Source organism: Mesoplodon mirus (genome assembly GCF_964341445.2).
Source record: "Mesoplodon mirus genome assembly, chromosome: 11".
Lineage (NCBI taxonomy): Eukaryota > Metazoa > Chordata > Mammalia > Artiodactyla > Ziphiidae > Mesoplodon > Mesoplodon mirus.
The window spans coordinates 37,554,114-37,765,524 of record NC_138987.1 but is presented as its reverse complement, the minus strand read 5'-3'; the positions used below and the strand labels follow the sequence as shown (position 1 = coordinate 37,765,524).

Genomic DNA, 211,411 nt, shown 5'->3' with positions numbered 1-211,411 from the left:
ACTTATTTGTTATCATATTTGACTAGATGAGAAGCTTTGTGAAAGCAGGGATTATGTCTGTCTTATTTATTGTGGTATCCTTAGTGCCTAGCCAGAAACTAATGTGCTAATCAATCAACAAAGCTGCTTGTTAAATGCAGATTCTGATTCTGTAGATCTGGGTGAGGCCTGAGAGTCTGTATTTAAAAAAAATTTTTAATTTTTATTCATTTATTTTTAAAATTTATTTATTTATTTATTTATGGCTGCGTTGGGTCTTCGTTGCTGCACGCGGGCTTTCTCTAGTTGCAGTGAGTGGGGGCTACACTTCATTGTGGTGCACAGGCTTCTCACTGAGGTGGCTTCTCTTGTTGCGGAGCACGGGCTCTAGGCGTGCGGGCTTCAGTAGTTGCGGCTCGTGGGCTCTAGGGCATGTGGGCTTCAGTAGTTGTGGGGCACAGGCTCAGTAGTGGCGGTGCATGGGCTTAGTTGCTCCGTGGCATGTGGGATCTTCCCGGACCAGGGATCAAACCCGTGTCCCCTGCATTGGCAGGTGGATTCTTAACCACTGTGCCGCCAGGGAAGTCCTAGACCAGAAGTTTTAACTACTTTTTTAAAGTTGAAGATCTCTATAAATTTGAAATTTTATGTATAAGTCCAGTGTGTAAAACAGCTGCTCCAATTGACTGGAATCTGTATGGTGGAGGCAGAACCCCACTTACTTGGCATCCTGCCCCTCAGGCAGCTCTTGAAAGAGCACAGGTTGAAAACTTATGATCTAGATCATCTATCTCTGTTAGTTCAAGCTATGTCAGAGCCAACCTCTTCAGTTGCTAGAATGGTTTCCTAACTGCCAGGAGCCCCAAATTGATTAATAGTGATCTTGCTTATAAGAGAATGTGGATACTTGAAACTGACAGACAAACATAACTGTCTGTACAGCATAATTACCATTTTGGCAGGCGAAAACAAGCCCCCCGAATTGAAATTTTATTCAACATTAGAAAGGAAACAGTGGTAAAATACTGGTATTAGAATAATGCTGAAGGGGAGGGGAGGGGCTTAATAAAGAAATAATCTATAAGAAGTTTGATGACTACAGAAAAATACCTCATATGGTAGAATGTATGTCAATGGCCAAAAATAACTAATTGCTTAGCAGAAATCATTAAAATAAGTGTCAAAATCAGATCCTGTTGTTTTAGGGAGAAAATAGGAATTATTGATCAAGTTAAGAAAACTAGCAACTTGCAGAGGAGCTGTTTCCCTGGTGAAACATCTTACTGTTTTCTTTTTTGTTCCATCCAGCAGCCAGCAGGTGAATGTCTGGACAGGGGCATGTTGTTAGTATCTAGTTGCATTGCTTTCCTGGCCATAACTGGGTCTTCTGTTTGTGCACCTTAATGGTGCTTCTTCCTATCAAAAGGAGAAAAAGGCTGGATGTACTGGTAAGAACATCATTGTGATATTTTACACTGGGTCTGCTTTGCATGGTTATTAGTAGGGAGGTAAAGGTAAGAGCAGAAATGGAAAATCCTCAAGAGGATTATGGAATTGGAAAGTGGGGTGTTCTAGAGCAAAGTAAATCCTGGGGTTCGAGGTGCTTTTTCATGGATGGTGTACTGCGTGTTGAAAAGGTGGAGTGAAGTTTTACTTCTTCTCAGATCTCTTTCATTTAGAGGCATATCTGATATGGAAATTCATTGATTGAGCAAGGGTCCTTATGGAGCAATAGGCAGTCAAGGTCCTGATACCTCTATTTCCTAAACAGAGCAAGTTGGAACCCTACTGAGAGGAGGTACCTTAACCCAACCTTTATTGGCCTAATTGGAAAAAGTTGGTAGAGACGTTTCAAGGTGTATTTTTAAATATTACTCGTCTGTCTTCTTCTAGGCTGAGCACTTAGGTCTAAAAGGTAAAATTGATGTACCTTTGGATCCTCTCCAGGCTGGGCTTGGAGAAGTCCAGAAAAATCTCTCTTATGATCTAACCCCATCCCCTTTGGCCAGCTGGCACACATTGAATGAATGTGTCATAATGGAAAACTTTGCTTCTTCCTTTAATGGCGCAGTGCTCTTTGGCTGTCTTTTCCTTACATATCCACCCCTTCTTTATACTAACTGATAAGTCTTTCAAGTATGAATGAGTTTCAGAACTGGCTGAGACTGCATAAGGTTTATTTTCAGGAGCCTCTAGGATGGGAGCTGAAATACCATTTACTCCTTTTTCTCATTGCAAATATATTGCATTTCAGTTACCTTACAGGCTTTTGTGGGCAAGCCTGAGAATTTTGCCATAATTCATATTTCATGTGGGAAAGTACATTCCATATTCCAAATGATCAAATTACAAATGAACTTTTGGAATATAATCCATTTATAAGTTGAGGACTTGCTTATATCCTAAGAGGTGTGCCTCTTGACGTTTGAGAATTATGGATTTAAGACACAGTGTATAGTAATTACATGGAATGCATTACTCAGAAGGCATTATAGACAAAAGTTAGATCATTTAATGGATGACAAGTTCATAAATGTTTCTAAGAGAAAGCTGGCATTTTGGGGATTGTATTCTTGGCCTTTTATTTTATCCTTGACTTTTAAACGTTTATTTCAGGTCAGTCATTTGTACCTTCCTACAGTTTTGCTACTGTTCATTGCTGTGACCAGTATGGAAATTATTATTCAGCAGATATTTATAAAGTGCCTGCAATAAATGAGGCACTGAGGAAGACATTGAAAGGTATACAGAAGAATAAGTTGGACCATAGCTACTAGTTTTTGCCTTCTCTCCTGTTCCTTTGATGAACAAACCATTAATTAGCTCTTTTATAAGAGCTAATCAATACCAAATTTCTTTTTTTTCTTTCCCACTTTAGGTACTACAGACTAAATTTGGGGCTAGTCATCTGTTTATGGGGGATAATTTTGGGGGTCATAGATGGAGGTTGATACGAGGCAAAATTTTTGAAAATGGTGAGATTTACCTTTCCTTTTTCCTGCTTGGTCCCCCTAGCACCCCCTAGATAGCTCTCCTGCACTTCTTGTGTTCTAGTTAACAAATCCATGTTTGTTTCTTAAAGCCGATAAGAACTTTGTAGGACTTGAATTTTTGTATTTTGCATTCTCATCATTGAGAAAGTACTTTTCTCCAACCCACCAAGGATTGAGTAAATAAAAACTTGAAATATCACCCACAAGAAATTACTTTTATCTACACCTGTAGGAACCTTTACTTCTGAATCACAGATTGTTCATGATCCAACAGATATGAATATACTTAGAGAAGAATGGGACAGAACATTTGAAATTAGATCTACATAGCTGAAAAAGCTTCTTACACTAATTGCCCCCCCCAACTCAGTATTAGATTGGTGATATATATTTTACCATTCATGTCTTTTTTTCTTTTTTGTGGGGGGCAGGGGAGGATAATAACATACATACAGAAAAGTGCATAAATCATGATAGTTTACAGAATAACCATAAAGCAAAGAGCTGTGTAACCACTACTCAGCTCAACAGTAGCTCATTGTAAGCCCCAAGGAAGCCTCCCACATGGTCTTTGATTACAGCACTGTCTCTTCTTCATAGGAGTAACCACTATTCTGACTTCTTGAAATCATTTGTTTTACCTACTACAAATATATTCCTAAACAGTATAGTTTAGTTGAAGTTTATATGAATGGAATGATTCTGTATTCTCCTTTTGTTCAGTAAATGTGCTATTCATTTATGCATACGGCTTTAGTTTATTCATTTTCATTACTGTATAGTGAATGCTCCCATGGAAAATTATGCCATAATTTAAAAAAATCCATTCTTCTGGTGAACATTTGGGTAGTTTCCAGGGTTAGGCTATTACAATATTACTGTGAATGTTCTTTATGTATCCTGGCGCATGGGTACATGCATATATACATAGGAATGGAAATTCCTATACATATATATAGTAACACAAAATTACTAGGTAAGATTAAATTCTTTTCCAAAGTGGTTGTACCAGTTTATATACCTTCCAGCAGTTTATGGAAGTTCCCACTGCTCCATATCCTTACCAACACTTGGAATTGTTGGATTTTTAATATTTACTACTCTGTTGGTTATGTGAAGCTATCTTATGATGTTCTTGATTTTCATTTTACTGTTTTCCAATGAGGTTAAACATCTCTTCTTATATGTACTAGCCATTTGGATTTCTTTTGTGAAATGCCTAGTGACATTTTTTGCCTATTTTTTCTACTAAAGAACTAATAGGAGTTCTTTGATATATTCTGAATACTAGTTTGTTGTTGCTTAAGTGTGTTACAGATATCTTCTCACACTGTGATTTATCTTTCTCATTCTCTTTATGGTATCTTTTAATTAAGGATTTCTAATTAGTTAGTTTTGTATCTTAATTTTTTGTATGGGGGTATGGTAAGGCCCAACCGGATGTTTTTTTCCAAATGGATTCTTATTTATTTATTTTTAAAATTTTATTCATTTATTTATTTTTGTCTGTGTTGGGTCTTCATTGCTTCATGAGGGCTTTCTCCAGTTGCTGCGAGCCGGCGCTACTCTTCGTGGTGGTGTGCGGGCTTCTCACTGTGGTGGCTTCTCGTTGCGGAGCACAGGCTCTAGGCACGCGGGCTTCAGTAGTTGTGGCACATGGGCTCAGTAGTTGTGGCTCGTGGGCTCTAGAGCGCAGGCTCAGTAGTGGTGCACGGGCTTAGTTGCTCCATGGCATGTGAGGTCTTCCCGGACCAGGGCTCAAACCCATGTCCCCTGCATTGGCAGGCATATTCTTAACCACTGCGCCACCAGGCAAGTGCCAGATTCTTATTTATTGAAAATAATCTTCTTTCCCACTGATCAGCAGAGCTCCTTTCATGTACCAGAGACTTGCCTATGTGTGAGTGTGTTTCTGAGCTCCTGTTTGTTTCCACTGGTCTGTGTGTCTGTGCTTGTACCAATACCTCAGTCTTGATTATGGTAACAGTAGTTAGTCCTGTTCTATGGGAGAAGTCAGTCTTCCCATCTTTTTCCTTTTCCAAGAGTCTTTTTCTTGGCTTATTCTTAGCCCTTTGCATTTCCATATAAATTTTAAAATCACTGTGGGATTTTGATTGGAATTGCATTAAATCTGTAAACCAATTTGGAGAGAATGAGCATCTTTAGAATATTGTGCTACAAATGTGGTATTTTTCTCCATTTATTTAAGAACTTATTATTATTTGGCCATACCTCTCAGCTTGTGGGATCTTAGTTCTCTGACCAGGGATTGAACCCCTGCCCCCTGTGCTGGAAACACAGAGTCTTAACCACTGGACCACCAGGGAATTTCCTCTCCATTTTTTTAGATTTTCTAAATCTCCCAGTGAGGTTTTATAATTTTCTATGTGGTGGTTTTACATATCTTTTGTTAGATTTATTTTCAGAGGTTTCATAAGTTTTAATGCTGTTATGGTATCTTTTAAATTTTTTTCGCTTTCTAACTGTTGTTGCTGATCCCAAATATTTTTCTGGAAGAAATAACAGATGCAATTTGTATGTGTCTGTTATCTGCTTTGCTGGGTGGAATGGGAAGAATTATGTAAAGAGAAATGAACAGGACAGAATGTTCACTTCGACATAACTCATTCCCCTTTCATAGGTTTTTCTCCTTTGTGTAAAATTTGGGAAGTACTCATTTGTTTTCCATATGTGTAGCCTGTGGAAGAAAGGGCAGATAATGTATTTTTTTTTCCTGTAAGAGTACACTGTATCCTTTCATGCTTTGGTGTTGCACAGGAGGTACTAATTAACTGCTGGGAGAAGTAAAAATTTTGAGTGGGCAGTTTCTGATCCAAATTACATTATTTTCTTGGGGAAAGGAAAGATTTGTTACTTATATTCCTCAGGAAGCCTGGTTGTCAAGGGTTTTTTAGATTAGCCAATGTGAAAATGCCCAAATCTTAAGCATGCTAGTTCATTAAGCAATTCTGCTTAAAATGTGATGTAGAGAATTTTATAACCTATTTCATCTCAGTACTGAGAGATAATCAATTTCCCATTCTTGAGTATTCATCACATGTTGTGCTAGGCTTCTGGAGAACAGATACCAGATAGAATCTCCCTCTTAAAGAAAGAAAGAAACAAACAAAAAACAACACACACACACATAACTCCCCTATCCCAGAGAAAATTCTTATTAGCACATGGTTTATTTCCCGCTAGTTTTCTTCCAAATGTATGTTTTAAAAATAACTGAGCTAATACTATAGACTCAATTATGTGTCCTGCTTTTTTTCACTTAGCACTGGAGCTTAAGATTTTTTAGTCGTTGTAATACTTCTTATAAGTAGCCTTTTAATATGTGTAGAACTTCCATTCTGTGCCATCATTTATTTCATTTCCCCACTGATTGGACATTTGAATCATTTTCTGTTTTTCACACTTACACTAATATTTGGATGAACATTTTAAAAGCCTTTTCTGCATTTTAGGTTATTGAGGTCCTCAGAAGTGAAAATATTGGCTTAAAGAATTTGACCGTTTTAACATTGAAAAAATTTATTCAGTGACTGTTGAGCACTATCTGTATGCCAAGTATTGGAGAGACAGTAAGGAACAAGACAGATAAGGTTCTCATTGTCATGGAGTTTACAGTTAGTGAAAGACAGAAAGATTAAACAAAGAGTTATACAAGCCAATTCTTAGTTACAAATTTTGGTAAGTGCTTAGGGGGAAAAAAAGCACAAGATGTTAAACAGATTAGCAAATCTCACCGTGATGGTTCTAATTTAGGTGTGTGGGGAGGTGGGGAGGTTGGTCAGGAAAGGCCTCTTTGAGGGAGAGATGTTTAGGCTGATAGCCAAAGCACAAGTAGTGAGCGCTTGGCTCAACAAAGCAAAGAGGGCATAGCCTGTGTTCAGACTGGGGAGAGGAGGAGGTGGGGAAAGGGGTCTGGGACAGGCAAGGGTTCACTGGGGAAAACTTGGCACAGAAGAGCTAAAAGAATATCATTCTGTCAATGGAGAGAGTGAGAGAGAAAATGATGTGAAATAAATAGCTAGTTAGGGGCCAGATCACACAGGCCTTTGTAGGCCTTGTTAACAATTGAGGTTCTTGAGAAATACATTGTCCCATTCCATTCCAGAGTGGCCCACCAATTTACAATTATGTCAACCCTGTTGGAGTGCCAGTTTCACTTACTAACATTGATAGTCTTATTTGTAAAGGACTTTGATGATGTGATCTTTGAAATGTTTTCATTTCAGTTCGTATTTCTTTGACGATTAGTGGGGAATAATCTTTCCCGAAATGTGTGTAGTTGTTTCATCATTTTTGACCAGTTCATTTCCTTTCTCACTAAAAGATCATTTTTAAGGTTCTTCCACAAGTACTCAAGTAACAGACTGGGAACCACTTGTCAGGAATTTAAAGAAGAGCTTCTTACATGTCTCTCATCTTTGTTCTCTGGATAAGGGGCTGGATTAGGTCAAGACTGGGTTTCTTTTGGCTGTGTTATTTTATGATTCATGAATATACAAGTGTGTGGAGTTGGGAATTGGAAAAGAAACTGATAAACTCTGGTGACTGTTTTTCTTAAGAGCCAGCTCACATCATCCTTCCCCTAAGAAACAATCCAAGTCTCTGGTAACCAGAACCAACTGCTGCTTCTTTTATGTTTGTTTAGCTCATTGTTTGTACTCTTACTTAGCACTTCATTTCTTCTGTTTTAAGTTGTTGGTTAGAGATTTTCTACCTTACTTCATTATGAGGCCCTTGAGGACAGAGGCAGTGGCAGTCTGGTTCATCGTTGACTTTGTGCCCCCACTGGCGTTGATACCGTGCATTAATGACGGTATTTCAGACATGCTGAATGAATGAGCTGGCTGTTTATGTTTATGGCTATCATAGCCCTTAACATTGACCGTCCTTTGGAAAGTTAGCTGGAGGTATAGACTTCATCTGTCCTGAGGCTGAGGAATAGCATACCTGTGGTAATGTGTGAGCCTCCCAGGTTTGCAGGTCTTAACTGGGTTTCTCATCAATAGTAGGTTGTGTTCACAGGAAATGAAAACTGCCCAGGACCTGTAACAACTTGTCTGGGTGTTGGGTTTTGTTATCTTTTGGGTATTTTCACTTTGGCCAATACCAGTTGTCTAGGGGAGAGACTTAACTGGTTGGAGCCTGTAAAATTTCGATATGATGATTAGATCTTTGTAGAGCTGAACCTCAGTAAACTCCTGCATGTACTTGTGAGAACCCAAATCAGAAGTGGACATAGGAACAAGATTACATTTCTGTGTTCTGAAATCCCACAGAGATCACAAAAAGTCATTCTTAATTTTGTATACCTCTGTGTACTACATTCCGTCCTAGGAATTGATATCAGTTGTTAGTGAAGCTGACAGCTTTCAATGCTTAGTTTGTGTTAGGTGAGCCAGGTGCTCTGTTTCTCTGGTTCCTCCTACTCATCCCCTACAATTCAGGCATTTTCATTGTCATTAGCACTTAATATTCCTGAGGTTATTATTGTGGATGTCCTTTTTTATGTTAACCCTATACCTCAGTACTGTGGATAATTTCAGTCTTCCTCATGTAGTTTTCTAAGTAATAACATTGGCACGTGTTCTAGTGAAAGTTGTAGCAGACTACCTGCCTTTTCTGGGTAGGTAAGGATTCTTTTGTTGTTATGAACTTTCCCATGCTGTTAGAATTTTCTGAGATAAATAGGGCTTTTCATTCCATTTGGCATACATTTATGAATGCTGTCACCTGTTAGACACTGTGTGAGCTCTGTTAATAAAGAGGCATTAAACCATGTGGTAAAGAGCAGTAATAGAGTTGGGAACAGGCTCTGAAGGATCATGAATGAGGGGTATTTAGCATATCCATGGAGGGTGTGATCAGGGAGGCTTTCTGGAGAAGGCAGCACTTAAACTGAGTTTTGAAGGAGGAACAAGAGTCAGTTGGTAAGAAGGATGATTTTTAATCGAGGCAAAGGCTGGAGAGAAGGAGCACAGTTAAGAAGCTACTGCTGAAGTACTCACTACCACCTACAAAATATTCTGGTGAAAAACTTGAACCTGAATTGGGTCATGACTCTGTATGAGTCTAACTCCTAACTTACTGGATATAAAGGGGATGGAGCAGTATGTTAAATGGCACCTTTGGGATACAGTTAGCAAAATCCAAAATGTGGGGAAACAGTCTGGTTATTTTCAACAAATAAACTACAAGAAAAGAAAAGAGGAAGTAGAAATCTATAGATTAAAAGAGCTTTAAGAGGGAATTCCCTGGCAGTCCAGTGGTTAGGACTCCATGCTTCCAATGCCGGGGGCCCGAGGTTGATCCCTCGCTGGGGAACTAAGATCCTGCAAGCTGCCTGGCGTGGCCAAAAAAAAAAAAAAAGAGAGAGAGAGAGAGAGATACATTAATGAAATGCAATATGTTGTCCCTGTTGGACTCTGATTTGAATAAATCATCTATAAAAAATTTATGAGACAGGAGGGAACATTTGAACATCTACTGGATAGTTGATGATATTGAGGAAATTTTTTAAAATTTAGGTGTGGTAGTGGTATTGTAGTTATGTTAAGAAAATAGTTCTTATCTCCTGGGTTTACAGAATAAAGGTGAAATTAGGTGATGCCTAGAATTTGCTCCAGAGTGATCCGGTATTGGCTGGGTGCTGGGGGAAGCAGGCATGTATTGATAAATTTTGAAGCTAAGTGATGGGGTACATAAGCTGCTTATTATGCCATTCTTTCTACCTTTGTGTATGTTTGAACTTTTCTATAATGTTTTTATCGATAAAAAGCTGTTACTGTACTCCAGGCAAGAAATATTAGGGACCTAAAATAAAGCACTGGTTGTAGGGATGGAACAAAAAGGATGGATTTGAGAAATAAGTTATAAGATAATTAAACTTAGATGTTTGGGGCTGAAGGGAGGGGAGTCTAAGTTTATGGTTTAGGACCTGAGTACTGTTACCTAAGTTAGGGCGAATGGAAGCAATGTATCTTGAGGGGTTGGTGCAAAACAATGATATTGGAAGTTTGCTTTTGTACGTACTGAGTTTAGGATAGCCAAGCCACGTAGAGATGCATAGTTGGTAGCGTACAAGTAAAGGCAGGGCTTGATATGGATCAGTAGGTAGGTGGTGGTTAACCTTAAGAAAGGCCGAGGTTGCCCAGGGAGAATATGTACAAGAGGAAGGGAAAGGGGTGCTCTGAGAGGGGCAGAGAAAGAGGAGCCATTTAGAATTCTGAGAGGAAAGGTCAGAGAGGTAGGAAAGTAGGATTTTTAAAGGAAGTCAAGGAAATGGGAAATTTTAAGAAGAGTATGGAAACCATGACAAATCCAGTAGGAAGGTCAAGTAGGATAAGAACTTGTTTAGTTCCTCTTGATTATGAACATTAAAGGCCTTTGGGGAGCCAGTGGTGGGTGGGAAAGCTTTATGAATAAACTATATTGCTCTACTGCAGTTATTAAGTCCCTTTAGAGTGGATTAATGGACTGTAGATCACATTAAATTTTTGTTAATTAGCTAGAGAGTTATGATTAAAAGCAAAAGAGCTTTTATTTTATTGGGAATTAAGATCATTACCCTTCATTTCCCTGGTTCCATCAACTTGAAAATCATGTTCACGTGTACAGAGACCTTTTCAAAGTTTACTTTAGTTCTCTATCTATGAAATTTTGCTAATTTGCACAAAAATTAGTGGATTTGAAGCTGCCATAGGAGTTCAGACTTTTAGAATTGTGAAACCTGTTTTAAAACCAGTTTTCACATTGAGTCTGATGCTGTGCTGATACTCTTCAGGGTGAATGCAAAATCCTAGCAGTAGGCAGATTATGTTGCTTGTTTGTTTTTTTTTTAAGATTAATTTTTTGGATTTCTGTTTTAAAAATTGTTTTCTTTTTATTTAGCTCCTTTTATCCCAAAGTGCAGATGAAATAATGGGTGTGGAGTTGCTGTGAAAAAGTTAAACAAATCAGTTGAAATGTGATGTGTTAATGTTACTACCACCACGTGACGTGACTGTCAGTACTGTATCTCTGTCGGGCTGGAATATTGACAGTTGACTCTTCTATTCCGAGCACTCTTCTACAGCAAACAGAAAAGTTTTGGCAGAAGGGAAACAGCCCTCTGCCCTTCCTACCATCTTCTTTGCAGGAATCTTATAATTTGTATTTATTTTCCTCTAAGTACAGAACTGTGAGAACTTGTTTCACTTGAAAAACCCTCACACAGCAAATTGTCCAGCCCACATATGGACAAAGGAATGACTCAAGCTTTTAGGGATTCTTTTCCTTTAGTTGGTAACCTCTGGCCAGACTATCACGTAGTCTGAGAGTTGAAATTTACCCGTTTTTCATAAGATGGTTTGAGAGCTTGGTTGTGAGAAGGGGCCAGTGAGAATGCTTCTCTCTTCCCAGAGCAGCATTTAGCCCACACCGGCTGCCACTCCGTTGCCTGTTGAGTCATTCCCACAGTTCTATATAGAGCTTTTCTGGCTTTTCTTTTAAACATGATGTTCTTGGAGTGAGAAAGAAAGGAAGTTTTTTCTTCTCCACAGAATCTCCCCCACCGCAAATCTGAATTGCTTTCTCTTTTCTAATAACAGAATATTGCTGTCAATCATTCTGAGACTACTTTCTCTTTTAAGACCTCTAAGTGCTTTCATTTATCATTTGTGTGACTACGTGAGCATTAAGGCATTTGCTGGGCTGAGTTTGCCCAATAGGCTTTCAAGATACAGGCTGTCACCCAGAAAAAACGAGGCATTCTAGCTAAACATACCAAAAATGGATTTCTAGTTTTCAGCTATTTAAAAGTCAATCAGGGACTTCCCTGTTGGTGCAGTGGTTAAGAATCCGCCTGCCAATGCAGGGGACATGGGTTCGAGCCCTGGTCCGGGAAGATCCCACATGCTGTGGAGCAGCTGAGCCTGTGTGCCACAACTACTGAGCCTGCACGCCTAGAGCCCGTGCTCCACAACAAGAGAAGCCACTGCAATGAGAAACCCGCGTACTGCAACGAAGAGTAGCCCCCGCTCACTGCAACTAGAGAAAAGCCTGCGCACAGCAACGAAGACCCAATGTAGCCCCCCCACAAAAAAAGAAAGTCAATCAGATATGCTGAACGGCATCTTAATATCCTTATTATGAATATCAGTAAAAAGTACTGTGAAGGGAAGAAATGAGTTTTTAATTTTGGATAAATGGAACTTGCTATAATTTGAAAAGATTTTAGTTTCTTTTTGTTTTTGCGATGAAAGATTAAAATGTCCATGTTCGTTTTTATTCAGAAGATCCTGCTCTGTGCTAGTGGAAAAAGGATTGAAGTTTCTTTATGAGGAAAGGGAAATTCTTATTTCTATAACTGTCTTCTTATGTGTTCCAAATGTCCAGCAAGATCGTAAAGCATTTTAGAAAAGTTAATAACATCAGTAAGCTGTCTATTCACAGATCCCGTGTCTTACACAGGCACAAGTAAGGAGCTCTTTTAGGGGTTTGGCAGATCTGAAAGACAGATTTTAGCTCCGGAATGTATTCAGATGACTTTTTAAAACAGATATTTTAATTGGAGAAGGAGTGGAGAAAATATCTGTGCTTCTGTAGTTAAACATTCAACTTCCTTAGCCTGTTATCTGTAAGTACCACAGATGAAAAAGCCGTTAGAACGCTTTTTCAGAAAACTAACTCACCGCACATATTTATTTGTGTGTATGTGTTTATATATGCCTGATCCCATCCCACCTCCCATTAACGGGTCAGTAATTGGGCTGTGTCTTTCACAGGATTGAGCTGTTTGGATTATGTTTTGTCTGTTGCTCTAAACTGCATTAGCAGCCGAGCCCCTCATACTAAGGATTTGAACAAAACACTCGTCTTCTCTGCTTGAAAAGAGAGGGGGAAAAAAGCAGTTGATTTCTTTTCTGAAGGTCTTTCTGTCCGTCTCTCTCCTCCCCCCAGAGACGAGTAGCAAGGGGAGGAGCTCACTCACTGTTCTAACCACACTTCATATGTCTTAACTTGAGTGCTTTTTGGTTTCCTGTCGGCAGTAAATCAACTCAGTGCCATCTTGACTTGTGTGAAGGGTGGATAAATTGGTAACTGCACTCAGAAGGGGAATGAGTTCTCACAGTCTGATTTGAGCATAAGGCATGAGACTGAATTTATGAAAGCTTCAGTAGCCTCCGAATACAACATCTTTCTTCTGCGACTTTGAGGTTTTTTCATTACATTTGTGGGCTCTTGTTTCTGAGAAGAACCTGTCATGACGCTACTGGAACCTGAGATGTTAATGATGGCTGTACAGTCCGGTAATTCCCGTATTGCCTGCAAATCCTATTTGCCATAGTTTTCTTAAAAAACATTGGGCATATTTGTACTAGGGTTGGATGGAGATGGAGAGGAAGATAGAGGGAGGGTAAATATAAATTGTCCAGTAAATGTACTGCATTTTCAGGTTTTTATTGTAAAAAATATTAATTATTTTTTCCTGATTGCAAATTCTAGATCTTCAGACATAGCTTTGAATTAGATGCTTACCGATCTTAAGATTGTTTAGTGAGGAAACATGTGAGAAAAAACTACTTGTCTTCTTTAATCAAGTACTTTGTTATTGTCCGTGGTGCTGCTTTTAATGAGGGATAATTAAATTGCTTTTGCTGTTTTATACAGTACTGTCTTTAATCACTAATCTACACTCTTCTTTAAATGACTCTTTGTGAAAGCGTGCCTTAAAATTTTTCCTTAGCTGTTCTTCTCTTTTGTGGTAAATCTTTTATTTGTATCATCTTTTGGTTCTTTGGAAATGCTCTTGATAACATGTAGGATTGGGACTCTTAAGTTTTGGAGATGAGGAAGTTTGAGCAAGGAGGCAGCCAGTCAACAGAAGGAATGCAGGATTTTTGAAATTCTATCTCTTAAAAACAGTTTTCCCAATTTAAAAGTTATCTTTTAAAACATTAAAAAATTCCCAGTTTGTTTTTAATGATTTCTTTTAGTGTTCTTAAACTTGTAAGTTAGATATCTAAAAATAGGGAATGTTCTTTTGTTATTTTTAGACTTCTACTAAAATGTAGTCTGTAGTGTTTTCCTGTTCCAGAGAATATCTTGAAAGATTCATACAAGTGGCATTTGGGGACCTCTTCCCATCCACTGGCCTTCACTCACAGGAAAATTAGACTCCTTGGTGCTGGCAGATACTGTCTCAGGCAGAACTGGTCTCACTGTTCTCCTCAGGGAGCGCTTAGATAGTATGTTGAAAGACACAGATATCCATCTGAAGACACAATCAGATGCTCTCACATTACACTTTATGGACAGGGTATGGACAAAAAGGAAAGATATTGCTACTGTTCTGTTTTTTTCTGGTTTTACAAATAAGATCATGATGAGTCATTTATTAGTTGAGTCTTTCTGTTCATGTATGCTCTGCATTCCAGGTTCCTTTCCTTTTCCTCCCACAGATCTTTTGAGCTTTGTGTTCTAAACAAGATAGTATGCTTATCTGAATGTTTCCCATCTGTCTTTGATGAAATAGTTCCCAGTTAAAATGACTCAGATTTTTTTTTTTTCCCTGTTCTGTATCCTGGTTCTCTGCTGTATGTGGGCAAGTACATATTTTATTTTAGGAAGTAGAAGTTAGCATTTGGACTCTCTCTCCCTTCTTTGATCATCTTGTTACTTACAGATAATCTCAGTCCAGTAACTTTTCTTAATAAAGGTTAAAAGGTTGCTTTTCTCTGAGCTGGGGTCTCACTGTTCCTAGCTGGATAAGGGAAAGGGACTTACTTAATATTTTCTTGTCTTGCCTAAGAGCTGTTTTTCCTGTGACATATGTCGGGTAGGGCTAGCCACCCATCTGTTGGACCAGCTACTTCATAAAACTTTTAAAGGATAATAGTATGTAAGACAAGTATGGAAGAAATTGACAGGGGTATTGGATACAGGTAGAATGAAAGGTCTGCAGAGAATAGCATGTATGTGGACCTTTTTCTTTTGCATATGTTCATAAAAGTAAGGAAAGTGGGTATAGAAAGGAGTAATAGCAAACCGATTGCTCTAGTACTTGTGGTTCCTAAATGTTCAAAAACCTTAGTACTGTGTTGCTTTGTAAAATTGTTACTGTTTTCTCCTGAAACTGTAACCATTATACTGGATTGTAATAGTAAATAATAGGTGTATCTATGATAGGAAATGAAAAAGCATCTCTTATGAAGCTTTAATAAAAAAAAGAAGCCTATCATTCTTTCTATAAAGTCAAGACATTTAGACTATGTGAGCTGTAGGTTTTCCAGCAATAAAGTATTTGGATTTCCATGAATATATGCTTTATAGGTGAAACTACTATTTAATGAAATGTTTAAAGTAATGAAACTCCTTTGACAAGATTCAAGATACAAAGTTTTCACCCTAAATTAAACTTCAAGATACTGAATGTTACAGCAAAGTTCCAGGATACATTGTGTTTTCATTTAGTATTTGAAGCTTGGAGATTTTTGGTGAGGCATACTTGCATGAGGAGACTTTCATCCTCCTCACTGCTGGTCGTCTCCTTCTGACCCTTTGAGATCCAGTACAGATGCTGCCTTTCTGTGAAACCTCTCTCGATAGGGTCAGCCCTTCCTTCTCTCTGTTCCTGCACCACCTTTACAATGTAGACTAATTATCATTTTTCATGTCTTCCTAATTAGATTATTAGCTTCTCAAAGGCTATATATTCATCCATATATTGGCTCCTGACATTGGCACGTGGTAGACACTCAGTATGTATTTTCTTTTTATGTATGTATGTCTGCATTGGGTCTTTGTTGCTGTACATGGGCTTCCTTTAGTTGCAGCGAGTGGGGGCTACTCTTCGTTGCAGTGCGTGGGCTTCTCATTGCGGTGGCTTCTCTTGGGGAGCACGGGCTCTAGGTGCGCGGGCTTCAGTAGTTGTGGCACGTGGGCTCAGTAGTTGTGGCTCGCAGGCTCTAGAGCGCAGGCTCAGTAGTTGTGACGCACGGGCTTAGTTGCTCTGTGGCATGTGGGATCTTCCTGGACCAGGGCTCGAACCCGTGTCCCTTCATTGGCAGGCAGATTCTTAACCACTGCGCCACCAGGGAAGCCCCATGTATTTTATTTTTTTAATGAATGAAGAAATCTGGTTTGGCATACTTACCCTAATAAATTGGCATAAGCGTCCTAAATCAAGATTTTATGAAAGTATTTTAAGATCTGTTGTTGTATTAAGACATGAATCCTCTAACTATCATCCTGTATCTTAGCCAGGCCTTGCCCTAAGCATGTGCTGTTGAAAGCACAGCTTTCAAAACTGAAGTTCTTCCGCATCTCAGGATGTGCAGTGTGCATTGTCTTCCTGCCATGTGTACTGCTAAATCCAGGTGTTCTGATCAAGTCACAGAGGATTAAAGCACCTGTCACCCCTATGGAAACCTATCTAGATCATTGTGATTAGAAAACTAATTATCTGAGATGGACATATGGGATTTCTGAAGCTAAGACCAAGGGAGTATTGGGGCACAGCACTGACTCTGGTATGTTTTAGAAACAAGGAATGCCAGGGCTCAGCCCTTGACAGCTAATATGTAAGGCTTTGACCAGGCAGGCCCTGTCCCTGCATCCAGCCAGTGCAGTCTTCTTACTAGTTTATAACTGTACAACGGTGGATCATAGTTCCTTTGTAGAGAAAAGGATTGAAGCAGTTTCCTAGGTATGTTTGGTCACAGGATACACACCTAATCTGGATGAGGCACGGTTAGGGAGTCGGTTTGTTTTTTCTGTCTCTCTTGTGTGCATATCTCTGCACACCCACCCACCCATGCACACACACAGACTCCATCTGCACCCTACACCCCCCCTCCCCACTCTTGTCTTGTATAGGATATCTTTGGAAGGACTAAGAAACTGGCAACAGTGACTGCCTTAGGGAGAAGGGATGGAGAGCTGGGGGATTGGGACAGAAGAGACTTTTTGTTCCACAAAAGAATGGAGTTCTCTTTTAAATTTATTATGATTATGGGATACCCCATAATTGTGAAAGAACATGTAGAGTACATATTACAACAGTATATAGAACACACAAGCCCATGGACACATTATCCAACCTGAGAAATGCAGCACAGTGTACACTAAAGTCCTCTAATTACCCTCTTCGATTTGTCCCTTAGAAAACTGCTTTGTTAGTTTGCTTTTAACTGTGTATACCTTTAAAATTTTTTATGTGTGTACCCCATACATGCTACCATATAAAAGTGTTTCCTTGGTCCATTTACTCTCTCATTCCTTGATGTCTGTATACTTAATTCTTGCATATTTATTTAACTTCTGGTTCCCTAATCATTACAGTTTGCCTCTGACCTGTATATTTTATAATAGTGTGGGTTAGAGAGAGAGGAGGAGTAATTCATAAAAATAAAGTTAAAGGAAGATGGCGGGCAGACAACTTTTGCCCTTTTAGGTGATACATTAATTCTTTAAGGAAGGGCCCCCTGTTTGGGTTCACATCACTCAGGGGTCTATAGCGCTAGTGAAAAACTCCAGAACCTTCAGCAATAACTACCTTTTGGATCTACTAATACTCTAAATATTAATGTGGGCTTTTAAAAATATGTTTTTGTTTATGTTCAAGAAATTTTAGAGCTTGAAGGAAACCTTAGGTATTTTCTTGTCCTCTCCTTTATTTAAGATGAGGAATTTGGCCCTTTGAGGTTAGTTAATTTCCTGAAGTCACATGATTAATTAGTGGAAGAGATGGAAGGAGAATTCATTTCCTTACTCCCATGACAGTGCTCTTTCTGCTATAACATACTTAACAAAGAAACCATAAGAGACCTTTGATGTATGAGATTGTTTATAATTTCCCCCAGAGATCTTGGTTTCTTTGGGTTTTTCCTTGCAGGTTTCTCCCACTACTCAGAGTGACTCACATCTTAAGAGGTAGAGATAAAAACCAGTGCCTGGGTGTCTACCTCCTGCCCCTGGGAAGTGGAGTCAGATGCTACAGGCCCTGTGGTTCCCTGGTTCCCTGGTGGACCTCCATCTTGCCTTGCCTTCTCTGGCCTGAGTGCTGATCTCATACCTTGATGATGATCTCAGAAGACAGGTAGGCAGACAAACAGATGTTGTCATCAGTATTCTGGATTGCATCTTACTGCCCTTTCTCTGACTTATTAATTTATCTGGGGTCCCCTTAGAGTTAAGACCCAGATCAAAGGAATTTGAATTTGTCTGTCTGTCTCTATCTTTTTTTCTTCCCTTTTGTTTCCTTTTGGATGAGGCAAGCTGTCAAGACCATGAACCACAGTTTTAGCTTTATTAAAACAGTGCCAAATTAAATAAAGATGAGTCTCATACAGTCTTGTTTCTTTTGGAACTTCACTTTTATGATTACCACATGCATTATTTTTGAAAGGATTTTCTTTATAATAACAAGGGGGGAAAAAATAAAAACCTCCCGCTTTGCCATCAACAACAAAAAACAACGTTCTCTGCCTTGCTCTCAACAAGCTAAAGGGCAGTATCAGGCTGAGCTCATGTTGTTAGGGGTCTAGGGCATCCTTAATCTCACGGCACCCACATAAATGGGGTGGTGGCAGCAGTCTAGTGAGAGTACAGAGGGCCTAGAAAAGAGGTACCTGTGGCAATTACATAGTGAAAATAAACTCAGTAGTGGAATTTTTATAGTGTATCATACTTCTAAAGTGTTTTTATGTATATTATCTTATTTGATCTTCCCAACAATTTTAAGGTATCTGTACCTTCACATTTTGTAGGGTAGGAAACTGAGGCTTAGAGAGGCTTCGAGACACACAGTAAGAGATGGAATATATGTTTAAATTTAGGTTTTTTACTTGAAACACTACTTACTTATATGTTCCATTTAGAATGAAAAGTCAGATCGTATCCCTCCTCACTGAGAACCTGCCACTGGTTCTTATTCACAGAAAAAGCCCAAGTCCTTACAAGGCCCCAGCCCTGTAACTCTCAGACTACACTCCTCCTCCTCTCTCCTTTCTCATTCTGTCCCAGCCGTGCTGGCCTCTCAGCTGACCCTGCACACCTTAGGCTGTGCTCCGTTTCAGGGCTTTCCTACTTGGCATTCTTTCTGCTCGAGCACTCTTTGCTGGGTAGCCTCATGGCCTGCTCCCTCACCTCCTTCAGATCTTTGTTCCAGTGTCACTTTCTCAGTTAGGCCTTCTCTGACCATCCTGTTTTTAAAAATTCTGCTTTTATTTTTCTTCATACCACTTACCATCTGACAGAATACAGTCGTCCCTTGGTTTCTGTGGGGAAACCAAGGGACGACTTGGTTCCAGCCCACTCCCCACCCCCAATACCAAAATTCATGGATGCTCAAGTCCCTTTTATAAAATGGTGTAGTATTTGTATATAACCTATGCACATCCTCCCATATATTTTGAATCATCTCTAGTTTACTTATAATACCTAATACAATGTAAATGTTGTGTAAATAGTTGCCTGCGCAGCAAATTAAAGTTTTGCTTTTTGGAACTTTCTGGAATTTTTTTTTCCCCCAAATATTATCAATCTGTGTTTGGTTGAATCAGTGGATGCAGAGCCTGTGCATATGCAGGACTGACTATATGTGATTTATTTGTTTATTGGTTACTGCTGTCTTTCCCTACAAGAAAATAAATACCTCAAAGTAGGGGATTTTTCTCTTTTGTTTTTGTGCTGTGTTTCCAGTGCCTGTAAGGGTACCTGATGCATAGTATGCACTTAATAATAATTCTTGAGTAAATGATTTACCAAAAACTTTGGGATGTGTTTTAGGCAGGTATGTTCCTGAGGACATGCCTCTCAACTGTTCTGTGTAGCATGCACTGCAGTAACTAGTGCAGTGGTTTTCAAGGTGTGGTCTGGGGACCTCTGGGCATCCCTGAGACCTTTCCAGTGGATGTGAGATGGAAGCTCTTTATTTATTTATACTGAGGTGTTATTTGCCTTTTTTTACTATTGTCCACTCATGGGTGTACTGTGTAGTTTTCCAGAGCTACATGCTGGTATGATATGTCAACAGATTGAATGCAGTATCATGTATGAAAATCCAGCTGTCGTGGGAGGGAGGGAGACGCAAGAGGGAAGGGATGTGGGAACAGATGTATATGTATGACGGATTCACTTTGTTATAAAGCAGAAACTAATAAAAAAAAAAAGAAAAAAAAGGAAAATTCAGCTGTCTTAGTAAGTTGTATGTTAAAGAGATTTGCAAAAATGGTAAAGTGGCACTCTTTTTGCTTTTTTTTTGGAAAATAATTATATTTTTTCATAAAAATATATATGTTAACATATAGTGGGTTTATTGCTATTTTTAAAGAAATAATAGATATTTTAAATGCTTTCAGTTTTAATTTCTTATATGATAAGTAGTAATAGATATCATCATATAAACAAAAGCTCTTTGAAATTATCAGTAACTATAAGAGGGCAAAGGAGTCCTGGTGTCAAAAAGGTTGAGAAGAATAGGGGTATAGTGTTCAAGAGCATAGACTTTGGAACCCAGGTTTCTTAGCTCTGCCACTACTACCAGCTCTGTGACCTTGGGCAAATTACTTAACCTCTCTGTGCCTGTTGGTTCGTCTGTTAAAAAAAAAAAAAGGTAGTAATATCAATACCAACCCCAAGAAGTTGTAAGTATTAAATAACTTAATGTATGTAAAATGCTTATAACAGTTCCTGGTACATAATAAATGCTGTATGTTTTTTGATGTTATTGTGGTTGTTTTTGGGTTTTTTTGTTGGTCTTTGAATACTATTAGGTGCAGATAGTTTTTATTTCTTCCTGGATATTCTAACAACTTGCCACAACTTTCTTGATATTTGGCAACTCATAAATTTTTAAAAAATATCTTTCTTCTTTAATCTTGAAGTACTTCTGGAAATTTGTTCTAAAGATATTTTCAAAGGTATATATATGTGTGTGTGTGTGTGTGTGTGTGTGTGTGTGTGTATAAGGATGCTCATAGCAGTATTTTTTTAACATCTTTATTGGAGTATAATTGCTTTTCAATTTCGTGTTAGTTTCTTCTGTATAACAAAGTGAATCAGCTATATGTATACATATATCCCCAGCAGTATTCTTTATGATAGAAAAAACAGAAACAAACAGAAACAACCAATACTTTAGCAATAGAGTATTGGTTAAATAACTTATGATATATTCATATAATTGGTACTAATGTAGTCATAAGGTTATTTAAAGATGTGGGAAAATGTTTACCCTTTATCCATATAATCCAAAAAAATGGCTATAAGGATATATATCAGAATATTAATAGCTGTCTCTGAGTAGTGGGATTTCATAGTAGATTTTTTTTTCTTCCTTTGAGTTTTCCTGTATCTTTCTAATTTTCCATTTTAAGCATATATTTCTGTTGTATTGATATAAAGCTCATATTAAATAGGTGTGTGTGTGTGTGTACACGTAGGTAGTTGAAAGAGGCAGAAAATGGCTGGAAGTGTAGTGTCTTGGATCAGGAGCTAGAACTGTTGATTTTGGGAACTCTTCCGTCAAAGCACTCCACTGACCAAACAGTGAATGATAAGGAGGCACTCCATCCCATTAGGCTGTTCCATCTGACCAGTCTAGTTTGTCTAAACTTCTTTTATATTTTTTGCCTTGTTTCTATTTTGTAAGATTTATTGAAATTTATCTTCGCAGCGTTTGTATTAGGTCATGTTCTTGGCAGAGCTGCAGATCCTTCCCGTGCACGGTAACTTACTCTCAATTTGCTGAACCTTTCAGCAAAGTTTTTATGAACTAAAAACACACTAAGTTCTTTTGTTTGTTTTTGATGGGTAAGAAAAATCTGAGTTCTCTTAGGCATAAAATAGTGGTGTTAGTATAAAATGTTTTAACTGTTTAAAAGTACCTTTCTGTAGTATATTTTGTTCTTTGACTGTAGGGTAGGTGTGAAAATCCTCTTAACAGTCCATCTCCTCTTTAACAGAAAGCCATAGTTCATATTGCCTCATCTTTGCCTTGTAGTTAGGAACCGAAGCACTTATACTGAAGAATTATATTCCTTAAATCAGTGCCATAAGACTAATTTATAAAATATTTGGCTGTGTAGAGTGTTGAAAATTTATGGTGTTAACATTAAGTAGGCTATCCAAACAGATGCTATAACCTTGCTAACCCTTCTAACACCTTGCTACTCAAAGTGTGTTCCAAGGACCAGTATCATCTGTATCACCTGGGAGCCTGTTAGGAATGCACAATCTCAGGCTCCACTTCAGACGTGCAATCGGAATCTTTATTTTAACAAGGTCCTCAGGTGTGTATTAAAGTTGAAGCGTGTTGTTCCAACAGATATTTTATTTTTATTGACTTTGTTTTGGAGGTGAACAGGTGAAAGAAGTAAAGATGATCTGTTGGTGTATTTTTTTTTTTTTAAAAAGGAGCAAACTGTTGATACATAAAACACACCCTGGACAGCTCTCCAAAGAATCATGCCGGGTGAAAAAGGTAATCCGAAAAGGTTACATATATGATTCCATTTGTATAACATTCTTTTTTTTTATGTTTCAAACTTTTTTATTAAGAAGTATGACTAGGAATATAATTATACACACACACACACACACACACACATAGTGTTTCTAAAAGAGTATTACCAAATTGCAAATACTAAAAAGTCCTAAAACTGGCAAAAATAGCAAGCATTTATAACTATTTCAAACACATCATTCCAAAAATAATTATTTGTGAAATTCACGTTTTTAAGGCACAAAGTAATTTAACTTTCAAAGATACGGGTTTTCCCAACTAGCATTCGAAGATGTTTAAAGCTCTACTCCAAATCCCTTAAAAACATATTGAAGAGACATATAAAATCAAGTCATGACATTAGGAGAACTATTATTGAACAGTGGGCTCCCCAAGCATTTTCCCTTAGGGAAAATAGGTAGAGTACTTAAAATGATTTTTTCCATTAGGTATAACAATGAATCAATTTGAAACTACTGAGTACCCAGAATTGTAGCACGGAGGAATAATGTGTATAATATTCTTGAAATGACAGAATGGTAGTTATTGAGAACACATTGACTCCTCTTGGGGGCTGAGATGAGGTGATGCTGGGAGGAAAGTAATTGTGGCTATCAAAGGTCAACATGAGGGATCCTTGTAGTGATGGAATATTCTGTATCTTGACTGTATCAGTGTCAGTATCATGGTTGTAATGTTGCACTATAGTTTTGCAAGCTGTTATCATTGGGGGGGGAACTGGGTGAAGGGTAAACCGGATCTCTGAATTATTTCTTACAACTGAGTGGGAATCTATAATCATCTCAAAGTAAAAAGTTTAAGAAAACTCAGACAGTTTGGCATCTTTTCAAAAAGTTAAACAGATTTACCATATGACCCAGAAATTCTACTCCTAGGTGTATACACGAGAAAACTGAAAACATCGCTCCACATAAAAACTTGTACACAAATGTTCATAGCAGCATTAGCCAAAAGTGGAAACGCCCCAAATGTCCATCACTTAATGAATGGATAAACAAAATGTAGTATATCCTTATAATGGAATATTATTCACCAATAGAAAGGAACAAAGTACTAAACTATTCTATAAAATGGATGAACCTTGAAAGCACACCAAGTGACAGAAGATAGACACAAAAGGCCACATATTGTATAATTCCATTTATATGAAATGTCCAGAATAGGCAAATCCATAGAGACAGAAAGAATAGTGGTTGCCAGGGCTTGGTGGTAGGACAGTGATGGGGAATGACTGTTAATAGATACGGATTTCTTGGGGGTAATGAAAATATTCTGGAACTAGATAGTGGTGATGGTTGTACAACTTTGGGAATATTCTAAAAACTACTGAATTATAGACTTTGAATGGGTGAATTGAATAGAATGTGAATGATACCTCAATTAAAAAGAAGTCTGAGGAAAACAATGCAGCTTTCTCTAGAGTGACAGGTAGCCTATCAGTTGTTGCCTGGAGCCAGAAGCGGAAAGAGAAGTTAACTACAAAGGGGCATAAGAGCACTTGAGGGGGTGAAAATGTCGTGTATCTTGATTGTTATATTGGTTATGCAGGTGTATACATTTGTCAAAAGGCATTGAACTTGTATGCTTAAAATGGGTAAGTCTGTCATATCTAGATTAAACTTCAATAAAATTGATTTCAAAAACTTGTAAAATTATCTCTGATTGTTTTAAGCTTAAAGTCACCTTTACATTAAAACTCTCTCATCTTTATAAATACAAGGCTAACAACTGTTTAAAAAATTAACTTCGTGGACTCTGACTTCTGTTGCTGATTTCTATCTCCTTTTTCCATCTAGTCAGTTTACAAAGTGAAATTAGATCGATCATTTTCAGTCAGACTGTGCTCTTATGCTTTTGAACTATTATGATTCTGTTGCTGCGCTTTTTAAAACCTATGAGTGGGTGTGATTATTCTAAAAATTTTTTTTAAGTTTAAAGTTTGTGGAATATTTTATGGACTTTTGTTGCTTTTTTCCTTTTATGAACAACAGAAAAATGTTCCATTGGGTATAACAAATCAGGTTGATTGCCTTTCACCTTCATACACTCTGGAGTACCCTGAGCTAATTTGGGCACCAGGAGATTGGAGTTAAAATTACTCTGGAAGGAAGTAAGCCAAAAGGAGAAAAGGAGGTAACACTGCTAGGTAATGCTTAAAAAAACAAACAAAACACAACAAAACCCCAAGTGTGTGAACTTCTTTCTCACCCACATCACCTCTGTCTCCCTGATCTCTTGTCAGGAAGTGTGCCATATTACACAAAAACCTCCAAGGTTTGAGAACAGTTGTGGAAGATAATCTCTAAGTTAGTAAAACCAGCTCTGTAGGTGGTTCCTGAGCTTTCTCCCTGAGGTTTCCTTCCCTTGCCCTCACTCATTTCTTGGGCCTACCCATGCCTAAACCCAGGGGTAGAGTACTTCCCATTTAAAATTCTCCACAGGTGAAGAAAATTTTTATTATTTCTCTTAAGCATAGGCAAGACAGCCTTATATTTGAAAAACAAATCATTAAAAATTAGTAGAGATAGGAAACTATATTCAATATCTTGTAATAACTATAATGGAAAATAATCTGAAACTATATATATGTATGTATATAACTGAATCACTTTGCTGCAGATCTGAAACTAACAATATTGTAAATCAACTATACTTAAATAAAAATCCCTTTAATATGTTAACATAGATAACATGTTTTAAAAAAAATAGCTATATTTTCCAAAATAAAAAATTAGTAAGAGAATGACATTGTTTTACATTTTTGCATATCTCTTTAATATGTGGCTTAATAGAAGAAAGAAAAAAAAAAAAAACTAGTAGAGACCAAACAGGACAATGCAACAAACCATAAAACATAAGAGACACATTTATAGAGTATGGAATTCTAAGTAGATTTTATAAGAATTCCAGGAAAAATATAGAAATATATTTAAAATAAAATAATAGTAGCTAACACATTTTAATTGGGATTTACCATGTGCCAGTGTTCCAAGCTCCTTACATATATTAGCTCTTTTAATCTTTGCAATAACTATGTGAAATGGATGCTCTCATTATCCCATTTTACAGATGGTGAAATTGAGGGGCAAAATAGATAAAGGAACGTGTCCACACGCCTGGCAAGTGGTAGAACTAAGATTGCACCCAGATGGTCTGGCTTCAGAATCCATGCTCTTTACCACTACATTATATTGCTTTCCATGTGAACTTTTATCTCCCAATAAGTATATAGTAGCTCTTGACAGGCTACCCAGCTTGTCTAGGTTCCTTGTCCTGTTCTTTCATTACATAGCCTACCTTCTTTTTTACCCTCTTCCCTCCCTGCCTTATCCCCCACAGCCCCAGAACACTATGACATAATTGTTAAACACATTTCTAACTTTTTTCTCTTTTTGAATATCTGTATTAAATTTTCTTGTCCTAGATCTCCTCTCTACATAGGGATGACCTTTTCCCCTACATTTAACCCTACTTAGAAAGCCTTCATACAAGCCCTAACCTTTGCCTAGAAGCTTCCCTCTTTTTAACAGTGATTCTTTTACCTGTTCACGAGGATTAGAAAGGACGCTATTTTGAATTGCAGTGTAGCAAGATTTCTGACTCAACACCCATGGCCCAAACCAGCTTCATATGTTTGAAACTAAGCAAAACCTCCTGAGTGTGTTGCCATAAACGTGCATTAGAAATTTTTTCCGATGTTGCAAATAGTTTCTGTGGGTAGGAAGTAAATTTAAATCTGTATATCTTTAGGAACATTTTCTGTGTGAAGGTCCTTGCTGACTCTGGTAAGAAAAAAAGGTCCCTTTGCCTCCTTCCCCCTTTTCTTCTGAGCTCTGTAGTATAGAGCTTTCAGAACATCCTAACAGCTGAGTTTTATATCTGCTAAGTCAGTCCAGATGTTTGCAAATAATCTCGCATTAGTTTTATGCTAAAGATCCCCTTGCAGCTTGGCTTTTGGTCAACTGACTCAGTGTTACTAAATTTATATTTAATCCCAACTAAGGTGGTTAGTATGAATGTTTTTAGAAAAGTCTTGATAAATTTGAAGGAAAACTATTTTTTTGATGTACTCTTAGAATTTCATAGGTGTCACATGAAAAGTGTTTGAGAATCTAGAAAAACGTGGTCCCCTCCATAGGGATCATATGCTAGTTTAGATAGTTTAGAATAAGAGCTTAGATATCTAGTTCTGAAGTCAGTATTTGTACTCATGAAATAGTAGGTGAGTTTCTCAGCGTGCATGGTTCATTTTATCCATTCCTGCCTACTTCTCCAGCTGCACCTCCTGATCTTCTTCCTTTTGCTTTCTAGGTTCCATCCTTCCTTAGGGTCTCAGAGAATGCCCCCCTAGCGTGCCCCTCCCCTCTGGTTATTTTCATTCTTTCTCATTCTCTCTTTCTTCATGCATTTATACTTAGAGATTATATGTTTATTTGTGGGACTTTTTGATTGTTTAATGTGTGTTTCCCTCACTAGTTTATAAACTCTATGAAGACCTTACCTGTTATTGTTCATTTTAATTTTATCTAACCTGTTAATTTTGTTTTGCCACTTTATATCTAGCATCTATCTAGCTTGATACCTAGTTGGTGCTGAATAAATGTTAATGAGTGAATGAAGTGAACGTGAAATATTGGAGAGATTGGGAAGAAAGCCACTCTTGGAACATTTGGTATTAGGTTCCCCAACCCAACTATTTCTCTAAGAGCAAGTGCAGAGTATCCCGCTAAGGATGAGTCTATAGTTTCTTTATAAGATGTAGAGGGTCATGGTTTTTTGTACCGTCTTTCCCTCTCCATCATTCATTTTGAGAAAAGTCATTCTCAATTTTTGTGAAATTGTCAAGATATATAAACTACAGAGTATTTGTATCTCTATCACTAGATACACTTCTGCCCTAGGTTGAAACAAACGTTATCTCTTGCTTCAAGTAAGGAGCTAGTACCTATTGGGGAGCATTATGTTTTGGCCAATTGATTAGAGAATTTAAATTTTTTCCTTTTTAATATACTTAATTTTGTTTGAGGCTTTGGGAGATCATCATGGCATATTTAAGTCAAAGGACTTAATTTTTATTAAAGTGGCAAGCATTCATTTTGCAATTTAAAAGCTCAAGCTCAAACCAAGAGTTTAATGTCTGAATACTTCTGCTTCTTGCCCGTTGATTTCTTACCTCCTGCATTACAGAGTACTCTTGTGAGATGTGTGGCGCTCCTGAAAGCACTTGTCTCAGTCTACTCAGTTTCAAAAATCGTCTTCATAAGAACATTAGACAACCTTAAACTTGGCGTTCTGGTAGTGGGACTAAAGTACCACAAACAGACTTTATTCCTAGGAAAACTTTCCTTCCTTCTAATTTCTTTCTTTTGTTACTTTAGGCTTTCTAAATTATCTTTGTTCTTTGGAGGTGTTTGGAAATTTCTTTTCCTAGTAAAAGAGTTACAAAAAAATAAGATTTAGAAAATTTATAGTTTAACAAATGCTCTTGTACACTATTCATAATAAAGACGGATCAGTTAGTTTACAAATTACTTTAAAGATGCAAATTGCTAAGTGGTGGTGTTATGGGTTCTTGGCTTTTCAGGATGTCATCCCTTTTAGCCCTGTAGCTAAATATCAAGAGGCTACATGTTCAAACATAAAGCATTAGCCTCTGCCAACATTACATCAGCTCTACAAAACCTCATTGGCTAATTATCCCCTGGGACTAGGACATGGATTTGGCAGCTTGTGAAAGCTGCTATTTCCAATTTCTCCCTTCCTGGCTGTGACATATCCCAAAGGAATGAAGTTGAGAAATAACCATCTTCTTCTGAAAGCTCTCAACCTCTCATTCCCACAGTGGTTCTCATGGTCAGGGATAGAAGATCCCTTCCACTTGAGGAGTCCTTGTAGCTGATGATATATTCTTTAAGTAGTGGCCAAGGCACCCTGAATGAGCCATGGAAGGGTGATGGCAAGGAGCCTCAGGTTCCTTGAGGTATGTTTCTGGGTGGTTGTCTATGAGAATCCTAGTGCTTTTGTTGGGATCCTCTTTATATTGCCAGAATTGAAGAAGCTGGAAGTCCAGGATTGGGGACCATATGTGATCATCATCTGTGTTAGTTGACATTCAGTGTAAGAATTAGTGTAGACATTTAACATCTCCTTTAATGGGCATCTATAAAGTAACTTTCTTGAGAGCAACTGTGGATAGTCAAAAGAACTGTATGATCTTAATCTTTTTTAGTCTCAATTTTTTCACCATAAAATAAAGATGTAGTACCTGCTTTATTTTCCTCAGAAGGTGTTGTGAGGGTGGAATGAGGTAACACATGTGAACAGTGTCACCAAGAACACTGCTGACTACTAGTCACCCTATGCAGTGGGCCCATTTTAGGCCTCCTCTTACTTGACTTTTCTTTACCATTTGACCCTATTCAGTGCTCTCTCCTTATTCTATTACTACTCAGGGTTCTTTGTGTAATCTTGGTTAACCTAAGCATAAAATCAGTTTTTTGGAAGAGTATTGGATAGTGCACAGCCTTAACAAGAAGACTGTCTAACAAAGGTCGGAAAGTGAGCAGAAACTGAGTGAGGCAAGACATAGCGAAGCCCATGTCACAGGACTGTCTGCTGAGGACTCTGTCACTGGCACTGCTTACTGGACTTTCTCTGCCACTGCTGCTGGCCTGGTCTCCAGTGAATGCCTGCAGCTATTGGCAGTGCCACCGGTAGATACTTGCCATAGTGCCAGGGATAATTTCTGATTATATTTTCCACATTTGTGTCATTCCCCCAATTTTCAAAGTTCTAGATGAGAGGATCTGATTGGCTGGACTTGGGTTGTACTTGTGAGCTGGATGCCAGGATGCAGAGAGAGGGACTCTGTAGTAGGAAGAGAGGCCTGCCTTCCCCCTATCTTGGAATTTCCCCCAAATAGGAAAGGTATTCAGATCTGGGCAGCTAAACTATAGACAACATTCTCTCTTCAACTTGCCTTCTACCTCTCTGTCCACTGTTGAATCTCTTTTGCAGTCTTTTCTTCTTCCTGTCCCTTAAATGTCAGTTTTTCCCAGGGTTAGTCCGTGACCCATTTTTCTTCTCAGTCTACACATTCTCCCTAGCAATCTCATCCCAACTGGTGGCTTCAGCTACCACTTATTCAGGATGTCTGCATCTGTATCTCTAGCCCCACCATATTTCCTGAGTTCTAGTAGCTTCATTTAATCTACTACTTCTTTCCACCTGGATATCTAGACGACTACATACACTTGAGGCTTTTACAGATTTAAAGTTGCTGTTACCAGTCCCCACGACTACCCCTGCATTCCCTAACTCGAGACCAGTTTCCTACCCAGAAAATTAGGAGTCATTCTCAATTCCTCTTTGCCTATATTCCTCACATCTATTTGGTCTCTGAGTTCTGTAGATTCTACCTTTACTTTGACTTCTCGTAGTTTGTCTCACTGCCCTAGATCAGACTGTCATCGTTTCTCACTGTGGTTTCAGTAGCCTTCTTACTAGTCTCTCTGCTTACAACCTGGTTCTTCTCTAGTCTGCCCTTCCTACAGCTGCCAAGATACTTTTTCTTACAATCAATTCTAATCATTTTATTCTTCTCAGAATGCTTCGATTTCTTATGGGGTAAAATTTAGGCTATTATACTTTATTATATTGTCTATTTGGCCCTCACTAATTATCCTCCTATCACTTCTAACTTCACAGTCTCCAGCAATGCTAAACTGCTTTTAGTTTCCAGAACATTCTGTGCTCTTTTAACTTTCTATTCCTTTGCATATAATCTTCCCTCTGCCTTGACCGTTCCTCTCTCTGTTTGCCAGCCGACTAACTTCTGCTTTCAAGTCCCAGCTCAAGGGCTCCCTCTTCCGAGATGCATGCTGTCTTTGATTCCAGATGGGCTTAGGTGGCTCCTTCTCCTGTGCTCTCCCTATACTTGGGACAGACCACCAGAGGGTTAGTTTTATTGCATTATTGTTCCTAGCAGAGCTCAGCAGTAAGCTCCTTGAATGCAGGGATGGTGTCTTACTTCTATATCCACAGTTCCTGTCACACAGCAGGTACATAATAATTTAATTTATTTAAGGACTAAATGAATGAAGTTACTTTGAAAGGGGATGTGCTGTACAGATTTAACAATATTTTCGTTATTAGCATTTTCTTGTAAGCATTAGGCCCTTTCTAACTCTAAAGTTCTGTGATCTATAAATGAGTTCTGAGGGGACAATTCTGATTTTTTAAATTAATTAATTAATTAATTTGGCTGTGCCGGGTCTTAGTGGCGGCATGCAGGATCTAGTTCCCTGACCAGGGGTCAAACCCAGGCCGCCTGCATTGGGAGCTCGGAGTCCCAGCCACTGGACCACTAGGGAAGTCCCAACAATTCTGATTTTATTTCATTCTTTTATCTATCTGCAGGCGGCCAGAGGTCCAAGAGCCCTCCCAGCCCCTCAGATGAGTTTGCTTTCTCTATGATCAGCCTTATACTCTTTCCCCAAGAAGTTGATTAAACATACTTTCCTATGGTTTTTCAGCCTTCCACCTAATACACATTTTACGCGGGCCTCTCACTGTTGTGGCCTCTCCCATTGCAGACGCGCAGGCTCAGCAGCCATGGCTCACGGCCTAGCCGCTCCACGGCATGTGGGATCTTCCCGGACCGGGGCACGAACCCATGTCCCCTGCATCGGCAGGCGGACTCTCAACCACTGCACCACCAGGGAAGCCCCTCACCTAATACACATTTTAATCCTAAATAATGATTTGCTTCATGTGTGATTCCATTTCCTTACCCCACAACCACCAATTCAATCATTTTGCTTTAGTTGCTCTAGTTATCATAAATTATACAGTGGCTGGAAATGTACACATTATCAGTATTCTAGAGATTCTCTAAAGAACCTAGAGAATTATCTGTCTATTTGGCTGGACTTCTGGTTCTGCAGTTGCCTTTTCTCCTATCCCACAGCTCTCATCCTGGTTCTGTGCTTCTACCAGGGGCCTTGGCAAAACAAGCAGTGTATAGTTTAACTTCACTCATACTTTATTTTTTAGGACTTGGCGGTTGTCTCTTGATTTATTGTACTGGGAAGAATAAGTTTTGATTTTTCTTTTTTTTTTTTCTTGTTCCTCCCTCTGAGGGAGCCTGCGTCATTGAGAAATGTTTAACCTCATGGCCTTGCACTGGGGCTGGAAATTTGCCTAAGGGAACTTGAAGCTGGTAGTGTTTTTACTCAGATTCCCCCTTATGGGGAGGGGGATTTCAGCAGGGCCTGCCAAAACAGAAAGATGTTGGGAAATTTTTTAGTAGCAAAGCTATTGCCATTAGGTTACTGAAAGTATTTGGAGAGTTTTCTGGAGAGAAGCTTAGGCATTTTGAAATCCCTCTGGGAGAAAGCTGTAGCTTTACCAGGTACAAACAAAAATTCAGGCTGAGAAACTTAGCTTCTCAGATGTGTGGTATGTTGTTATAAGAAAACTTTGACCAGTTGGATGAGAAAGAGAAGCTAACCATAGTTTGAGGAGTTTACAAACTCTCACTTAGGGAAAATAGCCATAGGCTGGGGCAAATCTCTATGGACTGTGGGAAGAATTTGGCTGTTTATCAATTCTGGATTATCCTAAGAGTAGATCATCACAGGGATTTTCTTTGGCAAGCCTCTTGTTCAAATTCTTATTGATATTGTCACTCTATCTATTTACAAAAGCACTTTGTTGATACAAACAAGATATTTGCCCAGTGAGAGTTAGAATAGATGATCTTTTGTGCCCAAACAATGATCTCCCTATTAGGAGAAGGTGAGATCCAGCGAATGTTTAGAATATGACTACCTCTGCTTATTTTTATCTTTGTGTCACCGATGAGGAAAAGTTATACAGTTGTTTGCCAGTATGGAATGATAAGCTGTGCAGGCTCTGGGCCTTGACAAGGGAAGAAATGTGCAGTTAGACCATTTGTGGCAGCTTTGTGACTTCCTGGAAAATTGGAAACAACTGCACAGTACTTAATACAAATATAGGCATTCCTGCCCACTCTAAAAGATAGTTGGACTCATCCAGCAGATTGTCTTTCTATACACTGGCTCTTCTGTTAGCCTGGATGATTGAGGGTTGATAATATGCATGGCTAACGAGACTTCTCTTTTAATCAGCAAGTATTTATTTATTACTGATTATATATATACTTAACACTCTGGTAGATACTGTGGGGGATTCCTGAGAGGTAGAAGCAATGATTCTGAGACTCAAGAAATTTGCATTCTTGTTGGAGATGCAGTGGTTAGTGAGGATTATAAAATCCTAAGAAAAAAGAAAGAAATGAGGTCAGGAAAACTTCACAATGGAGGTAAGATTAGAGCTGGAGCTAAGAGGAAAAGTGCTGTTAGCATAGGTAACAGGAGTCGGAGGAGGGAAGGGTTGAATCAGATGGCGTTCAGGTAGGAGGAGTATCCTAAGGCAAGATCTGGAAACTAGACTAGGCTGGTATGTCAGAAGATTAAGGTTTCACCTTGATTGGAATAGGAGGTATGGCATAGTTGGAAGAGAAGATTGGGTTGGATAGATAATAAGGAGCTGGATAATCGAAGACCCTGAATGTTAAATTGGAGAGTTTGGCCTCAGTCGGACAGTGGGGAGTCATTTTTAAGCTCTTGAGTAATTATTTATCCATTTCTTTCAGTAATTACTATTATCATTATTATTATTTGGAGTATAATTGCTCCACAATGTTGTGTTAGTTTCTGCTGTACAACGAACTAAATCAGCTCTATGTATACATATATCCCCTCCCTCTTAGACCTCCCTCCCACCCTCAATAATTATTTTTTAAATTGAAATTTTGGTTGAGATAACTGTAGATTTACAGGCAGTTGTAAGAAATAATACAGAAATAATACAGAGAGATCCTTTGTACACAATAATCACTTTTTAAGTGCTAAGTTTGTGAGTCACTTCAAAGCTCGCATAAATGTATAAGATGTTATACCTGCTTTTCATAAGCACACAGGGAAAGGATATGTATATACATCCTTTTTTAAAAAAGATTTATTTATTATTATTTATTTTATTTATTTTTGGCTATGTTGTCTTCGTTGCAGTGCGTAGCCTCTTCATTGTGGCACATGGGCTTCTCTCTAGTTGTGACGTGTGGGTTTTCTCTTCTCTAGTTGTGGCGCGCAGGCTCCAGGGCCCGTGGGCTCTGTAGTTGTGGTGCACGGGTTCCAGGGCATGTGGGCTCTGTAGTTTGTGGCACACGGGCTCTAGTTGAGGCGCACGAGCTCAGTAGTTATGCCATGCAGGCTTAGTTGCTCTGCGGCATGTGGGATTTTAGTTCAAACCCACGTCCCCTGTGTCGGAAGGCGGATTCTTTACCACTCGACCACCAGGGAAGTCCCTACATCCTTTTTAGTAGATACTATTTAACAAAATATGAAGCATAAAATGTGTGCCCTGTGAGCAGGGCTCTTAGAGAAACAGTGAATCACTTTTGGGAGGGGGTTAGGAAAGGCTTGTAGTGGTGGTGCCATGTGAAATTATTCACTCAGCCCCTCATATATCCCAGGGCCTGTGCCAGGTGCTAGGGGTGCAGAGGTGAACAAGATAGACATGGCTCTTGTCCTCGTGCAGCCTGAAGTTTATTGGTGAAGGCAGACAAGTAATTACAATAAAATAGAATGGGAGTTATAATGGGAAATTCAGAATGCCACGGGAGAGCAGAGCAGGGGGATCCATACAATTCTAGGGTACATCGTAGGAAGGTCTCACAGAGGGAGGGATATTTAAGCTATGATCTAAGGGACGTTCCAGCAGAGAGGACAGTGTGAACATCTGAAGATGAGAAGTAAAACAGCACCTTCAAGGAACTAATGGACTTCTATTACTGCTGGTATATAGAGACAGTATAGTATAATGGATTTGAGGGTGGGCTCTGGAACCTGACTGCCTGGGTTTACATCCTGGCCCTACCACTTACTAGTTGCCCTTGGACAGTTATTTAGCTGTGTCTCAGTTTCCCCATCTGAAAATCGGCATAACAGTAATTTCTACCCCATAGATTAGGACTAAGTGATTTCTGACATATAATGCCCTTAGATTAGTGCCTGGCACACAGCATGTACTCAGTACATGTTAGCTATTACTGCTGTTGCTGTGACTTCACCTATAAAATGTGAAATGATGAATGGTAAGAATAACTCAGAAGTTCAAGGGGGCCTTAAAAGACATGTTAGGAGTTTGGGCTTTATCCTCAGCACAATGGGAAGTCATTGAAGGGCTTTGAGTAGAGGCATGACATTAGATTTGCATTTTAGAAAGATTATTCTGGTTTCAGTGTAGAAGATGAATTGAAGGGGCTTAAGAAAGATGGCAGGGAGACCAAATAAGAAGCAGTTGCAGAAGTCCAGGTGAGGGATGGTAGCCATGAGGAAATGGTTCAATTGAAAAGGCATTTACTAATCCAGCCATTCAACAAATACTTATTGAATGCTTTCTGTGTGCCAGGTAGACTTCTCAATTCTGGAGATAGATCTCTCATGGAGTTTACGTTCTATTGGTGAGAGGGAGGTAGTGACAATGAGCAAATATTAACATAATATTAGGAATGATAAGTGCTGTTTAGAAAAAGAAAGCAGAGAAAGGGGATAGATGGTAAGAGTCTGTAGCTAATTTAGAAATGGTGGTCATGGGAATCCCTTAGCGGTCCAGTGGTTAGCACTCTGCGCTTTCACTGCTGAGGGCGCAGGTTTGATCCCTGATCGATGAACTAAGATCCCACAAGCTGTGGGGCACGGCCAAAAAAAAAGAAAAAGAAAAGAAAAGAAATGGTGGTCAGAGAAGGCCTTTTGAGGAAGTGACACTTAAGCAGAGACCTGAATGAAGTGAGGGTTTTTCTGGGGAAAAACTTTGCAGGCACAAGTGTGATCATGCTTAGCATGTTCAAGGACTAGTAAGGACAGGGAGGAAATATGAGTGAGGAACGCATGTGCCACAAGGACAGAGATCTTGTTCACCTAGAATTGCCTTGAGCAGCATCTGGCACATATGCTCAATACTTGTTGATTGGATAGATGCACAGGTGGATAGATGGAATTTCAAGTGAATGAACAAATAAACGATACATTCTCCCAAATAAGCCTGGAATCTAGGAAGATGGGGAGAAAGTTGTAGGTAAGCTTCCCAACTAGCATCTTTCTTTCTTATGAGAGGTTAAGAGAAAAGACTCTGGAGCTAGACTGTTAGGTTCAGATCCTGGCTTTGCCATCTGCTAGATGTGTGACCTTAGGCAAGTTACTTATCTTTTTGGTGCCTCAGTTTCTTCATCTGAAAAATGGGAACAACAGTAGTACCTACCTCATGGGGTCATTGCAGGGTTTCTCAGCCTCCGCACTATTGACATTTGGGGCTGGATAATTCTGTGTTTTGGGGGCTGTCCTGTGTGTTGTAGGGTGTTTAGCAGCGTCCCTGGCTGCTGCCTACTAGATGCCAGTAGCTCCCTCTAGTTGTAACGAGCAAAAATGTTTTCAGACATTGCCATATGTCTCCTTCTGGGCAAAATCACCCCGAGTTGAGAACCCTGGGTTTTTGTGAAGATTAAAGGAGCTGGTATGTGTAAAGCACCTAGAACAGTACCTGGCATATGTGCTGTCATTAAGATTAGCGTAGTGGCTTCTAGGGAAAAATAAGTGTTTGTCCTCAACAGCTTAGTCTCCCATTTGATTAAGTAAATAACAAAAACTTTAAAGCACAGTTGCTGATGGAGTGTAAAAAAATGGGTTTGTCTATCTCCAATAAAATTTATTTATGCATGCTACCACTTTCTGTGGATGGAATGCCTTCTGTTCATTCAGGAAACTCTGGCCCTACCTTTAGATACAAAAATGTATCTCAATTGGAAGTTTCTTCAGGGTGGAGGAATGTTAGTAATAGGTTCTTTCCACAGGAACTGGGATTTGGGGCCACCTTTTTGTAAGGTAAGAATTTGGTTTCTAAGATTAGAGTACGCTTCTCTTTGGGTGCACAGTGGCTTTCAACAGCTGCTAATGGAAACCATGATCTATCCTAGTCAGAACTCACCATCCATAATAAGCATGATCAGTATTTATTGTATTTGGCCATTGAAGAATTGAAATAATAGTGTGTTCAAGAACATTTTGTGGTTATAAATTTTTTTCCAGTTTCATTGAGAAACAGTTGACATACATCACTGTGTAAGTTTAAGGCAAACAGCATGATGGTTTGGTTTACATATATTCTGAAGTGATTACCAAAAATAGGTTCAGCAAACATCCATCTTCTCATATAGATACAATAAAAAGAAAAGTAAGGTGAAAAGAAAAAAGGAAAACAAAATTTCCCCTTGTGAAGAGAACTCTAGGATTTACTCTCTTAATATTTTTCCTGTATGTCATACAGCAGTGTCAGCTATAGTCATCCCATTGTGATCATGGTTACATTTTATAGAGTCCGTTTTCATTGCATATCATCTATGCTTGCTGCTAGCTAGTGCATTGGGTTAGCTGTTTGCAAATAGTGTTTACCTTCTGTGTATCTTAACTTTGCTTAAGCTGTGAATGTGGTGATAAATGGGGAGCGTCATTAGTTTTAGAAATGTGGTATAGAAAAACATCAACTGACAAATGCAGCAATCAGAATGAGATAACTGAATAAATCTTTTAAAGTCATAAGATCAGGAATAAGACAAGGATGCCCACTCTTGGCACTTTTATTCAACACAGTATTGGCAGTCTCAGCCACAGTAATCAGACAGGAAAAAGAAATAAAAAGATTCCAAACTGGAAAGGAAGAAGTAAAACTGTCACTGTTTGCAGATGACATGATGCTATATATAGAAATTCCTAAAGATGCCACCAGAGAATTACTGGAGCCCATCAGTGAGTTTGGTAAAGTTGCAGCATACAAAATTAATATACAGAAATCTTGTATTTCTATACACTAACAACAAACTATCAGAAAGAGAAAGGAAACAATCCTTTTTACCATCACATCATAAAGAATGAAATACCTAGGAATAAACCTACCTAAGGAGGTAAAAGACCGCTCAGAAAACTGTAAGACACTGATGAAAGAAATTGAAGACAACACAGATAGAAAGATATACCGTGTTCTTGGATTCGAAGAATTAGTAGTGTTAAAATGACCATACTGCCCAAGGCAGTCTACAGATTCAGTGCAATCCCTATCAAAATACCAATGGCATTTTACCGAACTAGAACAAATAATTTTAAAATTTGTATGGAAACACAAAAGACCCCTAATAGCCAAAGCAATCTTGAGAAAGAACAGAGCTGGAGGAATCACAGTCATATTCCCTGACTTCAAAAGTCATATTCCCTGAGTACAAAGCTGCAGTGCACAAAAACAAACACATAGATCAATGGAACAGAATAGAAAGCCCAGAAATAAACCCATGCACTTCTGGTCAATTAATCTATGGCAAAGGAGAAAAGAATATGCAATGGAGAAAAGACAGTCTGTTCAGTAAGTGGTGCTGGGAAAACTGGACAGCTACATGTAAGAGAATGAAATTAGAACATTCTTTGACACAATATACAAAAATAAACTCAGATTAAAGACATAAATGTAAGACTGGAAACAATATAACTCCTATAAGAAAACATAGATAGACCACTCTGACATAAATCATAGCAGTATTTTTTTGGATCTGTTTCCTAAAGCAAAGAAAATAAAAGCAAAAATGAAGATAGGACCTAATTAAAGTTAAAAGCTTTTGCACAGCAAAGGAAACCATCAACAAAATGAAAAGACAACCTACTGAATGGGAGAAAATATTTGCAAATGATATGACCGATAAGAGGTTAATATTCCAAAATATATAAACAGCTCATACAACTCAATATCAAACCCCCCCCCCCAAAAAAAAAAAAAAAACCAAAACCAAAAACCCAATTTAACAGTGGGCAGAAGACCTGAATAGACATTTTTCCAAAGAGGATGTGCAGATGGCCAACAAGCACATGAAAAGATGCTCAACATCACTAATCATCAGGGAAATGCAAATCAAAACCACGAGATATCACCTCACATCTGGCAGAATGGCTATCATCAAAAAGAACACAAATAACACGTTGGTGAGCAGAAGCAAGAAGAACAACAAACCTGCAGCCTGTGGAACAAAAACCACATTCACAGAAAGATAAACAAGATGAAAAGGCAGAGAGCTATGTACCAGATGAAGGAACAAGATGAAACCCCAGAAAAACAACTAAATGAAGTGGAGATAGGAAACCTTCCAGAAAAAGAATTCAGAATAATGATAGTGAAGATGATCCAGGACCTCGGAAAAAGAATGGAGGCAAAGATCGAGAAGATGGAAGAAATGCTTATTAACAAAGACCTAGGGCTTCCCTGGTGGCGCAGTGGTTGAGAGTCCACCTGCCAATGCAGGGGGGATGGGTTCGTCCCCGGTCCAGGAAGATCCCACATGCCGTGGAGCGGCTGGGCCCATGAGCCATGGCCACTGAGCCTGTGCGTCCGGAGCCTGTGCTCCGCAACGGGAGAGGCTACAGCAGTGAGAGGCCCGCGTACCGCAAAACAACAACAACAACAAAAAACAAAGACCTAGAAGAATTGAAGAACAAACAAACAGAAGTGAACAATACAATAACTGAAATGAAAAATACACTAGAAGGAATGAATAGGAGAATAACTGAGGCAGAAGAACAGATAAATGACCTGGAAGACAGAATGATGGAATTCACTGCCACGGAACAGAATAAAGAAAAATGAATGAAAAGAAATGAAGACAGCCTAAGAGACCTCTGGGACAACACTAAACACGACAACATTCACATCATAGGGGCCCCAGAAGGAGAAGAGAGAGAGAAAGGATCTGAGAAAATATTTGAAGAGATTGTAGTAGAAAACTTCCCTAACATGGGAAAGGAAATAGCCACCCAAGTCCAGGAAGCACAGAGAGTCCCAGGTAGGATAAACCCAAGGAGAAAAACACCAAGACACATAATAATCAAAAAAATTATTGAAAGCAACAAGGGAAAAACGACAAATAACATCCAAGGGAACTCCCATAAGGTTAACAGCTGATTTCTCAGCAGAAACTCTACAAGCCAGAAGGGAGTGGCATGATACATTGAAAGTGATGAAAAGGAAGAAACTACAACCAAGATTACTCTACCCAGCAAGGATCTCATTCAGATTCGATGGAGAAATCAAAAGCTTTACAGACAGGCAAAAGCTAAGAGAACTCAGCACCACCAAACCATCTCTACAACAAATGCTAAAGCAATTTCTCTAAGTGGGAAAAACAAGAGAAGAAAAGGACCTAGAAAAACAAACCCATTAAGAAAATGGTCATAGGAACATACATATCGATAATTACCTTAAACGTGAATGGATTAAATGCTCCAACCCAAAGACGCAGGCTCATTGAATGGATACAAAAACAAGACCCATATATATATGCTGTCTACAAGAGACCCACTTCAGACCTAGGGACACATACAGACTGAAAGTGAGGGGATGGAAAAAGATATTCCATGCAAATGGAAATCAAAAGAAAGCTGAAATAAAGAAAAAGTAGCAGTACTCATATCAGATAAAATAGACTTTATTTTTTTTATTTTTTATTTTTTTTGTTGTTGTTTTTTTTTTTTTTTTTTTTTTTGTGGTACGCGGGCCTCTCACTGTTGTGGCCTCTCCCGTTGCAGAGCACAGGCTCCGCACGCGCAGACTCAGCGGCCATGGCTCACGGGCCCAGCCACTCCGCGGCATGCGGGATCCTCCTGGACTGGGGCACGAACCCATGTCCCCTGCATCGGCAGGCAGACTCTCAACCACCGCGCCACCAGGGAAGCCCTAAAATAGACTTTAAAATAAAGAATGTTACAAGAGAAAAGGAAGGGCACTACATAATGATCAAGGGATCAATCCAAGAAGAAGATATAAAAATTATAAATGTTTATGCACCCAACATAGGAGCACCTCAATACATAAGGCAACTGCTCAGAGCTATAAAAGAGGAAATCAACAGTAACACAATAATAGTGGGGGACTTTAACACCTCACTTACACCAATGGACAGATCATCCAAACAGAAAATTAATAAGGAAACAAAAGCTTTAAATGATACAATAGGCCAGATAGATTTAATTGATATTCATAGGACATTCCATCCAAAAACAGCAGATCACACTTTCTTCTCAAGTGCACACAGAACATTCTTCAGGATAGATCACATATTGGGTCACAAATCAAGCCTCAGTAAATTTAAGAAAACTGAAATCATATCAAGCATCTTTTCTGACAACAACGCTATGAGATTAGAAATCAGTTACAGGGGAAAAAACGTAAAAAACACAAACACATGGAGGCTAAACAATATGTTACTAAATAACCAAGAGATCACTGAAGAAATCAAAGAGGAAATCAAAAAATACCTAGAGACAAATGACAACAAAAACACGACTATCCAAAACCTATGGGATGCAGCAAAAGCAGTTCTAAGAGGGAAGTTTATAGCTATAAAAGCCTACCTCAAGAAAGAAACAAGAAAAATCTCAAACAATCTAACCTTACACCTAAAGGAACTAGAGAAAGAAGAACAAACAAAACCCAAAGTTAGCAGAAGGAAAGAAATCATAAAGATCAGAGCAGAAATAAATGAAATAGAAACAGAAAAAAAAAACAATAGCAAAGATCAATAAAACTAAGAGCTGGTTCTTTGAGAAGATAAACAAAATTGATAAACCATTAGCCAGACTCATCAAGAAAAAGAGGGAGAGGACTCAAATCAATAAAATTAGAAATGAAAAAGGAGAAGTTACAACAGACACTGCAGAAATACAAAGCATCCTAAGAGACTACCACAAACACCTCTATGCCAATAAAATGGACAACCTGGAAGAAGTGGACAAATTCTTAGAAAGGTATAACCTTCCAAGACTGAACCAGGAAGAAACAAAATATGAACAGACCAATCACAAGTAATGAAATTGAAACTGTGATTACAAATTTTCCAACAAACAAAAGTCCAGGACCAGATGGCTTCACAGGTGAATTCTTTCAACCATTTAGAGAAGAGCTAACACCCATCCTTCTCAAACTCTTCCAAAAAATTGCAGAGGAAGGAACACTCCCAAACTCATTCTATGAGGCCACCATCACCCTGATACCAAAACCAGACAAAGATACTACAAAAAAAGAAAATTACAGACCAGTATCACTGATGAATATAGATGCAGAAATCCTCAACAAAATACTAGCACACAGAATCCAACAACACATTAAAAGGATCATACACCATGATCAAGTGGGATTTATCCCAGGGATGCAAGGATTCTTTAGTATATGCAAATCAATCAATGTGATACACCGTATTAACAAATTGAAGAATAAAAACCATATGATCATCTCAATAGATGCAGAAAAAGCTTTTGACAAAATTCAACACCCATTTATGATAAAAACTCTCCAGAAAGTGGGAGAGGGAACCTACCTCAACATAATAGACGCCATATATGACAAACCCACAGCAAACATCATTCTCAATGGTGAAAAACTGACAGCATTTCCTCTAAGATCAGGAACAAGACAAGGATGTCCACTCTTGCCACTGTTATTCAGCATAGTTTTGGAAGTCCTAGCCACAGCAATCAGAGAAGAAAAAGAAATAAAAGGAATACAAATTGGAAAAGAAGAAGTAAAACTGTCACTCTTTGCAGATGACATGATACTATGCGTAGAAAATCCTAAATATGCGACCAGAAAACTACTAGAGCTAATCAATGAATTTGGTAAAGTTGCAGGATACAAAATGAATGCACAGAAATCTCTTGCATTCCTATACACTAAAGATGAAAAATCTGAAAGAGAAATTAAGGAAACACTCCCATTTACCATTGCAGCAAAAAGAATAAAATACCTAGGAATAAACCTACTAAGGGAGACAGAAGACCTGTATGCAGAAAACTAAGACACTGATGAAAGAAATTAAAGATGATACCAACAGATGGAGAGATATACCATGTTCTTGGATTGGAAAAATCAATATTGTGAAAATGACTATACTACCCAAAGCAATCTACAGATTCAGTGCAATCCTTATCAAATTACCAATGGCATTTTTTACAGAGCTAGAACAAAAAAAATCTTAAAATTTGTATGGAGACACAAAAGACCCCGAATAGCCAAAGCAATCTTGAGGGAACAAAGTGGAGCTGGAGGACTCAGACTCCCTGACTTCAGACTATACTACAAAACTACAGTAATCAAGACAGTATGGTACTGGCACAAAAACAGAAATATAGATCAGTGGACCAGGATAGAAAGCCCATGCACCTGTGGCCACCTTATCTTTGATAAAGGAGAGAAGAATATACAATGGAGAAAAGACACCCTCTTCAATAAGTGGTGCTGAGAAAACTGGACAGCTACATGTAAAAGAATGAAATTAGAACACTCCCTAACACCATACACAAAAATAAACTCAAAATGGATTAAAGACCTAAATTAAGGCCAGACACTATAAAACTCTTAGAGGAAGACATAGGCAGAACACTCTATGACATAATTCACAGCAAGATCCTTTTTGACCCACCTCCTAGAGTACTGGAAATAAAAACAAAAATAAACAAATGGGACCTAATGAAACTTAAAAGCTTTTGCAAAGCAAAGGAAACTACAAACAAGACGAAAGACAACCCTCAGAATGGGAGAAAATATTTGCAAACGAATCAGCGGACAAAGGATTAATCTCCAAAATATATAAACAGCTCATGCAGCTCAATATTAAAAAAACAAACAATCCAATCCAAAAATGGGCAGAAGACCTAAATAGACATTTCTCCAAAGAAGACATACAGATGGCCCAGAAGCATATGAAAAGCTGCTCAACATCACTAATTATTAGAGAAATGCAAATCAAAACTACAGTGAGGTATCACTTCACACCAGTTAGAATGGGCATCATCAGAAAATCTACAGACAACAAGTGCTGAAGAGGGTGTGGAGAAAAGGAAACCCTCTTGCACATTTGGTGGGAATGTAAATTGATAAAGCCACTGTGGAGAACAGTATGGAGGTTGCTTAAAAAACTAAAAATGGAATTACCATATGATCCAGCAATCTCACTACTGGGCATATACCCAGAGAAAACCATAATTCAAAAAGACACATGCCACCTCAGTGTTCATTGCAGCACTATTTACAATAGCCAGGTCATGGAAGCAACCTAAATGCCCATCGACAGATGAATGGATAAAGAAGATATGGTACATGGGCTTCCCTGGTGGCGCAGTGGTTAAGAACCTGCCTGCCAACGCAGGGGACACGGGTTCACGCCCTGGTCTGGGAAGATCCCACGTGCCACGGAGCAACTAGGCCCGTGTGCCACAACTACTGATCCTGCGCTCTAGAGCCCGCGTGCCACAACTACTGAAGACTGCGCGCTTAGAGCCTGTGCTCCACAACAAGAGAAGCCACTGCAATGAGAAGCCCTTGCACCGCAACTAGAGAAAGCCTGCACACAGCAACGAAGACCCAATGCAGCCAAAAATAAAAATAAATTTATAAAAAGAAAAAAAAAGATGTGGTACATATTATTACTCAGCCATAAAAAGGAACAAAATTGGGTCATTTGTAGAGATGTGGATGGATCTAGAGACTGTCATACAGAGGGAAGTAAGTCAGAAAGAGAAAAACAAATATCGTATATTAACACAAATATGTGGAACTAGAAAAATGGTACAGATGGACCGGTTTGTAGGGTGGAAAAAGAGACACAGATGTAGAGAACAAATGTATGGACACCAGGGCGGGTAAGTGGAGGGGGTGGTGGTGGTGGTGGGATGAACTGGGAGATTGGGATTGACATATATACACTAATATGTACAAAATTGATGACTAATAAGAACCTGCTGTATAAAAAATAAAATAAAATTCAAACAAAGAAAAAAAAGAACCAAAAAAAAATTGGTAAGACCAGTGTCAAGGAGTGTGCTGCCTAGGTTGTCTTCTATGAGTTTTGTGGTTTCAGGTCTTATATTTGGGTCTTTGATACATTTTGAGTTTAATTTTGTATGTGGTGTGAGAAAATGCTCTTGTTTCATTCTTTTGTAAGTGGCTGTCCAGTTTTCCCAATACCACTTACTGACTTAGAAGCTTTAGCACAGCGAAAGAAACCATCAACAAAACAAAAAAGCACCCTACTGAATGGGAGAAGATATTTGCAAATGACATGTCTGATAAGCTGTTAGTATCCAAAATATATAAAGAACTCAGTGAATGGAACCTAAAGAGAACTGTATTTTGGCTCAACAGAGAGAAAAAACACCAGATGATGATTACAGATGAGAAAAATGGAATGGGAATACTTCTTGAAGTGGCAGGCTTTCTGCCACTGGAGGTGTTGAAGAGTCTGGAGGCTTTGTTGGTCCCATTTTAGGTATGCTATAGAGGACAAAATACCTACATTTGGAAAGAAGCTGGACTAGATGACTTTTATGGGTTTTCTTTTTTTTTTTTTTTTGCGGTACGCGGGCCTCTCACTGTTGTGGCTTCTCCCGTTGAGGAGCACAGGCTCCGGACACGCAGGCTCAGTGGCCATGGCTCACGGGCCCAGCCGCTCTGCAGCATGTGGGATCTTCCCGGACCGGGGCACGAACCCGTGTCCCCTGCATCGGTAGGCGGACTCTCAACCACTGTACCACCAGGGAAGCCCTATGGGTTTTCTTAACTGTAGGATTCTAGATTTAAAATCTAATTTTTTGGCTCTGCCCAAATTCACATCAAAAATTACTATACAACAGGTTCCAGGTCATACTGGTTTAGGAGGTATGATTCTGAAAGGGTGCCCATCGATTCCTAACCTTATTAGGTTTATATTTTATAGGTAATTTCTATGTTTTAACCTAAAAGCAAGACTGAGATGCAGAATTCCATCCATCATAGCAGGCTGTTGGAAGTCATATTTTGGACAGGTCTTGCCCTGGGGCTTCCCTGCAGCACCTGGAAAATTTATATCCCTTGCACCAGAAATCCAAGAATCTTAAATTCTGTTTTTTATATGAAACTTCCTTCAGTCCAAAATTTGATACAAAATGAATCAGTGAAATATAATGAATATGTGTTTGGGTGTTGAGCAATGGATTAACTAAAATTAAATCATAAATCAGGAACAATGAACAGTAAAAATAATTTACCTTTAAAAAAAAAACATGTTGGCGAGGATGTGGAGAAAAGGGAATCCTCACACACTGGTGGTGGGAATGTAAGTTGGTAAAGCCACTGTGGAAAACAGTATGGAGGTGTCTCAAAAAACTAAAAACAGAGCTACCATCTGACCCAGCAATTCCACTCCTTGGTATATATCTGAAGAAAAAAGAAAAAGCCTACAAGTTGGAAAAGATACATGCACCCCAGCGTTCATAGCAGCATTATTTTCAATAGCCAAGATATGGAAGCAACCTAAATATCAGCAGATGAATGGATAAAGAAGATGTGTGTGTGTGTGTGTGGGGTGTGTGTGTTTATAATATAGTGGAATACTACCCAGCCATAAGAAAGAATGAAATTTTGCCATTTGCAACGACATGGATGGACTTGAAGGGTATTATGCTTAGTGAAATAAGTCAGAGACAGATAAATACTGTATGATATCACTTATATGTAGAATCTAAAAAATATAACAAACTAGTGAATATAACAAAAAAGAAGCAGACTCAGTTATAGAAACAAACTAGTGGTTACCAGTGGGGAGAGGGAAGGGGGGAGGGGCAGTATAGGGGTGGGAGATTGGGAAGTGTAAGATAGACTCAAGGATGTATTGCTTTGTAGTGAGGTGGATGGACCTAGAGTCTGTCATACAGAGTGAGGTAAGTCAGAAAGAGAAAAACAGGGCTTCCCTGGTGGTGCAGTGGTTGAGAGTCCGCCTGCCGATGCAGGGGACACGGGTTCGTGTCCTGGTCCGGGAAGATCCCACATGCTGCGGAGCGGCTGGGCCCGTGAGCCATGGCCACTGAGCCTGCGCATCCGCAGCCTGTGCTCCACAACGGGAGAGGCCACAGCAGTGAGAGGCCCGTGTACCGCAAAAAAAAAAAAAAAAGAATGAGAAAAACAAATACCGTATGCTAACACATATATATGGAATCTAAAAAAAAAAAAGTGGTTCTGAAGAACCTAGGGACAAGACAGGATTAAAGACACAGACGTAGAGAATGGACTTGAGGACACGGGGAGGGGGAAGGGTAAGCTGGGACAAAGTGAGAGAGTGGCATGGACTAATATACTACCAAACGTAAAACTGATAGCTAGTGGGAAGCAGCTGCATAGCACAGGGAGATCAGCTCGGTGCTTTGTGACCACCTAGAGGGGTGGGATAGGGAGGGTGGGAGGGAGACTCAAGAGGGAGGAGATATGGGGATATATATATATGTATAGCTGATTCACTTTGTTATAAAGCAGAAACTAATACACCATTGTAAAGCAATTATACTCCAATAAAGATGTTTAAAAAAAAGTACGTATTGTATGACACAGGAAATATTTTTTAATATTTAGTATTTTATAATAACTATAAATGGAGTATAACCCTTAAAAATTGTGAATCACTGTATTATACACCTGTAACATATAATATTGTGTATCAGCTATAACTCAATTTAAAATATTGTAACAATATAAATTTTTAAAAATAAAGTCGTGACTCATCAATCCCCATTTGGGAGATTATTATTATTTTAAAAATTTATTTAACTCTTCATACGTAAATCTACATATGTACATAATTTTACATAGATAACATAAATCTGAAATTTTACATCCTTATTATTATTATTTTTTGCGGTACACGGGCCTGTCACTGCTGTGGCCTCTCCCATTGCGGAGCACAGGCTCCGGACGCACAGGCTCAGCGGCCATGGCCCACGGGCCCAGCCACTCCACAGCATGTGGGATCCTCCCGGACTGGGGCATGAACCTGTGTCCCCTGCATCGGCAGGCGGACCCTCACCACTGCGCCACCAGAGAAGCCCTGCATCCTTATTTTTTAAAGTGCAGGCTTTTTTGTTAAGCTTTCTCTCCTCTTCTTTTTCCTCATTCCCCCCACATTGGTGTGTCTTTACCCCAAAACCATGTAAACAGCCTGATGTATATCCTTCTATATTTTTCTCTGCGCTCACACAATCCTATACAGATCCATATGCACACAAACACACACAGTTTTTTTTTTTCTTTTTTGCCATTGACTTATTTTTAAATAGGATTGTGTCATATGCATTTTTTTTTTACCTTTTGCTTTTCTTACTCAATGATACTTAATGGAATCCTACCACATCATCTGACATAGATCAAATTAATTCTTTTCAGTGGCTACATACTGTTTCAAGTCCTGTATGTGCTATAATGTATTCAGACATTTCCTGTATTGGAAGATATTATAATCATTTTGCCTCTTTCTCTTTTTGCCATTATGAAACATGCTGCAATAAACATCCTTTTTACATATGTTTTATGTTTGTATTTCTGTGGTGTCTATTCTTAGGAGTGCGACTGATGAGCTAAGGAGATATGTATTTTTAAGTTCCATAAATGCAGTAGCCAAATTGCTTTTTACGGACTGTAATGCTTCACATTCCACTAGCCATGTATGAGTGTACCATTTTCCCCACCTCTCTGCTAGATATAGGTGTTATAAACTCTTAAAATTTTTGACTCGTCTAATGGGTATGACATGATAGTTTGTTGTTACTTTAATCTCTCTCCAATCAGGACTTTAATTAGGATTCTTAACAGGTTTGCTGAATAAGCCATATGAAAGCCCAACCTGTTTGGACACTGCAGCCACATCTTGAAATGCCAGTGAGACATGGATTGTAAGGGATCAGGGGATGACGACGATATAATGTGAAAATGTTGCATAACACTGAGTTTTTCTAGGGAATATGTCTTTGCATGTATGCAAAACCTTCCCCACATCCCTGGCAAATTACCTTGCAACAGAGATCATTTTTCTAGGGAAGTTTAGTACAGTGGTAAACAGATCACATTCAAGAAGGCATGATATTTTTATACCATATTTTATCAGGAAATTGATGCCATAATATAATATAGTAAAATTTATATTATAAATAGTTTTTCTTAGCTTATAATTAATCATTTTGGCAGTAATGATAGCTACCATGTATTGACTTCCTCCCTTGTAGTAGGCACTTTAAATAGTTATTTCATTTAACACCAACCCCAGTCCTTCAAGTTAAGTAAAATTTTGCTTTGAGAGAAATTGGAACCTATCTGGTACGTGCTGGAGCTAAGGGTTGTACCTTCAAATTCAAAGCACCTGACTATTAAAACCATGCAGTCTTTTGATTAGATACAGTATAAAAGAGCTTGAAGACTCATGAATAATTTTTTAACCTGTGTTTTAACATAAATATAGACCACCACAGTCTAGACCTTATCAGTACCAGGGGCTAATTTGAGTTTGACCTTTTTCTCCTTCCCTTTGTCTGGGATCTGGCAGTGATGATAAATAACATTACTAAGGGTTCAATAATTAGTGAGCATACGGTTGAAAGATAGTGGGCTAGATGTCTGGGTATTTGGTAATGTTTATTGAGTATCCATTGGATAGAGCCCTGTTTTATTTTATGGCAAAATAAAACAAGAAACAAGATGCTTATCCTTTTCTTCAAAGAGTTTAACATTCAGTTGAAGATAGACTTGGTCATTATACTACAAAATAAGAGGAAATTTTATACTGAAGGTACAGCAGGTGGAGTGACCAGAGTTTTTAGAGGTTAATTAGGGAAGGTTTCTTGGAATAGGTAAGTTTGAGCCAGAGTTTTAAGATGATGGATGTGAACAGGTGGCAGATCTGAGTTTCCGAAAAGACAGTATGCTCAGTCAATTCCGACTTGGAATGTTTCATAATTTTAAAGAGTGGAGTGTCCCTTGTCACACATCTTTACTTGAGATTGTAGATTGAGGATTCTGTTTGATGAAATCCTTTTCTAGGCTCTCAGTTAAGTGCTGTGCTTCTGCTTGTCATTTTGATTGCTTGAATTTGTGGGGATGAAGCTTAAATATACGATCTGGATTCAGAAAATAATTTTTGGTTCTCTGTTGCTTTTCATAAAAATATAAGGTTTAGAGGTAATTTTAATTATCCTTTACCATTCACGTAGTTTTACTAATCAGAAAACTTACTGTTTCCTTAAGTCTAATTTAAAAAAACTTTATTTCTAAATTAGTAATTTAAAGTATAAGTAATGTTACAGTGTATGTCCCTGTGTACACAAACCAAAAAAGAGAAGCATTCCTAAAAGTATTTAAGAACACTCTTTAACAAAAGCATTCTTTTAACAACAAGAAGTTAACTGTTTCCTAACAAAAAGGCTGATGTGTTGATATGTTCAGAACTGTAGCCTGAATTCTGACCAGATGCAGCATTTATCTCGAAATTTCCAGAGAATTTGAGACCTAAGAAATTTGAGAAGTCTAGGTTAATTTTTTTAACTACAAAACAAGTAGTAGTCAATTTTGAATTTTAAAAATTAATTTCAATTATAATAATTGAAAAGATATAATTTATATATTTATATATAATTTTCAATTATAAAACAAGATAGTATTTGTTTTCTTAAAATAACAAAGTTGTACAAAGAAGGCCCAATCCAGCTTTGAACTTTCTCAACCATTTACATTTAAAGTTATGAAATTATTTTCATCTAAATTTAACTGAATCTTTTCAGTGGGCCTATGCAGCCTTAGATAGTTTATTTTTTAAAAGTATCCTGGGAAATGTTGATACCTTCTTTGCAGTACAGTCTTGATAAAATTTTGTTGTTGTTGAATAGTATCAGATATCCCAGGTGAAGATGGTTGATGAAGGACTCTACTCTCTTTAAAATTATGAAGCATTCCAAATTGGAATTGACTCTCTGAGTATAGGGAGCTCAATAAGCTCACTATCTTAGGGACTTACTTCCCTGACGGTCCATTGGTTAAGACTGCACGCTTCCATTGCACGGGGCACGGGTTCGATCCCTGGTTGGGGAGCTAAGATCCCTCATGCCACATGGCGTGGCCTAAAAATAAAATAAAATAAAATAAACTCACTATCTTAAAGGACTAAAACTGCTTTCAGACTCCCAAATTACAGACACCATGTAGTTAAATGGCTCCCCTGTGTGTACTGTCCTTGGATTGGAATTTGTGTGTATCTATGTGAACTAGAGAATTGATGCCTGTGAAACAAAACATGTAACCCTAGTGAGTGAGTGGCTGCTGAGCATCCTGACTTCTAGGGAAAATGTCTGGATTTGCAGAAGAATTAACATGCAGTATTCTTGCTTCAGTGGAGAAAAGTGAGGGGAGATGGCTTTCTGCTGGAGGAGTTCTAGCAGCTTTTGATTTTGAAAGATAGAATTGAAGACAATGAAGTATTGAAGACAATGAAGTAATGAGAAAGAGCCAGCAGAGAGACTTCCCTAGTGGTCCAGTGGCTAAGACTCCACACTCCCAATGCAGGGGGCCAGGTTCAATCCCTGGTCAGGGAACTAGATCCCACATGCCGCAACTAAGAGCCCGCATGCTGCAACTAAAGATCCTGCGTGCCGCAACTAAGACCCAGCACAGCCAAATAAATCAATAAATTAAAAAAAAAAAGGAGCCAGCAGAAGTGTAGTTTGACATCATCTGATAGTTTTTTCCTCAGAACTGTGCACTAATAATTTTGTTGCCAGTTTATAATGTGGGTGGCTTGTTTGGCTGGTGACATCTGGACCACTGAAGAAGCGCAAACGGTGGTATGTTATAGGGCTAGCACAGGCAGTTATGGGGAAGCACAAGCGCACAGATTTCTGGCCTCATTAGATCAGCGCTCCAGTGCCTAAAGGGAAGAACCTGGCTTTGTGGCTTTTTTAGGCTTGTCTTGCTAATACACAGCACAGCCCAGAGACCTTGAGGCAGAATGGAGCATAGCAGGGATGCTCGGTTGTTGAGATGCTTCTCTAGCCGCTGGCTTCCCTTTGCACTAATGACAAGAAGGGAACTGGAGGAGAGTAGCAGCAAAAAAGGTGTCCTCTGTGGTATTAGGTGGGCAAAAAGATCCTGGGGTTCCCTGGAAGCATGACAGTTGTCTACAGAGCACTGTCTGTATAAAGGAGGTTATAAACCACTAATAAGAGAAAGATATGTAAAAGTGTGGTACTCTTTCTGTTTGTAGGGGTAGACTTTTACTTCAGTTAAAAAAAAAAGTGTAGGCAACTTCCCTGGTGGCGCAGTGGTTAAGAATCCGCCTGCCAATGCAGGGGACACGGGTTCGAGCCCCGATCTGGGAAGATCCCACATGCCGCGGAGCAGCTAATCCCATGTGCCACAACTACTGAGCCTGTGAGCCACAACTACTGAGCCTGTGTGCTGCAACTACTGAAGCCTATGTACCTAGAGTCCATGCTCTGCAACAAGAGAAGCCACCGCAATAAGAAGCCCGCGCACCACAACAAAGAGTAACCCCCGCTGACTGCAACCCCCCCCGCAACTAGAGAAAGCCCACGCACAGCAACGAAGACCCAACGCAGCCAAAAAATTTAAAAAAAATGTGTAGACTGTACTAGAAATTATTCTGTTTGGTCTGAAGTATCACTGCCTGGTTTCATTGCAAAAGGAAATTTAGGGAGGACAGTTTAAATAAAATAATTTTGGCCTTTAAGCTCTGGGGTCCCAGGGAAGACAGTTTCTTTTTGTGTTGTACAAAGTCGTTTATAAAAAATAAACATTTTATTTATTTTTATTTCTGTTTAAAAATATATATATATATTTTTTGGCTGCATCAGGTCTTAGTGCAGCACTGAGCATCTTTCGTTGCGGTTCATGGGCTCTTCTTTGCAGTACACGGGCTTCTCTTTAGTTGTGGTGCACAGACAGGCTCATTAGTTGCTGTGCGAGGACCCTCTAGTTGTGGCGTATGGGCTCAATAGTTACGGCATACGGGCTTAGTTGCCCTGCGGCATGTGGGATCCTAGTTCCCTGTCCAGGGATCGAACCAGCATCCCCTGCACTGCAAGACGGATTCTCAACCACTGGACCATGAGGGAAGTCCCCAAAAATAAACATTTTTAAAAGGTGGCTAAAACATTTTTGAGTATGTGATTATAAGGAGGCAGCAGCCTTTTTTTTTTTTTCCTTGAGAAACGTATTAATTGGTGTGCCTCGTGCTCCTGAAGACTTGATTACTCAAAGGCACAGCCAGTTAGAAAACTCTTCTTCCATCTTGGTTTTTCTGTTTCAGAAAGTTCTGCTTGCAGTAAACGGTCAGTCTACAGTCTGGCCACTCTGCTTCCCAATTGTGTGCAGACTGCTTATCAGTGCTCTTCGTTGTTTCTGGTCTTTGCATGACTCAGGGTTAGCCAGAGTCCGCACGAAGGAATCCCAGGAGAGATTGTAACTGGCTCCCTTTTTTGGGTGATGGTTTTTATTTAATTTACTAGGTCTTGTAGCATAGGCACATGTTAACAGTTTGAGAAATCCGAAAGGAATGTGAGTTCCAAGCATGACATCTTTACAAGAAAATAGTTGTGAATTCATTAAATGTGAATTTAGTAATGTTAAACAGATCTTTTTTATACCTTTCTCCCCGTTTTCTACTCTGAGTAATTTTGTCCATTTAATGGGAGAGCATGGGCTGCCCTAAAAGTGGAAGACTATAATTAAACAATATTAAAAAGAACCATTTGCTGAACATTTTCTGTACATATGACATATTGATTATTGATTGTCTCATTAAATTCACCCTACAACCATATGAATTTGGTGATGTTACCACCATTTTCAGGTGGGATGAAAGCTCAGAGAGGTTAAGTAACTTACCCAAAGCCACATTGGTGGTGGGTAGTAAGAGCAAGAATTTGAACAAAGATCTTCCTGGTTCCAAGTGCAGAGCTCTCAGCCGCTATCACATTGCCTTTGTCCTGCTTCAGAGAGGTAGTAGATCTCGGGCAGAAGAAAAAGCAATCTGGTTCTCTTGCTTGCTTTGGTGGTTCATTTGTTTACTGTCTGTGTCTCCCTTCTTACCCAGCACCTAGCATGTGCATAATGCACACTCAATAAATATTTACTGAATGAACAAGTATGTACAATTAGCCATGGAAAATGGATGTGAACTGACATTTTTGTTTGTAAAATTTTTGTAAGTATATGCTATATTTGTAAATATAGTAAAGTACATCTCAGACTAATATTTATCAGGTTTATTCATATATAGATGTTTGAGAAAGAATAAAACATTTACAGTTCTATATGATTTCTGGAGATTATCAGCAAACAGACTGACCTCTCATTTCCCTTTTCCTAACCAGTCTCCCACGGCTGGTCTTGGTTCTCTTCATTTCACACTGCTGTCAAAGTGCCCTTTCTTTCTTCCTCTCTCTCCTCCGTTGCCCAAGAAATTGTTATTGTCACACCTTTTGCTTTTTAACATTTCTCTCCCTTTGGTTGGAATTCCTTTCTCCATCTTTTTGGTTTGACTTTTTAAAAAAAACTGTTCAGGACTTGGCTCAGGTGTCTTCTCTGACTCCTTTGAACCTTGTTAGGTCCCCTCTGTGTTCCCATCAGAGCACTTGTCATGCCGACGATTGTATAATTGGGTACACGTCTGTCCATTTCTTTGAACAGCCTGTATTGTAAGCTCCATGAAGGGAGTGACTTGAGTGTTTTATCTGTCTGCGTCACGGTGCCTGGCATATGGTAGGCAGACAGTGAATATGGAACGAAAAATAAAACAAAGGGTATAGCTTGCCCAGTCCCACCATACATCTTAGAGAACCATTCCATTTTAGAGATGGAGCCTGTCAGCTCTGGCCCCTTCCGTTTAGAGATGAGGGTGACGCCCTGCAGTCCTACAACTAAGTAATTAGCAGCGCAGCTGAAAAACAGGGCTCCTGAATTCCAGCCCAGTGTCCTTTCTTTCATCGTTTTTTGAAACAAGAATTTTTTTTTGCTTATTATAAAGGCAGTAGTTGTTTAATGTAGAAAATTTAGAAGATACAGATAAACAGAAGGGAGAAAGAAAATAAAAGCATACTATTCCTACCACCATCCTTCCACTCTCCTCTGTGCACACGTTTCTCTATGTGTTACATAATCGTGTGATGACAACAGCTTGCATTTACTGAATCTTATAGAATAGGCACTGTCCTCAGTGCTTTGCATGTATTACCTCATTTATTACAGCAACCCTATAGGATGAATACTTAGGAATGGAATTGCTGGGTCTTATGGTAAGTCTTTGTGTAAGCATTTGAGGAACTACCAGGCTGTTTTCCAAAGCGGTTGTGCCATTTTGTATTCCTACCAGCTACACAGGATGACTCTCCACAGAGTTTTCAGATAAATCTTTCTGCACCCCTGCAACATCTGACGACCCAAATCAGAAATCCCCAAAGCTCCCCAAAGCTTTGTTATCCCCACTTTTACAGATGAGGAAATGAAGGCATAGAGATGTTGAGTATCTCAAGGTCATACAGCTTGTAATTGGTAAAGAGAACCAAGATTTAAACCCAGGCAGTCTAGCTCTAGAGCTTATATTCTTAATTACTATTCCATTCTGCCTCTATGCATAATATTTTATAATCTGCTTTTTAAAAAAAATTGAGATAAATTTATATACAGTAATGGTCACCCTTTTTAGGGGTACAGTTCAATAAGTTTTGGTAAAAGGTAAACCACCACCACAACCAAGAGATAAAGACTATTTCTATCAAAAAGTTCCATTGTACCTCTTGGTAGGCAGTCTTCCTCCCTATTCCCAACTTCTGACAACCACTGATCTTATTTCTGCCCTTATAGTTTTGCTTTTTCTTGAATTTCATATAAATGTGTAATCATGTAGTGTGTAACCTTTTGTATTTGTCTTCTTTTACTTAGCATAGTGCTTTTCAGGTTCATACATATTGTTGTAGTTCGGAGTTTTTTTTAATTGCTGAGTAATATTTCATTGTATGGATGTATCACAAGTTGAAGGACATTTGTTTTTCTTCTAGTTTTTGGCAATTAAAGCTGCTGTGAATATTCACATACAACTATTTATGTGGTCATATGTTTTCATTTCTCTTTGTTTAAATACTCAGGAGTGGGATTACTGGGTTGTATGATAAGTATAAGTTTACCTTTATAAGAAATTTCCAGACTGTTTCCCAAAATAGCATTATCATTTTGCATTCTCCCCAGTAATGTCTGAAAGTCCCAGTTTCTCCACATCCTCACCAGCAAATTATCAGTAGTATTTGTATCCTGATATTAGCCAAATAATTCTCTTCACATAGTCTTGTTGGGAAAAGATGTTGCTTAAATTAAGGATTTCTGATATATATATTTTTTCTTTTTCCTTTCCCTTTTTCTTTCATTTCCTTTTATAAATATTTATTGAGCGTCTTACAATGCAAGGGGGTGGATGAGGATAAGTGACGCTACTCAGAGCCCCCTGATTGGCCCCTTGCGTAGGGGCCATGTAGGTGATGGTGAAGCGGTTGCTTCTTATACTTCACCTATTTTCCTACTGGAACAAATTGCTCAGCGTGGAGGTTTTTGCTTCTCTGCCTCTACCCTGTATCCCTTGCTCAGCTTTCAAGTGCTTAGGAACCTTGTGGGGAGAGGAATATGGTGGCGCATCTGGCACCAGCTGTGCTGCCAGCCTTTCACCACCACCTGCTTTAAGTGAAAATGCCAGTGAGTGTCATGGTGGCAGCTATTTGCATAATTAGCTGGGTAGGCTTTTCAGTTCAGTCTGTTAGTATAGTTGCCCTGATTGCCTACTCAGCAATTTGCATGATGTGACTGTGACATCTAAAGAGTAAGGTGAGTCGAGGCCGACAGGGTAAGAGTGTGAATCTCAGATTCTTGGTGGGCTGCCACTGTTGTCACAATACGTTGTCTCTGACACTGGCCAGCTTCTTAAGAGCCTTTATTTTCTTTCTAAATGAGCAAGTCAAGTATGTACTGAGCTATATCTTCTTTTAGAGATTTTATCAGCAAAATATTTTGCTAAGAAATATCTGTCTCTTCACTCATTTGTTCATTTATTGGGCACATTTGCTAATTAACCACTATGTTTGTGCTACCCTTCTTAGTGCTGTGATATGGCTTGTTTCAAAGTAAATTCTTCCTGAGTTTTTCTCTTAGTATCTTCCCCTCCTCCCGATTTGATATCTTTCATCTATAAATATTTTATAAACAAATGTCAAGTGAAATAAAATAGTGTAGTGTTATAGCTCCTTGTTTCACTTCGGTGCAGACTTTGCACAAGAAAGGAGGGAGGTAGAGGAGAGAAGAGGGAACCTGGTCATGTGATGCTGCCTGTCTGGCAGAAGCCTTTTGGTTCTGAGCAGAGAAACCAACTGTTTACTATTTTGGGTGAATGAGGTTGGTGGGTTGCTATGAGCATTTTCTCTAAGGGAACCCTCTTCTCTTCCAGCTCTGCGCATTGAAATCATCCCAATCCTGCTATTTGCCATTTGGGTAGAGGAGGGAGGTGTCTGCTTCGAGGCCCAGTGCTGACAGGAAGAAATGTTTTCCAGGAGACTTACTGATTCTGACCTTCTGCTTTTAATGCCACTGCTTTTAATGCCACACTTCCTAAGTAAACTTGGGATCTAGCTGTTCTTGCAACCCTTAGAGCTACAGAAATGAAGTGCCCACTTTAACTTAAAGAGCAGTGCTAATCAAATCTACAAATAATAAACGGCCTCTTTAAAGAGTGAGGGGAGGAGGATGAGTTTGTTGCAGCACTGGCCTTTGGAGTCCCACATCTCCCCCAGGCTGGAGGAGAAGACCAAGATTTATCAACCCACCTGCAGGATTCTGCCACTCTCATGGATTGTCCTGAAGCCGGGAAAGGACAGCTACTCAGCAGTGTGCCTGGCCCCTTATCACAGTTTACGGGAAGGTTGGCATATTTATCCCTGTGGGATTTGCATGCTTTTGTTTCCTCCTCTATCTACTGCTGTCTTTTATCCCCTCACTGTTTCTCTGTAGCCATCCAAGCTTTGACTTTGGATGGTTTCTTCTTTGGATGGTTTTTATTAAAGCTTATTGACCACTTAGCAGATAGATAACTGAGCAAGGACCTGTAGGGTCCTGTATTTCATGATCTGATGGGACAGTGTTTAGGATGTTTCACTTTCTTATTCCTTTTCTTCCACCCATGCAGAGCTCATATATCAAAACTAGATTATGGAAGAATGCAGAAAAATCTTTTCTTTGGTAAGATGGGATTTTCCCCCTGTATGTAGGTCGAAACACAGTGTTTTACCAATAAAACATACTCTGGCCATGGGTACTGTACAAATCAACAGGCAGCTATTGATGATGACTTCAGTTTCTTTTGGTAAGTACTGAAAGCAGATAGATAACCTCTAAGATCTCGTAACATTAAGATACCATAATTTAAAATAAAATAACACTTGGAAGGCTTTTTATTTGTATTTCATGTTAGTTTTGGTTAGGGTGAACAATTTGGACTGGCCTTACCGATCTTTTTAGTAATTGCAGAATTACATTAGAATTGCATCCAAGTGTATGGAAGATAGCAGGAAACTGTTTATTAGGTGAACATCCATAAGGGAGCTTTCCCTTGTGAACATCCCTGAAAGTTCTGAAAAAACTGCTGAAACTGCTGAAAAAAAATTCATTCATAAGGGTTATGGGTTATGAAAAAAGGGAGGATAGTGACTTTATCCAAGTTCTATCAAATGTGAATGGAAAAGAATTATCAACATTTCCCCCCCCTCCTAGCTTGGAAATCCTCTATTATCCATTATCAGAATTTAAATACAATCTATTATCGGTTACATAGATGATGCTTTTCTAAAAACTTGGATATTTCTTTTGAATTTTTGAGATCTCTTTGGGACTTTACTGACATTTGACAGGATGACCTGAGCATGTGGAATCAGCAATGAATGAGTTCATTGAAGAGGGGATGAGCGTTTATCAGTGCCCAGTTTGCAAAGAGATTACTTTAAAAAACTGGTTGAGAGGCAGTTGATTTTTCTTTGAATATCTAGAAGTGCTCTGGACTAATGTCAAAGAAGCACCATGGCAACATTGGAGGGAAGGTTGTTTGAGAGGCAGAGAGACAATGTGACTCCGGACTTAAGACTTTGGGCTGCTACTGTTGACTTTCTGTATTCCAGAGGACTATAGTGTTCTAGATTCCCAGTCTGATCATTAAGAATATCTTTGTTTTAAGTGCAGGAGTGTATAGGAAATAGAAATACAGACTTCTTGTCATAAGTAGGGTCACAATGGTAATTTTAGACAACTGTCCTAAACAATTGACTGTATGTTTTTCTGGTTTTATACTGTGCTTAGAACCTTGTACTTAGAATTCTATATGTCTTCTGGATCTTGAGAGGACTCACTTTATATTTTCTACAAATATATAATACACATTGTTTTTTAAAAATAATTATTTTGTAAACTGCACAAAATAGATTGTGCATTAGATGTAAAAGATGCCTGATGTTACTCCTTTTGAGGTGAAGCGGGTGTCTGAAGGATAAAGATAGTTCTTCCTTTAAATACACAAAGAAGCTCAGTGGAAATAACTTCCTAGTCTTGTGTTTTATTATTATAGATAAATCCCTAATAATATTTTCTCTTCTTTCATAGTTTTAATTCTGTCTTTTCTTTTTCCTAATTAAAAAAAAAGATTCTAAAAGCTGGCACATGTTTTTAGAGATAATTGTTTATAGGAAGCCATGTGTAATACTTTTCTTATTGTTTTAGTTGACAATTGGAAATGCCTAGAAGGATAGAGACCAGACTTTTTAATTTACCTTTTATGGCATTAAGACCTGTGGTTTTCTTTATTAATAGACTTTGGCAAGGATCCGATGTGCATTTTTTGGGAGGAGTGAGCTTGAAAGATTGATCAGCCTTGAAATGGATGTTTTGTGGTTTAATACAACCATCTGGTGCAGTATTACCCAGTACTACAGCTGTCTTGCCCACGATGGTAGCCACTAGACACACATAGCTATGGAGACTTGAAATGTAGCTAGAGTGACTGAGAAAATGAATTTTATATTTTATTTAATTTTAATTAAATTTAAATAGCATATGTGGCAAGTGGCTACCATATTGGATAGCACAGTTCTAGACCCTTCACATTCTGACCTTAGCCAGCCTTTCCATCTATCTTCCACCACTCCCTTTAATGCTCCAGCTAAACTGGAGTGTATTGGTTATGTTCTTAGCCTTATACTATTTCCTAGGCCAGGTCTTGGCTCATGTTATTCATCTTTAGTTTTTGAAGTCCTTCAAAGGTGGTGTTATATATATGGTGTTGCTCCAGTGAAGCTTATCTAATCCTTTCTGTACTCGAATAATTTATTATCTGCAAACTCTTAAAGCAGTTATAATACTGTCTTTGATTACAGTGACTTTGTTTTACATTTCTTATCTTCTCCATTATATTTATAAATTCCTTGAGGGGGGCTTGTATAGTTTTTATGGTTGTATGTGTGTGATAGGCTTAACCTTTTCTCTTTTTTTCCCTGCAAAATGCTAGCAAAGTACATTTATACATAGTAGGTGGTCAATATGCATTAGCTGAGTCTATTGAGGTTACCGTGCACTAGAGGGCGGTATCATGCCCATAAGCAAAATGCAGTGTTTGTTCCAACGTGACAGATATATTTTGAGCATTCTGTCTTAATTCAGTTTTATTCAATCTCATATTAATAATTATAGCCTTCATAGTGAACTCACATCTTTTAATTGTCAGTGATATTGATAAATAACCTTTTCACATAATTGTCTTGAATTCGATTCAGAATATGATTTTGGACCCAGAGATTGGTGAGATTCTTACTAGTACATCTGAGAAACACTGGCCAAGGCATTAGGTGCCAGAGACTACTTCCTTGAGGGCAGAAGCCTTTTTGTGGTAGGCAGCTAGGACTCGGTACTGAGCTGATAGTCAAGAACCTGAAGTTCTTGGTTTGATCTTGCCAGTGGGGACCTTGGCTAAGTGGCTCTAACCTTGGCAAACCAGTTTCTTTCGTTGTACAGTGGGTATAATGTCTGCCGTCCTAACTCATAAGACCATACGTGTGAAAGTAGCTTTGTAAAGTATTATATAAATATATTGGGTTATTTTCCTTCTCAATTCCTACCTTTTACCAAGACATGTACCTAGCAAGTGATTGATTTATGACATTTATTTTTCACATTTTAGGTAAAGAATTTACTCTGTTAAAGGTTGCGGAGAGATATATTGATACAATTACTCCCACCTAGGCTGCACACACTGAGAAGTGATTATAGTCACAATAGTTTGGTTAAAATATATCCTGTCCTTTGCTGTTATGCAGCCTTAAAATAAACTGTATGTGTTGTGTGTCTCTGTGTGTGTGTGTGTATAAACTGCATATACATATAGTTTAAATTCTTTCTTAGTCTCCTCTCTAGTGGATTTATTTTTGTATATCTTCTACCCTGCTTAATACTAACTTCAAATATTCAGAAAGAGCCAACTGTTGTGAGGTTTTTTTTAAACTCATTATAGAAAACCAGGTTTTGGAAATATGCATTAGGAGATTTTCTTGCAAGGTTTGTGGGTTAGAAAAGAAGCGATCCATTCTAGAAGGAGGGTAGTATAGTGGTTGTTTTTTGCTGAGAACAGCCATCAGTCTGGAGCCATCTCTAGTAAATCATTAGCTGTATCAAATAAAATGTTCAGCTGAAGTTCATGCAATCTCACAGTTACTAAACACTCTTGCCAAAGAGAATTGCAGTCATAATATCTGCAGTTGAATCACTTCCTGTTCAGGCTTGCAGGTGGGGAAACTGTCTGAAACTTCAGTCCTGTAAGATTAGTTATAAAGAAAATGCCTTGGTGGGAGAGGCCTTGATGATATTAAATGACAGCCTAGCAAGTGTGCGGGTGGAGAAGGTACCCCAGGATCCTGGGACTAACCAGACTTTAAGGCATAGATCAGGATATGCAAGCCCACTCCCATGGGGCCATCTGACTAAAGCTCGTCTAGGGCGTTCAGATATGTGCTGAACACACTCGGGCACTGGGCCAGGCAGATGGCACATTCCTGTACCGACCTTCGGAGGCCTGCCAGGTTACAGAGCTAGCATTGGAGGCGTGGCTCTGCTCTGGCATGAACAGCCTGCATTTCATCTAGTGTTTGGTCCTCCCCAGTTGAAGGGATGCCTTGGGATCGGTTTGGTCTCTGAGTCCACTTAAGGGTTGGCACCTATTCTCATTCCCCTTGCCCCTACCCCATCTTGGAGTTGATTTTTATTGTCCGCACAGCTCCAGAACTGACTCACATCCTCTAAGTGATTCCTCCAGACTGGGGATGACCCAAGGTTAGCGTTTGAGACGCCACAACTCCCCTCCCGCCTCTCCCCCAGCCTGTTGTCATTGACCCACATTTTTAGGTTTGACTAACCTTCCGTCTGAGAATAGGTGGTGGCTGCAAGTTAGGCTGCAGCCACCTGTCCCTTTATTTGCTTCAGTGCGTCCCTTTAGCTGTGTAAATTTGGGTGAGATGCACTGCTTGGGCTTCACTTTGCCCACCCCGTCCCCTGCTTTCCTGCTGCCCTTTTGATTTTTTTTAATCTGATACTGAGCCTCTCCTCCCCCCACTTACACACCAATGGAGTCTCCTATGCTATTTCTGTCAGTTCAATGATCCCCAGCTGTTGCTGTAGTTCTGGCTGTTTTCATGCTCCAGGGAGGCAGAAGAGCCAGAGGAAGAGGGGTCTTGCTTGTGTATCACACAAGTCTAATGCACTTTTCTGAAACAACTACAATGAGACTTCTTAGGGAGGAGTGTTATTACTGGGATGATTTGAAGATGCAAGAGAAAGGAAACTATAAGCTAGTATCCGGGATATTTTAAAAATAAGCATTCTGCTGAAAGGTGTAGCACCCTCTGCATCACTCAAAATTATGCTAGAAAGATGTGGTATGTGATAACTGGGTAATTGGTTGATCACTTTGCATTCTACTTCCGTTTTAGCTTTGGAGCTGGACTGTCCACTCTGAGCCATGGTGTGTGTTGAAGGAGCCAAACGTCTAAATAAAAAGGAGGCTTCAGGCTTCCCTGGTGGTGCAGTGGTTGAGAGTCCGCCTGCCGATGCAGGGGACACGGGTTCGTGCCCCGGTCCGGGAAGATCCCACATGCCGTGGAGCGGCTGGGCCCGTGAGCCATGGCCGCTGAGCCTGTGCTTCCGGAGCCTGTGCTCCGCAACGGGAGAGGCCACAACAGTGAGAGGCCTGTGTACGGGGAAAAAAAAAAAAAAAGGAGGCTTCTATGATGAGAAAACACACAGAAATCATTCCTGAAGTGGCCAGAAAAGGCACTGATTTCAGTTCTGCCTTTAACTTAATGCAGGTTTGTTTTGTAAAATTTTGTGTAAAGCCTGCAGTATTGAAATGTTCCACTTGCAAATTTGACCACGCAAACTTCAAGAAATACAGAGTTGCAGCTCCCTGACAACATGCCTGCCCTTATACTTAACTTACACGTTTACTTTTGAGATGTCTTTATTAAACCTGGGGGGATGGGGCGTGGGAAAATCGTACAGTAGTTAAATGGGCTACAGTATTATAATAGACTGGCTTTTCCTTTATGGATTTGGTCTTGAGAATTTTAACCCTTCCAGCAGTTTTAGCTGATAGGCTTGTAGCTTTCACACCTCATATATTAAATGAACTTTAATTTTATGGATCTCATTCTTATACAGAAAAGAAAAATTTTGCTGTAGCCTCTACCAAAATTTATTTTTAAATATTCTTTTAATTTTTTTGTGAAAAATAGATAAAATTTTATATTACCTAGGATTTAAGGGTTGAGAAATTATTACCATTTTTTCTTTAAATATCATGGAGAAGTTTACACATAAACATTAGAATTTTCAGATTGTGTGTGTGTGTGTGTGTGTGTGTTTTAACCCGTTTTACCAAATTTCTAATTTCTAATAACCTCTGCACCCTAATTCTTCCCCTAAAATTTTTTTTTCATTTAAAAATTATCTTAACCAGAATTTACCATTTTTTCCATCAAAATGTCAGTTACGTGAACTGTCATTAATTATACAAAAACTGAAAGTTAATTTCAAAAATGTCAAGAAGCCGGCTTCCCTGGTGGCACAGTGGTTGAGAGTCCGCCTGCCGATGCAGGGGACGCGGGTTCATGCCCTGGTCCGGGAAGATCCCACATGCCACAGAGCGGCTGGGCCTGTGAGCCATGGCCGCTGAGCCTGTGCGTCTGGAACCTGTGCTCTGCAACGGGAAAGGCCACAGCAGTGAGAGGCCCGCGTACCGCAAAAAAAAAAAAAAAAAAAAGTCAAGAAGCTAAGTTGGAAGTACTTTAATAGAAAAAAACTAACTTTCTGAGTATTTACAGAATTTATATGAGAATATAGGCCTCCCTTATTATTTCAGTCATGATTATCCTACCATGCTATATGTTTTCAAGTCGATATTATAAAGATATAGAAGGAATAAATACTCTAATATAGTTTTAAGGGAAAAAGTTTTTTGTCACTTCTGGCTTAACTACCCTGTTCCAAGTTTTGAGTCTATTCACCTGTCACCTGCCCTCAACAAAGTTGGGTGCAAAACGTCAGCACCAGTTATGCAGCAGGGAAGAGCAAATGAGATTCGAAGCTGCCCATGTTTTCTGGGTGAACGTGCAGAACTAACGTGGCAGGGAAAATGCTGTTCCTGGTGCCTTTAATGTTGGAAGGGTTTGTTCAGATGGCCCTGCCAGTCCAAAGGAAGCACATTCCCAATTTATCTCTACCCATTCAGACGTGTGGTGCAAGTACACGTTATCCTCAGATCTTCTGTGATAGGGTTGTTTTGAGGATTGCCTTAGAGATCCTCAGGGAAGAGACTGATGACGTTGAAGTGGCTGGCAGTTTGAGACATGTCTGCTGCAGTTAGAGAAGATTACTTCAAGGGGGGAAGTGATGAGCAACTACCCAAAATGAAATGGTGAGCCTCAGCTTTTTGAGGATGTGGGAGTTTGATTTATTTACTTATTTATGTATAATTATTAATATTTTTGCTATGACTCTGGCATTAAATATGATGTAATAGAAAAAGCACAGACTTTGGTATCAGGCCAACCTGTGTTTGAACTCTGGCTCTACCTCTTACTAGCTGTGCAAACAGTTACTTAACCTCTTTGAACCTCTTTTTCTTCATCTATAAAAGAGAGGCAATACATACCTTAAATAACTGTTGATATCATTGATAAATGAGTCACTGTAGTAGTGCATCCAACCCAGTGACTGCATAGTATAGGAAATAAGCATATTCGATTCTTCATTTCTTATATCTTAGTTTCCTTCTCAAGACAAGCCTTTTCTTACTTTGGTGCCTTTGCACTTGCTATTTCTGCTGCCTGGAGCACTCTTTCTCCAAATCTTTTCATGGTTTATCATGCTGTTTAGGTTTCTGCGTAAGAGTCATCTGTCTCCTCAGAAGGACCTTCCCTGTGAACTTGGTCTAAAATTGACCACCCACCGTCACTCTCTTTTCTCTTATTCCACTGTGTTTTTCTTCACACAATGTACCACCAGAAGTTATATGTAACTTATTTATTGTTTTTCACACTAGGACATATACTGTGTGAGGGCCGGGACATCAATCTGTCCATTTTACTGCTATATCACCTAGCACAATGCCTAGCATATAATAGGTGCATGATAACCATTAGTTTGATTAATTAATGAATGAATCAACCCAGAACCTCCCTAGTACCAGGGAAGAACCCCTGGCAGATTGCAGAAAGGAAGTTGTACCAGGAAGCAGGTACTCTCTGCCTATTCGAGAGCCAAATGGGAAGTGGGCCTGTGGAGTTCTCTGGTATCCTTCCAGACTGCCTCCTGGGAGGAGCCCCTTTGAATGACCTTTACATGTGACCACTGTTATCTATAGTCTCTATGTCTTTTGGAATTTGAATAGAGGGGGCCTTTTCAATTCTAGAGTTCTGAAATGCCATAAACTATTCACTGAAATCACCTGGACTTTCCCCTGATTGGTAAACATACAGATAATTTTTTCCAGCCACATCATGCAGATAATATAGTGTCATTTTTAAACATTCACAACTGGTGTGTTTTATGAAAGAAAAGAAGCACAACATATGATAGTGGTTAAGGGCTCAGGTTCTCGATTGAAATGGAGCTGGGTTCCCATTTCTGTTCTACCCTTTACTTACCCTATGTATGACCTTGGGCAAGTTGCTTAATTTCTCTAACGCTCAATTTCCTCATCTACAAATAGTATAATAATAACAACTTTGGGACTTCCCTGGTGGCACAGTGGTTAAGAATCCACTTGCCATTGCAGGGGACACGGGTTCAAGCCCTGGTCCAGGAAGAGCCCACATGCCGCGGAGCAACTAAGCCCGTGTGCCACAACTACTGAGCCTGCGCTCTAGAGCCCGTGAGCCACAACTACTGAAGCCCGCGTGCCTAGAGCCCGTGCTCCACAACAAGAGAAGCCACTGCAATGAAGAGTAGCCCCCGCTTGCCGCAACTAGAGGAAGCCCGCGCGCAGCAACAAATACCCCAACGCAGCCAAAAATAAAAAAAATAATAATAATAACAACTTCCATATAGCTTTGTTTTAAGAATTAAATAAGATGATACATGCATGTTTTCACTGTTTTATAAGTATTGTTACACAATACAGAGCCCCTTTATTTTGCATATTTTAGTAGTTCAGATTGGATTTTCATAAGCTTATCATTTGTAAATTACCAGGTTTACCAGCCCAGGAAAATACCTCATCTCTGCATGTATCCCTGCCAGTATTCAGATTAAATAGAAGCTATTTATCATTTTTAGTATTATTTCTGATTTCTAAAGCAGATCATTTGAGAGATAATTTAACTCATGTTTACACACTATATACAGAGATGAAAGAGAAATTTATGGGATTGTGAAAGGGTTGAATGAGCATATTGATAAAATAATCAAATTTGACATCTCACAGATGATTTTGGTATGTGTGATTTTAAAAAGAATTAGGATCCCTGTCTTCAAGTCTTTGAAACATTACATTATTGTTTATTATATTTGTTTATGCCACAAATCATTTTATAATTTAAATTTATTAGAAGACCATTATTATTTGTTCTTCATAATTAATCATTTATAGGAATTAGTAATTTCTTTCTGTCCAACACATGGTAGCACTTCAGTTGGAAAAACTTGACCTTTGGGACTTCCCTGGTAGCACAGTGGTTAAGAATCTGCCTGCCAATGCAGGGGACACAGGTTTGATCCCTGGTCTGGGAGGATCCCACATGCCGCAGAGCAACTAAGCCCGTGCACCACAACTACTGAGCCTGCACTCTAAAGCCCGCGAGCCACAACTACTGAGCCTGTGCACCACAACTACTGAGGCCGGCACACCTAGAGCCCGTGCTCTGCAACAAGAGAAGGCACCACAGTGAGAAGCCCGCGCACTGCAACGAACAGTAACTCGCACTCACTGCAACTAGAGGAAGCCCGCGTGCAGCAATGAAGACCCAATGCAGCCAAAAATAAATAAATAAATTTATTAAAAAGAAAAAAAAAGAAAAACCTGATCCTTGATGTGTTTTAGTAATTGATTCATATATCTTTCTGAAAGAGAGTCAAATCCATGGGTTTTTAAAATTTTTTGTTTTGGAATAATTTTAGACTTACAAAACAGTTGCACAGATAGTTCAGAGAGTTCTCATACATCATTCACCGATTGTCCCTAATGTTAGCATCTTACATACCTTTGGTACATTTGTCAAAACTAAAAGATTAACATTGGTCACACTACTAAGTAAACTCCAAACTTTATTTAGATTTCATTTGTTTTTCCACTGATGTCCTTTTTCTGTTCCAAGATCCAATCTAGGATATCACAGTGCATTTAGCCATATGCCTTTTAGATGGTGGATCAGTAGGATCCCTCTCTGAATCAACTTTCCTTCTCTCACCTCTACTTCCTTCTTTTTGTCTTAACTCTGGATCTGACTTTTAGCAGATCCTTCGTTCTCTGGCAACAGATAAATGGACCTTTCTGGGTACCCCCCCTTTTTTTGAAGTATTTATTTATTTATTTGGCTGCACCTGGTCTTAGTTGCGGCACTCGGGGTCTTCATTGCCACGCACTGGCTCTTCGTTGTGGCGTGTGGGATCTAGTTCCCTGACCAGGCATCTAACCCAGGCCCCCTGCATTGGGAGCACAGAGTCTTAACCACTGGACCACCAGGGAAGTCCCCTTTCTGGGTCCTTTAACCACTGTTTTGGTATTGACAGCTCAGAATTTCAGGAGCATGCTTTGAACACTCCCTGTATATTTAATTTTATTAATGAATGGGTACTGATTCTTCTGCCTTTCTCTGCGTCTTGCTCTTTATACATACCAGGTTGTCTAGCGTCTGGGAACAGAGCGTGCTTCTTCACTGACTGCATGTTCCAGAACTGCCTTCTAAAAGGAAGCAGTTCTCCTCTCTACCTCTCCCCTCCCCTCTCCCTCTTCCCCCTGCCCCATAACTTGGGACATGATTTTCAATAAGGAGGTTTTTTATATAAGGCCCTTTTGCTCTGCAGAGTAGAGCGTCTCATGGAGGTATGGTACCAGGTTACAGTTCTAGCAGTTCTTGCTCCTGTCCTGGAGAAAAGCTGTCTCATGTAAAGACCTCTAGTGAAACATTTATAGTCTGTGTTACGGTTTTACAAGGCACTTTTCACATACATTAGGTTTGTTTGAGCTTCAAAGAGTAGGGGTTATTTTTCCAAATTGTATTATGGTGAGAAAGTCAAGGCTAAAAGACGTTAAGTGACTTGATTAGGTAGCAGCAGAGCCAGGCCTGGAACCTGTGTCTTCCCATTCTTTCTCTCATGTTTTTGGTCTGCCCTTAAAGGTCAGTTCTCTAAGTGTATTGCATTCACTTGGAACTTATAAAATATTCATATAACCAACTCAATATGCAATGCTTGCCCCTCTCCCTGGAGTCATAGTTAAGTTGATAGTAAATGCTTTCTGGTTAAGAGTAGGACTAATTATAGAATACACTGGGCCTTTAAAATGCTATTGTTTATATTAAAAGCATAGGCCAGAAATTCATTTTTAGTGCTGTGTACGCTGTGCTAACCCATTCTGGCTGGTTTCCCAAGTTGATGGAAGAAAATTAATCATGAAAAGGACTAGAGAAATTTAGAATTTAGAGAGCTTGAGAAATTATATATAAGGAACAGAAGAAAAAGAATTCCAGGGATGCTGTAGGACAGGGTAGGAATGAGAACCAGGAAGCAGGAAGAGCAGTGGAGGGGAGTAAGGGAGCACAGAGGCATCTCTCCCCCCCCTCTTTGACATCTTTCTAGTCTCTCTCAGGAAGGGCTTATGAGAGATTACAGTAAACAGGGGCCCAGAGGAGTATTCTTTTTGGGAATGAGATCAGAAAATTACTCGAAACATTAGTTCAAGCTAATCATGGGGCTAAAATATTTTTAAGGGCCAATTTATATGTTCACTTGTCCTACCCCACATAGAAAGGACCTTGTTTCTCTTTCTCTGTGACTTCCAGCATTGGGTAGTATCACCTTTGTATTCCTATAGCACCTAAAAAATACATAACTATTTGAATTTATATTTTTAAGAAACCAACACATCTTTTTATTATTTATGCATAGTGTGTAGCACACATAAGACCAAATGACTTGAGTTTGGCAGAGACCCTTAGTAGTGTGTGCTAGCTAAAGTTGCATTTTTCTGTGACTTTTTAAGTAAAAAATCTATATTACAGACATCAATATCTTTCTTATAGCATTGTAATTATCCGTTTTGAGTCCCTTTTTTTGCATTAGACTTAAGAATTCCTTGAGCATGAGAACCATGTCTTATTCACATATCTATTTCTAGCGCCCGGCCCTGGCTTTGAGAGTACAAAAGATGTTTGAATGCATGAATTGAATCATGGGAACCATCAAACCACTTAGTTGGGATGTGGTGTCTGAGTAATGTTTTCTTTGAAAATACTCTTCACTCTTATAAGTCCTTATATGATGGTTGTTTCCCTCAAACAACCACTGAAGGCAGCGACTCTGTCTGGTCACTACTATATCCCCACAGCAAGCTCAGTGGCTGGCACATGCAGTAGACCCTCATATTTCTTGAGTGAATGCCAAGGAAAGTTTTGACAGGAACTGAGGAATAACTGAATAAGGCATGAATATGAGGTGCATAGGTGTGCTGACCAACTAGTATGTGAACCCTCAAGCAACTAAGCAGATATGTGTAAAGTGACTAAATGAAACTGTGTCTTAACTTACTTATTTTAATACAGCTTATCCTGACGTCTCTGTTTCTCAAGGATTGTTAGTATCTTAAATAATTAACTCTATAATAGTGAAGAGAATAAAAAAATCATCTAAAAAAATAGTGAAGAGGAAATGTGGAAGGTTAGTTATCACAGAATATTAAGGGAGGAGTAACTGTGAATTCCAGGGTCTGACCTCTCTCATATCCTTTATTCTTTCTTGTAAAACATTGATCACAACTTGTACTTATTTATATGTGATTTGATGTCAGTTTCCCCACTGGACTGAAAGCTTTATGTGAGCAGAGACCATAGGTGTATCCAGTACTAGTATGAACCCTAACGTATCTGTTAGATGAGTGAATGAGAGGATGCATGGAGGAGAACTCTTTGCTCATCCCGACTCCCAATCCCTATTTTCGTGGTGATGCTGTAAAGTAGCCCAGGCAGCAGAAAGGAGAAATACCTTCCTCTGGGGGTACCTTCACCTACTTTTAAAAAATAAATAATTAATTTGAAAATTGAGATATAATTGACATAAACACCCTTCACCTACTTTTATTCATATACTCTAATAATGAAATGAGTGGGTGTACAGAGAATAGTCTTTGGTTCTAAGTGATAGGTGATGTGGTTTTACAATTTGGGTGATTTTGCAGTTTATAGGATAAACTGAAGTATAAAAATACACCAATAACATAGGTGTAATTCACTGCTACAAAGATGAATATTCTAATTATGAGCATGCTAAGCTTCACATAAGGCTAAAACCCACATTGTTCCTTCTTTTCCCAGTAAAACACATTCTCCAGTTTGAAGCTAGAGGTGGTGCTGCCTATTGCTGAATTGTATCTGCTTATTTCTTCTGGGATTGGTACCTGAAGGTTAATGAGGAGGAAAAATGTACCAATTATTATGAGATCAGGCTTTGGGATTTATAGAAAGAACAGAATTTGGAGTAAGAATATACTATGTGAAATTAGTTTTAACAATTAATATTTATTAAATAAGTGTGCTAGGCTGTGTTTAAAAGAGAACTTAGAAGATGATGCATCATATCAAGTGCATTAGATTTAGATAGAAAAGTCATGGAAGTGAGCCTAGAGATACCAGATTTTATCTGTTTATTAAGTTGTTCTTTAGCCATTTTTTTCCCCTTGACATTTAAACCTTCAGTAGTAGACGACAAATAATTTTTCTGGAGGAAGTGTGTTAGAAAATGAAAGTCCTCTCCTGTTACAAACTTTTAAACAAATTTAAAACAAAATTTTTAACTTAAAAAGATTCAGCCATTGTTCAGTACACACCAAAGGATGATATGCTTTAAAAGCAGTTAATTGGGGGCATCAAAAGAAAGGTGAATTAAATCTGCGCAGTACTAGTTACTCAGCATGATTTATAATTGGCAACATGAACATGGATGGAACATGTTGAATTTTCCAGTGTAAAGTGAATTTAAGTTAGGCCAAAGTAGCATTAAATGGGGCAGCAGTTGTTAACCTGACACTACATTAGAATCATCTGGCAAGCTTTTGAAAAACCCTGATGTCCAGGCCCCACTCCAGACCAACTGAAGACATTCTCAGATGATTTTATTTGGGAAGTAAAGGTTGAGAATCACTAGAATGGGGGAAAGAATACAAGGATAAGAATACAGAAAATTTGGTTCCAGTCCTGGCTTCTGTTTTCTAGTATTTTGTTGAGAATTTTTGTGTCTGTGTTCATAAGGGACATTGGTCTGTAGTTTTGTTGTGATGTCTTTCTCTGGCTTTGGTATCAGAGTAATGCTAGCCTCATAGAGTGAGTTGGGAAGTGTTCCCTTCTCTGTTTTCTGGAAGAGTTTGTGAAGGATTATTATTAATTCTTCTCTTAAATGTTTGGTAAAATTTACCAGTGAAGCCATCTGAGCCTTGGTTTTTCTTTTCTCCTCAAAAAAAAAGGAAAATCTCTTTACTTTTTATAGGTCTCACTGGATATTCTGTTTTTTCTTGAGTCGGTTTCAGTAATTTGTGCCTTTCTAGGAATTTGTCCACTTCATCTAAGTTATCTAGTTTGTTGGCATATAGTTCTTCATAGTGTTCCCTTTTAACTTTCTTACTTACTGTAGTTGGTGGTAATACCTCCTTTTACATTGCTGAGTTTTGCGTCTGTTTTATGTCTCTTTTCTTGGTCATTCTAACTAAAGATTTGTTAGTTTTGTTGATATTTTTAAACAAAAACTTTTGGTTCCATTGGTTTTCTCTGTTTTTCTGTTTTCTGCATAATTCCTTTCTGCTTTAACTTTCTTTCTTCTACTTACCTTGGGTTTAGTTTGCACTTCTTTTTCTAGCTTCTTAAGGTGAAGGCTTTATAGTATGTATTTGAGATCTTTCTTCTTTTCTGATATAGGCATTTAAATCTATGAATTTCCCTCTAAGCACTACTTTAGATATATCCCATAAATTTTGATATATTGTTCAGTTCAAAATACTTTCTAGGGCTTCCCTGGTGGCGCAGTGGTTGAGAGTCCGCCTGCCGATGCAGGGGACACGGGTTCGTGCCCCGGTCTGGGAGGATCCCACATGCCGCGGAGCGGCTGGGCCCGTGAGCCACAGCCGCTGGGCCTGCGTGTCCGGAGCCTGTGCTCTGCAATGGGAGAGGCCACAAAAGTGAGAGGCCCGCGTACCGCAAAAAAAAAAACAACAAAACTTTCTAATTTCCCTATTATTTTTCCTTTGAGCCATTGGCTACTTAAGAGTGTGTTGTTTAATTTCTACATAATTATGAATTTCCCACATTTTCTTCTGTTGTTGGTTTCTAATTTAATTTCATTGTAGTCAAAGAATGTACTTTGTATGATTTAAATCCATTTAAACTCACTAAGACTGGTTTTATGGCCTAGTATATGACCTGTCCTAGAGACTGTTCCATGTGTGCTTGAGAAGAATATGTATTCTGCAGTTGTTGGGTGGAGTGTATTCAAGTTTTCTATATTCTTGTTGATTTTCTGCATATTTGTTCATTATCAAGAGTGAGGTAGATTATAATTCATGAGGAGATAAATCAAAAGATTCCTTATTCTAAATCATTTAAGTAACTATCATGAAATTGAATTAAAACAAAATGGAGAAATCTTCTAGTATTTTTTAAAAATTATGTATGTATGTATGTATGTATGTATGTGTGTATGTGTGTATTTATGTATTTATTTATTTATTGGCTGCGCCGGGTCTTAGTTGCAGCATGTGGGATCTTTGTTGCCGCTTGTGGACTTAGTTGCGGCATGCGGACTCTTAGTTGCCACATGCATGTGGGATCTAGTTCCCCGACCAGGGATCGAACCCAGGCCCCCCTGCAGTGGGAGCGTGGAGTCTTACCCACTGGACCACCAAGGAAGTCCCGAAATCTTCTAGTATTAGTTGTACCTTAGGAATGCCAGAAGTGACATCTAATTTATTTTGTAGTATATTCCACCTTTTTATTTTAGTATCTTAGTATGAGGGTCACTTTTAATTCTCATGAAAACTCATGCTTTCAAACTTAACTCCAACCAGGCCAGTCTTTCAACTGATCATTTCTGGGTAGTAATTTCCTCCTCTGAAGTATGAGAACCTCCATAACTTAGGGTCAGATATCTTAGCGGGAGTGGGGGTGGGGAGAGAAAAGATTTTTGAGAAGGCTTGTTTGCCTTTTGCTCTCCTCAAGCATGTAAACCTCACTGAGTTTTTGATACAGCACTTTTTGGACTAGCATATAATTTCTAGTCAAGGAGCATTTCCCTTATTTGTCAACAAGTTTATTTTGGAGCCTTTTTGTAACATAAATAGTCTGAAGAGCTGTGATCAAAATCATTGTCATTTGATTAGGTTTAATTTAAAGTTTCATATCCAAATTTAAAGAACTGAGAAAAAGATTCATCAGTGTTTCGAATAGAGCTGAGTTAATGGAATGTTCCTGCAGTCAGAATCTTTGTTGAAGAGGTCTTCATCCTGAGCAAAGGACAATGCAGAGGGAGTGTTTTTGTTCTTTCCCAGTCATTCCCATACTAACCCTTTCCTCTTCTTTTTTACTTCCCTCATAACTTATACTTTGCCTCCCTATTCTAGAAGCCATGGTGAAGTCAATAATGGGTAAATATGAATAAGGTAGGAGCAACCTACTGAGCTGCACATCTCCCTTTTCAGTAAAATCCAGAACTACTGACCAGTGGAAGCCATAGGGCTGGACTTGAGAACACAGCACTTATTTTTGCTTTTTCTTTCCAGACCCAGTTGACCCAATTGTTTGATGTGTTCATTTCTTGGGTATTATCCCTTGAATACCATCAGTATACCTCCATGGTCGTACAGGGCAGAAATATGTGAAGTTCCTTCCCTGGCTTTGATTTCCCAAGTAGCCAGTTATTCAAATAGCAGTTGATCACCTGTGTTTGAAACAAATGGAAAACTTGATTATTTTCATGGGGAATGGAGAACCTAGGTTTCCCCACTTTACGGTTTGTTTCTTTTTATTCCAGTCCTTTTCTGGCAGGCAACTCAGTTGATTCACCATGCATCAGCTTTAAAGACATCTGTTCATCTATATATAGGCTGCTTGCACAGACCCATTTAGAAACAGATGATATATTAAATTTGTGGAATTCAATAACAGTGAAGGTATAAAGATGCATGCTTGTACACTAATAGATATTTTTGTTTAGTTTTTATTGACTTGGGGAATGGAGAGGAAATCTAAATGGTGATGTACAATAACATAATATGTAATACATAATATACATAATACATAATATGGTATTTACTGAAAGTCACTTATTAAATGATTTGTCCTAAAATGAATAATCCTCAAGGCCTGGAAACATAAAGCCATTTTATTTAGAGTGCTTAGAATTAAGAGGAATTAGATAGACTAAGGAAAGGGGAAATTCATATAAATATGCATTTCTTTGTAGCTGAAAGTCTTAGAAGAGGATTGTTGTATATATACAGAGCCAAACAGATACATTACGCCATAATTCTGAATTTACTGCTTAGGGCTTTTATTTTCTTCCTTATAAACATTGTTAGGGTTAGCAGGGGTTATGCAATGTATAAAATAATACATACCTACAATCAAGTTATAGCAATACCCAGAGTATACTGATACAGGGTTAATTCTATTATGTAAATGGGAAACTTGGTCAGATTTCAGATAAGCATAGAGTTTGGAGTTAACTGCTGAGAGGCACAAGATGGAATTTTCAGATAACTGAACTTTAATTTCATTTCGTTTTAGAGATGGAAAAGGTTTATTAGATGAACATTCCTCTTTGACCTAGAGCTGTTTAAAAAAAAAAACAAAACTCCAGAAAAAGCTCAAATCATAGAGTTAAATTTTTGCTTTCATGAAGGAAGAAGTTTTTCAGTCAGTAAGTTTGCATAATGGATCCCTTATGGCCCTATCTGTATATGGGTTTTTAGGAAGGCTGATGATTGATACTTCAAAATTATTCTTGGATAATAGAGTTTTCATTAGTTATTTTTTTTTGAAGTGTTCAGACTTACTGAATTGCATTAGGTTTCCCTGTTCTCTGAAATCAAATCAGTTTGTTATATTTAATCCTTTTCTAATAGCTCATCTTACACGGGGCCTTAGAAACACTCTAAAAGATGACAAATATATGCCCTTTTTTCCCCTCTTACTTCATCCTGCCTGGCTCTCCTCTTTCTTTCTTCCAAGGAGACATGTGGCACAGTATTAAGTACCTTCACTGTAGCGTCACAGCGACCTGGTGCGAATCCTAGTTCCAGCACTTTTGAGCCATCTGACCTAAGGCAAAAGTTTAAAGGTTTGATCCTTAGTTTTCTCATCTGTAAAATGGAGATAATAATTGTACTATTCCCACAGGGCTTCCCCCCCTTCAAAATTATTTAATTACAAGGCTGGATAACTGAAAAATAATTTTCCATTAAAAACAGTTTCAGAGCTAGAAAGTATCAATAACAGGTTATGACTCTAGGGCAGTGACATGATTAAATAGAAATGGCTTGAATCTTATGGATGCATTAATCTAGATTCGATGTTGGCTCAGAAATCTATTTACAAATGCAATTTCAAAATTAAAAAAAAAATAATCTGTCTTGTTTTGTTTTGTTTTCTTTCCGCGTCCATAAAATGAAGAGCTTTTCCTGATCACCAGTTTTTCATAAAACAGACAAGTAAATCTCGTGGCGCTAGCCAGAAAAGTTTACACCTTAGGAACTTCATAGCAAACTGGCCTCTTTCAATAGGCAGACAGCAACCCCTCATTTAAAATGAAGCTGTTCATCAATCGATGACATTCATAGCTTCATTAGTATTCATCAGCCTGCAGGATGCTGGTAGGATTGTCAGGTTTTAACCAAGTCATTTTCCAGCAAACATTCTCCCATATGTTTTGGAACTTTCCTTTGCATCTTAGCCTCTCCACATAACAGTTCGATTACACAGAAAGCCATTGTTCCAAGCACCACAGAGCAGCTCCCAAGTCCCAATGTAAAAAAGAGGGCTTTTTTTTTTTTTTTTTAATTAAACAAGTGAAAAGCATGTCAGTCACTTAACATAGGGCTGACACATAGCAACACTCAATGACTCCTATTATAATTTTATTTTATTATTACTACTGCTGTTGATCTGTAATTTATTCTGAAATCAAGTTATTAGATTAAATTTATTTTACTGAAACTGATCACCCAAACTTCTTTGACCCTGGCCTGAACCATCCATTTCCCTCATCCCCTTTGTCTTACCACAGAATGAACCCAGGTGATCATACTCCATGCCTGTTTATCTCAGCAGCACAGGCTTCCAAAAGACCCTGGAGAAGCAGAGAAGTAAGGGGCCCAGGTTCTGAAATCAGAATGCTTGAGTTCAAAACCTGTTGTAGCTCTTATTAGTAGATCACCTTAGGTAACCTACTTAATCTCTCTGGGCCTCATTTTCCTTACCTATAAAATAATAATACCTATTCTCTCCATAGGGAAGTTATGAAGATTAAGTGAGTTAAAACATGAAAGAATGTAGGACAGTATCTGGCACAGAGCACATGTTCTATAAATGTTAGCTATTAGTGTGGCCGTTGCTGCTTTTATATTTTATTCTGCAAGGCTGTCTTTATTTTTAACAATGTTAATTTGCAAATAATAATAATACCCTCCTGATTAGATTTCTCAGGCTGTATGTATCATCATTTAGAGATCCAGTTCAGTTTAAGAAACAATTGGGGGGCTTCCCTGGTGGCGCAGTGGTTGAGAGTCTGCCTGCCAATGCAGGGGATATGGGTTCGAGCCCTGGCCTGGGAGGATCCCACATGCCGCGGAGCGGCTGGGCCTGTGAGCCACAACTGCTGAGCCTGCGTGTCTGGAGCCTGTGCTCCACAGCAGGAGAGGCCACGACAGTGAGGGGCCCGGCACCGCATTGAAGAGTGGCCCCCGCTTGCCACAACTAGAGAAAGCCCTCGCACAGAAGCGAAGACCCGATACGGCCAAAAATAAATACATTAATTAATTAAAAAAAAATCCTGAAGACAGAACCCAGCAAATAAAACGTGCAAAGACTTACATGTTCTGTTTATTTTCTAGGAATAAAAAAAAAAAAAAAAGAAACAATTGGGAAATGCTTACTGTGTATTAAGTGCTCTTGGGGGGGTGGTTCATAGATTAGTAAGATATATTCCCTGCCCCCGCCCCCAGGAGTTTATAAACTGGTAGGAGAGAGAAGATTTATTCAGAGGGTAAGTATTACACAGGGCAAAATATCACTCTACTTTTTATAACAGATAAAAGGTAGCTCCCAGGAGGCCTGGAGTAAGTCTCAGTGCTGGGGAGGAGTGGGTTGGGAAGGTCAGGTGAAGAGTTGGGCATTTCCAGGAGAAGTGAATAAGGAGTTGGGAAAGTTCATGGTACTGGAGGAAGAGTGATTGGACAGTCTTGATTGGGGTGACTGAGAGTGGGCGAGACACAGTGCTGTCACCGCAACACGAGGAAACGCAGTAAACTTGATAAAATAGGAGCGTAAGGAGGTGGCAGAGTTGAAGTTGGCTCACAAGTTGCAGTATTAGTACTGGGGAACAGGATAGTGATACCTTTAAAGAGAAAAAGGATGGGAAGTAGATTAGGTTTTGGGGGGAAAAGATAGGTTTTGGACCTGCTGAATTTGAGATATAGTCAGGAGAGACTAGTTACGGTTCTGCAGTTTTTGGAGACCTTCTTAAAAACTGCTTTGTGGCTGGAAAAGGCAGACATTAGGGTAATATGGTTCCTAATAGATACAGGTCCCCCTCAGATGTGACTTGCAGGGACCTTATAATTGAAGACTTATCATATAAGGGAACTTCCCTTGACCCGTGAGATCCTCTTAACGCTCCTTTTCTGGACATTTTCTCAGTCTCTGAATGGAGGCTGTGCCTTTGTCATTCTGTATGGTGTGCAGTGGTAATACCCTTTAGGTTTCACTGGCATTTGAGATAGAGATAATTGGCTTTTTACTTAAAAAAAAAATTCCTATTAACTTGTTATATCAAGTGGTGTTGCCAGAGTAGAACTAGTAGACACACCCATCACCCTCCCTTAGTCCGGATGTGCTTTGAATCACCTAGCTTTGTTGTTTCATGTCAACAGAAAAAGGCTCTAAGTGAAGAGGAAGAGGCAGAGAAGAGTTATCTTAATGGCAAAATATTTTCTGGTCCACGGAAATCCATTGCTTGCTGAAAATAGATATAATTTTTAGATGCAAAAGAAAAGATTTTACAAATAACCAATACTTCCTGATCTATCACTCACTATACTTAGGGTGGTAAACTTTCGCTACCAGAAAGAAGGTGTAAAACATCTAGAAAGCTTTTTCTGCTGTGCGGTGGTCCTCATTATGTTTTCTTTGAGTTAAGAATTTGTGTTTTTTTCGTCTTGGAGGAGGACACAGTGTTGTAGAAGGTTTTGAGCAAGAGGCAAGACTTTGGTACTTTGTGGATTGTTATCACCCGGCAAGACCCTTTGCAACTTCCTCTCGCCGCCCACAGCAGAATACGGAAACCGTGCTGTATCAGGCCACTTCTGCAATTACAGTCACAATTAAAGGGGATACTTCTTTCACACTACACCCTTCTGTTTCGAGGCTTTCTTTGCATTTGAAAATGTGTCTCTTGTGGTGGAATGCCCAACTGAGCCTTGATCTCCCCTCTCTCTTTGCTGCCATGCAGTGCTGCAGTTGAAGCTCCAGCAGCGCCGGACGCGGGAGGAACTGGTGAGCCAAGGGATCATGCCGCGTAAGTACCCCTCTCTCTCCCCCTCTCAGCACTTGATAGAGTTGCTTTTAGGATGTGGTGTGTGTACCCAGTATGCCACGGGGAGCATCTAACAGAAAACAAGGCCTGTAGGGTTCATTTTTCACTCCTTTCTTTGTCATACTTTTCCGAGTTCAGGGCCTCTCAATCAGTGATAGTTAAGAGAACAGCCCAATTGATCAAGTTCAGTGAAGCAAACAGCGTTAGGTTTAACGGTGCCATTGAATCATCCTTAGCTTCCGAACTGAACGTTTTAAAGGGTTTCTACACCCTGTTATACTTGCCTTTATAGGAGGAACAGATCTTGAACTGGGGTACTGTGAGGAAGAACACCTCTCGTATGTGTTTTGCCTTGGTGTTCGGGTGCTTGGGAAGAGACAGCCCTTTTCCATCTAGTATTCTGAGTCAACCCCAGTTTTATTTAGAGTGAGAGCCTCAGATACACCCTAAGGCTGACGTGGGGATGAGTGTGCCTGAATGGAGTCATTGATGGGGGGTGGGTATCGCAGGGCTGGGCTTGGTGCAGAACTGCATCACTTGGGAGAAATAAAGCCAACTTTGGAATCTGTTAGAAGTAAGAAAATTTGCTTTTACTACCAATAGCCTTATAAAATGAGTGGAAGCTGAAGCCAGCAAAATTTTGCTTTTTTTGACATTTCTTTTTAAGTCATCAGCAGAGAGTTAGGCTCTCCCTCTCATTTCTTTTATCTTTATGTGTTAACTGCTACTTGGACACACCCTAATGAAGTAAAAATTTATATATCGTACAACAACTTCTAGCTTCATAGTGGGAGGACTGATGTTTTTCACCTTAACTCAATGCCTGCTAACCTACTGCTACTGTACTTTCCTAATTCTCATTCACTCATTCATTCAAAATATTTGAGTACCTAGTGTGTGCCTGTTGATACAGGAAGATAAGTTCAACTCCTGCTCTCAGGAGTTTTGTACTTAGAAGACTGATAATATAATAAACAGGGAGACAAACACAATTATTTCAAAACATGGTAAATGCTATGAGGTAAATTAACTGGTTGGTATATTAATAAGTAATAGGAGTGAGATGGAATCACTTTGGAAAAGTTGGTCAAGAAAGGCCTTCTTGAGGAGGAAATATTTGAGCTGAGATCTGAAGGATATGATGGAGTCAGTCATTCAAAAGCAGGAAGAGGCCCAGGAAGAAGGAAAAGCAAGTGTAAGGGCCTAGTGCAGTTCAGAGCCTGGCATGTTTGCAAACATCAAGGAAGCCATTGTGGCTGGGCCTGGTGAGTGAGGAGAGAGTAGGGGCCAGTTAAGATTGGCAGGGTGTGCGGAGCCAGAACGAGAGCCTCGTCAACCACGAGGAGGAGGTAGGTTCTGTTTTAACTACAGTGGAAAGCCATTGAAGGCTTTTAAGCAAGTGAAGATGGGATTTGATTTACATCGTGGTAATACCAGGTCCATGTCTAAGAGCTAGAACTTCATAGCAAGTATAAGGAGTCTGAGGTCTATTTCTGTCCTAAGTGTCAGCCAGGAAACTTAAGTCTCAAATTTATATCTTTTCAAAAATCGCTATTAACTACCAAACAATTTACCCACATGCCATCTTCTTCTCTGGCCTTCCAGTGAAGGACTCCCCATCTTTAAAGTGTGGACCAGTTAATGTGATCAGGTAGGGTGGTGTTGTGCTTTACAAAACACTCCAGATCCGCCAATCTATATACAGACCTTGTAGAGGAACAAGTTACCCAGCGTCACATCTACTCATGTCTTTCACCAAGACATCATGCGTTTAGTGTCTACTTTTTGCCTGGGGTAGGCCTAGGTGCTCTAGAGATTAAAGAAATGTAAGGCACGGGACTCGCCCTCAAGACATTTAACAGTTTATCTGGGTAGTAAGATTTGCCCATACACAAGATAAAGAGCAATTCAGCCCTGACTCTAAAGACAGTACTAGTTCTGAGAGCACAGTGCTACTTCTCAGGATCCTGTCGTCTGTTCAGGATCCACAAGCCACGGGGAGGATGAGTGCCTTGCATTCTTCTTGCTGCCTTTCACTTGATACCAGGGGCTACTGGAGATAACTGTTTAATAAGATTTATTGTATACAGTCTCCTTGCTTAGCATTTCTTACAGTATTCTGTGTTGTTAAGACAAATGATGCTTGAGTATTGCAGTTATCTGCTTATATGTTTGTCTCTCCAATTAGACTGTGAGCTCCTTGAGAAAGGACCTTATTTATATTTCTGTCCCCAGTACCTGGCACTGAATGAACGAATGAATGAAGACAGCCAGTTGTAAAGTGTGTGTGTGTGCACGCGCATCCGTGTGCACGTGCGTGTGTGTGTGTGCGCGTGTGTGTGTGTGTGAAAGAGAGAGAGGGAGAGGATGAAAGACAGACACAGATACCACTCTATTGCAAACTTGTTGGAATTCTGGGCATGGAATTTGAAACAACACTTCTGTTCTGTCAGGAGCCCAGGTTCTAAAATATTCTGAATATCTAATTGTGTGCTTTGGGTGGTCCTCTGTATCTGTGAAGTGAGAATAATTGCCCTTCTTATAGGAATAGAAATGCCCTGCTTCTATGAGAATATTGCATCTTGCCTCATACAACAAGCCACCTTCAACTATGGGCACAGTTTGGTTTCCAGCTTTTCTAATGAAGAAAGTAAGAAGCAAACTCTTAGATTATGAGAGAGAGTGTTGAGGCCTGGGAAGAGTTTCAGGTGTGAAGTTCCCTGCTCATCAGCGTGCCTGCTCATGTGCACATAGGGCCCTGAGTTCCCAAAGATGAGGCTCTTTTTTCCCCAGCCCCTCACCCTCTGAGTAACACCACTTCCTCTCCACAGCCCCTCGCCACTACCCTAACTCCCATTATAGTTTCCAACATTCTCTGCCTCCCTGACATCCCCAGCAATTCCACATCTCGCCCTTCACTCATGTCTTTCAAAAAAAATATGAGTAGTGCTGGGGGCAAATCATAATTGATCAGCCGTTTGTTGATTATTGGAGATTGGGAGACCTGAAAAGATAACATCTGTTTGAAGTGCCCATTTCCATTTCCATCTTGCTGGCCTGAGGAGTTTCTGAAAAGTGCCTTTATGTTTAAGTTTGTTGTACAACTTAGGAAGTAATTAGGACCTTCAAACCAGAGGAAAGGAGCAGTGTAGTCATGGCTATATTCTGCCTCATCATTTCTGATAATATCTTTTATCAAGTTCTTCTCATCCCAATCTTTCTGTAGCTCTAGGAAGAACCCACCCACCTCGTTTCAGAGAACCCTCACATGCAGCTCCCATGTGTGGCTGGCTTCCAGTTCTGACATCATATCTGTAGGACATGATGTTTTCAGTAGCTGCCTTGCTGTCAGGGTCATTCATGTTTTTGCATATTGTTCAAAGTTGGGCTACGGCCTTCCCATAGAATTCAGGGGATTAAAGAATCCCTCAATTCGCATACACCTCTTTCTGCTACTTGATATGCTCTGTTCATGGCATCTAAACTGTGGGATATAGAAGTTGGTTTCTGATGTGTTTTTAAATAGAATCATTTCCCAGAATCCTTCTTTCTCATCATGTAAACATTTGTCTCGAATTTAACACTACTTAAACCCTACCAAATGCAGAGTGCCAGATAGCAAAGGATTACATATTCCAGGCCCTTAGCTTTCTTTAATGATGTCTGAAGCTCTGCATATCTTGAGGGAGAGGAGAGATGGCACAGATAGGAAGCTGGTGTTTACGTACAAAGGTTAAGGAATGCTGCTGTATCTAGGATGAAGATTCATAGAAGAGGTGGGTCATGTGTGGTACACTTTGTTCTCAAACAGAGCTTTCCCCACAGCCTTTCTCTTTGACATTTAAAGTGTACAAGCCATAAGGTTAAGGTGAAAATTAAGAAAAACATTCTGGCAATGAGAGCTGCTGCAGAGGAATAACCTTTTAAAGGAAAACCTGGAAGTTCTCCTGACCCAAACAAATGAGAAAAAAGTCTCCTATAATCTTTCTAGATATGAGAGAAGAATCTCATTTGTCTGTTCCCTCTCAACCTTTTGTTATTCCATTGTGAATCCTTGAGAAAAAGCAGAGAGTAGCATATTTCTAATGCTCCAGTTACCCCTTACCAGTCCATTATTGCCCCATGTGCATGTAGGAAAACCTTGGTACCTTGGCATGAGGAAATCATTATGTTTGTCCAGTAGATTAAGGATCTTCCTCCGTTTCTTGAGTGAGCTTGTTTTTTTCATTTTAAATGGTGTTTCTGTGCACTCAGCCTCTGCCATTGGTGACACTTACTTCTCAGTGGTTGGGAAAATCCGAAGGGTGTGAGGGCAACACAACTCAGAGAGGGCAGCCACTGTCAATCCAGAGGCCTCTCAACCTGCCTGGCCCCTGAGAGGCCCTCAGACATGTTGCTGGGTGAGAAAGTGAGCCAGTTGGCCAGCTAGTTTTGACTGATTTATATATCTGCTAGGAGGCCCTGTGTTCTCACCCTGAAACTGGAAAAAAATGGCCTCGTGTAATGGAGTTCCCGCAGCTCTATTTTTAATAAACTTCACCACATCTTGATTCCCCAGTCCTTCAATTCTATGGTTTGATCCCTTTGTCATGCTTCAGCCGTCGGCATTAGCCAAGTGCTACACAGAGACAGTGCGGCCCAGTTGCAGCACTGGTAGCTAATCTAAGCTGTCATTTTACTGGCCCCCATGTTAGCCGAAAATCTCCTGTTCATCTGACTATAGCAGTCTCTGCACCAACAAGAAATTTCTTCTAAACTCTGACAGAAGGTTATTTAATGGCTGGAAGTGTCAGGATTAATTATTGCGATCTCTTTTCCTCTGTAGCTAAAATTCTTTTTTTTTTTTTTTTTTTTTTCTTTTCTTTTTGCGGTATGCGGGCCTCTCACTGTTGTGGCCTCTCCCGTTGCGGAGCACAGGCTCCGGACGCGCAGGCCCAGCGGCCATGGCTCACGGGCCCAGCCGCTCCGCGGCATATGGGATCCTCCCAGACCGGGGCACGAACCCGTATCCCCTGCATCGGCAGGCGGACTCTCAACCACTGCGCCACCAGGGAGGCCCTGTAGCTAAAATTCTTAATAATAATATTTTTGTTATTTGTAACTTGGGAATTATTTCTTATATTATTCTTGATCAGATGTACAAACTGAGTTTCAAGATTCTCTTTCCTGAGTACATATGGATAAAAATCTATTTTGGTGAAGCTCTTTTAAAAGTAACTTTTGGTGTTCTTAACCCCTGAGAAGGTAAACCAACCTCCTCAGACCTCGGAATTTCTTGTAATGAGAAAGAGGCCATGATTTAACTTTGTCACTCTCAGTCCGTCTTTATTAAATACTGAGGTGCCATGGCATCTTTTCCCCCAAGTTACCATGAATTCAAAAGAACTAGCCTTTATACCAGCCCTGTCCAATAGCACTTTCAGTGATGATAGAAATATTCTATAACACTAGCCACTAGCCACATGTGCTACTGAGTGCTTAAATGTGGCTGGCTTGAGTGAAGAGCTGAATTTTTAATTTAATTTAATTTTAATTAATTTAAATTTAAGTAGTCATATGTGGGTGGTGGCTGTTATATTAGACAATAGGGTTTTAGGCTTTATTCTGCCACTTAGGAACAAGGTGATTTTAGGTAACTCACTTAAATTTTCTGAACTCAAATTCTACTTTTTTTTTTTTTTTTTTTTTTGCGGTACGTGGGCCTCCCACCACTGCGGCCTCTCCCGTCGCGGAGCACAGGCTCCGGACGCGCAGGCCCAGCGGCCACGGCCCACGGGCCCAGCCGCTCCGCGGCACGCGGGATCCTCCCGGACCGGAGCTCGAACCCATGTCCCCTGCATCGGCAGGCGGACCCTCAACCACTGCGCCACCAGGGAAGCCCTCAAATTCTACTTTTATAAAATTCTTATCTAACATGGAAACAACCTATATGGATGTGGGGTGGGTGTATGTATGTGTGTGTGTGTGTGTATATACACACACACATATACATACATATACATACAGACAGTGGAATACTACTCAGCCATAAAAAAAGAATGAAATAATGCCATTTGCAGCAACATGGATGGACTTAGAGATTATCATACTAAGTGAAGTAAGTCAGAAAGAGAAAGGCAAATACCATATGATATCGCTTATATGTAGAATCTAAAATATGACACAAATGAACTTATCTGTGAAACAGAAGAAGACTCACAGACAGAACAGACTGTGGTTGCCAAGGCGGAGGGAGGTGGGGGAGGGATGGATTGGGAGTTAGCAGGTGCAAACTGTTATATGTATGTATAACTGAATCACTTTGCTGTACACCAGAAAATAACACAACATTGTAAACCAACTGTGCTTCAATAAAATAAATTTTTTAAAAATAAAATTCTTATCTACCCCACAGTTAATTTGGCGATAAATGAGATGGTGTATTGTTTATGCTTTTGAAATACAGGCAGTATTATTTGCAGTTAAGAGTGAGAACATTAGCTTGGATCTACCATCTTGTGAATATGAAAGCAGCTTTTAATACATATATATATATCATTAAGTTCTGTGAAAACCAGTGTTTGGGAACAGGAACTATCTTTTTTTTTTTTTTAAGCATCTTTATTGGAGTATAATTGCTTTACAATGGTGTACTAGTTTCTGCTTTATAACAAAGTGAACCAGCTATACATATACATATATCCCCATATCTCCTCCCTCTCGCGTCTCCCTCCCACCCTCCCTATCCCACCCCTCTAGGTGGTCACAAAGCACCGAGCTGATCTCCCTGTGCTATGCAGCTGCTTCCCACTAGCTATCGGTTTTACATTTGGTAGTATATATTAGTCCATGCCACTCTCTCACTTCGTCCCAGCTTACCCTTCCCCCTCCCCGTGTCCTCAAGTCCATTCTCTACATCTGTGTCATTATTCCTGTCCTGCCCCTAGGTTCTTCATAACCTTTTTTTTTTTTTTAGATCAGGATCTATCTTTCAGTAAATAAAATCCTTCTTAATTTCACTTTCCTCCCTACCCTTGGATTAAAAAACAATTGCTGAAAATTACTGACTCAAAGAACCACTAGTCAACATGGTACTCTGTTAAAATTGTTCCCCTTTTGGTTGTATATTAACGGGACTACTATTTTATTAGCTTGCCCTCTCCATGGTAATGTATTTTTGTTTTTAACCTCTCTTAAAACAAAACAAGTGAGTGGCTGGGTTGGGAATAATTTTTTTTTTTATTTTGGGGCAGCTTGCCAAGAGACAGAAATGTTCACCAGCAGGGACACTGGTGATTCCAGAGCAGAAGAGGGTCTAGTTTGAGGCTGAATTGCTACCCATCCCGCCTTTTGTAAAGCTTACAAAGATGGAAGATGACAAAATTGTAGGCTTCAAGGAAATGCCATTTGTTTTGCTTTTAAGTGAAGTGTTACAATGTCTGAGACATTCTTTTTTAAAATTTATGTTTTTATACAGCAGATTCTTACTAGTTATCTATTTTATACATATTAATGTATATATGTGAATCCCAATCTCCCAATTCATCCCCCATCCCCCATCCCCCCCCCCGGCCCCGCTTTCCCCCTTTGGTGTCCATACATTTGTTCTTTACATTTGTGTCTCTATTTCTGCCTTGCAAACCGGTTCATCTGTACCATTTTTCTAGATTCCACATATATGCGTTAATATACGATATTTGTTTTTCTCTTTCTGACTTACTTCACTCTGTATGAGAATCTCTAGGTCCATCCACGGTCCGAGACATTCTGTCTCAAAGGATTCTGTGTAGATTATGAGTTTGGGTGGGGCTAGGGTGAGAGCAGATCCTCACCTGGGCCTTGGCCGTTTCCCATGTGCTCCAGTCCACTTGGGAGTTGCTAGAAGCTCTGTGTGGTAGTCTCTGAACAGCTGTTCCTGTGAGCAAAGAAGTTTGGACAGGATCTGACCAGCTTCCCTTTCTGGCAGCAGCTCAGAAGAGGCCTCCCTCAGGACTTCCCTGGTGGTGCAGTGGGTAAGAATCTGCCTGCCAGTGCAGGGGACACGGGTTTGAGCCCTGGTTTGGGAAGATCCCACATGCCGCGGAGCAACTAAGACCGTGCACCCAACTACTGAGCCTGTGCTCTAGAGCCCATGAGCCACAACTACTGAAGCCCACGCCTAGAGCCCGTGCTCCGCAACAAAAGAAGCCACCACAGTGAGAAGCCTGCACACTGCAATAAGTAGCGCCTGCTCGCCGCAACTAGAGAAAGCCTGTGGGCAGCAACAAAGACCCAACACGGCCAAAAATAAAACAAATAAATAAATAAATTTATAAAAGAGAAAAAAAAGAAAAGCCCTCCCCAAAGCCTGAAGTTTTCCCACCTCTCCAGTCCACCCAGGGCCCTTGGGCTCGTGCTTCTCTCAGATGCTCACTCTCACAGCTGTTAGTGTGGTCTACTTGGCTTTTTCAGATAAATAGATATCTTTGTTTGTTTGTTTGTTTGTTTTTGTGGTACACGGGCCTCTCACTGTTGTGGCCTCTCCCGTTGCGAAGCACAGGCTCTGGACGCGCAGGCTCAGCAGCCATGGCTCATGGGCCCAGCCACTCCGCAGCATGTGGGATCCTCCCAGACCGGGGCATGAACCCGTGTCCCCCTGCATCAGCAGGCGGACTCTCAACCACTGCGCCACCAGGGAAGCCCCATAGATATCTTTGGATAAAAGAGCTAGTTTTTTTTTTCCCCTTTTCTTTTTAATTGAGATGTAATTGACATACATTATATTAGTTCCAGATGTACAGCATAACTTTTTTTTTTTTTAAAGAAGCAGAGAAAGAGAACTCCACCTATCTGAGATGGTGTATCCTCAGCACAGGAATCTTACCATTTAACTGTAGTTGAATCCCAAGTTTAAATGGCATTTGATAAACACCATGGTAGGGACTTCCCTGGTGGTCCAGTGGGTAAGACTCCATGCTCCCAGTGCAGGAGGCTCGGGTTCAATCCCTGGTCGAGGAACTAGATCCTGAATGCATGCCGCAACCAAGAGTTCGCATGCCGCAACTAAGAAGTCCGCATGCCACAACTAAAAGATCCCGTGTGCCATAACTAAGATCCGGCGCAACCAAAATAAATAAATAAAAATAAATCTTTAAAAAAAAACCACCACGGTAAAACATGTGTTCCAGGATTAGAGCTAACCTGATCCCTAGATTTGAAGCTGAAAGAAAATTGGTTAGGCATATGGCCTCAGGAATCTTCTCTTTCATCTCAGGAGAAGACCAGCTGGGCACGTTACTCCTTGGCATTTTATGTTGCCTTTCTGATATATGTCAGCATCCTCATCTCTCTTCCTGCTGATGTAGGTCATCAGAAGTGTGTATTCCTATGTCAGTGGTCAGTGACTAGCATAGAACCTCTTCCTTGTCCAGTTGCTAACTAATCCTAAAATAGACCCTAGAATGAGTTGTATGTTCTGAGCGTATTCATTGCTGAATCCAAAGAAGAATCCAACAGGGAGCTCTCTTGAACAGACCATCAAAAGTAATCTTCTTGATACAGGTTCTTGATACAATTTAATATCTAAAAAGTGTAATAGGTATTCACTTTCATTTAATAATTAGTTCTCAACACGTCTGAGATATCCAATAACATCTTTGCAAGATAATAAGTGAAGTAAAGGAGTTAATAAAGTCACTTGTTGAAACTATGCACTAATTTTACTTAAACGATAAAAATCCTAAAGAATTATGTATTCAAGGGGAGCCCTGATAGATATCTGATGATGGCAGTGATCTAAAATCCTTCAACCTAGTGGGATGTTATTTGCAGAAGGGCAAAGGTGATTTGGAGCTTGTATCTAAACAGATGACTTAGGTGTATTGATTATGGGGCTCCAAAAAGGTGTATATGTGTATGCTTCAGCAAGGAGTGTATATTGGAATGATAATTGACTGATCTGGAGTATTAGGCTGGGCTATGGTGTGAAAGGCAGATACAAACATGGCTGGCATACATGTCAAAGAGAAACTTGAAAGGCCAAATTCAAAATATTTGACCCCTGATATTTTAGCCTTTTGGAATTCACGGTACCTGTTGATATTCATGCCATGCAAGGTTGTGCTATGACTTTTTTCTCCCAGTCTTGAGTCTCTTTCACCATCAGTGGGTCAAGGTTGAAGATTCTGGAGCAGCTTGCACTTCTGCAAAGGAAAAGATTAGCATCCTTGAGTCTCCATTTTTAACATTCATTCCTGGTAGTTAGTTGGCTTCCCTGATGGTTTGGGTGGGGGTGACAGCCCAAGTGCCAAAACAGGATATGGATGAAGCACGTTTTCTGCCTGTCAGTTTGGACCCGTGCTTGTCCCAGAGTGCATGATCCCTTCCCCATACCCCATCACCCAAGCTCTTTCTTTGATTCACATGAACTTAATTCTGGTTTTCGTTGTCATGGCCAGTCCCTGGACTGTTGACACAACTCTTTGGTTAATGGTCAACAATTGCAGGTTATTTTTGCAGGCATTTTGGTATGACAGATAAAAACAGAAAGACAAAAAATGGAAGTCAACCCCAGTTAGCTCTCAGCATTTAACTCCACACCCACGCTGTTCTCTTCAGAAGGAGGATGGCACAGAAAAAAAAGTTAAAACAATACCAGTGCCAAAAGCTTATTAACCAGAGCTTCTAGCAGATGGCAGAGCACTTCACTTTGATGCTAGGAGCCATCACGGCAAATTGTATAATTGCCATCTTGCCGATGAGAATACTGAGGCTCAGAGGGGTCATGTGACTTGCCCAAGGTCACAGCACCACTAAAAGACAGAGGTAGATCCACTCCAGGTCTTCTGGCTCTGAACCCCATGCTAAGAAGGTCACGGTCTAATGATTCTTACTGACAGAGGAATTTCATGATGATAGCTTGATGTACTTTCAAAATTTCAACTCTAAATATTAAAATTGAAACAGTGTTAGATCAGGAACTACAGTTGGTGGGGAAAGGTGAAAGTTAGTGGGGAGGGGTTGTATGTGAGAGTAGCTCCATCATTTTTAAACCCTCTGTTAAAATTGCTTCCAAGTTGCTGCTCTTGTCTGCTGGCTTGAAGGCCATGGGCATCTTTTCACTTCTGTCCTAATAACGCTTAGTTAAATCAGACGTTCTTGATTTTGTGTGTGTGTGTGTGCCATTGATGCTCCTTGGAAAATCTTACACATCCTCCCACTAGACAGTTGCCCAAGCAAGTACCCAAAATTCAGCACACAGTTTCCAGGGATTCATAGATATTCTAAAGCTGGTATAGTGCCCCAGGTTAAGGGCCTCTCCTCTGCCTGGATATGGAATCCCAAGAAAAATCATTCCCCTAATGCTGTTGTAAATCCTTACACATCAGTGACACAGCCAACCTCTGTGCTAAGATCAAGGACTACACTTCTGTAGCCACCTTCCACTGAGTGCGTTGCCAGGCCCGAATACAAACAGCAGGGCCTGGAATCCATCCCAGCTGAATGCGGCCCTCGCCAGGGTGTGAGGAAGATGGCAAAAGGCCCTGATCCTCTGACTCTCAGAAATACATACTTTGTACCTCGAAGCAGTGATCCTGCAAGGAGCTCAGGAGATTAAACTCTACCATTTTGTGGGCACCTACACAGCCATCAGAGTGGCAATTTTGAGTTAGTTAGCTGTTCAGAAAAATTATCAAGTCCTTACTAGGTGTACTTTTTAGTCACTTAGCCCCTGGTGGTAGAGAATGAGCAAATAAAAATTCTTACTTTCTCATCTGCAGTGTCAGCTTTCCCCTGCCTTTTGGACTAGGGAAACAATGGTTTTCAAATTTTATTGGCACCAGCCTCCTTGAAGAGCTGACTAAAGATTGAAATTCTTGAAGCTCTGGAATCTCTGCATTACATAGAGATTCTTGCCCTCCAGAGACTTTCTAATGCAAGTGTGGTTCTGGAACCACACTCGGAGAAACACTGGACCAGGGGCTGCTGGCATCATTCCCCTTTTCATTTTTAGTGATGGCGTAGAATATTGTTACTGTCTTCTCGCCAGGAGTTCTGAAGTACAGGATAGGCCTATCCACGTGATTCAAGAGTTGATGATGAATTTCTAAGACAGTTGAGGCTGCTGCGTATAAAATGATTGAGTACAGACAGCTTATGACCCCTTGCCTCCAATGCTGGGAAAAGCCTGCCTTGCCTGCCTCTCATATGGCCTTGCACCATGTCTGTGGTCAGTTTGGCAGAGCTAATGAACTGTCTGGAGCTGTGTGACAGACTTCTGTGCTAGGGCCATGGGATGTGGGAAAAGACTCAGTTAACTTTGGAAGGAGTTTGATTATACGGTGACTCCCTTTTCTGCTATGTTGACCCCTTTGAGAGAGGGTTGATGGGAAAAGGGATGGGGAAATGTGTGCCCCTTGACATTTTCTGAGGTTATATCTGAAGTCCTCCCTTCTGTCCCGTTGCCAATATTAGAGCAAATGACAAGGCAGCATTTCTTTCCAGAGGAGTAGCGAGGAGAAGAAAGCAAAATGTAAAAGATCAGATTAAAATCACTGTTTGTTATTTTTTTGTAACTATCAATTTTTTTTTTGAAGATGCTTGATCAGAGAAGTATCTTTTCTCTGACCCACTCCCACCCCTCCTCCTACCTGGCTTACGCTGAAATATACATAAATTAAAAGATCTGAATTTTAGAATCAGAAGAACCAGAGTCTGGTCTTTGTTCTGCCGTTAATTAGGATGTGATCCCAGGCAAGTCAGTTCTCCTTTATAAAGGGTAGGAAATGGCAGGTACTAAGAAGCTCAAGTGAGGTAATTCCCAGCATGCTGTGCGAACAGCAGGGGAAAAACAAGGAAACAATTTGCAGCAGATCTTTTTATTTACGTTACCCTCAGGAGCCTTTTGTCAACAGCATGGTTGACAGGCACAATCCTGCTTTATTTCTTCTCCCTGTTTCATTCCCTCTATTTCCACTTGAGAACAGGGTAAAAAGTCCTGCAGGGCCCTCTGCGGCTCCCCCTCTTACAGTGTCTCCTCCCCCTCTTCTCTTTGCTCACTCTGCTCTGCCAGCCTGGCCTGCTTGAGGTCCCTCTGTCTCTCAGGCAGGTTCCCACCCAGGGCCTTTGCACTTGCTCTTCTCCTTGCCTGCAGGGCTCATTCCTTTCCTCCAGGTCTTGGCTCAAACATCACATTAGAGAGTCTTTCCCTGACCACTGCGTATAAAATCCTGCCCTATCACCCTCTATCGCCCGTACCCTGCTTTATATTTCTTCAGAGCATGTACCACCTCCTACTGTGTTAGGTGTTTATTTGTCTGATGCATCATTCTTCACTAGGGGAGAATAAGGATATCCCAGTACCAACAGACATGTGGGCTCTCAATTAATACTTGTTGGCGGTGAGTAATCAACAGTTAGCGGTCTTAACCCCTTAGGGGACACACATCTCTGGACCCCACCCTCACTCTTACTCCTCTGCCTCTTGTGACTAGTCCCCCTCTCCACCAACTCACTGGCATAGCTCCGAGACCTCTGGCTGTGTCCTAAGTATGAGTAATCCTCTGGAAACTTTGCAAGCCATATTTTGTCTGACCTGCCCACTATTAACATCTCTCTCTTTCTACCTACACCCTTTTTCTTGAAACCGAGTCTCTATATCTTTATAGCCTTCTCCCACCCCCGTGAGCCTTCTCAGGTTCTTTTGCTGGGCTCTGTCCGTCACCTATGCTTAAATTCTGAGAGTCTCTTAAGATTCATCCTGGGAAGTATTTTCTTCTGTCTCAACATAACATATATCACATTATCCCTAGATGATGCCGTATGCACACACATACACATATAAGCATATGTACATATATACACACACATGCAAGTACACACACATACCACTTGCACATCTCTTGATAGGATGTCACACAATTAGCTCATATTCAGCATGTCCCAAACTAAACACCATCTGTCCCACCCTGTCCCAGGCCTACTCCTTCTGTGTCCCCTCTCTGGGAGTGTTAATGGCATGACCATTTACTTGCTCCCTCCACTTTATTCTTCTGAGTGGCCTCTTGGTCTCTACTAGAGTGAGCTTGTAAAAATGCAGTTCTTACTATTTTGCAATTCCCAATGTAATACTTGATTTCAGGCAGGTATCATCAATAAATGCTAAAACCATTAGGTAAGTAGTGCTTAGGGAACAGCATTTTCACAAGGCCTCAAAATGTTACCCCACAGATTATGTATTAATTACAAAGGGGGAAATGCTACCTTTAGGATGGAGAGATCTGGTGTCATCTTTCATGCTTTCAGCACTGTCAGTGGTTGGGCAGCATGGTACTGTGTGTGCCTCCTGATGTTAAGAAGTACACATCAGCTATGTAGTCTTTCTGCCCAAAATGTTTAACCTAAATCTAATCACGAGGAAACAGCCAAATTCGGAGTATAGGACATTCTTTCCACAAGACAAGCTGGTATACTTAAGTCAGTGTCAGGAAAAGTGCAAAAGGCAAGAGTACTGTTTCAAAATGTGACCGAGGAGACAACTATGAAATGTAGTGCTGATTCTTGATTACATCTTGGATTAAGGGGGAAAATCCAAACTGCTATAAAAGACATTTGACGGCGATTGAGGAAATTCAAACATGGACTGCAAATTCGATTATATTATTGGATTAATGTTAATTTTCTGAGGTGTGATAAAGATATTTTAGTTAGATAAGAGAATGTCTTTCTTCTTAAGAAATGCATATTGAAGAATTTAGGGATGAAATGTTGTGATTGATAGTCATCCCTCTGTATCTGCAGGTTTCGTATCCACAGGTTCTAAATATGTGGGTTCAACCAACCGCAGATTGAAAATATTTGGAAAAAAAATTTCCAGAAAGTTCCCAAAAGCAAAACTTGCATTTGCCACGCACTGGAAATTATTTACATAGCAATCACATTGTATTAGGGATTATAAATAATCTAGAGACGATTTAAAGTATATGGGAGAATGTGCATAGGTTATATGCAAATGCTACGCCATTTTGTATAAGGAACTTGAGCATCCTTATACAAGATTTTGGTACATGGATTTTGGTGTCCGTGGGGCATCCAGGAGCCAATCACCTGCAGATACCAAGGGACAACTGTGTCTGCGACTCACTTCCAAGTGATTAAATAAACAAACAAAATTGTGTGTATGTGCATGTGCGCACAGGAGAGAGAGAAAACAAATATGGCTAAAAGATAACTGGTGAATCTAGGTCAGAGTTATAGGGTCATTTATTACTTGCTCTTTCAGTGTTTTTGTAGGTTTCAAAAAAAAAATTCAAAATTAAAAGGGGGTGCAGGGAAGAGGGGGGAGCATGTGAGTGCAGACATGAGTGGTGAAATGAATACATACCAATTACCAGGTATGTTTCTGCTCATTTAATTTTTTTTTAACATCTTTATTGGAGTATAATTGCTTTACAATGGTGTGTTAGTTTCTGCTTTATAACAAAGTGAATCAGCTATACATATACATATACATATACATATATCCACATCTCCTCCCTCTTGCATCTCCCTCCCACCCTGCCTATCCCATCCCTCTAGGTGGTCACAAAGCACGGAGCTGATCTCCCTGTGCTATGCGGCTGCTTCCCACTAGCTATCTATTTTACATTTGGTAGTGTATATATGTCCATGTCACTCTCTCACTTCGTCCCAGCTTACCTTTCCCCCTCCCCATGTCCTCAAGTCCATTCTCTAGTAGGTCTGTGTCTTTATTCCTGTCCTGCCCCTAGGTTCTTCATGACCTTTTTTGTTGTTGTTTTAGATTCCATATATGTGTGTTAGCATACGGTATTTGTTTTTCTCTTTCTGACTTACTTCACTCTGTATGACGGACTCTAGGTCCATCCACCTTACTACAAATAGCTCAGTTTCATTTCTTTCTGTGGCTGAGTAATATTCCATTGTGTATATGTGCCACGTCTTCATTCCATTTTTTAACATAAAACATCAGGTTAGGAATAACTCCCCACCCCTCCGTGTAGTTCGGATCGCGTCGCTCACCTGGTTAACGTGGTCGTTATAGACCACTCTGGCCTCCATGGTTTCTGATGAGAAATCTGCTGTCATTCACATTGTTTTTCCTCTGGCTGCTTTCAAGTTTTTTTCTGTGTTTTTAGTTTTCAAAAGTTTAATTCTGATGTATCCTGGGGTGAAGTGCTTTGGGTTTAACTTGTTTGGGGTTTGCTCAGCTTCTTCAGTCTCTGAAGACTTACGTCTCTTTCCAAATTTGGGAAGTTTTAAGTACTTTTCCAACCCATCTTTTTCCTTTCCTTCCAGGGCTTGGATGACACGATGTTAAATTTTTTTGTGGGTGGAGGTGACCTTGTAATGGTGAAAGGTCCTGACACCTCACCAGTCCTCCCCGTGACACCACCTCAGCGGGGGGAGGTGGGGAATCTCCTTACTGCTAGAGGGGGTGTAAGTCCAGGCTCCCCACTTGGTCTCCACTTATTCCTTGGGTTGGGGGCAGCCTCCTACTTGACCTTCTTTGACACCACCTGGCAGGGGTGTTGGGGTGCTTCATTACAGCCTTGTCAGGGTGAAAGTCTAGACTCCCAGTTGGCCTTTCCTGTTGGGGGTGGGACTTTCACCGTGCTCTCTGGCTGGAGTAGAATGATTACTGTCTTAAGTTTTTTCTCTTGCTAGGCTGCCCTTTTCCTGGTCCTGTGGCTAGCGAGAGTAGGTTTTGTTGGGGCTTTTTTGTCCGCTTCCATTGGCATTTCCAGGTTGCCAGCTTCTTCAGCTCCAAGTCTGGGATGTAAGAGGCAAAAAGGAAACTCGGGGGACTCGCCACTGTGTCATTCTTTGGGTTCCAAGGTCCCTAGCCAGTCTGCCACCTTCCCTCCACCTTTCAGAACCTATTTATGTAAGGTCCAGAGTGTTTATTTGTACTTAGAGGGAAGAACAGAGAAAAATATGTCTTCCCCGGCTCCCCAGATGCAGGCCCTGCCCCCCGCCCCCCCCAAGTCTCATGATCCCCACGTGAGCACCCAGGTCCCACCACATCAGACCACTTGTAGTCCCTTGAGCTTGTCACGCTCTTAGATGACCTTCCTTGTCTGCCTGTGGTGTTTCTGTTCCATTCATTTGGGTTTTCTCTGTAAAATCTACCCAGACAGTTCACACACTCTTTCCTCAGGCAGAATTTTGCCTCTTCTGTCTTACATAGCACTTTAAATTACCTCTACAACTATGCTTCCGTCTTGTATTGTAATTATTTGTCTTTTTCCCTGACCAAACCCTGAGCTGCCTTTGAGGGCTGGGACTCCATCCTGTACATCCTTGTCCTCAGTAACTAGCACAGTATTTACTTAAGAATTATTTATTAGATAGATGGATGAATGGATGTAGTTCTGATTTCCCACCTGAGTTGTTAAGTATGTTTGTTACCACACACAGACACAGCCCCCACTGATGCACTGTGCGTATGCCTGCTGCTTCTACAGTGAACAGAGAAACCCAGCAGGCTTGCCTGGAAGAAGGGCTCCTTAGCCCATGGCCATCTGTTGGTCTCTGTTAGCTGTCCTGTGTTTATAGCCTTTGAGTTCCTCTGAATACAGAATTGTCGGTGAGCTTAATTCTAGCCTAGTATGGGAACGATCATTTTTACTATGTCAGCACCTAATGAAGTGACATTCAGACCCAGGCACCTGAAATAAATATTCCTTAATGATAATGATGAGAAAATGAATATCTGTGGTTTGTTGCTATCCTTCTTGCTGAGATGCATTTCCAGAACTGCTTTGTGGCTCCTAGGAGGCTTTCACTTGCCTACATGTTGAACTAAATTTGGGGCTGGTGATGGGAAAGCACTACATTCATGTGCTAGGTTGGTTGTTTTTTTTTTTAAGTTATTCTCTTTTATTTATTTATTTATTTATTTATTGGCTGCCTTGGGTCTTTGTTGCTGCACGCAGGCTTTCTCTAGTTGTGGCGAGCGGGGGCTGCTCTTCATTGTGGTGCACGGGCTTCTCTTGTTGTGGAGCATGGGCTCTAAAACGCAGGCTCAGTAGTTGTGGCACATGGGCTTAGTTGCTCCACTGCATGTGGGATCTTCCCGGACCAGGGTTCGAACCCGTGTCCCCTGCGTTGGCAGGCGGATTCTTAATCCCTGCTCCACCAGGGAAGTCCCACTAGGTTGGTTTTTAAGGCTCCTTATGTTTGCGCTTTGGTGCTAGATCAGATCACAACACTCCGTCTGATCAGATCACACCCAGCACAGCACCGAACTCCCCCTGAAAGTGGATGCACCGAACTCCCCCTGAAAGTGGATGGCAGTGTGTTTTGAAAAAGGAAATTGAAACAGCTTTTCTCTTTTTAGTTCACAAATGACCTCACTTAATTAAGGTAGCAAATGTGTAAGGGGAGAAAGAAGATGGGCGCTGGAGAGAGGGAACAGAGTATTAAATTGGGGGTTAGAGCCAGCCAGGGGCGGGGCCCACATCTACCACCGAAACTGTGACTAAGAGCACCACACCTCTTAGCCACTTGTGTTCATTTGATTTCCGTGGGCGGGGGGGGCTTGGTTATTTTTCCTTTCAGCGTGTTTGCACACACCCCTGTGTTCGCACAAAGCCGTGCAAGTGTTCCAGGAAACCAGCTCCCAGAGGGTGGGAGTAAAGGATCAAGTTTTGTGCCCTCTGACACCAAGAATGTATATTCTCATAAACAACATGCACAGTTCTGGGGTTTGCATTGGTTTGGCGAGGCTTCTCTTTCAGAGACGGCCTTCTAGGAGTTTCCGGGAAAATAAAATTTCCGAGTGAGCAGTGCCCTGGCTCCTCTGGCAAAGCATTAAGGCAGCGAGAGAGGGCGTGAGCGTCTAAGGTGAATGCCACCCTCCTACTCAGACACATGTTTATGGGTTAGCTTCGAGCCTTTGGGGGTTTTCCACAGCTAGTAGAGGCCTAAACTTTCAAATTATTTTCTGCGTTGCTGTACTTCCTTGTGTCTCATTCCCTTAGCATGGAAGCTTGTGATTTTGACTATACATTGCCACCTGCTTCTACATCAAGAAAGCCCAGGGCTTACCTTTCTCACCCCTAATCTCTTCACTAGGTTACCCTCCACGGCTGCAGCTTTTAACAGAGCTGGCCAGACACATATAGGAGTGCCCTTTCCACCCCAAACCCCGACCTACCGAGAGCACTGGCTGCCCCAGCTCCAGGCTTCCCCAGATGGGCCTGGGAAGCGCCTTCCAGGAGTCCTGACTGAAGCCCATAAACGACTGGTCATTACTCCCTCTTCCTTTCACATGTTGGAAGTGGCTCTTGAAACCGCTGAACTTGCTGTCACAGAGCAGAATTAGACGTGGGGAGAGAGCAGCACAGAGTGAGTGGGCTCTTCAGGGGCTGATAGAAGCCTACACACTTGTCACAAAGGGAGAAGGAGAGACAGAGCTGGGCCTGGGTTGGGGTCCACCACTCGGTGAGTGACCTCACAGGTTACTGCAGTGTTAGTGTCCTCACATGTAGAATTGGAATAGTGGTGCCTACCTCATGGTTGTTAAGAGGATTCAGTGAGATTATAATGTTGTTGTTATAAAATGACACTGTCTTTTGGGATCAGTAATTATTGTTTTGAATTCTTTTCTTGGTTTTCATTTCTGGTTCTTTTGCCCAAGCTCTGAGCAGCTGGTGAACTGCTCTGGTCTTCTCATCCACCTCCAGGCTCGTCTCCTAGTATCAGTGCTGAAGGCTGCACCTTAAGCTCCATGGTGAGCCCCAGGTTTGAAACCGTGGCTTTGTGTACCTGCAGTCACTTTGCACCCCTCTTCTGAGCCTTCCTTACACCTGTTTGTGCTCAGTACTGTGGTCAAGCTGGCCTTTCCACGTGGCCTGCCCTCAGCCCTACATCTAAGCATTGCAGGTCATTGAGGCCTCCTTGCCTCCCATCCAATGGGGTCATTCTTCTCCACTTTTTGAAGAAGTTAAGGAACCAACCCAGAGGAGGGAAAGAACTCTGACTTGAGGGTGAGAGAGAATTAGGTTATGATCCTGTTCTGCCACTTGCTGCCTTTCCTGCCCTTTCTGAGCTTGTCCTCATCTGTACAGTGGAATATTACACATCACATGGAGTCATTAGGAGTATTCAATTAGGTAACATTTTAAAGTATTTAGAACCATGCCCACCACAGAAGGTAGGCATCCTCGCTGTTACGCAAAAATTTCCTTAACTCGATGGAAGCAGGAAGTCACGTACAGTACAGCCAGTTCACCTGTCACTTATCCCCACTCATGGTGCCACATCCTCGTTGTACATGAAAATGTTGCATTCCCCTTCCATCAAGAAATTCTGTGCTTTGTGAGTTGTTTTTCCAGAAGCTGGATCTGTGCCTTACCCCTTAGGATAGCCAGTGTAGGTCGTTGCACGCTGACTGGTGTTGAGCCAGATTATCTGTGACCGTGGTGTAGGAACTAGCTGGCCCGTGTGGGAATCTAAGCCCTAATTCAACCCCAAATCGCTGCGCGTGATGACAGCAGCACCCTAAATGTGTTGGTGAGGGCGCCACTGGCTGCAGAGCCCTTCCACTCTCCTTCGGTTGTCACAGGAGTTCTGCGAGGTGGGCGGACTCGACTCTACAGAAGAAGAAAATGAGACCTGGAAAGCAGTCATTCCCCGTGTCACACCAGCAGTAACTGCTAGAACCCAGGACAGGCATGCACATGTCTTGCTTTTATATCTGGGACTTCTGTGAAGTTTTGAACCGAGATGAGAGCCTAATTCTGGATGTACAAATGAAAGTTTAGTGCTCACAGAATCCTCTAGTTTTCCTGTCACCAGTGTACACTTTGTATCCGTTCCTTACAGAATATTCATTAATTCATTGAATGACTTATGTGCTCTCCGTGGCGGGGGTAATGTCAGAAAGAAGTAGACAAACCCCCTGCCGTGTGCAGAGGAGCTTATTGTAGTGGTAGGAGGCTGGCAATGAATAGAGAGAGATGCAGGATGACCATCCAGGGTGTCAGGCGGTGATGAGCTGTGGAGAAAACTAAGGCAGAAAGGCAGCTGGGGGGGCGGGGCGGACACTGAGTTTTGCTTTGATTCTTAGTGCTTCTCGTCTCATCTGTGTGATAAGCGCTCCTAGAGCAAGGTTGTGTGTTCATTCCCTGCTGGTCCATCACACCCTGCATATCAGGACTTTTGGAGGCTGATTTTGGAGTTGAACCAGCTTTACTCAGTAGAAGCAGGTGCAGGGGCTGTCTGCTTACCCACTGAGATGCCAAGACCTTCTGATTAGAGCTGGGATGGCCTGGGTCGTGCTTTGGAATGCTCTGGTAGCTTGGGGAGGGAGACTGTGCTGGTTTTCCTTAGAGAATATTTGTTAAATCTAGCGCTCCCCCTGCCGTTAGAAGATAGGGTACTTCTAACTGATCTTTTAAAATGAGTTTCTTTTTTACTTTAATATTAGGAAAAAAAAAAAACTTAAAGAAAAAAAGAAGTACTGCAGTGACATTTGGAGCTTTCTTCGGGGACTGCTGCTGCTGAGGCCCAGCCCCTGGGGGTGGGATGGGGGGAGGAAGCGCAAAGGCCCAGGCAGGATAGGGTCATATCTGTGCTCTGGCTACTTTTAGCGTCTCCCTACCCCTGCACTCCTACCACAGCCAGCAGCCCGGCAAAAGTTATCTGCACACACAGTGTCACAGCTGCTCTGAAATTCTAGGGCAGCAGAAGTGAAACTGACCACGGTCTTACGAATTTCTCTCTTACTGCTCTTGTTCCCTACTTGAAGTGAGTCAGGCCTTTTCCCCTCTCGTCCTCAGGGTGTCCCAACTCGTTATCTGCCGAGTTTTTGACACAGACTCTCTTCACGGCGCTGCGTTTGTAGAGAGTCCTGCTTTGGTCTCCCCACCCTCGGTGTGCTTTGCTGAGTTGCGAGCTGCGGCCATGTGGTGGTAGCCCCAGAAAAGAGCCGGGTCCCTGACGGGGGATACAGTGAGCCTTCTGGTCAGCTGCTGGTTGTGTGCACCAAGGTTAACCATACAATCATGGTGAAGTTCTTTTAGTCCTTCAAGATGAGATTCAAGTTAATTTTACCAGCACTGTTAATACCAGCTGAACCGAAGAAGGAAATGGCACCCAAGTAGACGCATGTCTTTTTGGTTTAACTGCCTCATTCAGACAGTTCGGTCACTTTGCGATTCCTGATGAGGTTGGAGAAGGAAAGTGGGTGGACCCAACTTGCAGCTCTGCTCTGTGTCCCGGTCTCCCCGAGAGTAAAGGGAGGCCCAGTGGGCATTCTTGGAGAATTGACTGCTCCATAAGGATTATATTAAAGTTATATTCCATGGGTGTACCTTATAGAGCCCAAGCTTAGGCAGTGACTGTTTCCACTAGGAGCAAAGTAACCAGAATGGTTTTGATGGGGTAGCTGAACCATAAAGATATGTGCTTACTCAGGTGCCGTTTTCTTCTTCACTTCAGCTGATATTAATAGTACTGCTAAAATTAACTTGGATTTAAGATACCTTCTCCACTGTAAATTGTAGCAGTAGACATGATGCTTCACTATAAAGTAATTCTTTTATGATTCTTCTCCCAACAGCTTTGAAAAGTCCAGCTGCATTTCACGAGCAGAGAAGGAGCTTGGAGCGGGCCAGGGTAAGGCACCTTCCCAAGGATTCCTAAGAGCGTTTTCAGAGCCTGTTGTGCTGCTGTCATCTTCCTTCCAGTCTAGTGTTGCCTCCAGGGTCAGCCCTGGCCTTATGGTTCTAAGTAGAAAGCTCTGGCTTTTCTGCTTCATCCCCACCCCAGCGTCTCCCAGTGTGATGATATGGGCCATGATCAGAATGAGTTTCCTCCTTTAGTACATTCAAAGGTATGTAATGGTCACCTCCCTTCTTTTGGTTTGGAGACCACTAGTATTTTCCCATCTTTAATTCCACTTAGCCTTTTGTAGCTGTTAGGACGCGACCACCAGCCACGGAAAAGCTTGCTGAGTGGTGGTCCCTCCTGTCTGGCCACACTGCCCACACCTCTCCAGAATGGGCATGGAAACCTTACTGGTCTCTGTGTGCCACTGAGCAGCCAGGGTCCACTTGAGGCCGTGGAAGCAGAAGCTGGGTCCCTCTGAGCTCAGGTTCACACTGCAGCACCTGGCTTGTTGCACTGTCCCCCTCAGTTTCAGTTCCCTCGGGGGCCTCAGGGGATATTCTGCCCAGTGTGGGCGGAGATAGGGAAGTCGCCAGAACATGCTTCTCCCTCTCAGCCCCTTCACTTTTCTCTTTTATGTAAAAGACAAGGGAAGAGAACCTCCCCAGATGGAGGATCATAGGCCGGGGCTCCCTAAGACCCACAGCTCTTTCAGAGACTCTGAAATATTTACCTCCAAGACTTATCTTACTATCTTCTGTCTTTATTTTACTTTAAACAAATTTCTAAGGAAAATTATGATTAATTCTTAGAGTGAGTGGGAAGAATGAGGTCACAGGTCCTGGGAACCAAAGGAGTGACCAGCTGCACTGTTTCAGTGGCTGGGAGGATGAGAGAATACAGCAGGGAGAAAAGGAATGTCATTGCCTGTGCCCTCAACCCAGTCTTAAGACTTGGCACCATTTCCTGGCCTGCTTCTCCAAGGCAAGGAGTAAATACAAACTAATTAGTACAGCTACTAGTTTATTGAGTACTTTTTTTTTTTTTTTTTTTTGTGGTACGCGGGCCTCTCACTGTTGTGGCCTCTCCCGTTGCGGAGCACAGGCTCCGGACGCGCAGGCTCAGCGGCCATGGCTCACGGACCCAGCCGCTCCGCGGCATGTGGGATCTTCCCAGACCGGGGCACTAACCCGTGTCCCCTGCATCGGCAGGCGGACTCTCAACCACTGCGCCACCAGGGAAGCCCTATTGAGTACTTTTATATGTGAAATTGTACCCTTTTTTTGTTTATGTTCACATCAGCTCTTATGAATTAGGTGTTACTATCTTTATCTTAATAGATGCAGTTAAGAGAGGTTAACTAACTTGTCCAGCTAGTAAGTGGCAAGCTTACTGGGATTTAAACCTTGGTGTGTGGGTTCCAGGTGTTTTCTTCACCAGTACCGTATGCCTCCCTCTGCTGTCTGTGAAGACGTGCAGTGTACACCTATTCTGCCATCTTTTCCGGCAGCCATGACAGTACTTCTGCCCACTGCAGATGGGTGATAGGCCCTGAACCCGCGGCCACTGTAAGCCATCTCCTGGAGAGCCCAGCACCACCCTGGGGCTGGCACAGAGCTGACCAGTCAAAGCACCAAGGCCAGTCCAAGGAGCAAGTCTTTATCTTGCTGCAGGCATGCAGTATGCTCTGATACTTTGTTTTCTATTCAATTCTACTCTACCCTACTCTGCTTTGTCTTGTCCTGTCCTGTCCTGTCCTATCCTACCCTATCCTGTGCTGGTCCTGACCCACTAATCATCTTGACCTATGGTTTGTAAAATTCTGGTGCAAAGGTTAAGAGCACAGGCTCTAGAGTCAGACAAATCCAGACATCATAATGTGAGTCAGACATTATAACATGAGCGCCGGGCAGTGGGCTGGCTCTGGGACTGTTGAGGGAATGGTTTAATTTGCTTGGCGTCTCAGAAATGCAGATATGAGGACATGAGACTTTAAGGAACTAGAGCTATGACACCATGTATCAAAATTAGTACTCTACTTGGCAGCCATTCAGAGTGAATGGAAAATGCTCATGGTATCAGGCAATGCCAAGTTTTTTGAAATAAGGTATAAAATTATATTCAGTATGATTATAGCTTTGCAAAATTAAACTTATCTTTTGCATGGAAGAATGATTAGAAACAAATATCCCCAAATACTAACGGTGGATGATTAAAAAATTTTATTGTTGTTTTACTTTCTAATTTTCTGAATTTTCTTTGATGAACATAACATATGATAGTAAAAGTAATAGGTTAAAAAATATATTAGTAGTCCAGCCTCAGAGCGACAAATGGTCTTGACAGATGGATGATGCCCTTGGCAGGTGCGCTGAAAGTGGACGCGTCCTTCCAGGCCTCAGGACCCTGCAGTCTCCAGGCTGAGGCTGTGGGGGCTGCAGAGGTGACCCACTAAAGGCACGGCTGCTTTTTGGTCCTCTTCATGCCATAAGCTTGTGACCTGGATCTGAGAGCTGCTTGGTGTGTTTTTTTTCTATAGACAGAGGACTACCTGAAGCGGAAGATTCGTTCCCGGCCGGAGAGATCGGAGCTGGTCAGGATGCACATTTTGGAAGGTGTGTTAGATTGGAAATGCTTCTTCATCTAAACCCTTGTTCTCACTGTCTTCACCCCTGCACCACCCACGTTTTGTCTTCCCTCTTTTTCATCACTCCCATTTCTGCTGACAGTGTAAGCCAGAGCCTTAACGCAGTAAAACAGCAGTGCTGTGGGCACCACCACTGGTTTTTGGGAATTCCCAAAGGAGCACAATCACATTCTCTTGGGGTGGCTTTCCCTTTTTCTATGGCCATGTGGTGGCCCTGGATCTCATAAAACCTCGGTATGAAATCCTTTCCTCCAACTCTGTTTTTAAATGTGTTTACTTTCTGTTTTCATTCATTCCTTCATCCATCCATTCATTCGCTCACTCAGTATTTACAGGAGCACCTGTGAAGTACAAGCAAGGTCATCCCAGACGTACTCCACCTGCCCACACACACTTCTTTCCTCATTCTAGGGAAGGAAAGGTTTTGGCTTGAGTCTATTCATTTTTTGTTTGGTTTTGAAACCACTTTGGGGTTGGAAGAAGACTCTCCTAGACTGAACCCCACACTTCGCAGAGGAAGACACTGAGACCTAGAGCAGGGAGGTGAATTGTCCCCATAACGCAGCGAGCTTGAGGGAGAGGAGACACCACCCATTGCCTGGTGCTCCTTCAGCTCTAGCTCCAGCTCAGAGAGTCGTCTGGGCCAGCCTGTGCCTAGTGACCATTGTTGCGTGTGACCACACACTGTCCACAGCGGGGGCCCCTTCTTCTATCCTTATGAAACTTCAAGCCGGGCCATCGTACTCTGCCTGGGATGTGATTTGCATTCTCATGGTCTCTGCTCCTTCCCCAGAGGGAAGGGGAGCTGCTCTGGAGTTCCCAGGGCAGAACCAGCTCATTCCTATATCCTTCTATACTCCATTCTCTCCCACGGGCAGAGACCTCGGCCGAGCCTTCCCTGCAGGCCAAGCAGCTGAAGCTGAAAAGAGCCAGGCTGGCCGATGACCTCAATGAGAAGATTGCGCAGAGGCCTGGCCCCATGGAGCTGGTGGAGAAGAATATCCTGCCTGTGGAGTCTAGCCTGAAGGAAGCCCTCATTGGTGAGGAGGCCCGGCCACCACGTGTGGACTTGAAGGCAGGGCGCAGAGGGAATGGGCTCGGGACTGCTTGCTCCCTGACTTCCTGCTTAGCCTTGGGGGAGCCGAGGTACAGAGTATGAGAGCCTGATAAACGGGTCCTGTGAGCCTGGGACAGCGCCAGTGGCCTCACAGATCAGCGCCGTGCCAAAATAACTACGTCAGTGACAGAGAGGCCTCTGTCCACTTCACATCTCTGTGAGTGCAGGGGCTTGTCCCTCTTCCCCAGAGAAGGTAGGTAGATGTCCGGGGTGGTGTGTGTGAGCACGTGGAGACGCTGGGACCTTGAAACTGTACCTGCGGTTTCTTTTCATTAGTGAAATCTCTTCTTGGAGCCTGGCACTCTCCTCAGATAGTTCACTCAGTAAAGGTCAGTTGATCCAAGCAGTGTGCTAGGTGCTAGGGCCACAGCCGCACAAGGTAGACCAAGCCCCTCGTCCTTATGGAGCTCAAGCCCAGGAGCAGATACAGGCAAGGAAATAGGTGAGAGTGAGATGGAGGGCCACCCACCCCGGCCCCGACAGGGGGCATCGGCGTCAGAAGAGGTGAGGCCCAGATGGGGGTGCGGGTGAGTAGGAATTAAAGCGTATGCAGCGGGCAGAAGGAGCCGCCTGCACGTGGAGCTGGAAGCAGGTGTCAAGACGTGAGGGGGAGGCCACAGGGTCCAGGACGTGCAGGGCCTCGTGTGCCACAGGCAGGTGTGCAGACATGATTCCCTCAGACTTTGGTAACTGTCGGTACAGACATGTTTCTTTTGCTGCCGTGGGCCTGAGACCTGCCCCTGGGGAGCAGCTGTGCCTTCAGGAGGCTCAGATGCTCTCACCTAGAAGGGAGCTAGCTCTTTGGGCAGGGCAGGGGAGGGCACAGGAGGAGGCCCAAAGCAGGCCACGTTGGGCCCGAGCCCTGGCTCAGAGGAGACCGGTCTCTGGGGCCTCATCTGCACCTGCAGAGGAGGCACCCTGACCGCTCTCTTCCCCTTTAACTCCCTGCTTTGCCCTGGCATTCACTTCACCTTGTGTCAGTGTTTTCCTGCCCGGACCTTCACCAGATTCCACGACAGCATTTGGGCCAAGGTCAGTTCTGGACTCTCCAGCCAGCCCAAGTCTGGTAAATGTTTGCTGAGAGTCAGCCACGTGCCAGGCCTGTGTGAGTCCTCCCGTTACAGAGACGAACAGAATATGCTGCAGCTGCCCTCAGATAACTCAGTCTGATGGAGAAGGCTGCCGTGTGCACAAGTGATTTCTGAGTCTAGCTCCCAGGCACGTGTGGCGCCACGTAGTTAGAAGGACCAGGGCCCTGTGACATCGTAGCCAAGTCACCTGCCGTTCAGGCCAGTTTGCAGGCTCCCAGGTGATGATGGCTGTGAAGGGCCCGGCACAGTCCTTGGTGCCCGGGGAGACTTGGGGAAGGGCTGCTGCTGTCTGCAGTGACGTTCATTACAGACCAGCTGGCGGCTCTGTCGTGGACAATGTAGGACAGCGGCGTGCAGCAGGGGCAGCGAGATCCCGTCCGAGATGGGCTTCTCTCAGGGACGCGGACGGCGGTGGGGCTGACGGCATGTTTGGGGCCCACCTGGAGATCGAGTCCGTTTGCCAAGTAGAGAGGGTGCAGAGGGGACAGCGGGGGCAGTGTGGCCTGGAGCCCTGGCAGAATACGGCTTGTTTGAGGCCCGGGAAGTAGCTTAGTTTGGAACGAGGTCATCACTGGTGACTGGGGAGAAAGGGGCATTCGCCAGCAGTGAGCAAGCAGGAGGCAAGGCGGTGGTGACAGCAGACGTGGCCCGTCGGTTCAAGAACAGAGTGGAGAGGAGGGAGGGACATGGTGGTCAAGGAGGATGTTTAGGCTGAGAGCAACGAGCAGGTTTAGGGCTGAGAGGAAGAAGTCGGGGGAGAGGCTGAGGAGGTGGGGATGGAGGGGGAGGCAGAGCGGGGTGTGCGCCGGGATGGGAGGGGCTTCGCAGACGGCCTCCGTCTCCCAGACGGCACCACACACCCGCGGCACCACACACCCGCGGCCATCTGCTCACACACGCGCCGCCAGCTGATCGTCCGAGTCATGGCCGGCCTCCCCTCAGCATCCACGTTTCCCGCCAGCAGAGCAGCGGCTGGGCTCCAGGGTACCTGGCCCGTGAACTCCCGCGGGCAGGGCCCCATCCGGGCCGCCCTGGCTGCAGGAGAGAGGGGTGGGCCCCGCAGTGACCTGGCCTGACAGACCCTGGGGCCGCTGCAGCATGGCCAGCAGCTTCCTCAGGCTGGGCTGGGGCGGGGGTGGACCTGCAGCTCCTCCATCCTGAGTCCCATTGTCCTGTGGCTGCTGTGCCATGGCAGGTCCCCCCTCTGGGAGCAAGAGACTGTGGGAGGGCACCTAGACCTGGCGTGACCGGCGAGAAGGGCCCACTGTCAGCGAGCTGCGTCCCCTCCGCGCTCCTTGTGGGCCCCTGGGAGGGCGGGTGGGGGGTTGGGGGACAAGCTCAGGGGCGTCCTGCTGGGTCCCAGGGGCAGAGGGCCTCCGGTCACGGCCCTGGAGCGGGGGAGGGTCTGCTGGGAGAGTTCCAGGCTTGCTCCTGTTCCTCATCTGTGGTCTTCCCGCCGCGGCTGCGTCCCTGGCATGGCCGCCGGCTCACCTCTGCACCGCTGCTGCATTCCCCCTGTGTGGACAGTGCCGGTGCAGAACTTCTCCCCTGACTGTGCTGGCGGCGGGGTTGTGACAGGAGTCTTTTGAAGTACCCTGCCTGCCCCGTCCCCTTCTTTCCTTCCCTCTGCATCTGGGATTCCCACGCCGAGTCCCTGCTTCTCCTGCTTCTCCCACCCAGCCTGGTCCCTGCCCAGGAGGGCAGGCCTGCCCCCAGGACGTGGGTCTCTGGGAGTCACTGGCTGCTGAAGGGAGGTCGCTGTCCTTCCACTGATGTGCTTCACCTGTGCAAGCAGGTGGCCCTTTTCCGGGAGGCTCTTTTGTCTGTTCCTCCTGGTCTTCGGGGAGTCGGGCAGCCCAGGGGAGGAGCTGCACCTGCATAGCTGTTACCCAAACTCCTTCCGTCCCTGATCGCAGGGTCCATGAGCCTCTGGGAGAAGAGGAGAGTTTTGTGCAGCCACAGGTTGGGAATAAAGTGCCTTCAACAGTAGGGAAACAGGAGGTGGAGGAGGTGGCAGGCTGTGGGGCGGGAGGGCAGACCCTGACTTGGAAGACTGAACTCAGGGTGGAGTTAAAAGCAAGGGGTTAATGATCAGGCCTTTCCCCACCAAGGGGAGTGCTCTGATGGCCTGGTGGGACTGACTCTTCCTGGCCTTTGTTTCGGGTCGTGATGACAAGCATTCCTTGAGCTCTTTTGGACACAGGAGGCAGGTCGGCTGCTGGCCTCCTTCTCCCGCTGCTTGCTGGGGCCACGGGGCAGGCGCCTCACTGGGACAGCCTCTTCCCATTTGCTGGAGGAGTCTCACCCTGGCCTTGGCTTTCAGTGGGCCAGGTGAACTACCCGAAAGTAGCAGACAGCTCTTCCTTTGATGAGGACAGCAGCGATGCCTTATCTCCTGAGCAGCCTGCCAGCCATGAGTCCCAGGGCTCGGTGCCGTCACCCCTGGAAGCCCGAGTCAGCGAGCCACTGCCCAGTGCCACCTCTGTGTCCCCCGCTCAGGTGAGCTTGTCCACTACAGGTGCTTCCCCTGCTCAGGGGCCCCAGACCTACTGGAGTGGCCCAGGATGAGGTCGCCTCGCTTGGGCCAGGTGGGACGGGGAAGCCAGAAAGTGCGGCGGTGGGCCCTTGTGGAGGACGCCGGCTGGGCAGCCTTGCAGTTAGATTCAGAGGCCTCCCTGCTGCCCCATGTCTGCTCATTCAGAACAGCCACTTCTCCTGAGTGTGTTCAGTTCCGTGATATTTCACCACCCTCTGTCTTCCCCTTTTCTAGTTCCCTGTCCCCTTGCCACCTTGGAGGCTGCTCTTTTCATCCCTCTCGTCTTTGCCCGTCATTTGCCCCCTAACGGTGATGGCGTCCGAGGGGGTGACAGCCACCCACCTCCGGGCAGGGCAGGGACGCACAACCGGCTGAAGCCTGGACATGTCGCAGCTTCCGGGGCCACGAGAAGGGGTGGGCGTGTCCTCACTTCCCCTCTTCTCTCCCAGGCCGTGTCTCAACTCCCCATGGGCCCAGAGTCTGGAGAAACAGTCTTCCTGGCGGAGCAGCCTCCTCCGCCGCCCAGCCTCGCCAACGGAACCACGGTCGCCACCGCCAAGCCCCTCCCCACGCTCATTAAGGTGCAGACCTCTAGCTGACCGCCCTCTCCTCCCCGTTCCCCTCTGAGCCCTGCCATGACTCTGTCCCAGTGTGGGGAGTGGGGCTGGCTCTCTTCTCTTCCTGGTCCGGGACCAGCCGAGGTCACGACAGTGCTCTGGGAGATCTCCTGTTCCCTCCACGCACGGTGGCTGTCGCAGCCGCAGCCACCGCTCACTGAGCACAGCGGGCCGGGCTCTCACTGCCCGCCCCAGGAAGACACGCCCACACGCCCCCTCTGTCCACTCAGAGCCTCGTGAGGCTGTGACAGAACCGAGAAGGGAGGCGATGGGCCTGAGGTCACCCAGCCAGCCGTGCCGGGTGTTTGTTGTCACTCTCTTCCTCCAAGGCCTAAGATACCTGAAGGCATTTACCATCAACCCCACGAGACACCCATGGGGACCTTTGTGTGGGAACACGGTGCTGCATGCTGAGGTTAAGTTTAGCAGCACCAACAGCCGGTGTCCGGTCCTCCCCGCCCAGCCGAGCTTTCTCCCTCGGCCTCTGGGACCTTGGCCCTGACTGCCGCCCTCCAGCCTGTGCTCCACGCCTGCTGGGCAGGTGCCCTTCCTTCCCGCCCGGCTTGCTTCCCATCTAGACTGATTCTCCAGTCCCGCCACACAGGCCCTGGCCCTGGCCTGGAGCCTCTGGCCGCCCACGTTCCTCTGCTGCGGCTCACAGCCTTAGCGAAGACTTCCTGTGCCTCCGGGCGCACCCAGATGGTTGGCGGGGTCTCCGTGACCCTCCCGTGTGGCGTCCCCACCCCAGGCCTGCTCCTCCCGGTCAGTGGTGCCCTGGCACCCTGCTGGCTCCCGGCCGCTCCCCTAGCAGCTGGCACCTCCCTTGCCTCTGCGGTCTATTCCTGACTGGCCGCAGATGTCTGAGGTTTTCCCTCCAAATTCCTCCCTCAGACCTGCTCCTCGTCACACGACTGGTGCCTTCCTTTGCCCACTTCCCGTTTGCGAGAACAGTGTATGTGTGTCTATCTAACTTCCTCTTTCCCGGTAGTGCCTCGGCCTCTGTCCCAGCTCCCCAGCCCTGCCACGAACTCTCCTCCAAGCTGAGCCCCCAGCTGCCTCAGACCTGCCTCAGGTCGCGCTCCTCTCTGGTGGCTTTTGCTGGGCTCCCCATCTTCTTCCCTTTCAGTGGGGTTCTCCCGGGCTGCCCTCGGCCTCTTTCTCACGCCCTCAGCCTTGCCAGGGCCTCTCAGCGGACCCCTCTCCCTCCTCTCGGGTGCTCTCCGGTCCCAGCAGCCCTGCACCTTCTCCCCGACTCTCCCTACCCTGGCCAACCGGCACCTCTTCCCGACTTCTGCGAAGGGGCCACCGTTGTCACACGCTGTTGCCGAAGCTCAAAACCGTGACCTTGTAGCCGCTCGGCTGCCACATGCGCTGTTGTCCCTTCTCCCTCTAGTCGGTCACCTCCTTCCACATCCCGTCAGTGCCTGTGGCGCCCTGGTCAGACCCCAGCTGAGCCCCGCATCGAGTCTCCACCCTCCCGCTTGCTATTCTCTGCTCAGAAGCCGCGAGGCCCTCCTCGCTCCTTCCCCAGCGCTCAGCGCCCTGCTCACTCTTGCCCACACCGGCTCCACCCTCCTCACCGGGGAGACGGCCTCCCTGTGTGCCAGCCGCCCCGTCGGTGAATGAACGTGAGCTTCTGGAGTCCAGGGTTCGCGCAGCGAGGTCCCAGTCACTGTGTGGCCTTGAGCGCGTGGCTCCCCTGAGCCTCTTTCTTGGGGAGGCAGGGTTTTTGCAGGTCTGTGTGACGCGGCTTTTGTAAAGCGCCCAGTGTGGGCTGCGCGAGCGAGCTCCGTAGAACAGCTCTTTTCACCTCGTCGTCCCCTTCACTCTGCTCAGGGTCACAGGAAGGCTGCCTGGCCTGTGCACTTGGGCTAGAAGCTCTTTTAAGAGCAGAGCCAGTCACAAGCCCCGCCCCCCATCAGCCCTCGCCCCCTCCCTGGACACTCCCGGGCACTGAGGAGGCCTCTGCTTTGGGAGGGGTGCCATCCGGCAGGGAGCGTGGACAGGGCAGGGTGGGCGGCGGGGCCTTTCCAGAAGCCACTCAGCTGCCCCTGACAGCGCCCTTTGTCTCCCATGCCCACAGCAAAGCCAACCCAAGTCTGCCGGTGAGAAGTCGCAGCGCAGCAAGAAGGCCAAGGAGCTGAAGCCGAAGGTGAAGAAGCTCAAGTATCACCAGTACATCCCCCCGGACCAGAAGCAGGACAAGGGGGCGCCCCCCATGGACTCCTCCTACGCCAGGATCCTGCAGCAGCAGCAGCTCTTCCTGCAGCTCCAGATCCTCAACCAGCAGCAGCAGCAGCACTACAACTACCAGACCATCCTGCCCGCCCCGCCCAAGTAGGCCCCGCCCCCCCCGCGCAGGCACCGGGGCGGGCAGGGGCGGGCGGCCCTGACACGGAGGACCCTTTGGTCCTGGTCCAGCGCTCTGTGGGCGGGGCCCTGGCCCCTTGCTCCTCTCCACCCGGCCCGCAGAGGCCGAGGGCGAGACCTGGCGGGGCCTCATTCCTGTCCTCTCTTCCTCTCAGGCCAGCAGGGGAGGCTCTGGGAAGCGGTGGGGCCCCCCTGACGCGCAGCCTTTCCGCTACCAGCAGCAGCTCCGGCTCGGGCGCCCCTGGGCCCAGTGGGCTGGTACGTCAGAACAGCACCTCGTTGACTGGCAAGCCGGGGGCCCTGCCTGCCAACCTGGACGACATGAAGGTAAGCGGTCGCACGCATCCCCCTGGAGGCCTTGTGCTGTTGCCAGCCTGGCCTCTCATGGGGGCGGTCAGGTGCTGGGTCTCAGGCAGGGGAGGCGGCTGGCCCAGGAGCACGGCTGCAGGAGGCAGAGCAGAGCTCCAGCAGAGGCACCTGGAACCTGCTCTGAGGCCCACCTGGCCCTGGTCATCCGCGGCATTAGCCTCGTCATCGTGGTCATCGTCATTAACGACGCCAGCCAGTATCTGTCCAGGGCCGCAGGGCTTACTGAGCACTTGTGCACCTCTCGTTTTCCTCAGCCTCTACAGTGCAGTAAGAGAAACGGGGAGTGTTACCCCGGCTTAGGGATGAGCAAGCAGAGGCGTCGAGGGATAGAGAGGTTTGCCTGAGGTCATGGGTCCGGCCAGCAGTAGAGCCAGGGTTCAGACTCAGCACCCGCCCTTTCCATGCGGCCGGCTACTGTCCTGCTGAATCTGCTCTACAAGTGCTGCGTTGGCCTGGGAGAGAGCAGCCCCCACTTGGGCCACAGGCCGCGCTCGTGCCCTGGGCTTTGAAGGGCGGGAGACACCCCAGGCCTGGCCTGTTTTCTCTGCCCTGATCAGAAAGGGGAGTGGGTCACATTCTCCCTGGAGAGTTTGTCCTCTGAACCAGTCTGCTCCCTCCTCAGTCATGAGCGGGATCCTAGCAAGATGCAGCCCTTTTGGGGGGAGCTGGACACAGGCCTCAGAGTCCCTCAGACCCGGCTGTAACCCCTGGCTCTGCCCATCACCAGCTGTGTGATCCTGAAGAAGTTACTTCACTTCCATGAGCTCTGTTTTCTCATCTGTAAAATCCAGTCAGTTCAATTAAGTATTTATCGAGCACCAGGCACCATGCCCCTGGTGTGAGGACAGCGAGGAGGAGGGGGCCAGCCTGGCAGATGCACGTCTCGCCCCCCAGGGCTGTGGGAGGGTCAGGTGGTTGATACATCTGAAGCGGCCAGTGGGGTCCAGATAGACGAGGACTGCCCGGACTCTCCACCCCCTTGCAGGTGGCAGAGCTGAAGCAGGAGCTGAAGTTGCGGTCACTGCCCGTCTCGGGCACCAAAACAGACCTGATTGAGCGCCTGCGCGCCTACCAGGAGCAAGTCAGTCCCGCCGCTGGAGCACCCAAGGGCCCCACCGCTGCCTCCATCCTGCCCAAGGCTGGCGAGGTGGTGGTAGCCTTCCCCACGGCCCGGCTAAGCACGGGGCCCACCCTGGTGGCAGCGGGCCTGGCCCCGGCTGAGGTGGTGGTGGCCACGGTGACCAGCAATGGAGTGGTGAAGTTTGGCAGCACGGGCTCCACGCCCCCTGTGTCTCCCACCCCCTCAGAGCGTTCACTGCTCAGCACAGGCGATGAGAACTCCACGCCCGGGGACACCTTTGGCGAGATGGTGACGTCACCAGTGACCCAGCTCCCCCTGCAGGCCTCGCCGCTGCAGGTCCTTGTGAAGGACGAGGGCCCCCGCGCTGGCTCCTGCTGTCTCAGCCCTGGGATGCGGGCAGAGCTGGAGGGGCGTGACAAGGACCAGATGCTGCAGGAAAAGGACAAGCAGATCGAGGAGCTGACCCGCATGCTCCGGCAGAAGCAGCAGCTGGTGGAGTGGCTCAGGCTGCAGCTGGAGCAGGAGAAGCGGGCCCAGCAGCCCACGCCAGCCCCGGCCCCGGTCACGCTCGGTGCCGCAGTGAAGCAGGAGAACAGCCTTGCCAGCTGCCAGCTGAGCAGGCAGCCCCCGGGCCCTGATCACCCCTTTGGCCCCAGCCTCGCGGGCCCCGCTGCCCACCATGTAGACACTTGTACCTTGGTGCCCCCGGCCGTGGTGGTGAAGCAGGAAGCCGTGCTGCCCGAGCCTGAACCAGCCCCGGCCCTGGTCACACTCGGTGCCGCAGTGAAGCAGGAGAACAGCCTTGCCAGCTGCCAGCTGAGCAGGCAGCCCCCGGGCCCCGCCGCCCACCATGTAGACAGTTGTACCCTGGTGCCCCCGGCCGTGGTGGTGAAGCAGGAAGCCGTGCTGCCCGAGCCTGAACCAGCCCCGGCCCCGCAGCTGCTTCTGGGCCCACAGGGCCCCAGCCTCATCAAGGGGGTCACACCTCCCACGCTCCTCACTGACTCCACAGGGACCCACCTTGTCCTCACCGTGACCAATAAGAATGCAGACAGCCCTGGCCTGGCCAGCGGGAGCCCCCAGCAGGTACCTGGGTGTGGGAGGGGCAGGAGCCCCAGGAGGGCATGAAGGCACTCCTCGTGACAGTGCCCTGTTCACCAGGCTCCCCCGTGGCCGGGCGGGTTATGCTCGCTTCCTTTAATCTTCCCTTCAACCCTCCGAAACTAAGGATCCCCATCCCGATGTCACCCAGGAAGGTGCTCAGACTTGAAAAGTTTGAGGCACCTGTGTGAGGCCCCCAGCCTTGAGGGTGGGGCCACGAGGGCCTGCCCATCGCTCTGGCCGCTGGCGTCAGAACCCTTCTGTGCCCGGCTGAGGGCTCCTGAGCAGCCCCACCCAGGCCGGGCCACTCCTGCCCCTGCTCCATGGGGTGGGACAGGCCCAGGGGAGGGTCGGGGAAGCCCTTCCTGGGATAGACTGAGGGCCGCCAGGCTGGGCCTGAGGCGAGCTCCACTCCTCTCCTTCCCCTCAGAGAGGCCAGCTGTCCCCCACCAAGGTGACATTGGCAGCTGGCTCCCTGCTGCTGCCGCCCTTGCAGCCCAGACCCTCCACTCAGCCTGGTCCAAAGGTGAGGCTGCTTTAGGCTTTGTGTGGCCTCAGCCCTGCCGAGCTGGCGGTCCGGGGGGCAGTGACAGGACTCGGGTACTCAGGAAGGGATACGGGCCCCTGAGCAGCCTCAGGCAGAAACTCCAGGGAGGAGAGGGAATCAGCCCAGAGACCCCCCGCCTCTGCCCCGTGTGGCTTGTACCAAACCCTAGGGAGTCAGTTGCCCTCTGTAGGGTCAGAGGTCAGGGCCTCCCCCATCCCACATCCCATCTTCCCCGCAGAGCTGCCCGCCTTGCCTGCCTGGAGCGTGTGAGCCCTGGGCTGTTGCCCTCGCCCCAGCCACTGGTTCCCTCCCTTTCTCCTGTCTAGCTCTTGTCCCAGCCTGGCTCTCCAGGCCCTGGCCCCCCAGCCCAGAGGGACCTGGAGCACCCGCCACAGCCCCTTTTTGGGCCCCCCACTTCTCTGCCGAAGAAGGAGCCGCCTGGCTATGAGGAAGCTGTGAGCCAGCAGCCCAGACAGCAGGTAAAGAGGGTGGACCGGGGCCTGGCGGGGCGGGGTGGGCTGGGCTGAGCTCGGCTCCCACGGTCCCCCGGGCCTGGCTGGAGGGTGGGGCAGGCAGGAGCCAGCCTCATAGGTCAGAGCGGCCTTGGAGAGAAGCCGTTGGGCAGGAGTGAGTATGGGCTCCGGGAGCCTGAGCGCAGGCCGCCGGGCTCTGTGGGCCTGGCTGCTGGCTTGGGGCCACAAGGTAGGGTCTGTGCCCTGAGCCACCATTTCGTTTTCTTCTTTTTGTGCCACAGGAACGTGGTTCCTCAAGCCAGCAGATGGATGACCTGTTTGACATCCTGATTCAGAGTGGAGGTAAAGTCCAGGCCCGCCGCCCTGCTCCCCCACCTCCTCCTCTCTTCGCAGGTCGTCTCCATTCCTAGGCTGGTTGGTTATTGGGTTTGGTTTCATTCTTGAACACGATGCCCGGCAGGCCTGGTGCTTTGGATGCGGTAATGTGTGAGACGTGTCCCTTCTCCAGGGCTTGGGCAGGGACTCCCTGGGGTGCTGTCCTCGACACGTTTGCCTCACCCCGACCCGCTGCATGGCCGGTGCTGTGCCCACAGCCCAGGGCATAGCAGTGAGCAAGAGAGACGTTTGCCTCGGCGGGGCTTATAGCCCAGTGTGGGGAGATGAACGGTGAATGAAATAAGTTAATTATCATATGTCAGACAGGTATTAGGAAAAGCCGGGACGGGAAGGGTTGCAGGTGCGAGGGGTGTCGGGGTCAGCCTCACCGGGCAGGTGCGGTTTAGCCACCGGCGTCCCTGGGGAGCTCCTGAGTCTGCAGGGCTGACGGGCACCCAGGGGCGGGGGAGGCGGCGCCAGGGGCAGATCGGGAGGTGTGATGGGCGCCGGGCGGAGGCCCATGGGCTCTGGGTGACGCTGGAAGCCATGGCACAGCTTTGAGGGAAGGGTTGCCCCGCTGGAAGGGCAGGAGCAGGGAGGCAGGTGCGGTGGTCCAGGCGCGAGTTGGGTGTGTGGGCCGGGAGGCAGCGGCGCAGCACGGAAGGGCTGGAATCTGGGTGTATCTTGGAGAGAGCGCCAGTGTGGTTTCCTCACGGCTTAGGTGTGTGGCGAGGGGACCCCAGGGCAGCCAAGGATGAGGCCGGGGGTGTGGGGAGGTGCTGGGTGCAGCAGCATGAGCGCCGGGGGCGTGGGCCGGGGCGAGTGGGGGCCGCATCGGTCGCAGCCTCAGCCCCTAGACAGCAGAGTGGAGGGCCACATGGCCAGCCCGGTCACGGTCTGGGCTGAGTCAGGCAGGAGTTGGGGAGTTGGCGTCCGGGGGGCGTCCGGAGCAGTGAGGCAGGGCGAGCAGAGAGGGCGAGGTGGAGGCGGGGCGCAAGCCAATGAGGCTGAGCAGCGGGTGGAGGGTGGGAGTGCGCCCTCGAGAGGGTGACGTCCTGAGGCCACGGGCTGCTGATGGGCAGTCAGGGAAGACGAGGACCAAGATCCTGTCCCGGGCTGTGTTGTGGTGGCAGCTGGGGACCTCTGTCTGCCAGGGTGCTGCAGGGGGGCCATGGCCAGAGCCTGCTGGAAGCAGGTTGAAGAGGTTGGGGCTGTGGGAGACAGCTGGTCAGGCGTTTATACACTGATTCCCCATTCCTCCTTTACCCCGGCCCCCCGACCCTGTAACCTCTCTTCTCCTTCCTGTTTCTGTGAAGATTATTCTAGGTACCTTCTCTAAGTGCAATCATACACTATTTGTCGTTTTGTTTCTGGCTGGCTTCGCTTAGGATAACGTCCTCAAGTTTCTTCCGTGTTGTAGCTTGTATCAGAATTTCCTTCCTTTTTGTGGCTGAAGAGTATTCCATTGTGTGTACGTACCACATTGTGTTCAGCCCTTCATCCATTGGACATTTGGGTTGTTGCTACCTTTTGGCTGTTGTGAGTAATGCTGTATGAACACTGGTATGTTTGAGTCAGTTTTCAATTCTTTGGGGTACATACCCAGAAGTGGAATTGCTAGATCATATGGTCCTATTCTGTATTTTAATTCTTGAGGAACCACAGAACTGTTTTTCCACACAGCTGTGCTATCTTCATTCATACCAGCAACACACAAGGGTTCCAGATGCTCCACATCCTCACCAACACTTATTTTCAAGAAAGTTTTTTGAAAATAGCCAGCCTAGTAATTGTGAAGTCACATATCTCACTGTGGTTTTGACTTGCATTTCCCTAATGACTAATAACGTCGAGCATCTTTTCACGAGCTTATAGGCCACTTGAATAGCGTCTGTTGGAGAGATGTCTGAGTGAGCTGTCTGTCCATTTTCCAGTTGGATTTTGTTGTTCAGTTCTTTATCTATTCTGGATATCATTTATCAGATACACAGCTTGCAGATATTTTCTCCCATTCCCTGGATTCTCTTCTCACTTGTTTTAATCTTGTTTAAGTATAGTTGCTGTGCAGCCTCTTCGGTCTTGATAGTGACCTTTGACGTGCGAAAGTTTTAACCTGTTACGTAATCCAGTGTTTTTCCTTCCACTGCCTGTGCTTTTGGTGTTACAACTAAGAAATCATTAACTAAATCCAGTGTCACGAAGATGTTCCCTTCTAAGAGCTTTGTAGTTTTGGCTACTAAATTTAGATCTTTGACCCATTTTGAGTTATTTTTTGTATGTGGTGTAAGGCGGGGTCCCAACTGCAGGTCATCGTCAGGCTGGTTTCTGACACCCATTCACTTTCTTGATTGGCAGAGATCTCAGCAGATTTCAAGGAGCCAGGGAAAGAGAAGTCCCCCCCGACAGCAGCCTGCGGGTCACCCCTGGCTGCACAGCCGTCACCGTCCGCCGAGCTCCCTCAGGCTGTCCCGCCTCCATCCGGCTCGCCGGCCCTCCCTGGGCGCCTGGAGGACTTCCTGGAGAGCAGCACAGGGCTGCCCCTGCTGACCGGCGGGCACGAGGGGCCGGAGCCCCTCTCCCTCATCGACGACCTCCACAGCCAGATGCTGAGCAGCTCTGCCATCCTGGACCATCCCCCCTCCCCCATGGACACTTCAGAATTGCACTTTGCGCCTGAGCCCAGTAGCGTGGGCCTGGACCTGGCCGATGGCCACCTGGACGGCATGGACTGGCTGGAGCTGTCGTCGGGCGGGCCGGTGCTCAGCCTGGCCCCGCTCAGCACCACGGCCCCCAGCCTCTTCTCCACGGACTTCCTCGACGGCCACGACTTGCAGCTACACTGGGATTCCTGCTTGTAGCTCTGGGGCTGCAGAGCCGGGGGCTGGGAGGGCTGGAAAGTCGGAGACCTCGGGAACTGCAGGGAGCTCAGCAGGCTCCTGCCTGATGCAGCCTCGCCGCGTGGTCGTGAGTCCTGACAATCACAGGCCCTGCTTTCCCCTCCGTGGGAGGCCAGAGGAGGATGTCCCCACACCTGGCTCTGGCTCACCAAGGAGAAGAGCTTCCAAGAAGCAGCTCTGGGTCCCACCCTGGGGTTTCGGAGGCCTGGATGGGCCAGGGGCTTCTATTTGACCTCCTTTTGTGAGGTCGGGGGGCACTTGCCTGCTGCAGCTTGCTCAGGAGGCGAGGCTGAGGCAGGGCAAGGGGTGCATGTCCTTCCTTCTCTTCCCCTTCCCTGCAAGGGAAGGAACTGGCTGGGCCTCTACCTCACCACCCTCATGATGCCAACGCCACTGACCCAGGCTTCCCGGGAGGGGGGCTCCCTGCCATTTTAGTGTCTTGGTGTAGTGTAACCATTTAGTGGTTGGTGGCAAACGCTTTCTGTACAGGTGTATATACCTCTACATTATATATCGCCATACATATATACACATATATCTTGGGGCTGGGGGGAGGTGAATGCAGCCCCCCACCCCCGGTTCTACTCTGTGCACACGGAAGGGCCTGAAGCCACCACTCCCGGGGCTGAACACAGCTTACCCCGGCCCCATCCATCACTTGTATTTGACGCGTATAGATGCCTCATCACAGCCTGTGCCGCACCTGTCCTGCTTCCTGCTCCGTATCAGTGCCACGAGGGCAGAGGTGCTTCCTGGCCCCCTGCCCACATTCCCTCCCACTGCCTCACTGCAGCCACCACGGCCCTGGGACAGCAGTGGAGCCCCAGGTGGCCCTCAAGCTATGGCCTCCTCCTGCCCTGGGGCCTGGCCTCCCTTCCGGCCTGTCGTTGTCATTCATAGGGGATCAGGGATAGAATCACCAGAACCAGTGCTGGGACAGAGGTGGGAAAGCTGTGTGAACTTTTTAAAATAAAAAGGAAAAACCCCGCCTGTTAGTCCATCTCGCTCAATCCATGGAAGGAAAGAGGGGGGTGGCGTGGTGGTGTCCTGGGTGTCTTAGCATCTGCGTGCCGCGCGGTGACCCTGACTGCGCCTCCCCGTGAGGCCACCTCCCATCCCTGGCTGTGCATATGACCCACTCCGGGAAGAGCAGAACCTTGGATGTGCAGCTGGCTAGACAGAAGGTGGGAGCGGTGCGTCTCAAAGACAGTTTATTTGTAAATCAAAGAGGCCGGGGGCCTTTGGCCTCCCCACCCTCCTCCTGAGCAAAACCTGACAGAACAGAGGAGGTGCTCCACCTCCCGAGGTTTCTGTTCAGCACAGCGGGCCCGGGGCCTCTGGTAAAGACCCTGGCGGGGTAGAGCCCTCCCCCGGGCGCTGAGAGTAACAGGCTGGGCCGGGCCCCCACCTTCTGCTCCTGCCACCTGCTGCCCTCCACCAGCACTCTGGCACCCAGGGCAGTGTCCCCAGACTCCCTACCACGTGCCCAGCCAGAGCTCCCGAGTGTGTCCTCCCCTCAACCTTGCAGCTTGGGGTGGGTGGCCAGCGCCGGGCTGTTCTCTTCTTGCTTGAGGAAGGGGCCTGGTAGCCAAGGGGTCTGGGGAGGCCTGGGTGTGACAGGATCCCTGGAGGAAGAGCATCACCCGTCTATGTCCCAGCTGAAAAGGTGGTGCTTCACCAGCATGTCCTGGACGCCCTCCTTCAAGGGCTGCTTCTCCTCCTGCACAGGAACAGCCTTCCTGTCACGGCCGCAGGGCACACCACAGGGCCCAAGGGGCCAGAGTGGTCCTCACAGGCGACACCGGCACTCAGGGCCCCCCCGAGGCCTGCCTCAGCACCCACGCGTCTGGGGGGGACCCGCCAGCACGAATACCCACACTGCCCCATCCACCATCCCTCCCGGGGAAGGCAGGACCTGACCACCCACCTCTCTCTTTGCAGGAAGTTCCCAGTCTTGGGAGAGGCTAAAGGCGAAGCAGCAGAGGACGCTGGAGGCAGAGGGAGAGGGAGGCTGTCAGCGGCCGCAGGGGGCTCGGCCCGCCCCTCGGCCCACCCCCGGGGCCAGGCCTCCTCACCGCAGCTCGCACTTGATCTGGACCCAGCCGGGGCTGCGCAGGAAGGACCAGGGCTGGTACCACTTCTCCACGGTGGGCAGACTGGAGCAGAGCACCTCCAGCCACAGGTGCAGGACCTGCTCACTGGCCACAGGCAGGGCAGGGTCGGGGGCGGCTCCAGGCAGAGGGTCCTGAGGACCGTAGGCGGGGCTCTGCCCTCCCACACCCACCACGCTGGGCCACCCCTACTCCAGGGCCCCTCCATCTGCACCCCCAACCTCCCTCCGCTTGGTGGCCTACACAGGTGACCCTGCCTCCTTCCCTCTCAGCCACTCTGGCTCCCCTGCGTGGGGAGACGTGCCCAGGGGCCCAAGGTCCCCGTGGCCCCCACTCCCCTCGGTCCTGTGTCTGAGACTCGGCCACCGCCAACCCAGGCCCTGGGGCCTCAGTCCCGCCGGTCAGCCAGGGAGCGACACGCCCGCTCGCTGGCCGGTGGGCCCACAGCGTGTTCCGAGCAGGTCTCGGGGACCCCTGCCCCACCACTCCAGGTCAGAGCAGCCTGGAGGCCGCCCCTCTGCTGCGTGGCAAGTGCAGAAACACTGCCCTCAGCCTGGCCAAGGTCCGAGCCTCGCACAAGCCTGCAACCCCCCCGGCAGGCGCCCCTCCCTTGTTTGCAGCCGCATCCCTGGTGAGCCTTCACTGCTCACCTTGCTGAAATCTGTGCTCCCCAAAACCCGAGCGCCAGCCCCCCGCCCCAAGCACTGGCTGGTCTCACGCTGGAAGAAGGGCTTCGGGAGCCACCCTGGCCGTCTTTCACCTCCGTCTGCCCAGCTCAGGCACCCCCCCGCGGCCCCCACTCAGCAGCGGTGCAGACACTCACTTGAGCCCCACGCAGATGAGGGAGCGGAGCTTGACATCCATTTGTGCGTGTGCAGCGTCATGCGTCACGTTAACGGACTGCACAGCCTGGAGGGCACAGCTGTCACTCAGGTGTCCCCAGCTCCCAACACTGAAGGCCTGTCCCGCCCACGGCCCTGCTTACCCGGTAGAGCAGCTCCTCTGGGGTCAGGACTTTGCCATCTTCATCCAACCTGAAAGGGGGGGACCAAAGCTGCCAGCGCTGCCCTGGTGGGCTCAGGCCACTCCCTCTCCCTCCTCCACCCCCAGCCCCAGGCTGCCGGGTGACCCTGCCAGGAGGATGACCCTGCCAGGAGGACACCGAGACCAGGGCAGGGTTACCTGTATGTCTTACACAGCACTAGGCGCGAATACACCGAGTCGAAGTCTCTCTCGACCTCCCGGCCCGCCGCCTGGGGGGCAGGGTGAGCGTCGGGCAACGGGGTAGGTACCAGGTCAAAGCCACAGAGTCCAACTGAGTTCAGGTCACCACCCCACCAGCTCCTGCCACCAGCTCTGCAGGGCACAGGGGCTCAGGGAAAAGGACTGACTCACCTCCTCGATGAACAGCCAGGGGTGGCAGGCGCCCCCAAGCAGGGAAGGCTTCTTCAGTCCGTGTTCAAACAGGGCCTTCAGGGCCGGGCAGAGGGTCCCTCGCACGAGGTCCGTGACCCCCTCTGTCACAGAATCGTCCCCCGCGATGGAGTACTGAGGGTGGAGGGTGGGGTCTGAGACACCCCAGCCAGCCCCTCCCTGTCCTCACAGCCACTGCCACAAGCCACACGCGCTTGGGACGCAGGCCCTGCAGGGAGGGTGCAGGCCTCGCGGGGCAGAGGTAGCAGCGGCTCCGGGGACGGGCTTGCCTCGTGCGCACCCTTACCTCCTTGCTCCGCTCGTCCAGGACTTCCACGAACTTTGCTGGAAACCAGCCTGTGGGAGAAGCAGGGCCCGTGAGGAGCGGGCGGCCTGGTGTCCTGATGCTCCCTGCAACAGGGCTGAGGACACACGGGAGCGACGGACGCCGCTGTCTGAGCAAACCCAGTGCCTGCTGCAGCTTCCCAGCCAGGCCCGCCTTCCCCTCGCCCAGCGCAGACGGGACCAGACGGAGGCCTCACCTCTCAAGCCATTCAGCTCCCCCACCCAGCAGTGCTCGTCCTTCTGGGAGATGATCTGCGGAGGAAAAGAGCGGGAAGCACAGCTCCAGTTGCCTGGCTTCGTCCTTGGCTGGGAGCTCTGGCCATGTGAGGGCTCGGCCAACCCGCCCGTGGCCCCGGGGCTGGCGGGACGAAGGCGTCCACTCCCCGCTCACCGTAATGATGTCATTCTTGCGGAAGCCCAGCTCGTCATCATCGTGGCGCTCGAAGTCCAGCAGGGCCTTGGCCCGGCGTGGGTGGCCGCGCGAGCAAGCCACGTAGTTCTCGTGGTCCCTCTGGTGGCTCTCCATGCTGTAGTCCGGGCTCAGCTCCTGCTGGGGGGGGCAGAAAAGCCCACCGCGAGGGGCCGCTCGGAACAGGGCTAGGGCCCCTGCTTGAGCTGTGTGCACAGCCCGGGACCTGAGGCTCACCACACTGCAGTTCTTGGGGTCTGTGCACTGGAAGTGGCGTGCCACGCGCAGGATGGCTTCCCGGAGGTCGGCCACCAGCTCCGTCTGCTTGATGTTCTTGGCCTTGAGCGCCTCCAGGTCATCCTCCCCTGCAAGGCCCAGAGAGCAATGGTGGCCGTGGCCCAGCCCGGCCCTGTCCCGACTCCAGGGAAGCGCAGAGTCCACATGGGGTGTGAGGCCAGATGCCCGGCTCTCGGAGCCCAGCCCAGCGCTTGGTCACCCGCGTGGAGTTCTCACCAAAGAGCAGCGACGTGATGCCAGACTTCCTCCGCTGGGTCCTGCGGCGGACAACCTGCAGGCGGGGAAATCAGGTCGGCGGCGGCCCCAGGCACCCGGCGCCCAGCCAAGTGGATGGCGCCCCAGCACTGGGGACGGTGAGCAGAGCCCTTCTGTGCAGAGGCCCGGCCGGCATCTCACTGGTGCCGCCTCCTGACATGGCCTCTGAGGCCGGCTCTGAGTCTCAGAAACATATCGTCAGTTCAAATCTGGGTCTATCTAGGTGGGTCCCGGCAGAGATGCACCAGTGACAAGGTGGTGGGTCCCTGCACAGCTGTGGTCTGGCCAGGCCGGGCCCTGGGTGCTGAGCTGGAGGGGACGGTGGTGAGCTGGGGACTCCTCCCTCACGGGCCCACCTGAGAGAGGCTGGCGGTGGGGCTGGCGCCCAGGAGCTGGCCCTGGTCGGCTAGGAGGTAGGCCAGGTGCTTGCGGCGCTGGCTCTCCACGGCCACGTCAGTGAGGGAGCCCGCCAGCCGCATGGCCTCCCCCAGCAGCAGGTCCGCGTCCTCCATCTGCGACGGTATGTCCGACAGCGTGTTGAAGATGGAGGCCGAATTCTCCGACTGGATCAGCTCCTCCTCCTGGGCCATGCAAGGGGGGTGCTGTCACTGACTGGCTGACCCCAATCAGCGGCCTCAGGCATGTGTGACTTCCCTGGATGGTCCAGCTGAGCACAAGGAGGCCCTGCCCCAAGAGAGAGACCTCCCTCCTCCCCGGGGCGTCTCCAGGGAGGCCAGGGCTCAGGCCACATGACACTGAGGCCCGGACTGGAGCAGAGGTGGAGGGAGGACAGACCCCGAGGCGGCTGCCAGGACAGCTGCATCTGGCACCCGGGGCTCCGGCCTTCACCTTGAGGCGCAGCATGCCCAGCGTGGTCTGGAACAGCACCAGGGAGCCCTCGTAGAAAAACAGGTCCCAGAGGCGCAGCAGCAGCCTGATGTGCACCACACTGGCAAAGGCCGTGAGGAACCAGTGCAGTGTGATGAGGGACAGCTCTGTGGACACAAACCAGAGGCCCTGAAGCTGGGACCAGGGACGGCCGGTGCGGAACCGCCAGAGAGGAGGGGCATCCCCCAGGCTCACAAGCCGTGGAGGAGGTGGAGCGAATCTCCCAAAGCAGCAAGAGGCCATGCCTGCTCCACGGCAGAGAGGAGGCGGGGCGTCAGGGACCGTCAGAGAACAGGAGAGCAACGAAGGAAGCGTGAGTGGCTGTCGTCAGACGAGCTCCTTTCCTTCTCCTGAGCTGCCAGCGCTGCCCGGTCCTCAGCTGGGTCCTGAGGCCTCAGATCTGCAGCACCTGAGCCAGAGCTCGGGACCCCTTGACCTCAGAACAGCAGTGGGCTCGGGCCCTTACCGATGTCATGCTCCTGGAGCAGCCTGTCCAGCCGAGGCAGGTACTGGACGATGAGGTGGCGCAGGAGCCGCTGGTCGGTCTGGACGCCCAGCAGGGTGGTGCTGAAGTAGGAGGCGGGGAGCAGGTCCTCGATGATGGTGCACATCATCCAGAAGGCGTCCTCCTCCTCCAGGAACAGCAGGAGGCAGGCAGCCACCTGGCCGGGGCAGGGGGGTAAGGGGCCTCTGCCCAGGTGTCCGTGCAAATTAGAAGAGGCACCCCCTCGGGGGTGACCAGTTAGAACAAGCAGCCTCTGGGCGGGGCGGGGGTCACACCACAGACCGCGTGCCGGCCTCAGGCTCGGAACCCCTCCCTGCTTGGGAAAACCCCCTTCACCCCCTCCTCCAGGCCTACTGCCCCCATCCCAGGCTGTGCTCACCATGCCCGTGCCCTGGCAGTAGCCGATCTCCGGGTAGAGCCAGGCCAGCGCTCGGAGCACCCTGCGCAGGCGGGGGACACCCACGCTGCTCCCGTGGGCGAAGCAAGCGTTGCTGGGCATGGTGCGCAGCAGGTCCTTCTCGATCTGCTGGCAGCCCCGCCCACAAGAGCCTGTGAGGTGCAGAGCAGGCGCACAGCCTCCAAACCCCTGACACCGGGACCCCCGGGAAGGAGGCCGGGGGCCCCTGTGTGGGGCAAACCTCAGGTTGGCTTCTCTCCCAGGAATGGGGATTCCTCAGGCTCCGGGTCAAAGTCACCCTCCTCCCTTCAGGATTAGAGCCCAGCTGGTGTGCAGCTGGTGCCACGTGGTCCAAGGGGGAGCCTCTAAACATAAAATTACAGATTCCCGGGCCTCAAGCCACAGCCGTGGAATGAGAATCTCTGGAATGAAGCCTGGAAACCTGTATTTAAAACCTCCAGGGGAGGGACTTCCCTGGTGGTCCAGTGGTTAAGAATCCGCCTTCCAATTCAGGGGACGTGGGTTCGATCCCTGTTCGGGGAACTAAGATCCTACATGCCGCGGGGCAACTGAGCCCGCACGCCACAACTAGAGAAAAGCCTGCGTGCTGCAACCAAAGATCCCATGTGCTGTAACAAAGTCCCGACACAGCCAAAATAAATAAATGAATAAATAAAACATAAAAAAAAATCTCCAGGGGATCCTAATGTGCACCGGTCCGGTGGCCTTTTTGACAATCCCTCCCCCCACGCCCCACCCCGCCTGGGCCCCCCCGCCACAGAGGGACCAGGAGGAAGCTGGCTGGCTCCAGGCACACGTCTGTAGGTGCAAGGACTGCCCAGGGCTGCCTCACGGCTGCCGAGCTCTCCCGGGCCCCCCCGAAGGGCCTCCCCCTGGCCCCCCGCCCCCCCAAACAGGGCCCCACCTGCTTGGCAGCAACGGTCTCGTCGTTGGCGCTGTCCTTCACGATCTCTCGGTAGGACAGCTCGGAGTTCCTCTTCTTCTGCAGGGCCCCAGAGAGCCGCATCCACAGCTGATGGGGGGAGCACGGCACTCAGTCCCCAGGGGGCCCCTGAAGCCCGCAGCCCCCGCGGGCCCTGCCTCACCTGCGGCCTCATGCTGTGGGGCACCCCGGCCAGCACCAGGGAACGGAGCTTCTCCGAGCGGGGCAGGGAGATGGCAATCTTGTCCCAGGTGAGGTCCCCCACGTCGTGGTTGTGGGTGAACTCCAGGTGGGCCTGCCAGCGCAGCCTCTGGGGGGGGTCCTCCAGCAGCTGGCCTGGGCGGGGGGCGCCGTCTGCGCCTGTGAGGGAGGAGGGAGAGCGATCCCTGCCGCCTGTGCCCCGAGAGCAGAGGACTGGGCTCTGGGTCTGCCGCCCAGATCTCACCGCCGAAAGCCAGGGCCAGCTTTCCAAACATCTCCCGTGGCACCCCAAACAGCCAGCGCGAACTCTTCGCTTTCACCCCCAAACCAGATCGGCGAGGCCGCCCCCCACCAGGTGCTCAGGCCCCTCCTCTTCAGAGCACAGGCAGAACCTCGGCCCTCTCGCCCCTCCGACTACGGCCCTAGTCCAAGCCACCATCTCTCGTCTGGGTTAGAGCGACAGCCTCCTCACCGGCCGCCTAGTCCTGCCCTGCCTCCCTAGAGGCTGCTCACAGCCCTGTCACAGCTCAGAGCCTGTCACCAGACACAGCGCCTGACTCGCGCCCTGCTCCCTCCACCCCAGCTCTTTCCCACAAATCCACTCGCCTCAGGGCCTCTGCACCTGTTATTCCCCTTCCTGGTCACACTCACTGCCTCACTTCCTCCCAGTCTCTGTTCAAACGTCTCCCACCTCCCCTCCTCTCCCAGCCTCTTCTTGCCCCCAGCATACATTTGTTTGTTTGTTTACTGCCTGGGAACTCACGAGGCCAAGACCACCTCTGGTTCTGTTCGAGGCACTGGGGATGCACAGTGGGGCGGGGCCACCCCACAGAGCCTCATCCTTACTCATCCTAAAGCCATGCCCTTGGCCTCCACTTTCTGAAACCTCACCTTCAGTGAATTCACATAAAGTGCACAAACTTTAAGTGTACACTTTGTTGAGTATCAATAAACAAATGTCTAAACACTGAACGCTGTCCCCATCAAGATACAGAATACTTCCATCATCCTAGAAAGTTCCCTGTGCTCCTCTCAGGCCCAGCTTTTACCTTCTGAATGTCTGCCTGCAAACTAGAGAACAAGGAAGACTCATCAGAACTGGGGATATGAGTGACCTGAAGATGAATGGTCTCAGTCAGTCAGTTAACGTCTGGTTGGTGAAAGGCTACCCTGGGTTCTGGCAGACAGCTTTCCAGCAGCCCACTCGGCAACAGCAGGTGTCTTTACAGTAGAAAATAATGGAAATGGCCTAGGGGCCGACTTACAGAAGAATGGTTATAAAAATATAATGACAGGGACTTCCCTGGTGGCACAGTGGTTAAGAATCCGCCTACCAATGCAGGGGACATGGGGTTCGAACCCTGGTCTAGGAAAGATCACACATGCCACGGAGTAACTAAGCCCATGCACCACAACTACTGAAGCCCGCGCGCCACAACTACTGAAGCCCGCGCGCCTAGAGCCCGTGCTCTGCAACAAGAGAAGCCACCGCAATGAGAAGCCCTCGTACAGCAACGAAGACCCAATGCAGCCAAAAATAAATAAATTTTTTTTAAATAAAAAAAAAATGACAAATCCATTATAATTACAAGGATAGAACACAGCTACTGAAAAACATGCTTTAAAGAGGTCTTAACTGACAGAAAAAATGCTCATGGAATAATGTTAAGAGATATAAGAGCAATATAAAAACATGTATATGATATCATCTTAGTTAAGAAAAGTTACATATGGATACACACAAAGCCAGGGAAAAAATACATTGAAATGTCAGCAGTTATCTTCAGGTTGTAGGATAATGGGTTAATTTGTTTTAATCTTTATATCTTGATGTACTTTTAAAATTCTCTATAATGAACATTATTGCTTTTAGTATCATATGAAGATCAATAAAATTAATCTTAAAAAAAAACCCAGGGAATTTCCTGGTGGTCCAGCAGTTAGGAGTCGGTGCTTTCACTGCCAAGGGCGTGGATTCAATCCCTGGTTGGAGAACTAAGATCCCGCAAGCTGCACAACGAGGCAAAAAAAAACACCCCAAAGGATTCCAGATACTTCTAACAGCATCACCATCAGATGTGGCTCTGTCCCTAATTCTGGAACATCTGAGTAAAACATCTAGAGCCCGAGGCCACAGCAGTGTAATCAGTCACTGGAGCTGGTCCTCCCCAAGGACAGTGGAGAGATTACACCCGAGGGGCTGTCTCACCTTCCTTGTCCACGCGGAAGCCGAACTCATCATAGCAGAACTCTGGTTGCTCCACTGCCTCTTCCTTCTAGACCCAGGAGTAGGAAGAGTCAGCCTGGGGCTGCATGCGTTGCTGCCATGCCTCCTAGCCTCCCTGACTCAGACCAAAGGCCACCCTTCCCTGAAGCTTCCGGGGTCATCACGCAGCTCCGGGGGCCACGACCCTCTTGAATTCTCCCAGAGTTTTCCTTGTTTTCCTCAGAGGTCAAAGATAAAATCAAGGCAAGAAACATGTTTTATGCATTTCTGTGTCCCCATAATACTGAGAGCAGAGTGCCATACTTGTTCCCCAACCTAATGCCCGATTCACAGGGAACGTGGAGCTAAGATGCTGTCTCTGATGGAGGCTTCTGACCCTGTGTGAATATGGGGGAGTGGCCCCCCTCCCAGGATGCCTGCAGCGGGCGGTGGGTCCCCTTGCGTGCCCCAGCGTGGGAGCAGAGCCACTGGCGCCCACTGGCTGACTGCTGTACCTGTGTGCACTTGGCCAGGATCTCCTGGGGCCACATGCTAGGAGTCAGGGCTGAGAAGGGGCCACTGGCAGAAGGTATGTGGCTTCCTAAAACCAAGGAGGACCAGGAATAGGAGATGAAGAAAATGCAGAGCATTCAGGGGGAAAATTCAAGTTGAGACACCCCCTCTCCCTTCCTCTCCCCCCCGTCCCACCCCCCAGAGTGCCAGCATTAAAGGACTGGACCATCTAGAGTGGGATGGATGGGGGAGGGGAGAAACCTAGCAAAATGCAACTTTCTGGAGGAAGGAAAAGGAAGCCAGCAGTGTGTTACAAGACATAACCAGACTTCATCTCCTTGCCTCTCCCTCCACCTGTGAGAGAGGATTTTCACACTGGAAGGAGAGGACAGGGATTCAGGGAAACTGAGAAGAGAGTTGCAGTAACTCTCCCAGATGCCCATCAGAAGCCTTCCTCCTTCTTCGACCTCTTACCTGGATGGTCCACGTGACCCTCGAAGGTCCGTGGAAAACAAGCCTGCTTCCCTCCCACTGGGGTGTCCTCCTGGATAAGACCCCCTTCCCCCTGGAGAGCCTGTCGCCCCATGTCCAAGCCAGGCCCCTGCCTCCCACCTGACATTGTGTGGAGAGGACAGGCAAGTCTTCTGTAGATCCAGACTCGGGAGTTTTCTATCCTAATATCTTACAGCTGGAAGGCTCCTCAAGCTTCATCTGGTCCAGAAACATTTGCCCTGGTAGGAGTGCAAAGAGGAAAGTCATTTAACGCAGCCCCTCTCCTGGGAGTCCTTTCTACCCGACTCTGATTTGCTGGCCCAGAGGTGGTGGGGAGGTAAATCCTGGCCACTGTTTGACAGGGAAGGAAAAGTCACACTTGAAAGAAAAAGCCTCCTATTCTGAACATTTCATCCGAGAGCATACACTCTGAAGAAGCTACAAAACTACTGTTCTCCAACAGCTCTGTGAGCCAAGATGAGGGTCTGCTCTGTTCCCATACTACTAAGGAAGGAGAGGATCACACAGACAGGCTTCCTGATGCTCTGTACTCAGGCAAATGTTTCTTAAAAAAGAAAACAAAAACCAGCCACCACCAAAACTTCCATGAATAGGTTTCTGAGCCAGAATTTTTGAGGAATCACTTAGGTACAACACTTCTGAGTCAGTACCTCCACTCACCCGACACCGACGTTTCCACTTCATCCACCAGTCTGCTCGACCACACCTTCCAGCACCTCACAGCTGGGAAACTAGGAAATTGCCATCTAAGTCTCTCACGTCACTGTTTAACCCCTGCCTCCCTCCTTTTTTTGTCCTCTTAAAAAATGACTCAACAATTAAAAAGACAAACAGCCCAATTTAAAAATCGGCATAAGGGGACTTCTCTGGTGGTCCAGTGGTTAAGACCCCACACTCCCAATGCACGGGGCCTGGGTTCGATCCCTGGTCAGGGAACTAGACCCCGCATGCCACAACTAAGAAGTCCTCATGCCACAGCTAAAAGATCCCGTGTGCCACAACTAAGATCCAGAGCAGCCAAAATAAATAAATAAATACTAAAAAGAAATAAATAAAAATGGGCATAAGATTTAAATAGACGTTTCTCCAAAGAAGAGACGTAAATGGCCAATGAGCAGGTAAAAAGATGCTCGACATCATTAGTCATCAGGGAAATGCACAGCAAAACCACAATGAGATTCCACTTCACACCCAAGAGGATGGCATACTGGAGACAAAAGTCTTTTTTTAAAAAATATTTTATTTTATTTATTTATTTTTGGCTGCGTTGTGTCTTCGTTGCTGCCCGCAGGCTTTTCTCTAGTTGTGGTGAGCAGGGGCTACTCTTTGTTGTGGTGCGCGGGCTTCTCATTGCAGTGGCTTCTCTTGTTGCAGAGTACAGGTTCTAGGCACGTGGGCTTCAGTAGTTGTGGCACATGGGCTCAGTAGTTGTGGTGCACAGGCTTAGTTCCTCCATGGCATGTGGAATCTTCCCGGACCAGGGCTCGAACCCGTGTCCCCCGCATTGGTAGGCAGAGTCTTAACCACTGCGCCACCAGGGAAGTCCCTGGAGACAAAAGTCTTAACAGCAGTGTTTGGCCATATGGGATGAATACACTTAGGCACATAGCTCCTGTTTGTCCTACAGTAGTAGGCACCTGCCGTTAAAACTTATCTTCAAAATCAAAAAAAAAAAAAAGACAACAGTTAGTGCTGGTGAGGATGTGGTGAAATTGGAAGCCTCCTACTCTACTAGTGGGAATGTAAAGTGGTGGCTGCTGTGGAAAGTACTCTGACAACTCCTCAAAAGGTGAAACACAGGGCTTCCCTGGTGGCGCAGTGGTTGAGAGTCCACCTGCCGATGCAGGGGACGCAGGTTCGTGCCCCGGTCCGGGAAGATCCCACATGCCGCGGAGCGGCTGGGCCCGTGAGCCATGGCCACTGAGCCTGCACGTCCGGAGCCTGTGCTCCGCAACGGGAGAGGCCACAACAGTGAGAGGCCCGCCTACCGCAAAAAAAAAAAAAAAAAAAAAAGGTGAAACACAGAGTTACCACATGACCCGGGAATTCTGCTCCTAGTTATTTACCCACAAGAAATGAAAGCAAGTGTCCACACAGAAACTTGTACTTGGATGTTCACAGCAGAATTACTCATCATAACCAAAAAAGCAGAAACAACGCATATGTCCAAGAACCGATGAAGGGATATATGAAATGCACAGAATATCCATACAATGGAATATTATTCAGCTATAAAAAGGAATGAAGTGCTAATAACACAGGTGAACCTTAAGAATATTATGCTTAGTTAAAGATGCCAGTCACAAGAGGATGAATATTGTATGATTCTATTTAAATGAAATGTCCAGAAGAGGCAAATCCCTAGACACAGAAAGTAGATTAGTGACTGCCAAGGTCTGGAGGAGAGGGGAAGGCACAGTGACTGCTAATGGGTACAGGGTTTCTATTTGCAGAGATGAAAAGTGTTCTGGAATTGGAGAGTGGTGATAGTTACACAACAGTATGAAATACTCAAACCACTGAATTATACACTTTAAAAATAGCAAACTTTGTAGCATGTGAATTATACCTCAATTTTAAAAAATTAAATAAGCCATCAACTGAGGCGTCAGCACGTGGGCTCCCTCTGACTTCCTATTTCTAGCCTGCTCCTATTAGAACAGGCAAGAGCCGATTATCACCCACCCGAGCTTCAACAGAAATGCAGTTTGAGGGGTGGCTTTCTCAGCCTTTTTCTGAACATGAAGGCTTTTACTTCTAACTGTGAAATCAAAGGAAGGTAACATAAATGGAAGGTAACAACGGAGATGTGGGTGAAATATTTTAGGACAAGTTGTCTTCTAGGTTTTGGAATCATATTCACCTAGGCCTAGACCTCCTTTCGCCATTTTTCAGGTGATGGGAGCTCAGAGTTGACAGCTGTTGGCCTCGTCTCCTGTGTGCTGTCTGCTGTTGGGAATTCGGGGTAAATGAGAAGGGTCAGGTGAGTGAGAAAGAAACAAAAAAGGAAAATTAAAGAGCCACTCCGAGGGCACCGTGAGAAAACATTACCCTATGGACCCTTGACTCCAGCGAATGTTGAAAAATGGGCACGTGAAAAAAATCCCAGTTCTCTTTAAAGACACACTTGCAAATCTGGGGCCAAACAGCTTGTCCCAAGGGCAGCTCAGCTGGGTCACCAACCTCTACTCCTGCCCCCAGACACACCCTGACTGGGCCACATTTGGGCTAAATGCCCATTGTGGAGGCTTTGATGCCCAGCTGGGAGGGAGCCCTCTTGCTTCCAGACAAGCCTTGCTGAGAAACAGATGGCAGAACCCGCTTCCCTAATGGGCCAGCCATCCTAGACTTGTCTGTCTGTTCTGCGTGAGGAAAACGTAATGTCTTCCTTCAGTATAACAGGTATGCAGGGCCTGGTTTGAATCAGAATTCTGTGCTGGATGGAGCAAGTATTTTAACATTAAAGGGACTGAGCTAGAAGTTCTTAAAATCATGTCATCGTTCAGTCCTCACAGCATAATCTGAAGCAGACTATCTCTGGTCCTCACACATGAGAAAACAAGCCTAGAAGAGATGCACGTACAGTCTCCCAAATGGACCCTGATAACTGTGCCCCCTGCACCACCATGCTCCCCCCACCTCCAACTGGGGAGATGATGTCACTTGGCCACCAGCTTGACAGTGCCAGGAAATAACCCCGTGCTCGGTCAGGCCACCGCCGGCCTGGAGCCCTGGGCAGGCACACTGCTGTGGCACCAGCGTCAGGAGGGCAAGGCTTCTGAGCTCATCCTCTGCCACCTTTGTGCAGAGGCCGGACGGCGAAGTGAAGACCTCTCCAGTCAGACAGATGTGGATTCAAATCCCGGCTCTGCGGCTCCCCCCTTCTTATAACCTTGGGCACGTTCACGTCACCTCTTTGAGGCTCAGTTTTCTTCTCCATAGACTGGAGTAACAGTACCTACATCTCACAGTGGTTATGAGGATGAAGTGAGAACGCAAAGAGCCCAGCACACTGACACAGCAAGTGCTCAGGAAGCATCAGGCAATTAGCAGGAGTCCTCAAAATTTCCAGAAAGTTACTGTGAATATCTGGGCCCTCTACACTGAGGTTTACTCAAGGCCATATGATACTGCTGATATCCAGCCATTACAACCTGTAAAAACGACAACTTCGCACGGTTCAATGTAACACGTGCCAGCTGGGACTGACGCCTCAGAGGTAGTGATTTGGCTGTTTTTTCCAGAAGGGCAGAGAAAGTGTGGAGGAAGCAGGTGTTGTCTGTAAGTGGAAGAAAGGAGCTGTCTCTGGCTGTGGAGGACTGAGGGGGCTGGGAAGACAGTTCTCAGTCCGCAGCTCCCCTTCCCAGCCTTGGCCTGCCCCCCTCACTCATTCACTCAATGGTTACTGAGCACCGCCATGAACACACATGGTTCTAAGGGTTGAGACACAACAGTGAAAAACCAAAGTCCCAGCCATTACATCACAGCAGAGAATCAGACAACGAACATAAAAACAGCTGTGTTAGATGGTGCTAACTACGGTGCTCTGAGGAAAATAAAGCCGTATGAAGGTATAGGAGAGTCAGAAGAGAGGAGCCATGTAGCTAACGTAGTCAGGAAAAGCTCTTTGAGGAAAAGGTGACATCCAAGCAAAGACCCAAACAAAAGGAAGTGGGAGACCAAGTCCTGTGGCTCCTGAGGGAAGGAAGATCCAGGTAGCAGGAGCAGCAGCTGGGGAGGAGGAGGAAGCACAGTGGGAGGCGCAGCCGGCTCAGGAGGGCCTTGCAGTGCAGTACAGAACTGGAACTTATTCTCCTTACAGGAAGGTTCTGAGCAGAGGCAAACCTGAATCTGATTTAGGATTTCAAAGCTCTCTCTGGCTGCTGTACAGAGAAGACTGCAGGGCAGGAGGGGGTGACGCAGTAGGAATGATGTTGGCTTTGCTACCATGGGGACAGTGAGAAACGGTCAGATCTGGATATAGTTTAGTGAGTCTCTGCAATAATACGTATATGCCATTTCTCTTACCAACTACCCCCTAGTCCCCAAGTTCCCAACAGGAGCCAGAAATGATATTGCTAATCTGGGCAGGCAGGTTTTTCCAGCCTCCGGTCGCTATGGAAACCTTCCTGAAAGCAGCCATCTGGGAGCTGGCTAAAGCAGCCACGTCACTGGCGGCCCTACTGTTGTCACAGGGGTACTGAGAGGCAGAAACTTTTGAAAAACAAGAAATATACTGGAGGCAGATTAAAAGACTGTCATCTTTAAGCATGTAAATTTTTAAAATGCCTTTGGATCCAGTAACTATTCTCCTGGAAACTTATCTTAAGGAAATAGTTCAATAGACGCGAAAAGGTATGTACATGAACAGGTCTACTTCAGCATCATCTATACAACAAAAACATGAGGACAATTTACATGTCAAACATTAGGGGAATTAATCAAATCTGGGTATACTGACACAATAAAATGTGATTTAATCATTTCATATTCCAGTTATGGACTTCTGCTTTTGGCCAAGATGGAGTTACACGGACTGGATTTACTTTCCCAACCTGAACAACTAAAAAGCCAGAAAGATACACGAAACGATGGTTTTCAAACACTGGATGACAGGCAGCACAGGACAGTGAAGCCTGAGAAAGAGAAAACAATTGAGCTGAGCCTTGTGATGGCCCGCTCCCGCCTGGAGAGAGTCTGCAGCCAGGACTGGGCAGCCAGGACTGGGCACCCAGGAGGGCACAGGAGCCGAGTTGAGAGCTAGATGTGGCCAAAGCAGGCTGAAGTTGTGGAGCAGAGACTTGCACAGAGAGCTCCAGAAATCTGCAGAGAGCACCCCCAAATCTTCATGTGAATACTGGTCAGAGCGTGTGTGTGAGGAAGCTACCCAAGGTTGGGAAGAGAGCACCTGCAAGCAACACAAGGAATAACACCTGAAGCTCACCCTACCGAGTCATTGTGATGTATTTTCCTTTTCAGAAACTGTGAAATGCAATTTGCCCAAACTCTGTTAAGAATTTTTTCATCTATGTTCATGAAGGATGTTTGGTTGTAGTTTTCTTTCCTAATAACACCTTTTTCAGGTTTGGTATCAGGATGATATCTGCTTTATAGAATGATTTGGGAAGTAGTCCCCCCTCTTCCATTTTCAGGAAGAGTCTGTGTAGAAACTGGTATTGTTTCTTCCTTAAATGTTGAAAGGAAATCACCAATGAAGTCTCCTGTGCCTGGAGTTTCCTTTATGGAAAGATTTTCAACTATAATTTCTTTCATAGAGATAAGGATATTCAGATTATCTTTATTCCTCTTGAGTGAGTTTTTTCTTTAAAATAAATTTATTTATTTATTTTTGGCTGCATTGGGTCTTTGTTGCTGCACGCAGGCTTTCTCTAGTTGCAGCAAGCGGGGTCTACTCTTCATTGAGGTGGGCAGGCTTCTCACTGTGGTGGCTTCTCTATTTGCAGAGCACGGGCTCTAGGTGCGTGGGCTTCAGTAGCTGTGGCTCGCAGGCTCTAGAGCACAGACTCAGTAGTTGTGGCGCACGGGCTTAGTAGCTCCATGGCATGTGGGATCTTCCCGGACTGGGGCTCGAATCCATGTCCCCTGCATTGGCAGGCGGATTCTGAACCACTGCGCCACCAGGGAAGTCCCCTGAGTGAGCTTTGATAGTTTGTGTACTTTCAAGGAATCTGTCCACTATCCAAGTTGTTGAATTTATTGGTAAATTTAGTCCAAAGTATGCAGAAGAAAAAAAAGCAATAAACAACAAAGATAACAGAAATCAATAAAATGGAAAACAAAAAAAAGAGAGAAATCAATGAAACCAAAATCTGTTCCTTTAGATATCAATAAAATCAAACATCTGATCAGACTGAACAGGAAAAACGAGAGGACAGAGATTACCAATATTATCAGGAATGGAAGAGGATACATTACTACAGATCCTGGAGGCATTAAACGTATAATAAGAGAATATTATGAACAACTTTTGCCAATAAATTCTACAATACATAAAAACAATACCATCATGACCAAGTGGGATTTATATTGGGAATGCAAGACTTGTTCAATATTTAAAAAATCAATCAATGTAATTCAGTATATCAACAGACTGAAGAAGAAAAACTATATGATTATCTCAATAGATGCAAAAGAAGCATTTGGCAAAAGTCAACATCCATTCCTGATAAAAACTCTCAGCGATCTAGAAATAGAGGAAGTTTCCTTAACCTAATAAAAGGCATCTACAAAAATCCTACAGTTAACATCATACTTAATGATAAATGACTGAATGCTTTCCCCCTAAGATTGGGAACAAGGAAAGGATTCAACATAATTCCAATCAAAATCCCAGTAGGAGTCATACAGAGAGAAGTTAAGTCAGAAAGAGAAAAACAAATATGGTATATTAACGCATATATGTGGTATCTAGAAAAATGGTATAGATGATCTTATTTGCAAAGCAGAAATAGAGAGACAGACATAGACAACAAATTTATTGATACCAAAGGGGAAAGGGGAGCATGGGATGAATTGGGAGATTGGGGCTGACATATATACACTACTATATATAAAATAGATAACTAATGAGAACCTACTGTATAGCACAGGGAACTCTACTTAGTGCTCTGTGGTGAGCTAAATGGGAAGCAAATCCAAAAAAGAGGGGATATATGTACACGTATGGCTGATTCACTATGCTGTACAGCAGGAACTGACACAGCAGTGTAAAGCAGCTATACTCAAAACAAAACAAAACAAATCCCAGTAGGATATCTTGCAGAAACTGACAAGCTGATTCTAAAATTTAAATGGATAGGCAAAGAAATCAAAATACTCAAAATAATTTTGAAAGCAGAAAGTTGAGAATTCACACTTCCTGATTTCAATACTTACTATAAAGCTACATGTAGTACAGGTGACACCGGCAAAAGGAAAGACATAGATCAATGGAACAGAATAGGTAATCCAGAAATAGACCCATACGTATGGTCAATTAATGTTATGAATTGTGTCCCCCAAAAAAGATATGTTGAAGTCCCAACCCTCAGTACCTCAGAATGTGACCTTATTTGGAGAATGGGTCTTTGCTGATTTAATCAACTTAAGACGACCTCATTAAGGTAAGCCCTAATCCATTATGACTCGTGTCCTTATAAAAAGGGGAAATTTGGACACAGATATATATAGAGAGAAAATATGAAGAGACAGGGAGAACATCATGTGAAGCACAGACTGGAATTATGGTGTAATAAGCCAAGGAACGCCTGGGGCTACTAGAAGCTGGAAGAAGCAAGGAAGGATCCTCCCCTACAGGTTTCAGAGTGAGCATGGCCTTGCCGACACCTTGATATCAGATTTCTGGCCTCCAAAACTGTGAGACAATATTACTGTTGTTCTATGTCACCCACTTTGTGATACTTTATTATGGCAGCCCTAGGAAAGTAAATAATTAATTTTCAACAAACATATAAATGCAATTCAATGGAGAAAGGGTAGAAGAATCACTACAAAACTTCTAGAAGAAAACATAGGAAAAAATGTTTGTGACCTTGGTTAGGCAAAGATTTCTTAGATATTGTACTAAAAGTAGGATCTATAAAAGAAAAAACTTGATTAAATTCGACTTTATCAGAAGCCATTGGTGGTAGAAAATATGTTCAAATCACACATTTAATAAAGAACATGTATCCAGAATATAAGGAATTCTCTAAACCCAGTGAGCTGGAAACAAACAATCCAATTAAAAAAATAAAATGGGCGGGACTTCCCTGGTGGTCCAGTGGTTAAGAATCCACCTTCCTATGCACAGGACACGGGTTCGATCCCTGGTAGGGGAACAAAGATCCCACATACCACAGAGGCCACAACTACAGAGCCCATGTGCTCTGGAGCCTGCACGCCACAGAGAGAAGCCCATGCACCGCAACTTGAGAGAAGCCTGTGTGCCACAACGAAGAGCCCGCATGCCACAACTAAGACCCAACACATCCAAAAATTAATAAATATTTAAAAAAAATAAAATGGGCAAAAGATTTGAACAGAAACATTAACAAAGAAGATATACAGATGACAAGCATACAGAAAGATACTTAACGTCATTAGTCATTAAGGAATGCAAATTAAAACCACAATGAGATATTACCATACACATATCAAATGGCTTAAATTAAAAAACAAACCACCTGACAATATTAAGTGCTGACGAGGATTCAGAGCAACTAGAACTCTCATACACTGCTGGTAGAAATGAAAAATGGTACCACAATTTTGGAAGACGGTTTGGCAGTTTCTTATAAAGTTAGACATGTACTTACCGTACAACCCAACAAACCCACTCTTAGGTATGTTTATCTAAGGAAAATGAAACTTTTGTTTACACAAAAACCTGTATGTAAACGTTTGTGGCAACTTTATCTGTGACTGCCAAAATCTGAAATCTGAAAACAACTCAAATGTCCTTTAACTGGTAAATGGATAAAGAACTGTGGTACGGGCTTCCCTGGTGGTGCAGTGGTTAAGAATCCGCCTGCCAATGCAGGGGACACGGGTTCAAGCCCTGGTCCGGGAAGATCCCACATGCCACGGAGCAACTAAGCCTGTGCACCACAACTACTGAGCCTGCGCTCTAGAGCCCGTGAGCCACAATTGCTGAAGCCCACGCACCTAGAGCCTGTGCTCCACAAGAGAAGCCACTGCAATGAGAAGCGCGCACGCCACAACTAGAGAAAGCCTGCGCGCAGCAAAAAAGACCCAATGCAGCCAAAAATAAATAAGTAAAATAAATAAATTTATTAAAAATAAAGAATACCAATTATAGGGACTAAAGAAATATGGATACTATTTATGATATAATATCAAGGGAAAATGTATGTAGCATGTGCACTCAGAAATGTGTATATCTGTCATTTACTCCCCAAATATTTCCCCAAAACATATCATGTGCAATGATTTACAACCTAGAGGGGGAAAATCAAACAGAAAACAAATAGATGGATAAATAAATAAGAATTTCAGAGTATGGCAAGTGATCTGAATAAAACAAAAGGGTGATGTGATATAGAATCCAGGGAAGGTTTGCCTGGCAAAGCAATAAAGCTATTTTTTTCTACTGCACCCCCCCCCAACAAATACCAAAAACCAAACCAAAGCAAAAAGAATCCAGGGAAAGAATCACTGACGCACTACTTGACTTGAAACCGCAAGGACAAGAAGCCAGCCTTGCAAAGATGGGGGTAGAGTCATGGGCAGAAAGAAAGGCAAGTCCACAGGCTCTCAGGTGGGGAAAGGCCTTGGAAGAAGAGAAAGCCCAGTAACTGAAACACAATGGACAAGGGGGACAATGGTAAGAGGAAACTGGAGAGGTAGAGGCGCCCAGATTGTCAAGGGACTGTAGGTCACAGTGAAGGATTTAGATTTTAAGGACAATGGGAAGCTACAAAAGGATCCTAAACATGGCAGTGGCGTGAACTAACACGTTTTAAAAAAAATCACTTTGGCTGCTGTTTGGCAAATGGCTTGTGGAGAGACAAGAGTGGATGCAGTGAGACCGGTTTGGAAGTACAAGCTCCAGGAAAGATGACGGGGAGTGAGACTAAAGTGGTGACAGTGGATGTGGGGAGAAGTAAGTGGATTCAAGATATAACCAGAGGCAGAATCAATAGGCCTTGCTTCTGGGTTGGATGTGGGGAGTGAAGAAAGGGAGCATCCCAAAGTGAGGCCTAGGTTTCTGGTCTGAACTCCTGGGTTTACGATGATGACATTTACTAATATGGTGGTGAGTGGGAAAGAAGCAGGTTTGGGGGAAGAGGGAATGAAGAGTTGTGGGATAATTTAAATGTTTCTTAGAAATCCAAGCGGAGCTGTTAAGCAGGTGACTGGATACACAAGTTTACATCTTCAAGGAGATGTAAAAACTAGAGATATATATCTAGGAGTCTTTTGTTCATCTATCCAACCAACAAATATTTTTTGAGCAACTACTATGCCCCAGACTGTTCCACATGCAAGGGATATAGCAGTAGAACAAGACAAAGTTCTCGCTTTTATGAACGTGCAGTTTCCTCATCTGTAAAATGATGACAAATGAGAAAATGTAAATATTTATCACAATACACAGCACATAGTATGTGCTTAATAAAGCCAGCTATTAATATTAGTGACAGAAAACAGACAATAAATAAGTAAATGAAAGAATAATTTCAGAGGCAGGTAGGGGCAGGACTATTTTTGACAGGTGGTCAGGGAAGGTCTCTCTGAGGAGATGACATTTCAGCTGACACCAGAATGATAAGGAGTCAGCTCTGCAAAGACTTAGAAGCTCAAACAGAGGAAACGGCTTGTGCAAGGACCTTAAGGAACAAAAGATTTATTACACTGGAGAAATAAAAGACAAGTGTGTCTGAGATGGAGCAATGAGGGGGAAAGTAGCAGATATCACTGGAAAGGCAGGACGAACTGGATTATGTAGGGCCTACTGCTCATAGCAAAGACTCTGGACTTTATTTTAATGGGAAGCCATTGAAGAGCTTTGAGCATGGGCATGACATGGTCTGACTTAGGTTTTTAAAGAAATCACATTGGCTACTTTGTGAAGAACGAACTACAGAGGGGTTTAGAGTGGAAACTATTACAGTTGTCCAGGTGACAGATGGTATCTTGGACCAAAACAGTTGAGATGATGAGAAGTAACTAGATTCTGGATATAATTTGGAGATACACAGGTAGATAATGGAAAGAATCAATGATGTCTCCTAGGCTTTTGACCTGAGCAACTGTGCAGATCCCATTAACCAAGATGAAGGGAGACTGGGGGAGAGCAGGTTTCATGGTTAGCAAGCAATCTGCTTTGGCCATGTTCAGTGGGGATGTCTGTTAGACCTCTAAGTGGAGAGGTCAGCTGGGCAATTGTATATATGAGTACAGAGTTCTCACAGAGTTCTGACCGGTGTGAGGTGATACCTCATTGTAGGTTTTTTTTTTTTTTTTTTTTGGCTGGAGACGTGAATTTGAGAATCATCAGGACTAGATGTCGTGGCTAAGGAGAGAATGCAGAATAGGGGGCTGAGGACCAGATCCTGGAACATTCCAACATTTAGAGGTTAGGCAGAAAAATATACAAAAAATAAAGTTCGAGGAGTGACTAGTGAAGTAGAAGGAACACTAGCAGTGTGTGGCGCTGTGGAAACCCAAAGAAAGTGTTTCTACGAGAAGGAGGTGATCATCAGTGTCAGGTGCTACTTAGAGGTCAAGGGGTATGGAGGACAGAGAATTGGGCATTGGTTTGGCAAAGCTGAGCTTGGTGGTGACACTGTCAAGAGCTTTAATTGTGTTATTTTTCTTGAACTTTTGATTTTAATTAATTAATTAATTAAAATAGAAGTATAGTTGATTTACAATGTTGTGTTAGTTTCTGGTGTACAGTAAACTGATTCAGTTATACATATATATATATATATATATACATCTTCTTTTTCATTTTTGTTTCCATTATACGTTATTACAAGATACGGAATATAGTTCCCTGTGCTATACAGAAGGACCTTGTTGTTTATCTATTTTATATATAGTAGTTTGTATCTGCTGATCCCAAACTCCTAATTTATCCCGCTCCCCCACTTCCCCTTTGGTAACCATAAATTTGTTTTCTGTATCTGTGAGTCTGTTTGTTTTATAAATAAGTTCATTGGTATCATATTTTAGATTCCACATATAAATGATACCATATATTTGTCTTTCTCTGTTTTACTTACTTCACTTAGTATGATAATCTCTAGGTCCATTCATGTTGCTGCAAATGGCATTATTTCATTCTTTTTCAAGGCCGAGTGGTATTCCATTGTATATATGTACCACATCTTCTTTATCCATTCATTTTTCAATGAGCATTTAGTTGCTTCCATGTCTTGGCAATTGTAAATAGTGCTGTTGTGAACACTGGGGTGCATGTATCTTTTCGAATTAGAGTTTTCCCCAGATGCATGCCCAGGAGTGGGATGCTAGATCATATGGTAACTCTATTTTTAGTTTTTTAAGGAATCTCCATACTGTTTTCCAGAGTGGCTGCACCAATTTACATTCCCACCAACAGTGTAGGAGGGCTCCATTTTCTCCACACCTTCTCCAGCATTTATTATTTGTAGCCTTTTTAATGATGGCCATTCTGACCGGTGTGAGGTGATACCTCATTGTAGTTTTTTTTTTTTTTGGCTGTGTTGGGTCTTCGTTGCTGCATGCAGGCTTTCTCTAGTTGTGGTGAGTGGGGGCTACTCTTCATTGTGGTGTGCAGGCTTCTCATTGTGGTGGCTTCTCTTGTTGCAGAGCACGGGCTCTAGGCATACGGCTTCAGTAGTTGTGGCACATGGGCTTAGTTGCTCCGCGGCATGTGGGATCTTCCCGGACCAGGGCTTGAACCCGTGTCCCCTGCATTGGCAGGTGGATTCTTAACCACTGCACCACCAGGGAAATCCCCTCATTGTAGTTTTGATTTGCACTTCTCTGATAATTAGTGATGTTGAGCATCTTTTCACGTGCCTATTGGCCATCTATATGTCTTCTTTGGAGAAATGTCTATTTAGGTCTTCTGTCCATTTTTGATTGGGTTTTTTTTGTTATTGAGTTGTGTGAGCTGTTTGTGCATTTCTGAAATTAAGCCCTTGTTGGTCACATCATTTGCAAATATTTCCTCCCATTCCGTAGTTTGTCTTTTCGTTTTGTTTATGGCTTCCTTTGCTGTGCGAAAGCTTTTAAGTTGATTAGGTCCCATTTTTTAATTTCTATTGCCTTGGGAGACTGACCTAAGAAAACATTGCTATGGGGCTTCCCGGGTGGCGCAGTGGTTGAGAGTCCGCCTGCCGATGCAGGGGACATGGGTTCGTGCCCCGGTCCGGGAAGATCCCACATGCCGCGGAGCGGCTGGGCCCGTGAGCCATGGCCGCTGAGCCTGCGTGTCCGGAGCCTGTGCTCCGCAACGGGAGAGGCCACAACAGTGAGAGGCCCGCGTACCTCAAGAAAAAAAGAAAACATTGCTACGATTTATGAGAGAGGTTTAATTTTTAATGGTGAGGGTGGAAGTCCAGTTGGAGTGAGTTGAAGAGGGAAAAGAAGAAAAGTAGTCATCAGCATGAAGATAGTATGTGATTTCAGCCATTTAAAAAATATATAATATATACATGTTGAAGGTAATATAAAAAGGAATATGGCTGATTTAAGTGGTAGGAGTATGGGGCTCATTAGTTTTGATTTTAAATGTTTTCTTTTTTGAAAAAGTACAGAGGTATTGTGCTTAAAAATAATTATACCACATCAAAAATTGTACATGAATGTTCACAACAGCATTATTTATAATGTCCAAAAGTGGAAACAAAACAAAAACAAACAAAAAACCAAAAGTGGAAACAATCCAAATGTCCATCAAGTGATGAATGGAAAAACAAAATGTGTATATCCATACAATGGAATATATTCATCCATAAAAAGGAATGAAGTACTGACACATGTACCAACATGGATGAACCTTGAAAACATTATGTTCAGTGAAGGAAGCCAGTCACAAAAGACCACACAATGTATAATTCTATTTACATAAAATGCTCAGAATAGGCAAATCCATAGAGAAGGAAGGTAGATTAGTGGTTGCCAGGGGCTGGAGGGAGGGGGAAATAGGGAATTACTACTAGTGGGTATGTGGTTTCTTTTGGGGGTGATGAAAATATTCTGGAATTAGTGGTGATGGTTGCACAACAGTGAATATACTGAAAACCTCTGAATTGTATGCTTTAAAAGGGTGATTTTTATGGTACATGAATTATATCTCAATTTTAAAAATTACAGTTTAAGTACAGAACACTGAGGGAATAAGAATGTGTCCTTATTGAGGTTTCTGAGGTCCACAAATGAAGCCTGAACTTACAACAACTATGCAGTTTCTCTGTATCCTGCCTTCCTCTTCCTCTCACAGGGCTACTACTTATCACCTCAAATATCCATCTCCACAGGGATTTATACGAAACCAAAGAAAGCAAAAGTGAAAAAAAAGGTGCAAACTATTAGAGATAGCTTACATATATAACTGTGAAAAGGATCCCTTTCTCTCTCATTTGTAACTAACACTTCACTAACACTGCTCAGCATGAATCTGACATCTTAACAGCAACTGTGAAGTCAGGAACTCCCTAAGCTGCTGAAACCAGGTTTCCACGCCAATTTTTTGTTTTGTTTTGTTTAAGGCTAAACAAGATCCCCAGGTGTTTGACTTCACATGGAGTTGCAGTTTCTTTCCAATACACTGAAGTGAAATACTCTGCCCAAAGCAAAAGTCACTAAAAGGGTTTAAAGGAAAAAGATGCTTATAAACCAGGAGACCAGAAAAGTACATCAATTTGCAAGACAGACTCTAAGGGGGAAAAAGTGCTTTTTCCGAATCTATTTATACAGATATGCCTCCCTGTCCCGAGTTTTCTCCACAGCTCGGGCGCTTACTTGGTCCCCAGCCACACCCGAGCTGGGGTCAGGTAGGCCACTGGCTGTCAGAGCCCGAGGCTCAGGGGGGCTTCTTCCGAGCACTTCTGGGCACTTTGCACAGGTCCATTCTTTTCTGAGAACACAGATGACAGACTTAAGTGGTAGCAGGATATATGTAAGCTATAGGTCAGAAGAAAATCTCTGCAGCATATACAGTCACTGGGTTTATCATGGGAAGGAAGTGCGGGACTCTCCTCTGAGTTCTGTAATTATACTAACACAATGACATTAACAGAAATCAAAATTTTTAAAAATTCTGCCACAAGTTTGCCATCTCAATAAATCACACTTTCTTCTTTCCTATGCTCTCTTTTGGTTTTTCTCTACACACATACACAGTTCTTATATTTCAGATTTTAAAATATTTTTCTCTACTGCACATCAAATTATCAGCATTTCCCCAGTAATCAGGCAGTATTTATAACCAAATGTTCTATAATTTACTAATGTAGTCATCTGTAGATACAACATTTAAGCACCTAACAGCAATTTTTGCAATAAAAACAGTGCTGTGAGGAACTTGCCCTTTGAAGATTTTTTAAAATGAAGTACATTTGTCTAGTTTGGGAGAGGATTTGGATTTTTAAAAAATGTGCCTTTTCTACTTTATAGTGTCAGCTTTGTAAACAGAAATCAAAGAATAGATTAGTAACAAATTACTGCTATTAGAGTTTAATACGATGTCACTTGAAGCAAGGTAATTAGCCTAGTGACCCCTAAAATGAACCTAAAACTTTATAATATTATAATAATAGGACAGTGGAAAATTACTATTTTAATAGTTGGCTCTTGGGACTTCCCTGATGGCACAGTGGTTAAGAATCCGCCTGCAAGGACTTCCCTGGTGGCGAAGTGCTTGAGAATCCACTTGCCAATGCAGGAGACACGGGTTCAATCCCTGGTCCGGGAAGATCCCACGTGCCGCAGATCAGCTAAGCCCATGTGCCACAACTACTGAGCCTGTGCTCTAGAGCCAGAGACGCACAACTACTGAGCCCGAGCACCTAGAGCCCGTGCTCTGCTACAAGAGAAGGCACCATTGTGAGAAGCCCACGCACCGCAACAAAGAGTAGCCCCCACTCGCTGCAACTAGAGAAAGCCCATGCACAGCACCGAAGACCCAATGAAGAAAGAAAGAAGGAAGGAAGGAAGGGAGGGAGGAAGGAAGGAAAGGAATCTGCCTGTGTCCGGGAAGAGCCCACATGAAGCCCACGTGCCACAACTACTGAAGCCCGCGTGCCTAGAGCCCATGCTCTGCAACAAAAGAAGCCACCATAATGAGAAGCCCGCACACCACAACGAAGAGTAGCCTCCGCTCGCTGCAACTCGAGAAAGCCCGCGTGCAGCAACGAAGACCCAACGCAGCCAAAAATAAATAAATAAATTTATTTTTTTTTTAAAAAGTTGGCTCCAGAATGCTTCCCAGAGAGGAGGTTTATCTTTGGGAAAATATTTTGATAAGCTCCTTAAAGGTAGAAGGTAAACCTTGAAGCCATAGATTAGAAAAGGAGAGATCTATTGATTGTCTAGCAAAGGAAATTAATGGAAATTTGGAGGTAGGGGTGGCCTCGACTACAGAGGGGAAGGGAACAGCAGTCCAGAGATAGGTAAGGAGCTGCATCCTTCAGGACAGAGCGACCCATGAGACAGTGACATGCTGCGTGCCTGGGAGTGGGGAGGCCTTAGGGGTGGACCAAATGCCTCTTAAGCAAAGAACAATCCAAACCCCAATTTAAGTTAGTGTGCTGTTGCAAGGTAATACCCCTTTGGCATCCATACCTTCAAGAAAGCCTGCTGGACTCATAATAGCCTTGACTGTGGTTTGAGGGGAAAATCAAAGAAAGGTCTGAAAATAGGGATAATAATTCCTACCTTACAGGTTGTTATGAGAATTAAATAAGTTAAATTTGAAAAACCTGGGGGAGGGTGTTGGCCTTCTCACATAATGTGGGATATAGGGCTTATGTCCATTTTATTGACATTCCAAGGTAAGTGATTTAGACTGATTATGTAATGTACGTTTTATTAGCTTATCTTATTTATTTAGGCATATAAAATAATTACTTTTAAAAAATACAAGCTACACTTCAGCAATACCATGGAGTCTAGTTTCCTGACTTTACAATATTGTTCCCTCTCTCTTAAATGAACTCCATCAGTGGTCCTCAAACTACAGAGTGTATCAGAATCACCTGGAGGGCTTCTTAAAACCCAGACAGGGCTTCCCTGGTGGCGCAGTGGTTAAGAATCCGCCTGCCAATGCAGGGGACATGGGTTCGGGCCCTGGTCTGGGAAGATCCCACATGCCGCGGAGCAACTAAGCCCGTGTGCCACAACTACTGAGTCTGTGCTCTAGAGCCCGCGTGCCACAACTACTGAAGCCTGCGTGCCTAGAGCCCATGCTCTGCAGCAAGAGAAGCCACTGCAATGAGAAGCCCACGCACCGCAACGAAGAGTAGCCCCCTCTCACAACTAGAGAAAGCCCGCGCACAGCAACGAAGACCCAATGCAGCCAAAAATAAATAAATAAATTAAAAAAAACAAAAACAGACAGCTCTTAAAACCCAGACAGCTGGGGCCCACCCCCCAGAATCTCTGATTCTGCAGATTCTACTCTCTACCCAGCACAGAAATCCTTTTTAAATGCAACTGATTATTTCCTTCTCCTCTTTAAAGCCACTTTTCTTCCCTCTGACTTTTGGAAAAAAGTCCAAATTTGTTAACTTGACTTCTAAGACTGCATGAGCTAGCAGTCCCTGCTGACCATTCCAGCCTCACCTCTCAGCCTTTGACACTCGCTCGATGCTCCAGCCGAAGCACCCTTCTTTCAGACCTTAGGACCCAGCCCTTTCTCTTAGAGCATGCTGCTAAATGAAGCAACTACCACAGTATGGAAAGAAAGTCTCAAAGCTTGAGCCCCACCAAACACCACGATAAAGCAGCTAGTGGCACTAATCTTCTAGAACTGGCTCCCCCCTCCAGTCACCCCAATCATTCTTGTTGAAAACATGTTTATTATTCACTTTATTCTCAATCTCCCCAGTGAAAAAGGCATCCAAATTTCTCAAATTGCCTCCTTCCAAACAGGCATCAGCTAAAGAGCAAAACGACCCAGGAATCAACTCCACTGTGCGCTCCACTCCCTCCATTCCCGCTCCCACAGGCTTGCAGCTGGGCCTGTTTTCCCGTCCCTGAGTCAATATTTTCTTTGTGACCAGAGATAGTGTTCCTTTAGGCAAGATTTAGGCATGACTGTGCAAGGCAGAGCACGGACTGGAAACACAGACGAGGGAAACAGGACTCTCCCCGCCAGAACTCCACAAGCCCAGATACGGCTCTCCCTCTCCTGCACGGCAGCACCAGGTAAACGAGGCTCTCCTGTGCAGGCTTCTGCACCAGGCCCATCCACTCTACAGGCCCATCCTGTAAAATAATCACCCAAGGTAATCTGATCACTTCCCTGAGTACCTCCCAGGATCACTCCCCTAAGATTTACAGCTTGGAAGCACCTGGACTGTGGTAAGGAAAGCAGAAGCAGGTACTGCGTGGACCTTCTGTCATTCCCACCACCAGGGCTGGGGAGCAACACCCTCCTTAGAAGGAAAAGTGAAAAAAACAATGGGTACCTAACCTCAACTCGACATTCAGGTAGCTCTGAAAAATGCAGACAAGAGTTTTTGAGGAAAATAAAGCTCCTTGAGGGTTGACTGGCAAAAAAGGGCACTGAAATATTTATATTTAAAGCTTTATATTAACATAGGAGCTTAGGGCACTTAAAAGGAACGGATCATAAATATAGTTAACAAAGTCTCTATTCCTCATATAATTAAACCATAGAGGTCAAAAACTACCTTTAAGTCACTCATTTGGCCATACCATCTATATAATTACTGGGAATTTTTCATTTGCAGATATGAAAACCTACCTAATAACCCTAGAGTATGGTAATCCAATCCTATGTACTTTGTGGCAGTGGTCAGATGGAGGTATTAGAAGGGAGATACAATGAAAGAAGGAAAAGTGTTTACTGAGCATTTACCATACTTGCTAAGCACTCCCCGTTTTACACTTGAGAAAACCAGGGCTCAGAGAGGTTAAGCAGCTTGCCCATATCAGTCAGTGAGTCAGAAGTGACTCCTCAGTGGTCCCTCTCTACCACACTGACTAGTACAACTGAGTTGTCAATTCTCCAGCACAGTGCTCTGGGAAGACACAGAAGCCACTTGTGAGTGTGTAAGAACAATGTACCTTGACTTGGGAATGGAGCCCAGTGGGAGCCAGGCAGAGTTAAAACATGATACAAGCAACTGTATTAAGAAACATAAATTTTTGTGAAAATTCCAAATTAAATATAAATTAGGAGAGAATCCCCATAGTACAAGAGCAAATGAATTTCTCTAACAGATCTGCACCTGTGTTTAGAGATCATTAGCTTCCTCAGTGCTGGGTGCAGGGCAAAGGCTCTTAGAACAGTCATGAATGATGGAATTAGAAGGATCTTTTGAGTTCATCTCCCTCTTACTTTTTTCAAAAGAAAGAAACTGAGGCTAAAGAGGTCAAAAGACTCATTTAAAGCCGTAAAGAGAGTAGGTGACACAGCCAGACCAGAAGCTAAGTCTCCTATTTCCACTATCCCAACCTCAAACTGAATCAAAAACTTGGGAACAACATGGTAACAGGCAAACTGCATTACACTCAGACCAGCATCATTATCACCAAAAATTCCAGGAAAGATGTCAGAGGAGGTTGTCCTCCTGCTGTTGTAAACCTTAAGGTTAGACAATAACTTTTTTTTTTTTTTTTTGGCTGTGCTGCATGAGGGATCTTAGTTCCCCGACCAGGGATCGAACCCACGCTCCCTGCATTGGAAGTGCAGAGTCTTAACCACTGGATCGCCAGGGAAGTCCCAGGAAGTTGCTATTTTAAATTAGGTGTTCAGGGAAGGTTCAATGAGAAGGTGATGTGAAGAATGTAAGGGGCAGTACTTCCCTGGTGGTCCAGGGAAGTGGTTAAGAATCCACCTGCCAGTGCAGGGGACACGGGTTCAATCCCTGGTCCGGGAAGATCCCACATGCCGCGGAGCAAATAAGCCCGTGCACCACAACTACTGAGCCTGCGCTCTAGAGCCCGCGAGCCACAATTACTGAAGCCCGTGAGCCTAGAGCCCGTGCTCCGCAACAAGAGAAGCCACCGCAATGAGAAGCCCGCGCACTGCAATGAAGAGTAGCCCCCACTCTCTGCAACTAGAGAAAGCCCGTGTGCAGCAACGAAGACCCAGCATGACCAAAAATAAATAAATAATTTTTTAAAAAAACTGTTAAAAAAAAAAAAAAGAATGTAGGGGCTGGGTGAAGCAGGGGTGTGGGGCAGAGACAACAGGAAACCAGGCTGGCCATGCAGGGAAAGGCAGGAACAGTCTGTTCTAGAACAATCTCTAGGGCTCAGAGTCTGGAGACTTAGATTTCAATCAGAGAATCATAATTGAGGAGAACTTTACAGGTCATTTAGTACAACTACCCATCACATTATTAAACACCTTTATTACAACTCTCAGGTGACCATCTTGTCACTGTTCCTCACCCTAAGTGGGCACACTACTACTATACAGGGTGGTTGTGAGGACTGAGTTAATAGAAGTAAAATTCTTAGAACTGTGCCAAGTCTACAGTAATAAATAAGAGCTATTATTGAGTGGTGACAGTACTAGTAATTATCCCAATTTACAGATAAGCAAAATGAGGCACTGGGAAGCTATATCACTGTGTTAAGTTTTCAAAGTTTAAAGCGGTAGAGCCAGAATTTGAACTTTATTGTAGGTGCTAATTACTATATCCCACTGACTTCAAAAGCAAAAACAAAACAAAAAAAGTGGTACTTGGACTTTAAGCCTATAACCTCAAGTCACACAAATTAATGATATTTACAAATGAAACTCAAACACAAGAAGAGGGAAATGATCTGTTGTTTCACGTCTTTAGAATGTTAGCTAGAAGGCTAACTAGGTATCTAGGAAGGCCAGGAATAGTTGTATGGTTTTGTTGAGGAAAAAGAAAAATCTATTAGCCCTAATTGGAAATCAGGCCCTTCCCGAGAATAAGCCTTCTTTCTGATAACTGAACTGGTGCTTTCAATCTCATTTCTCACGTTACTCTTACTGATAAAGGTATTTAATGATTCCAAAGAAAGTAACTTTGCCAAACGATCCAGAACATTAGCAGAGAAAAAAAATACATACAAAACCTACATCACAAACACTTAGAAAAAGCAGAGATGTGTTTATAACTGAAAAAGAGGCATAATATTGGAAGTGAAAACACAGTTAGCAGTTAACTGTGCCTACAGAAAAGAGGTGAATGTCTCTCTCCTCATTTATGAATTGTGAGCATAAATTAACAAGCCTAAATGTTCAAAAAGGAGAGGTGATGATATGTATACTTTTTCAAACAGTGGTGTCTTCAAAATCAGTTCATAAACCACACAGAACGTCAGCCTCATTACTTCAGTCACATGGTGCTGCTGGGAGTCTGGCACCTCCCGCGAGCTGAACAACACCCTATGAGGTACTGACTCCACAAACATCTACTGACCAGTGTTCTAGGAGAGAGGAGTGGGGTGGTGAAAAAGACAAAGGCCCTACTTTCACAGAGCTGACACTGTAGGCGGGTATTATGAAGAAGAAATTAAGGCTCAGGTCCCAGGTCTGGCAGACTCTAAAGCCTACACTGTATATTTCAACTGTATCATCTCTCACTGGCGAGATACAACTTCTAACAACTTCTAAAAGTCCACACCTAAGCATGCAGTCCTGACACACTGTCTGGAACAACTTAGGGTTTCTCTCTGTTGGCCGTCCACTATCACCTTCTCAGTGAAGTGTTCCTCTCCCACTCCCAAGAGCAAAGATTGCTCAGTCAGGAATTAACATACAGTGACATGGATCAAATTCTTTTTCTCCCTCATTAGCTCCTAAACTTCCTCAGGGCAAGAACCATATTTCAGCCTCTTTGTAAGTCTAGAAGATGGTACCTAAGGTAGGTATTCAATCAATGGCTGAGTGGAGTTCATGAGAGCAACTTCAATAGAGTCGAGGGGCGGGGGCCAGACTGCAATGAAATAAGGAGTAAATAGAAGAGAAGGGCATAGAGTTTGCTTTTTAAGGACAAATCCAGAAAGGAAACAGATGGGAAGTGACAGTAGTTTGAAGAAGAAATGTGGCCACAGGAAAGGTGAGTTTTTTTGTTTGTTTCTTTAAGAATGAGAAAGACTTGAACATATATGTTGGTATTGTAGTACAGTGCAGTAGAAAGAGCGCGGATGTCAGAATCAGAGACCCGAATTTGCATTCTGGCCCTGTCACTATGTCTGTGGACAAATCACTTAACCTCTGTACTTCAACTTACACACATATAAAATGACAATGATAAACCTGCACTTCACGGTGACGATTACAGCTCTTGGCAAAGAGAAGAGATTCAGTAAGTGGTACCAATGATTATTACCGTATGTGGAAGCCTGGACTCTGGTGTGCTAACCCCTCCCGCATAGTTTGTGCTTCAGTCCAGATTTCCTGTCTCACTCCTTGTGTAATATGTGACGGCAAAGAAACAAGATCCTTATTTCTCCTGTATGTGCCACCCTCTGTGCTATTCCACTTCCTTGTGACACTCTGCATGAGCTCATGAATGGCTGCTGTGGAAAATTACTGATGTCACCAGCTGAGGAAGAGAGACAATCTGGAGAATAAGCAGATGAAACTGATGTTAAATTATCAAATGTACCAGATTTTGAGCTCCTGCCAAAACATTCATTGAGAACTAGGAAGACAGAAACCAAAAACACAAACACACAGAACCCTGTTTAAGTTTCTAAGCCAACAAGGTGTCCCCAGCATCCACTCTGGGCAGTGAAAGATGGCGGTATGATAAAAGAGGTGATTCCTGAGGTCCTTTCTCAATATTTTACCCTGACGTCAGGTTCATTTCTGTGAGGTACCTCACCGACTCTTCTGTCAACCTGACAAGTTCCCAAATTCACAAGATTAATATTTAAACAATTTTTGTTCACAGCCTTCTAAAGTTGATGCCATGGGTCGTGTTCACCTGTTACCTATATCTGGTCAAGAGAAACACCTCACCCCAGCCGTCTCTCCCAGATCACACCCCCGCCCCATGCTTAAAAAGGGATAGAAGAAGGCTAAAGCCCAGGCTAATTAACAATTAGTGATGAAAAGGCTACAGGCACCTGGGATTATTAAAAGGCAGGAAAGGTGTTGACTATTATTTAGAATCAATTACTAGTTAATCATAGAGAACAGAAATAAATATGTAAAACAAAGAAGATATAACCCCATCGTTTAGAGTTGAGAGAAAACTGGAAGATACGGAAAAGAGATGAGGAGGAAAAGGAGGAGGAAATATATGTGTACCTACAAACTTAATCATAAACAATCACAAAAGCTACAAATAAACAAGTCGAAGTTGAAAATTCACTTTTTGTGAAACACAGTCTGATTAGGAACTTGAATTTACCAAGAAAGAAAAAGAAAGAAGAGTAAAGAATATTCCAGACACCTCTAAATATCCCACCAAAGAGCAAGCAAAAAAGGGCCACCAACCCACCACAAATCGCATATGCAGCACAAGACTGGAAAATATGATACAGTCATTCGTCACCAAAAAGAGACTTTAAATCACCTCTCCCCGCCGCCCCATATAAAAAGCATCTTGGATCGATCATTAAACCATGTATGAGAATAATTTTCAAAATTCCAATCCTAACCACGCTGGCTGAGTGCTGGCTAGTACATGCCTCAATTTCTCCAGCGTTAAAAACCCTATTACAGTGTGTTCAGAGTCTGGCCAGAATCTGAGCCTGTGTTCTGACCCCAGACTTGAATCTTTAACGTAAAGTTACAAGTCACACCTGAAGAGGACTTTGCTGCTGTAAACGTTTTCGAGGCAGCCGTTTTATCAAAAAACCCCAAAAACAAAAAACGTCGCCGGCCTGAGGTGCGGCTTCTGTAAATTGCTCCCAGCCGCAGGAGGGGGCCGTATTCGGGCTCGAACCCCCAGGGCACTACAGCTCAGGCGCCGGGAGCCCCCCTTTCCCGCTGGGCCGGCTGGGGGTCCCGCCCCGGGAGGCCGCCCCCCGCCCCGAGCACCGCCCGCGCCTCTCAGGCCTCGCGCCCGACCTCGAGAGCCCGGGCCTAGCCGGGACCCCAGCCCCGCGCGCCGCATGAGCGAGGGCCGGGCCGGCCGGCGACGGCGCCGCCTTGCCCCTCGGCCCGTCAGTCCGTGGGTCAGTCGGTCGGTCCACAGCCCCTCGCGTCCCCACCGGAGGGGCACGGGTGGACGCCGGGCCCCGGAGACCCAGCGAGTCTCGGCCAACCTCTCGCTCCGCACTCACCTGCCCCGCGGGGTACGTCCAGCTGCCCCGCAGCCGCAAGCCTCCGCCACCACTGTGCCAACGCTTGTCGGGCTCCAGGCTCGGCCCCTGTCGGCGCTCGGCGGCGCCACCGCGCACGCGCGCCGGGCCGAGCGGGCGGCCGCGGGGCATGCTGGGGGCTGTAGTCTTTCGGGTCCGTTGGCCGGAGCTGCGGTGGGGTCTGCGCGCTTCTGGACCCCGCACACCAGCCTCCTTTCGGAGACTAGGCCGCGTCCTCCGGCGCGGGGGGGATGGGAGGGTACTGGGGGTGGAGGTGGAGAGGAGACCTTCGAAGCCCAATTTTGGCCTAGCGATGCCCACCTGGCCTCCCGTCTGCGCTGCAGCCCTAGGAGTTAGGGGAATATGGGGTGGACCAGTGGTCAGGATGGGGGATAGACGCGGCAGGGCTCTGGGAAGGAGCGGCTTACCTGATATTCATTTTCTAAACATTTAAGTGCCTTCTTTACGGGTGTACAAACCAGTCCTAGACCAGCCTGATCCACTCTTACACAATTCACAAGCCTTGGAAGGAGCCGCAACTGGTAACAAATTGGTTGAGGTCCTACCCAAGAAATTCAATCTTCGGGCATAATGCAATGAGAGGGTGTAGTCAGAGGCCTGCATCTGAGTCTATCAACCACGCTAACATTTGGCTCACCCATAAAATAAGAATGTGAACTTGTGGTGGTTGTGAGAACTGGATGCTGTCTGAGAAAATGTTAAAGTGCAGTACAAATGAACAGTCCATGACGGCAGCAGCGCCCATCTCCATTTGATATCCAGGTCCCAGTGGACATCAGGCTCTAGTTTAAAAAAAAAAAAAAAAGCACTTGCCATGTTTTAGAAAGGTCACCAAAAGCTATAACAGGATTACAGGAATATTTTTCTAGAAACTTCATCCTACTCTGAAGAGATACACCACAATTTCATTTTAGAGCTGCTTATTAACCTGAGCTCAGGTTCCTAAGGGTATTCCAAGGTGGGGATGATGCAGTGAATTAATGGGAACCACAGGTGAAGCCTACAAAACACACTAAGGCATTCTCAATCATGACCTCATTGTATTATGCTCACTTTACAAAGCACTTTATGTTATTCACAAACACTCCTATGGCAAAAGCAGGGCAAATTTTATCATTAGAATTTTGCAGAGAACTTGGCCAAAATATCAGTAATGGGAACTAATAGTGGTTGAAGAACTGCAGATACAGAGAGTCAACTCTAAAGTTATATGTGGATTTTCAACCACACAGAAGTCAGTGCCTCTAACCCCCACGTTGTTCCAGGGTTAACTGTCCTTGGCCTGTACTCCCACAACTAGCACTATCCTAGTTACAACTTTATAAAGCCATGGCAGAGGTGTAACACTGTCCCATAGTTTTAAACTTCTCAGTGCCCTAGAGCCATATCAGTGGAAGGCTCCTTCATTTGTGGATGGAAACTTGACCTGAAGCATTCATAGCTCCAGTCTCCCTCTCAACCTCATCTGTGGCCACTTGACATCACTATTTGATAGGAGCTTGTTATTTCCTAGGAAACTCCTGTGGGGACTGAGGACAAGGGGGTTGGTCTGCAGTAGCTCCCAAGTATCCCTTGGAGCCCCTCCTTCCACTCCAGCTTGGGCTGGGATGTTACCTAGCCACAGTTTCTGGCCCACTCTAGATAAGGAAGGCCTAATACCACCACAAATATGAACTTTCAGTACAAAATAAAGCATCAGAATCTGAAAGGGCAGATCTAACATGGCTTTTCTAAGGCCAGATGATCTTGTTATATGAGAAGAGGGCCTCCTGGTTGTTTTTTTTTTTTTTGCGGTACGGGGGCCTCTCACTGTTGTGGCCTCTCCCGTTGCGGAGCACAGGCTCCGGACATGCAGGCTCAGCGGCCATGGCTCACGGGCCCAGCCGGTCCGCGGCATGTGGGATCCTCCCGGACCCCACAAGCCTGTGTCCCCTGCATCGGCAGGTGGACTCTCAACCACTGAGCCACCAGGGAAGCCCAGGGCCTCTTGTTTTGTGCCACCCAAAAACTCATTTCTCTTTCATTTGACCTTTTGTCCAAGCGGTCACCTACAGATCACCTCATCCTCTGAAGTGCTCAAGTTGCTCAAGTTGAAATCTGGGTCAGAAACCCAAATCAGTTTCTTCTTGAGTTTGGACTTTTCGTGAAGGCAAATTAACACCCATACTCACCTCTTAAACTATTTCCCCCAGCAGAAATTTGGCCTTTAAGAATCTGTCTGTACAGTACACAGCACTTAATGAGGTAAAGATAAGGTCACACAAGATCCAGAATTGAAAAGCCAAATTCTGCTTTTACTTTTAGTTACGTTCAGAATTAGCTAAATTCATGAGCTAACGTTTGTGTCCATCAGACCACACCTCTAATAAAGAACATACCTTATAAGTAATATATGTGAATTCCAGTATTTTTCATCTTTTTTGTGTGTGTGTGTGTGTGTCTGCGTTGCACGGCTTGTGGGATTTTAGTTCCTCAACCAGGGATTGAACCTGGACCCTTGGCAGTGAAAGCACGAAGTCCTAACCACTGGACCGCCAGGGAATTATGAATTCCAGTATTTTAAAAATGTTATCATGACTAAATATAACGTCTGGGCTTCCCTGGTGGCACAGTGGTTAAGAACCTGCCTGCCAACGCAGGGGACACATGTTCGAGCCCTGGTCTGGGAAGATCCCACATGCCGCGGAGCAACTAAGCCCGTGCACCACAACTACTGAGCCTGCGCTCTAGAGCTCGTGAGCCACAACTACTGAGCCCATGCGCCATAACTACTGAAGCCCACACGCCTAGAGCCCATGCTCTGTGACAAGAGAAGCCACCACAACAAGAAGCCCACACACTGCCACCAAGAGTACCCCTGCTCGCCACAACTAGGGAAAGCCTGTGCACAGCAACGAAGACCCAATGCAGCCAAAAATAAATAAATAAAATAAATAAATTTATTAATACATAAATAAAACGTCTGTTCCAGGTGGAATCCTGGAACAGAAAAAGGTCATTAGCTAAAAACTAAGGACTCAATTTAATAATGTATCAAATTGGTTCATTAACTGTGAAGTGGTACATCAGATATTAATAATAAGGGAAACCAAGTATGGTGTATATGGAAACTCTCTGTACTATATATGCAATTTTCCTATAAATCTATAACTTTTCTAAAATTTAAATAAAAATTGCATTCAAAACTTTAAAAAATGCCCAGAAGCAAAAAGAAAATATAAAACACCTAGGAATAAATCTAATTAAGGAGGTAAAAGACCTGTACTCACAAAACTATGACTCTGATGAAAGAAACTGAAGACGACACAAACAGATGGAACAATAAACTGTGTTCATGGATTAGAAAAATTAATATTGTTAAAATGACCAAACTACCCAAGGGAATTAACACATTCAGTGCAATCCCTATCAAAATATCAATGACATTTTTCACAGAACTAGAACAAATAATTCTAAAATTTGTATGGAAACACAAAAGGTCCCAAATAACCAAAACAATCTTGAGAAAGAACTAAGCTGGAGGTGTACTCCCTGATTTCAAACTATACTACAAAGCTACAGTCATCAAAACAGTATAGTACTGACACAAAAACAGAACCATAGGTCAATGGAACAGAACAGAGAGCCCAGAAATGAACCCACACTTATATGGACAATTAATCTATGACAAAGGAGGCAAGAATATACAATGGGGAAAAGACAGCCTCTTCAATAAATGGTTTCGGGAAAACTGGATAGCTACATGCAAAAGAATTAATAATGAGCATTGGCAAGGATGTGGCGAAAAGGGAACTCTTTTGCACTGTTAGTGGGAATATTAATTGGTGCAGCCATTATAGAAAACAGTATGGAGTTTCCTCAAAAATTAAAAATAGAACTACCATATGATCCAGCAATTCCACTCCTAATTAGAAAAGATATATGCACCCCTATGTTCATTGCAGCATTGTTTACAATAGCCAAGATATGGAAGCAATATCTTGTCCCATCAATACATCAATGGATAAAGATGATGTGGTAAACAAGGGGGGAAAGGAGGGGGTGGGATGAATTGGGAGACTGGGATTGACATATATACACTAATATGTATAAAACAGATAACTAATGAGAACCTGCTGTATAGTACAGGGATCTCCACTTTGCTGTATAGTAGAAACTAACATTGTAAAACAATTATACCCCTATTAAAAAAAAAAAAGATGATGTGGTGTATAAATGACAGAATATTACTCAGAATGAAATCTTGCCATTTCCAACAACATGGATGGACCTAGAGGACATTATGCTAAGTTAAATAAGTCAACAGACAAATACTGTATAGTTTCACTTATATTTGGAATCTGAAAACAAAAGAACAAAACATAACAATAGAAACAGAATCACAGAGAACAAACAGGTGCTTGCCAGAGGGGAGAGGGTGGGGAGAGGGAAGAAATAAGTGAGGAAAGTTACGTGATACACAGTTGCAAAATAAGTAAGTCACAGGTATGAAGTGTACAGTGTGGCGAATATAGTTAATAAATATGTAATATCTTTTTATGGTGATATATCATAACTAGATTTATGGTGATCACTTTGAAATGCATAAAAATAACAAATCACTATGTTGTATAACAGGAACTAACATAGTGTTGCAGGTCAATCATACTTCAAAAACAAACAAACTCATAGAAAAAGAGATCAGATTTGTGGTTACCAGAAGTGGGGAGTAGGGGCAAGGGGAACTGGATGAAGGTAGTCAAAATGTACAAATTTCCACTTACAGAATAAAGAAGTACTAGGGATGGAATGTACAACATGATAAACATAATGAATGCTGCTGTATGTTATATATGAAAATTGTTAGGAGAGTAAATCCTAAGCGTTCTCATCACAAGGAAAAAATTTTTAATTAAAAAATTAAACTTCTTTAATTTTGTATACCTTTACTAAGCTTACTGTGATAATCATTTCATGATATATGTAAGTCAAATCATTATGCTGTACACCTTAAATTTACACAGTGCTGTATGTCAATTATACCTCAATAAAACTAGAAGAAAAAAATCATCTTAAACTCATTATCCAAGAAACCACACTATTTCACTATTTCACTATATAGCTTTCCAGCCTTTTTTTTTTTTTTTTAAACTTTTTACTATTCATTTTTTATGTTGACTCATTCCCAATTCCCTGGTTGGTTCAAGTTCAGGATGCACTCACCCATGGTAGGCAGACCAAACCAACAGCAGTGTCCTGAAGTCTCAGCCTGCTCCCCAACTAACCAGCAAGAAGAGAGGAAGGTTGGCGAACACTCCTGAGCTCGGAAAGGAAAATGACATTTTCTGAATACTTTCTTCATGTCAGACCCTGGATTTACATACTGTTCTGGAGACACCTATCCTCTGTGCTTCCACTGAAGGATATCTGGCTCTCCTGGTTACTGTAATGAAATCTACCATCAGCCAGGGAAAGAGGGCAGTAAGTGCCCAGGTGTCTGACTGCAGCTGAACAGAAGACAGTGGTCCCACAGTCCGCCAAGACCCTGATTTCTGGATGGTTCAGATCCTGGGGCTTGCATCATTGGTTAACTGAATTCAGTCTAATCTTTGAGATGCCATGAGTGTTCTCTCTTCTCAGGAACCTGAAGCCCACCCAAATGCCTTTAATTAAAATGTTAAAATAACAAAATTGCACTTAAGAGTATATCACAACACAACCACTATGGAGAACAGTATGGAGGTTCCTTAAAAAACTAAAAATGGAACTACCATATGACCCAGCAATCCCACTACTGGGTATATTCCCTGAGAAAACCATAATTCAAAAAGAGTCATGTATCACAATGTTCATTGCAGCACTATTTACAATAGCCAGGATATGAAAGCAACCTAAGTGTCCATCAACAGATGACTGGATAAAGAAGATGCGGCACATATATACCATGGAATACTACTCAGCCATAAAAAGAAACGAAATTGAGTTATCTGTAGTGAGGTGGATGGACCTAGAGTCTGTCCTACAGAATGAAGTGAGTCAGAAAGAGAAAAACAAATACCATATGCTAACCCATATGTATGAAATCTTAACAAAAAAAATGGTTCTGGGCTTCCCTGGTGGTGCAGTGGTTGAGAGTCCGCCTGCCGATGCAGGGGACATGGGTTCGTGCCCCGGTCCGGGAAGTTCCCACATGCCGCGGAGCGGCTGGGCCCGTGAACCATGGCCGCTGAGCCTGCGTGTCCGGAACCTGTGCTCCGCAACGGGAGAGGCCACAACGGTGAGAGGCCCGCGTATGGAAAAAAAAAAAAAAAAAAAAAGGCTCTGATGAACCTAGGGGCAGGACAGGAATAAAGATGCAGACATACAGAATGGACTTGAGGACACGGGGAGGGGGAAGGGTAAGCTGGGACGAAGTGAGAGAGTAACATTGACATATATACACTACCAAATGTAAAATACGTAGCTAGTGGGAAGCAGCTGCATGGCACAGGGAGATCAGCTTGGTGCTTTGTGACTACCTAGAGGGGTGAGAGACGCAAGAGGGAGGGGATATGGGGATATACGTATGCATATAGCTTATTCACTTTGTTATACAGCAGAAACTAACACAACACTGTAAAGCAATTATACTCCAATAAAGATGGTAAAAAAAGAGAGTATATCACAAGTATATAATTATAAAACCAAGAGAATGGAAGAGCAAAGACACACAAACCCACCCACTCAAAAAGCCTAGGAAGAAAAACCAGCCATACCACCAATCACTAGAGATCAGAATTGTCAGAACAATAATAGACTGTCATCTATTTATTTTCTATGAGGAAACTTATTAACTAAAATCCATGGTATCCGATATCCCCCGTGTGTCTGGTATGTTATAGAAGCTCTCAGATTACGATGCCCTGATAGTAGCTGCTTCCTCTCCAGAGGCCTGAACTAGAGAAGGAAGTAGACGGCGTGTCTGAACAGCGCCCAGTGATTAATTCCTCGTGCGAGACCTAGTAGTTTCAAACATCCCTTCCAGATGCTCACAAGAGAGGACTAACAGAGTAATCAAACTGTGCCTGGAAGAGTATCACATGGCTCCGGGCGGTCCATGCCTGCTTGCCACCCTGAACTGTACTTAGAATTTGGCTTTGGGGCTTCCCTGGTGGCGCAGTGGTTGGGGGTCCGCCTAGCAATGCGGGGGACGCAGGTTCGTGCCCCGGTCTGGGAGGGTCCCGCATGCCGCGGAGAGGCTGGGCCCGTGAGCCGTGGCCGCTGGGCCTGTGCGACCGGAGCCTGTGCTCGCAGCAGGAGGGGCCGCAGCGGTGAGAGGTCCGCGTTCCGCAAAAAAAAAGAAGAGAGGACCAGGAATTTGTTCACCATCTTGCAATTGCAATCAAGGGAACGTGTAAAAAGGACTAGACTAGCTGGAAAATATGCCTTGAAAGAGCAGAGTGCAAACTATAAGCTACATTTATTACGAAAATTTGTGTTGCCGTGAAAAAGAGAGTCCAACCACAGTGCAATTTATTTCTGCATTGCACACTTGAGAAATGTGAAAGCACCATGGAAAGAAAAGTGCTGTATTAATTTACAGTAACAACTCTTTTTTTTTTTTTTAAAGATTTGTTTACTTCATTCATTTATTTTTGGCTGTGTCGGGTCTAAGTTGCGGCACACGGGATCCTCACTGAGGCATGTAGGATTTTTCATTGCGGCGCATGGGCTTCCCCTCTAGTTGTGGCGTGCAGGTTTTCCCTTCTCTAGTTGTGACGCACAGGCTCTAGGGCGCATGGGCTCTGTAGTTTGTGGCACTTGGGCTCTAGTTGAGGTGTGTGAGCTCGAGGGCTTAGGTGCCCCCACAGCATGTGGGATCTTAGTTCCCTGACCAGGGATTGAACCCACGTCCCCTGCAGTGTAAGGCAGATTCTTTACCACTGGACCACCAGGGAAGTCCCTATGGTAACAATTCTTGAGATTAAATAAGGCACTAGAGTAACAGTTTTTATGACTCGGAAAAAAAAGTTAACAAAGTCAACAACAGTTTTTTGTTTAATTCTCTTCCAACTCTACAGACATAATTCTGCCTTCACCTTCATTACACTTTCATATGGTCTTAACAGGGGATGTACCTCCTCTTCTAAGAATCTCCGTACCTGCCAAAGAAGAAAGCAAATGCAAGACAAAAGAACACGTTAAGTTTTGAGAATCCTTTTTTCAACGTCAATTCATAACACTGAGACCTTATTTGATAAACTTTTATGCCACCACTGAGCTTCTATTTTTCTCAACTCCCTGTCAGAAATCTCTCCCTAGACACTGGCAGCTCACCCCATCGGGCCCACCAGGCTGCCCCTCCCCACAAACCAGCCTGGCTGTGCCCTTTCAGTTGGTCTCACCATTCTCCACCCGTTACCCAAGCTAAAATCATCACTGCTTCTTCCCTCCTCCCCATTCGACCAGCTTCGAAGTGACTAACATCTTAAACAGCCCTCGAATCTGTGCCCCGTGTGCACGTACCCTGGCCTTGGCTCAAAGCCCTCGTCACCGACTGCTTACCCACTGTAGCAGCCACCTTATTGGTCTCCTGACCTCCAGTTTAAGTCCTTCAAATCCAATACACCAGAGTGACTTGAATATAAATGATAAGCTCCCGCCTGTCTTCTACTTTAAATCCTAACTGCCTCCAGGGCACCTGATAATCTGGCAACTCTCTTATGCTGGACGTCCATGCATTTGCCATCTCCTCTCACCCTGGTGTTCCCTACAAGTAACTCCTACCTGTCCTTAAGATTCAGCTCAGATGTCATGTCTTCCAAGAAGTCTTTCCTAACTTCTTCTAATCTAGGGCGGCCTCCTTTGTGATCCCCAAAAAGATGTGCTTCCCTCAATTCTTGCATGTACAGTTTGGTATTCTAAGCCTTCACCATTGAGTTTTGAGCTCCCTGAAGATAAGGATTATCTATTCATCTTTAAAGCACCAGAATTAAACACAGCACCCAAACACAATCTGAGCACCTAGTCTGTACTCGATAAATGTTTTTGAATTAACCCGTAGTCTCCAAAAGGTCAAGAGGAAAAGTGACAAACATTTACTGAATACTTACTATGCACCAAGCTAGGCCTTTCAGTCCACACTCCGAGATATGTATCTCTATCCTACCAGCCAGTAAAAGTAGGAAGTCAAGACTGAACCCAAATCTACCTGACAGTAAAACCCAATCTTTGTCCATTACACCATAGCTCCAGACCAAAAGAGAATTCAGAGAAATCCACTGGGAGAAACACTTAAGGCAGCTCAAAGCAACCAAATCTTTAAATTTTAGCCAGGAACCTACTCTAAATTCTTTCTAACTAGCCCCATTCTCAGCATACCTCCCATGAAGCAGAAACATTATATTAATAGATAATATTCCAGGCTCTGTAGCCCAGCAGTGTAAAAAGAGGGCACGTGGGGAAGACTGCAGCACCAAACTGTTCTGAGGTTTACCTGCTGGGATGCACGACCGGTGAAAGAAGGAGGATCCAGTAAACGGTCCAACTGGGAGTGAATGGGACTGAAGTAGGCATCAGCCTGGATACGTTCTATGAGGTCATTGTCACCCCCTTCCTGCTTGACCACAGCAGCTGCCTGATGGGAGAGCACTCTGATTTTCTCATGGCAATCCTGGGAAGACAAGGAGTATGGTTGGCTTGCTAGTAACAGGCATGTGAGGGTCCATGATGTCTACGGCAGCTGCAGCAAAGGCCTCCTCCAAAGCTTCATGAACCATCTGCCCTTATATCCTGCCCACTTCCCAGCATTTCCTATGGAAATTCAGACCTAATTTCTTCACTGAAAGTGGACCTTTTCTACAAGTGATTAAGCAATTCACTTTTTTATAAACTGAGTTCACCACCATCACCCTCCAAAGATAAGCCTGTTCTACGGCAGCATATGGTCACTGGTCTGCACCAACACCATGACTGAAGGTAATAACAGAGACATCTTCATCCATCCTTCTTTGGGGAGGAGAAAGCAGGACTAAAGGTGTACTTTGTTTACCCAGGAGCATAAGGGGTTACAAACCTGGCGGTTACCTCCGGCTTTCACCATGGCCATGATGATGTTCTCTGTGGCCATGAAAGGCAGCTCTTGCCGAACGCGCCGTTCAATTACCTGTATGAGTGAAGCACCAAGAAGGATGCCTCACGTTACAAAGTCATATGCACAGTAGGACATCAGCTATGACCAAGAAGATACACAGCAGGGACACGAACTACCATATCTATGAAGAGGGTAGAATGGACTGTCTTATGCTACACCGTATTTTTCAGTTTTCTCATAATCCAGAGTATTATTTTGATTTTAAAAAGGAATATTGACTTGAGTAAACTTTTAAAAGTTGCTTCATCAGAATGATTCCTAAAACCTCAAGTCTGCTCAATTTCAGTGCCTGACTTCGGGAGCCAAGTACAGCATGGAAACAAATCCACCTGCCTCAGGTACTCACAAACAGACCAATGGAGCAGTCTACTCTGCCAGTCACAGCAGAGCTGATGACTCAGGCTGGTGGACAGTTTTAAGCCAAATCGCAGCACTTCTTTTTCCCTCTTCTATAAACATGTCTATGAATCCCACAGACCTGGTTCCCTAGAGCTTATGTCGCAACCTGAAGAGTGAGCTCTGCTTGGGAAGAGCTCCTACTGGACCAGCATCCAGCTCCTCCCACACGCTCACTCCAGAGCAGAAGGCCGCTCACTCCGCCACATTCCAACGCCCCCCTCATACTGTGCTTTTTCACGGAGGCCTCTTACTCTGGGGTACACCACCAAGCCTTCAGAAATGTTCTGCAGCGTATTCAGTATCGTATCTGCAGTGAGAAATGCCTCGGCCAAACACATTCGTCTAGAAAATAAACAGTCAGTTCAGTTATCACTTCAAGCAAATAACGATTTCCATGAAATGGAAGGTGTGTCCCAAGAAGCTGCCCTCTCACGCCAGATGTGCTACTTGGACAATTTCCTTCAACTACCCCAATATCCTAATGACCCTCAAATGTACCACCTCTTGGGGTTTCCCTGGTGGCGCAGTGGTTGACAGTCCGCCTGCTGATGCAGGGGACACGGGTTCGTGCCCAGTTCTGGGAAGATCCCACATGCTGCCGAGCGGCTGGGCCCGTGAGCCATGGCCGCTGAGCCTGCGCGTCTGGAGCCTGTGCTCCGCAACGGGAGAGGCCACAACAGTGAGAGGCCTGCATACCACAAAAAAAAAAAAAAAAAAAAAAAAAAAAAAAAAAAAAATCTACCACCTCTTGACTAAGACCACTTGCCCAAGCGCCAGACCATATACCCATTTGGAGAGCTCCACCTGGCTGATCTGTAGGTTCCCCAGACCCAGAAGTACATTCGGCCACTTTTCCACTGCCTGCTGCTCACCACCTCACCCCACGCCTCCTCTCCCTGTAGCTCCTGACTCAGGAAATGGCACCAGCACCCCGTCACCATCTTAACACTCACTCCAGTCAACCACCAAGGCCAGCCCACCCGACATCGATTTCATATCCACATCCTCTCCAGTTACATGGCCACTGTGCCAGTGTGTACTGGGATTTTTTTTTTTTTAAGATTTTTATTTCATGTGGACCATTTTTAAAGTCTTTACTGAAGACTTTAGAGTCTTTGTTACAATATTGCTTCTGTTTTGTTTTAGTGTTTTGGCCGTGAGGCATGTGGGATCTTAGCTCCCAGACCAGGGATCAAACCCGCACACCCTGCATTGGAAGGTGAAGTTTTAACCACTGGACCACCAGGGAAGAACCTGGATTCGTTTTTTGTTTTTTTTTTAATAAATTCATTTATTTATTTTTGGCTGAGTTGGGTCTTTGTTGCTGTGCGCAGGCTTTCTCTAGTTGCAGTGAGCAGGGGCTACTCTTCGTTGCAGTGTGCGGGCTTCTCACTGCGTTGGTTTCTCTTGTTGTGAAGCACGGGCTCTAGTTGTGTTGGTTTCAGCAGTTGTGGCTCGCGGGCTCTAGAGCACAGCCTCCGTAGTTGTGGCTCACGGGCTTAGTTGCTCCACGGCATGTGGAATTTTCCCAGACTAGGGCTCAAACCCGTGTCCCCTGCATTGGCAGGCGGATTCTGAACCACTGCGCCACCAGGGAAGCCCCTGGACTTGGATTTTTAAAGTAGCCTCCTAACTTGTTCTGATCAGCTCCCTGTCCCCTTACAACTGATTCTCCAAATTGGTGCAGGGTATTTTAGTGTGCACATCTGATTAGGTCACAGCCTACTGAAAAACAGTCAATGGCTGACTTCCGAATGAGTTCACGTTTTATTCCCATAAACCCTGGATTATGCACACACCCCAGAGACCTAGCTTTAACTCTGATCAGTTCCTCTCAAGAAATTCCAGCAGAATACAAGCAAACTAGAGTAATGAATCTGCTTTTGAATATTAACAAGTATATACACAAAGCAGAAAATCACGAGCATGCTGGTACCTTATTAGTAACTACAAATTACTCCTGACCCATCTCATAACTGATTAAGATGTTGCTGTGTCAAGACACCACACCTGACATCCCCCTGCCTTCAGAACAGTATCTTTGGGACTCCCCTAGAGGTCCAGCGGTTAGGACTTCGCCTTCAATGCGGGGGGTGCGGGTTCCATCCCCGGTCGCCGTTGGGGGTGGTGGTGCTGGGATCCCACAACCCTACCGGCCAAAAATAAACCCACAAAAAACGTAATAGAAAACCAGAAGCAATATTGTAACAAGTTCAATAAACACTTAAAAAAAAAAGAAAGAGCAACATCTAAACCCCTTTTCAGGGCCTAGAAGGCCCTTCATGAACTGGCTACTACCCAAGATCATGTCCGACCTCATCTCTTGCTACAGACTTCATTCTCCAGGGCTACCCGACTATTAGTAACTCCCCCAACTGTTCTTTCTCCTGCTCTGTGCCTTTATATGTGCTCCCAATCTTGTCTCAAATGTTAAAAAATGCCTAGATTTCTTACATCTAAAGTGTCACCTCTGTGAAGCTTCCCTCAACTCCTCCACCACCCCTCCCTCCGCTTTGCCCCCACAAGGATTACTCTGTATATGTTTTGATTCTAACACGTATCACACTGTTCCTTCTATGTTCTTGGCTCCCTATTAGACTCCAGGATCCTCAGGGACAAGGAAGGAATACAGAGGTGCTCATAAAGTCCTGCTGCTTCCAGGCCCCTCTTGGTCCTCCCACAACTTGCTGTATGTGACACCCCCATTCCACTGACCGGTTGGCACTATCATCCAGTGTGCGTTCAAACCACTGCACAGATGCTGTCTGCAGCGGGTCCATGACAAGGGTCATTAGGTGACGGGCCAGGCTGCAGCACCGCTCTGAGCGCATAGGGTTCCGCTTGTATGGCATTGCACTTGAGCCTGTCCGCGTAAAGGAGAAGAAGGAAAGGCAGGAAGACCTCAGGGGACAGTGGACGGCCGAGCATGCTCCTGGCGGAACTGCTTACACGCGCCCGCGGCCCTCCTGGCATCTCGCGGTGTTCCCAGGTCTCCACACGACACTCACCAATCTGCTGTTTTTCAAAGGGTTCCTCCAGCTCCTTGAGGCTCGCCAGGAGTCGTATGTCAGTACAAATCTGGGGAAAAGCAGGGGCACAGGCATCACCCACACTCTCAGTATGTGGGGTCTGGGGCAGGGACTGGACTGACGGAGGAGGTGAGCTCTTTGGGAGGCCACCGAGCTGAAGCCCAGCATGTCCTCCCCGAGGGAGACTCCTCTCAGCTCCTGAAGAGCTGGCATTCGGGGAGCATGGGAATGTTCTGGCGAAACACTGTGTAGGATTATCACGGACAGACAAGGGCGAGATGAACTTAATGAGAACGTGGAAACTCGTCCTTCCTTCTAACACACCTTAACTTAAGAGGCTTCACTGACAGGCCCCCAAATTGCTACGAGTGATGTCTGACATCTCTCAAAAGCCACAATGAAGTCGCAGTGAGGCTGGGCGGGTCTGTCTGGGGCGTCCAACGCTCCCATTGCTACCACCACTCACCTTGTGCACCGATGCCCCCAAGCCGGCCAGCACGGACAGCACCTCAATATCTATTTTTCGTGTATAGGTCTGCCCTGTGATGATGAAAGCCCTAGTAATGAATTGAAGAGAGCCTCATGTGAAAATATTCCAAAATGTGACTGTGTCAAACAAATGAGCAAAAACAGACTGAGCAAAAGCTTGGCACCACTGGAGCACTAAGTCACACTGAGCCCAGGACCTCGCTGACATGTGGCTCCAGGAACAAACTGCTCTTCCACCCTTTTTACTGATACCCAGACAGCCGCCCAGACCCGAGGAAGAAACACGGTCCAGCGAGCCTCTGTCCTGCTGCAGTCCAATGAAGTGCCTGAAACAAGGAGCCATGGGGGAGCCTGTAGCCCTCGATGCAAATAGCCAGACCGAGACCAACCCATCGGAGGTCCTCAGTAAAACGCAAAATAGCAACAACATGGGTAAGGCTATTCTACTGAACTCAGAACTAAATAGCTTCCTTTTTTTTTTTTAAAAAAAGAAATTTATTTATTTATTTATTTATTTATTTATGGCTGTGTTGGGTCTTGGTTGCTGTGCACGGGCTTTCCCTAGTTGAGGCGAGGGGGGGCTCTAGGTGCACAGGCTTCAGTAGTTGTGGCATGTGGGCTCAGTAGTTGTGGCTCGTGAGCTCTAGAGCGCAGGCTCAGTAGTTGTGGTGCACGGGCTTAGTTGCTCCGTGGCATGTGGGATCTTCCCGGACCAGGGCTCGAACCTGTGGCCCCTGCATTCACAGGCAGATTCTTAACCACTGTGCCACCAGGGAAGTCCCCTTTTTTCTTATAAATTATAAGAAATACAATAGAATCCAGACTATAAGAATAAAACCCAGGCTAGAGATGGAAGGAAATGGGTGGAAGGACAGAGAAAGAAAAAACAAAAACAAAAAAAAATTTAAGGTCAAATCTAGAGGGATACTATCTTTCATTACTTAACAAGGAGGCCAACACTTTTCCCACTTACCTACCTCTTAAATCCTGCCTTTTCTGTCACCATCTTGTCAAGCTGCTCTACCTTGGAAAGAAAAGACATCCCTATAGAAATTCAGGTGTCTAGTATGCGAATATCTTGACAAGTCACCCTGCCCAGGTTTTGGCCTTCACTACCCGCTTCCAGTCCAGACTCCACCCATTCCAGGTTCAATCGCTCCTACCATCCTGGAGGTCAGCTTTGTCTCTGGTGCTCCTACAGTTGAGTTTGTATCACCCAGGCCACTTTCAGAATACCTTCTGGTCATCTCCCTCGAAGAGCTGCAGGAAGCTGGCCTGGGTGCCAGTGGTGCCCTTCACTCCTCGGAAGCGCAGGTCATCTCGGACACGCTTCAAGTTCTGGAGATCCATGCAAAGATCTTGAATCCAAAGACAGCAACGTTTCCCAACTGTGGTCAGCTGAGCAGGCCTGAAAAAAACCCAAAGAGAACACAGAGAGGTCTCAAACCAGTGACTTATTTAATAAAACCTTCACTGCTTCTTCTAATAATCACTGCTACCTCTGGGAAGGGCAAGAATTAAAGTAAGAGACAGAGAAACCAGTGAAGACAAAACAAGGGCTAAAAAGTTTAAGCAAATAAGTTAAGCGGGGCTTCCCTGGTGGCGCAGTGGTTGAGAGTCCGCCTGCCGATGCAGGGGACACGGGTTCGTGCCCCGGTCCAGGAAGATCCCACATGCCGCGGAGCGGCTGGGCCTGTGAGCCATGGCTGCTGAGCCTGCGCGTCCGGAGCCTGTGCTCCGCAACGGGAGAGGCCACAACAGTGAGAGGCCCGCGTACCGCCAAAAAAAAAAATTAAAAAAAAATAAGTTAAGCAACTTCAATGTCATTTATAAATATTCAAAGGTTAGAAACCTAAAGGGCTACTAGCATAGTTCTTTCTTCGCCATCACGAGGCACCACAAGGGCAGAGACAACGTCTGTGTTTTGTGTCCCGAGGCCTTGGCAAGAAATATACACGTAACAAACATTTGCCAAGCATCTAATGTGTTCTTGGTATTGGAAATACAACAAAGAACAAAACAGACAAGTGGAGCTCATATTGTCATGTAAACAAGTAAACAAGATAATTGCTCATTTTTAAAATGCTATCAAAAAATAAAACAAGGGGCTTCCCTGGTGGCGCAGTGGTTGAGAGTCCGCCTGCCGATGCAGGGGACACGGGTTCGTGCCCTGGTCCGGGAGGATCCCACATGCCGCGGAGCGGCTGGGCCCGTGAGCCATGGCCGCTGAGTCTGCGCGTCCGGAGGCTGTACTCCGCAACGGGAGAGGCCACAACAGTGAGAGGCCTGGGTACCACAAAAAAAAAAACAAGGATGACGATACTGGAGACTGTAACTCTAGACTGACAGTAAAGAAAGGGCTCTGTAAAGAGTCCAGATCCAACGAAGAGGGACTTCCCTGGTGGCGCAGTGGTTAAGACTCCGCCTGCCAATGTAGGGGACATGGGTTCGAGCCCTGGTCCGGGAGGATCCCACATGCCACGGAGCAACTAAGCCTGTGTGTCACAACTACTGAGCCTGGGCTCTAGAGCTCACAAGCCACAACTACTGAGCCCATGCACCACAACTACTGAAGCCCGCAGGCCTACAGCCCGTGCTCCACAGAGAGAGAAGCCACCGCAATGAGAAGCCCGCGCATTGCAACGAAGAGTAGCCCCTGCTTGCTGCAACTAGAGAAAGCCCGCATGCAGCAACGAAGACCCAACACAGCCAAAAATAAATTAAAAAAAAAAAAAAAAAAAGATCCAATGAAGAGCCAGCCAAACTGCGGAGAATAACCCCAAAACACACACAACCAGAGGACTCTAACATAATAGCTAATGGCTTTGTCTTCAGTCTGAGGTCTAAATCAATCTATTGCAGGTCTGTTTACAACATAAAACATAATTATGAGTAAACTGCAATAAAGTCAGAGTTCTACTAGATGACCTAGCCTACTCCATATGGAATTTCTCTTCTATTAGGCTAATGATACTGACAGCTGGTGACATCAAGGCACCCTGCTAGGAATGTCTACAGCATACACATCAAAGGTTAGAACACATATTCCCAAACCAATCTTATGGTAGTTTTCCTTGTTAACTTCTGCTACTGGATTATTGGTACAAGCAAAGAAAAAAATACATTTGCACGGACCTATTCATAGGAGCATTATACATAATAGCAACAGAGTGGAAACAAGCCAAATGTCCAGCAACTGGTGAATAGACAATGTAAAAATAAATTAAGTACTGACACATGCTACATGGATGAACACTGAAAACACTATGGTAAGTGAAAAGAAGCCAGTCACAAGAAGATGAATATTATATGATTCGACTTAAACGAAGTGTCTAAAAGAGGCAAATCCATAGACAGAAAACAGATTTGTGGTTGCCAGGAGCTAGGGAATGGGGGAATGGAAGGGAATGCTAATGGGTACAGGTCTTCTGGGGGGGGGGGGTTGATGGAAATATTCTGAAATTATATACCAGTAAGGACTGCATGAGCTCTGTAAATATACAAAAAACCACTGAACTGTATACTTCAAATGGGTGAATTTTATGGTATGTCAGTTATATCTCAATAAAGCTGTTTCTTTTCAATTGCAGGGACTCACCCATTCTGAGGTCGTATCTACACATCAATACCATTTTCTGAGTTTCTAACGGCTGGTAACTGTGGCAGCAGGTACCTCTCATTAAACCATCCCCAGAGGAATGCTGGAATGCCTGCATTCCCTGAGCACTCTCCAACAGATGCAGGAGAAGAGAAGCTGCAGCACAGGTGACGCTAGGTGTGTATGGAGCCGGCACAGAACGCAACATCTGTCGTGGCCCAGCCATACACACTGAGCACTGACTCCTTCACAGAAACAAATCCTTCTGGTTTCTGCTACTAATAAAGAAGGCTCTAATTTTAAGGAAGATTAAACTCAATAGGCTTTCCTAAGTCACAGGGGATGATACCCTTGTTGCCATAGCAACACCCCATTAAAACTTAAGGCAGGGCTTCCCTGGTGGCACAGTGGTTAAGAATCCGCCTGCCAACGCAGGGGACGCGGGTGTGAGCCCTGGTCCGGGCAGATCCCACATGCTGCAGAGCAACTAAGCCCGTGCGCCACAACTACTGAGCCTGCGCTCTAGAGCCCCCGCAAGCCACAACTACTGAAGCCTGCGCGCCTAGAGCCCGTGCTCCGCAACAAGAGAAGCCACCGCAATGAGAAGTCCGCGTACCACAATGAAGAGTAGCCTCCGCTCGCCGCAACTAGAAAGCCTGCACGCAGCAACGAAGACCCAACGCAGCCAAAAATAAAATAAACAAATAAATTAAACGAAACAAAAGGCAGATGTTAATACACCACTACTCAAATATCATCATTTGAAACCTGCTACTAGCATTTCAAAAATGACATCATTCGCTTTAAAACAGGGTTCTATTCAGTAATCATAAAAATACTTGCATATTCAAAAAATAAAGAATATAGTATGGAAAAAATTTTAGTTACCCTATTATCTCATAAACCAGAGTAATCAGTATATACATCTTGGTGTACTTCCTTCTAATCTTTGTAAAATTTATATGCTGTCTTTTCCCCACAACATTAACCTAAGTGCATTCCCATGTCTTATTAGTCTTACCAGCACCATTTTGCTGGTTGTGTATTATTCCAACCTGTGGATATACTACATTCTATACCTTATTTAATTATTCTCTTATTCTTGGACATTTAGATTGTTTCCAATGCTTACCATCATAAACAATATTTTAACAAAGATCTTTGTACATATAGCTTTTCCCATAATTTGGATGACTTGGGTTAAATTCTCAAGAATGGAATCACTGAATCAAGAATACCTTCTTGAGAGGCAGAGTGGAAACTGATCCAAGAAGGGAGCAATCAGAGGCTCCCCCTTCCTGGGGCCTAAACTGGGAGAGACCCTCCTTCCCTCCTGCTCACGCCGCAGGAAGGTACCCATCTAAAACTCTGGTCCTTCATAGTTACCCCAACTAGTTGTCTACTGTCCTGACCTGCAAAACCATCTGGGCTGACTCTACTAACCAGCATCGGATTCCTGGAGTGGGAAAGGAGGGATCAGGCCCTGTGACCTAAACAGGATCTGCTCTCCAACCTCCTCCTTGCCCCTAAAAGATCTCCCTGTAGGCAAAGGAGATACCAGAAGTGTCAGATTATTAAATTAAGGAAAAAAAAAGAATACTTTCTGTATACATATTTTCCAGTGAAATGAACCACTAGATTTACTCTCTAAGCAGTATAGCTTTTAAGGTAGGTATAAGGTTCATTCCTCACAGGCACCCCAAGTGCTTATGTTTTGAGATTTCTCACCTCCAGGTTACCATGGAGAAGGGAGAACTGAAGGAGTAAATGGAAGCTGGATGCACATAAACAAGCCCAATTCCCAAGAGGTAACCCTCTCACTTACTGGAAATGTGTGAAACCTAAGGTGGGAAGATCAGCTCGTTCCTTGGCAAAGTCGGCAAGCCGAGATATCACCCTGGCAAGCTGCAAGGAAGACCATGTGTGAGAAAGAGTGAATTCAGGCTGAGCACTTGCATAAACAGGAACTAAACTTGGAGACAGTTTCATATACAATTACACCTCCAGCTCACGGAAGGCAGAGGCCATATTTTTTCATCTTTGTCTCTTAAAGTGCCTTGAAGAGTTCATACCAACCAACATTCAAAAACTGAGTTGACTACCTAAAATGTCACGAATTATTTCTGCACAGTTTTAACACCACTGGCACGTTCATGAAGAAAAACAGGACGAAATCATAAATCTGACCCACATATTCCAGCCACGTGCTGCTGGTTACACTTTCTTCACTTAAAAGGCTACGCTTTAAAAAGCATTAACTTATATAGTGATTTAACGCAAGAAGAGATAATTAGTTCTACAGATTAGATCTAGGATCATTCACCTGAGTAAACAGTAACTTATTTAGATTTACATTGTGCTGCTTTACACTGTGGTGCCCATCTCCTGTCACAGGGAATCTTAGGACTGGTGAGAAACTTCTGTCAACTTCTTACCTTTGGCAAAAGCAGGTCAAATGCATTTCTAAGAATAATCAAGTCCTGCAAGGGAAATGCAGTGATCTTACATTAATCAGCTTTGCCCAAACAACATTATGACATAACACTCTTTGGCCATCACAACTGGGTTTCTAACCTAGCTGCCTATCTCACTTTCAGCAACACACTGTGCAAGCCAGAAGAGGCTAACAGAAATTCTCTTCTGATTACTGTTTTAAAAGCACACCAACTTAGAGAGCAGTACTACTGGAATCTATAAGCACAAAGGCTTTATACTTATAAACCTATTTATGTGGTATCTAATGTAACGGGAAAATGATAAGGGGTAAGCCCCATCGTGAATACAGCAAAGATGTCCGGGTCAACAGGGTTTATACCTTCCCGAAGATTAGTGTTTGAGTTTCTGAGAAGAATCCATAGGGGTTAAAAAAAAAAAAAAATCCATAAGGCACATCTCATTAGTTTCCGCTCCCTTTTTTCCATGTCAATCATTGCTAACAAAAAAAAGTCATGAACTACAAGATCTAGGTTTAGGAAATTTAAAGCTGTTCCTGGGGGGTTAGGAGATGTAAGTGTTGCAGGCAACTCCAACACATGTTTATGAGACAGTAATTGTTGAGCCCAACTACATGCTGGGTAATTTTAAAAGGATACTCCAAGTTAGAGGACTGTTGTTCTCCCATTATCTGATTCACCAATTACACATTGATGGCTTTAATTACGTACCACATTAGACAAAAAATGTTACTTGGGGCAACTTAGAAATTACGGCTTCTTTCTGAACTGCAAGTGTATCTGGATTCTAACTTCTAGTCCCACGGGTGCCCTGCAATAAGGGCAGAGCTTTGGAGCCACTCTACCCAGGCCTGAATCCTTTCCAGTTGCAAAACCTAGAGCAAGTTCTTCAACTTCTACACCTCCTCATCTGTGGCAATGGGGAAAATAAAGCCAAAGCCAAAGACTACATATTCTGAATCCATTTATATGAAATTTCGAGAAAAGGCACAACTATAGACACAGAAAGCAGGTCAGTGGTTGTTTGAAACTGGAAGCACGAGTGGAGACTGACTGTAAAACAAGCAAAAGAGAACTTCTTGGCGTGAGGGGTATGCTTGAAAACTGGAGTGTGGTGAGGCTGAATGATTGCATAAATTTACTAAAGCTCACTGAACTGTACCTTTAAAATGGGTAAACTTATGGTATTAAATTATACCTCAATAAAGCTATTTAAAAATGGAGATAACAGAATCTATCTCTTATGCCTTTTGTGAAGAAGAAATGAAGTAATACATAGAAAGTGCTCAGAATAGTGCTGGGCACCTAGTAAACTTAGGAAAATGCTTGCTGTTACTTTCTCATGTTTGACTATGAGACACTTTGGCTAATTAAAGGATTTAAGAATTATAATGTAATTATTTCTTTTTTTCAGAAGTCTTGGCAAAGAGTAAAAAAGGACTTTGGAAAGAAAATTCCTTTGGAAAACTACTTTGGCCACTAAAATGCTAAGATCTCAGCTTACGTCCAGCATACCAATGCGTAGGCAGTATCTATATGTCTCATTTTATGGAGGTCATTAGGGGCTTACAGTTTAGATTGGAAGGATACCAAAAGCAGAAAATTCCTGAGCACTGAGGTCCTAAGATCTATGGAGTCGCTTCCTAAAATGGACAAAATCAAAGAAAATTTATAAATGCATTATAAACATTGAGTCTAAGTGGAAACAAAACATCATGGGCTCCTACTGTATTGTCTCCAACATAGCAGGAGGTGGCACCAAGATGAATAATGCCAGCAGCTTTGGGGCAGCAGTGGGCAAACGTGTGCACATGAGCCATCACATCATGTCGTAACTGCTTCTCTTCCTCAGCTGCCATCTTGAAGTCGATGTTGTCCAGGTTTGATTTCATCTCCTGGATTTGTTCATCTGTGATAGGCAAACCCAATGTCTGCAGAACAGGCAAAATAAAATAAAATAACTTCTTGTGGCACAATTATTTGAATTGAAGTGACACTGAAAAAAAATTGGTTCATGCTAGCATTTATGCCCTACCTTCCAATTCTTAAACTAAAATTGAGGCAACTAAACTAAAAGGACATGGGGAGGAGGAACAACTTTCTAAATGAATCATGGTAAATTATATTCTAAGGGAACTCCAATATATAAAACAATGCAATCCTGATTTTTGTTCCCTCTGCCCCTATGTCTCTGCTCACTCCCTCACAGGTCTGGTCTCTGGGCTCAAACGCCATCTCCTCAGAGGGGTCTTTCCCGACCTTCCATGTGAAACACCCTTCTTCTGTGCACTCTCTATCTATCCCTTTAGCCTGTTTTTAAAAAAAATTTATTTAATTAATTTATTTTTGGCTGCGTTGGGTCTTCGCTGCTGCACGTGGGCTTTCTCTAGTTGTGGCAAGTGGGGGCTACTCTTTGTTGTGGAGCACAGGCTCTAGGCGCATGGGCTTCAGTAGTTGTGGCACATGGGATCAGTAGTTGTGGCTCGTGGGCTCTAGAGCGCAGGCTCAGTAGTTGTGGCGCATGGGCTTAGTTGCTCCACGGCATGTGGGATCTGCCCGGACCAGGGCTTGAACCCATGTCCCCTGCATTTGCAGGTGGATTCTTAACTACTGCACCACCAAGGAAGCCCTAGCCTGGTTTTATTTAGAGCACTTATCACCACATGACATTTTTACAAATCTATTAGCCTGTCTCTCCCCTCTAGAATGTATATACTCTCTGAGAGGAGAGCTTTGTGGTACTTATTGCTTACTCTTTAATGCTTGGCACTTAAGTGCCCAAAGTGTAGGATCCAGGCCACAGCTTTACATTTGATCTAGATGGACTTAGCCAGAGAAACCAAAATTAGGAATGCTATTAGTATCTTTGCCAACAAATTATGTGCAGAAAATTCAGTGCCACTGAAAGCAATTCCAGGGCTTCCCTGGTGGCGCAGCAGTTAAGAATCAGCCTGCCAATGCAGGGAACACAGGTTTGAGCCCTAGTCCAGGAAGATCCCACATGCCGCGGAACAACTAAGCCCGTGCGCCACAACTACTGAGCCTGTGCTCTAGAGCCTGTGAGCCACAACTACTGAGCCTGAGTGCCACAACTACTGAAGCTCATGTGCCTAGAGCCCGTGCACCACAACAAAGAGTAGCCCTCGCTCGTCACAACTAGAGAAAGCCTGCGTGCAGCAACAAAGACCCAATGCAGCCAAAAATAAAAATAAATAAATTAAAAAAAAAAAAAGAAGCAAGCAATTCCGGGAGATACAAATGAGAAAATAAACACATCAGTATCTTATGTTCATCCATCACTGAAAAAATCAGGCCGACAAAAAAATAGCTGGCAACCCACAGGCAGCTCAGAACCGTGGAGCCAAGTACTGAATATGTACATTGGTGAAATTTATCCAAACCTCACTTGAAAGCCCCAAGGCCTGGCCCTGGGAAGGGGCTCACATCTTAAGACCTACCTTGTCCAAGATGGTAGCTACTAGTCAGATGTGGCTATTTACATTTAAACTAGTAAAAATTTAAAAGTAAAAACTCAGGACTTCCCTGGCAGTCCAGTGGTTGAGTCAGAGCTCCCATTGTAGGGGGCACAGGTTCGATCCCTGGTCGGGGAACTAAGATCCCACATACCACTCAGCCCAGCCAAAAAAAAAAAAGAAAAGTAAAAATTCAATTCCTCAGTCACACTAGCCACATCTGGCCAAGCTGCCTTGGATTTTTAGTCATCAGACGTGACATCTCAGGGCTCCTCCCAAAGCAAAGCAGCAGGGGGCAGCGTGGTCAAAATGCTTCCTATCCCCAAGCAATGTGTCTTCTCAAAATTCACTCCCTACTCCTAATTTTCAGCACTTCTCCTAATCTCTCATCGCTCAAGTTTTTTTTTTTTAACTACTAAATTATGATGTAATTTATGTTGTTAATTTTGACAACCTAGCTAATAGATAATCCAAACTCAGGAGATATCAAAATTGTATGCATTTCAGGCAATGTATATATAGACTGGGCAGAGGAAAGGACACATATTCAGACTCTACATTTCAATCCCAGCTTGAAGCTTTTACTAGCTATGCTGAGTGGCAAAATCTTAAGGGTGCCACCACCCTTATCTACATGGAGTACCAAGTAAAACAGAAAACAGAGTACACGCTAGTACATAACAAACCACAACACACTTCATGTTCTTGTCTACTATTATTGTTATCTGAGCCCACAGTTTATGAAACCTCTGTGCCTCCATTCTATCCTCTGTAAAACAGGAATAACTTACTTATTGTAAATAATTGTTTTGAGGATTAGTAAACTATTAATTTTTAATCTTCAAACTGCCGCGCACACACATAGCAGGCACTGTAGCAATGTCTGCTACTCCTTTTTTTTTTAAATTGGCGTATAGTTGATTTACAATGTTGTGCTAGTTTCAGGTGTACACCAAAGTGAATCAGTTATACATATACATACATCTGCTCTGTTTTAGATTCTTTTCCGTATAGGCCATTACAGAGTATTCTGTCTGCTAGTGATATGTACTACTTTATTTTCTTGACCATAGTGATAGGAAGGGGGTAAAATCTAGGAAGAAAGTTTCCTGTTTGGGGACCGTGTACCTCGGACCTAGGCACGTACTCAAGATTGTTTCCAGGTTTACTAAATGTCATTTGGGTACTGCCATCTTGCTTGTTGTGGCATTTTCCTCTGAAACTTTACAGCTCTGTGGATCACCTTCAGTTTCCTTCAGCTCCTCTGCAAAGGCCCGTCTGTAGCTATTTCTGAAATCGTTGGGCTAAATAGGTCTACATGCAGCTCTTATAAGAGAACCCATACGTCTCATCTAATAACCCTGATTCTCCCTCCCCAGAGGCAGACGGCAGCAGAGTGAAGCGGAAACGGTGGCCCAGGAAACATGGATTTTGTAGTGACAGTCCGGTCTCAGACAACACTGAGGCACTGTGGAGGGCGAGGTGGCTGAGCGCTCAGTCAGGCTCTGCACGGGACACGCGTACACACCCGGGTTCCGCTATCAATCAATGGTTAGGAGCAAATAACGCGCTGGGTATCATCGAGGCTTGGTCTTCTTCCCTACCATGTGGGAAAACCACCACCTAGCTTGCAAAATCTTTACGGGTTAACGGGGGAAAGACGTGTACAGAAACGAGCACAACGGCACGGAACGAGCGCTCGCCTATGTACTCTTGCAGGAACCGCCAAGACTTACTCCCTGAAACGGGTAACTGCACTTCTCGCCAACCCCTTGTGCGCCTCAAACCCTCAACGATTAAAACACGTGAGGCAACAGGTGGCGGCTGCCGGGTCTCCTGCCCTGGGCTTCCTGGGGCCTCAGCTCCTCTGGAATAGCGGGGAGGCTGCCCCCGGAGGCTCAGCCGGCGCTCGGCACCCAACCCGGCACTTGCGGGGCCGGGCCCGCCTCCAGGCCCGGAGCACTTTACCTGCTCGGCTTCCGCCAGCCACAGCCAGAGCTGCCGCCAGGTCCGGAATTTGTACCTGTCGCTAAACACGAAGCACATCTCCGGGCTGGCATAACGGGAGGCAAGCGGCGAGCGGTAGCTGTCGTGCTCGCAGGCCGCCTCCCGCCCGCCACCGTCGCCCCCCGCCGCCATCCCGAACACGCAACCCCGCTGAAGCCGGACCGGGACACCGAGGACGGAAGCGGAAGTCCGGGAGCGGAACATCCTCCGCTTGGTCCCGCCCCCGGGGTTCCGGGAGACCCGAGTCCTCACGGTTGTTCGGTTTCGGCGGTTGGCTGCTGAGGGTTAAGGAGTTTCTCTTGGTTTACCAGAAACGTGATTTGCGCTTCATAAGTTACTCAGCAGCTGTGCGTCTCAGTCTCCCCATCTGAAAAAAGGTACATTAAGACCCGCCTTTAAGATTCCTGTGAGGATTCGGTATCATCAGATCGATGCCTGGTTCACTTAGAAAGCCCTCTGTGTTTGCTATTATTATTGTTGCCTAATCCCTCCCACGCTTCTACCGCCTGCCTGGCCCCCAGCGCGGTTCTGAGGAGAAAGGAAGATGCCCAAGGGAAATCGGCATTTATTGAGGGCCAAGTGAGCCCCTTGCGCGAAAGTGCAGTAAAAATGGATTTCAGCAAGCGCTGGAACTGAGACTCATAGACGCTGATGACTTGCTCACGGTCACCCAGCTAATAAATGGAGCCGCCCGACTTCAGAGTCTGACTCTGAGCCATTACGCTGTGTAGTTCCCAGCACACACCGTGCCGGGTCACACCACTGGCTGGGTGAAGGCATTCCCCCGTCCTGGAACACCTCTCTCTGTCACTGCGTCTTACGTAAGGCCCAGATGGTCCCACTCTTCCCTCTGGTTGGCCACTAATAATAAAACCACTAACGTTTATGTAAGTTTCACTAGGTATCAGGCACTGTCCTGAGTGCTTTACACATGGGGTCCTCATTACATCCATGTGAGGATCCTGAGTTGTTAAGGTACTATTAAATGAAATAATATACTACTCTCCAATGCAGAGTAAGTGCTCAGTAAATGTTCGCCATTATTATGATCCCCATTTTGCAGATGACAAAGCGAAGGCATGGGTAGGTTGAGTGTCTTGAGATTGCTCATGTAGAAGGGCAAGAGCTAGAAGTTAAGTGCAGGGGGATAGGCTCCAGGCTCCTGGTTCTTACCAGATTCAAAGGTACTCTTTCCTTTGTGCTGCAGTAGGTCCTATACTGCTTTGAAATTACCTGTTTCTGAGTGTCTCCCTATGAAGGGCGGTCCATTTTGAATTCTCAGCTTGTTTGCTGAGGTGAATGGCCCCTTGCCCAGTAACCATAATACAGGAATATTAAAAGCTGCTGATTAGATCTCAAGACTTCCAAGATCTTGTCTTTGACAATAACTTCTTTTCCTGTCACCATTCCATTCCTGCTTTAATTTTTTCATTATTTACTCAAAAACTCATGGACCACCCCTGTAAGTGTTCTCCCTCCCCACCTCTGGGATTTCATATAGGTCTCTCATAACTCTCACCAGAGTTCAGTGTTGTTGGCCTTTCCCATCAATGGCAAACTCGGTGCGGGTGGAGATCATGCCTGCCTTGGTCCCCCGTGTCCCTGGCAGGTGGATCCCGCACAGGACCTAACGTAGTGTAGGTGCTCAGTAAGTGTTCGCTTGGTGAATGGCTCCCAAAGGAGCCTAGCGCACAAAGGGAAACAAGGTCCACAGTCGCCAAGACACAAGTTAGATCCTGACGTTGCCGTTCCTCTTCCCCCAGCCTCTCACATCCTTCAGTGTCCTCATGCCATAGATCCTTCATGGCTCCACCTGGGCTTCAGAATTGTCAGAATGGACCGCAGCACCAATCCCAGAATACTGTGGCCATCAGAGAAGCCCATCAGCTACCTGGGCTTATCACCCACGTCTTCTACCTCCCTTCTGGAGCTGCAGAGGATTGCTTCTGGAAAGAAGATGACTACTTCCTGCAACTTCCAGGGCTGTCATTGCTGTGCTGTGATGAGTTTACTCTCCTTGCTTTCCATGGTGACTACTGCAAACTCTACTGTCTCCTCAGTCTTCCAGCCTCTCTCCTGGCTCTGCTGCACTTTGCTGTTACTTTTCCTCCTCCAACAGGAGTTTCTGTCTCCAATCTCTTCATTCAGGAAAGGATCTTGCTCTTTCAATTATTTTATCTCGAATCTGTCCAGTTCTGCCTCCCTTCTCCTTTTTTTTTTTTAAACGCACGGACCTCTGCCACTATAGAAACACCTTCACTTGCTGTTACCTCCTTAACACGGAAAGCTCTTTCTGGCCGCCTCTTCACCAACTGGCATTGATGTTACTAGCTGTGTGACTTGGGCGATTACTTAATCTTTTGGCACTTGGGTCTTCCTACCTGTGAAATATGGCTCATGACCCGCAGGTGTAGAGTGAGGAGCAAAGGCAGGTGACATAGATGCTGACATCCTAGCTCAGTGTCTGGGGCTCCTGTATTCAACACATTTGTTCCCCTCCTTTATTCCTTAGCACTGTGATGCAGCTTCTGCCCTCTTGTCTCCTCTAAACTGCACTCTCATTGATCACCAGCAACTTCCTCTAATAATTCAAAAGTCCCTTTGCCATAATATGTTTGCCTATTTGCATAAAGAATCACTAAGGCTATGTGGGGGTGGGTGGGGTAGACATGCAGGGAACGGGATAGGCCAGGTAACCGGGAGCAAGCTTCCCAACGTACATCTTTAAATCATTTTGATTCTTGAGTCAAGTAGTTTTCCTTTTTCCTGTATTAAGTCATCCCTTTTGGCTGATTGAAATATTTAGCATTTTTGACAACCCCTCCCTCCTGCTTTGAAAACTAAAGTGTACCGATTCTCCTCCCTCTCTGACTGCTCTTTCTTTGATGATCCTTCCTTCTCACACTCCTGGAAAAGGAAGTGGTGGGAATTTCCTGAAGATTTAACCCACCTTTACTCGCTTTGGAAACCGCATGTCTGCAAGTCTTATCTTCTGAGTCCACAGGTTTCTCCAAAGTTTTGTTGTTTTTTTTAAAAAAATGTAAATTTATTTATTTATTTGGCTGTGTTGGGTCTTTGTTGCTGTGCGCAGGCTTTCTCTAGTTGCGGCGAGTGGGATCCTTTCTTGTGGAGGATGGGCTCTAGGCGCACGGGCTTCAGTAGTTGTGGCACATGGGCTTCAGTAGTTGTGGCTCGCGGGCTCAAGTGCAGGCTCAGTAGTTGTGGTGCACGGGCTTTGTTGCTCCGCGGCATGTGGGATCTTCCCAGACCAGGGCTTGAACCCGTGTCCCCTGCATTGACAGGCGGATTCTTAACGACTGCGCCACCAGGGAGGTCCCCAAAGTTTTGTTCTTAATCTTCAAAGGCCGCCTAGACACTTGTAGCTGGTTGTCAGTGTTACCTAAAGCAACATCTCTAAATTGGGAATTTTATTTATTTATTTATTTATTTATTTATTTATTTATTTATTTACCTAGTGAACCTAATATAGGGCAAGGTTTGTGCTGGGTCTTACTTGCGGCACATGGGATGTTTTAGTTGCGGCATGTAGACTTCTTAGTTGCACCACGTGGACTCTCTTAGTTGTGTCATGCGAACTCTTAGTTGCGGCATGCATGTGGGATCTAGGTCCCCAACCAGGGATCGAACCTGGGCCCCCTGAATTGGGAGCCTGGAGTCTTACCCACTGGACCACCAGGGAAGTCCCGAAATCGGGAATTTTACATCTATCCTTTTGTTTTTGTTTCAGGCTTTTAAAATACTTAGTTTCTTAAATTCTGTTACTCATGAGGATCGTTCATTTCACAGTGGTGCCTAGTGTGTGCCAAGCATTGTACTAGGCACTGGGATATAGTGGTCAGCTGATGAGGCTTGAGTGGAGAGGGCAAAGGTGAAAAGAGAGGGAGGTAAATTTGGAGGAGCAGGTGGAAGGCAGACCATGGGAACCTGGTAGGAAATAAGGATATTTGGGGGTTTATTCCAAGCAATAGGAAACCACTAAATTTTTAGGCTGGAGGATGACTTCATCAGATTTATGTTTTGAAAAATATCTCAGCTCTTATGTGTAGAATGGATTGGGGGTGGGGAACTGGAGTGAATGCCAAATGAGAAACCAGTTGGGCTAATGCAGTGGACTAGGTGAGGCCTAGGGGTGTAATGATCTAGCCTGGACAAAGGAAGTAAGTGGCAGAGGAAATGAAGAAAAGGAAGAGATTAAGAGGTGCAATCAATCCAGCTTGGTGATGGGTTATGGGGAGTAAGGAAGGGGGTAGACTCAACTGATGCTCCTAGGTCTCTACGTTTTATTGCTAAAAGGATAGCAATGCCATTTACCATGGGGTGGGAGGAGGGGCAAGCAGGCAGGATGGACTTCTCTTTTGGGTTTATTGAGTTTCCAGAGCCATTAAGATATGCAGGTGTTTCAAAATGTTGAGCAGACAATTACATCTACAAGTCCGGAGCCCAGTGGTAAGGGTTGGAAATATAAATTGAGCAGTCTTAGCACATAGATGGTAATTAAAGCCATACGGGTTTTAGGAGCTCGAGCTGGAGAACAACACGGAAAAGAATTCTGCCCTTTCTGGTGCTTACATTCCAGTGAGGGAGATGGATAATAATGACTAAAAAAGATAATTTTAAAAAGTGGTTAAGTTCTGTGAACAAAATATAGCAGGACAAGAGCATAGAGTAGCTTAGGGTGGGGATGGGGGTGACAGTTGATCACGTGAATAGAGAATGAAGAATGGGGAGTTAAGGGCTTCCCTGGTGGCGCAGTGGTTGAGAGTCCGCCTGCTGGTGTGGGGGACGTGGGTTCGTGCCCCGGTTCGGGAGGATCCCACACGCCGCGGAGCGGCTGGGCCCGTGAGCCATGGCCGCTGGGCCTGCGCGTCGGAGCCTGTGCTCCGCAACGGGAGAGGCCACAACAGTGAGAAGCCCGCGTACCGCAAAAAAAAAAAAAAAAGAATGGGGAGTTAAAAGTAGCCAAGTGGGCAGGAAGGGAAAGGATCTCAAGCACTGGAGGAACCAGCACTTGAAGGGGGTGCACCTCTCTTCATTACAGTTTGGAAGCAGGAATTTGGGGGGAAATTCTTCTGATACCTCTAATTTCCTCCACATATCAGAGGACACAGGATGCTTGCTGGCAGTGTCAAGGTCTCATTGCTGGTTGGCTACAGTAGATTTACAGGAGTCCTTATTTGCCCCGCAGTGACTTTTTCCCCAAGTGGTGCTGCTTTTGGTTGCTGGTGGAAAATAGAAAATAGGGTTTTTCCAAAGTGGGGATTTTAGCAACCATATTATTGAAAATTATAGGCTATAAATTCTAAACTGGATTAGGAGGGAAATGAGGAAAAGGAGAGGGCTGATGGAGTCGAAGAAAGTAAACAGGCCAGCATCCTGGGATGGCTGATGAGGTCAAAATGAAGCCAAAGAGGAGGGGGAAGCAGTTTGGAAGGACAGGAAGTCAAGGTCAAGGATGCTGAAATTAGTGATTCTGGAGGGGAGCAATTTGGTGTGAGTATGGGAACGTGTGGCCAGGGTGACTGGGGGAAGGAGTGCAGAAACCTGGCAGTTAGGATGGATTTTCCAAGTGGATGCTGAAGTCACCTAAGGTGACGGCAGAGCCCGCAGCGGTGAAGAGCGCTGAGTCAGAGGCTAAAGTCTTGACAACCATCTTCAATTCTAAAACACACCCCCCCCTTAGACGTTTATGCATTTTAAAAATATCCAAAATTTAAAATAAAGTCTTTGGTGATAAAGGTCTTCATAGGTTTTGCTATGATCTCAATTCCACAAATACAGCACTTACTTGATATAGGCAGGCCTGCAGGGTGTTTTTGACATCTAGTTCACCTCTCCTGACCTCACATTTCCTGGTGTTTACTTATTTTATGATAAGAATTGGATGGTATATAGCCTACCACTTTGTACAGCAGACCTGCTTAAGACCATTCTCTTAGAATTCCAGGTGTCTTTCAGCCCAGGCATTTTGGCGTGATAACTTTGGAATCCAATCTGGGTTCCTAGCATGGTGACTGAAACAAGTTTCAATTAAGTAATGAATATTTACATGGTATGCTTAGAGCAGTGCCCTAATGTAAATATTATAGGAAGCAATCAGTCAGTGTTATCTACTAGTAGCTGATTAAATGATGCTGAGCGGCAGTTCCTCATGAAATGGGTTTGCCACTATTTCACACAGCATTCTGAGAATGAAGTCAGACGCGACACTACCTGGGAATTAGAACGTCTTAGTTTCCTTCCACTGCTCCCCTTTGCCCTTCTAGCGCTGCTGCATGGTCACATGTCTAACGAGTCTCTAGCAGCTAACAATAAGTAAGAAACTGTTCAGATGGGAACAAGCTGGCTTTCAGGGTAAGCCTCTCCCGCTCCTCCGCAGTGGTGAGCACCGGACGCAGGGCGGGGGCGCCGGCGGGTGGCTTCGTGGACAGAGCTGGCACGCTGTCACCTTCCCGGGCTGCAGCAGAGCCCCGGCAGGCATCGTCCCTCTGCCCTCCTCCACTCTGTAGTGTCTTCACTCCAGATGCACATGAGGCTCAAACGGGATGACAACGAAAGGTAGCAGGAGAACCTGAACTTCTTTCAGAGACTCTGAACCTGGCAGCGTGGCAGGCAGCAAGGAGCACACACCCACCAGCAGCTGGTCAACCTGACAACTCCGGCAGCACAAACATAACAAGACAAGATAGACAAAGTGGAGGCCCAGTCCAGATGCTGAATGTCAGACAGCGTTTATGTGTGGGGCAGGGCGAGGGAGTACAGTAGAAGAAATACAAACATTCAACAGACGAGGAAATTAAACTGGCAGAATAAAACAGGAAACCACAATAAATGCTTAGCAGCCAAACACATTTATTAGTCTTTTTTCTTTTTTTTTTTTCCAGGAACCCAAAAATATTTTGTAGTTATAATGTAAGCAACTGAGTTGCACATAATACAATCATATCTTTCCAAAATAAAATAAAATAAAAAACTAAACAAAAACAAAAATAAGCTGCTTAAAAGCCCAAAAAAACCCTTCAGAAAACTCATATATGCATTACATCATCTCTCAGTTTTAATGAAATGACGACGACTTAATTCCTTATTACTCAACCTGTCACAATCCAATAAAAGACCACCCTTTAGTTTTTTTTGTTTTTGACTTTTTTTTTTTGAAATCCAGCATGAGAAATACAGTACCTGCTATGGCAAAAAATACACATAAAATGCAACTTTTCAGCTTATTTGTACATTAGTAGAGTTTAACATTTTATTGTTTGTTTTTTAAGTGAACCAGTGATTTTAAGTACCACTATGCTAAAAAAGTAAAATAAAATATAGAAAAGGGGGGCCCAGCCTGCCATGCAAGTGCACCTCTAAAGTGCCTAGTTTCTGTGTCCATGTAAAACCAGTCATATGAGGAGCAATTTCAACATATGGGAGTTTGATTAAACCTCTGTGTTTAAGAGAAAAAAAAAAAAAAGACAATGCCATATCCTCCCTTTTCTCCCCTCAAACTTCCTTAAATCCCATCACCCACTTTCTCTATGGCCCACCAGTAGAGAGAAAAGAAAGCCACCAAAATAACATTGTAAAAGCTATTTCAAGTATAAGAAAAACAAAACACTTCTAGGTAACTTGCAGAGAGCATCAAAATTGTGCAGCTATTTAGTCATGTTTACAGGTTTTGTTTCTGCGGACAGTGTTTCAGATGAGAGGATTTTTGCTGTACCTTCCTGTTACCTGTTTGTGTGCAAAGTTGGAAAGCTGCCTTTGAAAGATCCAGCCTCTTTCTGATGCCCTTCTCTGCACCTTCTGTGAAAGGGGGCAAGGAGAGAAGCGAAGGGAGGAGCCACACGTCCCAGGCCATCAGGTGGTCAGGTGGTACTGCTCCGTCTCTCCTCTGCGCCATCCCCCAGGGCCCTCACTTCTCTTGTTCACCATCAGTGACCTCTCATTGCAGAGATTCCCATATTCAGCTTCCTGATTTGGTAGGATGTATTTTACTATGTAAACATAGCCCCCTAGGATTATGGAACCCAAAGCAGCATATATATCTCCATCTCAATGGAGAAAGAGAAAATAGTCCAGAAACCTCTCCTCGGGTTGCTTCTGTTATCTGTTTTTGGTTACTCGAAACGGGGAGGGGTGGGGTGGGCACAGAGTAAGTCATAAGCAAATAGTGGAGCGTTAGGAGTGGGCATGGTTGAGCCGTTGCATCTGCTCATTTTTTTTCCTCTGGGAAGGGTTTTTCTGTTTTTTTTTAAACCTGTTAAAAATGTTCCTGCACCTTAAGTCATACTGAGGTTAAGGCCAAGGGTGCAGAATCTTGTGCACGTGTCTCTGTGAGCACATTCATGGTGCACGCACCATTTTTTATGTCTTCTGTGAGATCACTGGACACACTTTGGTCACTGGTGTGTGCAAAGGGTGGTGGGGGGGAGTGTCCCAGGACAGAAGTGCAGAGATCAGCAGAGCCCTTTGGGAGCGTCGCAGAGGGACAGAAGGGCAGGAGAAACTCAGGAGGGACCAGAGGAAGGAGACTGATAGAAAAGGGGCTTCCACACAAACAACAGAAATAAAATCCGCAGGTCGACAGCGCCCCGATCAGAAGGTGGGTGGTGGATAGGCGTGCATTTATCATCAAGCTTCTTCCCTCAAAGGAAATCGTCAGTAGACAAAGATCAGCGAGTCCAACCTAAAAAGGGCTTCCTGACAGATACAGGGTTTATCTTTAAGATGGGGGGAGCTAGGGGGTTTGCAAAGAAGCTATTCAAAACGGTCTATTCTGGTCCTGCCTCATGAGCGGCCAAATCTAGGAGAGCAGTAGCTGACAGGTCCCTACAAGCAGCACTCGTTAAACTTATTCACCTCTACCTAAAGTCAGCTTCAAGCCTTGTGGAGGGAGGGACACCTGAGGGTGCGTGGGCCTTTCAGGGAGGTTGCCTGCACGCCTCAGCTGAGCTTCCTTCTAAGTAAGAAATCAGTTCATTTCCAGAGCATCGCAAAGCGACACGGCTATGAATTCTACAGCACAGAATTGAAATGCCAGGGACTGATTCTCTTTATGATCTACAGAATGCTACTCAGTTACTCAAAGTGTGTGTGTGTGTGTGTGTGTTTGAACCAAGAAAGGTTGAGAACTCAAGGTCTCAGGAGAAAACATTCTGGAGTCCCTGGAGGGGATGGATCTTCTGGAAGAGAGAAATCCAGACACTCCCTACCCTGAAACTAGAGCTAGAATATATGGCATCTATTCAGAGCAGGGTTTAAACACTGGTCTGTCGTCACTGTGTATGGGAGGCAATGGAGAGAACATCACCCCACAAATGCAAGTCCACTCCCCTGACCTGTTCTGCTTTCTCTTCTTAAACATGAAAGAATAAGATCTGAAACTTCTGATGGCTTTAAAAAAAGAAGTGGAAAACATCATATTTTAGGGTTACTTTCACAGCAAAGAAAAAATTGTAAAAGTTATCCTGCTATCTACACATTCATATTTTTCCAAGGATAACCCACCGATGTCAGAAAAGGAGGGGAGGTAAGGGTCTACACTGCAGGGGAAATGTACCTCGAGGTATTGTTTTGTGTTAGACAGCTGAAACGTCAGAATTTTATTTTTTTGTTTTCTTTTTTGTCTAAAGGCAATCTAACAGATTGGAACCCTGATGAGATCGTGCCTGTGCAGGCTTGCAGGGGCACGAGGAGACTGTGATCAAGTCTGTTACTAGTTACAGTACTGTGAACATCAACAGCAAAACTGCTGCAGGGAAACACTGGCTCCAGGCACGGCAGTCTCTTGCTTCCGATACTGTGTGTTGCCAGTGATGCCTAGACCAGAGCAATGCAAGGGCCACGACTGACTGCAGGAAGGATCAACAGAGGGATGCTGTCAGGACAAAGGGGAGGCTGTGGGCTTTCCCGTGTCAAACACCTCGCTGCTCACTAGCTACACACAGCTTAGTAACTGCAAGGGAAGCAGAGAGGTCACATATGGCGGAGGGGTAGTGGATAGGGGAGAGCTGCCCTGTTTGCCTGTCAAGCAACAGACCTCTTCCCCACAGAGAAAGAAAGTTTCCTTACAATTAAATTCACTTAAAAATGACTGAGAAAGAAGAAAGAAAAGTTAAAACGGAGCGAGGAGGAGGAGGAGGAGTTTTTTTTTTGAAATGACATAAAGAAAGGTCAGCACGAGTGAGGCAAGGTTTCCTGAGCTGGAAAGGGTTCTGAGTTCAGGACAGGGTGAGCACATTTTTCCAGAAAACACGGGGGCCTTCGGGGCCCTCCTGCTGCACCAGGCTGACACTGCACGGCTAGGATGGAGATCCAGTACCACACTGGTTGGTAGGGACTGCAGGCCCCCCAGGAAGTGCCAGGCCGGACTCACAGGTCTCTTTCTACCTCACTGTGCCGACCTTACCGCTTCTTACTCTCACTCCCCTTCCCTGCCAGCTTGAGGGGATACCATGGACACAGAAACTGTAGAACAAGGATACAAAGCTACTTCCTTCCCCTTTCTGCCCTCTCCTCCCACCCGCCCTTTGCAGAATGCATAGTTACAATTCACACGTTACAAAGTAAAGAAGCAATGATGACCACATATGGGACTTTTTTTTTTTTTGAAAAAAGAAAAATCCAACAACCTCTTCTTAAATTCAGTATCAAAATTCACATTTGCATAATAATACATTTCAAGGCCATTAGAGAGGAATGAGAGTGAAGCCCCGGAAGCTGCAGCATCTCTCCTCCCTGTGTCTTCCTGAATGAAGCTGAAGGAATCTTGCAGAGGGATTGTTTTCCTCTTTGGGGAGTTCTGAGGAATTATGGAAATGGCCCTTAGCATTCACTTGATTTCTCTTTAGAAAAGAGAGGGAGTGGGGAGAAGAGGTGGAATTGTTTAAAACAAACGTGAAACAAAGGAAGAGACACTGCAGATTTCTATGTTTAACTATAATAGTTCTGAAGAAATAAAATATGATTGCAGATTTTTCTCTTTTCTTTCACAAACATGTCAATCTTATCCTCTCAAAAGCCTTTCCCTCGTGTGTGATACCCTGTTTGCACAAACAGCGACATTATGTGACTTCCATTTGGGAAAAGAATTGCCTTCTCAGGACACAGACTCAAAGGGTGGCAACGCGCCGCCTGCCCTGCGTGAGGCAGGAGGGAAAAAAGCCTTCTCGACGTGCACGAGTGTGTCACAAGCATCACCATATTTCAATTCTCCAGTGCTTACGGGAAAACAAAGACTAAAACAGCCACAGCCACAGCCACACACGCACACACATAAACACGAAGAAGACTAGGCAATGCAGAGAGATTAAGTTCAACCTGCACTCTTGGACTAACCTGGTCTGTGTCATCTGTGCATCATCACCTCGTCATCCCCTCTCCCAAGTCCCGGAACCTCTCCCCCACGACTCTACACTGTGCAATAAAAACGCCCCGGGGACGGTCCGGAGAAATGCCGACTTCCCTAAAGACCAAGCTGACCGTCTTTCTGTTTTATCCCAATGGGTAGGTTCTTCCTAAAACAGACGGTCTCTGAACTCACAAAGGCACATTCAGAAATACTACACTTAAGTAAGTAATTCCTTGGACAAAATTAAAAAGGGGAGGGGTAGGGGTGGTGTTTTAAACACATATATTTTAACTTATCCCGAAACGTCTGGCAACAAGTGTCATGCTGAATGCATCACTTGGTGAAAAACTCTACTACCTTTAAAAGGTATGTAACTTCTTTAAGGGTTCCAAAGGTTTTGCTCTGTTTTGTATAAACAGTCCCCTTTTTCATTTTTGGCGAACACACGCAGGATATACTCTCTTCCTCTCCATAAAGCTCTGCTGTCAGGTTGGTCCTGCAGCGAGGTGGCTCCTGGCAACCCGTCACCTCTCACAACCCAGCCCTCCAAGGACTGTGCACGCCTTTCAGGACCCCAAGGAGAAGGACCGCCAGATGCAGTAAGAGGTCCAGGGAAGCGGGGGACCAGAAAGGACAGAAAGCACTTCGCTCCACAACATCGGAAGCTACTCCACAGTTTCTCTTTTGCTGCTCACCAGCAGCAGCAAATAGGACTTTCACTTTTTGAGAAAAACAATCCCAGCTAATTAATATTGGCTCAAAATGGATAAATTCCAATTGGGAATTTACTTTCAAAACTTATTTATATTTTGAAAGTGAAATTGAGGCACAAAGCGCTTTAGGGAAACACTGTTTCTTTTCAATTTAAAACAGAACACTTCTTGCCGCTTTCTGACCTTTCTCCTCCCATGAACAAAACAAGCGTTTGTCACAATGAAGAACCAACAGCTGAACTTTGCAGAGACCTTCTGCTCAGGGCAGTACCATCTTTCCTGGTGTGCACAGTTGTCGTTAAAAACAAATTCAGGTGTACGGCTAACTGAAGAGGAAATTATTTAAATTCTGTGAGGCAAACACTGGCAGTTTCTATCACTTTTGCTATTTTATTTTGGTGATGGAGGTTACTGTAAGAGACTGACAGTTTAAAAACCACTCAAAAAAAAAACAACCCACTCAAATGTTCGAATACTTGGTAATTAGTCCAGATCTAGTCTGCGTGACCGTAAATATGAGGATGGCATGGATGCCCAGCCGGTGGGGTGTAGCCCTGTTTCCTGACCGGTGTTCCCTTCACCATCCTGTGCATGTCTGTGGCCTCTTTCCTCTGCTGAAGCAGGCAGGGTCATTGCTCAATTTAATTATGTTATTACTATGTTCATAGATTCTTGAAGTTGATAATTATTTCAAATAAAGAATGTGATGCCAGTACCTCCTTTGTCAAATTTCAGGTCAAGAAAACAATGCCATCATTGACAAATGGGGACCATCTCTGAAAATACACACACGTTTGGCACTGGCCATAAACCTACAGGCCTTATCACAGGGTGTGCACTAGCTCTGGAAATAGAGATAATGTTCTATGTTTTGTAATAGACTGATGATGTCCTTGACAACATTTTATACACCTGCCTGTTTCTAGATTGCTTGGACACCCTGTACTTGCGGATAAGAAAGCAGAGAGGCTGTGGGGCAGTTCTACAGCTGAGGGGAAGGGCCCTCTGTTTTCTGATTAACTGCTGAGGTTATACACACGGGCCAGACTATTTTCATCTGCACTATCGCACGCAGCCTTAGTTGTACACTCACGGGAGGGAAAACAATAAGATTTCTCTTTGTAGTAGCACTAAGAAGTGTAGTTAATGCATAGACGTGAAGTATGACAAAACTTGGTGAAACACTGGAGAAGAACAGGTTTGATTTGTTTTTTTTAACCAACTAAAAATGTATCTCTACTCCTAAAGTCCTTATAGATAAGTAAAAGAAAAAAACCCAAACTCAAAACAATAACCTAGAGTGTTGTATGCTGAATTTGAACTCTGAGGATGGGGGAGAAGGGGACCTTTTCAACATAAAGACTCAATTGTTCCCTAATCTTAGAGATGGCTACTATAGCCAAGTCTGCTGCAAACATCCTGTTTACACAGCAGAGAACAGGCTTGGCCTAAGCATTCTGCTCAGCTCACAGATGTCTTCATTCTGTTTAACAGTCAAGATGGCAGAATAGAAAAAATAAAACTAAAAAGTACGCAGCATCTGAGGTCGATATGGAATCTGGCTGTTAATCTTACAAAAACTGCCCCCCTCCCCTGCAAAAAGTGGTGAAAGTGAGAGTGAATACTTGCAACTAGTTAATAGCCTGTGAAATTTTAGTTGCTGCTAGCTACATTAATAACAGGTCTTCCAAATTCTTCGACAGTAATTTTTTTTTCTTTTCTTTCTTTCTGCATATCTTACACACCACATGCAACCCACAGGAACTTGGAAGAACCAACTGCTAACTTCTGCTACATTCACGTCAGAAGAGGTGGGAAAGTTCTTAGAACAGGAGCCACAGTAATAGAAAATCAAGTTGCTATCAATAAAACTGACTGAATGGCAATCAAGGCATAATGTTGATTTACTGGGGGACACTGATGAAAGGATGTGCTTTGGAACCTTAACTTGCAGCACTGCTAAGTTAACTTCCGTGAATGTTGTAAATGAAAAATATCGAGGGCTGGGGACTTGGGGGATCAGAGATGTCACATGGACCATCCATTTCGTCACAGTGTCTAGGAGATCTGTACTTTTTTTTAAAAAACACCTAAAATTAGGTCATGGCACTGGATCTTAATTGCCAGGAGAGGTCTCCGGTCTGATGGAAGACTTCCCTTCCCCTTCTAGTGCTTCTTTCCTTTTGGCTACTCGTGTGGTAGATAGAAACCAAGTTCACGATGTGTGAGAGTGGGATATCTCTGGCCACTAGTAATCAAGTGTTTAAAAAAATACAGGAAACTGGTAAAAATTGGAAAGCTCTAGTTTACATGATCAAAATGTTCATGAAGTAAATCCATGTAATGAGAGGTCACCAGCAAGCCCCTGTACCCATGCCAGAATGCAGTGGAAGAGAAGATGCTTCCGCCACATTTTCTAAGTGTACTGAAGCCATCTAACCTCTCAGCAGACATGACTCTTGCCAAGGAATACCATGGAAAGAAAAGTTTTCCTCTTCCATTACATACTCACTATATCCTGTTCTTAGGTCACTGACAACCAAAAAAGCAAAGCTTCCAGCAACTGGTCAAGAAAAAGGGAGTTGATGGGAAAAGGAGGAGACAAAGAAGAAGAGCAGAAAAACAGGAACCCCTTTCTAATGGCCCGACACAAAGAGCCTTTCCAAGTCACTGCAGTTGTCACCAGAGAAGCCGATACACAGTAACAAAGGGTGACAGCACAAGGAAGGGTCTTGGTATCCCACATTATCAAGACATAAAAGCATACTTCCTTGATTTGTTTCTTTAATGACTTTAAATTTAGCCCACTGCCTTTGGGGCCTGTCCAGAACCACTCCAATTTCTGTAACGGGTGAGTGTCTTACTGTCTGGAGCGACGGGACCACATGCACATACGCACGAGTTCCTCTTGCTTAGGATGTGTGGGTGTATGTACGAAGGCACTAAAGCGGTTTCAGAGAAACTGCAGGCAGCAACCCCACCCCACTCCCTTTACCTGTCGAGCAGGAGTTTCTTTCCCACTGGGAAGCTTAGGTGTTTAAAAGAAGCTGTGGTCATGCTTGGGAATTCTAACCCCTGGCCCAGGAGGGAATACAAAAAGAGAATTCGACATCACCAAAAACTGAAAGGAAATACTCCACATCTCCGGCTGGGGGATGGGGATAATTAAGCAGCAGATCTTCAAAACAGCAATTAAAATGAGCACAACGGTAGCTGGGAGCTAAAAAAGTAAAACCACTTGTTCCTTATTAGATTCTTCTACTTTCTCCTCCTCCCTTAACAAACGGAGGTAAGACGGACATTCTTCATTAATAGAACAGTCCATAGATATTTTTCCTCTAGTAATGCCTACATTTAAAATTTGTTCCAAAAATTATTAACCTATATTTCCTAACTCTTTACATAGATTCTCAGCAATCCAACCGTACTACTTTACAGATTAGAGTTACTTTTTTTTTTAAGCTGTTGTTTCTTTCTTTTATCCTTTCTTTTGTTGCTGTGGTTGGGGAGACAGGGTGAAAGGTTCCTTTAAAGAAAACCAAAAATTCCAAGGGGAGATTTAAATGTTCAGTCGTAAACGGAAAGGAATAAAGTGATGGCATTCCCATTTATACACACCAAACACTCTCCCACTAAATTATGCACAATTTCCAATGAATCCATGCTAGAGCTCTTATAAAGCTTAATCCTTCTCCCATATCTTTTAAGCTCGTGAATTTACCTGTTGCTGCTAAATTGATAATTTTTAAAAAATATTTCTTTCTACGTGTTTTAAAATGTGTGATCCCCAGTATGACAATAATGTTTGGAGACTTTTCTTTTTACATTTTAAGTAAAAATTGTTTAAACTTTCTGAAGTTTCAGGAACTTGTAAAAGTTTATTAACAGGAAAGAAACAGCCGTCTATCTAGGATAAGATACGGTTAAATAAACCATCTTCCAAAATCTGGCTTCCTACCCTAGAATTCCTGAGAATGCTTGCAAATTTTAAAGCAGGAAAATAAATGTTAAAAACAAAAACAAAAAACACTGTTAAATGCTCCCAGAGTTAGTCTTCATCTAAAATATATATTTATATGTATATATATATGCACTTTTTGGTCTTTTTTTAAGTTTTCAGTTTTTTTCCCTTTAAGCTTATGATGGAAGAACATTTTAGCTTCTCGTGTTTATTTTTACATATTTCAAATCCCTCATTATGTCTTGTAAACAAGAGGGGCTCTAGCACCCGGCTTTCACCGTAGTATCGTAAGGAACTCAACTAACCCATAGTGCAGGTCAAGGAACCAACAGGCAGGAAGAGAGGAGGGTGGGGCAGGACATGCCAGGGAACCAAGAGCGGCAGTGGACAGTCACCACTGGCTCGCGTGAGCCTCAGGACATGCTCCCGGCCCAGGGACACTCAGATTCAGCCTTCTGTAGATGTGTGAACACAGCTGCTCTTCACCTGGAGGCCACCACACATGCCAGGGTTTTGCCCCCACCCCAGGCAGAGAGCAGTCGGTGGGGCTCGAAGGAGACATTTTGTGCGTGGGCAGAAGTGGAAGGGGCATGGTGGTGATGAAAACCGGAGGGCACAGTTAGTTTTCTAAAGGCATCCGATGGGACCAAACCAACGCTAGAAACTCAAGTTTGACCACCTACCCACAAAGGGTTCATAAAGACTTGCATAAGCAAGCACTCACTTGAATTACGCACATCAATCTCTTTTGAGGCTAGGTTTATAATCAATAGAGTAAACTGAGAGGACTACAGAATTCCCATTCTTTGTCTCACAAAACCACTTAGATGCAAATAATTGGTTTTTGCCTTTTCCTATACACAGCCACCCACCCACCCACAGACACAAGCTAAAAGTCAAATACATTATTAGGCATTGTTGTATCCTTCACTGAAGATGCTAAAGAAAGAAAAACTCCCTTGTCCTCACTAGCAGCAAGTTACGGAGGACAGTAGAGGTCTGCTCCCACCAAGGGTTGGAATGGGCAGGTATTTGCTGGTACAGAATGTCGGCACTTTATGTTAAACAGTATAATGCAGACTGGGATGTCCACACAAGTGCTACCACGTTACCGGCACACGTCCCCCCCCTCCCCCCCACCCCGCCAGCCATCTGTTTTGTATAAAGGGGTACCCTTCAGGTCTGCTGTAACTCTTCACAAAAAGCAGTTTGATACATGTTGATTCCAACATAAGTACATACATGTTGGTGATAACTGTGGATTAAAAGTTGCCCCCTATTCGGCCCAGAGTACTACTACATTGATGCTTAAAAAAAAAAAAAAAGTCTTTAAATACCGAAATAAAAAAAGCAACATTACAAGGAAAAAAAAAAAAAAGAGGTCAAAACCAAAAAAAGGTGCAATACTTAAGTCTTTGCTAAGTTATACCTGCCTAAGCAAAACCACATACACAGGAAATACACAACACAGAGAAACAAAAGGAAACGCTTGAAGTACACACTGGTTTAAGAACATTCGTTAAGTAAACGTTTCTGTCAGTGATGGCCTGGTGCTGTAACACGCCACGGCCTGGCACAGGTAACGCTCAGCAAGAAGGGGGCAGAGAGGGAGGAGCTGCGGATGCTTGCAGGAGGCTGCTCACGACTTATTTTTGTTTCTGTTTTCGTAAAATGTTAAAGAGAAACAATAGAAATTTTAAATTCAGCATTACCTGACTTTCTGACCAATGTCTCATACCTGATTACACAAGAAAGGGGGAACACAGTTTTTCTGCTTTTGAGACATCACATCGTTAAAAGCTACCTTACTGTCTGTTCCCATTCAGGCTAATGGAAAGGCCAGCATGAAATTTAACAGATATTCTGATGTGCCTACTAGTAGCCACTTACTTCAAAAAACAGAAATAAATAAACACACAGTTGCTCCAAGAGGTACCTCCTGCTCTCCTAGTTTTGAGGACTTGGCAGTGCTCCACTCTACTGCTAGGTCAAAAGAAAAGAGACAGAAAACTCACGCTCGGGCTACTTTGCAACTGTAAAGGAGCTCCCTGCTTTCCTCATTAAAAAGCACTCTGCTCATCTCAATACAGCCCAACGGGGTGGCTTCAGTAGCAGTGGGTCCCCGAGGTGCTCGTGCTCCTGTGTTCTCATTGTTAAAAAAAATAAAAATAAAAATAAAAAGCAGATGGCCGGCCAGCCAGCCTGCGGACTGTCAGCAATGCAGCTTTCTGAGAAATCAGGATGGGGAGAGGAGGAGGAGGACACAGGCGCGCGCGCGCGCGCGCACACACACACACACACAGACAGAGAGAAGGATGCACGCGAATGCACATGAACACACGTGCACACACATACCAGAACGAGCATGCCTGGGCAGTTACATGTGCCAGAACACACTGGTATTTATCAACCAGCCAATCACAATTTTTTTCTTTTTTTTCTTTTTTTTGTTTTTTTTTTTAGGTTTTTTGTGTTTTTGTTTTTAAAGTGAGGCTCCGTCAAGTCTTCCCTCCCCCCACCCCGACAATTCTTTTGAATTCCCCTCCCTCCCAAACATGGTAGACCTAAGGACGGAAACACACCCAGTGCAAACAAAGTTAAAAAGCTATTTTTTTTCAGTATATATGTTTCTTAGCAACAACTTCCATATAACATGAAAAAAGTGAAAAACTAGAAACTAATTTTTTTAATTTTTTTGTGTTTAAATTTAAATGGTATGTGTACTTGCTTCACATTGTCTTTCTAGGTTGGCGTTCATGATTCAAGTATTTCAAGAGTGATATGTTCTCTTTTTGGATTCATATTCCAAACGAAAAAACTGAAGTTATAAGGGAGGCAACTATGTGCTCAGACAGTCTGTCAATGACCCACCTTTTTTTCTCTCTCCGTTTTCTTTTTTCCTTTTAAAAATGTATTTATTGCAAGTTGAAAAAAAAAACGAAAAGGTCAAGTTAGTGCTGCTGCTGTTCCAAAAAAGGTCACGAGGTCAGAGTTGAAAGTTCTAAGTTCAGATTGAATCCGACCCTCCTCCCAGAAGGTCACCAGGTAGTAAAGGAGCAGGGCTGCCCATCCTATGGGGGTCTTCCACGGTCGGGACTCCCCACAAGCTAGAAGAATAGTTTGGGGGTCCCCACAATGAAGCGCCAGCAAGATCGGCCCCGCTGCTGCCACCAGCACTGCTGCTCCATTGCCCGAGCCCTGTGGACCCACCGAAAAGATTCAGAGCAGGTCCGACGGGATCTGACTGGGTCTGGCCGGTCTCCAGGGACTGCCAACCCGCTGCGGGTGCACTCGGGGTTGCCGCAGGGGTAGGGGGCTGAGCTTGTGCCAGAAAGCGGCTAACTTCATCATCAGTGGCAAACTCAGCCAGGATGGTAGTGTTTCCCAACACACACCTGGAAAAAAGGGGAGGGAAAGAGCCATGCATTTGAGGAAACTCCTAAAAGCATGCATAGGGAACTGAGTATTTTGAGTCCTCACTACTCAAAAGTGTGGTCCTTTGACTAGCAGCTTCCACCTCCCCTGGACGCTTTTCAGAATCACAGGATAGGAACCTGCTTTTAACCAGACCAATAGGTGACTGAGAAGTACTGATTGAGAACGTTATCACTCAATCTCCAGATATCCAAAGACTACTGGAGAATATTATATATCAATATCCCTTGGGATATGGAATTTGTATGTCAAGTAAAATGTCGCCTCTTTTTTTTTCCCCCTTGGGGGTAAAAGATCACAGCCCCAAGCATCAAGGTGACCCAGCTCCAGACACCTGAAGTGCTGCTTCATCTCAGGGCCGGGCTCACTGCCTGACCTCCCCATCACTTGCTTGTTCTGTGTGTACCTTTCTGTCATGGCGTCTGCAGCCACGGGGAGTCAGCTCCTTCCGTTCACCACCTTGACAGTGGCGGGGAAGAGGATGGTCAGAGTCTGATCCAGCCCCACTTACTTCAGGCAGAACCCCTGCTACCCACTAAGACCACAATATTCATCATCACCCACAGAGAGGCCAAAGAAAGCAGCTAGATCCTGTTATGAAAAGGGACAGCACTTACGACGTCTCACATTTCATAAATACTGGATTTGTTTCATGGTACTAAAAATTTACTCACTGCTTCACAAATCTGTTACTTTTGGAATTCTGCTTATCGGATACAAACAGGACAATCCATGCTTATGTAAGTAGAAGAGATCAGCCACCTCGGTACTCAAGCAGTTGCTCATGTCATGATGCCGTTTGTGTGCATGTTCTCGTGCATCTCTGTTTAATTAAGCAGGTGCCCGAATACTCACATGTGCCTCTTCATGCATGTTTGTCTCAGTGAGCGTAGGCTGGGTACTCACATGTGCAGTGCAGTTTGGGCCTTGGCCGCCTCCTGTTTGGTGCTGTATCGGATCAGGGCGGTGCCCTGGGTTAGGTTCAGATGGAATGTCAGCAGTGGGCCATGCTGCATGCAGATGGTTCTCAAGGTTGACCCATCAATCTAAAGAGTAATGACAGTCATGAGATAAAAACTGGTGATGGGGTGGGAAAGGAAGTCAAGTGACCTTTCTTATATTTGAGAATGAGAAGGACTTCCGGTTCGTAAATAACAGCATTAGTACTAAATAAGTCTCGGAGAGACAAATGAAGAACTCAAGGCAGGGAAAGACTGCACTGAATACAGAGGTCTTCAAGGCAAATCTTAAGATATTCAAAGGACTGGGCTCGGATCTAATGTGGCCATTTTGCAGATTAAAAATCTGTATAAATACAGCTCAAAACAAAAGCATATGATTCAACCTGTGGTCTCTTTTCCTTAAGAGGTAAACAAGTAAACCTATGCTGATTGGTAGAGCCTTACAAAGCAGAAATAAGACGGTAACCAAATAAGAATGTTAAGAGAATATGCAAAGTTCTGAGCAAGATTACTAATGTACAACATTCTTCCAATCTCACAAAAAGCTACAGAGAAAAGACACAAACAAGAAAGGCACCGCTAACCATCTGACGATTTAGAATGCTGACGGTTGACCCAGCTCAGACTATTCTGATGTCTCCTTACTCCTACTCTCGCCATCTCAAGGAGAGACGCTACGTCTGCCTACTTCTCTGTGCCTTCTGCTGCCCTCAGCCAACGTGACCAATGGTTTTTTTATAGCTGCTCACCCTAGTCAGACTCTCAGCATTAAGGTGTTCAGTGATTAGGGACAATTGCCCTTCCTCACCTATGACTTAGAGAACAAATCTCTTTATTCACTCTGATTTAGTTGTATCAAGATCTTTACTAGGTTTATTGAAGCTGCTCAGTGCAACATTTCAGTTCATTTTTTGGGAAGGGAAACAGATTACTACTGGAATAGCCTTAAAAAGTTGTGCTACTGGCGGCAGCCAGTAGTGGAAACATCCTGTGGTTTTACCATGGAAACCCTACAGGATGAAAACTGGCAGTTTCACCGTTAATTCTTTACAGAAAGTGATGGGACAAAAGCTCTTAGCATTGTTTTATAAATGACAATTGACTATATAAGCATGTGAGTATATACAAGTGACTTTTCTGGGATAGATGCCCTATAAATAAATTGTAGGTGATGACAAGTAAATTTATCCAGGTCCCCAAAAAATGTGGCCTTATAACCTCCTTTTAAGCTATGATTGAGATTAGTGAGATGTCTGCTATTAGGTTGTTTCGATTTTTAAAATGAATCAATTCTTTCTAACACAAACACAGCCAATCCCTATATTCAATTAAAAAAATACATTTATTTATTTATGGCTGTGTTGGGTCTTCATTGCTGCACGCGGGCTTTCTCTAGTTGCAGCGAGCAGGGGCTACTCTTCGTTGTGGTGCGTGGGCTTCTCATTGTGGTGGCTTCTCTTGTTGCGGAGCACAGGCTCTAAGTGTGCGGGCTTCAGTAGGTGTGGCACGCGGGCTCAGTAGTTGTGGCTTGTGGGCTCTAGAGCACAGGCTCCGTAGTTGTGGCGCATGGGCTTAGTTGCTCTGTGGCATGTGGGATCTTCCCGGACCAGGGATCGAACCCATGCTCCCTGCATTGGCAGGTGGATTCTTAACCACTGTGCCACCAGGGAAGCCCGCCTATATTCATTTATATACATATACAAATGTAATTACTATTTTTTTCATTTTATTTATTTTTAAATTAAAAAAATTTAACTGAGGTATAGTTGATTTACAATATTACATTAGTTCCAAGTGTATAACATTTTTATAGATTATACTCCATTTATAGTTATAAAACATTGGCTATATTCCCTGTGTTGTACAATATAGCCTTGTAGCTTATTTTTCTTATCCATAGTAGTTTGTACCTTTACTATTTTTCATATGATAATACAGGCTCCTTTCAACACTGTTTCTCTCATCCTAACCATATTACACCCACAGCACTGTGACAACTTAGAAATAATGAGGCATGTTTTGAGGACGGTTATATAAAATGTCCATACTTCAGTCAACTCTTCACTAAATAAATAACCCAGGGCTTTCAGCTGAGTTGATTAGATATGGAGATTAGGAGCCGTTCCAGACAGCTCCTCATGTTAACTGTATTTAGAAAACTGTCCATCTCAACATGAACCTTGAAACACGAGCCCCAGGTTTACTCCCCACAAGTAGGTTCACTGGGCAAATAAATTTTGGAGAATCTGTATTTCCCCACAGAGGATCATAATACATGTTAAAGCATAGTAAAGGGTCTAAGAAGCCTCATAATGAAGGCACCTGCTTAATTTTGTTTAATCAAGTATATATTACAAACATATTAGGTCAGAGACCTATTAATATCCCATGGGAACACTCTGGGAAATGCTGGCTTAGTAAAGTGTGCATGAATCCACTTATGAATTAAATGCCAGACAATTTAATCTCTGTGTCAAAGGGAGGGAGGTATAACTGATTCCATTTTAACAAGGTGTTGTAAAGGTTGTGCTGTCAAGTCCAAATGAAGGCCCTGGGCTCAGTTTCCATGGGTCCATTTAACCTCATTTGAGTGCTCCATGTATGTTGCTGCAAATATGTCAGTTATCAGGCAACTCAAGCAGAAGGGAGGGAGGTTTGGTGCAAATGAAACCCCACCACTGTAACAACCCAGAGAGCACGTTCTGATGAGAGCAAATCAGTAATGCCATCTACAGAGAAGAAGAGAACAGACAGGAAATGAAAATTAAATTAACAGACAGAAATTTACACATATGGCATTTAAGCCACGAAATCCACACATTCCTTCTACTGCAGAGATGGATGGTTAATTGTGTATGAATGAAGCATAAAAATGGTTACCAGTGAGCCGCAAGTCTCGTTGAATGAGTAACACAAAAACAGGTAACTTTTTTGCTTGGTTCCAGATTCTGACAGGCAGATCCACACAGCAAGTTATCTCTGCTAAACAGAATTCACCAGATAACACCACCCCATGCTCACTATTTATAAACTACACGTGTTAACATCACCATGAAGGCAAGCGTGAAGCTGAGTGTCCAGCATCCCCCCAGCTTCAGAAGTAGGCTTCGGGCCTTAGCTGGGGAGACTCACCCCTGCAGGCGGGACCTCCCTGTGGTGACCAGGAAATAAACGAGCTCTCCTCTCTGCTAGCCCCACACACCTCGGACCTTCCCTCTCTTAATACAATCAAGTCCCATCCAGAAAATCCCAAGAAAGCGTGGTTACCTGTGGAGTGAGATTGTGAAGAACCAGCCAGTAACTAGGACGAACTGAACCACCATCACTCCAGGTGGAGGCTGGAAGTAACCAGAAAAAAAGATCAGGAAGAACGATCAAAAAATTAAGACAGCCACGCGTGAGATACATTTTCAAACAGCCCACATGGTTCCTCTCTCCTTTTATAAATCATCTTCTCCTTCTGCCTCACTCTGACCTTTATCCTGTCACTGAACAGCCAGTTCTCTTCTCCTAGACCTTGATCCTACGCACTCTTGCGCCTTATTTGCAAGACAACGTTGTCCTCCCAGGGTTCTCATCTTTACTCCGTCAGTACCTCGGGAGTTCTTGGGTCCCTCTGCCTTATGCTGACTTCAATTCTCCACTCAAGAGATACTTTTTCCTCTACCCGACAACCGTGATTTCCTCTGAGTTCATCGTGTCTTCAACATTTGTGTGAACATAAGCCCCTCGGGTTGGAACAGGGATGCTCCTTTAGGCAGATCCTTCTCACCAGAGGCAAGCCGTGAGTCCTGTGTCCCCCACCCCCTGACTGAGCGGGGTGCTGTGCTGCTCCAGGGAGATGACGGTTTGGGGTTGGTCAGACCGGGAGGCGGGCGGGGCAGCGGTGTAGTGTTCCTTGAGGAAATATGGTTTTTCCACATCTTGTTGGAGAGATGAGTGGGGTTGTGTCCTATGGGATCTGGGGACCATGTCGATTTGTAATCAGGGAACTTTGCTATAAGAAGAGATAATTAAGGAGGAAATTAGGTTAGACAGGTCACTTTTGTTAACAAATACACACACACACGCACACACGAATACATACGTGTTTAAATTCTAAAAATATTAAGGGCACAATTTAAGAGGAGCAGTACAAAATAATTTTGTTCTCTGAGCTTATCAAATATAAATTTTCAATGACTCTTACTCTGAATTGACAAATTAACACATGAGCTAAAGAGTTAATAAGATAACTAATTCTTTACTGCTTTCTTAGCTAAACACAACCTGAAAAGGAAGATAAATTCAAGGAAAGTATTCTTAAAGTCATTAGTCTTACGGATATAGTAGAATGTGAACCCAGGCAGAACTAAAGTATTTATTCTATAAATACTTACTGATTGAATGGAAAGTACATTAAAAATTAAACTTTTCTTGATCCAGAATCTAGATAACGTTCAAACAGATTTTTAAAATATAATCAACAAATACTCACTAAGGGCTTACTCTGCTTTTAAGGTGCTAAATCAGTGCTATGGATAATATAAACAGTTGTTCCCAAGAACTTCAAGTTCAGACGGGAAAACAGAAAAGATGAACAACAGAACTGGCAACCCAGGCAACATCATATATGTTCAATACACGGAGGAGAATGACAATGCTGGGCTGTCAGCACCGACTTTGCCAAGACAAGTCTTGAAGGACTGATATAAATGGACAGCTCAGCAAGACAGGAAAATAGAAACCGAGCTTCAACTTAAACTCTCTTTGTACCAAATATGTTTCTCCCCAGTTTTGGCCGAACAACATTTCACAGTAGCAGAGAGGTAAAGGAGGCCATAAAGGTCCGCTGGGGGCAGTTTCAGATGCTATCAGGAGTTTTTGCAGTAGATTTAGCAGGTAGTGTTTAAACTAGGGCCAAAACGTGGATGACAGCAAAGAGAATGGAAGAGAAGAAATGGATCTGAGAGAGAAGAAACCACTTGGGAGATGTCATCACTGGCTGGATCCAGCAAGTGAGGGAGACAGGAAAGAGTGAGGAAGAGGCGAGAGGGAAGACTGAGATGCTGCGACTAAGTGATGCACAGAGCACCACTAAGAAAAAGAGTTAGTTAAGGAAGAAAGACAGGGCTTCCCTGGTGGCGCAGTGTTAAGAGTCCGTCTGCCAATGCAGGGGACACGGGTTTGTGCCCTGCCCCAGGAAGATCCCACATGCCACGGAGCAGCTGAGCCTGTGTGCCACAACTACTGAGCCTGCACTCTAGAGCCCGCGAGCCACAACTACTGAGCCTGCACACCTAGAGCCCGTGCTCCGCAACAAGAGAAGCCATGACAATGAGAAGCCCGCGCACCACAATGAAGAGTAGCCCCCACTCGCCGCAACTAGTGAAAGCCCGCGCACACCAATGAAGACCCAACACAGCCAAAAACAAACAAACAAATAAATAAATAAATAAATTTTAAAAAGAAAGAAAATTTGGGAGGGTGAGGGTTGGAAATGTATACATTTAGTTTTAAACAAGGGTGATGCTTGAGTCATCTCTCAGGTGACCGCTTGTAAACGAAAGATAAAATAGTTAAAACAGAGGCATGGGCAGTTACAGGAATAAAAGAGGTGAAAATGAGTTTTTACATGCAAAGACAGAAGCCCTAGGGGACTTCCCTGGCAGTCCAGTGGTTAAGACTGTGCACTTCCACTGCAGGGGGCATGGGTTCAATCCCTGGTCGGGGAACTAAGATCCCCCATGCCGTGTAGTGTAGCCAAAAAAAAAAAAAAAAAAAAAACAAAGTTAAAAAAGAAAGGTAGAAGTCCTATAAAAGCATAATGTAGGGTGGTGTTTAGAAACATGGAATATGGAGTTGGCTCCTTTACACACTCACTCGGACCTGAGGCAAATTCTATCAGCTCTTTGAATCTCAGTTTCTTCATCTACAAAATGGGGGTAATAGTGGGACCTCCTCCACAGACTTTGGTGAAGGTAAGATAAAAATTCACGCTGAAGGCTTAGCATGTTGCCTGGTCCTGAGAGGTTACTGTTGCACTGCTGATATGACAGAGGTGGAAAGAAAAAGAAGACAATCTGTAAGGTCATTAACCCGCAGCGCCTTAGTAGGTAGCTAAGGATTTGTTTTATTTGCATTTGCCTGTATAAACATCAGAAGCGTTAATGACTTTAATGGCTTTAAGATCCAACTTTTGCAAGACCAAGGTGCCAATTACTAATGATTGGTCTACCAATCTATAAGGCGTTGTGCTAAGTAAGTGACTTCAAAGGCTCTGTTATAACCATTAAGTTTTCCATTCCCTATTGTCTTAAAAACACACACACACGGAACTCAACAAATGTTGGTAGAATTAACCAAGGTCCTCTTTTTTTCCCCTTGGCCATCTGCCCTTAGCCTTTGTCTGTAAGTGGAAGAATTTTTGGAGAAAAGCAAGCTCTAATTGGCCACCTTAGGAATAACAACCTGGACTTAACTGGTTCTTCCCACGGCCCCTGATTTTCTTGGCAGACTGGTTAAAAGAAAAGCACTTGTGTCATCAGGATATAACCTCTGCCCTCTCAACACCCATAGCTCCCTGTAATTATGTCACCATCTGCTTTGGTCCTAAAGCTGTATTTGTCTCACCCTGGCTCTGTTGAGACTGACTGCAAGTTCCCCAAGGACGCAGCCAATACAAGAGGTGTGTCTTCATCCAGGCTGACCTGTGCTGGTCAACTGCTATAGAGGTATTTATTCCTTAAGAAATAAACGCCAATTTCCTTTGTAGAAGGCAGCCAGACAGGAAAGCGCTAACGAAGGGGCAGAAATGGGTCACACGCGTACCTGAAGTGCTATGAACGTTGCTGAAGGAGTTGTCAGAGGCACTGTAGGGCCAGGCACCAGGTGAAGGCAGCGAGGTGTTGAGGGAAGAATTAGACCCTTTGGATGACGAATGAAGAACGAAATGAAAACAGTGCAGATAAATGTCAGCATAACTAGTGAAATCTTGAAGTATTTTATTTAACCTTTAATAAGAGGAAGGACAAACTATATCTAAAAACTAAATGTGAAAAGCTACATATTCCTATGTTTTCTGGTGAGATACCAGCAAGTACAAATGAAGCCACAGCCGGCCAAACATGAAAGTACTGGGTGCTGAATGAACTTGAGGGGTGTTGCACTTATTTACCTGTGGTGTTATCCCGCAGAAGTTGGTGGTCAGTATCTACAATGGGAGATGTGGCTGTGCCCCCCAGCACACTTCCTGGGGTGACATAGGGGTCAGATTCAGGGTCAATGTTTTGGATACCTTTCCATGGCACTCCTGGTTGGAATTCTGAGATAAGGAGAACAAATATTGGATAGAGGTAGGAAGTTGTTCAAAACGTGGTAAAGTTATTTTTTGATACAAGAAATAGATCTGTGAAAAGTCTAAATTTTGAATCTATTTTAGCTCAGATTTTCATCATAAAAAAAAAAAAAAAAAAAAAGTTGGCCTGACATATACTTTGCCAGCAGCACTCCTGTGCTATCACCACATGTCGACCTTCTTTCTCTGCTTGGGAACTTGATGCCACAGACATTCAAGGTCTGGCCCCAGGCCCTGCTCCCAGGGAAATTCAGGCCTGAGGGCAGGGAGGCAGGATACAGTAGTGTGGTCTCATGACAACTGTGAGGCATCTAGGACAAAAACTGGGAGAAAATCTGAGTTGGAGAAGAGATATTTCTCCCACTTATCTCACTGGAAATTGGCTCAGATGCACAAAAGAAAACACATATGACCACTACTGAGTGGCATGTCCAGGGACAACCAACAGGAATAATTTGGCTTATTATGAGAAAGTCTAGAAAATATTTAAGTGTTTACAATTTTTTATCGGTTAATTTAAATCATATTTAAAGTTATATTAAACTTTTATTTTCCTAATCATGATGAGGAAGAACAGTATGTAGTACATATGAATATGCATTATACTAGAAACTATACATATTCATAGCTCAAATATACCTGTATAGAAAGAGGTTTAGAAAGACATATACCAAACTTCTTGTTTTTAATTTTGCTTTAATAAATAAAGCTGAGTCCAAGTTTTTTCTACAATGAAAATAGATTACTTGTATCAGAATAAAAAGAGAAAACAAATAGCAAATAGTCTCACTGCACTCACTACTGCATACCTAGAACCTGATAGTAAATACTTGCTCAGTGAATAAACTAATCAATTCACTGGACATTTGAGAAGAACCCAAGTTACAAGGCATCCTTTGCATGGATGAATGCCAAGTCCCGGCTCCAAGGTCACCTTCTTTTACTCCCAGGGTGCACTCCACGGACTTCCTTTGGCCTATCTGTGCCTGTGCAGTATTTACCACACAGTAACTTGCCTTGTAGGTGATCAGTGTTCACACCTATGTTCCTGACTGAACTCTACAGAGCAGAGACCCCCTCTAATGAAAATCTGCTATCTTCTCACAGCAAATTCTTCCCTGCTTTTATCAGACAATAATTACTGAATGAAAAAAATCAAAGTGAATGCCTTAGTAAAGTGAGTGTCAGAGCAATCTGTTCAGAACCTGAAATTAACAATTATAAAAAAAATGATATCCCAGAAAAAACATTTCCTGTACAATACCTGGAGGCCAACTGGCATTGCTGGATTTACTTCCGATTTTATTTGTTGGTGGAGATTTGGCAGGTAACCAGCTATCACCAGCAGGACCCGTATGGCCACCCAGTGTGTCACCCGGGATGATATCAAACTGGTTGTATGGTGACCCTCCTCGGGTCTTACCAGGGGCCACTATAGCGCCTGAGAAAAGAGAGAGGTAACTAATTCACACCAGAAAGGACTCCTATGAACAGAACTTGTTGCGCTTTTATTTAGAGGAACTCAAACACAGTACGCAGTAAAAAGAGTCCTGGAATTAGAGGTCACGCTTGAAAGCCACTGCATAATTAGGAAGCAGGATGACCATGACAACTCATCTCACCTTTCTAGCCTCTCAGTCTGCACTTATGCACACAGCACTGTTCTCATTCCGGAACGTCCCTTTCAATTTTAAAATTCCATGGTCTTATGAAGTTAACAAAACTTTCATCAACTACGAATCATACCATCATCCCCCCAGTTTTTACACTAATGACCTATGAATGAGGAATAGGAAAAATACTCAACAATTTGCAGCACATAGAAGGGTATTTAATTACATTTCTACTGACACCAACCCACCCAAGTCTTTAAGTGCTGATCAGGCCTAGTTTAGCTGGAAGAAGCAGAGAAAACAGAAGGAGTTCGCTGGAGAGAAAGGCATCTGCAATTGCTTTAAATTCCAAAGCAGTGAGACAGCATTCCCGCTGAGGGTCTCTGCCGGCACAGGGCCAGCAGTGAACTCTGCAGCTCTGAGATCCACGGCTCCACACATGAAGAACAGCAAATCCTTTGTAAAACTGCTGTCCCGAGAGCATTTCAGCAGTTTTGTTGGTGCCCCCTTCATGCATTTTAAATGCTGGGAGGCAGGAAAAAAATGAAAAGCTTAATAATTCCCTTAAACTAACAAAAAATGAACTTTACTTTAAATGAAAATTTTGACCTCTGTGAGATACCATTCTACTTATCTTTCAAACGAATTTTACATGCTGTATTGTGTTACCTGATCTACTCTTAGGATGCTGTTTATGAACAGATAAAATTACTCCCAGGGTAATGTATTAAAATATTTGTGTAGGGACTTCCCTGGTGGTCCAGTGGTTAAGACTTAATGCTTCCACTGCAGGGGGCACGGGTTCAATCCCTCGTCGGGGAACTAAGATCTTGCATTCTGCACGACATGGCCAAAAAATTTAAAAAAATGAAAATAAAATATTTGTGTAAATATCGATTAAAATAATCTGTTTGGTTTGGCCTAGCACAAGTATTATCAAAACTGTCTCCATGCTCAGCTAAGAGAAGTCATTCGCTTTTCTGGAGCCACTGACAGGAATCTGACTCAAGGGCACATAGTACTGAAGTAGTAGGAAATGAAAAGCTCAATTACCTTGGGGATTGCTAAGGAAATAGGAAAACATTACCTATAAGCTCTAAAAAGGCAAGCGAGTATTTTACCTGTAAGATAGCTTCTCACATGCCACTGTGCATTTATAATCATACACCTATCATGTCTTTGGGGACAAGGGGACTTAATGAATCATCAGCCTAAGGAAGCAGCCTAAGTGTCCAAAGCTATAGATGCTGAGCTTAGATTATTCAGTCCAGAAACAGATTTGATAATTTCAATAAATCATTCTTGATTTTGTAGCATGAAATCAAATGATAATGCTTAGGGACAGCAGGCAGAGAACTTCACGTGGCCACTTCACCAGCCTACCGGACGGGCACATGAAAGAGGGGTTTATAAAGGAACCCTGAAAGGCTCCAGACTGATGGGGCTGAGGCTGCCAAGAAGCCCCTGCAGGAGCCAGTCCAACACCTATTTACACTTGGTTCTCATGGATACAGCTGAGTCCAAGTAAATTACTGTCAAACGAAACAAACATTGAAACAAAGGCTGAAGGAAGGTCCTAAGACCTTTTATCCATTTCAC

At 44.3% G+C, this 211,411-nt stretch overlaps 4 protein-coding genes and 1 long non-coding RNA gene across 18 annotated transcripts in view; 2 read left to right on the top strand and 3 right to left on the bottom strand.

Annotated features, from left to right (window-relative positions):
- The first annotated feature begins 12,730 nt into the window (after positions 1–12,730).
- MRTFA (myocardin related transcription factor A) lies at positions 12,731–119,895 on the top strand. Of its 4 annotated transcripts, none has more exons than XM_082636376.1 (14): positions 12,731–13,279; positions 79,015–79,080; positions 101,642–101,697; positions 104,228–104,303; positions 105,214–105,375; positions 108,867–109,042; positions 109,529–109,660; positions 111,780–112,033; positions 112,288–112,393; positions 113,421–114,602; positions 115,048–115,143; positions 115,491–115,643; positions 115,919–115,979; positions 118,368–119,895. In XM_082636376.1, the coding sequence occupies exons 1-14, from the start codon at positions 13,234–13,236 to the stop codon at positions 118,868–118,870; spliced, it is 3,069 nt and encodes a 1,022-aa protein (XP_082492502.1). In that variant the 5' UTR covers positions 12,731–13,233; the 3' UTR covers positions 118,871–119,895. The 4 variants fall into 4 exon arrangements, with proteins under 4 accessions (XP_082492502.1, XP_082492501.1, XP_082492500.1 ...); XM_082636375.1 differs by having other exon boundaries at positions 112,285–112,393; XM_082636374.1 differs by having other exon boundaries at positions 12,733–13,279; positions 112,222–112,393.
- Positions 119,896–120,410: 515 nt separating this feature from the next.
- Positions 120,411–154,943, bottom strand: SGSM3 (small G protein signaling modulator 3). 8 transcript variants are annotated; one of them, XM_082636378.1, is made up of 22 exons: positions 154,833–154,943; positions 130,005–130,123; positions 129,395–129,480; positions 128,883–128,949; positions 126,636–126,832; positions 126,455–126,562; positions 125,512–125,658; positions 125,094–125,289; positions 124,589–124,734; positions 124,096–124,320; positions 123,701–123,755; positions 123,425–123,552; positions 123,170–123,328; positions 122,976–123,030; positions 122,741–122,790; positions 122,416–122,568; positions 122,203–122,273; positions 122,006–122,054; positions 121,844–121,929; positions 120,985–121,107; positions 120,837–120,897; positions 120,411–120,629 (listed from the first exon to the last, which is right to left on the bottom strand). In XM_082636378.1, the coding sequence occupies exons 2-22, from the start codon at positions 130,009–130,011 to the stop codon at positions 120,549–120,551; spliced, it is 2,250 nt and encodes a 749-aa protein (XP_082492504.1). In that variant the 5' UTR covers positions 130,012–130,123; positions 154,833–154,943; the 3' UTR covers positions 120,411–120,548. The 8 variants fall into 8 exon arrangements, with proteins under 8 accessions (XP_082492504.1, XP_082492507.1, XP_082492506.1 ...); XM_082636381.1 differs by having other exon boundaries at positions 123,170–123,325; XM_082636380.1 differs by having other exon boundaries at positions 125,512–125,655.
- Positions 154,944–162,869: 7,926 nt separating this feature from the next.
- ADSL (adenylosuccinate lyase) lies at positions 162,870–180,613 on the bottom strand. The gene is made up of 13 exons (XM_082636386.1): positions 180,392–180,613; positions 176,678–176,881; positions 174,933–174,977; positions 174,323–174,402; positions 170,136–170,307; positions 169,877–169,923; positions 168,877–168,967; positions 168,390–168,459; positions 168,097–168,244; positions 165,633–165,723; positions 164,905–164,994; positions 164,326–164,502; positions 162,870–162,991 (listed from the first exon to the last, which is right to left on the bottom strand). The coding sequence occupies exons 1-13, from the start codon at positions 180,560–180,562 to the stop codon at positions 162,905–162,907; spliced, it is 1,473 nt and encodes a 490-aa protein (XP_082492512.1). The 5' UTR covers positions 180,563–180,613; the 3' UTR covers positions 162,870–162,904.
- A 62-nt stretch (positions 180,614–180,675) lies between these two features.
- LOC309812564 lies at positions 180,676–192,960 on the top strand. Its single transcript, XR_014295349.1, has 2 exons — positions 180,676–180,807; positions 190,075–192,960. It is a non-coding gene; the product is annotated as an uncharacterized lncRNA (long non-coding RNA).
- A 106-nt stretch (positions 192,961–193,066) lies between these two features.
- The window catches only part of TNRC6B (trinucleotide repeat containing adaptor 6B), a 257,905-nt gene continuing 239,560 nt past the window's right edge, over positions 193,067–211,411 (bottom strand). For all 4 annotated transcript variants that reach the window (XM_082636370.1, XM_082636372.1, XM_082636373.1 and 1 more), the window contains 7 exons: positions 209,464–209,640; positions 208,020–208,166; positions 207,674–207,769; positions 204,636–204,860; positions 204,131–204,201; positions 200,808–200,947; positions 193,067–199,861 (listed from right to left, as the gene is read on the bottom strand). In XM_082636370.1, the coding sequence (XP_082492496.1) occupies positions 199,474–199,861; positions 200,808–200,947; positions 204,131–204,201; positions 204,636–204,860; positions 207,674–207,769; positions 208,020–208,166; positions 209,464–209,640 (1,244 nt within the window). In that variant the 3' untranslated portion in view covers positions 193,067–199,473. The remainder of the gene's footprint in view (positions 199,862–200,807; positions 200,948–204,130; positions 204,202–204,635; positions 204,861–207,673; positions 207,770–208,019; positions 208,167–209,463; positions 209,641–211,411) is intronic.

Coding starts and splice junctions, on each gene's coding strand:
- MRTFA (XM_082636374.1), top strand. CDS start 13,234: ATGACGCTACTGGAACCTGAGATGTTAATGATGGCTGTACAGTCCG. Junction 104,304..105,213: donor CAGGATGCACATTTTGGAAG/GTGTGTTAGATT, acceptor TCCCACGGGCAG/AGACCTCGGCCGAGCCTTCC. Junction 115,144..115,490: donor CCACTCAGCCTGGTCCAAAG/GTGAGGCTGCTT, acceptor TCTCCTGTCTAG/CTCTTGTCCCAGCCTGGCTC.
- SGSM3 (XM_082636378.1), bottom strand. Junction 128,950..129,394: donor TCCTGGCCAAGTGCACACAG/GTACAGCAGTCA, acceptor TCCTGGGTCTAG/AAGGAAGAGGCAGTGGAGCA. Junction 123,756..124,095: donor CCACCGCCAGCCTCTCTCAG/GTGGGCCCGTGA, acceptor CCCCGCCTGCAG/GTTGTCCGCCGCAGGACCCA.
- ADSL (XM_082636386.1), bottom strand. CDS start 180,562: ATGGCGGCGGGGGGCGACGGTGGCGGGCGGGAGGCGGCCTGCGAGCAC. Junction 168,460..168,876: donor TGGGGGCATCGGTGCACAAG/GTGAGTGGTGGT, acceptor GCTTTTCCCCAG/ATTTGTACTGACATACGACT. Junction 165,724..168,096: donor CTGGATGATAGTGCCAACCG/GTCAGTGGAATG, acceptor TTTATTTTCTAG/ACGAATGTGTTTGGCCGAGG.